A 243,793-nucleotide genomic window follows, 5' to 3' on the forward strand; every position below is an offset into this window, starting at 1 on the left:
TATGTGTCAATTTCACATATTGTTGTTAGTTTCATTATTGAAGGCCACCATTGTTATATAAACAATGGTTGGATTTCTCCATTATTAAATATACAGTCAACTTTATCTGTAATATTTTCTACCACAAACTAACCAAACTTGGCACACTCATTTACGATTGGGATATCTATGGAATGGTACCTGCCGATTTCACAAATTGTTGTTAGTTTCATTGTTATAGGCTACCATTGTTAAATAAACAATTAACTTTGTCATACGTTCTACCAGAAACTGACGAAATTTTGCACACAAATTTAAGTTTTAAATATCTAGGGAATGCTACGTGTCGATTTCATGTATTGTTGTTAGTTTTGTTGCTGAAGACCACCATTGTTAAATACACAATCGATGGATTTCTAAATTGTTAAATAAACAAACAACTTTACCTGCCATACTTTCTACCACAAACTAACCAAACTTGGCACACTCATTTGCGATTAAGATGTCTATGGAATGGTATGTGTTCATTCTACATATTGTTGTTACTTTCATTGTTAGAGGCCACCATTGTTAAATGAACAATCAATTTTATCTGCCATACTTCCTACCAGGAACTGGCCAAACTTTGCACACACATTTACGATTAAAATATCTAGGGAAAGATATGTGTCGTTTTCTCATATTGTTGTTGGTTTCATTGTTGAAGATCACCATTGTTAAATAAACATTCGTTGGATTTCTCTATTGTTAAATAAACGATTAACTTTATCTGTCATAATTTCTACCACAAACTAAGCAAACTTTTCACACTTATGAACGATTGAGATATCTATGGAATGGTATGTGTCGATTTCACATATTGTTGTTCTTTCATTGTTGAAGGCCACCATTGTTAAATAAACAATCTTTGGATTTCTAAATTGTTACATAAACAATCAACTTTATCTTTCACTCTTTCTACCAAAAACTAATCAAATTTGGCGCACTCATTTACCATTGAGATATCTATGAAACGGTACGTGTCGATTTCACTTATTTTTGTTAGTTTCATTGTTAGAGGCCACCATTGTTAAATAAAAAATCAACTTTATGTGCCACACTTTTTAACAGAAACTGACCAAACTTTGCACACCCATTTAAGATTGAAATATCTAGAGAATGGTATGTGTCGATTTTACATATTGTTGTTAGTTTCATTGTTGAAGGCCACCATTGTTAAAGAAACAATCAAGTTTTTCTGCCACACTTTCTACAACAACCTAAACAAAATTTGCAGACTCATTTAAGATTAACGTATCTATGGAACGATATGGGTCGATTTCACATATTGCTGATAGTTTCATTGTTAGAGGCCACCATTGTTAAATAAACAATCAACTTTAACGGCCATACGTTCTACCACAAACTGACTAAACTTTGCACACCCATTTAAAGTTGAAATATCTAGGGAATGCTATGTGTCAATTTCACATATTGTTGTTAGTTTCATTATTGAAGGCCACCATTGTTATATAAACAATGGTTGGATTTCTCCATTATTAAATATACAGTCAACTTTATCTGTAATATTTTCTACCACAAACTAACCAAACTTGGCACACTCATTTACGATTGAGATATCTATGGAATGGTACCTGCCGATTTCACAAATTGTTGTTAGTTTCATTGTTTTAGGCTACCATTGTTAAATAAACAATTAACTTTGTCATACGTTCTACCAGAAACTGACGAAATTTTGCACACAAATTTAAGTTTTAAATATCTAGGGAATGCTACGTGTCGATTTCATGTATTGTTGTTAGTTTTGTTGCTGAAGACCACCATTGTTAAATACACAATCGATGGATTTCTAAATTGTTAAATAAACAAACAACTTTACCTGCCATACTTTCTACCACAAACTAACCAAACTTGGCACACTCATTTGCGATTAAGATGTCTATGGAATGGTATGTGTTCATTCTACATATTGTTGTTAGTTTCATTGTTGAAGGCCTCCGTTGTTAAGTAAACAATCAACTTTATCTGCCGTACTTTCTACCAGAAAGTGAAGAAACTTTGCACACCCATTTAAGATTGAGATATCTAGGGAATGGTACGTGTGGATTCCACATAGTGTTGTTAGTTTCATTGTTGAAGGCCACCATTGTTAAATATACAATCAACTTTATCTGCCACACTTTCTACCACAAACTGACCAAACTTGGCATACCCATCGGATTACAACTGAGATATCTAGGGAATGGTACCTGCCGATTTCAAATATTGTTGTTAGTTTCATTGTTCGAGGCCGCCATTGTTAAATAAACAATCGTTGGAATTCTCCATTGTTAGATAAACAATCAACTTTATCTGCCGTACTTTCTATCACAAACTAACCAAGCTTGGCACACTCATTTACGATTGAGATATCAATGGAATGGTACGTGTCGATTTCACCTATTGTTGTTACTTTCATTGTTAGAGGCCACCATTGTTAAATGAACAATCAATTTTATCTGCCATACTTCCTACCAGGAACTGGCCAAACTTTGCACACACATTTACGATTAAAATATCTAGGGAAAGATATGTGTCGTTTTCTCATATTGTTGTTGGTTTCATTGTTGAAGATCACCATTGTTAAATAAACATTCGTTGGATTTCTCTATTGTTAAATAAACGATTAACTTTATCTGTCATAATTTCTACCACAAACTAAGCAAACTTTTCACACTTATGAACGATTGAGATATCTATGGAATGGTATGTGTCGATTTCACATATTGTTGTTCTTTCATTGTTGAAGGCCACCATTGTTAAATAAACAATCTTTGGATTTCTAAATTGTTACATAAACAATAAACTTTATCTTACACTCTTTCTACCAAAAACTAATCAAATTTGGCGCACTCATTTACCATTGAGATATCTATGAAACGGTACGTGTCGATTTCACTTATTTTTGTTAGTTTCATTGTTAGAGGCCACCATTGTTAAATAAAAAATCAACTTTATGTGCCACACTTTTTAACAGAAACTGACCAAACTTTGCACACCCATTTAAGATTGAAATATCTAGAGAATGGTATGTGTCGATTTTACATATTGTTGTTAGTTTCATTGTTGAAGGCCACCATTGTTAAAGAAACAATCAAGTTTTTCTGCCACACTTTCTACAACAACCTAAACAAAATTTGCAGACTCATTTAAGATTAAGATATCTATGGAACGATATGGGTCGATTTCACATATTGCTGATAGTTTCATTGTTAGAGGCCACCATTGTTAAATAAACAATCAACTTTAACGGCCATACGTTCTACCACAAACTGACTAAACTTTGCACACCCATTTAAAGTTGAAATATCTAGGGAATGCTATGTGTCAATTTCACATATTGTTGTTAGTTTCATTATTGAAGGCCACGATTGTTATATAAACAATGGTTGGATTTCTCCATTATTAAATATACAGTCAACTTTATCTGTAATATTTTCTACCACAAACTAACCAAACTTGGCACACTCATTTACGATTGAGATATCTATGGAATGGTACCTGCCGATTTCACAAATTGTTGTTAGTTTCATTGTTATAGGCTACCATTGTTAAATAAACAATTAACTTTGTCATACGTTCTACCAGAAACTGACGAAATTTTGCACACAAATTTAAGTTTTAAATATCTAGGGAATGCTACGTGTCGATTTCATGTATTGTTGTTAGTTTTGTTGCTGAAGACCACCATTGTTAAATACACAATCGATGGATTTCTAAATTGTTAAATAAACAAACAACTTTACCTGCCATACTTTCTACCACAAACTAACCAAACTTGGCACACTCATTTGCGATTAAGATGTCTATGGAATGGTATGTGTTCATTCTACATATTGTTGTTAGTTTCATTGTTGAAGGCCTCCGTTGTTAAGTAAACAATCAACTTTATCTGCCGTACTTTCTACCAGAAAGTGAAGAAACTTTGCACACCCATTTAAGATTGAGATATCTAGGGAATGGTACGTGTGGATTCCACATAGTGTTGTTAGTTTCATTGTTGAAGGCCACCATTGTTAAATATACAATCAACTTTATCTGCCACACTTTCTACCACAAACTGACCAAACTTGGCATACCCATCGGATTACAACTGAGATATCTAGGGAATGGTACCTGCCGATTTCACATATTGTTGTTAGTTTCATTGTTCGAGGCCGCCATTGTTAAATAAACAATCGTTGGAATTCTCCATAGTTAGATAAACAATCAACTTTATCTGCCATACTTTCTATCACAAACTAACCAAGCTTGGCACACTCATTTACGATTGAGATATCAATGGAATGGTACGTGTCGATTTCACCTATTGTTGTTACTTTCATTGTTAGAGGCCACCATTGTTAAATGAACAATCAATTTTATCTGCCATACTTCCTACCAGGAACTGGCCAAACTTTGCACACACATTTACGATTAAAATATCTAGGGAAAGATATGTGTCGTTTTCTCATATTGTTGTTGGTTTCATTCTTGAAGATCACCATTGTTAAATAAACATTCGTTGGATTTCTCTATTGTTAAATAAACGATTAACTTTATCTGTCATAATTTCTACCACAAACTAAGCAAACTTTTCACACTTATGAACGATTGAGATATCTATGGAATGGTATGTGTCCATTTGACATATTGTTGTTCTTTCATTGTTGAAGGCCACCATTGTTAAATAAACAATCTTTGGATTTCTAAATTGTTACACAAACAATCAACTTTATCTTACACTCTTTCTACCAAAAACTAATCAAATTTGGCGCACTCATTTACCATTGAGATATCTATGAAACGGTACGTGTCGATTTCACTTATTTTTGTTAGTTTCATTGTTAGAGGCCACCATTGTTAAATAAAAAATCAACTTTATGTGCCACACTTTTTAACAGAAACTGACCAAACTTTGCACACCCATTTAAGATTGAAATATCTAGAGAATGGTATGTGTCGATTTTACATATTGTTGTTAGTTTCATTGTTGAAGGCCACCATTGTTAAAGAAACAATCAAGTTTTTCTGCCACACTTTCTACAACAACCTAAACAAAATTTGCAGACTCATTTAAGATTAAGATATCTATGGAACGATATGGGTCAATTTCACATATTGCTGATAGTTTCATTGTTAGAGGCCACCATTGTTAAATAAACAATCAACTTTAACGGCCATACGTTCTACCACAAACTGACTAAACTTTGCACACCCATTTAAAGTTGAAATATCTAGGGAATGCTATGTGTCAATTTCACATATTGTTGTTAGTTTCATTATTGAAGGCCACCATTGTTATATAAACAATGGTTGGATTTCTCCATTATTAAATATACAGTCAACTTTATCTGTAATATTTTCTACCACAAACTAACCAAACTTGGCACACTCATTTACGATTGGGATATCTATGGAATGGTACCTGCCGATTTCACAAATTGTTGTTAGTTTCATTGTTATAGGCTACCATTGTTAGATAAACAATTAACTTTGTCATACGTTCTACCAGAAACTGACGAAATTTTGCACACAAATTTAAGTTTTAAATATCTAGGGAATGCTACGTGTCGATTTCATGTATTGTTGTTAGTTTTGTTGCTGAAGACCACCATTGTTAAATACACAATCGATGGATTTCTAAATTGTTAAATAAACAAACAACTTTACCTGCCATACTTTCTACCACAAACTAACCAAACTTGGCACACTCATTTGCGATTAAGATGTCTATGGAATGGTATGTGTTCATTCTACATATTGTTGTTACTTTCATTGTTAGAGGCCACCATTGTTAAATGAACAATCAATTTTATCTGCCATACTTCCTACCAGGAACTGGCCAAACTTTGCACACACATTTACGATTAAAATATCTAGGGAAAGATATGTGTCGTTTTCTCATATTGTTGTTGGTTTCATTGTTGAAGATCACCATTGTTAAATAAACATTCGTTGGATTTCTCTATTGTTAAATAAACGATTAACTTTATCTGTCATAATTTCTACCACAAACTAAGCAAACTTTTCACACTTATGAACGATTGAGATATCTATGGAATGGTATGTGTCGATTTCACATATTGTTGTTCTTTCATTGTTGAAGGCCACCATTGTTAAATAAACAATCTTTGGATTTCTAAATTGTTACATAAACAATAAACTTTATCTTACACTCTTTCTACCAAAAACTAATCAAATTTGGCGCACTCATTTACCATTGAGATATCTATGAAACGGTACGTGTCGATTTCACTTATTTTTGTTAGTTTCATTGTTAGAGGCCACCATTGTTAAATAAAAAATCAACTTTATGTGCCACACTTTTTAACAGAAACTGACCAAACTTTGCACACCCATTTAAGATTGAAATATCTAGAGAATGGTATGTGTCGATTTTACATATTGTTGTTAGTTTCATTGTTGAAGGCCACCATTGTTAAAGAAACAATCAAGTTTTTCTGCCACACTTTCTACAACAACCTAAACAAAATTTGCAGACTCATTTAAGATTAAGATATCTATGGAACGATATGGGTCGATTTCACATATTGCTGATAGTTTCATTGTTAGAGGCCACCATTGTTAAATAAACAATCAACTTTAACGGCCATACGTTCTACCACAAACTGACTAAACTTTGCACACCCATTTAAAGTTGAAATATCTAGGGAATGCTATGTGTCAATTTCACATATTGTTGTTAGTTTCATTATTGAAGGCCACCATTGTTATATAAACAATGGTTGGATTTCTCCATTATTAAATATACAGTCAACTTTATCTGTAATATTTTCTACCACAAACTAACCAAACTTGGCACACTCATTTACGATTGGGATATCTATGGAATGGTACCTGCCGATTTCACAAATTGTTGTTAGTTTCATTGTTATAGGCTACCATTGTTAAATAAACAATTAACTTTGTCATACGTTCTACCAGAAACTGACGAAATTTTGCACACAAATTTAAGTTTTAAATATCTAGGGAATGCTACGTGTCGATTTCATGTATTGTTGTTAGTTTTGTTGCTGAAGACCACCATTGTTAAATACACAATCGATGGATTTCTAAATTGTTAAATAAACAAACAACTTTACCTGCCATACTTTCTACCACAAACTAACCAAACTTGGCACACTCATTTGCGATTAAGATGTCTATGGAATGGTATGTGTTCATTCTACATATTGTTGTTAGTTTCATTGTTGAAGGCCTCCGTTGTTAAGTAAACAATCAACTTTATCTGCCGTACTTTCTACCAGAAAGTGAAGAAACTTTGCACACCCATTTAAGATTGAGATATCTAGGGAATGGTAGGTGTGGATTCCACATAGTGTTGTTAGTTTCATTGTTGAAGGCCACCATTGTTAAATATACAATCAACTTTATCTGCCACACTTTCTACCACAAACTGACCAAACTTGGCATACCCATCGGATTACAACTGAGATATCTAGGGAATGGTACCTGCCGATTTCACATATTGTTGTTAGTTTCATTGTTCGAGGCCGCCATTGTTAAATAAACAATCGTTGGAATTCTCCATTGTTAGATAAACAATCAACTTTATCTGCCATACTTTCTATCACAAACTAACCAAGCTTGGCACACTCATTTACGATTGAGATATCAATGGAATGGTACGTGTCGATTTCACCTATTGTTGTTACTTTCATTGTTAGAGGCCACCATTGTTAAATGAACAATCAATTTTATCTGCCATACTTCCTACCAGGAACTGGCCAAACTTTGCACACACATTTACGATTAAAATATCTAGGGAAAGATATGTGTCGTTTTCTCATATTGTTGTTGGTTTCATTGTTGAAGATCACCATTGTTAAATAAACATTCGTTGGATTTCTCTATTGTTAAATAAACGATTAACTTTATCTGTCATAATTTCTACCACAAACTAAGCAAACTTTTCACACTTTTGAACGATTGAGATATCTATGGAATGGTATGTGTCGATTTCACATATTGTTGTTCTTTCATTGTTGAAGGCCACCATTGTTAAGTAAACAATCTTTGGATTTCTAAATTGTTACATAAACAATCAACTTTACCTTACACTCTTTCTACCAAAAACTAATCAAATTTGGCGCACTCATTTACCATTGAGATATCTATGAAACGGTACGTGTCGATTTCACTTATTTTTGTTAGTTTCATTGTTAGAGGCCACCATTGTTAAATAAAAAATCAACTTTATGTGCCACACTTTTTAACAGAAACTGACCAAACTTTGCACACCCATTTAAGATTGAAATATCTAGAGAATGGTATGTGTCGATTTTACATATTGTTGTTAGTTTCATTGTTGAAGGCCACCATTGTTAAAGAAACAATCAAGTTTTTCTGCCACACTTTCTACAACAACCTAAACAAAATTTGCAGACTCATTTAAGATTAAGATATCTATGGAACGATATGGGTCGATTTCACATATTGCTGATAGTTTCATTGTTAGAGGCCACCATTGTTAAATAAACAATCAACTTTAACGGCCATACGTTCTACCACAAACTGACCAAACTTTGCACACCCATTTAAAGTTGAAATATCTAGGGAATGCTATGTGTCAATTTCACATATTGTTGTTAGTTTCATTATTGAAGGCCACCATTGTTATATAAACAATGTTTGGATTTCTCCATTATTAAATATACAGTCAACTTTATCTGTAATATTTTCTACCACAAACTAACCAAACTTGGCACACTCATTTACGATTGGGATATCTATGGAATGGTACCTGCCGATTTCACAAATTGTTGTTAGTTTCATTGTTATAGGCTACCATTGTTAGATAAACAATTAACTTTGTCATACGTTCTACCAGAAACTGACGAAATTTTGCACACAAATTTAAGTTTTAAATATCTAGGGAATGCTACGTGTCGATTTCATGTATTGTTGTTAGTTTTGTTGCTGAAGACCACCATTGTTAAATACACAATCGATGGATTTCTAAATTGTTAAATAAACAAACAACTTTACCTGCCATACTTTCTACCACAAACTAACCAAACTTGGCACACTCATTTGCGATTAAGATGTCTATGGAATGGTATGTGTTCATTCTACATATTGTTGTTACTTTCATTGTTAGAGGCCACCATTGTTAAATGAACAATCAATTTTATCTGCCATACTTCCTACCAGGAACTGGCCAAACTTTGCACACACATTTACGATTAAAATATCTAGGGAAAGATATGTGTCGTTTTCTCATATTGTTGTTGGTTTCATTGTTGAAGATCACCATTGTTAAATAAACATTCGTTGGATTTCTCTATTGTTAAATAAACGATTAACTTTATCTGTCATAATTTCTACCACAAACTAAGCAAACTTTTCACACTTATGAACGATTGAGATATCTATGGAATGGTATGTGTCGATTTCACATATTGTTGTTCTTTCATTGTTGAAGGCCACCATTGTTAAATAAACAATCTTTGGATTTCTAAATTGTTACATAAACAATCAACTTTATCTTTCACTCTTTCTACCAAAAACTAATCAAATTTGGCGCACTCATTTACCATTGAGATATCTATGAAACGGTACGTGTCGATTTCACTTATTTTTGTTAGTTTCATTGTTAGAGGCCACCATTGTTAAATAAAAAATCAACTTTATGTGCCACACTTTTTAACAGAAACTGACCAAACTTTGCACACCCATTTAAGATTGAAATATCTAGAGAATGGTATGTGTCGATTTTACATATTGTTGTTAGTTTCATTGTTGAAGGCCACCATTGTTAAAGAAACAATCAAGTTTTTCTGCCACACTTTCTACAACAACCTAAACAAAATTTGCAGACTCATTTAAGATTAAGGTATCTATGGAACGATATGGGTCGATTTCACATATTGCTGATAGTTTCATTGTTAGAGGCCACCATTGTTAAATAAACAATCAACTTTAACGGCCATACGTTCTACCACAAACTGACTAAACTTTGCACACCCATTTAAAGTTGAAATATCTAGGGAATGCTATGTGTCAATTTCACATATTGTTGTTAGTTTCATTATTGAAGGCCACCATTGTTATATAAACAATGGTTGGATTTCTCCATTATTAAATATACAGTCAACTTTATCTGTAATATTTTCTACCACAAACTAACCAAACTTGGCACACTCATTTACGATTGAGATATCTATGGAATGGTACCTGCCGATTTCACAAATTGTTGTTAGTTTCATTGTTATAAGCTACCATTGTTAAATAAACAATTAACTTTGTCATACGTTCTACCAGAAACTGACGAAATTTTGCACACAAATTTAAGTTTTAAATATCTAGGGAATGCTACGTGTCGATTTCATGTATTGTTGTTAGTTTTGTTGCTGAAGACCACCATTGTTAAATACACAATCGATGGATTTCTAAATTGTTAAATAAACAAACAACTTTACCTGCCATACTTTCTACCACAAACTAACCAAACTTGGCACACTCATTTGCGATTAAGATGTCTATGGAATGGTATGTGTTCATTCTACATATTGTTGTTAGTTTCATTGTTGAAGGCCTCCGTTGTTAAGTAAACAATCAACTTTATCTGCCGTACTTTCTACCAGAAAGTGAAGAAACTTTGCACACCCATTTAAGATTGAGATATCTAGGGAATGGTACGTGTGGATTCCACATAGTGTTGTTAGTTTCATTGTTGAAGGCCACCATTGTTAAATATACAATCAACTTTATCTGCCACACTTTCTACCACAAACTGACCAAACTTGGCATACCCATCGGATTACAACTAAGATATCTAGAGAATGGTACCTGCCGATTTCAAATATTGTTGTTAGTTTCATTGTTCGAGGCCGCCATTGTTAAATAAACAATCGTTGGAATTCTCCATTGTTAGATAAACAATCAACTTTATCTGCCGTACTTTCTATCACAAACTAACCAAGCTTGGCACACTCATTTACGATTGAGATATCAATGGAATGGTACGTGTCGATTTCACCTATTGTTGTTACTTTCATTGTTAGAGGCCACCATTGTTAAATGAACAATCAATTTTATCTGCCATACTTCCTACCAGGAACTGGCCAAACTTTGCACACACATTTACGATTAAAATATCTAGGGAAAGATATGTGTCGTTTTCTCATATTGTTGTTGGTTTCATTGTTGAAGATCACCATTGTTAAATAAACATTCGTTGGATTTCTCTATTGTTAAATAAACGATTAACTTTATCTGTCATAATTTCTACCACAAACTAAGCAAACTTTTCACACTTATGAACGATTGAGATATCTATGGAATGGTATGTGTCGATTTCACATATTGTTGTTCTTTCATTGTTGAAGGCCACCATTGTTAAATAAACAATCTTTGGATTTCTAAATTGTTACATAAACAATAAACTTTATCTTACACTCTTTCTACCAAAAACTAATCAAATTTGGCGCACTCATTTACCATTGAGATATCTATGAAACGGTACGTGTCGATTTCACTTATTTTTGTTAGTTTCATTGTTAGAGGCCACCATTGTTAAATAAAAAATCAACTTTATGTGCCACACTTTTTAACAGAAACTGACCAAACTTTGCACACCCATTTAAGATTGAAATATCTAGAGAATGGTATGTGTGGATTTTACATATTGTTGTTAGTTTCATTGTTGAAGGCCACCATTGTTAAAGAAACAATCAAGTTTTTCTGCCACACTTTCTACAACAACCTAAACAAAATTTGCAGACTCATTTAAGATTAAGATATCTATGGAACGATATGGGTCGATTTCACATATTGCTGATAGTTTCATTGTTAGAGGCCACCATTGTTAAATAAACAATCAACTTTAACGGCCATACGTTCTACCACAAACTGACTAAACTTTGCACACCCATTTAAAGTTGAAATATCTAGGGAATGCTATGTGTCAATTTCACATATTGTTGTTAGTTTCATTATTGAAGGCCACCATTGTTATATAAACAATGGTTGGATTTCTCCATTATTAAATATACAGTCAACTTTATCTGTAATATTTTCTACCACAAACTAACCAAACTTGGCACACTCATTTACGATTGAGATATCTATGGAATGGTACCTGCCGATTTCACAAATTGTTGTTAGTTTCATTGTTATAGGCTACCATTGTTAAATAAACAATTAACTTTGTCATACGTTCTACCAGAAACTGACGAAATTTTGCACACAAATTTAAGTTTTAAATATCTAGGGAATGCTACGTGTCGATTTCATGTATTGTTGTTAGTTTTGTTGCTGAAGACCACCATTGTTAAATACACAATCGATGGATTTCTAAATTGTTAAATAAACAAACAACTTTACCTGCCATACTTTCTACCACAAACTAACCAAACTTGGCACACTCATTTGCGATTAAGATGTCTATGGAATGGTATGTGTTCATTCTACATATTGTTGTTAGTTTCATTGTTGAAGGCCTCCGTTGTTAAGTAAACAATCAACTTTATCTGCCGTACTTTCTACCAGAAAGTGAAGAAACTTTGCACACCCATTTAAGATTGAGATATCTAGGGAATGGTACGTGTGGATTCCACATAGTGTTGTTAGTTTCATTGTTGAAGGCCACCATTGTTAAATATACAATCAACTTTATCTGCCACACTTTCTACCACAAACTGACCAAACTTGGCATACCCATCGGATTACAACTGAGATATCTAGGGAATGGTACCTGCCGATTTCACATATTGTTGTTAGTTTCATTGTTCGAGGCCGCCATTGTTAAATAAACAATCGTTGGAATTCTCCATTGTTAGATAAACAATCAACTTTATCTGCCATACTTTCTATCACAAACTAACCAAGCTTGGCACACTCATTTACGATTGAGATATCAATGGAATGGTACGTGTCGATTTCACCTATTGTTGTTACTTTCATTGTTAGAGGCCACCATTGTTAAATGAACAATCAATTTTATCTGCCATACTTCCTACCAGGAACTGGCCAAACTTTGCACACACATTTACGATTAAAATATCTAGGGAAAGATATGTGTCGTTTTCTCATATTGTTGTTGGTTTCATTGTTGAAGATCACCATTGTTAAATAAACATTCGTTGGATTTCTCTATTGTTAAATAAACGATTAACTTTATCTGTCATAATTTCTACCACAAACTAAGCAAACTTTTCACACTTATGAACGATTGAGATATCTATGGAATGGTATGTGTCGATTTCACATATTGTTGTTCTTTCATTGTTGAAGGCCACCATTGTTAAATAAACAATCTTTGGATTTCTAAATTGTTACACAAACAATCAACTTTATCTTACACTCTTTCTACCAAGAACTAATCAAATTTGGCGCACTCATTCACCATTGAGATATCTATGAAACGGTACGTGTCGATTTCACTTATTTTTGTTAGTTTCATTGTTAGAGGCCACCATTGTTAAATAAAAAATCAACTTTATGTGCCACACTTTTTAACAGAAACTGACCAAACTTTGCACACCCATTTAAGATTGAAATATCTAGAGAATGGTATGTGTCGATTTTACATATTGTTGTTAGTTTCATTGTTGAAGGCCACCATTGTTAAAGAAACAATCAAGTTTTTCTGCCACACTTTCTACAACAACCTAAACAAAATTTGCAGACTCATTTAAGATTAAGATATCTATGGAACGATATGGGTCGATTTCACATATTGCTGATAGTTTCATTGTTAGAGGCCACCATTGTTAAATAAACAATCAACTTTAACGGCCATACGTTCTACCACAAACTGACTAAACTTTGCACACCCATTTAAAGTTGAAATATCTAGGGAATGCTATGTGTCAATTTCACATATTGTTGTTAGTTTGATTATTGAAGGCCACCATTGTTATATAAACAATGTTTGGATTTCTCCATTATTAAATATACAGTCAACTTTATCTGTAATATTTTCTACCACAAACTAACCAAACTTGGCACACTCATTTACGATTGAGATATCTATGGAATGGTACCTGCCGATTTCACAAATTGTTGTTAGTTTCATTGTTATAAGCTACCATTGTTAAATAAACAATTAACTTTGTCATACGTTCTACCAGAAACTGACGAAATTTTGCACACAAATTTAAGTTTTAAATATCTAGGGAATGCTACGTGTCGATTTCATGTATTGTTGTTAGTTTTGTTGCTGAAGACCACCATTGTTATATACACAATCGATGGATTTCTAAATTGTTAAATAAACAAACAACTTTACCTGCCATACTTTCTACCACAAACTAACCAAACTTGGCACACTCATTTGCGATTAAGATGTCTATGGAATGGTACGTGTCGATTTCACATATTGTTGTTAGTTTTCTTGTTAGAGGAAACCATTATTAAATAAACAATCATCTTTATCAGCCATACTTTTTAGCAGAAACTTGCCAAACTTTGCATACCCATTTAAGATTGAAATATCTATGGAATGGTATGTGTCGATTTCACATATTGTTGTTCTTTCATTGTTGAAGATCACCATTGTTAAATAAACAATCATTGGATTTTTTCTTTGTTAAATAAACAATCAACTTTATCTTACATACTTTCTACGACAAACTAACCAAACTTTGCACACCCTTTTAAGATTGAAATATCTAGGAAATAGTACGTGTTGATTCCACATATTGTTGTTAGTTTCATTGTTGAGGGCCACCATCGTTAAACAAAGAATCAACTTTGCTATATTTTGTACCAGAAACTGACCAAACTTGGCACACCCATCGGATTACCAGTGAGTTATCTATGAAATGGTACTTGTCGATTTCAGTTGTTGTTGTTAGTTTCATTGTTAGAGGCCACCATTGTTAAGTAAACAATCAACTTTATCTGTCATACTTTCTACCAGAAACTAACGAAACTTTGCTTACCTATTTACGATTGAAATGTCTATGGAATGGTACATGCCAATTATCAAGGGCTAACAAGCCCTAGCCAAATTGTGTGTAATGCGTCATTATGCTTGGGATCAAACGATAATTATTCGTGATCAAACGAGCTGGCCAAATTCCGATTGAATTTGTTTTCATGGTGGCTGTGGTGGAGGGGCTAACAAGTCATCGGTAAATGTTATTGTTCGGAAAATGGAATAGTGCAAAAAAATAAACATATTTCATTCAGAACTTTGTTGTGCCTGCTTTGTAACCAGCGTGAATTAGTTGTGTGCCGCCAGATTTCTTTTCATTCTTTTTTTTTTCTGGTCTCAGGTGGAGCGGGAGGCCCCCTACAGCGTTCCTAGAATTACACTCTAAAAGCCCACAGCGTTCCTAGAGCTGCACTCTAAAATCCCCTCCCATATAACTGACCTTTGTTTCACAGCAGACACCTCACATTTGAACTCTGTTGAGATTCTGTGTAAGTTTGTCGGTTGTACGCACAAATTGAGAGTATAAACATGTATTAGGGAATGAGAAGTTCTCGAAATAAATTTGCAAGCTGAATATTTTTTCGCGACATAAGTGAAGAGTAATTGTATATCCTTGAAGAGTACCCTGGAGAGTAAGAAAACTCTAAGCAAAATAATCATTGAATAAATAGCAATGTAATCACAGTAATGTACATATGGCATGTTGTATTTCTACCAGATTGTCAGAGCCCTAATTCTCTCATTTTTTGATGTGAGCGGTCTCGCTATCGAATCTCCAGAAGAACATTAAAAAAAAAAGATGTATTTAGGTCTATTCCATTTTAAACAAACGAAATACGTTGCGTAAAAGAACTTTCCATGTTAAAATATTTGTTGGGTAGAGTAGTTTGTGTGGGATTTGATTGTTATTGCATGTATCTATTGCATGCTGATTGGGTAGCTGGGAAGGCAGCCAAGATATTTATTCTGACGGTTGCAAGCCCGTGAAAATACAGAGCAACAGTTACTCCAAGGGAGTAGATAATAGATAAAAAAAAAACTACCGTGAGGGAGAGAGCCGAAAAGAGTTTATAGTATGAAATTTTGTCCGCAACTAGGGAAGTTCCGCCAGGAACGCAGGATCACCTGTATATGGCTCTCATTGTTGAGACACTAAAATTTTTCAATTAATCGTATACGGAAGATAAACATTAATAAACTATTTTTATTTATTTACTTATTCCTCGGGGGGTAGTCTATCTCAGAAGATTACGATTAGCATAATTCTATGTTTCAGGGGTGCGCTTCCAATCCACCTCCCAGAGGCGGTTTTTGGGTGGGCGAACCGGACCTTGTCCTTAGATCCACACATTAATTAAAGTATATGTAACACACATGTACGTATGTGTGTGTGTGTGCGTATGATATGTGTATATGTATGTATGCTAAATGTAAAATATTTTTGAACCAATGTTTCCAATCCAAATAATACAGCCCAACGGCTCCAACTCGCCAAAAACAAATTCCGCCTGTGTCACCTTCTACACATCAGCGGCTATGCCCATAGTATATTCTATGATAACAATTGACTGAATGTGCTTTTCAAGTTTCTAGCTCATTTTCTTGGAAAGATAATGCGTAAGACTCTCTTAGTGTTGCAACGAGACGAGACAGGACTCTTTGAAGCGAGACACGATACAATACGAAACGTTTCGTGAAACGTCTCGTCTCGTGTCTCCAAAAATACAAACACAGTTTCTGAATTTGCTTAAAAATTTATTAACCGAAATAAATTATTTGCCTTCGAAATGTATACCATCTTTTATTATTTCAAATGATCCAAATGATTCAATGTTTCAAATCCTACAAAGAACAGGGAATACCTAAAGCACTTTTTAAAAATGATTCTTACAAACAGCTTTCACTTCCATTTTTCAATAGATTCAAGTTTAATTATTTTGTGATAGTGCTCCAGATTCAAATACAATGTAAAGCGTTCATTGAGATCAGTGTTTCAGAAGATTTTATTCCGGGGGCTGGTGGAGATATCTACGTATAAAAATCCTTTAATAGAAGTACAAGTATGCGTAGAAGTGGCAATTTTATCAGTAACTATCTATTGTTTCATGGTCTTTCTCGTTCCGAACCAAGACAGAAACGTGTCAGCCTTTCTCGACACTGAGTTTCGAAAAAGATTCTTATTTGACAATAAAATTTATTTTTTTATCCTTTTATGCTGTTATTCGAAGATAAACCATTTTTTAAATGGGAAAGTTACATAGGCCTCCTTATTTGTTGAAGTGGCGCCAGGGGTTCTGAAAAAAGGATATCAGAATAAATGGGGAAATCTTGCCTTTCGTCTGTACTGACGGTATTGACAAATGTTCCTATCGAAGTAATTACGGGTTCAGTCGAAACTAAGCAGTCGTTGCTGGAGGATTGCAGTCGTGTTTTGTGTTGTGCTCTGTTAACCAAACTAGGTTAAAAGCTATAATTTTAACCACTTGGTTTAACAGCTCTTTTGTGGGCCTCAGCCTTTCTGGTGTTGCCACGAGACGAGACAGAACCATTCGATACGAGACGAGACGGACACATCTTTTCTAGACGAGACGACACAGCCAGAAGTCTCGTCTTGTCTCGTTTCGTCTCGTGGCAACACTAGACTCTCTAGATATATCAGTGCAAGGTATGACAACGTTCCTCACGGAGCACATGTTAGGTCTCAACCTCTTTCTTTCACTGATGTTTGTTTACGTAGTAGATGAATATATAGAGAGTAACAAAAGGATGAGATATGCAGATTCTCCTGAAACCACATTAAAATTGTAGCAGTATTTGGAGCTTGTTATAAATGGATTTACCGGGGAACTAAAATAATTCTGGGAACTGATCATACAGTATTGATATAAATAAACATGGAAACAAGTAAATACAAAGAACTGAAATCGTGAATTGTTTTCAAAATACAGAAATCTCGAAGGAATATCTGTTTAGGCGGTTTTAATTGTAAAGGAATTTTGAATAAATTTGCATCCCCTGAATTCTTATACATAAAAAATAGAAATCTTTCTTTTAGCGTACGAATGAGATGCTTTAGGAAATTAGGTTAAGATAATTAAAATGATACTGTCCTTTGCAAAATTTAAGAGGAATACCATGATCGAAAAAGCATGAGTCAAACTATAAAGGTCAATGGTAGCTTTTGCCATTTCTTACGACCACTATACGCACCTTATTGCGAAAAATTTATTCGTATTATAAAACAGATATCATTCAATAAATGTCAAATTTAACAGATCTTGAGAGATGAAATGACAAAAATTGTCATTACCTCTGTCGCATAAGATATTCTAGCTTTGTGACCCATGTTATTATATGACTTTCACGATAAGTGACAAGAAGAATATAAATCCCAAGTTCAAAACGTAAGGAAAGAAACCGGGTTTCGCGCTTCAAATTATGAAAAATGTACCAAAATGGTTGAAATTATGATTTTGTATTTCTTTACGAGAAAGAAGAATAAAAATTGGAGCAATTCTAATCATGTATGTATAAGTCCACTATCTTCTTCAAGTTACTAAACTAATTTCAAGTGTTTCAACCATTTTTGACACATAACTCGAAAACTTTTAGAGATATTAGAGGCAAGAATACGTGGTTGATAATGAGCTTTTTAATTATGTCACAATACTTTTGAACTTTACCTTATGAGAAATGGCATATTCCAAAATTAATTCAGTACCACCCTAACCTGAATTTTACCAAATGATTAGCGAAAGTGATACGGAGTGCATCGTCCAGGGATTAATTCCCGGTGTGGCACTCAAACATTTCTGTGTTGACCAAATATCGAGAGAAAAGTTGGGAAACTAAAAGATAGCGGACTTCAATCTAGACAGCCGGCGACGTTGGGTGTGGTTGTGCTTACTACTAACATAAGCCCGCTGCAGGCTCAGATCACAAGGGACTGTTGCGCCAGGATTATCTATCTATCTATCTATCTATCTATCTATCTATCTATCTATCTATATCTATATCTATATCTATATATATATATATATATATATATATATATATATATATATATATATATATATATATATATATATATATATATTGGTGTTATTATTTTACCTTACATTTTCTCAGTAGCGTAAGTAAGGACGAATGGGCCTCCCCGCAAAAATGTTAAACGGAACCCTCTTTCCACATTCATGAGTCACGTAAAATTTACAGAGAACAGTTTTGACTTTCTATGTTCTATCTAGTGAGTCACAACTTGCTCATATGCAAAAAAATGCACATTATTATTATTATTATTATTATTATTATTATTATTATTATTATTATTATTATTATTATTATTATTATTATTATTATTATTATTATTATATTGTGCTATAGTTTTCGTCTATTCTGCTATACCAAATTCGAGAGTCTACGACATCCGACATTTTTAATGAGGTGTGGTCGTCCCACTTTTTGTTGTTTGGTTCGATGCTGGTTTCACTGTTCTTTTCCCATCTTTGAAATACATAAGCACGGCAGATCGCGAAAACTCGACAAGTCGCGTTGTTTCCGAAATGAAGCTCCCAGCCACTTAGTCACCCTGATATATCGTCGTCCTTCCCCATTCAAGGCACAAGCATCACACTGACAAATCGAGTGAGATTCTTGTCGTGTTTGGCGCGCGGTTGTGTTATGCCTTGTAGCTCTTATCTCACCCCGATGATTTCGTTCAAAAAGTAGCGAGTGGTCATAATGTTTTCGCTGGTCAGTAAAAGTTTTGTTGGCATTTAATTTACTAAATAATCGCTCAGGTGTTACCGTCTTCATAGGTAAAAATGAGATATAGTTGGAACATCACATAATTTTTAACATCTTAAAATTGTAAAGTTTAACTTCGAAACTGAAATGGGCCTCTTTCTGTTCTGGGCCTCTTAATGCTGCGGGCCCTGCAGGCCCTTTAGTTGCGCCACATCATTCTCTCTACTCAGAAGGATAGGGACAAATAGAAAAGTCAAAGTTCATTTTGTCCATTTTTCATGCATCATACACTTCAGAAAAAAAATCATACAATACTGATATGTAAGAAAATATTAGTATTGTTGGACTGTTTTCTGTATACAAAGAACCATTTAGGTTCTTTTTATCTCATATTCTGGTAATAATCAAAAAAAGAAAAGAGTTTCATGTGATAAACGTACGAAAGATAATTTGTCAACGCGATATGAATGACGTTCTCTGCAACCCAATTCCCGTTTTTCGTACAAAACTCTATTCCTACCTGCAAAAAGAAAAGATTTATGTTACTCATCAATGGGTGAGGTTTTGCCCTGCGGCTGAACAACACGGCTTGTATAAATAGACTCTGACTGACTGCAGGTGCACGAAAAAAAAAACTGTTGGATTCCTCTCCCCGCCCACTTCAAGTGTGGATATCCTGGACACATTCAAACTGAGCGGTACGATCTTTCAGTTCTTCCCAGTAGAGGTACCAGCAGTGATTGCTAAATGAAAAAGTGAGCATCTGGTGGCGAAAAGGCGAAGTGCTCGGACAAGGGGGAGTTCACAGGAACCTTAAAAGTAGCTCTAAGTAGCAGTATTACAACCCCTCTTCCTGGAAGTCCATCCTGGATCCGTCCCTGGCTTGCACATCATAGTACAGAAACTGGGAGAGTTTTCCTTTTTTGATGATTTCACATTTAGACCTATATCTTCTTTTCTGCTTTGTTTTCCTGTTGCTTACCTGTGACCGGTCAAAAGTGCATCATGACCTTACGGACACAGTGTATATCTTTAAAAAGCTACTTACCTGCAACAGTGATTGTTTCTCTGATTTTCCTTCAAAGATATAAATATTGTCCTCTTTTTTTAAAAAAAAAAAAGAAAAAATGAGTTGAGTTTCCATTTTTTGTCCAAGACTCCGTGACCAAGAGACCCGAAAAATTTTTTAAATTACTGAAAACATTTTCACCATAAAAGTTTTAAAATATGACATGATACTCCCATAAAACATGGTTCGTTTTGAACATGTTAAGAGAGAGGGCCTATTATAGAAGTTTTTCATGGGGTTCCCTTGTATTTTCCCGTTCCAGGGCCCCCGGCTCTATATTTTCTATGCGGAAAACAACGGTTCTATAAAGTGTAAATTATTATTTAGTTTTAAGTCATGGCTTCACTTGAGATTTCAACTTAACTGAATACTTCAATATTAGCAAAATTGTAAAGCAGTTTGGAAAATCAGTAAACTTTCGTCGGTTAAATTACAAAAAAAATATGAAAGGCTTGTGGGGCAACAATAGTGGTTTGGGATTAGCTGACTGTATTGCCGGTACTCGACGTGTTATCATCCTCCGTTCCGTTATTCTCGTATGCGAGAAGTGCGTGACGTGTGCTTTTTTTTTTTTTTTTTTTTTTTTTACATATACCGCTACTTACAATACAGGTCGTCGGAGGGCCCACTAAAAAATTCACCGTCTAGGACCCTTAGGAAATTTCCCGGTTTCCCACCTGGCCAGTACGGCCCTGAGAAAGATCGTCCTGACTGACATCTTCAATTCTCCCAATCAATACAGACTACGGTATCATTAGGTGCAAATGACAACATGCTATGTTCTGGAAGTACTGAAGCATTGCAATCAGTAAATTCATCTGGTTGTGACAATTCATAACATCTGATTTGTGTTTGCGTCAGAGGTACAAATCTATGATATGATCTGGTGTTGATAATTCTTTTACAAGTACCAAATCTCGAATTTCTTGCTGTTTGCACTTCTGATGAAACATAGATAAATTGCATGCCTGAGATACTACCAACACAAAACCTGAACATCTGTTCAGCTGTTAAAATTTCGAATTTCACATCATTGCAACAACTTATATCTCAGAAACTACTCAAGTCTCAGTGATGCACTTTACCCACGTATTACTGTACAACTATAGTCTACTTTGTGCAATTTTGGGATTTTTCACGCGTCCTTCCTGACATATTTGATGATGAAAATACACGATTTTCGAAAATTCGCAATGTTTAAAATTTTCCAAAAACTCAAGTATATGGTTCTCAAATCTGAAACTTGTTTGGAACGTTGTCTATTATCTAGTCTGAATGTAGACAAAAAATTAAAGGTGAGTCTCATTTATTTCGTCTCAAAATATACATTCCAAAACTGTCATTTTTAGGTTTCCAACATCAATGTTCAGAGCTTTTTCCCGGACGTTCTAAAGTACGCCTCAATGTCCACAGAACACAGACTGTTGTCCATTCCATTATATTTCATATAATTTTGGTTTCAACTCATTATCTTTAAAACCTAAAAAGTTACAGCGTTTAACGGAATCCTCTAAAAAGTGCCAAATACTCACACGCACTTATACAAAATGGCCACTACAAGCAAACCTGCGTGGCTAAAAGATAAATCAATACCCGTTTACAGTTAACTGAATGTGGTATAATCTTAGGTAAAAAAAAAAAATAAATAAATAAAAATAAAAAATAAATATTGTCAGCAACTTTTGACCTGGAAATTGGTCGATTTCATTTGGATTGCCCCCAGAGTGAAAATTTTATTTTATTCATATTTTAATTTACATACATTTCTTCCTTTAAATCTCTTTGGGTACCCCAAGATAATAAAAATGTTTACTTATTTTTAATCTATATTCAGTTTTTTTCTTTCTTTAAATTTCTTTGCGGGTCCCCACGAAAGTGAGGCACTAAGCTATAGCTTGTTTAGCTTATATGCAAATCCACCAGTGATTAATTTTATTAGACAGATATTTCTGTTCTCTCATCCATTATTTGGTGTAATATTGATTGACAATTAATTGCGTTTACTTTTAGGTAATGTGTGGATTATAAATCTTTAAGGACCTTGTACGGCTCATGCTAACAAGATTCTATAGTAGTTATTTTTTCCCCACTGTCCAGGGGCCCCACGAAGTGGGGCCCGGAGCGGGGGACAACCGCTCGCTCCCCCTTACGCTAGCACTGGGACAAAATTCACTTTTTTAGAAAGTAACTTAACAAATCAAATATTCTATGAAACTACTTCCCAAAAGCCTCTATGGCAAAGTGATCACAAAATACGAAATCTAAATGGATCCAGTGTTCTTCAGAGTTAAATTTATTTTCAGACAACCATAACCCTAGTAGCCAAAAAGTTTTCGACCAGTTGGCGCGTGCTTGGCTTTTGGCTTTCTACTCTTGCACGTAAAACGCATGCTTTCATACAATCTATCTGCCTTTTGTTGTACTTGCAAGCGATGCTTTAGACCCTTCGCAGAGCGTCACGCATCACTCGCCATTCATTGACTGTTGACTTGAATTGATTTGTAAAACGCTTGCGTCAAACTTGAATGGACCACTGAATACAAGGTTGCTCCCATGTATACCTAACTTCGTTACTGGAATCCAGCTTGCGGCATGTTTGCACGTTTTCCAATCAAGTTGGATGCAAGCTTGGCCGATTTGCAATTCAAACTTACAGCAAGCTAATTGCAAGTTGTCTTTGCTACTGGGGAAGGTTGATTCAATTTCAATAATTATGTGAAAAAGCTGTAATGTAACTGAGTTGTTATCGACTTCTAATATTACCTCTAACAGCACAAGATGTGCTAGGCATGTGCCATTTAGGTGTCCCAGCTACTTTTTAGGTGCCCGACACTTCGCACATATGATATTCATGGGCTAAGTATGTACTTCAGCTACACTGAGAAAAAAATTGTAGGTGGCATACTTAAAAAGATAGGTTACATGCGTAATTCCTGTAGATTTTGGACTTAACGTACAGCAGACGTATAACTGAAAACGCATGTTTTATAATACTTTCTGTATAAGTGTTCCATCTATACGTACTTTCCGTATGAAACAATGTAGGCGGTCAGAATCTCACATACAAATGGATGTATATAACATATAGCTGACGAAGGTAACATAAGTATACGGTAAGTATGTGATATACGGAAAACTGTTAGATGTCAGACATCCTGCAATGGCATGATGCAACATCTAAGGGCAGTACCTATGTAGCATACGGATAACGTATGCTCCGTACTAATTTCTATATTAAGCAAGAGGATACCAAATATTTGTACAATATATTGCTGTCCGGAGAACGGATTTTTCTCTGTGTACCTACAGTTTTAGGTACTTGTTACACCTAATTGATATTTGCAACTATGTACCACAAAAATGGCATTACTATACCTTACTCTGTTTCGCACTCTAACAGTCATTTGTTTTTATGTCTTCATTTGGGACATATATCTGTCAGGTTCTAGGTACGTCGTTTAGTTACATACTGTATCAGATATCCTAACAGCACAAGATGTGCTAGGCATGCGCCATTCAGGTGTTCTAAATTCATCTCCCACATTTGATGCATTTGTTGCTTCTTTTTCTAAGCAATTGTGTACTAGAAGCAACAAATGTATCAACTTTATTAGATGGCAACTGTCGCCGATCAATATACGCGGTTAAAGGAACACTCTGATTAGCCAAATTCAAAAGATCTCCACAATTTATCCCTCTACCAGCGACGTTCTCTTCATTGCCTCCGTGGCCAAGTCGGATTCGCGCCCACCCTCAGGTACATTTTTTATACTTGTTTAAAGTGTCTTTTAGACTCACCTTAATGTAAACATATTACGCATATAGGCGATTTAACATATTTTCGAGGAGTTATTTTGTGGTTCATTGACGCTTGTGACATGCGGAACATACCTAGAACATACTAGGCGCGTTCCCCTGGTACATGTCAGGCATGTCCCTAGGGGCGGACATAGACTGTGACTATCACTTGCCATCCATGTGATTTCTCTCTCAGAGGTTCATAAGGCACATACTGGACACATTCCTATGTACCTGAGAGAACATGATAGGCATATGCCTGCTATGTAATTGTGCTGTTAGTGGTGTCAATAAGGTTAGGATACTAGAACCAAACTCACTATTACATTCTTTGCAAATTATTAACATATCCTACAGCAACATACATTTAATTAAGGTTGTTTTAAAGGGACAAGTTTTGCCGATAAATGTCACTACATTCCTCGTATCTCTCTCATGTATTTTTTACCTTTTACGAAAATTCAAGATTTTTCTTACAAATTTCAAACTACAAACTTCAAATTTTTAGAGGAGGAACTTCATAACCTATCGAAGGTAACAATCCCTGTTGATTTTTCATTTAGAATTTTTTTCATTGTTGAAACAGTATATTGTTAAAGATTTGGATATCCAATTCTAATAATCAAGCCATTTAAACAATGAGGAAAATTTTAAATAAAAAAATCGGCACGGATTGTTGCCTTCGATAGGTTATGAAGTTTCTTCTCTAAAGATTTGAAGTCTGTAGTTTGAAATTTGTAAGAGAAATCGTGAATTTTAGTAAAATGTAAAAAATACATGAGAGACATACCAAGATTGTAGTGACATGTATCGGAAAACCTTGTCCCTTTAAACCACCCTTAAATATCCAACTTCCAAAATTATGTAATTATATTTACAAATAAACACACGTATTATTAACTCTATTAACATAAACTTTGCTATTCAATACACTTTTCATTTTCAACAAACTGAATTTCAACAGATAAATAGGCCAAAGCATTTAAGTTGAACTGGCCTACATGTAGGCCTATGTATAACTTCTTTCTTTATTATCTACATATCCACTGATAGCTTCGTATGTGCAACCATCGAATATCTCCAATAAATGTAGATAATTATTTTTAGGTGGTTGTTATAATTTAACAACGTAAAGACCGCGGTAGCTAGGTATTAGAGCGTTCATATTTGGTGCATGGGGTCCCTGGTTCGATGACAGTTCACTGCAAGTGGGCTTTGCACTGGACAAACACTGTGTCCGTGGGTTTTCTTGGGGTTCTCCTGTTATCTCCTACTTTCGCAATTTCACGATTTTAATTCATTTGTCATCAACACCGTCTCCTTTAGCCTACACGGCATAATCATGGGACGTAAAACTAAAATATTTAATTTCATGTAGCAAGGCCATGGACGAATCTAAAGTTTACATTAATACCAACACTTTAAGAGGCCTCATCCCAGAAAAATTAAAATACCGCTAATTTTACAGTAATTATGTGATATCTTTAAATAGATACAAGATAATCGAAATGTGGAACAAGAGCGCCCTAGACAATATCATTTTACATGGGATACCGTTATCACGACTCACTTATCTGCTTTCGATTACGAGCCATTTTGAAAATCGGCATTTATTTTCGCGTTTCTAAACGGCTGAAAACGGAAAGCCACTAGGTGACTTGTGATAACGGTACCTCATGTAAAATAATATTGTCTAGGGCGCTCTTTTTCCACATTTCAATTATCTTTTATCTATTTGAAGATATCACATAATTACTGTAAAATTAGCGGTATTTTAATTTCGCAGGGAAAAGGCCAGTTAATATACTTGAAATAATCTATTTATGCAACTCCCAAAATTAAATGCAGCATAATAAATAAGATTAGAAACTAATCAATTATTTATTTATTTATTTATTTTTGAATTTTTCTTTCAATCGGCTGCTATCCAATTCCTGCAACATTGTTTGCTATGAACAGATGTATGTATTTCTATTAGGCCAAAAACAGAATTACATATTAAGTTATTCAGGTGTAGTTGGTTTACTTCATCCACCACTACTGCCTCCTGTCGGAATTTCAGTAACTAGCAGAACTGTTCACAGACAAGCTTACAGCAGCTGCCATCTGTTTTTACTTCAAGAACTAACTGAAAGGCATTTGTATGATAAAATTCCCTAAGGTAAAACTCAAAATTTGAATTAACTATAAACAAACAAGATCATTAATTATTTAATCGTTAAGAGAAACTCAATAAGATGTTAGAAAACTTGAGAAAGAGCTGTGAAGAATATGGGATAACAATAAATGTTAGAAAGACAAAAGCCATGGTGATTGGAACAAAGCAGTCGGTGTGAAATATAGAAGTAGAAGGGGAGAAAATAGAACAGGTGTCTAATTTTCGATACCTGGTTAGTATTATTAATGATGATGTGAAGTGTGAAGGTGAAATTTAAAAAAAGGATAAGAATGACAAAAAAAACTATTAGGAGAAAGAAAAAACTATTTTGTGGGACCTTGAATAAAGAGTTGAGAAAAAGACCCATAAAATGGTTCGTGTGGAGTATTGTTCTGTATGGGTCAGAAACATGGACATTACGCAAAAATGATGAGAAACAACTATAGAAGCTTTCGAAATGTGGGTATGGGATGAATGGAGAAAATTAGCGAAAAACGAATGAGAGGGTGTTAGAAATGGTAGGGGAGAAAAGAACAATTGTAGATATTATTAAAGAAGAGGAAGAGAAACTAGTTGGAACATTGGCTAAGAAGGAACTGTTTCATGAGAGACGTGCTAGAGGGTATGGTGGCGTGAAAGAAAGGGAAGGGGAGAAGGAAAATGAAATGAAATGAAATTTTGAGTTTTACGTCCCACGCTTATGCCGGTTAGGCTAAAGGAGACGGTGATAATGAGTAATGAATGAAATGGTGGAATGAAGAAAGTGGGAGGAAACGGGAGTACCCCGAGAAAACCCACGCACACGGTGTTTGTCCACCACAAAGTTCACTTGACGGGAGCAGGGTTTGAACCCGAGACTCCTAGCACCAGAGGTGAACGCTCTACCACTGAGCCACCGCGGCCCCAGGAAGGGGAGAAGGAGACTACAATAAGTAGACGATCGAAACAGAAAAATCCTACGTGAAGGCGAAGAGGTTAGCGTGGAGCATGGAAAGTTCTTAGTTGCAGCAAGTGACCTGCCAAAAACGGCAGAATACCTATGATTAATATCAGTGCCGGATTTCCATGTTATGCGCCCATGGGCCTTAGCGAAATTGACGCCCCTAACCACATCAATCGTATCGCTCTCCAAAACTTCCATTCTCCTGGATCCTGGATCCACTTCTTAAAATATTACTTTTACGTTTGCTACTAAACTATAATTATTACTATTTATTACTGTTCTTATTTTTTATTACTCATTTTATGTAACATATTTTAATTTCTATAACTGGCCAGCATTTGAAGTAGATTCATAGAAACTTACCTGGCTTCTGGCAAACATATTCAACATTACATGGTGTAAAAGACGGCAAAATATAAAAGGATCTTAAATGATATAAAGAATTATATTATTGTACCTAACAATTTACAAAATGACATTTTTGAAACTTTTGTGTATCAAAACTGTTTACGTCTTGCTTTGACATTGCCAAAATCATTAATAAGGTCATCAAAATCAAGTTTAACAGTCAGGTCATTTTCGATGGCCAAAAATAGCTAGATGAACCAGTCTCTTCTGGGAAAGAGTAGATCTCAAATAATTTTTGATTCTTGACAGTGTGGAAAATGGTCTTTTCCTCGCACAGTTAGTTGCTGGTGTACATAAAAATCCTTCAAGGCAAATACATATGTTAGGATATAAGAAATCGGATAAGTTGCGATAGTGACATTTCTTCAGCACTTCCCAACTTCTCTTGAGTTAAAAGTCCTTTTAACACATTCGCTGCGGTCAGGCCTGTAGCCAGGAAGGGGCTAGAGGGGCACTGCCCCCTAAATTGTTTTGCCCCCTCTAAAAAATAATGTCCCGTATGTCTCGTTGGTTTGTCCGTCGGTGTGCTATAGCTTAGCTCACGAATCTTGCCGCAATTGACACCAGCGAAGAATTAGAATCACGGCAGATATTCGTGAGCTAAGCTCTACGAGTCAGCAGTAATTCGTGCACAGATCTTACTTTGACCTTCTCTCCACAGATGACGACATGGTATTTCAAATTCACACTTCAGCCATCTGTTGACAGAATCTGAAGCTACATGACGCCAAAGCAGAACGCGTCAAGGGTGACTCGTGTAGCATGTGGATGCTAGTAGCTAATGTTAAAAATATGCAAAAACGAAAATACACGAACGCACAGAAGTAATACAATGCATAAAACGCCACCGCACAGAAGTCAAGTACCGCACGAGCTACCGGTCACTCGTAACTAGTGCTGTCGAAATCGGTTTTTGAAAAAACCGAAAACCGGTTTTTGAAAAAAGTGAAATTTCATAAAACCGAAATGTCGGTTTTGAAAACCGCTTTTGCGGTTTCGGTTTTGAAAACCGTTTTTGCGGTTTCGGTTTTGAAAACCGCATTTGAGGTTTCGGTTTTGAAAACCGCTTTTGCGGTTTCGGTTTTGAAAACCACATTTGTGGTTTCGGTTTTGAAAACCGTTTTTGCGGTTTCGGTTTTGAAAACCGCACTTGCGGTTTTCGGTTTTCAGAAAACCTTTTTTTTTTCAAAAAACGAAAACTGCAAAAGTCACAAAAATTCGACAGCACTAATGTCAAGTAATGACGAGAAAACAGCAAAGAATCTTTCCCATCTTCGACTCATAGTTGCCAGATGGAGGAAAAAAATGCTAAAAATTTGCAGAGGGGAAAGAAGATATTTTTTTCTTAAAATGTCTTAATGTGTAGGGAAATTCTTGTTTAGTATACTTTTACAATTGGCAGAATAAAAAAAAAATAAGTTGCAGTTTCTCACAAAGAGGCACGGCTATGTTATTGGGAAGTAAAATGATATACAGTAGAATAAAATATGATCGGCGTTCCCTTCACGTATGAACTATTGCAGGTGTCTGGGACTTGCGATAAGAAACCAGTCAACACATGCAAAACCACAACATTCTCATTTATCGGAGTGGCAACAAATCAACAATAAAATTGTGTATTGCGATCTATTTTTTTCTTTTCTTTTTTTAAGAAATGGAGGTGGTGTTTTTTTGTTAACATAAGAAAGAGTGGCAGTACTATTTAAAAACAAGGTGAAAGAGTAATGATAATATAAAAGATCTCAGTCTAAGTGGATGAGATTTCAAGTTGGATTTCATGAGTTGCAGGTGTAGTGATCTTAAATAGGGATATACCTTATTTTCTATTTAGCTTAGTGTTGTAATATTACCCGATTTTTGCGGGTACCACCCGATTTTCAGGTTCTATATTCGTCCCTCGCTTAAACGTATCTTAATCACGAAAAACCACCCGCATTTTGGGATTGAAGAAAAATCTAAGACGACTTAATGGATAAAGTCTTGGCATATTCAACGTAAACCGCTACAACTCTGACAATCTTAACCGCTACACCTCTGATTTTTATATATTTCGTAAACTAGATCACAAGGAACACGAATCTGAAGGATTTTTGACATTCCGACTTCCGGAACTCGAGATATTAAAACTTTAAGTTTAATATAGATATATTCTCTATACGAAAAATATTGTCCTGTGAGATATATAAAGGTAACCAAGAAAGTTCTGTCGCTTTTTGTGGAGGTCTGTGTTCAATTGATCCTCACACCGTGAGTTGAATGCGAATGGAGAAAAGGGGAAGGTCAGATGTTGGTGTGGGTATATCCAACACTCTACCTGCTTGTGGCAGTTCAGTTACAACGTGAACTTGTGTAAGGACAGAGCGAATATGGAACCTCCACAGACCGTCATAAGGGCTAGTATGCTGTACGAGTTCAAACTTGGGTCAAACGCCACTGCAGCGGGGCGGAAGATATCTCAGGCCTTTCGTGAGGGTGTCGTGATTACGCAGACAGTGCAAGGGTGATTTAGAAAGTTTAAGGACGGTGACAAAACACTCACGAAAGACGCACCACGTGCCGGAATACCAACACATGTACAAAATGAAAATCTTCAGGTAGCAATTGAGGCGAACAGCGGAGGGACCTGTGAGAAACTGGGGCTAACATTCAATGTGAGTGGAGAAACCATCCGGCAGAACTTCCATCAACTTGGGAAGCAGTACAATTTGAGTTTATTGGTCCCACATGAATTAACTCTGGGCCAGAAGGCTACGCGAGCAGACACCTGTGTTTCTTTGCTGTCTCGTCTGAGAAAGGAGCCATTTCTGGACAGGATGTTGACATGTGATGAGAAGCTCAATGGCGTCGTCATCACTGGTTAAAATCCCATGAACTGGTTCCAAAACAGCTGAAACCAGTAATGCAGCAGAAAGTCCTGCTGTGTGTTTGGTGGATGGACTGCTCGCGACATCGTGCATCGGGAACTGTTACCGGCTAGTCAGAGCAGAACATTAATGCAACTGTTTACTGTCAGCAGTTGAGCCGTGTTCAAGAAAAACTCAAAACCCTGGAGCCAGCACTTCTCAATCGCTAAGGGGTTCACTCACATTGTTTGCATTCACTTTTTTCTTTTTTCTTTCTTTTTTTAGGTAGCCGACCAACGAACTTGCGGATACATAAATATAAATGCTTAAATCTAAATTATTGCATTATATTATTGCAATGAGCATCAACGTGATTTACTATTAGGAGTTAGCGTGATGCACTAATGTTAGTCTTTTATAAATGTTATTATTATTATTATTATTATTATTATTATTATTATTATTATTATTATTATTATTATTATTATTATTATTATTATTATTATTATTATTATTATTATTATTATTATTATTTGTTTATGCCCTTCATGCAACTTAGAATCAATCTAACATAAAGCACTATTTATATCAGACATGATTGAACATTATTTTGAAAATTCTCACATAAATAGATAAAATAAACAATTGGAAATTAACACTTCAAGAGTTCAAAACATGTCCTCGTTTTCGTTTTCCTCAGTTTCTGAGGACGATTGATCTATCTCGATGACAACATGATCTTTGAATTCATCAAAAATATTTTGCAAGACATGATAACTTTGTTCAATGTTCTGGGAAAACATTATTATTATTATTATTATTATTATTATTATTATTATTATTATTATTATTATTATTATTATTATTATTATTATTATTATTATTATTATTATTCGATAGGCCATCTGTCTATAATGACAATTTATAACTTTCTTTTAAAAAAAAAAGAAATGATTAAAAAGCATTCTATTAAGTACCTAAATCCTCATATGTATTAATGTATGAAGGTTAATATCTGAGTAATAAAGCTATCATTATTAATTTCCTGTGAATATTATCCTAATTTGTAGTTTGTCCAGTTTTTATATACGTGACGAATCACATTAGAAAGAAACTGATCAATTATATATTGACCTGTATAACTATATCTTAAAGTTAGAAATAATATAAGTTACTTACAAGCAGAGCAGATAAACAGGCAGAATCTTTATTAAGCCTATTACTAATATTACATATTATTATTAGCAATAATAATAATGATAACTAAATTCCTGGCGCAACAGCCTTTAGAAGGCCTGGACTTATGGCACTCATTTCTGTGGGGTAATGTGTTTAGAGTTCTGCACGGGCTCGGGCTACTATGATAACCGTAATGGGGTTAGCCATACTGAGAGCTTTATACAGTTCTACCTGAGTTGGAGCGGCAACGCCGAAATCTAGTTACAATGAAGGATTTATGGTAGGGACAAGTAAACCCTTAGATCTTGACCTTCGAGGAAAAAACTGGTTATGTTTTGTCGCGAGCTATATATTATTTTTTTTCCTGGAGAATTGTTCCTAAAGTGAGCTCCGGGGGTCAAGAATAACCTCTGCCTCAACAACATGAAGTGAAAAATCTTGAGATAAGTGCGATAATTGCATGAATTTAGATGGCAACTGTCGTCGATCATTAGAAAGTGAGTATGGGAGAACTATGAAATAAAGTAAATAGACACGCGTGATTTTGTTACAAAATTACACACATTTTATCTAATTCCAAACAGTTATCGTCGAATATACACGGTTAAAGGAGCACTCTGATTGACCCAATTAAAAAGATCTTAACGATTTATCCTTTTACAAGCGACGTTTCCTTCATCGCCTTCGTAGCGAAGTAGGAAGAACACTTGCCTAGTAATCATAAGGTTGGTGGTTTGAGTCCCCTGCGGGGTAATTTTTTGATATTTTTTAAAGTGTTTTTTAGACTCACCTTAATGTAACTAAATCACACATATAGCCGATTTAACGTTTGGGGGAGTAATTTTGTGGTTCGTTGGCACTTTGTCGCGTCTCTGCAGCTGGTGGTATAATTTTCAAAACGGTAGAGGGGCCACCGGGAATCGTCGCTGCGGCGCCGCCAATGTTTGGCGAGATGTCGCTAATTGCCCATTTGTGGTCCACCGACGCTTACGGCATGGGAACAATTCAGTGTGAGTGGCGAAACCATTCAACAGCACCTTCATCAACTGAGAAAACACTAGAAGTTGGGTCGATGGGGGTCCTGTACGAAGTTCCACGGCGCCGTCATAATTGGTTAGCATTCCATGAACGGTTCCAAGACAGCCGAAACCAGCACTACACCAGAAGAAAGTCCTCCTGTGTGTTTATGAACTGCTCGCGGCATCGTGCATCGGGAACTGTTACCAGCTGGTCATCGCATCAATCAACTTTGTACTGTCAGCAGTTGAGCAGTGTTCAAGAGAAACTCAAAACTCTGGAGCCAGCACTTCTGAATCCCAAAGGGGTCCTTATGTTACAGGACAACGCTAAGCTCCTCGTGGCTAGGATGACCCGGGACACCATTTTACGCCTTGGATAGGAAACACTATTGTATACGCCATACTCACTGGACATTGCACCGTCCGATTATCATCTGTTCCCTTCCTTGGACAATCACCTTTAAAGGATGCCAACTCAAATCCCAAGTAGAGGTGCAAAATGCACTTGATACCTCCTTCGCTTCACGGAACACCAACCTCTACCGCAATGGAATAAATGGCCTTCCAGAACGTTTGCAGAAGGTTGTCGATGTATTCTTAATCTTCCAGATACGTGTTAGGTAACATATGAATGGTGGTGGGTGAGAAAGCAATAGAACTTTCTTGTTTACCTTTATAGATCGGTTCTGTGTATTGAAATAGTTATGAACAAAGGTATAATGTTTGGTCGGGGGCAGTAGTTCTTGGTTAAACATAATACAAACTATCTGTAATATAATTTATGAAATTATTATTATTATGATTTTGTTATTAATAATAATAGTAAGAAGAAGAAGAAGAAGAAGAAGCAGCTAAAAACAGTGTTTTTAGTTTTCTGGAAGAAAACCAAAATTTTCGAGTCTTTTTCAGGCTTCAAAAACACTAGCTGCAACACATCTTTTTTTTTTTTTTTTTAGATTGTAGCTCGCCCCCCTTCAAAAACGACGAGCCCCTCCTACAGAAACCTGCTGGCTACACCCCTGGTCTTAGGTGACATATCGATGCTCTAAGGTGATAGGTCAAAAAGCGACAGAACTTTCTTCGTTAATTTTATACATACTATGTAAAACTACTGTATAAGTTCTAGTATCTCGAGTTCGGGAAGTCGGAATGTCAAAATTCCTTCAGATTCGTGTTCCTCGTGGTCTAGTTTACAAAATATATAAAAATTAGTTTTGGTCCAGCTTGCTTCCGTGGTCACTTTAAGTTCGAATATCTCGAGTTCCGAAATTCGGAATGTCAAAATTCCTTCAGATTCGTGTTCCTCGTGGTCTAATTTACAAAATATATGAAAATCAGGTGGGGTCCAGTTTGCTTCCCTGCAGCCGAAAAGTACATTGGAAGTGTCATCAAAGAAGTAACTTAAAAAAAAAAGTGCGAAGGATCCAAGATCAGTATTTGTAACACACAAGTTCACATCAGTACTTACGGTTTAGAACTCCCCACTTTACTGACTTAAAATATTGCAACCCTAATTTAGCTGTGACTTGTACAACCATCGAACAGTCCCTTTCGCACAGTGCTGCATATATTACCATTAGAGATGCAAGGGCTCGGAAAAAAACCGGCTTTTTTGGAAAAAAAAACTCGGTTTTTTCTGCTTCGCTTTTTTGCTTGGGAAATTTTGGGCTTTTTTGAGAATTCTGCTTTAAATTGATAAACCAGATTTTGTTTCGCTTCTCTACAACACAAAAAGTCATTTAATTAGTAGTTGATGCCGATAATAATATAAAACCTCGAAAATAAACCATGAATTTCGAAAAGATATTTCAAACAGTTTTACTTCTCAACATATTTACATTATGAATTCCAAAGGATTAACCAATGTATATAATAAGATTTTTTTAACCTCCTACATACAAAAGTAAGCAGGGTTGGCAAGAGCCATGGTTGTTTTTGAAAATGCCAAAAACCCGTTTTTTGGGGGGAGTTTAAACTAGGCTTTTTTGGTTTAAACCAGGTTTTTTTTTTTTTTTTTTTGGGGTTTAGATATTTTGCTTTATGTATTTATATTACATATTGACAGAAATAAGTTTGTTTCGCCTTGGTGTTATTATGCAACAACGGGGTTATGCTGAAAGAGGCCACATAAGCTTAAAGAAGTCCGGTCAGTAAATTTCTTATATTGAGAAACTCCCGCCCTAGCCATCGGGAAAATCCCGTCATTACTCTAAATGTAAAACAATAACGGAAAAAATCCTGTTATTGCTTTGCATGTAAAATTTAAAGGTCAACGTATCATAATCAGTACGCTAAAACTGAGGTATTAAATTACAAATTTAGTGCGTACATATCATTGAAAGTACAATCCAAGCTAATGTTGGAAGCTACGTAGGCAATCGATAAATTTTGTCAATTTATATCAGTATATTTAAGCAACCTTGGCTTCTTTATAATATAACAGGCATTCAGGCATGCAGAAATATACAATTTAGTTTCGTTTCGTATGTTCATGCTTAACATCCTTACGTAATACCGAGGTTATCAAGGAGAAGACTTTCGCTTAAAGTGACATCCGAACCGCTACTTTGTTTACGCATGAAAGAAGGGTTGTGGTTCGACCGAGAATTGAACATGGGACACCTTGATTAAAAGGTGAAAAGGAAATAAAACTAATGCAGATGGTTTTATGTATGGAAGCGTCACCATGAAGTTCACATGATTCGCATTTTTCGTAGAGGTACCTTTTATTTTTTTTCGGTTTAAACCAGTTGTTTATTTAAAAAAAAGAAGAAAAACAGCTGGTGTAAACCAGCCAACCCTAAAAGTAAATACTTCTTTAAAAAAAAAAATACTCAAATAAGTAGCAAAATTCTATGTAGTATTTTTACTTCAAAATATTCCATACCCTCTTTTTGGAACAAAATAAAATTAAAACAAAACATAAGAAAAATACTTAGATTTATATGATACACTTAAAGGCTGCACACCTAGAGCTTTTGGTTTTGTATATTCTTGAAATTCTACAGTTTTATATAAGCACCATCACGGTTTACTCAGTCCTCAAGTTTTCTGTATTTTTAACAAGAGGGATTGAACATGAAGGGTGTGAGATAAGAACATGGTAACCCATAATTTTACTATTTTAAGAAATTAGAAATTTTCTGCTGCACAATCCATTTTGAAAGTCGGAAAGCTGATTTTTCACATAAGACTATAAATGAAGGATTAAACGAAGCGGTATGCGTTGCTGCCTATCTGATGCTGCGTAACTCAGCAATTGAAAATTTGTTAGTTACCATGTTCTTGGCTCACATCCTTCATATCATTATGGAACTCTCCCCACCCCACCAACACAAACAAAAAAAGGACTACGGAATATATTTAAGTTAAGATAAATACAACTGCACAACAAACATGATTGACTGGAGCTTTTGCGCTTCTATCGAGAAGTCCGGAATTCAACTCAGCATTCGACCATTCTGACAAAACTTTTCTTCACTCAATCTATGAAGTAGAAATAGTGCGTGTGCTGTGAGTTGGCTGACTTCATTTCATATTGTTTTTAAATCGTTATTATTACTAATTACCAGCAGTGACGGTTTTGCGAGGGTTAGGAGGGCGGTCTTTCGGACTGAAGCCTGTTCCCCAAAATTACGGAATGTCTAAAACAAACGAAATATCTATTAGTTATGCCTTTACTCATAAACTTTAAGCTGCCGTCAAATAAAAATTACGAATGTTTAGAAAGACTAAACATTAGTAAGAAAAAACCCCTCCCAAAATACTTTTCTAAATCCGCCACTGATTCTCAGTATAAAATGATCTTCAAGGTTGTATCCGGAAGATTATCGCTAAATATATAAACGAAACGAAATACAGTATTAGTTATGCCTGTACTCATAAACTTCAAGCTCCTCCCAAATAAAATTAGGAGATTTTAGAAAATGAAACAATCAGAGAAACCCGTCCCAAAGTACATTTCTAAATCCGCTACTGATTAAATTAGTATTCAAGGTTGTATCCGGAAAATTACTGCTAAATCGTTGCACAGCAGAAATGTGGAAGTACGGTTAGACGGATATATTGAAAAACGTACGCTTTGACGGATATATAGAAAAACGTAAGTTTAACTTCTGCGTTAGAAGCTAGAGTACTAAGCTCTTAGAAATGAAACACGCGACAAACTGAAATGATATCGAGAAGAAAAAATATCGATAACTCAAAAGTTAAAATAAAGTTAAATAGCCTCTAAAATTGCCCTCAAATACTACATTCTTCATGTTAGCTTTAATTCGTAAAACATGTGCTTCATCCATCTTGATGGTGAATTTTAGAGCGAAATATGGCATTTAGGTCATGGAATTCTTATATAAGTATAGAATATACTATAAGAAAGCTATATTGATAGAAAAATCATGAAAATGAAAAAAGCCAAAATTTCCAAAATTCTCGTTTTTTTTTCAAAAAAGCCGGTTTTTTATGTGAAAAAAACCATCAATTCAAAAAAGCCGGCTTTTTTGCATCTCTAATTACCATAATAGTCTTGGAGCAAATAAAAAAAGTTAAAACACAGAAATAAATCAATACAATTGTCTCGATCGATAAATGCTTTCACAATTGTTAAAAGGTGTAATTAAAAACATCAAACATTGTTTCTGCTTTGAAAAGGACAAACAAGGTTTCGTTCATAAAACCGCAAACACGGTTTCTTGCGGCTTTCGCTTTCAAAAAGAGCTTCTGCGGTTTCGGTTTTGAAAACCGCTTTTTCGGTTTCGGTTTTGAAAACCGCATTTGCGGTTTCGGTTTTGAAAACCGATTTTTCGGTTTCGGTTTTGAAAACCGCATTTGCGGTTTTCGGTTTTCAGAAAACCGGTTTTCTCAAAAAACCGAAAACCGCAATGTCACAAAAATTCAACAGCACTACTCGTAACAGGCCTATTTCCTACGCATTCAATATCAATTTCGAGAACAGTCTGGACAGTCTTTAGTTTTTATTCTCAAACCACCATAATAACTAACCGACTTATGACAACATTTGCTAAGACTAATCTTCTACAATATTATCGTAGCCACGGCCATAAAAAAAATCGCCTTTTTTATTGAGTCATTGATGAAATATGTATTTTCAATATTTTTATCATTTTTATGATATGATGATGATATTATCTCATGATTTCGTTTTTACACCTCGTGGACGTTCCTACTTTACAATTTTTTCCTTTCTTTTCACCATACCTACTTGAAGTTGTCAGCTCGTTTACAGCTGACAGCACGTTGACATATGCAATGATGATGAACTCTTATGGCAAACTATGATGGACTCTTCCTGTGGGAACAGAAGAAACACTAAATATTAAAACAAATACATCATAGGAATCTACACATCAAATATAATGTTTATCCTAGATATTTTGAGACTAAAGGGAAGTTTCAAGTATTACTATTACCATTAGGTAACCAAGAAAGTTTTATCGTTTTTTCACGCACGACCTTCGAACATCAATATGTCACCTAACACGTACCTGGAACATCAAAAATAGTTCCCATCAGCATCGACAACCTTCTGACAACATTCTGGAAGGCCATGGATTCCATCGTCATAGAACTTGTGCGTCGTGAAGCGAAGAAGGTATCAAGTGCATTTTGCACCTCTATTAGGGATTTGAACAGGCGTCCTTTAAGGTAATTGTCCAAAGAATGGAACAGGTTATAACGGACGGTAGTATGGCGGATGCAATAGTGTTTCCCATCCAAGGCATAGAATGGTGTATCTTATCATCCTAGCCATGTAGAGCTTAGCGTTGCCCTTTAACAGGAGGACCCCTTTCTAATTCAGAAGTGCTGGCTCCAGAGTTTTGAGTTTTTCTTGAACACGGCTCAACTAGTGGCAGTACACAGTTGCATTGATGCTCTGACTAGCTGGTAGCTCTGACCAGCAGGAGCTTCGTACAGGAACAAATTCTCATCACATGCCAACACCCTGTCTAAAATGCCTCCTTTCTCAGATGACACAGCAAAGAAACACAAATGCCTGCTCGCGTTGCCCTCTGGCTCGGAGTCAAATCATGTGAGACCCATCGATCCCAATTTGTAGTGCATCCCAAGTTGATGGAGGTGTTGCCGAATGGTTTCTCCACTCACACTGAATTCTTGATGGAAAATACCTTTTACAAAATATCACATGTCTTTTGTTTCAAAACTGAGAATTTTCAATATTTTCAGTTTTCGAGAATTTGTGCGTTTATTTAATATGTAAAAAAGATCTCCCATAGACTGATGGTAACTTTGGATTGAATGTTTTTCAGCAGTGATTTTCATTATCATTTTTTTACCAAAAGCTGATCTCCAATTTACACAATGACAGATACGTGTTTCTACGAATGGATCTTTTGCATATATATATCCAAGCCTTTCAAATATTTTTGCTAATGGTATGAAACTTTTATTCTGTATTTTGATAATCCTTTTAGGATTTTGAGATTCAACAACCATTTCACATCAAGAAGATGCTAAAATTTCCACTCTATATAAATTTCACACGGTGTTATCGCAGTAGTTTCATTAAGACTAATTTTGATAGTAAATGCAATCTTAGATATTACATTCTAATTGGGCCCAACTTCTTTGGATTAGGGATGGCCGGAACCGGTTCCTAGTGGAACCGGTTTTCGGCTCTGAACGGATCCGGTTCTACAAAATCCGCTTCCGGAACCGGGTTTTCGGATCCAGGTGGAACCGGTTCTGAAAACCGGATCTCCAAGAACCGGTTCGTCGCGGAATCGGAATTCGTCGCGGAATCGGCTATCCCTACGCTAAACCAGAGCTGCTAGCAGGCTATGAAAAGTGTGTTAGATGAAATGATGGAAGCAAGAGGCAGGCGCCCAGACGGCGGCCGTTTGTCTTAATTGGCTAAACAAACTGGGTAACTTCAAGTACTTTCTTAAAGTATCCTACATAGACATACAACTTATTATCATTATTATTATTATTATTATTATTATTATTATTATTATTATTATTATAACAACACCGTGTATAAACATGAAAGATAGGCGGTTTGTATCTGAATATTAAAAACTAGTTGACTGCTGACCTCGGTAGTCGCGAAGTCCAGGAGACAAGGACATCGTTCAAGAGATTGTGTTTTTGAGTTCCGGAGGAGCAAGTATCCGGGTTGAAACCAAAAATTGTTATAAGCTAGAGGGCCCCGTCAAACATGTTCAAAACTGCTCGGCCTGGATTTAGGGTTCTCAATGACGCGAGCGGCTTGCCTCACAGCTCATTCACTATCAAGCCGAGCCAACAGTTCACGCAATCGAGCCGGCTCGAGCCGATGGCTCACCTGAGCCGAGTAGGTGCCTCGTCTCAACCGAGCCGGCTCGATCTGAGCCGTTTAACATCACTACCCGGGTTGGGCTTCTACTTCGGTTCAAAACTTTGACCATGCAGGTCTCAGCCTTGGTGTCTATGTCTATTAAAAAAAAAAAAAAAAAAAAAAAAAAAAAACTAGTTGAGCCTACATACTTATATTGGTGCTCATTACATTTGAGGCTGTCTCGTTATAAAAATGCATTGTCGTCTTGTTAATCGAAATGAGACGAGATGTGAGCAGTGATCTCATGAGCAACACTAAAAATATTCCACATTATTGCTTACATTTCTCATTAGCTGCTTTCCAGTCTAATCAGGCCATGATTTCAAAACGAGTTAAAACGAGCTTAACGAGCATTTATCAAACTCGACTCAACTCGAAACTCGACCTCAAAACAGTGACTTGGCTCGGAACTCGACTCAAGAAAATTACCTTTGACTCGACTCGAATTAGTTCGACTCGTGCCCATCTCTGGAAGGAGGTAGCTTTTTATCTAAAGAGTAAAGAACTTTAAAGGGTAAAGAAAGATGAAGATCCACTGTCACTGGTGAGAATGACATAGTTTTAAACATAGGTATGCCATAGTCAATGAGATTGGGCATACCTGCCTTACAGGAGACAAATAGTAAATATAAGTGAATGAAGATTGACGGAACTGGTATAATGAAAACAGCAGGAGAAGATGAGAGCACATTCGGGAAACCGACTGACACCATGTTCAGCTTTTTTTTTTTTTAAAAAAAAAAAAAAAAAAAAAAGGTCTTTAAGCGGAAGTGTATTCACCAGTAGAATGGGATGCACGCTGAAAAAACGTTGTTATCCTGGCCCCCAAAATGGAGTTCGTCTGTTATGTTTATTAACTCCTTCAGTGTGGGTGGCGTATATATACGCTTTCATTTTGCTTTGGCTATTTTGTATTGCGTATGGCGAATATACTTGCCCATAGTATGAGTAATGTTATCCCGACAATATTTAGCGAGTTTGCGCTCAGCTGGTTTCAATTGTTGCTTAATTAAAAGAAGAAGACGAAAAAAAGAAAGAAATTAAAATAGAGTTTGGGCTTCGTCAAATATAGTTTTCATTCTTTGTTTTGTTTGAGAGCAGACAGTACAGTAATGGCTTCAAAAACGATATTTCAACGATGCTGACATCGAGGAAGAGTTATCAATTAGTGATTTTGATGTAAGTGGTTTTGAAACAGATTTAGAATCAACAGCCAAAGTTCTCAAAAAAAAAACTACACTTTTTACAGCGGTTCGCATCTGAAAATTACGCACTGAAGGGGTTAAACTTGTTCAATACTTACAGCCAGTGGCATATTTAGGATTTTGTTTCGGGGGGCCATGCACAACACGGGTAAGTAGCGGCAATTGGCCACCTGAGTTTGAGAATTAAATATATTTTAACCGATTGCCCACTAATATACTAGGAAAAAACGTTGGACTCGTATGTCGGTAGAGGATTTTACCCCCAGGTAAGTCTGAAATGACTAATAACACGTTGCATATTTGTAATCTCATTTCAACTTAATTGATTTCATTTTAGAAAAATAAAATGGAAATATTCAGTTTTATCTGCGTACGTTTTTACCTGAAAGAAAATGTTAAGACAAGCTGAAGCTGAAATATACTGATTGCAGTTTAAGTTCATGTGGAACACCAACCGTGCAAGTCGGTGTGGAACCCCAGTTTCGCTTACCAGTTTCTCTTTGTTTTGGTGTTACTGCCACGACCGACTTGAATGACAACTAACAACGGTCAAAAGCATGATAGGAGAAACGAAAGAAAGTAACAACTAAGAAAAGGGAACAGAAGAGTAGAAAGAACAAAAGAAAGAAGAAAAAGAACACAGTTCTCACATGGAATGAAATTTGACAAATGCAGTCTTATTTTTGAACAAAGAGCATTAAAAAAAATGGAAAGTCAATGAAATTCTTAGAAATAGTAAGAAGGATTATTGTTGTGTGTGGAATATGAAAGAAAGTAATAAATTTATTTAGGGGGCTTGAGTTCGATAGTTCCCCTAAGTACGCTACTGCATACAGCAAATAAAGATGGTTTTACTGTAATTGAAAATGAAAACTTCTTAAAATAAATTTAAAATCTGTCAAGAAATTAAAATAATTAAAACAGCTGAAGTTCATCATTGAGTTCGTAACTCTCATTTACTTAACTGCATACATACAGTTAAGGATGTATTCCTATAGGCCATTATTCCATAGCAGTATCAGAGTAGAATCTTGCTTTTCTTTGTTTTAATATAATCGCAAAGTCAAACAAAAGTATTTCAAAAACTTTTTATTTCTCTGATAAATAACTTATTCGTACATTTCTTGTTTTATGTGACTAAATTCACTGACTACCAACAACATATATTTTTATCTCATTCAACCCTAGCCATAGGAGCTAAATACACAGTTCTGATTGGTTGGACTTATCAGTTTCTCGCCACGTAGCATACATATACCACAAATCAAACACCAAATACTGTCAGTCCTCGTAGCTGAGCATGCTAGCGAATGGGATAATAACAAATATCTCTTTTGACGTGGGTTCAAACCCGGCTTAAGGAAACTTTTTATTTTTTAAAATTTTCATAACACTTTTATCATTAAACCAACAGGAGTGTAAGAACTGGGGGCCCTCGTGAAGCGTGGGGTTGTAGGGATAGTGCGTAATTAGAGAGGAGGAGACACCGGAGGCAGCAGGAGGGGGAAAGGTAGGCATACGCTTCCTTGCTTCCCCTTGCGGTGTATTAAATTTACACTCCAGATGTATGTGTAGATGGAGTTCTATTAAATTAGAACTCCATGTATGTATGCAACTCACAACGCAATGTTGATATGCGGCGTTACACAACTGCACAGGATAAATACCCGGGGATGCACTTCCTCCTTTTTTTTATCCAGATACTGAATTAAGACCTTCCAACAACGGGTACTTACAGCTAATAATAATAATAATAATAATAATAATAATAATAATAATAATAATAATAATAATAATAATAATAATAATAATAATAATAATATGATTTACATATGTATGTGAGTAACATGTAAACAGTATATTATTAATGTTTTCATATTCTAAAAAAATATTTTTCGTTTGCTTTTAGTATGTTATAAGCCTGTCTCCCCCTGTGAAAAAAAATGAAATGAAATGAAATTTTTGAGTTTTACGTCCCACAGTCATGCCGGCTAGGCTAAACGAGACGGTGATGATGAGCAATGAATGAAATGGTGAAATAAAGAGGGTGGGAGGAAACGGCAGAACCCCGAGGAAACCCACGCACACGGTGCTTGCCCACCACAAAGTTCACTTGGCAGGAGCGGGGTTTGAACTCGGGATCCCATGCACCAGAGGTGAGCGCTCTTCCACTGTGGCACCGCGTCCTACCCCCCTCTGAAAAAGTTACCCGCTAGAACAACTTGCTGGCTACAACCCTGCCTGGAAACGAACCGAAAATGATTTTGCACGACAGGTGAGTTCTCAACCCCAACTTGCATACTTCTGATATTATTATATCAATAATATCAATAATATAATAATAATAATAATAATAATAATAATAATAATAATAATAATAATAATAATAATAATAATAATAATAATAATAATAATAAGGTATACAATAATTGCCAATTTTGGAGCGAAGCGATTGTTTTTTATTGGTTAGTAGCATAAATTACCCGCTTCGCTGGGTAAATTATGTAAAAATAGTAATATGTTCTGTTCGCCAGTCACTCTTTATTATAGATATAAGATATAGATATAGATATATCCCCCTCCTCTCCTCATATCGCAGGGCACGGCATCGGAAGTGTCATTATTCATCTCAGCAATCCCAAGAACTATAAATTCAACATTGATATTTGTAATTTCGATCATTTTTATGCAACTTCCCCTCTTCGTCCCCCAAGTTCCGTGGCATAATTTGGATTTAAATGGCATCAGATTTAATATATTCATTTCAGCGACCCCGAAAACTATAGATTCGACACAATCGGCCAATTTTTTTTTATCATTTTTAAATGTCTCGTCACCCTCCCTTAAGTTGCACCGTCAAAGTGATATGATAAAAACGAACTCAGGTTCGGACGTCATCTAGGTTGAAAATTTGATGGAGATCGGTTAGGTGGTTGAAGAGTTATTAAGTTTTATTTATTTTTATATATCTCCCCCCCTTCCCTAAGTTCTACCGTCAAAGTAGAACGATAAAAACATCCCAGGTCCGAACCTCATCTATGTTAAAAATTTGATTCATATAGATCGTTTGGTTCAAGAGTTATTAATTTTTATTTATATTTTAACTCTCCTCCTCCTCCAGCAATAATTTCTATCGCCAAAGTGAATAGATAAAAACTGTCCCAGACCCGAACCTTATCTATGTTGAAAATTTGATAGAGATCGGTTGAGTGGTTCAAGTTTTATTTATTTTAGTATATAAATCTCCCCCTCCTCTAGGCTTTGTCGTCAAAGTAAAAATATATATAAAAAAAACTTTCCAGGCCCGATCCTCATCTATGTTGAAAATTTAATCGAAATCGGTCGGATGGTTCAAGAATTATTAAGATTTATTTATTTTTATATATCTCTCCCCTCTTCTCCTCCTCCAAGTTCTACCTTCAAAGTGAAATCATAAAAACCACCCCAGGTCCGAACTTCATTCATGTTGGAAATTTGATTAAGATCAGTCAGGGGGTTTAAGAGTGATGAAGTCCCAAAGACAGTTACTTTCATTTTTATTTTTTAATATATCTTCCCCCTCCCCCTCCCCTACGTTGCACCATAGAAGTGAAATGATGAAAACATCTCAGGCCCGAACCTTATATGAAAATGAATAAAACGTAATAACTGTTGAACTACCCGACCGATCTCAATCAAATTTCCAACATAGATGAGGTTCGAACCTGGGTAGTTTTTTTTATATATAATTTTACTTTGACGGCATAACTTACTAGAGGGGGAAAGGAGGAGGGGTAATATATGAAAATGAATAAAACTTAATAACTCTTGAACTACCCGACCGATCTCAATCAAACTTTCAACATAGATATTTCCTCTCCTCCCCTCCCCACCCAGTAAGTTCTTCAGTCAAAGTGAAATTATAAATAACTACCCAGGTTCGAACCTAATCTATGTTGGAAATTTGATTGAGATCGATCGGATAGGTTAAGAGTCAATCATGAACATCCAGTTTTTTCGGTGATTATTCCTCAATGGTATGTCCGATCTGGATATGCGACACTTTTACGACACTCAGGGCGTGCTCTCGAATCACCATGTCAAATTTGGTTAAGAAAACAGTTCAGGTATCTCGGAGGAGTATCCGAACAAAGAACGTCTACGTCGGGTAAAGTGGAGCTTCGCTCCAATAACGTAAAATATTTCAAAATTAGAGGAGATAGACGTTAAATAATCTAAAATCGAATGGGTGAAATATTTTCGTCTTCTATCACCTGAGTGCCCTAACAGCACAAGATGTGCCAGGCATGTGCCATTTAGGTGTCCCAGCTACTTTTTAGGTACCCGACACTTCGCACATATGATATTCATGTGCTAAGCACGTACTTCAGCTACCTACAGTTTTAGTTACTTGTTACACCTAATTGATATTTGCAACTATGTACCACAAATATGGCATTCATATACCTGACGCAGTTTGTATATGCGTCATTTGTTTTTATATCGTCACTTGAGATATATATGCTCTAGGTACGTCCTTTAGATACATACTGTTTCAGATACCCTAACAGCACAAGATGTGCTAGGCATGCGCCATTTAGGTGTTCTAAATTCATCTCCCACATTTGATGCATTTGTTGCTTCTTTTTCTAAGCGATTGTGTACTAGAAGCAATAAACGCATCAAATTTATTACATGGCAACTGTCGCCGATCATTTCAAAGTGAATATGGAAGAACCATGAAATAACGTAAATATACACTCGTCATTTTGTTATAAAATTACATGGCGAGCAGATTTTATCTGATCCCAAACGGTTATCGTAGAGTATACACGGTTAAAGGAACACCCGCAGTAACCAAATTCAAAAGACCTCAACAATTTATCCCTCTACAAGCGATGTTCTCTTCATCGCATCCGTGGCTAAGTCGGAAGAGCACCTGGCTGGTAATCCAAAGGTTGGTGGTTCGCGCCAACCCTAGGGTACATCTGTTTCACTTGCTTAAAGTGTTGTTTAGATTCACTTTAATGTAAACACATTACGCATATAGACGATTTAACATATTTTGGAGGACTTATTTTGTGGTTCATTGACACTTACGGCATGGAGAACATACCTAGAACATACTAGGCACGTTCCCCAGGTACATGTCAGGCATGTGCCTAGGGGGGACATAGACTGTGACTATCACTTGCCATCCATGTGATTTCTCTCTCAGAGGTACATGAGGCACATACTGGATACATTCCCATATACCTTAGGGAACATAATAGTCATATGCCTGCTATGTAATTGTGCTGATAGGGTAAGTTCCCTCCAAGAAAGATCTTAAATCATTAATTTGGAAGGACAACAAAATTAATTCATTAAGATAAATACCTGTAGCAATACATGAAAAACGGGGGGTGGGGAGTTAGAAACAAACTTCATATTAATAAGTAGTTACCGCTGCTTGTTTTAAAGTGCTTCTGCGCCATAAAAATTTTAAGAGCAAGACACAGCTGAGTGCCTTCAGTCATTTATTTCTAAAAGAGAAGAAGAAGAAGAAGAAAGAATGAATGAAAAAAGTCTAACTTGGCAATGTACCAATATTACGTATGGCATAATTCTTCGACGTGTAATATGTTAAACTTCACATCAATTTAAGTGGTGTATAGTAATTGTACGATATAACGAACATATATACGGTATACACACATATTAACCTACATTTTGAAAGCAATGACCTCATTCATTAAACAAAACAACGTGGGATAAACTCTTGAGAAAAAAGAAAGAAAGAAAGGAAACCACACGAACCAAAATATCCTTTTTATCACTTTCCCCCCAGTCAGCGGTTGGTGTTAAAGCTGGGAATTACAATTCCATACAATGCATTGTGCTTGGTTAATGGTTGAGTGTTCGCTGCTCAAGAGTGATGAATTTTCTACGTATTCTTGTCACTTATTTTACAGGTAAGTTTCTCTTTCTTAAAAACGTTCAGAGATACAATTTTCAGAGTAAGTGTGTGTTATATATTAACAAATTTGAAAAAGTAACTCTAAAAGAGAGCATAGCATAAATTTGCTATCGCTGGCAATGGAGAATTAGCGCCCGGGGCGAGAGTATACGACGGCGAACTCATCATACATTTGAGTGAGATCGACAGACCAGCCGCGAAGCACCACCATGGTTGGCGCGAAGCGTAATAAAATTTTTAAAAATAAATCCTGTTTTTCCTTGATTTTGAGCACTTTTTATTACTTTTTTCGTTACATATTATGTACGCGCACATTCGTTTTCCTAACATGAGTAACATTATAGGACCACTTCCTAAAGCAGGAAGAGGATTTAAATCCATACTAGTAATATTCGAAGTAATTTTTCCTATCTTTTCTCCCGAATTTTTCCGCATCTTTACTTCGGCACCCGGGGCCCTTGCCCCGCTCACGCCCCTTCCCCACGGCACGGCGCTGATCGCTGCTTCAATAAAAAAGATATCTATGTATTTTATGAGGTAGCACATGGATATACCAATAGACTTCGTACACCGACTTTCACAACTTCTGTGACAGCGTTTATGTTATTAAATAATAATAATAATAATAATAATAATAATAATAATAATAATAATAATAATAATAATAATAATAATAATAATAATAATAATAATAATAATAATAATAATATATGATAAAAGGAGAAGAATGAAATTAAATCTTTGTGGTTAACGTCCCACGATTACGCCTATAAGGGAGACGATGATCAAAGCAATTGAATGATAATGGAGCAATTAGTGAAATAAGAAATTAGGAAGAAACGAGAGTACCACGAGCACAATGTTGTCCACCATGAACTTACTTGGCCGGGGATGGAACCCCAAACCCCACGCACCAGAGGTAAACGCTCTACCTCTGAGCCACTGTGGCCCCAGAGATAACTTACAATTAAGCATATCAGTTGTAATTTATTTCTAATACGACCACTGGCCTCTTACCTATGTCTGTAATGTTACCAAAGTTTAATCAAATAAATAGAGAGAGATCCTTGCCTGTTTCTGCAACGTTATCAAAGTGAATTGATATAAATAAGAAGGGTAATTGCCTACTTCTGCTACGTTGCCTAAGGCCCATTCATATAAATAATAGAGGCACTTGCCTAACTGTAAAGGTTACCAAAGTGAATTGATATAAATAAGAAGGGTAATTGCCTACTTCTGCTACGTTGCCTAAGGCCCATTCATATAAATAATAGAGGCACTTGCCTAACTGTAAACGTTACCAAAGTGAAACGTTTAGTACGAAAGGTTCTTAACTATTTTAGAAAAGCTACCGAAAAGAAACCATATAAAAAAGAGACTTTTATCTATCTCCGTAACGTTACCAAGGTGAAATCATATAAACACAGAGATCCTTGCCTTTCTCTGTAACGTTACCAAAGTGAAATCATATAAACAGAGAGGTCCTTACCTTTCTCTGTAACGTTACCAAAGTGAAATCATATAAACAGAGAGATCCTTGCCTTTCTCTGTAACGTTACCAAAGTGAAATCATATAAACAGAGATATCCTTACCGTTCTCTGTAACGTTACCAAGGACAAAGCGTGAAATAAAGAGACTCTTCCCTATCTCTGCAGCCTTATCAAAGTGAAACAATATAAATAAGTAAGGTTTTTGCCTATCTCAGCAAAAGTGAATCAGGACAACGTATGCATAGACTACATTAGTGCACATTCTCTGTTTCGGAGCTCCCTCGTTCCTATATGGTTAGCGTACGCGGTAGGTCCGCATCGACTCCTAGCGTGAACTCGTGTGGTTCGTATTCCACGTTAAGCTGTAGATCCACTTCTCATATATCCTCGTTGTTAAAAGGGACACTAAATTCAAATCCAATCCAGTCCACTTTACTTTGGGATAAACAGCCGTCATACTTTACATCGGGTACAACAATGTTGTTTATATATTTTTAAAAATCTTCAAAGGAGATTCACTTTTGCTCAGTGTTTCTTTCAGAAACTATGTTCCGGAGGGGGGCACACTTCGTATTCCGGGGGTTACTGTTGATATTATTCTATTTACTATTACATTATAGACGTATTATTTTGGTCTCTTATGGGGAGCACTCTCAGAGCTCCGGGGGGGGCGCAGTGCCCCCTAAAAACATTTCTGGAAGAAACACTGCTTTGTTACTTGACGAACACCACTCGGATATACCCAGACTGATGATGTTACAAGTACAGTAAAGCCGAAACCAGAGTCGGATTTAGATTTGTTGAGGCCCTAAGCTATTGAAACTAATCGGGCCTCTTATATGTTCAGCTGTTCTTTGACAACTGACATTTTAGGGAGCAGGCTAGTAGGAGGAGTCCCATTACTTACATCGTAAAAGTACACATGTAGGTTTTAATTTTTTTTTAAATTTATTATTTTATTTTTGAAAATGTAGGCCTATATACAGTTTTTACCTTTAAGTTTTTGGGGGCCCAAGTGAGTGGGGCCCTAAGCTATAGCTTGTTTAGCTTATACGTAAATCCGGCATTTGCCGAAATGATAGCAAGGTAGTCATATTCCTCTGTGGTTATTCCTTCAGGCAGGCCGCATATTGAGGAGAAATTCCGAGCCGAAGTTCAATACTGTGGGCAATGCAACAAACAAGTACTTCCGAACACTCCAAGCTTTGTACCGCATATTTACTTGAGTTATAATAGACCAGTGGTTCTCAACCTAAATCCTATCACGACCTCCATTTTAGCACATCCTCTTGCTAGCGACCCCATTATAAATCATTTCTGGTTTGTAATAAGCTTGTGTGGGATTTTTAATATACCTATTGTGGAGATCTCGCCATATCCATATATTTCTATAATAGTAGAATCCATTTCTTGTGTATAGTGGATACAGTAACTTCCCTAAAAGCGAATAGATTAAAATCAAATTTGGCCAGTTCATGCATGTTACAAATATCGAATCCGATCTGTCATACTGTTTCGAAATGGAGGCCATTTGAAAATTTGAAAATTTCATAACTCCCTTAATTTTGAGTCATATGATTAAAAAAATCTATTGAAAATGTTTACCTATTGAAAATCTTTAGTAGACGTATTTTTGTTGTTCTTAATAGTATGTATAAAAATAAAAATATGCCCATCAAAACAAAATTCAAAATAATATTTAAAAATATTTTGCAGTATTAGATTCTAATTATATTTATCTCTTCTGCTTATCTTCGCGACCACCATATAAGCCTCTCGCAAAACCCAGGTTAAGAAACCCCCTGCTAGACAAAAACCTCTCCAACGTTGTGACTAAATGCTTCACACAATTGGTTTTCACACGCATTTGAAGTTATTTGAGGTTATCTTAAAATTTTAACATTGTCTGGATTTACTTTTCTCAATTTTTTTATTGTGTTATAACTTCATTATTTATGCCCATTAGTAGCTAAAATTTTGAAATAAACTACACTTTCGGAGGGGCTATGTAAATCTGTTTTCATAATATGTAAAACCCAGTTTACAGATGGGAAGCATTCGTGGTCATACCTCTTTCAGAGCATCGTCTCCTATCTCCTGCTTGACTAGTCTTCTTGTGATCAACATGCGGCCAGCGCAATTTTTGTTAGTCAGTGCTATTCACAAATTGTACTTGTCGAAAATTTTATAATGTAATCAAATGTACACTTCTGGTCACAAAAAAATTAACTACCTTCCAAAGAGACTAAGTCCAAAAAGTTGAACCTTTTAGATCGTTATCTCTCGAATCTCTTTAGAAGGGACCTTTCAAAGAGACTAAGTCCAAAAAGTTGAACAGTTTAGATCGTTACTTCTCGGATCTCTTTAGAAGGGACCTTCCAAAGAGACTAAGTCCAAAAAGTTGAACCTTTTAGATCGTTATCTCTCGGATCTTGTTAGAAGGGACCTTCCAAAGAGACTAAGTCCAAAAAGTTGAACCTTTTAGATCGTTATCTCTCGGATCTCTTTAGAAGGGAAATCTACGCGTATTTTCCTGTCATTCTGTTACATAACAACATGAGTATTCTCTAATGGAAATAGACTATGTGTACATTGCTTCAGGGACGGTTTTAGGATTTTAATTTTCAGTAGACTCGCTCCCTCGCTTATGGATACATATACACATTGATTGATTAATGATAGTAGGAAATTGCTTTTACAGTAGTGGTTGATGCTATTTGTTGAATAATTATCTACCATTAATATAAATAGTGGAAATGTATTTACTCTTTATTGTATCTTTTTAACGTTTATATATTTTTCAAAATTTTTGGGTAAGCCTGTGCCTCCTCAGCCTAGCCGCCACTGCATTACCTCCAAGTAAATATTAAGGTGAGATGTAGAAAACAATCATAAAATATGACAAGAAAAGAAGATAAAAGTTTTCTTAAAAAAATGGCATACTACATGACACTCGATTAAAGCCTTTGGAAAGAACAGCGTCAACAGAACAGTGCTCTTGGTCTTATACAGTGGCGGATCTAGAAGTAAAAACTTGGGGGGGTCAGCCAGAAGCTAGACCATGATAGATATATCATGAGTTTTCAATAAACTTTCGTAGTACCGTATATAAATAGTAGCTTAAATTAGTTTTGTCGCTTAAAAACTGGGAGTCCTAGCCCCTCTCCCCCGACCCCAGGACAGATCCGCCTCTGGTCTAATGAATTCAAATCTTAATGTTTAACATGAGTTCGAATACCGACCACGCAAGCTTTTTTTGTGTAAATAAAAAATCTGCATTTTACTGACAAAGAGTATCCACGTTTGAATACAAGAAATTTATAAATATACATCACAGCTATGTAATATAGTGCATTAGAATAAATAAAATCACAACTTTTTCTCCTTTGGTCTCTAACGTTTACTCCGAAGTGGAAGATTCATGTTCCATTCCCGGCGGGAGTTCATGTGGTTCGTATTCCACGTTAAACAATATGTCAAAGTCTTATATAACTTCGGTATTGAATGGGCGAAGCCTCAGTACAGCAGCACAGTCTAATGTTTACTCTTCAACAGAAAGCAATATGGAAAGATGTTCATCCTAGAAATTAATTCTTTAGTAATTCGTGCAAGCAGGAGCGTCAATTCTGGAGGGCAGACGGGTAATTGCCCCAGAGTTCGAGATGTATATACTTTTATTCAATAGTAGGTCTATAATAATAGGTTTATACGAGTGAAAAACGTGTATATCGGAAAGTCTTTCCTTCCTCCCAATTCCAAGCAAAACCTGAATTGACTACTGCGGGCATCCTGAAATTTGAATATGTAAAATTATGAGGGAATCTGAGAAAAACTTTTTTTTTTTTTTTTAGTTTTTGCAAATTTGTATCAGGATATATCAGGTCAAAGTTGACCACAGTGAAGTCACTGTTGAACGTCATATTAAAAAAGAAATAGAAAATATAATAAAACATGTAAATATAATAAAAAGAAACATGATTATTTTTTCCTTTATTTTGTTTTATTTTGAAGTGCAAGTAAATCTAGACCCATGTTCAAATAACAACTTTTGTACTGTAAGTAAAATTTATTGATTTTTTTCTCGAAACCATCAATTTCGAAAATTCTGGAAATATTAGTCGGATATCAAAAAGTACTATAAATACATATCCTGTAAAGAAGAACAAGCCACTTTGCCCCTAAATTGTATAACTAAGTTTTAAATATAATAATATTTGGACCAATCCGTTCAATGCCATGGAAAAAAAATATGAAAATTAAATTGGAATTATTAAAATGTTTTGTTATTATGCTTATGTCAGGCTATAATACGGTACTGTTACAAAGTTTCAGAGACCACAATACTGTTCATTCTTGAGGAGAATGAAGGAGCCTGGGTTGGAATGTTCGACGATTCATCGTGAGTACTGCTCTAGAGAGGGATATATTTCTACATATAACCCTCTAGGCACAATGGAATTTAGGTGATTACGAAAACCAGATAGCAGTGATAGCACTACATCGAATTGGAAAACCAGCCAGCGAAATTTCCTACTAGCTTAAAAGATTGAAAATCTACTTTTTTGTGTATGTTTAAAAATTTCTACCTAATTATAATAATGTATTGTGTACCTGTTTGGACAAAATTAGTAGCACACTGAATGACATACATTACAGGCTTCTATATATTGTATTTAGTAACGTAATGTTTCACTAAATCCCTGAACCCATCCACTTTTTCATGTCCACTTGTTCTAAAACTCTATTCTGAGGGAGCTGCTACTTTTAAAAGTTCAAAGCGGTTTTTTAAATGACTAGCAGCTCCTCTGAGATTATGGTAGTTCTCGTTAGTGTAGCACTAAGGTTTTCTTTAGTCTTCTGAAGTGCTAGTAAACAATGGAATTCTAACAATGGAATTCTGTTCTGTATCATCACTTTTGATTCATTGTTGTAACAGTTGATTAGATAAAAAATATTTTTAAAAGTGAGCAATCGAAAATAAAAGTAAATTCAACTTAGTCCTCTTCCAAATAATTGCGCATGCCCTCTACCTTAGTATTCTGCCTACGGTCCGGTCCGAAGTCCGAACTACTGTAATGCTTTAATGATCTTCAAGAATGTCCCACTACAAATCGAACTCGGAACTCCATGCAGCAAAGGAGCGCGCACTACCCACTAGACCAGAAGGGAGGACTTGCTTAATGGTTAAGTACGTTTGACAAAATTATTGATTTCAATTGTGCCTTTCAAATTCGATTAGCGCGTTCCATTAGAACAATTAAATCAGGTTTTTGTACTGCACAAAAACGACAGCCTCAAAAGAAAAATAAAATACGTCTCACAGTTATGCCAGCTAGGTTAAAGGAGACGGTGATGAGGAATGAATGCAATGGTGGAATGAAGAAGGTGGGGGAAAAGGGAGAACCCCGAGAAAACCGACGCATACGGTGTTTGACTACCGAAAACCTCACTTGATGCGAGCTGGGATTGAACAAAGGACCCTATGCACCAGAGGCGAACGCTTTACCACTTTTCTATTTTTAAAAAAAGAACTTCCTGATTTATTTTCGATTTCCACCACTTTTGAGGACTACTAGACACGCCAGGAACAGGAACATAGAAACATCGAGGACAGTTTTATTAGCCTTAGGCCTCAGAGGGATCGGCTACACCTACCGACACCAGTGAGCCACCGCGGCCCCTCAAAAGAAAGAAAAAAATAGTAACAGAAAAACTTTAACATGTTAACTGAATTATGCTAGTCAGCTCTTTATATACAAATTTTCTTCCCTTGTAGATCAAATGTACAGTAACGCTGATTTTTTTTAATGAAAATTCCAAACATCAAATTTCTTACCTCTAATCTTAACAGATTCTTCTATATACACAGATTTAAAAGGTTTTACAAAATTATCGGATGCTATTCCAATGCACGGAAACACAAATTTCTAACATTTACAGAAGAAATATGTAATTTTGTTTCAATATAGGCTGTATAAGTAAACAAAATGTGAGGAAATCTTACTTCTGATATCTCTAATCAGAGGCGATTCCAGGGGGAGCGATCGCCCCCCCCCCTCCAGAAGAGGAAACTTTCTTATTTTATATAAACAAAACTCATCTCAGAGTTTAGAGCTCTTAAAAGTAGCTCTAAGTGGCAGTATTACAATCCAACGGCCCCCCAGAAGTCCGTCTTGGATCCGCCCCTGTCTCTAATACTGTTTTTAGAAAACGTAGTCCAAAGCGTACTCTTATAAGCACGTGATAGTCAGGAAGCTATGTTGAACTGAATTTGTGTGTGAATGCAGTGTGTTGTCATAATCCGTAACAATAAAGTTGCCTAACATATAAGGTAACTGGTAATATGAGGAATACAATAAACTTCGACTAGAGATGGAAATGAAAGGGGACACAGAAGGGCGGCGTCCTCATAATAAAATTCAAGAAAGAAAAGAAAAAAATAGATTCAAACTTTATCTATTAATGACCATTCTCTTAGTTCTGAAATTACATTTCCACCTCTGGTCTCGACCATCCTCGTTGAGGTACATACTCACCATCGCTGACGAGCCTGCGGAACACACTACCGCAGAGGATAACCAGCTAACAGCCCTAACTCGCTTAGATAGAATTCGTGCATTAGTGGCTCCTAGCACAAATTGGTTTGTGCTTTTTGCATTACAGTGTTTATGGCATTATCCAGACCCTGCACTTATACCCGGAACAGTTAAGACCTCCTGTAGTATATTTGCACCCAGTGTACTCAGGAAATGAACTCCTTCCACAATAAATAATTCATAAGATACTAGAAGTGCAATTCCTCATTAAAGAAGTACGTACATATTGCATGAATTCGTGTATCCGTAAACTGCAATAACACGAATTATAAGTTCAATTGTGCACCGTAAATGCGATTATCATTTCTTTTTCTTTCTTTTTTTTTTAACGATTGAATTAGGTTCTTGTTCTTCACAAATGAGAACTTCAGAACTCAGTCTCAGTGGTGGACCTAGAACGTAAAATCTCGGGGCGGGGGGGCAGCCAGTACTCAGACTATGATAGGTATATATAAACTTTCAAAAATATATAATAGCTTAAATTGTTTTGTCACTTGAAAAACTGGGAAGCCTAGGTCCCCCGGCCCTGTCCTAGATCCGCCACTGCTCAGCCTTAAAAATAAATAAATAAATACTTCAATAAGAAACAAAGTTTTACATGATAACTGAATTATTCTTTAGAACCAGTTTTTGTATAATTAAATTTTATTTAATATACTGTACAACAGGTTCTAGTACTTTACAAGCTGTTATATAACCTCTCAAGAGTAATGTAGTATTTGATATAGAGTAAATAATACACAATTTAGAACTGAGAGAGAACTCTCAACGCATTGGGAGAAAAAATACGTACGATAGAGTTTGTTATAGTTAAGTAAGCTGAAATTTAAAAAAAAAAAAAAAAAAAAAAAAAAAAAAAATTTAATAACTGCGTTTAAGTACTGAGAGCACAAGTAAATGCTTTCACATACCACACGCATATTAAAAACATAATTAATTGACCTCAAACCATTACACTAAGATGTTCAGTAAATTTCAGTTGTTATTTGCCGCTACATTTGATAAATATACATCCGTAATGCCGTGAACTAAAGTTATTTTTACTTTTTGTTCAATATTGCCAGCATTTTAGCACGTTTCCCCACCAGATCAAAGAATTAAAATTACTATAATCAGTAAAAGTTTTTAAACCTTTTGGGATTTTTGGTACGAGTTTATAGCATGGAGCAGTGTTTTGTTTAAACGCTTATTAAGCTCATATAACACATATGTACCCAGTTTCTTTTTTATTATTATTATTATTGGTCAAGTCAAGCATGGACCAAAGAACACCCCAGATGCGTTTTGGAACCGGATGGTCAACTTGGCGGCGCCAAGTGGGAATGGAGTGACGTCACTTGTTTCTTTTCCGTAAGGAAGCAAATTTCAAAAATTTTTCATGCCCTCAGATTTCGAAACATCAGACTGAAATTTTGCATACGAATTGTGTGCATAACTACATATTTTCCAAGAAATTTTCAGATTCCTTCGTGGACCCAGGCCTGGGTTAGAAAGGTACAAAAAATTTTTAAAAAATCGAAAAAACTCCCGGTTTTCCCATTTCTGGTGTATAATACAGACAAGCGAGTGGTACTGTTGGAAACGTTGCTCTATTCTGAAAAGGAAAACGAGATATGAACCATGATCCTACGATAAATGGTAAGGAAGCAGTAGCTCATTCGACTGAAAGTCTAAAATTTACCTCAAGAAGTGAAAATCCTAAAACGGGTTAAAATCCAGTAGAAATTCAAGTAGATAGAAAAATGAAAAGCAAAAATGGCCAATTTCTCAGGCAGAAAGGAGTCTAGTTTATTGAGATTTAAAGTATTTTTTTAATAAATAGTGTAAAGATAACTGTAGAGCAGGGTTTCTCAATCTGCGGGTCGCGAGAGGATATTATGGGAGTCGCGAAGATAAGCGGAAGAGATACAGTAAATATAATTAAAATCTAATACCGGAAAATATTTTTAAATATTAAATTAAAAATATACAAGTAAAACAAATGAGAATTTATCATTTTTCAGTGTTGTGTTGTTGAGGTAATCCCAGAGCCAAAACTTAATCCGCAATACCTGTGTTGCGCTTGTTGTTTAATAAACAATGGACAAATTATTCTCTCGGCAAAAAGGAGATTGCTTTTGTTTAGAATCCTTTGTTGTTCTTTGCAGACTTCTAGGGGCCTATACGTATGTGTGTGTGTGAATAGTCAATTTTCAGCAAAATGGCCACAATAAAGGTAAATTTTTGGCGGCATTTTATTTGTTTCCTAAATTTTAAATGTAAACTAGTTGCTTTTAACAGGTTTTGGTGATACTCAACACATACAAAACAACGTATCAAATTCACAACAATATAAGGTAGCTCAAAGTGGCGGCCTCTCGAAAATTAAAATACTCAGAAGCATTTTTTAACAACTGTCCAAGTTTCTTTAATCAAAATTAGAAATTATTTTATTTTATTTTATTTTATTTTATCATATGACCCAAAATTAAGGCAGTTGTGAAGTTTTAAAATTTTAAAACGGCCTCCATTTTAAAACAGTATGACGAATCAGAATCGATTTTCCTAATATGAGTGAACTGGCCAAATTTGGTTTTAATCCATTCGCTTTTAGGGAAGTTACTGTATCCACTATATACAAGAAATGGATTCTACTATTATAGAAATATATGGATATGGCGAGATCTCCACAATAGGTATATTAAAAATCCCACACAAGCTTATTACAAATCAGAAATTATAAGGGGGTCGCTGGCAAGAGGATGTGATAAAATGGGGGTCGTGATGACAATTAGGTTGAGAACCACTGCTGTAGAGTGAATTACACCGAAAAGCCGATAAGTAAATTGAACGATGTTGACTCGAGAGTTCAACTAATCTCACATTCTTCTTTCAAGCTTCTTTTTCTGTTATCTCAAAAATCTTAATTTTATTACTAACTTCCGCAGTTAAAGATATACCACATTGACTTGACACCTAGTCTTACCTTCCAAGCGCTACTATCGGCTGAAGGAATTCCACTCCCTTTCGCTAAGGCTCTCTCGCTTAGCAACAACTGAACCCTTATTGGCTCAACGCGTGGGTGTGAGCTTTAGTTCGCGTTTTTGCCACGGCTCAAGACCAGTGTTGAATTCAGACATTTTCATCCGGGGGAGAATGTCAACTCCTCGGGGGGGGAGGGTTGTTTTTCTGTATTTTTGCAAGAAAGCAGCATATTTAACAATTCCATTCACATGCACATCTTACCTAATATTAAGACTAATTGCTGATAAATATTCAGTGTGAGATTATAATTAAAAAGAAAACAAACAATCGTTTAATTTTATCTAAAACATTAAATAAAGACTGGCAAAAATATTTTACACTAAACTTTAACTGCTATTTACAGTATTTATTTTTGTTATTATTTCCTATATTCAGTAGTTACTGTTTGTTACCAATGTAGAGGTTTTTAAAAAGATTTAAATTAACTGAAATATTTTTTGTCCTAAAACAAACATACATAGGAATATCTTAACAAAAAATATCTTTCTCACACTTCTGATTCTAAATCAAGCATATTAGCCTTGGTTTCTTCACTGCATACACATCAATAGTTTAGTTTACGAAATCTTCAGTAGGATTAGTGCCGTGTCGTGGAAAATCAGCGCTTGGCGCGAGAGTATACGATGGCCCTCGTATATATGAGTGAGGTCGACAGACCAGCCGCGAAAGGTGAGAAAATTTTAAAAAGTAAACCCTGCTTTTCCTTGATTTTGAGCACTTTTCATTACTTTTTTCCTTTCATTTTATATTATATGTGCACATGTGTTTCATTCCTCTGTTTTTCTTTTCTTCTTTTCTTTTCTGTTTCCCTCCCGAATTTTACAGCCCCATTACTTCATTACTTCGGTGCCCGGGGCCGGCGATCCGCTTGCCCCTCCCCCATGGCACGGCACTGAGCAGGATCTTCATCACCTTCAATAGCAATCTTTTACTCATATACTAGTATCATATTGATAAATTCTATATAAATCTCTAACCAAGGAGGGATAACTGTTCCACCCTGATCCCTCTAAATGACGCACTCTAAATATCACCCTTTAACTGAATTATTTTTAATTAAAGAAAGGTGTGTTTACTTTAAGAATGGTAAAACACATTTACGTCTGTTACTTCCGATGGGAGAAATGGGATTTAGGCGCCCTATTTCAAATAATGCAAGAACTGTAAATTTTCAAGAACTGAAGTCTGCTGAAATCAGAGATCATATGGAATGATCGAAAGATCTTCCCTATCTTTCCTTTCCTATCTCAATCTGTGCTAGTGCTACCTACTAATATATAATACAGGGCGAGAGTATAGTACCTACTAAAATACAAACCTTTCTTCAACAGTTAACAATTTCATGTTCTGCCAAACTCGGTCATAGCGTTAAGAAATACAAGTTTTATGACTTTTTGGTGTTCTATCTTAGATGTTACCTGTTTAATATTTATATAGAATGGGTCTGCGTCATTTATATGTATATTGAGAGATCGGATTTCGTCTGCACATGCACGGAAAGAAAGCAAATAATTGGGTGAAGTAATTTCTACATTTTGTGACTGAAATTTTTTGAGTTTCTCCGGGGGGGAATGAATTTTCTTCGGGGGGGAGATTCCCCCCCGGGCTACCCCCTGGATTCAACCCTGCTCAAGACATTTCGGCAGCACTATAGCTATGTACTTCGAGAAAATAATATTAAAAAAAAAGACATTACTTGTTTCCGTACTGCATAGTAATAGAAACATAACAGAAAGCTAGCCTTAAGGTCAACTTTTCATTTGTTGTATGAGCCAAGATTTTAAAGAGAAACTGTTTGACTTGCTTGCTTAATCACTATATGATATCTCGCCTAATTTTATTAATATCTCCGGATAACGTTCAATAGTTTTGATTGGTTAGCTGACTGATTTGGAATTTAAGAGACCTGTTTGGTACCGAGTGTATGTGAAATATGAAACTGCAGCTTAACGCGGGATCCGGACCACATAAGATGCTCTCTCCGGGAATTAAACTCGAGTCTCCGACGCGGAAAGTGTGTACGATGTTAACGATGTAACCGCAAGGGAGTTCTCGAGTAGCTCCGATTCTCTCACTATTGCCTTATCGAAAAGAGAGGAGGCGTGTTCAATGAGGAAGACTGCATATATCAAGCAATCAGGTCACTAAGAAAAAAAAAAAACTTGATTTCTACCAAAGTGATTCATGATCTATCAGGTTTTCTCAGTAACCACCAGACTGAAAGTTCCCCAACTAAACAAGCATTCAAAACCACCACAATTGGTAGGAAAAATTACTAAATTGGCAACATTGCCTACCAGTTGTCGTTTTGTTTTTATTCTACTTACCAGGACAACCAGCTGTTCATTTTAAACCATACCGAATAAGAGAAAGGCAATGGGCGGTGCATGACCTACGACAATGTCCATATACAGGTAATCTTTAATATCCAAATTCCAGATTTCATTAAATTTATTAAATACTCGAAGCAAAATGAATTATTTTATCAAAGTGAAATAGCACTTTGTAATTAAGTCTATCCTTCGGTGCGGGGTACCCAAATTTGATTCCAGGTGAAAGCACCCGAAAATCAGATCCCATGTTATACAACGGTCTGCGTTTCGTTCCAGAACCTCAACGCTGAAAACGGGCGTTTTACTTCCTACAAATAAACCATACGTAGTTTGCGGGAGCTCAATACGGAAATAATGGGTCGAACTTGCACCGTGTGAGTTTATCGTGGACAATGTTTCATTTATGGATTCTTTTGGGCAGTGATGATTTTTGGGAGTGGTCTGGTGGAAAATGCCTCCAGTACCATATCGCCCGTTTGTGTTTAATGTTGTCCTCTCCGATGGTCTACTGGCTGGCGCGGACGCCTTTAATGTACGGCGTCCTGGGAGTTAAAATTTCTTGTATATGAGCTTTCAAAATTTTCAACACATTACAGTCGTTTGGAACGTGGAGTCTGGGAGATCCCTATTTATATGTACGATTTCTAATAGTTTCTGGATTGAAATTTTATTTTCTTCACATTTTTCACATCTATACCATTTATAACATTCATTTTTAACATTTTCTTACATTTTAAACTTGTTTTTAAATTAATAGCAACAACAGGGATCTATATTATAAAAACAATCGCCGAACATCGTCCTGGGATAATTCCTGTATGAACATCTAATTTTCTGACTCCAAATAATGTTGTGTGATTAAACGGAGAGAGACATAAACCAACACATCCGCCACCAGCAATAATTCAGAGAGAGAAAAAAATCACGAGTTCATAACGCCTTACCTTCACAGGAGTGCATGTGCCGTCTATGTAAATATTTGCTGAAGTCTTATAGATCCCACGTATACTATCTAGAGTTAAACTGTAAGTCACACCTCACGTATGATTGGTGCTGAAAAGGCACTTAAATTCCATTCCAACCAATTACTGTTTAATGTGAGGTATCAGTATTTTAGCAGTACTCATTTCCACCCCAGTGTGCTGAAATTTAAACCCTTTGTCCCCCATATGTATTTTTCTAAAATTTAATATGGGGTCCCTTTTATGGATACTGGTTCAGCTTCACCACTTGCAGTATTGCACTATATAGCCTATGGGCCATAGTAAATTCCGCTATGGAAATGTTGGTGTCCCTTTTCACATGATGCCTTAACCAGGTGTTTATTTTGCTCAATGGTTAATACACCTCTGCCCTCCACTAATACATCGTCCCTTTCAAGACAAAAGGGCGTATCTCATATTCTTAACTTTTCCAGGAGACAAATTGAAAACTTGTCACATTATTTATTCTATCATCTTCTTTTAAAATTTAATTTAATTTTCTTCGTTTCAGGTATTGAACTTACGAGATCAAAGTAAATTTTAACAGAATACATACAACAAATTGTTATAAAATCTTTAAACTTGTCTCCTGAAAAAGTTTTAAAAAGCGAGATACGCCCCTTTGTCCCGAGAGGGACGATATGTAAAACTCCACTCGCTCACAATCACAACGAAAGCAAGATAACATTACTAAAGTAGCAGCTTTCTAAAATCTTCCATGTTTTTTGTAATGATACAGTTTTTTTTATTAAGTCATTCTGTTAATGAGCTGAGAAGTTGTAAGACTATAGCGTATGTCGAAAGACAGTAGCTACGAAATGCCATATCAATCCAGATTACCCGATATAACATTTCACTTATTCATTATTTTTTTTTTTTTTTTTTTTCATATATGCGTATGCTGAGTCATACAAGTTGTTGTAACGCATAACTGTCACCAATATTTAGAGTGACCATTAGCTATGGCAGAGAGAAACGTGGAGTGAATACATAATTTTATAAACAAAAACAGTTCTGTGTGTTCATAAAACATACATTGAGTTCTCTCTCTCTCTCTCTCTCTCTCTCTCTCTCTCTCTGTCTGTCTTGGAAGGCAGGGTCGCTCAGTGGTAGAACGCAAACTTCTGGCTTTCTGTCTGTCTGTCATGCTGGTATGGTATAACTAACTAACTCTATGGCCTATGGAACTTGGAGGTTCAATACTGCGTTCGCAAAGGCTCTCCATCGACTTCTATCCTTAGCCAACTGGGTCCAGTTTCTACTTTGAATTCCTATTTCTGCAAGATCCATCCTCCGATCTACACCTCTGTATTCCTACTGGTCGCTTTCCGATTGGAATTCCAGTTCAAACTTCGAAAGCATTCCTATTTTCTTCCATTCTGGCTACATGACCTGCTTACCTGAGTCTCCTAGATTTGATGACCCTAAATATGCTCGGTAAACGGTATAAAGTATGCAGTTCCTCGTTATAAACTTTCTGCCAGTCTCCATTCCCGTTCCTCTTGAGTCCTTAATGGCAAAAGGCCTATCATATTCAAATGTAACAAAATTGACTATCCGCAAGCAGGTAAATATTGGGCCAAATTGATATATAGGACCGCATTCGAATAGCAAAATACTTGCCCAAATTAAATGAAATCCAAAGGTCCAATTAAACAATAATGAAGAGCTTCTACCTACCAATGTCCATCTTCTAATGTTACTCTATGTCCAATATTTCCTCATTTATAGGTCAAAGCTTCTTCCACAATAACTATTCAGTGTCATAATTTCCACATGAATTTCTTTCCAAAATAAATACCTTATTTACATCTTCACTTCACAAACACTATATATAAAGGTAACCAAGAAAGTTCTGCCCTTTTCGTGGAAGTCTGTGATCAATTGGCCCTCACACCGTGAGTTGAATGCGAATGGGGATAAGGCGAAAAGGCGAAGATCAGTTGTTGGTGTGTGTATATCCAACATACTACCTGGTTGTGGTAGTTCAGTTATACCGTGAACTTGCATAAGGACAGAGTGAACATGGAACCTCCACAGAGCGTCATAAGGGCGTGTATGCTGTACGAGTTCAAACTGGGGTCAGACGCCGCTGCAGCGGGGCGGAAGATAAGCCAGGCCTTTGGTAAGGCTGTCGTGACTACGTGGATAGTGCAGCACTGGTTTAACAATTTTAAAGACGGTGACGAAATACTCGAAAATGCATCACGTGCCGGAATACCAACACATGTACAAAATGAAGATCTTCAGACAGCAAATGAGGCGAACAGTGGCCAGACATGTGAGGAACTGGGACTACAATTCAGTGTGAGTGAAGAAACCATTGGGCAGCACCTCCACAAACTTGGGAAACACTACAAGTTGGGTCGATGGATCCCACATGATTTGACTCCGGGCCAAAATGCAACGCTAGCAGACATCTGTGTTTCTTTACTGTCTCGTCTGAGGATGGAGCCATTTCTGAACAGGGTGTTGACATGTGATGGAAAGTGGGTCCTGTAAGAAGTTCCACGGCGCCATCATCATTGGTTAGCATTTTACGAACCAGTTTCAAAACAGCCGAAAGCAGCACTGTACCACAAGAAGGTTCTCCTGTGTGTTTGGTGGACTGCTCGCCGCAGCGTGCATCGGGAACTGCTACCAGCTGCTCAGAGCGAGAGAAACCGGGGTCCAAACTAAAAACCTTGTGGGTGCGACGCACCCACAAGGGTGCTCGAGTCCCGGAGCACCCACATAGTCGGCGCGCATGCTTACTATAAATAAATAGAAGTAATTTGTGCTTAGTATTTTTGTTTATTACAATTATTTTTGGACGATAATCAACCGAATCCTATCTAGGATGACATAAAAAGTGGTCGAAAGGAAAAGTTATGAAGATTTCGGTTAGTGTAAATCCAGTCGAGTTGAGTTGATTTTGAGCTTAACGCTCCCTTTCACCAGTGAGGCTAATATGAGACGCGGACCTACTGATTAACGTGGAATCCGAACCACATGAGCTCCCGCCGGGAATCGAAACCGGGTCCACCACGCCAAAGTCGCGTATGCTAACCGCTTAGCCACGAAGGAGCTCAATATTTGAATATTAATGGTTCTAAGTAATAGTCGTATGTTAATAGTAGAGCTTTCGTAAATCTTAGCTTTGTATGAAGTAATATTTGTCAGCATAATACATCTTTTGTAAATGTAGCAACAACTTTGTTGCAAATTCCATAATAAATCAACAAATAAATAGTTTTTGTGCTGTTTCTTAATGTTCTCATCGTCTTCTCAGTGTTCATTTCCATCCTTATAACAAACCGGTCTAAAGAAATTGGTCTGAAATAATGTGAGATGAATGATTAGACCCTACAGAATTTAAGTATATCTGTAATATACAAAGTAATATACAAAGTAATATACAAACTTTAAGTAATATACTTAAACTTAAAATATATAACTTTAAGTAATATACAAACAACATTTGGCTGTATGACTTTTTTAGGATAAGAGTACTCTTAGCTGCTTAGGTTGGATGACTGAAATTTTTCTTTTAAGTTTAGTGCTCCACGAGTATGTTTAGGAACCAAGGGAGACAGTGTTGATGATATTGTTGGAATTAAGGAATGGGGAAGAAAGGGAAAACCCAGAGAAAATTCAGACATATACAGGATCAAATAGGCTACAGAGCACACTTGGTGCGAAATGTGATCAAAACAGGACCTGACATGCCAGAGGTGAGCCTTCTACCACAGAGGCACCGTGGCGTTTATAAGATTGAAATTTAACTTCCCTTTTCAGCATAGTGGCTATATACAACAGGTCCCACAGCTTAAGATTAAATCAAACTGAGAGCACGCACACGGAAACAGGTACGTATTCTATATTAGCCATGAAATATTGATTATTGACAGGGTTACAGATTTGTGGATAGAAAAATACAGACTGATTTGATTTTAGGAACTTCTTCGAGGCTAAGCGGTTAGCGTACGCATATTTTGGCCTGGGACACCCGGGTTCGATTCCCGGCGGGATCTCATGCAGTTAGTATTCCACGTTAATCAGTAGGTTCCGTCTCATGTAGCCTCGCTGCTGAAAGGTGAGTTAAACTCCAAATCAACTCAACTCAATTCTTTTGATTTTACTTTTAAAAAAATGTGAAATGACTTAATTAAAAGAAAACTGCCTACTATAGTATATCTATACATAATAAGATTAACATTCAAAATAATTGAACTGTCATAAAATTAGAATCCTAGAAGTTATAACAATTAGACCAATCTCTTTATGTTATTTAAACATACATCTCACTAAAATATTTATTCGTTTTCTTACTTTTTTGTAAACTTAATTGGTATTTGTTTATTTACATACTATGCTTTCAATTATAGTGAAACACTTATGGGAAGTGAGGGGTCTCAAGTGTATATATATATACACACACACACACACACATATATATATATATATATATATATATATATATATATATATATATATATATATATATATATATATATATATATATATATATATATATATATATATATATATATATATATGGGGGAGAGGGGGTGATTGGGTTTTCAAAGCAAGGCTACTTGCCCGGGAATCGAAATAGTGTATTTCCAATTTCACTGAGTTGGGAGAGATATTTTTCTTTCTTGTCGCTTATAATTCTCTGCACCGCACGCAAGCCCGCTCCCACACACCGCTGCGGTTCTTTCACAGAAACCACAGTCTGTTTCGTGACTTCTCACGTGTCTCCTTAAGGAGTGCAGTGGAAAGGAAATAGTATCTAATCTACTTTTCAAGTACAACACAAAAATACAGACATTTTGTCATTTTTTCTAAAAGTACGACATGGACATGCAGACAAGTCTCAAGATACAAACTGTCCATTGAAAATATTCACTGACGTCTGACAAATCCTAACTATTCATTACGATAAATTTTTAGATATATCAAAAATCACTTGGGCAACGTTAATTCACCTCAGGCTCACCAACCATACGATAATTTATCGTGGGTACGTAAGTATACCAACCATGCGTAGCCTAAGTATATCGTGAATCGTGATATACTTAATGCAGGGATGCAAATAACCACTCTCCCGGGGCGAGTGGTTCATCGGTGCGGGAGTGTTTTTAATGTCACTATTAAAATACCGAAGATAAATAAATGATTTCTACTGTGGTATAAATCACAGTTGAAAAAAAAGTTATTTTTTAAAAATATTTTTCACACAGGTTGAAAAATCGGAGACCATTGAGTTAGAAGAGACCAGAAGTTTCCACCTAACAGTAAAATTCTAAATATTATTCTATGCTACGTGACTTCTGTAGGTGAGTGGGTCATAACAGAAATAGGTTAAGACGAATTTAACCACAGTTACACGATTGATATAAAAGACTGCCGTAAATTTGTTTCGGGGGGTCCAGTCTATTCAGTGGAGAGGCAAGACAGTTGTTTTAAGGAAATCTCAATCGTTCAATACATAGAGATGGATCTCTCCTGCCCATCAAAGGTTGGATCTTCTGGTCTCTTCTGCCAAATAGTATGGTAAATGACTATCTTCTCTTTACCCTATAATATGAATAAATGTTGAATTATGATTTTTCAATAGGAAATGTTCAGGATTCTTACCGTGTAATAGGAAATGTCTCCCATCTAGATCACATTTCTGTAATATTCAATTAATTAGCTTTGACTTTTATCTCAATTAATTAATTTTTACTTTTGTAACTTCATTTAATTAGTATTACATTGAGTCTTATCATGTTTCAATAAATCATTGTAAATATACTAGCAACCTTTTTTTACATCATTTAAATATTCACGTTTCCATAATTTAACAAAAAGTGTATCTTATTTAGTAGTAACAGGCATTTTGGATAGCCAATTTTCTTGCCAAGAAAATTTGGTTACATTTCCTAACGGCATTCTGGCTATCAAATTTTTTTAAAAAATGAAATCTTTAAGATTTACGTCCCACGGTTATGCCGGTTAGGCTAAACGAGACGGTGATGATGAGAGATGAATGAAATGAAGAAAGTGGGAGGAAACGGGAGAACCCCGAGAAAACCCACGCACACCGTGTTTGTCCACCCCGAAGTTCACTTGGCGGGGGCTGGGATCGAACCAGGGACCCCAAGCACCAGAGGTGAACGCTCTGCCACTGAGCCACCGCGTCCCTCTGTTAAAGGGATGCCTGCAGAAACCCACAAGATGTTAGGTGTGGTAAAGCGAATAACAAAGTAAGGCCAATACATAAAGGAAAAATACAGCTGGTACGCCTGTACTTTATTTCCTGATTATTTATCCTAAAGCCTGTGATAAACATCTTGGCATTTCAGCTAAACGAATAAAACGCAAGCTCTGACGCGACGTTGCCAATTGGTAAAACGGTGTGGCTATGGCTAAGCAGACAAATTACAACGCGGTCAGGTGGCAGGGTATAGAGTGGATGTGTACAAAATAAATGTGGCAATACCGATGGCCTCTCATTTGCTAGCAGCATTTAAAGAGAATTTGGAGCGCCGCCTCCAAAGTCAAGATGCTTGTCACGCCGTTTAGAAGTATACAGCATCGTATATAACGTATTTATACGTATATATTGATTGTTTTTGGGGTTCAGCGGTTTTGAAATTTATTTTCATTATATTTCAATTCAATGATTTCTGATATTTTATGAGCTTAGTAAGTGAATGTAATAAAGAGTTTGTGGATATTCTGGCTTTATGATTGATCCTAATGGTCCTAATGATCATGGTAAGTACTGTATATGTTAGCTTGTGTTATGAATGTGTGTGTATGTCAATAGGCGTGGCCAAGAGTTCGAGGAATGCATATACTTTAATCGATTGTCTACTAATATACTAGTACAAAACGTGAAAATCTTATGTCGGTGGTGCTCTTGCCCCACCCCCTTTCCCAAGCGAAGTCTGAAATGACGCCCCTGCCTCCCTTCTGTTTTTCCAATACCGAGAACTGACTCTTTTGCAGAAGAAAGATGTTACGAAAACACTTGTGTCTTGAGGCGTAATATTTTGTATTTATAGTGTTTCGAGCGAGTGTTATTTACATATCGGTATGAAACGATCTCATGCCCAATTAAATTCCTGAGAACTGAAAAGAAAGAAAGAAAAAACGCGAGCAGGGAGTAGAGTTTGAAACCAGCTATTTATACCCAAAAGTACAAAGTGACATGAGAAAATGAACCATTGTTTATGGGGTGATATGATATATTAAAGATTGTCCATTGAAAAGCATACTATTTCATGTGCAAGAAATGTGTGCTAAACAAAGTGTGCTCGAGAAACATAGTGAAACTGAAAGACACGAAAATTATGTTCGTCCTTAAAACCCACAGAGTATTTTATTTGAATTCGCATCAAAAGTAATATTTAATCTATTTGTAATATTAATTTATCTTAGCTCCGCGGAGTCGGTTATGAAACTTCGGTGGTCAAAACCTCCTGAAAAGTATGCCTGAAAGAAACTGATTGAAAATAAGTGAAAAAGGATTTGAAGGCCAAACTCACAACGTCATCTTGATAAGTTATCATTTTTCAATATTTCGTAATACTAAATTAGATCAGTGTCCCTCCAGAAATCGAACTCTGGTCTCCCACTCCAAAGACACGTACTCTAACCATGTAGCCACGAGGAGCTCAATATTTAGTAATACAGGGTGGCCCAAAAGTAGGTATAAGTCCCGTACTGATAAACTCATTGCTTTTTATATCATTTCTTATTGTAATCCATCAGGTAGACTTAGTTTTCTTCATATTTGTTCTTAATGCCTTTTTACTTATATCTTAAGCTCGGAACAGCTGAAGCAAATAAACCTATAAGCTAGAATTTTATAAATATGATCTTGAAGCTTTGCTGGCGTCTACTACTATTAATCCAATGTTCTCGGGATTGCTGAAAGAGTGAGTGTTGCTGTATGGTAATGAAAGCTCAGCACAGCAACACTCACTCTTTCAGCAATCCCGAGAACATTGGATTAATAGAATTTTATACCTGATCAGTGCAGGAGTGCATACCTACTTTTGGGCCACCCTGTATATACATTAAGTTGTAGAATTCCACTCGTATAATGGATTCCAATTCCTTTTACTAATATAAGCCTCAGCTGGGTATGTTATATTGTTTAAAGAGAAAATGCCCTTCTTCAAGTTTCAGTCCCTAGGTCGAAATTGTTAAGTTACTGGAATGAGATTTTTTTGTATCCTATTTTATGGAGTAGATCCTTCATAACCTTCGTGTTAAATAAGAATATAAACTACAAACGTACAAATAGAAATGTAAGTCATACTGGAATGTATTTAAACTACAATTGAATATACATAATGTTCTATCTGCTTCATTATTCCTCAAGTGTCATGTTACTTTTTTTTTTTAGTACAGAATACATTTAGAACACATCATTAAAATAATAAAGATAAGGGGCGCGGGGGCCTTTAAAATTAGTGCGGAAAGATCATTTGAAAATCTAATACCTTCAATTTAGAAAAATCTAGCATAATTCAGGCCCGTGTTTGGCTTCATAGCGAGCCTCGAGTGTAGCAACTCTGACAAGATCTAACACAGGTGAAGAGAACCAAGAGTGCTGTCACGTGCCAGCCATGGATAAATAAAGCCTTACGTTCACTTCGCACGTGAGTTTGATTGCCCTGTCCCGATCCGAATGTGGACGTCCTTGAGATACCGGTATCAAGAGTTGCAAAGCATATACCTGTACGCGCAGAATAATCATTATAATAGTTCTAAATAACTGATAGATGACTTGTCTCAAATTTAGCAGCTTATGCACTGGTATTCTACGCTAACTCTGTTTTAACACAAGCATTGACTCTGTAACTATCCCCCTTTTTTAAAAAAGTTTTTCAACATTACAATAGGCGTAACAAGAAAACTTATTCTTGAATAACCTTCTAATCCATTTTTCTTCTTTTCTTTTTTTTAATTATCTGAAATGAAATGAAATCTTTTAAGTTTTACATCCCACGGTTATACCGACTAGGCTAAAGAAAACAGTGATGATGTGAAATGAATTTAATAGTGGAGTGAAGAAAGTTGGGGAAACGGAAGAAGCCCGAGATAACCCACGTACACGTAAGGTTGCCATACGTCCGGCTTCTTAGCCGAACCGTCCGGCTTTTGGATGTAAAAATTGATGTCCGGACGCGCTTTTGCTCTCCTTTTCGAGTTTGGAGATCACAGGACAACAAAGTTTCAAGATTGTCAGAATGGAGATAGAATAAATAAGTTATTAGTACCATAATTTAATGAACCAAATTCCTTCATTTGACTCCTTGCTGTCTGTTGTTAGAAAGCTAAAAAAATTGATGATGTTAACATGGATGAGTTCTATTATGAATATTGTTTACTGAAGGAAATAATTTCGTCTAGAAATCTTCAGGAACTTGTATCTGATGAAGAAGAGTGGGCACGAATTTTTAAGGAGTGTTCGTTGTAGCATCTTACATTTTCGCCATATCGAATTGTAATGCAAAATGTAAAAGAATATTCTCAACAATGAAATTACTTTGGACTGGTGTTAGATTTAGTGTTGATGCTGCGAAGGCTGAACTTCAAATCTGAATGAATTATAGCAGTGATGGCGATCCTGAAACATGTTTGTATGGCAAAATGTATAATAGATTCTTAAGTGACAAATCATTGATAGAAGCAGCTCAAACGGACAAAAAGTATAATTAGTATTGCTAATAGTGGGGTGAACCGGAACCCAGTCAGTTTAAATTGATGTAAAAGTTTAATTTTTGGCTTCATATTAAAGTTTTGGTTTCAAATGAGAATTTCAGTCCAAGTGGTCAATGATCAAATCTCGTGGGGCTCTTCAGTGTAGGCTAATACGGCCCCCTTATGAGAAAAGGCAAAAATATTAACATGTTTATAACTCGAATTTTTCGTCTATTTTAAAGAAATATTTTGCTTCGTATTAAAGTGTTGGTTCCAAATGACAATTTCAGTCCGAGTGGACAATGATCAAATCTCGTGGGGCTCTTCAGTATAGGGGGCTACGGCTCCCTTATGGGAAAAGGCAAAAATATGAAAATGCTTATAACTTCCGAATTTTCCGTCTATTTTAAAGAAATTATTGGCTTCATATTAAAGTCTTGGCTTCAAATGACAATTTCAGTCCGTGTGGACAATGATCAAATCTCGGAGGGCTCTTCGGTGTAGGGGTTTCGGCTTCTTTATGGGACAAGATTCACGTAGTTGATATTGCAAAATTGTTTTGTATATATGAGTGGAAACTTGCACCATTTGGTTAATTTTACCTCTTATGTTTTGCAGATTCATATTCCAAGCAATAGTTACTTCGCAGAGCTAAAAGAAGGCACTTACTAGTTTCATTAAAATGAAATGTCTTTTATGAGAGGAGCAGACGAACGAACAGGCACCCAAACGTTGGTTGAGTCGTACGGTTGAAACTCGTTAAGCTCGCTTCAATTATTATTATTATTATTATTATTATTATTATTATTATTATTATTATTAACAATAATAATAATAATAATAATAATAATAATAATAATAATAATAATAAAGCATTGCAGGGACCTTTGGTGCAGGGGGTCCGTGGCTCGATTCCACTTCGTGCCAAGTGAAATTTGAGGTGGACAAATACCGTGTGCATGGGTATGTGTTTTCTTGAGATTTTCCATTTTCCTCCCACTTTCTTCATTTCACCATTTCATTCATCATCATTCTTCCTTAGCGTAGGTGCATAATCGTCCAACGTTAAACTAGATATTGCAATTTCAATAATAATAATAATAATAATAATAATAATAATAATAATAATAATAATAATAATAATAATAATAATAATAATAATAATAATAATAATTAATTCAATTGAAAGGACTGTAATTTATGTGGACAGCAATTATCATAAATATGCAACCATTATAACAACAATGCTTTGAGTAGAAAGATAATCCTTTCCAAGTGTTAACGAATGCGCACGAGATAAGACATGTCTCGAGAAAGAGACGAGACGCGCTTTGTGACATCCAAGATAATACGAGGCAAATATTTTGCACACGAGATAGCTTGTAAAATGTCTCGTCTTGTCTGGAATGTCTCGAAAACAAAAGTCTAAGTTTTAAAATTATTTTTCAAGATATATTCTCTCAGAAGTAGTTCTCTGCCTTAAAATTAATAACGGCATTTGTGATTTAAAAAAAGATAAACAATGCCTAAAGTTAATAGTTAACTTTTCGAAAAGAAGCTTCATTAAGGGTGAACCTGAAAGATGTCCACAAACTTCGGGAGGTGATTCGTGACATCAAAAGGAGAGAAATGGTCCTCTTGCAGTTTTCGAATTCAGCTTCGTTGTCCAGATACAGGGTTGCCAACTGGTCGTGTTTGAGAAACTCACAGGGAATAAATTCAAGTCCAAGAATAAACTACTACTCATATATTTTTCAGGTCAATTGACTTATACCATGTTGTAAGGTCAAATATTTATTTATGAAGTGTGTACTAAATTCGCCAGTGTCTTTTCTGAGAAAATCGTCGAGAAAAAGTCACCTCCAAGAATAAACTACCCCTCGTAAATTTTTCTAAGAGAAATATCTGATACTGCAATATAGAGTTGTTAATTAAATATTGATTAATGAAAAATAAACAAAATTGTTAAAACCATTTTGGAGAAAATAGCGTTTTTCGATTTTCGGCTGTTGGTAAACCACACTTATTTTAGGTGGTAGGAAAAAAATGGAAAAGCTCCTGTAAGAATACTAAGTAAACCCTAAGTTTAAAATTTGGTGTAGATAAGTTGAACGGTATGGCCTCTAGGCGAGTGCATATAAAAGTGTGCCGAACGGACGGACCGGAAGGACGGGTGTCGAAAACTCACATTTTCGGTATGTAGACGCCATGAAACATGTAAATCCGTTGAAATCTGAATTTGATATTATTTTCACAATCACTATATTTTCTTCTCTTTTGTCGCTCGAAAAAGAAAAGCCTGAGTTTACCACAAAAAGCTAGGGAGTTTCTCAAAAAGATATTCAATTACAGGGCCACCGCACTAAACTTTTTCAATTCAATTTCTTAACTGTGTTAGGCCGCAGTTGTTACTGAAGTGTGTATTTGGATAATACGAATAAAATTATCGTACTATTCAAATACATCGAATGTCAGATTATCGAATAAAAAACTTCGATTGAAGAAAATCCACACTACAAAACTAACTCACACTTTGAGCACATTTTCATTAGACATATAATAGACCGATTAATGCAATCATTGTTTATGAAATATGAAAAAAATCAAATGAGTCATTTTTGAGAAGAACACGGCAGGAGTAACCTGCCTCTTGTGAATTGTTTCGAACAATGAGTTGAGGTATACTTTTGGTTCTTAATGAAATATTTATTTGCGAAATTTGAACAAAATCGCCTGTCGTTCGAGAAAATTGTCGGGGAAATAACCTTGACCCCGAAAATAAACTATCCGTTGTAATTGTTTTTCATAGAAATGACTTATACTAAAATATAGGGTTATTAATGAAATACTTATTTATGAATTATCAATAAAATTGTCCGAGTAATTTTTGAGAAAATCGTGAGGGAAAAATAACTCCCCGAATAAACTCTCTCTTGAGGATTCTTTCAGGGTAAGCGAGTTATTCCATATTACTAGGTTTTTAATGAAATATTTATTTCTGAGTACGAACAAAATTGCTTGACTCATTTTTGAGAAAACCGTGGAGGAAAAACACCCCCAAGAGTAAACTACCCCTCGCATACTTTTCAGGACAAACGAGTTTTGCCATATTGTTCGGTTATTAACGAAATATTTATTTTTGAAATATGAATAAACTCTTTTGAATCGTTTTTAAGAAAATCGCCCAGACAACACTCCACCAAGAATAAACTAACCCTGGCATTTTTTTTAGAACAAACGAGTTATGCCATATTGATAAGTTATTAATGAAATCTGTATTTATGAAATATGAACGAAAACACTTGAGTCCATTTTGAGAAAATCACTGAGAAAAAACTCACCCCCTTAGTATAAACTACCCCTTGTAGATTGTTCTCAGATAAATGCCTTATACCACAAAATAGGGTTGCTAATTGAATATTGATTTCTAAAAAAAGAAAGAAAACAAGATCATTAGAGTCAGTTATTAGAAAATATCTTTTTTCTATTTTCATCGTACAGGAAACTACCCTTGTTTTGGGAGTAGGAGGGAAATAAAAAACTACAGGAAATACTATGAAAATCTTAAACTAAAATTTGGTGCAGATAAGTTGAACGGTATGGCCTCTAGGCGAGTGCACAGAAAAGTGTAGCGAACGGACGGACGAACAGATAGACATGTATCGAAAAATAACTTTTTCGGTGTTAGGGGCTATAATACGTGTAAATTCGTTGAAATCTCAAATTTGATTTTTTTTTTTTTTGAACACCATACTTTCTTCTCTCATTTGTCACTTCAAAGTAAAAGGAACTCAGAACTATAGATAAGAGGCACCTACTTTTACACATAGACATTTATTGATTTAAAACTGTTTTAGTTTGTGTCATTTCACTTCCAATTGAAAGGTTTTACAATTATTAACGGCATACCAATGACGAGACGGAAGTTTTCAGGAAGTAAATGCATTCAGAAGTCTAGACTACATTACAGCTATCAGCCTGCTTTTACTTCTGCAATTGTTAACAGCTGTAATTTCGTCCAAACGCTACATGAAATAATTTTTGGTTGACGTCATTGTGTTACTATTTTAGTATTGTTCTCTTCAGACTTGGTTGAAGTTTTGTCTTAACGGTTATACATTTTTTTTCTTATTTCATCGTTACACATAAGAATAAAATGTTGTGGTGACTGGATAGATTCGACTCGATAGATTAGAACATTGAGTTTTTATTCTTCAAACACTTTACCAATGGACCAAGCTTTGTCCTCACGTTAACATACAGTTACAGGGTTTATTACGATTTAAATAAAATAGCTGGCTGTTGGAGTTTCCTGCTCACATATTTCGATAAAAAAATTTTCATTGCTTCGTAGATACGTAGAGCAATGTTTAGATACACATTTTAGGAGAGTGCATTTTAATTTCATGCCAGAAAAAAGCTGGATAAGTTTTAATAACATGTTTCATATGTAGTTCTCAATAATAGACTTGTTCGGGATGACGTTCCAAGGTTTAGCATTGACTAGCAGTTTTTGCTATTTGGTCTAGGAATTAATTCGTGCGGGTGGACAAGAGATGGTGCAACGAACGGAGCGTCCCACAGTTCCGTGTATCCACACATGTGTTGCAAACCCCTGTCATCGCGTATCGTTCGTAGTATAGGGCAGTGGATTAAAGCGTCAACAACACCAGTTTGTAGTTAAGTGAACATGGCGCATTTTGTGCCTGATAAAGTGTTTTTGCGGGGTGTCCTGCTGCATTACTTTAACATGCAGAAAAGTGCGACTGAAAGTCATCGTATTTTGGTGGAAGTGTATGGTGACCATGCTCTAGCTGAGCAAACGTGTCAGAAGTGGTTTGCACGGTTTAGAAGTGGTTATTTCGGCTTGGCAGACCAAGAGCGAGCTGGACAGCCAAAAAAATTTCAAGACGAAGAATTGACAGCATTGCTCGAGCAGGATTCGTGTCAAACGCAGGAACAACTTGCAGCAGCATTAGGCGTTGATCAAACAACAGTCTCCAAACGCTTGAAAGCCATGGGAATGATTCAAAAGATGTCACATTGGGTTCCACATGAATTGAAAGACAGAGACGTTGAAAGACGAAAAACCATTTGCGAATTGCTGCTTCAACGACAGAGCAGAAAGGGGTTTCTGCATCGAATTATTACGGGTGATGAGAAGTGGATCCATTACGAGAACCCTAAACGAAAAAAGGCCTGGGTGAAACCAGGTGAACCAGGTCCATCACAACCAAAACGAGATATTCACTGTGCAAAGGTTATGCTGTGCATATGGTGGGATATGAAAGGTGTGGTGTACTATGAGCTGCTGCAACCGGCTGAAACTATGAATGGAGAACGATATCGACGACAATTAATGCGCTTGAAGCAAGCTCTGGCCAGAACACGACCAGAATGGGAGAACAGACATGATAAACTTATTGTTCAACATGATAACGCTCGCCCACATGTCGCAAAACCGGTCAAAACCTATTTAGAAAATGTCGGATGGGATGTGTTACCCCACCCGCCGTATTCACCAGACGTTGCTCCTTCGGACTACTACTTGTTCGATTGCATGAACAACGATTTGATTGGACAGCGGTTTACTTCTTCAGAAGATATCGAAACATGGGTCTCTGACTGGATCGCTTCCAAGGATGAGGACTTCTTTCGCCACGGAATCCGTACATTGCCTGACAGATGGGCGAAAGTGGTGGCTAGCGATGAACAATATTTTTCTTAAGATATTTATGTATTTTGTGTTTGTACTACAGCTTCAATGAGTGCGTACCAACCGCACGAATTAATTCCTAGACCAAATATTAATATCCCTTCTAACAATATTGGCAGTGGACAAAAGTTAGTCCGTGTTGAAGCTTTTCGCTCCTAATTTAGTTATTTTACTTTATTATTTAACGAATATATTGAAAATTGTCAGAGACACGTATGCAGTAATTTATTTCGGGGGGGGTCCGACTTCAATATTAGGATAAATTATAATAAAATTTTAAAAGATAATCCCCAAAATTAGACTAAATTTACAGAAAAGTTGGGGTTTCAGAGGGGTCCGGACCCCTGGACCCACCCCTAAATGCGTCCTTGTTTGTCAGTGACGTTTCCTTATTTTAAAACCCTCAAAAACTTCGGATAGACTATATAAAGGAAAACGAGTTATTTTCGATGAAATATCACTTCAAGGAGACGCGTCAGTTTTATTGCACATGGTGGTATCCCACGCTCACAATGGCAAGAATTCCTTTTCTCTGATTCTCTGCCATCGTGCGCTATCGAAAGGTTAGGTTTGTAACATGTTACTCCTACGAACAAGCATGACTGGCAGATAGGAATACTGAACACAACTCCAGAGAAATCCATGCTGAACTTACGTTTATAGCTACGCTTTGGTGATTTGCCCTCAAGGTCAATCGAGTGGTAATTCAGTTCCGTCTCTGTTCTTAAGCCATGTTCGTATTACTTCGAACAGTTTTGATAATGAAAAGCATGCCTCTTAATATAACAGACTTTCGCGTAAGAAATCGAAACTCAGTTGGTCAGAGCAACTAGTCTGTACGAATTAGGTTGTTAGTTAGTTAGGAGCCCAGTACGAGTAAGGGTTTTTATTACTATTGTTTTTATCTTTTCTATGTAAGGAAAAATCAAATTGTGACATCGCGATATCAAATGTATTTGATTAGGTAGCTTTGTCTTAGCTAAACTTTAAACATCAGTAACCGTCGAAATTATTTCACTAACCGATCACTTACTGAACATTTCAAACACGTCAAACCAGTGGCATAACATGAAGGTTAACCTCTCCTCCGCAGTCCCTAGTTATGCGTCCGTACTTTCAAGGGCGGACTAAGGGCCGGGCGACTGCCCGGGGCGCCAGAGAAAGAGGGGCACCAAAACGAGCCTCAAAAAGTAAATTTTATAATGTGCTTTCTACTGACGTTTTTGGTTTATATTCTTGTAAAGTAGTGGCAATTATATGATCTTTTTCCATTTCACTATGGAAGAAGAGAGTTTCATAGTACTAAGGGGGCTGTATCGAAAAATGGAGAGATGGCATGTAGAATAAAGAGTGCCGGAAATTAAGTATTGTTTGTTTGTTTGCTTGAGTTTAGCATTCCACGGTTATGCCTTAATGGGCAAGGGAGATGTGGGTACTAATTATAGTGGAATTCGAACCACTTTTATCGTTCAACAGTAATCCACCGGGAATTGGACCCGGTACCACATAAGGCAGGCGTGCTAGCCACTAGACCAGGGGGGTGGAGTTGGTATTGTTTATAGCGGGCCATATTCTTTCTGAAGTTTTCCTAGGTAATGGATTTGTTTTTGAAAATGGGTTTAAAACAGGGGCGTCATTTAGGGAGGGCAGGGAGGGGCATTTTCCCCCCTGAGTTTGAGATGTATATAGATTTTATCATTAGAATAGTAGTAAATTAGTGAAAAACGCGAAATTTTACTTATATCAAGAGGTCTTGCCCCCCCCCAAAGCAAAATCTGAAATGACGCTCCTGGTTTAAACTATTAAAAACACTATGATAAAATGTAAAATATAAGCTACTACTAGGGTAAGGGCGCCAAAAAGTCACTTTTTCCGTGTGAAAATTTGGCCTGCTCCGCTCCTGCGTACTTTCTGTATATTTTTTGGTCTTGCAGCTTGTGCAGTCCCCACGCCACATTGTTGCGGGGGCGCTATTTACGCCTACCCTTCGAACGTAATTCAATAACTGTTTAAGAAATTCTACCATCAGCGTGGAAACGGGAATATATTTTTCTAATAGTCCCATAGAACTTTCACTCAGAACGCCAGATGCAATTTTTCAGAGTGGGCTTTGGCTAAGTAGAAGGAAGATCTGTTTCCTAAGTAAGTTCCTTTCAGAAAGTTTGCTATTTCTTTAACAGTGATGTAAATAAACATACTCATCGTTATTAGCTCGACACCAAACCATCATGGACAAATCCCTCTAGAACAATGATCGGCAAAAGTTATTCTGCCTAATTTTATAAGCGACTCAAGGGTGAAACACTTGTTAACGAAAGCAATGTTGTGTATATACTGCCTTGTTTCTGACAAAATATAAAGTCTTTTGTAATCTTTAGACACTTTTCCTATTCTTTTTGTCACCCTTGGTTTTGTAGGGAAGCCTCGAACAAATAAAGAAGAAATTACAATTAAGGGGCGCTATAAATATATTAGGTATTTCTTTTGTTACCTAACCATAACGGCCTAGGGTCGTCTTCAGTAGAATAAAAAATGCTACGTGATATTCCATTCACGAAGGAGGAAAGGATGCTCTAAATATATTTCTTATTCATTTTGTCTGCCCTGCTTCTCAGAAATTATATACCTTCTGTTGAAGGGTGCTGAAAAGAGAGGAGGGGAAATAAAACGTCGTGTCCCCTCATACATTCATACATTTTAAATTTTGTGACGTGGTTGGTCAAATTATTACTAAAGAAAGCACTTTAAACTAAGATGTCTAAAGTTACTACATTATGTAAGGGTGGCATATTCAGGAATAATAATAATAATAATAATAATAAATATGAATGTCTTTGGAGAGCCGAAATTATGTGACACGAATCATTATAGGTAGAGCTTTAAGATGAGTGGTCATAGGGGAGGAAAAACAGGATTTTTCTCTCTCTGACTCTCTAACGTTAAGATTATGTGCTGAAGGTAAGAAGCATCATCATTCTACAATAGGTTGCTTTTACGTAGAATATCTATTACTTGAGCTCTCCTCCTTCGGGCAACTTTGCTTATGTAGTAAATTCAAAACAATTTCAATTTAAGACAAATATTTATAGAGAAAATTAAACATTTAATAGGGAAATCTGTTATCAAAATATCCAAACACGTAGATAGAAGACTATGTAGTGAGAAACATTGTGAAACTATAAAATTCTCCAAATTAGAATTAACATTTACTGGAAAACATTCGTTATGCATCAGTGAGCACAGGGGAAATCTGTTTGCAAACAAAAATTAGAGACACTAATGCAAATGCGACGATATTTTCTCTCTCTCTCTCTCTCTCTCTTTTTTTTTTTTTTGGGTATCGTCATGAGTTTTACACATATGTTACGATTTGATTCTTTCCCAAATAAAAAATAAATAAAATAACCTTAGTGATAAAAATGACAACAGTACTTCCACGGGATTCGAACCGTCTACCTTCGGTATACAGACTCGTTGCTTTATCTAACTGAACTATTTGCTTTCTTACGTAAGCTGACCCTATTCTACAGTAGAGACGATTTTTCATTACGATTGGGCTAACAATTCGTCTTTTTCCATAGGTAATTTCCACTATTTGCATTATCTATACGTTAATACTTAGCATAGATTCATATATTTGGAGTTCGCTGATAATGCATATAATAAGACATACTAGAAATATTTCGTTAAAATTTTCGTTTGTAGATCTAATCCACGCTTCTCTCAATGACATAGATGTCACTGCTTCGTGTTGAACTGCAGAATTCCCTCGCGTTCTTGAAAATTTCCCACTTTAGCAGAGTTGGTAATTCTCGAGATTTCTGTCGATTTAATGTTTTTTGCTTCTAATTTCTTTATTTTAAGCTAATATCTAACACAAATATTAAAAACGGGTTTGTTATTAACCTGTCCTGCTGGGGAAACCTTCCGAAATTTCGAACATATGAAGAAAATGAAGATATTTTCAAAAAACTTCAAAATAAAGAGACGCGTCATTTATTTTGCTCATAGTAGTACGTTAAGTCGAAAACTTACAGGAATTACGCATGTAACCTACCTTTTTAAGTACATCACCTACATTTTTTTCTCAGTGTATTAGTGTGAAAGTGATTTATACAGGAACTTCTAAAACTAAAAAAAAAAGCGACAAGAAACGTAAGTTGTAGAAAGTTTTTTTTTTTTAAAAAAAAAAAAAAAAAGAATCATCCTCGGAAGAAAGTAAATTACCATACAAGAAATAGTCAATTTCTAAAACGTCTCACATGGAACAACTGGAGAATGAATCTTTCTAGTTTCATTAAGTTGAATAGAACATTATGGCACAAATGTGCGATGAAAAACTAAAGTCTGACAACAAAATAGGCCTATACTTGTTTTTAGCAAAAATTTCAATAATCTCTCTTTTAATTCAAGAAAATACTTCAGAGGAATTTAGAAGATCAGAATTTACGAATAATTCACTCTGAATATCAAAAAAGTAAGTAACACATAGTAGTCTCAGTTTTCATGTTTTATACATTTTTAAAAAAAGTTCGTAATTAGCATAGCGCGGGGGAAATTTAAGAGCAAAATGGAAATTTCTGTCTTTCAAGATGGGATTTTATAAGGCTCCACGTTGGTATCACTGGAAAGAATTGAATTTCGCAAATGTAGCCGACCAACCACGTAATGTATGTAAACTGCATGTAGAGATGCGCACGAGACGAGTCGAGACAGGTTTTTCCCTGACAAAACTCAAGTCGAGACACGGCTCTTCCAGTTGAGAAATATATATTTTTTTTCGAGTCGAGATATTACTTTTATAGCACATTTTCGAGACGAGACAGACACAAATCTTGTCTTGTGCGCATCCCTAACTGCATGTTTTCCTAAAATGCTAATAGTAATTAAGAGACACACTTCATTTCCCAGGGACGTCAACAATCACTTTCTCGACTATTACTTTTTATCTATAATAAATTTATTTTTCAATTCATGAACGCATACTGTATACGTGTAGGATATTTAAAATGTGACATAATAAAAGAAAACAAGAAGGAAATTTAAATGCAAGAATTAAAAATCCTTCACAAATAAATTAATGAAATTAAATCTTTTAATTTAACGTGTCGCGATTATGTTCTTTATGCTAAGGGAGACTATAATGGAATGATAATGGACAATGGATAAGGGAATGATAATGGATAATAGATAATAGATAAGGGAATGATAATGGAAGCATTGGTGGAATGAAAATGTGCGAGGAAATGGAGTATCATGAGAAAACCACGATTATGTCCACCACGAACTTCCTTGGGTGGGGGCCCCGTCTGACGTACTCGCAAACGCTCTCGCCTTTGGTGCGAGCGGTCCCTGGTTCGATTCCCGGTGGGGACACTCAGTCGAAAAAGTGTAACAGCTTTTTCAGGCCAGCGATCTTGAGTAATGATTTTTCTGGATTTCCGTCATTCACACCAGGCAAGTGCCGGGATAGTACCTAAGAGTAGCGTAGCCAGGATGTGTGTTTGGGGGGTAAGTGCTGTTATAGGTGCATATAGAAAAATTACGAACAAAAATATATAAACATAAAAATATATTTAAAAAATTACAAACATCAAAGTACCAAAGTACTTTATCGGACTTCTTTGGGGGTTCCCTGCCCCCTCTTCCCTACGCCACTGGTACCTAACGTAATGGTCCCAGGCCACTTCCTTCCTTCTCTTTCCCCGGATAATGTGCTCGAAAACTGGCGTCATATCTCATTTACGTTCAATGGAAAAAATATTGTGCTAGTTTATCGTGCCATTTTTGTGTGTCCTTATGTTCCTTTCGAATAGACTCCTTAAGTGCAAACGTTTCCTTCTTTTTCATTTTACATAGCGCACCTTATCAATTTTGGAGCCCAAAAGCTCGTATGACTAGAAAAATTCCACTATTTTACTGTAGATTTAAAAATACCTATTTCCAACAAATTCCCTCTCTTTCCATTATTTCGTGTTTTACTCAAATACGAGGGTCACTACGAAAGTTTTGAGATACGCATTGATGTGGCACAGTATTTGAATTCCAACAATTGCGTTCGGTAGTGGTATCCAGAGCGAAGAAGCGAAGCAAGTTTCAACTCGCCTCGCTTATTGGCGTGGCTGTATCGCCTTCACTTGTTTGTTGATGTGAACAATGTTCTGCTGTCTAGAATGGAGCTCGAAAGGTAACATTTTCGGGCAATGATCCTTTACGATTTCAAAAGTGGTTTGAACGAGACACAAAGCCTTGACCGTTTGCAGGGGCATTTGGGGACCTTGCTCCTTCCCGTGTTACAATTTTTCGGTGGTTAGATGAATTCAGAAGAGGCCGGACATCGCTTAAAGATGAAGAGAGAGCTGGACGTCCGGCAACAGGTGTGTCAGATGAAAACATTGCCGCTGTGGAACAAATGATTCGAGAAAATCCTCGAACAACTTTCAAGAACATTGAATCTACAGTGAATATTGAATCGCCAGCAGTAACAAAAATTCTTTATGATCATCTTCGGCTCAGGAAGGTTTCATCTCGTTGGGTGTCTCACACTTTGACTGAACAGCAGAAGCGCATGCGCGTGTAATGGTGTGAAGAAATGCTTGCAAGATTTGATGAAGGCAATTCTCGACGCGTCTCTGACATTGTTACTGGTGATGAGACTTGGATCTATCAATTTGACCCTAAAAATAAATGCCAGACTACAGTTTGGATCTTTCCAGACGAAAATCCACCCACGAAAGTGAAGTGACAGCGAAGTGTGGGGAAGAAGATGGTCGCAGCTTGTTTCTCCAAATCTGGCCAAGTTGCAACTGTTGCACTTGAAGAACAAAGGACTGTTACTGCTCAGTGGTACACAGCTGTTTGCCTAACAAAAGTGTTCCAGAAGCTTCGGGAACGGCGTCCAAGAACTGGATTGCGTGGGATCCTGCTTCATCATGACAACGCGTCCGCACACACGACCAAAATCACAATTCAGTTTTTAGAATCTATGGAGGTCAAACTTATGACTCATCCGCCGTATAGCCCTGACCTGGCCCCGTGTGATTTTTTTTCTGTTCCCCAGGATCAAAGTTCGCGTGCGTGAGAAGAGAATTTGCAGCCCTGAAGAAGCTGTAGTGGCTTACGAGAATGAACTTTCAACACTTGAAGAAAAGAAACTAGCAACACTGCTTCCAAAAGTGTTTTTTGATGATGCAAAAGTGTGTACAGTGTAATGGTGAATACTTTGAGAAAATATAAGTGTTAAATTGATTTTACGTATGTATGTTCTTTCACATCTCAAAACTTTCGTAGTGACCCTTGTATATATATCATGTTATTTCAAAATCATTTTCCTTTTACTAAAAATTATCGCATAACATACTTTTGTTACCGATTTTGCACGAGATGATTAGCAAAATCATAACGTGAAATTTGCAATCATGTGAACTTAAACGTTAGGATGCGTGTTTTTGCTCCCGATTTCACCATTAATAGCATAATAGATGGTTCAGCTACTTGATTGCAACACCAAAGAACGTGATTTTTTAAAAAGGCAATTGATCCTAAAATAACAAACTGAATTTTAAATAAATGTTTCATTGTGTGAAAGTGCTACTGTCCACTTCAGAGGAAAGTTAAAACTCCACGATTAACCGTAAGGAATTTGTTGAAATCATGGGAAATTAATGGTCTGACCATATGACATGAACTAATTAAAGAACATTACATTAAATTAGTACTATTAAACGTAAGAAGAATAGGATTCATTTAATGTAATGGAAGACCACTAGAATTCCTTATTTTTTATGTCTGAGCTTAAATGACTTCATTAAATGTACGTAACAGAAACAAGCTTTAAAATATGACTGGAGATTCTTATTGCCGGTAGTTGAATCGCTCTGGCCTGAATATCTGAAAACTGGAAATTGAATTTAAATATTTTTTTATCCATTTTTTTTTCTTCTCAGGCATATCTAGTGTCAAATATTAGTAACTGGAACCTATCACACATATATAAATATACAAACACATACACACACACACATGTTATTGCGACAGAACTAATGCAAAGAAGGTCACACACACACACACACACACATCGATATTACGTAATAATTGGATACGGTTTGGAGGAGTGAGGTGGTGGTGCTAAGGGGGAGTAAGAGGACACCACATATGAACGTGAGGCATACTGATTTTGAAGTTCCGACAAATGACCGTGAGGATAAAGCTAGTCTCATTAAGGTCTTGCTGTAACGATTATTTTTTTTCCTACGTAATTGTAAGGAGAAAGGAAGCTCCCCTCTAGGTACGATAGACAGCAAATATTATTACTTGTGGTTTCAATAAGTCTTGGTGCTTATACAATGTTGTGGAGAATTGCGATAGTTTTGTCTGTGTTTGGTTTTCTTTCCGGAAACAACTTGGTGACAAATAGTACGGAAGATGTTATTTGGAACGAAAACAGTGGTAAGTCAATTATTACCATTTAATTGTTTTTAATTTGTGAGAACTAGAGTTTTACAAGTAGGAATTAAAAAATATATATATAAGTGCAAGTCAGAACTTTCAATACATGCAGTGGCAATTCTTCAAGGGAGACACAACGGTAAATATTAAAATTTTATCACTTCTAGCTAAAGGAAGGAAGTTTCATACAGTTCCGAGTCACTACAGTAAGGAAAGCTCTTTTCCCTAGGCTTGTAACGATATATATTACTGACGCGTTTTCCCTAGAGAGCCATCATTGAATACATCTGACTTATAATATCAGTGCTGTTGTCGACGAGATGAGAAAGATCTCGTCTCGTCTCGAAAACGAGAAGAGAGCAGATCTGTAGCCACCCCAAAATGTAGAGGGGGCCAGTAGAAGTTAGGGGAGCTCGATCCAACAATATTATAGCTCTTGCAAGCCTAACGTGAAAATTTTAGGCGGGCCAATACAATTTTAGAGGGCAGCCCCCTAGCCCCTCGTGGATACGGGCGTAGAAAAGAGATAAACTCGAAACGAGACTTTTTTTTTTTTTTTTTTTTTACTCTTGTGGCAACACTAGTTAAATTTTTCATTTGTCTTTCCAAATTGGCTATCTCAAGGTGAAGAAATCAGCCAATGATTGTTCTATGACTTATCAGTGGCGGATCTAGCCTTGGGGGCCTAGTATCCTCCAGTTTTCTGAGTGACAAAAATAACTTAAACTCTTTTATATATTCTTGAAAATTTATAGTAAACTCATGATATACCTATCATAGTCTGGGTTCTGGCTTTCCCTCCCCCAGGTTTTACCTTCTAGATCCGCCACTGTGACTTGCCATGTGATGGCCAGCGCCGTAACTTAATTTTTTTCAGGGGGGGGAAACATTAATACGCGTATTTGGGCCCCCAAGAAAAAGTTGTTTCTAATTCTTGGGCCCCTCTTTCCATCTTTCTCTTACTCTTTATGGGCCCCGGAGCCTGTTGGTCCTTCCGCACGGTAAGCTCTGCAGGGCCATTACTTACAGCCCTGGGCCAGTTCCATACACGACAAATTAATTAAGGGGACAATATTGACAAATCTCAAAGCCATACGACTAAATATTATTTCTAGGGCCTCTAATAATAGATATTCCTTAATGAAATGGGCCCACGACTCGTTTTATTTACCTTTTGTGTGGTGTTTTGTTGATGTAATATAGTGAACCAATTTGGTGCTTCATTTATAATTTCATGTTCGTATCGTATATGAAGTAAGAACATTTTGTCTTAAAGTGGGGCCCCCCTTGAAAGGGCGGGGAGCTTCCCTGGAGTGGCAGTTGCCTCCCCTGTCCCCCAACAAGTTACGGCCCTGGTGATGGCAGGATGCTTATGATTATAGGAGAGTCCAGAACACTGATCGGGAGAAGATATTTGATCGTTATATGAGGAGGTGATGTTCAGAAAGTACTGAAGAGAAGGAAATCCCAAATTATAGGTGTTCTGTAGTTTAGAGCTTCTGCACATTAGAGTTGTGTATCTAGATGAGTCTTAGGACAACTAAATTACTTTTTGCGAGTTTTCTGCAGTTTAGGATTCTTGCAGGGTTCCTTTCACTTGCTTTTTAGTTGTGAAAGTCTTCGTCAACTACACACAACTGTGACAGTGCAGTTGTTGCCACAATGCGGTTAGAAACGCGGTTAATTCTAACGGCAAAAGTTACGTCAATAATACTAAAACTATTATTAATAATATTAGTAGTACTGTGCAATACTGTTAGAAGAAAGCAATCAACAACATATAAAATCTGCAACTAAACATTGTATATATTTCATATAGATATATTACACGAATAAAAACTTCATTCCAGCAAAATAAAAACTATCCATTACATCAGATAAAAACGACATTCTTTCCAACACCACAACAGATTTATTTCGTCACCCGGCTGAGAAATGACGGGGACAGAATAAGCGGAGGGATACAAATAGCTCCCAGAGATAGAGCGCAAGGGCGGACTGAGTTTGCAGTCGCTGTAAGGCAGGGATGCAAATAAGCAACAAAATTTTACTCGCCCAAGAAAAAAAAAAGCTACTTGCCCACATCCCACAATAGAAATCATTTACTTACCTTCGTACGATATTAAATACTCGCCCGCACGGATGAACTACTCGCCCAGTGCGAGTGGTTATTTGCATCCCTGCAAGGGTATAAATCCACACAGAATGCATACAAGAATAATCTTTACCGAACGTTCTTCCTTTATGTACCATACCATCGCATTGAAGCTCAATGCTATTTCCCTGATGTTTCATACTTACATGATTGTGGCTACATACATACTTACATAATCTTTAAATATTATTCTTTGTTTGGAATTTGATAGACTACCAATTTGATAGAATAGACAATTTTTTTCATCACCATTCAGCCTTCATCCAAATTAATCAGGCTCAATCTCGCCATTTTGTATTTCGAGCAGGAGTGCCGCAAGGCTCTGTTTTGTCACCCCTAATTTATATCTTATATGTTGCTATGCCACTACTTCAACCGTCAATATATTTTCTATAATTTGTTGACAACAATGCGTACGTAGTACACTGAGAAAAAAAATTGTAGGTGGCATACTTAAAAACGTAGGTTACATTCGTAATTCCTGTAGTTTCTGGACTTAACGTACAACCGTATATAACATCCTGCAGCAAACGTATAGCTGAAAGAGTATGTATTATACGTACTGTCTGCATAAGTGCAATGACGTCATTCGTGTGACGTCATCTGCAGTAACAAGTATATACGGAGGTGATATCTAGCTTTGTGACGTCAGGGTCGTATGTAGCATGTGGGTTAATAATGACGACATACACTGACTATCAGGACGGAGCATGATTTCAAGAAGTATGCAATATACGTTCTGTACGTATGTTTCTTGCGTTCAACCCCGAGACAGCATCTATATTGTACTTGTGCCCCATACGTACGACTAGATACAGTATACGTATTGTACGTATGTATTATACAGATTTTCCTTATGTCGCACACAGCTTGTCCAGATACAGCATACAGAATATCCGTATGCACCATACAGAGTGCATATATGTAGCTTACAGACTGTCTGCATGCAGCATATAGATTATAAGTATGTCGCGTACAGGTTGGCCATATGTAATGTATAGATCGGATGTATATAGCTAATAGGTTGTCCATATGAAATATACAGATTTTACCTGTATCGAATACGTATTGCCTTCTTGTAATGTATGGATCGGACATATGCAGGATCTAGAGTGTACGTATAGTGCACCATTATTAAAGTGCTGCAACATACTGCAAAGTGCATGATACATTCTTACTGTAATGTTGTCAAATATTGTTTTACTCTGTATGAAAACAAAAATAGCTTAAAATATGGTTGATCTCCTTTGTGCCAATAATAATAAAATTAACAATACTACACTTTTCAAATCTTAGTTTGGAGCAGTGAAACTGTCCAAAGAAATGTATTTACCTGCAGGGTGTCCTATAAGTTTGGGCTTCCTGCTAATTCGTTGGAAAGCTACTGCAAAGCCAAGTGTTGAAAAGTGACACAAGCGTTAATTTTAAAATTATGGGCACAAAGGAGGTTAACCATATATTAAACTATTTTCGTTTCCATACAGAGTAAATCAATATTACTGTAAGAATTTATCATATGGTTTGCAGTTAGTTAGTTGCAGCACTTCAATAATAATGCAAAATGCACAGCCTTATACAATCCTATATTCAAACTCAAACAAGATTTACGTACAATCATTTATTAAGCTGTTATCATCCATTGCTTGTACGATATAAAGATTAGTTTACCTCATTCCTTTCCTTAATAGTATCTTCTTCTAAAGTGCAGTTGTTACCACAAGAGGCCTGAATAGAATTTTCCAGAAATAACTTCTCTGTACATTTTAATTAACAGGTAAGTTATGTCTTTTCTTTTTTCTTTTTTCTTTTTTTTTTTTTTTTTTTTTTTTTTTTTTGTTTAATGTCGCAATAATTAAAAGTGTAGTGTCAGCCGAAAACGTATTCGCTTACAAGATGATTCCTACTCAGTACTCGCTATTAAAAATGCAACACCAAGAAGGAGACTGGGTAGATGCGCCAAAGTTCCCAGGCCGATACCTAATAGTAAGTGCAGAATACTCTTAAACGTTCGCTGTATTCGCTGTGTGACAACGTGGTGACAGCGGAGGCGTTGTGCAGCCATCGACTAAACATATTTATTCTTCCCTGCTATAGACGTTCTGCAAATCTGGACTTTCCTGGATGCATCCTTCTTAGTGCAACACTTTAAGCAACGAGCAATTTAACAGTCTCATACATTGCTTAAAGAAAGAGCAATGATTCTCAGAATTACTCGGAAGATATATATACACAATTTAAAACGGTTATTTCAAACTTTGCAATTCAAAGCACGAAAAGAACTATAGATAAAGGAACACTGATTTTAGCCAAATAGTAATTAGTAAACTCAATCACACTCAGTACCATTAGTTGCTTGGTGTTATCCGTAAGTCAGAGATCACGGTATCTCATTTCGTGTAGATTTTTGCATTTGTTTAACGCTAAAAATGTATTTTATCGCTAATTGAACCCAGTACCATATATATACCGACAGGACGTACCTTAGTCACAAGGTGACATGAGTGAAACACTAAACTATTCGATTGTCACCTGCGGTCTTGTCAAAACTAGAGAAAGTTACAAAGTGATTAAGTAAATACGGAACATAGTTCATAGAAAGTATAGCGATGTATGAAGTCTCCGTTTCATACGACTTGGATAAAGGATACATCTGAAATAGCAACAAAGAAATATATAATGATTTCTCTGGATAATTTGGATTAGTCCAGAATTCGAACACACACACAACACGAACACACACAAGTCCAACTTTTTTTTTTTTTTTAACTTCTTTCTTCGGATTCCCAATAAAGTTGACTACTGAAAAGCTGAGTTATAGATTCTGTATTAAAACAACACCTTCGCTAGACATGTTCAGTATACACATTGTCTTACATACAGAACAATACATTAGTTCTTAATGCATGTCTGAAATAATAGTGCTTCGTATAGAATTTTACTTCATCCAATCGCAATAGCACAAAGATAAAAAATATTGCGAGGGATAATGTTCTTATTACAGAGAAAAAGAATTAAAATGACTTAACATTAACAATCATTTTCTTTAAACAGAGATAATATTTTATTATAATTTATGGAAGAAAGAAATAATTTGTAGTACAGTATCTTTATTAGGGTTATATATTCGTACAAAATAATGTAAGTACAACTGGGTCTGTCTTCAGAAAGGACGTACTTTTAGCCACAACCTACACTGCTTCTTTTGACTGTCTTTCAAGCAGAATCCTGGTTTGAAGCACGAAATACCTGCAACAAAAATCAGAAAATATTTAAAATGTTATATTCAGTGTGTTTAATTTGGTTGTACTTAACAATACAAAATATCTTAACCTTTTTGAGATTAAATGGAAAAAATCTGTTCGGTCAGGTATGGACTTTTGGGTTGCACGTAGAAAAAATATGAGGTGTTTATTGATGCTGAACAACAACTCAAAATGTATTACCATTCAAAAGTAAGTGGGTACCCCAATGGTGTTCGGGGTACCATGGGGTACCTAATGTCTGTATTTTTTAGATATATGGAAATGTATGTCTCTAAAATGTAAGGAACTGATATCTGTTTACCGAAAACCTCAACTCGGTAAGCCTTATGGATATCGAGATATGGGAAAATAAAGAACGACACCATAGAAATGTGGGGTTTGCGTACTAGATGGGCAGTTTCGGAAACGTAATTACGAGAGCTTACAACCACCTCAAAAGTAGTTTCAATTAAATACACTACACACACGCCCTGATGGGGGTTTTCGGGTACCATAATATTCGCAGAACTCTCATTTCTAAACATTCTAAAATATGTTTTAATAACGTTTTAAAGAACCTTAGAGGTGTGTGTTTACCGAAATCGCAAGTCGGTACGCCTAACAGTTACCGAAATATGATGAAATAAAAAGTGACACCATAGGTACGTGGAGCTTGCATATTAGACAGTACAATTTAGAAAATTAATTAAAATATGACTATCAAGATATTGTCAAATAAAGGGAGGATCCATACAGTTATGGGGTTTTCGTGTTAGGTGGTAAAATTTCCGAAACCGGCCATGGAAAGTTAATAAGCATCAGTAGCAATTTCATCTTAAAGTAATTAGGTATTTCCATGGAGTTTAAGAACATCATGGGATCTACCAAGATTACATTTTAAAAGCTTTGGAAAATATATTTTGACATTTATAAAGAGTATTAGAAATATATATTTACCTAAAATTTCCAGCTAGTACATCTAGCAGCTAGAGAGGCACCATACAATAAAAGCGTATTAGATCTTGAAATTTCAGAAAACAATTATTGATCCTAACAAAAGTTAAATAAGATGGTACTTCTATGGGTTAAGTGAGTACCGCAGACTCGTCAGTACAATTTCGATCGAAAGATTAATTCAGCTCTAAATTTTCTTTGGACAATTCCAAGCGTTCATCGGGCTCTGAAATAAAGTGAACATTTTTGTCAATATCTAATATAGCAAACGAGATATAAGGAATTGTGTATTTTATGACGTCGTAAAAATAGAGACCCACATGGATTTGTACTTTTGAGTCTTTGCTGTAAGAAGAAGAAATTTTAGAAAACAACCGTATATACCTTAATAGACAATTAAATTGGCGGGGGCACAGTGGCTTAGTGGTAGAATGCTTACCTCTGGTGTATTGGGTTCTTGGTTCTATCCGCGGCCAAGTCAGTTTGTAGTGGACATCGTATTCGTGGGTTTTCTCGGGGTTCTCTCTTTCCTCCCACCTTTCATTCCATCAATTCTGCCAACAACATTCACTTGCTTTAATCAAAATCTCCCTGAGACTGAAATGCATAATCGTGGGTCGCTACACTGAAATATTTCCTTTTATTTAATTTAAAATTAAATAGGGAGTTAAGTATGATCGTATCTCTATGGGTTAAGTGAATACTCCAATAGTTTCTGCAAAAAAAAAGATTAGTTAAACACCCTACCACTAAGCTACTGTGTCCCCGCCCATTGAATTGTCTATTAAGGTATATACAGTAGTTTTCTGATTTTCTTTCTTATAGGAAAGACCCAAAAGTACAAATATATAAAGATCTCTATTTTTACGCCATAAAATATATAATTCCTTTTATCTTGGTTACTATCTTAGATATTGACAGCGAATTTTCATTCTTTTGTACAGCTCGATGAACCCTTGGAATTGCCTGAAGAAAACCTAGGACTGAACTAATCTTTCGATCGAAATTGTACTGAGGTACTCATTTAACCCATAGAAGTACCATCTTATTTAATTTTGTTGCGACCAATAATTGTTTCCGAAATTTCAAGATCTCATACACTTTTATTTCACAGTGTTTCTCCAGATGTTAGATGTACTAGCTGGAAGTTTTGGGTAAACACATATTTCAAATACTGTTTACAAATGTCACATTATATTTTCAAAAGTTTTTAAAATTTAATATTGGTAGACTCCATGATGTTCTAACACCCCATGAATATATCTAATTACTTTAAGATGAAATTGCTACTGGTGTTTATTAACTGTCCATGAACGACTTCGGAAATTTTAGCGAAACGAAAACCCCTTAACTGTGTTGGTTCCCCTTTATTTGACATCATCTTGATGGCCGTTAGTCATATTTTAATTCATTTTCCGAATTGTAGCGTCAAGTATGCAAGACCCACATACCTATAGTATCTCTCTTTATTTTCCCATATCTCGGTATCCATAAGGCTTACCGAATTGCAGTTTTCAGTTAAAAAAAATCAGTTCTTTACATTTTAGAGACATGTATTTCCATATATCTAAAATGCAGAAATTAGGGACCGCATTGGAACCCCATTGGAGTACTCACTTACTTTTGCATAGCAGGGTAAAAACGCCAGTGGTTCTCACTTTAAGGTTGAAAACATACTATTTTGTCTTTTCTCTGAGCATTGTGAATCTGTCGGAGCTATACCGTAGTTGGAAAGACTCACTGATCCTTCCTATAATGCCCATGTAGTCAGAATTCAAAAAGGAGTAGAAGGAAAAACAATATTTTAAAATCCTTGCACCAGTAGTCCTCACCTTAAAATCAAAATGTTCCAGTAATAGTCAGGATTTTCTATCAGTGTTCGTCACTCAAATAACTTGACATAATTTATTCAAAAACGCACTGTGTATCAGTTTAGGGTTAAGAATACAATATAAAGTAGTAAGCTTAATAACTTTTCATCACTTTTAGCACTCAAGAAAGAAAAGAAAAAAACGTTTTTACATACTTTTTAAAGCAATTTCAGAAAGAAAAATGTTAACTGAATTCTAAAGTTAACTGTATATCACTTTCACGTTAAGAGTACAATATTAAATACTATGTTTAATAACTATACGTCACTTTAAACACTCAAAAATGAAAATAAACGTTTGTACATACATTTTGAAAACAATCTAAGAAACAAAATAAGTTAACTGAATTCAAAATTTAATTATACATCACCTTAAGCTTAAGAATACACTATAAAATACTGAGATTAATAACAATGCATTACTGAAGAATGAAAACAAAAATGTTTTAGCTACCGATATTGTATTTAGATGTTATTTCTCATTAACATTTTTTTTTTTTTTTTTTTTTTTTGAGAACTCGTGATCAAGTCTAGGGATGCGCAAGAGAAAAGATTTGAGAGTGTCTCCTCTCGAAAAGGTGCCGTGAAAGTTATGTATCGTCTCGAAAACTGGATCCGTTTCTATTGGAAGAGCTCTGTCTCGTCTCGAATTTCGTAACAAAAATTATGTCTCGTCTTGTCTCGTGTGCATCCCTAATCAGGTCCATAGCCAAAAACTTCATTTCCGAAGGGTTCGATAGGGCTTTGCGATATCCGAATTTAAATATAGATAATCGATATCGACAAACTATCGAAACTTGTTCGAAATATTGAAAAATACAGCAATATCGAAATATAAACAATATCAAAAATCGAAAATATAGAAATACGAAAGAGAGAAAAGAATATGGATATATCGATCAAAAATTTCGATATCGATGTTTTGATATTTGAAAATATCAACCGTTCGATTTAAATATCACACAGCCCTAGGCTCCAACTGTTGTCACCTTTAAAATTAATGTGAAAATTACTGACTAATATTCTGTAAGTACCATAAGACAGGATTATTTTGCACTTCTGGATTAACTTTGCACAAAATACGGCAAAAGTTTCACAGTCCTCTGTCGGTAAAATGATGGACTGTAAAGAGAAAGTTTCAACTGTCACCGTAAGATAGAACATTGACTATTTGGTTGGCTGTTAACATCAGTTCTAATTACCTGAAGGGTTTGTTGTTGTAGAGGTATGGAAAGCAGTCACTGTAAAGGCCGACAAAATTTGAAAGATATCACCTACAAGAATTTTCGTCAAAGTCAAGTCAGTTTCGTAGAATACTCTGTGTATAATGGGACTTTGAGACAATAGTTGAAATTGAAGTGTGAAACGTTTTAAAGTCATAGAAAAATAAAACTGGGAGAAGGTTGTTTCAGCCTCTAATCGGGGCTACTTTGCACCGATCAAACGTAACCCCTCAGATAGGAAATTATTACTACGGGTACCTCCTGCCATCTAACTTTAGGAAAATTTCCTATTCAGGTAAATGTCGGGATGGATTTCTTGTTGGAAAATAAATTACGAAAAGCGGCGGATTCAGAAAAATAGTTTGAGAGTGACTTCACACAGAAAGACTTCCTTTATTTAGAAACGACTAGACTTTTTGAAGGGCTTGAAGCGTAGACGCATAGGAATGACTAACATCAGAATTTTGTAAAAAAGAAATCCTGTAATTGGGTGAGCTTCAGCCTGAAAGCCTCAAATCCCGTAAATCTTCCACTGATTACGGTTGCGATGATATTCTTGGATATAAAGAGCAACCAAGGCAAATCAGATCTCGAAGATTTTTGCTGTTCTTGAGTTGCCATTTTTGTGGGACATACTAAACTATCAGAACGTGGTTCCTATGTCGGTACCAGAAAATACATAATTTTCTTTACAAATATCAATAATTCGTACTAAGTACTGACACCGGTACCGTAAGTCCAACCTCAATATTTGTAGACTGCATGCAGTTTTGTGTAGAAAGTGAAATGTATCAATAGAAGAGAGAAAACACTGCACAGAAACATTATGTTCGTATGCTGAAAATACTTTTTTGTATGTGTTGCAAAGTATCTTCAGCTATCAGGTTACTTTGCAACAAAGTTTATATGAAATGAAATGAAATGAAATTTTTGAGTTTTACGTTCCACGATTATGCCGGATATGCTCAAGGAGACGATGATGATGAGAATGAATGGAATAGTAGAATGAAAATGTGTGAGAAAACGGGAAAACCCCGAGAAAAATCACACACAGTGTTTCTCCAACACAAAGCCCATTTAGCACGTGCTGGGATCGATCCAGGAACTTCACGCAGGAGAGGTCAACGCTCCACAACTGAGCTGCCACGTCCCCCAAAACACAACCTCAGAATATATTTCATATAGAGTAGAAATAACAATATGTTGTAAACAAAAACAAAAAAAATGGCCGGTCTAAAAGGCATGTAAGCTAAAAAATTACAATTGCTACTCGATTTGTTTACTAGCATTGTTTAATTATCTACGGTACTGAACATCGCAACACCAACATCATTATGTTATGTCACATCCTTTCAAAACTATGAAAACTGCAAAGTACCTGCTTTGCTTCGTGATGTCCGAAGAGTAAGACGACTGAAAGCGAAAGCAGGCAAGTGGCATACAAATTTATGATGTTGAAGGCATTATTTTTCACAGCTATGGAGAAAAGAGATAGAAACAATAATAACGAAATCTTTGTTTTACGTCCTACGAATATGTTATGTAGGCTGACGGTCACAAATGAGTAATGAAAATTTATGATCTTGGAATACGATTTGGTGGAATAATGAGGGAGAAAAATAATCATTGATTAAATATTAAATTGAAAAGAAATAAGAGCCTGACGCTCAAATACTTATCTATCCGGCACCCATCTTGATCCCTCTAAAATATCATGAAATGCTTGATTGATTCTAAACCCTATAATAGTAATAATAAACACAGAATATATAATTTACGCACCTTGAAATGTAGAAATTAATGGTTGTAATTCCCAGCTTTCCAATAGACCTTTGATTTCTCCAAATGAAGATTCGGATATCTTGTTTCTTCTCAAGCAATAATGGGTTACAATAATCAGTTGCAGTCCAAAGCCAAGTCACTAAGTTAAGTATGAATATAAAAGAATTCATTAGTTAGATGCATACAAAATCCTACGCATGTAAATCCGAATCTACTTATTAAATTGTAAATTTAAACAAACTAAATTATACTACAGATATAGTGACATCAAACATATATTAAATAAGATATACAGGGTGTCTCAAAAGTCCCCTGACATAGGGTAACTCTGTTATTATCCGAGTTATAACAAAATGTCGGAGGGGAAAGCATCTCCAAATATGATGTGTCCAATCTAAAGTGAAGGAATTTTTAAAATCGGATGACCCCTTTGCGCTGTACACTCTTTATGCGCCCAATGTGAAATGAAAATGCAACGTTGCCATTTACCTGGACCCACAACATAAGTGAGTGAAGTTACTGTCTTTTACGCGAACATGTTGATGGCCAGTCTCCGTTTCAAACAGTAACTTCATTCACTTATGTTGTGGGTTCAGGTAAATGGCAACGTTGCATTTTCATTTAAAATTGGGTGCATAAAGAGTATACAGCACAAACATCTCGTCCGATTTTTTTAAAGTGTTCACTTTAGATTGAAAACGTCATATTTCGAGATTTTTTTTCCTCTTACATTTTGTTGTAACTCTGATAACAGAGTTACCCTATGTTAGGGAACTTTTGAGACATCCTGTATACATCATAAGAAGTTCCTTTCTAAATTCTAAACGGATGTGGTTAAATTGAATGTGAGGTGGGTGATACACATTAGGCCTTTTGGGAGTACGTCACACGGACGACCGTAATTTTGTGTTCAAAATTTTTATGAACTGGTGGGATATGTGATACATATGGCCACGGGCTAGAATTTTCTCAGTATGTCAAATATGCAATCAGATTTCATGCAGCTTAATTTGGTGGAAAGCTATTGCCAAATGAACGTTACATTTACCTCTTTCTTGCAGATGTTGAACCATGCCGTTAGCACGTGAGGAATGGATCGAAATAATCAAACTGTGGGGCGGGAGGAGTATATGTGCAGTGGTTGCCGATTGCAGAGTCATCCACAATGTGACTCTGTGTCACATGTTTCAGTGTCACAGTAATTAACTAAATTTGAGAAGACGGGCACATTCGTGAACATACATCGTAGCGGTTCAAACTCGCGGGACCTTGTTCCTTCCCCATTTTGAACCGGTACATGAAAATGCCATTTACTCCATGTTTGCCTGCGCCGATTTTGAAAATTCCTTCACTAATCGATTTCTCCCGTTGAGTACTACAAGAACCAGTTAAAATCTCGCGGGCCCTTTATTCTTCCCCATTTTGAACCGGTACATGAAAGTGCGATTTTTTTTCATGCTTGCCTGCGCCGATTTTGAAAATTCCTTCACTAGTCGATTTCTCTCGACGAGTACTACAAGAATCAGTTAAAATCTCGCGGTCCTTTTTTCTTCCCATTTTGAACCGGTACCTGAAAATGCGATTTTCTTCATGTTTGCCTGTGCCGATTTTGAAAATTCTTTCAGTAATCTATTTCTGTCGTCGAGTACTACAAGAATCAGTTAAAATCTCGCGGGCCCTTTTTTCTTCCCCATTTTGAACCGGTACATGAAAGTGGGATTTTTTTTCATGCTTGCCTATGCCGATTTTGAACATTCCTTCACTAATCGATTTCTCTCGTCGAGTACTACAAGAATCAGTTAAAATCTCGCGGTCCTTTTTTCTTCTCATTTTGAACCGGTAGCTGAAAATGCGATTTTCTTCATGTTTGCCTGTGCCGATTTTGAAAATGCTTTCAGTAATCTATTTCTGTCGTCGAGTACTACAAGAATCAGTTAAAATCTCGCGGGCCCTTTTTTCTTCCCCAAGCCAATATTTTTTTGTATATTTTGAATGTATTCAAGTATGGAACAAAAGTATTATATAATTCCCTTAGTAGGCTTCTCAACTTAATATTTTTCAACTTAAATTTTATTTATTTTAATTATTTATTTTCTTGTGACTCAATATTTAATTGCAATCGTTCATTGGGGAGAAGGGTGGCCATTTTCAAATATATAAATATAGTATTCTTAAAATTTATGTGTTCTCGTACTATTAGTTTCTTCCACTAGACCTGGAAATTGCAAAATTAATACCTGGAAAACCTGCAAAATTCAGGGAAATTGAGTTCCATATTTATGTATGAACACTGCTATTTACATTTTTTTTTTTTCGAATAGGGAGAACTGTACGAAAGGGTGGTTTGAGAATAGTATAACAGTAGGTTTCTGGGAGTGTTGTTCGAAATGAAATCTTTAAGTTTTACGTCCCACTATTATGCTGGCTAGGCTCAAGATGATGGGGTGTTGTTCGGTGGGGGTCAATGTTGCCAATTTTGGGTAAAGTCGCTAAATAAGGGGAATTCGACCTCAACGATAGCGCAGGGTGACCATAAAATTTTCAGTTAAAAACGGGACAGGTTCTTGCAACACTAGACTTTTAGATCTACCTTTGTTCTTATCAGTGCCTTGATATCAGAGTTCCCCCTCTCTCTCTTCGTTACAGAGCGGGTACTTATGAAAAAGGAAAGACACGTTGAAGTTTGTTTAACACACAACCAACTGCTAAAACCTCTGCTGCCTTTCGAGCAGTACTGCGAACTATAGAGTATGTTTAATATAGGGATTTTCAGTTCAATTTTTGCCGCTTTGTTATTATTTAATACTTTTAAAAGGAGTAAAGGTACTGGGTTTGTTATTTACTTCTTTCATTTACATAAAACGGGACGAATACTACTTTTTTCCATCTACTGACGGGACGGCCGCGACACGCCCCTAAAACGGGACTGTCCCGGTCAAAACGGGACGTATGGTCGCCCTACGATAACGACAAAAAAAAAAATCCGATTGGAGACTTTTTTGGGTGATTTTTAAATGACGATTTACCTACTTACACATTTAGCGACTTTTTGCTGCAAACAAAATGTTCATCTGTAGAGAAGCATTATTAGTTCAAAAAAGTTTTTACGTTATTTTTTTCTGTTTGTTTGTTTTAATCAGCGCAAGTGATGAAGAGTTTGGAAATACAGCGTACTCACTACTCCACAATCCTGCATTGTTATGTTACCCTTGCCCTCTAACGAAGAATAACTACAAACTTGATGTCCTTTAGTTCGCAGAGTTTCCGTTGAGAGACACACGTAATACATCATTACCGATAGCAACAAGATTAGCTATAGATGCGTGAAAAAAGGCGAAGAAGGTGTTTGTTATATTTGTCCTCTGGGGTCTTTTAATTATTCTGCACTTTTTCTTTTACAAAAAATTGCTTAACGTAAGTACTGTAGTGTTAATTATTTCGGAACTATTTTGACCACAACATGAACAAAAGTACCCGAAACAACCTGAAATGATCCCTGAATTAAAGGATTGGTTGCGCCCTGTTTACAAAGATGTGAATAGAACCAGCGGCGCAAATCTGTCTTCAACATTGGGGGGGGGGAGGGGAGGGTAAGACCGTTACCATACTTTTTTTGGCGATGTCCAAAATACTTATGAAGTTGAAAAACAATGTTGTGGAGGATCAGAGTTGTCTTTAGCGTTAGGAGGCTGCAGATTTGAGGCTTATTCTGGGGGACATCTCACGTTCCTTTGTAGCAATCGGACAAAAATCATCAAATTTCTCCCAAAAAACACATTTCAAATCGGATTATTTGGGAGAAGTCCCCCTCAGTTCCAAGATTGGAGGGGACATGTATCCGTCATCCCCCCCCCGGGATTTGCACCAGTGAGTAGAACATATTGTTTAGTTTACATCTACAACTTTTACAATGCTTATAGACAATGAATTTCTCGATTATTTCTTATAGCGACTTTTCACCCAAAATTGGAGTCGTCACCTCTCGTTTCGCAAACTTATTGCCAACATTTTAGAAACTGGCTGCGGGGAGAGCTACAATGGATGATTCAAGTTATTTCGTCGCTTCCGCTGTGAACCTAAGTACAAGATTCCAAAAGTCACATTTTTTTGGTTAAAAACAATATGTCTGCTGGGTGAAAGCATAGACTGGAATGTGTTGCCTTTCCTACCTTATCTTTAATCCCATAGTAGCTCCTTTCCCAAAGTTAAAAAAATGCAATTCTTCCTTTCTTAATAGTACTTATGACCCAAAGTATTACGTAAGCATTGTATGTTACTTATGTAGCTCACAGAGCCGCAGCTATGGGCGAGCAAGCAAAGCACGTGTCCCGGGCGCGTGGTTGGAGGGGCGCCTAAAAGAGAGGTTATATATTAGTACTTTTCCTGGCGGTATTTAATACTTTTCATCAGAGTGCGAAATCATGAAATCAAAGTGAGAGGAAAAAATGAAATGAAATCTTTGAGTTTTACGTCCCACGGTTATGCCGGTTAGGCTAAAGGAGACGGTGATTATGAGAAATGAATGAAATGGTGAAATGAAGTAAGTGGGAGGAAATGGGAGAACCCCGAGAAAACCCACGCACACGGTGTTTGTCCACCACAAGGTTCACTTGGCGGGGCTAGGATCGAATCCGTGACCCCAAGCACCAGAGGTGAACGCTCTACCACTGAGCCACCGCGGCCCTAAAAGTGAGAGGAGACTGGAGAAGTGAAGAGAGAGAGAGAGAGAGAGAGAGAGAGAGAGAAGAAAACGCTCGCACTTTTACACTTCAAAGTAAATTAAGTCATTTATTTTTTCTGTCCCCCTCCTCCCCCTCCCCTAAGTTCTACTGTCAAAGTAAATAGCTAAAAACACTCCCAGGCCAGAACCGCATCTACGTTGGAAATTTGATCGAGATCGGTCGGTCGGTGCAAGAGATTAAGAAAAAATGAAATGAAACCTTTGAGTTTTACGTCCCACAGTTATGCCGGTTAGGCTAAGGGAGACGCTGATGATGAGCAATGAATTAAATGGTGGAATGAAGTAAGTGGGAGGAAATGGGAGAACCCCGAGAAAACCCACGCACACGGTGTTTGTCCACCACAAGGTTCACTTGGCGGGGCTAGGATCGAATCCGGGACCCCAAGCACCAGAGGTGAACGCTCTACCACTGAGCCACCGCGGCCCCCGGCCGGGAATTGAACCCGGGTGTCCCACGCCAAAGGCGTGTTCACTAACCACTTAGCCACGAGGGAGCTCATCTGTGAGGCAGTGTAAACCCCCCAAAAAAGAAAGAAAATAAACGCACACTGGATGTTTGCGCAACTGAGGATCAAAACATTCTCAATGGAGTATGAGAAATAGTAAACGTCAATCAATGTGTGCTTTTGCTTATTCATTACTTCGTTAATACTTAATTCCTTCTAGAAATAGTGAAACAATACTATGAAGAAACACTAATTAAACTAATAACAATTACGTTGTATTTCTTACCATACCGTTTTTACCACCCATAGAATTTCAACCTAGGACTATACTGCATTAGTCACGCCGTAACGAAAGCTGAAATTCAAAGACCTGGCACTCGTAATTGTTGAAGCTGTGTTGTAGCTACCTGTATATCACGCGGCCTGCGTTGGTACTCCTCAACATAAATACGTCACAGCCCAAAGCCAGGAAACATCACAAACAGAAGACAGGGGCACAAGCAGTGCCTGATACTTCACGAACTCAAACCCACCAAGACTCAACTCAACATGACCTTCAATTACGTTCTAGAAACCAAACCAATGCTAAGGCACAAACTCACCAACTTCCTATATGAAAACACAAGAAAAAAAATCTAACGTTTTGGTTCCAAAGTGATGACATAACAATAATACTAAAAAGGTTTTAATTTTCAGTAACCCAAACATTAATTAACTAGGGAACATAACAAAGCAAAAATAAATAAATAAAAATAAATTAAATTAAAAAATAAAAACCTGACAAGTAAGCTCTCCCTGACTACTTTTTTTTTTAAATTTCAGTGAGGCTGTAAAATATGTCAATATCTTCGTAATATATATATATATATATATATATATATATATATATATATATATATATATATATATATATATATATATATATTTCATTGTAAACAAGTTCTTTAAACAAAAGAAAGCTCTGAGAGCGCTTACCTCTGACGCGGTAGGTCCCTGGTTCGATTCCTGCTCCCGACAAATAGGCTTTTGGTGAACACTGTAGGTGTGGTTATTCTTGAGACTTTCCAGTTTCCTTACATTTTCTTGATTCCACCATTATCATGTATATCATCGTCACCTTCTCTCTTACATTGATGTACAATCATGGGGCGTTAAACTAAAAGAAAAAAAAATCTTGCAAATATCCTAGTAAAAATGAGTTTTCTAAACTACACTAGTGGCCCCGCGTAGCGTAGTCGCTAACGCTCTCGCCTTCGGTGCGAACGGTCCCGGGTTCGATCCCGGTGGGGGAACTCGGTCGAAAAAGTATCAAAAGATTTTAAGTCCAGCCATCCTGAATGAGGTTTCCTTGGCTTTTCCTCATTCACAGCAGGCAAATGCCGGAGTGGTACCTAACATATAGGTCCCAGGCCGTTTTCTTCCTTCCCAAATCCAAAAATGAAAATGAAATCTTTGAGTTTTACGTCCCACGGTTATGCCGGTTAGGCTAAAGGAGACGGTGATGATGAGTAATGTATGAAATGGTGGAATGAAGAAAGTGGGAGGAAACGGGAGAACCCCGAGAAAACCCACGCACACGATGCTTGTCCACCACAAAGTTCACTTGGCGGGAGCTGGGATCGAACCCGGGACCCCTAGCACCAGAGGTGAACGCTCTACCACTGAGCCACCGCAGCCCCATTTTTCCCCAATCCATTCTTCCCTTCCTTTCCCCGGATAGTGTGCTCGCCGAGGGAAGTCATCCCTCATGTGTGACTGGCTAACAAGGCCATTGATGCCGAAAGCCCAGAAATCTAAATCCTAAATCTTCACTACACAAGGGAATTTTCGCGCTAAAAACGGTTTATTAGCAATTATGTTAAGCAGCCCTGTAGTAAATCTGCACCAAGTAATAAATCGTCACATATAAAACGGAATGAATAAACACATAACATTCATTTTGCTACCTTGAAATGTAAAATGTTTCAAAACATTAATATTCAAAGATTTCTCAAAATTCAGATTCACCCATTCCATTGTCCTCAATCATTAACGAGTTTTACAATAGTAAGAATTGTATTCGTAAACTACATTACTTACTTAGTACTATATTAAAGCAAGTTACACTAAAAGAATATATAATTAATGGAATATTTAACTAAAGTAATAGTTAACTAGTGTACTTACCCAAGCATTTTTTCCTTCCTCTCTTCTTTTCCGTTTGTAAACAACCTCGTTTCGCAAGCAAAAGACGGTAGTTCAATGACGTCAGCCATGGCGAAAGAAAGAGGTGTCTATAGGCGGCCTGGATCTCACACACAGATGGACGTATATAACATATAGCTGAAGTATTTAACATACGTATATGTATGTAAAATACAGAAGATTGTTAGAAGTCAGACATCCTGCAGCGACATGATGTAATATCTAAGCGGGTAAAAGGCAGTACCTGTGTAGCATATGGATAAAGTACGCTCCGTACAGATTTCCTTAGTAAACATAAAGAATCCTTGTATTTGTACAATATACCGCTGCCCGGATAATGGATTTTTCTCAGTGTATTATGTTTCTCAGTGGATCGTATTAACGCTAAACTGCAACCGGCAATTAACAGACTTGATAGTTGGTGTCTCAAATGGAAACTGAAATTAAATGCAATAAAAACTCAAATAACGTTATTTGGACTCAAAACGCAATAGGTATGTCCACGGAAATAGGGACAAAAATTCATGAAAGAAATATAGTTATAATTTTTAGTCAAATTGTTCTTTTGATAAAAAATATAGTTGTATGTAGCTGACATCATTAAATTTTTTTCAGAGAATTACTATTTTCTTATTTTTTTCCGTAGGTTACCTTTCATCTATGAAGTTTTAATGTCGATTATATTATACAAGACTTATTTATTATTACATAGGTCTTACTTTTTTTGTCGGTATCCCAAGTAAAATTTCATATAACTGATGAAACCTTTTCTGAAAGTAAAGTTCAATGTTCAACTTAATTAAACTGTGCTTATTTCAAATTATTATAAATGTATGTTGCTTATACTTAATAATAAAAGACCGTTGACAAATGTAACGTGAATTACCCGACTGTGTGCATATTCCACTAAAATAAGTAGTCATAAAATGTAAATAAAAAATTAATATTTTTGTCATAATTAAATTATGAGTGTCACTATCTTACATAGTAATTTCATGCACATAGCTATGCCAGGACAAAAGAAAATGTACTAAAAGATCAGAGGTTCTGAATGTAGGGGAAAAAATTGTAACGTGAGTTACTATAGTATTTTCTTTTCTCCTAGGTTTGCTATGTCATATAAAATGACGATATTTGGTAATTATCTGTATAAATATGACAGCTTTCCTTTTTTTTAAAAAAAACGGAGCTTTTAAGTTTATTGTGGTTAGTATCCTTCAAAATATACGTCATTACGTAACGTGAGTTACCATGGACATACCCAATAAATATTGTCCAACTCGAAATCCTGCAATCTCACACTCTTAGGTTCCCATTAATCTTACAAAATAGTGTGAAGTATCTTATCGTCACCTTTGACAAACATCTCACTTGCAAAGCTCATCTCTCCAATCTCGAAGCGCTAATATTCGCCATTGAATCAATTTCTTGCGTAGTTTACGAGGCACCAACTGGGGCCTCATACAGAAAGTACGTATAGATAGAACACTTATACGGAAAGTATTATAAAACATGCGTTTTCAGTTATAGTCTGCTGTACGTTAAGTCCAAAAGCTACAGGAATTACGCATGTAACCTATCTTTTTAAGTACGCCACCTACATTTTTTTTCTCAGTGTACTTTATACTTTTACAAGGTTTTAGTGCGCACTGCTCTAACTCATGGAAATATCGCCTGGTTGTCAGCTCCATTAAGGTTTTATAACAGAACACAAATCCTGAAACGTCATGCTTTATGATTTGCATACTCTCTACCACCTAGCACGACCAAACAAGAAGTCTATCTCCGCACCGATATACAGACTTCTACCACATCTCTACCGCCTTCGCTCTCGTTATATTCACCACCGTATCAGAGACGCTCATCCAATTCTCTATGAACTTCTCCAGTAGACTCCAGCCTTATTTGCCAATGGACCATCATCTTCCAGTTTATGAACGTGAACAGGCCACAGATGTCTATAACCCTCATCGTCGCATTTATAGTCGTCATCCATGCATCTATAGCACATGGTATCATTACTGCACTTCTTCGTTTCCACTAACAGGGCTCCAAGTGATAAGACCTGCTCTCAGTAGCCCCAGAACAAAAGGTAACAACCCTTATTTAACCTAATCTCCTTCTGTTTTTTTTTCATTGCATTTCACCTCATCATCTACATCATCACTAATCAGACAATAAATAAATCCTGATACCCATCTCCCAATGATAAATGAATTGCTCATGGCCCCAGAGAAGGCGTTACCTTCTGCGGGCCGCAAATTTTTTGATGGGAATGAAATTGCACATTTTAAAAAATAATAACAGATTCTACCTGTAAAATTTCACCAAAAAATCCTTCCCCTGTATTCTTAAACTGTATCTGAATTCATAAGCATAAAGTATACCTAATGATGTTTAGGAAAAGATTCTGATTATTCGTGCTACAAAATAAGTTGCTCTATTGTTTTAAAAGGTCACAGTCCACCATTCCAGATTCTGTATTTGATTGCTAATTTCCAGAAGCAATACTTAGCATGGATAGGATATATTAGCTATATCCTCATGTTACTAATCGTTCTTTCTTTTCACAAAAATTATCAGCTGATAATACCATTGAATATGACAATTGTTATCTTAAATTACTTTTATAGACATCAGATACATTAACTAGAGATATACCACAGTGCATTTTAATCTTCCTGTATTTTTCAATATATACAGCACACTTGAAGCTTAGAAATAGGAAGTTCTACACTAGGGTGGAACGAAATGGGAGGTCGATTATTGTCCAACGAAATAGCATTAGGTGTCAGAAGTTATGTATTGACTAGTATAACATTCGTGATTTTTTTTTCATTATTTTTGTAATTCATCTTCATTCCCCGCAAGGGCCTTAAAGTTTTGCCATTTTTATGAAAATTTGATTTTTTTTTTTGAAAATGTTGATTTTTTTTCTAAAGCTGCCCAATGAAATCGAATTAGGTGACAGAAGTTACATAATTACTACACTGACTACATCATTCATTTTTTTTTAATAATTTGTTTCTTCATTCCCCGCAAAGGCCTGAAATATTGCAGTTTTTATGGTAAATTTCGAAATTTCAGTTGAAAAATTTTTAAAAAGTGTTAAAATCCGCCAAATCACTTCACACTAGCTTAAGAAAAAGTTTTGTTCACTACCATAACACTCATGGTTTTAAAATAATTTTTGTCTTTGATCTTACTACCTGCAGGGGCTTTAAAATTTTGGAATTTATAGGGTAAATCTTTCAAAATTCATTGAAGGCACTGACAATTTTCAAGAAATGTCAAATAATGTCCTATTAGATGTTAAGCCTTGTGCGTGGCTAGTATAATTTCGATGATTTTCAAAAATGTTTTTCCTTCGTCTTCGTTACCTCCAACAAGTTTTAAACAAGTTTCACAGTATCTACTATCTAAAAATACATTGAGCGTAATATTAAGATACATTATGTAAATTTAACAATTTTGCATTGAAATTATATTTGATATGCAGCTCTATGCTGATTCCCAGAACCACTCAGAACTTACCACGAGGAGGTGGCTGCATTTAGAGTTCCGCCCATCCTCCCATCCCATCCACCCTACCTTCGGAAATTTTCTCTTTAACTCGCTGGTTTATATTCAGATTTTGTTCCGAATGTGGACATAATTGACCTATCCAAAAGTCTTGCTCTGGGAAGCCCATCTCGAGCTAAGACACCACACATTTCAGACGAAGCTTCGGTAACAGTTTTAACGCACCTCTTGAATGCTTGGATATCACATGGCAAGTGGAAAACACGCGGAAGGACAGATGAACCTTCTGTTACACATTTCTGTAGATCCTCCTCCGACAAATGTCTAGTCAGGGGTGGCTCGGTTACTTCGCGTTCCTGCCAGTTGTTTAGGTCAATGTAAGCCTGAGCACTAAAGTGGATTGCTGGAATACTGAACCTGCGTACAGGAGTTGTTTGGTTTGAGCTTTTGACCTTGCGTTAAGGATTCTACGCTTAACTAGTTCTCGAATATGGTTTCGATTATCAACGAGCATAGATATCAGTAAATTCGTCGGATGAAACCATTGGCTGAATTGTCTTATCTAAAATAAGCTTCAGTTCATTGCTTAAGTACCGTGAAACGATATAAGTTCACAGAAGCATCCTTGATAATGGATTTACATTTAATGTAAAACCACATCGGAGCATACACTTTCATGATGAATGTAACAGATCCTTCAAGTTCGAAGATGGTGAGTAGTGCTTATGTACACTCTAGGCACTTTTCTGGCAGTAGTGATCCATTTTACATGGGATAATTTTTCGGGACTTCTTGATGCAAGATTCCGTAAACACTCACGAGCAGAGATTGCTTTGCAAATATCTCACATAATATCTTTGGTCTGTGCTAAGGTTTCTGACGTCTTTTTCTTCCCATGACCGGGAAACTTCCTTCAATCGCTTCAAAATTAACAATTGGTAAATCCTCAAAATTGGTTAAGCTTTTTCCTATAGTTCCCGAGAATTTTTGAGGACCACTGTTGCCATCTAAATTGTCTGGAATATGTCTCAGAATACAGCAGAGAAACTGCAAAATTTCAGGTCCTTGCAGGGAATGAAGATGAAATTTATTTTAAAAGTCATGAATGGTGTAGTCAATCTAGTCATTGGACAGCTTTAAAAAAATTTCAATACTTTCAAAAAATTCAAATTTCATAAAAATTGAAAATATTTAAGGCTCTTGGAGGAATGAAGTACAAAAATTATGAAAAAATTCACGAATGTCATACTAGTTAATACACAACTTTTGACACCTAGTGCTATTTGATTGGACAATTTTGATTTTTTCGCTCCATCCTACTCTACACACAGAGCTCGCATTTGTTTTTTTCAAGGGGGAAGGGGCAAAAGATTAACACAGAAAGGAAACCGCAAGTGTACACACAACTCGATCAACATAATATTTCATGTAAAAATATTTTTTATGCATATTTCGTAATTTCGAGACTCGGGTTCGATTTTCGGCGGGATCTTATGTGGTTCCGGTCCTCACGTTAAGCTGTAGGTGCACGTGTCTCATATAGTTTTGCTACTGAAATGGACGCTAAACTCAAACCCAATCGTAACCAAATATTTTAGCCACTTGGCTCCATAGTTGAACATATCCAAATGTCATGAGTGCTTTAATGCAATGCATTGCTGTGTCTTCTCAAATGTGTTCAGCTTATTAATTCTTGATTTTACTAAAGTAATCTGTCATTGGTGTCAAAAGTGCATTTATAGATTGTCCCTGTGCATTCGCAGTGTCTGTTGAAGCCAAAATGAATAGTTAGCGAAACAGTTTCATTCTAATAATTTTTACAATAAGCGTATTGCGTATTATTTTGCTCGGCAAGTAGCTTAAATCAAATTTAAGTCTGTATTGCAAAGCAAAGCTTGTACAAATATTACAGTTAATATTTTGATATTTAGCTGGAATTTCAAGTAAATGCATCGTACTTGATGCGCAGTATTGAATAATTTGATTTTAACAGTATCATTCTCTTTGAGTGTGTATGTGTTGTTGTTGTTAGCACTTGTGCGTAAAATATAGTAAATGATGCTTGTACAGAAAAGAAAGGAAAAGGAAGAAGAAAAGCAAAAAATCTTATGTTAGTATTTTTTTTTTTTTTTGAAAAAATAACTAAGAAAATTGATCCAATTGAGATACTTGTATTCCTAACAGTTGTAAAAGTGAAAAGAAGCAACATTACGCTTGGATATGATGGAAAAGAAGGTTTCCCACGTGAATTTCTTTTTTGATTAATGAAAACTTGTCAGAAATTACAAGAAATGTGGCGTAAAACTTATAGAAAACTATTGCAAAAGCAGACAAATACAATAAAAAAATGTACATTTTTACTGCGATAACACGGAAGATTCTGATGAGACTTACTCTTAATACGTGTTTCTTTAAAGGTTTCCGAAAAGAAAACTTGATTTAGAGAGAAAACAATATTGACGTGAAAGTGGAATGAAAAAAAATTAAAAGAGCACGAAAAATGTGTTCGAGTATACCAACAAGGAAAAGTTCACAAAGTAACTGCTTATTGGAATCACGCTAATATATCAAAGATTGTAATGTCATTATGTTACTTTACACGATCAATCTTCAACGAAAGTGAATTTTTGAATTCTTTCTTGCAATAGACAGCTGGAGCACTTATCTCGACCGAGTTCGCTAATGAAATCAATTCGTCAACAACTTCACGGATAACGAAGACATGTTTGTCCGTTATAGCTACAGCAATCATATCGGCCGAGTTCGTTAATGGAGTCAACCCTTTAACATCTTCACGGATAACAGAGACAGGTTCGTCCGTTATAGGTAGATAATTATATCTGTCGAGTTCGTTAATGGAGTCAATCCTGTAACATCTTCACGGATAACAGAGACAGGTTCGTTCGTTATAGCTACAGCAATTATATCTGTCGAGTTCGTTAATGGAGTCAATACTTTAACATCTTCACGGATAACAGAGACAGGTTCGTCCGTTATAGCTAGATAATTATATCTGTCGAGTTCGTTAATGGAGTCAACCCTTTAACATCTTCACGGATAACAGAGACAGGTTCGTCCGTTATAGGTAGATAATTATATCTGTCGAGTTCGTTAATGGAGTCAATCCTGTAACATCTTCACGGATAACAGAGACAGGTTCGTTCGTTATAGCTACAGCAATTATATCTGTCGAGTTCGTTAATGGAGTCAATACTTTAACATCTTCACGGATAACAGAGACAGGTTCGTCCGTTATAGCTAGATAATTATATCTGTCGAGTTCGTTAATGGAGTCAATCCTTTAACATCTTCACGGATACAGAGACAGGTTCGTCCGTTATAGCTACAGCAATCATATCTGTCAAATTCGTTAATGGAGTCAGTCCTTTAACATCTTCACGGATAACGGAGACAGGTTCGTCCGTTATAGCTACAGCAATCATATCTGTCGAATTCGTTAATGGAGTCAGTCCTTTAACATCTTCACGGATAACGGAGACAGATTCGTCCGTTATAGCTAGATAATTATATCTGTCGAGTTCGTTAATGGAGTCAATCCTTTAACATCTTCACGGATAACAGAGACAGGTTCGTCCGTTATAGCTAGCAATCCTTTGACATTTTCACGGATAACGGAGACAGGTTTGTCCGTTATAGCTAGATAATTATATCTGTCGAGTTCGTTAATGGAGTCAATCCTTTAACATCTTCACGGATAACGGAGACAGTTCGTCCGTTGGAGTCAATCCTTTAACATCTTCACGGATAACAGAGACAGGTTCGTCCGTTATAGGTAGATAATTATATCGGCCGAGTTCGTTAATGGAGTCAACCCTTTAACATCTTCACGGATAACAGAGACAGGTTCGTCCGTTATAGGTAGATAATTATATCTGTCGAGTTCGTTAATGGAGTCAATCCTGTAACATCTTCACGGATAACAGAGACAGGTTCGTTCGTTATAGCTACAGCAGTTATATCTGTCGAGTTCGTTAATGGAGTCAATACTTTAACATCTTCACGGATAACAGAGACAGGTTCGTCCGTTATAGCTAGATAATTATATCTGTCGAGTTCGTTAATGGAGTCAATCCTTTAACATCTTCACGGATACAGAGACAGGTTCGTCCGTTATAGCTACAGCAATCATATCTGTCAAATTCGTTAATGGAGTCAGTCCTTTAACATCTTCACGGATAACGGAGACAGGTTCGTCCGTTATAGCTACAGCAATCATATCTGTCGAATTCGTTAATGGAGTCAGTCCTTTAACATCTTCACGGATAACGGAGACAGATTCGTCCGTTATGGCTAGATAATTATATCTGTCGAGTTCGTTAATGGAGTCAATCCTTTAACATCTTCACGGATAACAGAGACAGGTTCGTCCGTTATAGCTAGCAATCCTTTGACATTTTCACGGATAACGGAGACAGGTTTGTCCGTTATAGCTAGATAATTATATCTGTCGAGTTCGTTAATGGAGTCAATCCTTTAACATCTTCACGGATAACGGAGACAGTTCGTCCGTTGGAGTCAATCCTTTAACATCTTCACGGATAACAGAGACAGGTTCGTCCGTTATAGCTAGAGCAATGATATCAGTTGAGTTCATTAATGGAGTCAATCCTTTAACATCTTCACGGATAACGGAGACAGGTCACGGTCTTCCGCTAACCTCTTAGTCTTCACATACGATTTTTCTGTTTTGATGTCGTCAATTAATTGCATTCTCTGCCCCCGCCCTCTCTTTCATACCCTCTAACACGTTCCTCGTGATACAGTTCTTTCTTAGCCAACGTCCTAACCAATTTTTCTTCCTCTTCTTCATAATATCTAAAATTGTTATTCACCCCCAGCATTTCTAAGATCCTCTCATTTGTTTTTTCCCGCTCGAGTCAGCTAATTCTTTCCATTCTTCTCCATACCCATAAGAAAAACTCCTAAGAGAGGAGAATCAAAATTTATATTGCGTGTGTGTGTAGTAGTAATAGTACTTTATTTCTCGGTAACTACTGGCGGGATCCAAAAGAAAATAGTAGTGAGCAAGTACCCCATTGTCTAAGGAATAGGCTTTGCTTTGTTTGATGGCTGAGCTTGGCTAGGAATAGGCTCAATTCACCTACAGAGACTGTATTCCGCAACTTTGTACGCAGAGAGCTTCTGAGTTCAGATTACTGACTATGTTCCCCTTCACTACAACATTAAAAAAACTGTTAAACAATTTAAAATGAATGTTTGAAGTGGTGAGTACTTGGGTCAACTTAGGTTTTTATAATTATTCCTTGATTGAAAAACGGAGGGAGAGGAGTTGTTTAATCATTTGAAATGAATTTGTGAGCATTTGGGTGAAGTTGGGATCTTACCATTTCGATTGGATTAAAGTACGTATCTAAAATGAGAGAATTATCATCATCATCATAGGTATTCTGGCATTATTTGTAAGTCACTTGCTTAGAAGCTTCCATGCACGATGCACCACATCTTCAGTTAACGTCTTTGTCCTCTTTGTCCATACCATGTAGGAGGTCTCTTATGATACTGTTCATTCTTAGACGAAGTTGCAACTACTTTCTCTTCCTCTTTACTATCATGTCTAACGGCATTCTTTTCTCTTTCTTTACTCCTAACACTCCCCCTTTCATTTTCTGCTCGACACAATCAATTCACTTCATTCTTCTTCACACCCACATTTCGAAAACTTCACAGTCGTTTTTCATCGCTCCCGGGTAATATCTATGTTTCTACCCATAGAATAGAAAATATTTTACGAATGTTTTCCTTCACTGTTCATTCAAGGACCAACAAAATAAACATTTCTTCTTCCTAAGGGCTAAAAAGGAAAACGGATGTTCAAAATGTCCATTCCAAATAATTCCATTCCCGCAACTAGAGGGGAGCTAGGGGGGCCTGGCCCCCCTAAACCTTTTGTGGCTCCTCCAGACCTCAATGCAAAAAAAAAATAGATATTTGTATGAGAATTTTTGATGACTTGCCCCCCCTAACATATTCATGACCCCCCCCCCAAACCTCTGTGGCTGGTTTCGGGCCTAAATATTTCCACATATTTATTCTTCCCCTGTGAAGAGCAGGTACTTCAACTATCCCAGTAATATAATAAAAGAATCCGATATATAATAAAACAATAGTTCAACAACGGTGTAAAAGTCCAGAAAGAGTAATTTATTAAGGAAAAATAATAAAATCTCAACTGAGATAAATATTGACTAATATCAAGTTGACATATTGGAACCCTATTTTTTACTTGAATTTCGCAAAACTCAATTTTGTTTTTAAGTCAAGGTTACACCTTGACACAGAAAGGTAACCTAATTAAGTACTCAAGTACAGGCCCGCAACTAGGGTTTCTGTCACCCGGGGCAAACACACAATTCGGCGCCCCCCCCCCCAAGGTTTAGTCGAAAAGTATCACTTCTGGATTGCAACTGTAAATAGCATTCTTAATGAAACCAGTTATATCGATTTTTAAGTACTTTAACCCTCCAATACGCGCGCGGGCTACCATTGTAGCCCAGCGTTTTTATTTTCCTTGCCGCAAAGTAATTCGAGATGATAACTCAAAGGGTGTCTGTGTACCTTTCTATCAACTATCATTCTGCGTGTTTAGGGTGTGGTCAAACGTCAAATCGAAAGGATCTCATTGTTATTCTGCTTGAAAGTTTTATGGGCTACATCTGTAGCCCGCGCGACTATTGATGTCACGGGTGTTCCAAAGCGTCAAAGTTTTTTCATTATAGTTTGAGTGTTGATCAGATGGTCAATGAGTTTGCAAAATGCCAATTCTGATGAGAAATGTTTTTAAAACCAATATTTACTATCCAAAATCATTGAGAACATAACAATGCAACAATGAAAAGCTTATTTTTATTTCTGTAAATTTTTCGGTGTAATCCTTTGATGTGGAAAAAAGAAGAAAACTTTCCATCAACAATGAAGCACACAAGAACTCCACACTATATTGTTATGTGTACCTCTCGAACTTGAGCACTTTCTGTACCTTTTGGGCACCTTTCTGTATACTTTCTCTTTCTGTATATATGCACCTCTAAGGTGCACACAAGTGATAGAAAAAACTGATTCGAGCAAAGCATCTCTCTTTACAGTGCATTAACTAGAAAGTTCATTAAATATGAAAGAAGTTGCTTCATAAAATATTAATAAATAGATCAAGATATTTAGATTATTTTATGTATAGTAAACATTATACATTATACACGATTAATGTAAAAAAATGATTGAAATTAATAATAAAGCATAATAAAGCATAAGTTGGACTGATAGATAACAATTCAAAATGCCTCGAAAAGCTCTCAAGCAAAACTAATAGATAAAGCTTCATACAGCCTTTGCTCGCAAAATCTCTTGGTAGGCGTACAAGAAACAATTAAATACACCGAGGCGTGTAAATTATCTTTTCCGCCACAAAACTGCCCTCTAGTTTAAAAACATTACAGCAATTGCGTAACATTACAGGGGGTGCGTCTGAGCTAAACTCTGCAACCACCAGCAAGCAACAAAAATCGGGAACTTTTCGCTCTCGCCCCTATTGATAACAGCGTTTTAAACTTCAGAGCTGTTCTCAGCGACGGCGCTAAGGGTGGGCAACCGCCCACCCGATAGATGGCCTCGCCCACCTCAACAGAACAGGGGTGTCATTAAGGGTGGACAGGAGGGGGCAATTGCCCCCCGCAAGATTTTAAGGAATACATATCCTTTATCGATTGTCTACTAATATACTAGTGCAAACTGTGAAAGTCTTATGTTGTTGGTGTTCTTGCCCCCTCAAGCGAAGTCTGAAATGACACCCCTGCAACAGAAGGAGAATAATAAAGGGGACCAGTGCCGGATTTAGGTTTGATGGAGCCCTAAGCTATTGAAGATAATGGGGCCAATTTATTGCTAGCATTCTTTTTCAGCGACAAAATTTCGCCTTTTCTGTTTGAATATATGCTATATGGTAATTTATGGACCTAATACATATCTATTAAGTAAATACGTTTTCCTGTATATTTCGTTAACTTAACTTACTGTTTTGAATACATTACAGAAAAACTGTAAAATTTGTAAAATTAGCCGTAGTTAAATTTGGTACCAATAAAGTCCCTTGCCGATCTTTTTGCACCAACTATGATATAACACGATTGGATCGTGTTGGGTTCGGTTCCAGTTCGGGGCAGCCATTCTTATAACCTGCAGGGTCTGATTCTTGTTCGAGCTAACCACTTTTGTGACTGGCAGAGTCTGATCCTTACCTGATCCCATTCGGGATAACCAATTCTTATAACTCCGCCGGAAACAACTCCTGTTCAATACAACTTACCTGTGGTGGATTTTGGTGATTGGCGTGAAGAAGGCATTCGCAATACAAATGATAATACTACAATAAAGAGTGCGCAAACCTCCAAGTTGGATCTCGAACCAAAATACTATTTCATTGAGGTTGCGACTGCGAGCGCCCACCGTCATTGCCACGCCTGCTGGCGATAGCGGAATAAGTACAAGTTACTAGACATAACATCCACCATTTTGGGTAGTGATTGTGCAGAAATGCTGTAAAGGTAATTGCACACAAAGAAATAGATTGTATGTAAATTTTATTCAATTAACACAAGTTATGTATAATACTTACGTTTATGACATTACAACATTTTGTTAGTGATTTTTATTTAACATGTACCAAAACACCGTGAGCCCAAAATTTTATTAATGTGGAATTTATATGAAAAAAAATTATTATATATTTTTATTTTCTCTTTAAGAAAATGACGCACTACGAATGCCGGCTGAAATTTGCATTACACGATGCACTAGCATTAAACACACGCTATTTTCGTATCACACTTAACTACACTATAAGTTGATGGATATGGGGGGGGGGAATCATGTAGCTATTCTTCAAAAAAAAAAAAGGATTCCTCGGTGCTTCTTGTTGATCGTCGAACAGTTATTATTTAGGTTCCGTCATAGTTATTACTCTTTAGTTGTGAGTGCAATTCGCCCTTTTACCTGTGTTGGTTCCTTACTCATGCCTCGTTGATTTCATAGATACACATATTATACGCTATTTTAGCACGCAAACGTTGATTTTATGTTAATTTTATGTTTATCATTTGTGTAGGTTTAACTTGTTTTTCCCATAGTTGAATTTACAAAATCGTGATCGATTGCGACGAAAAACTTAGATATTATTCACAGGCGCCACAGAAATAGAACAATCTAGACCACCATAACTGCTTAGCACACCTTCGCGGCTTTTTTACCTCAGAGTCAGTATGTTTGCGCCTAGCACGTCAGAAAAGATTTTACAAATGTTCATAATAAATATTCTTTATCAGAAATACGCATATTAAAGGGCGTTATATAAGTTCACCATTAAAACAAAATAATTGAAATGTTAAAAACAGTAAAAATAAGTCTCGATGATGTTTGAATTCGACAAACTATGTTTTGCATCATTTTGACCATATTACGCCTCCTTTGTTCAGTGAACAGGAAGCACGAGTCATCACTCACAGGATTGCCAACTTATAAAAAGATAAAACTAGAACACAGTTTGCGTCGACGAACAGTACACGGAGCCTCATTCCAATTCAGCCAACAGTAACTGGGAAATTTAAAATGGAATGGGAGTGAGGGGGGCCACACGCTCACAAATGGCGTGCGACACGGACGATGATCTTCTTTGAAGATTATCAGAATCCTGGGATCTTGGGTTCCCTCTTGTTAGAGTTATTTTTCCGGTTATTATTCCTCTTCTTTCTTCCATTATTAACATTTGATCCATTATGGTTCATTAACACTTTACACAGACGTAGATGGGCTTTTTATTTTATGGGCTATATACTTTAAATGGGCTCTCCTTTTGTATGTGTAAATATAAGATTACATTTGTTTTCATAATACAATATTTCAATATAAGTTGAATAATATTGATTATCTATTATATTTTCATTTTACATTATATCCTATTCATATTCTATTTATTAACATCAAACCAATATATTTCTTACACTATTACTTAAATCATAAAATTTTTAATTTTTTTTTTTTTTGCACAAGTATCTGACTCGTATTATTACATCTTACACTAAATATTCTTATCGTACTAAACACATGAAATTTTCAATATTTTGAGAAAAATGACACATGAAATGCAAAAATAACCTTTTTATGAATATATTCCTTATAACTAATTTTCAAATAACCTTTGATTATATACGATTTTATCATTCAAACATTTAAAATACAACACTTAAACAGCACTATTAATTAGTTAGTTAACTTCAAACACAATGCAATAATACAGTAACACGAATATATGAAATGAAATCTTTCATTCGTAAACAAATTTTTAAAACATATTACATATTAGAAACTTTATTTCACACAATATTGTGTAATATATGTTTTTGTCGAGATTTAATAAAATTTATCGGCGCCTTAAAGATTCACAGCTAAATTTTTACAACATAATAATTCAGTTATGACTCTCTCTGATCACTCGACAGGATCTGCCTGGCTAAATTTCGAAGGAACCTACCCACAATGAATTATTCGTTTTACCATCCTGAGATGAGGCAGAATTAAAGAATGCAAGGTTAAAAACTTAAAATAATAAGGTATGGGATTTACCAAAATAGCTTACTTCGAGCATTAAAAACATGTTATATCACCCAATACATAAGGGGGGGAACCTCATCTCCATGACTTGGCATATTTCTTTGCTGGTTTTTCCATTACTTTGGAAAAGAAATATCAACGGCCATCTGGAAGTCGCATAGCGGGTCACAGATGCCTGCATATATCATATGAAACGACTCTTTTTTTTTACATTCCTTGTACTTGTTCATTTAGTGCCACATAAGGATTCTGTAGATTTACTAACGCAAATTCCAATACATCAGATGAACATAAATTTTTACAGTACAGAAAATTCAAATACTTATCAATACCCAACAATTTCTCCAAGATTTTATGTATTCGTTGGTTATTACTTCTGGATTGAACACTTTGAGATAAACATACTGGTGTTGTAGTTAATGCATTGCAAAGAACAGTTTCAACACTGCTTTCTAGATCTGAATTCTTAAATTCGCTTGAAATTACATCATGGTATTTCTCAGAACTATGTTTTACTGCAAGATCTAACCAGATTTTACGAGTTTGTTTCGTAGGTTTCCACACCTTAAGTCTATCCACAGAATGTGGTCCAATTGATTTACCAGTTAAAGGATCTAACAATTTACCAATCTTCTCAATTTCTAATTTTCATACGGTTCAAAAAAGAAATATTTAATTTTGCATTCATCAATATTATGCATTCATTTTTTTTTTGTAATATTCAAGTATATTAAACATTGCTACGGTCAAATTTTCAAAATGTACACCATCCAGTTTTCTCACAAGCATGTTTTTATCCAATTCCTACTCTTGGTTTTTCAAGTACAACAAGAATTTTGAATTTTATTCCAAAACGTTTAATAAACATGTTTTCGTAATTGCCTGTGTGTTTTCTGCGACAAATATTTACTTTGGTCAACACTGGCTTTCCATACGCGTATGATTTTTCACGATCAGCAGCAACAACAAATCGTATACTGGCAGAAATTTTGACTTTCGACTTACCACATTGCTTCACTAACATGCAATTTCCACATATCTCGTAATTATGTTTACTGCACTTATTTTCTTTCAAAATTTTGTTACGGGAAATTCTCTGCCCAATTTTGTATGAAATATCGAATTTGCTTTTATGATCAACCCAGTTTTTCATTTTCCCTGTGTGCTTACGCGTAGGTGCTGTTACTGAATGCTCGTGCCACCTAGCACAAGTTCGTTGGACTAACCTAACTTTTGCCTTTTTCTCGCGTTTGTTTTGAATTTTCGACGCTTGGCTACAACACGGTTTTTTCACCTGATTTCTACATTTTTGACGAACACCATCATGATTTTTAACGACTAATTTCTGCATATCGTTTCCTTCTGCATAGGCTTTTGACTTTTTGAACAACTTACAACGCTTACTAGGTTTCAACTTTTCATTTCGCTTTTCATTTATATTTTCTGATTGTGCTTTTTCTGGAGTGACTACATTGCTTTTTTCATTACTACTTACCACCATACAATTGCCTTTGTGCTTATATTGGGTTTTCTTAAAATTCCTACGGACAAACTTTGACATTCTTTCAAAAGATCGCAATATTTTGTGCATGCCTTTTATCTTTCGTTTCAATTTACACAACTTTCGTTTCTTATCGGACGTGTGCTTACTACGCTGTGACCAATATTTATACTTGCTGACGGATTTACTCAAAATGTACTGCAACTTACTAAAATTATTTCGACAACTTTCAACTTGTTTGTGCCATAACATTCCACTAACATTATTCTCTTTGATGCTACTAGTGCCTGAACTGATTTCATCATTCATTACACATATTTGGGTGCATAGAAAACAATAAAACCTTATGCGCTTGAAATTTACAACATACATATTTATCACCACCAAGTGAGAACTGTTACCACTGTTTTCCTTCTTGTCAATCTGAACCCTAACTATGTTCACGAAGTACGAACATATGTCATTACTTGGAATACATGCTAACTTATCTGTTTGTAACGTGCTTTGGACGCATCCTAGCTCCATTAAATTCAACATATGACTAATGAGTAAAGAGCGCATTCTCTTGCCTCCATTCATTAATATTACTACATTAGTACAATTACACGTACAAAACCTATCAGTGCACTTTCCTCCGTAACATGACAAATATTTTCTGTTCAACGCATTTACTTTCTGTTTAAACTTCGAACGAACACTAGGCCTACTTGACGTAACAGTTTGGCTAACTAAACCTTTACATTTGTATGATACTGGCTAACTACTTTTTTCTTTACCATTGCAAGTGCTAACAAAAACTAACATATTTACAACCTTTTGGCACCCTTGTTCTACATCTGCACAACTAGACTTTTCAATTGGAGCTTCAATTGATTCAATTTTTTCTTGGACCCCCTTTTCTTCACTTTTACCCCAAATTTCTTTCTTTGCAACTTCTATTTGTGCCTGGAGTTTATCGTTAACGTGCTTTACAGTTATTTCATTAACTTCCACAAATTTATTTTCTAAAGACTTACCGAAATCATTTATTTTCCTTTCTAAAGATTCCCATACTTTACCTTGTTTACCGGCTTTTTCTATTTTTCCTTCCAAAGATTCATTTATTTCAGCTATTTTATTTTCTAAAGATTCACGTAAATTTTGCATTTCAATTTTATTTGCATTAATTGCCTCTAGCAATAATTTAACATTACTTTCATCCATTTTTCACAATTACAGAAAATTTCTAAGTACGAGTCAGATACTTTATACCTTTACGTTTCTACACATAAATCACTACTTTTTACATGTACGGTGAAGGAGTTCTGTTCCTGTTCCGGAGCGCCATTCTTATAACACGATTGGATCGTGTTGGGTTCGGTTCCAGTTCGGGGCAGCCATTCTTATAACCTGCAGGGTCTGATTCTTGTTCGAGCTAACCACTTTTGTGACTGGCAGAGTCTGATCCTTACCTGATCCCATTCGGGATAACCAATTCTTATAACTCCGCCGGAAACAACTCCTGTTCAATACAACTTACCTGTGGTGGATTTTGGTGATTGGCGTGAAGAAGGCATTCGCAATACAAATGATAATACTACAATAAAGAGTGCGCAAACCTCCAAGTTGGATCTCGAACCAAAATACTATTTCATTGAGGTTGCGACTGCGAGCGCCCACCGTCATTGCCACGCCTGCTGGCGATAGCGGAATAAGTACAAGTTACTAGACATAACATCCACCATTTTGGGTAGTGATTGTGCAGAAATGCTGTAAAGGTAATTGCACACAAAGAAATAGATTGTATGTAAATTTTATTCAATTAACACAAGTTATGTATAATACTTACGTTTATGACATTACATTTTGTTAGTGATTTTTATTTAACATGTACCAAAACACCGTGAGCCCAAAATTTTATTAATGTGGAATTTATATGAAAAAAAATTATTATATATTTTTATTTTCTCTTTAAGAAAATGACGCACTACGAATGCCGGCTGAAATTTGCATTACACGATGCACTAGCATTAAACACACGCTATTTTCGTATCACACTTAACTACACTATAAGTTGATGGATATGGGGGGGGGGGGAATCATGTAGCTATTCTTCAAAAAAAAAAAAAAAGGATTCCTCGGTGCTTCTTGTTGATCGTCGAACAGTTATTATTTAGGTTCCGTCATAGTTATTACTCTTTAGTTGTGAGTGCAATTCGCCCTTTTACCTGTGTTGGTTCCTTACTCATGCCTCGTTGATTTCATAGATACACATATTATACGCTATTTTAGCACGCAAACGTTGATTTTATGTTAATTTTATGTTTATCATTTGTGTAGGTTTAACTTGTTTTTCCCATAGTTGAATTTACAAAATCGTGATCGATTGCGACGAAAAACTTAGATATTATTCACAGGCGCCACAGAAATAGAACAATCTAGACCACCATAACTGCTTAGCACACCTTCGCGGCTTTTTTACCTCAGCGTCAGTATGTTTGCGCCTAGCACGTCAGAAAAGATTTTACAAATGTTCATAATAAATATTCTTTATCAGAAATACGCATATTAAAGGGCGTTATATAAGTTCACCATTAAAACAAAATAATTGAAATGTTAAAAACAGTAAAAATAAGTCTCGATGATGTTTGAATTCGACGAACTATGTTTTGCATCATTTTGACCATATTACGCCTCCTTTGTTCAGTGAACAGGAAGCACGAGTCATCACTCACAGGATTGCCAACTTATAAAAAGATAAAACTAGAACACAGTTTGCGTCGACGAACAGTACACGGAGCCTCATTCCAATTCAGCCAACAGTAACTGGGATATTTAAAATGGAATGGGAGTGAGGGGGGCCACACGCTCACAATGATCCACGCTCCACGCCATGCTTCTACAATATGTGGAGACCGCATCATTTCTCATTTCAAGTTGTTTCTATTCAGTTGGGTAAAGTTTGAAACGTTTCCAGGGATCCGTGTAAGTAAATACAGTCTAAATATCGTCCAGGGTTGGTAATTACTGCCTGAAGCTCAACTAATCGTTTGAGCTTTTTCAAGGTCAGGTTACTGGAGTAACTCAAAATGGAATGCAACCCTCGAAGATTACACAAGGTGTAATCCGACACAAATTCGCTGGAACCAGAGGCGAACTTAGAAGGTTAAAACTGGAGAAGGGGCAACTAAAACCCAGATTATGATAGATATATCGTGAGTTTACTCTAAACTTTCAAAAATATGTAAGTAATGGCTTCAATTATTTTTGTCACTCAAAAAACTGGGATCGTAGACCTCTCCGGCCCCTGGCTAGATACGTCTCTGGCTGAAAATCATAAAAACGTCGTTAAAAAACCTAACTGTTGCACTAAAATTATTATAAGACCTATAAATGTAGGTAGCATCATTTTACTGCGACGTGAAAAGATGTTGGTACCTTGCCTTGCTATGTAGTAACCAGTGGCGTATTTAGGGGGCTGGCTTCCGAAATCACTTAGTATATAAAGTAAATGAAATATCTTGCAGAATTTTCACATTTCCAGGCAAAGCCCCCTCCCCCGAAAGTTAGCAAAGCCCCTCCCGAAACAAAATCCTAAATACGCCACTGGTAGTAACTAGTGCCGATAACCTAATGGATTCAGTCTGTTGCATACTAACTTACATAAGGTAAATTCGGGCAGTTCTGAATTTAACAATACATAAAATACTGTTAATATATACAAACGAACGACTCATATGCCTAGAACGAATGGATGAAATCACTACGATTCGTGCTCCTATTCTTTCCTTTAGTCAGGGGCGGATCCATTCTGAATGTTTAGGGGGGGCAGCCGTTCGAAGTCAATAGGTTTTATTTTACGTTTATAATACAAAGGTGAAAATTCTTAGGATAGGTTTTATTTTTAAAATAAAAACATATTCAATTCTGGGGGGCAATCGCCCCCTGGATCCGCCCCTGCCTTTAGTGATCCCTTATTGCACTCTATAGATCACTATATGAGCTCCTCCGTGGCTAAGCGGTTAGCGTACGCACCTTTGGCGTGGGAGACCCGGGTTCGATTCCCGGTGGGAGCTCATGTGGTTCGGATTCCACGTTAATCAGTAGGTCCCGTCTCATGTAGCCTCGCTGCTGAAAGGGACGTTAAACTCAAAATCAACTCAACTTTATAGATCACTATGAAAATCAGTGCCAAGTTCTGAAAGTTATGAAAATACTTCTGCAAACTACTTTTCATACTTACGTACAGCGAAATAAAATAGCTATAATTTCGCGATGTAAAGATTATTGCCGCTTAGGGCTGTAATTCCTTTATATTTTACTATTATTTCGCGAGCTTGTCGTTTCATGCCTTCTTCTTAAGCATCCACTGTTACCAGACTCAATTTCTTGTCGAATTCCAAATAGTACAAGAAAGGGTAGCACTAGAGTTCTACAATATACTGTATCACTTATGCTGTGAAGTCTTATCAAAGTAGCTAAGTGTAATGGCTGGAAAACAGGGTCCCGATTACAAATGGGGCTCTGAAACAAAATCCCCATTACAAGCAGAGCTGGGAAACGAGGGTTCCATTATAAGCGGGGCTGGGCAACAGAAATCCCATTGCAGGCGGGTTTGAAAACAGGGCCCTATTACTTGCTTCATGAGAGCTTAATACATAACAGTACAGAACACCGTTGTTGTATGTGCGTTTTATCTTATTTGCTTTTTCTTATTATTTGGAAATGACATTACAGCCACTTTTTCTTTAAAATTTTTGGGGCCCCCAAGAGAGCTATAGCTTGTTTAGCTTATACGCAAATCCGGCACTGAAGGTGACATCCTGTACTTCACAAGCAATAGGTATTACTTTCGATTGTAATGTAATAGGTTCTATGACTCTGTTTAACTCTGCAATGGACAATGATTTTAAGACAGATACTTGTAGTAATATAATGATGTCAAAAGTCGTGATTAATGAATTGAAGTTTAACACACACGCACAATCGTGCTATTGAAACGCCAGTGTTTGTATGTGCTGCACTGAAAAAAAAAGTGCTTTCTAAAATGCCAACTAAATAATGGACAGAGATGGCCAGTATTATCTAGTCTCATTTTGAGAAAGAGAGGAAGGAGAGTAGTGCTTTGTGTCAAGGGGGCCCGGGCTCCCCCAAAGCTCATGTGCGCCCCTGCATTTTATTTATGAATATACAATATTTGGCATAATTTGAATTCAATTTGTCTTAAAATCCTCATGAATGTCTTCTGCATCTGAATGCCCCCCCCCCCCCAAATTTAAAGAGAAATCGGCGCCCTTGCTTTGTGTAGGCGCGATAGCTTCTTATAAGAGGGTTCCAACTTGCAATTGTTTACAGCAATGTACCACATGCCTTACCCGTGTGGCAGTAAACAGATTTGTAAAAACCCTTATTATAGCATTGTTGAGTTGATCTCTGTTGCGTTCAGAAGTCTTGGCGGTCGGTGCTTGTTCAGCTAATATGTCGAAAAAATTTAGTGATTTCTTCTCAGGCTCGGTGTCTTTCTCATGTTCAAAGAAGCGCGATTTTCAATCCGTTGATGTTAGTGATAATTCTTCTTCTTCAATGGGGAAAAAGACAAAAAATAATAATACATGCTACAACCAGTATTCGCAATTTGAAGTGTTCGATTTCGAGGAAAGTGAAAATGAACTAGATGTTGGAGAGAGCGAAGATGACAGCATTGCTTCTGAAGTTACTCATTTATATTTTTTGTCTCTTGCTTTCTTGTAATAAATACTTCAAAGATAAAAATGTTTGCAGCAGCCTATTTTATCCTTGTTTTACTTTACCTACTTATTGTGTATTTTATGTTATTAACGAAAAGTAGAGTATTATCTGTTAGTCTGCGTTGTTTGAACCTTCTTTTATTTCTATGCATTCATGTGCATTCTTGGAGGGAGAGGAGTTAAAGCAATCTTGAACTTCTTCGACTACACAGAACACACCGTTATTATTATTTAAAAAGCTGAAAGTAGAGGTAGTGTGTGTGCCACGCGGAATTCGGTAGGTCGAGCATATTGCCACGAACTCCCGCAGCCCATCCTAAGTCCTGCATTTCTTCAGTCTTACCAGGTGAATGCTGGAATGGCACCTTCTATAAGGCCAACACAGCTGTTTTCCACATCCTTGTTTCTCCCCTATTTCGGTCTGAGCCTTAGCTAACTAAAGAGTATAAAAATTGAAATTTAATTATTGTCAAAAAATGTCTACATTGCCCAGTTCTCATTTTCGTTGTCCGCCCACCCAGCAATTAGGTCCGCCTCTTTCCGCCTACCCCATCAAGCGTTCCTGGCGCCGTCCCTCCTTGTGGTAGGAAAAGGAAAGGGGGGCGGATTCTCTGTGGTCGCCCAAGGGAACAAATGCATGCAATATTAGGTCTTTAATGTATGACATTACACCTATTTCGATGAGACTCTCTCTCTCTCTCTCTATACATATATATATATATATATATATATATATATATATATATATATATATATATAATCAACGAAAAGAGGTCCCATGGAAAAGGCCAAGTAAACTTTTGATTTCTTTTTACCTCTACAATAAGTTCCTCAAGGGAAAGGGTGCGATTTTTAAAACAATTGATATATCTTCTTTCCGGCGCCCCCTCCAACCACGCGCCCGGGGCACGTGCCCCCTCTGCCCCCCCCTAGTTGCGGCCCTGCTCAAGTATGACTTATTAAGATCACGCTAAGTACAACTTTGCGGAAATTAATATTATATGATGCATGACTGATAAAAAGTATATATATATTTCCCCTAGGGACTATTGGTTTTTCTTTAAACAAACAAAAAAAAAATAATGCCGGCAGGTCAAGGTTTATTTTACCTTAGGGCTGAAGAAACAAGTCCCTGGAAGTAGATCTATTTACCTCGCTGATATGACTAGTTATTATGAAGACGAAGTTAATAGATACTTGTAATTATATTTTCATTCAGAGATATTTTATCGATTGTTACTGAAACAAACTAGTTTGCTTTACGTCATCTTACTCACAGAATGACACACATTATAAAATTAAATAAATAATGCACTCGGTATTATTAGATTTATTTACATTGCATTTACTATAATTAGAATGGGTGTAGCTTAAGACTACGAACTCCTTATTAATTTAAAGATAAAATATGTTAACCCATAAATGAAGAATAATGTTTAAAGAAGTTATGTATTCAGCACAATGTAACTTCTATTGTCCACCTAACACAGGTTGGTACGTGTTTTTCACACATCATTTTTATGACGTACACGTTTGCTTACTTCAGATATACAAATGATATGGTTGCTATAGCTAAAGCCGAAGAAAGACTACAGGAGATGACTGATGAAATAGTTGACACTGGGAAACTATATCTCTATATGGAATGAAAATCAACATCGAAGATGATGAGAATACTCCATGAAAACACGCTCTCAAAGGTCAGCGTAGAACAAAGAGAACTTGAAGAGTTTGATAATTTCAAGTATCGGGGAAGTGTTTTGACGAGAGGCTTAAAATACTCTAAAGAGATCAAGAATTGTTATAGCCAAAGAAGCATTCAACAAGAAAAAATCACTCTTACCTAGATGGCTTAATATTGGACTAAGGACTAAAACTTTTTTTTTTTTTCACAGTAATATTTTATTCCTCAGCTACTAGAAAAGTATCAGTTTTGTGGTTAGAGTGGAGTGTTGGTTTCCAACTTGGAGTCTTCGGTTGTAAGTCGGCTAATAAAATAAATAAATAAATAAATAAATGCAAACCAGCAAATTAGTCTGAAACTACTGGTTTCCAACTACCGGTTCATAGGGACAATTTTTTTCAGATTAGTTTTAGGATAATCCCTCGTTTTTCGAACAGACACGCTAGTCAGTGTTGAAGGGTGCACCCCTGACAGAGATATATTTGTTTGTGAATACTTGCATCACTTCAAACATCAACTTTGATGGCTCCTAAATCAGGCCCGCAGCCAGCCACATAGATTTGGGGAGGGGATGAATATGTTAGAGGGGCCAAGTCATTAAAAATAATCTTATAAATAGCTAAATTTGTGTTTGTATTAATAATAGCATTTTGTGTTAAGGTCTGGAGGGGCCACGAAAAGTTTAGGGGGCCAGGCTCCCCCTAGCCCCCCTCTGGTTGCTGGCCTGTCCTAAATCGAAAACCAAACGACTGTATACTGTAATATTCCATGTACTGAATAAACTTGTCATTATTTTACTAAGTTTCTTTAAAATCTGATGAGTTTTAACGACCGTGTACGATATATACTACTATAATCGTCATTGATATTTTAAAAGAAAATAAAATTAAGGTCGAACATGGGGAAAGCATTTCAAACTTAATGAGTCCTCTGTAAAGTCGTTTCTAGCGTTGTATTAAGAGCTTGACTAACGCATGATGCTAACCTTCTCTATTTAGTAATACGAAAGTAAAGCTAACAACGATTTATATCTAAAAGTTTCTCTTAACCTCTTAGGGCCTTATGCAGAGTCGTTTCTACCGTTGTTTTAAGAGTTTGACTAACGCGTTATGCCAACTTCCGTATTTAGTAACACGTAAGTAAAGTTAACAACGATTTATATCGAAAAAGGTCAACCACGACTTTTCCGAAGGGTTGTCCAAATACAATAGGAGAAATCAATATAACAGAGAATACGACTCAGTTAACTTTATTTCTCCTAAAAGTGTTTGGACAATCCTGCAAGAAAAGTCAATGTTGGCTTTCTCGATATGCACTTGCACCGCGCCGATTTATCAATCGCTGGCTCGGCAGAAGTTTGTCAATTATATACGAAGTCTACCAAGAAGAACAATACGCGCTAGAGTATCAATATAGAATTCATTAAACTATATTGACCGCGTGAAGAATGGAGATTTTTTATTTTCTTCTTTAATGGTGAAAGAACTCTCAACAGCGTTATGGCCCTCTGGACAAACCAGTCTACTGGGACTCCTACGATCAAATTTTACAAGGTATATATACTGTTCGTGTTGTACATGTAATACTATAAGTTGTACATGTAATACTACTCGTGTGGTCCCTGGACAAGCAACCATCGGACCTATGCGTTAAGATGGCTCTGAGTAAAAAAATCGAAATTGTCTTTGTATGTGCTCCATTAGAAATTCAGCATCAAAAAAGAGACTGGATAGCAGCGCCAAAGTTGGCAGGCAGAGACCTGGTAGTACAAGTACCAAACTTATCACTCTGTGTGAGGTGTGACGACGTAGCGACACTGGAGCAGAGTTGGCGATGGTCAGTAGTCTCTGGGCCAATAATGAATGATCCGAAGGGCTGCAACATGACGAGGCATTAAAAGGTTGAGCCCTTGGTTGTCCTTCGAATGTATAACAAGCGATGCCTTTTCAACATGATACTACAGCTCACCAAGTGCAGTTCACGTGTGTGAGAGGCGTTATGCAACAATCGACAATGCGGTGACTTGGCGAGAGATCATGGGAACGCTTCCGGCAAGAAAGCAGAGTAACATTGTATCCAGCCAGGAAATGTGGAACAGTACGTGCAACACGAGGGCGCGTTATCCTGCTGGAATGTGTGCCGGAACGACATGGCGATGCAGAATGTTAGCCTAATGTCACAGTAGTGCCAGGTACGGATACTGCCATCATGATGAAGACAGAAGCAGGATTTGTGTGCAAAGAAAGTGTCCTGCCGTTCGTCTCTTCATGAGCTACGTTCACTACACAATTCTATTCAATAATACTGTGCAGTTAGAGGAAACTGCAGCAATGGACGTCATGCACATATGCTCCGCTCCGCTTTGCCAAAGTACGTGGAACTGTTCTTGGGAACACTGTGTGTTGTGCAACAGTTTCTAGTACTTGCGGTAGTATGCTAAATACATAGGACCATACGTAGAAGTCGTCCGTTCTCGCAGCCCGTGGTATGGCGTGGTCGTTAGGATCCAGAATGTCGCTGCGTAGTACCTTAATGGACCATTGAGCCCATATGTGTTGCACTGTGTCAGATTCTGTTCAATACAAGCACCGATGTCCCGGAAGAATAAACCATACACACTACTCCACTATTCGTCCCCGATCAAAGGTCGAAACCTGCTGGAAGGACTGCTTCCTTCAACGATGAGGCATGTTTTGGCCGTATTCATACACTTACGTCACACTACTCTTCGTGTATGACTAAACTGTGCTCTCTGGTTGGCCTCCAATTTCTGTTATTATTTTGTATATCCGGCGCCGCTACTATTCCGGCGCGCTGTCGTAATAACCAATGGTTTATACTTCTATGTTCTATATATTCTGAAAACTTGGCCTTCCTACTGTCTCCTCCTTGGTGCTGCATTTTTAATGGCGCGCAGTGTATCTTCTCTGTTTACTTAATCATTGTTAGACAGTATGCATGAAGAGTGAACATCTACCGTTATAGTTAGGCTTGCCAGACGTACAGGTTTTGAGGGGTCGTCACGGCGTCCCGACCGGTGTAGTGCTTAATCCTGGTCAAAGAGAGAAATTTAGTTCCTAGTCGCTAAGTTGTTTAACAACTAGCGCTTTTTCCATAGAGAAATTTAATGGAAGAATCAACAGCCAGAAGACTAATGCTCGGCAAGATGAACTTTGCAATGACTCACAGTGAATTCTTTAATAACATAAAGAACAATAAGTGCTTTTTGAGAAAGGTTCATCCAAGTGAAAAGTATAAGCCTGTACCCAAGTAACATTTTCGTTGTCAAACGGTGTGCCAATCGTTGTCTATTTGTAGGCATCGTTGGCAAAGCCACTATCAAAATGCCAACGGCAAATTCGACAATCCATCAACCATCGATGCCAACAAGCAAAAACAAAACAGTGGTTCAACGTAGGTGCATCGTTGTTTCGGCAACGCATCGAAAGACGATGTTCTATTTTGTTGTTGGCGTTCCGTAGGATAACGATCGTTGGCCAACTGCTTTTTTTCACGTTCGTGTTCTGTTGACATTTCGTTAGCCCAACCACACCACAGGTGGTAGATTGTAGGATAACGATCGTTGGCCAACTGTGATTTTCTCGTTGGCTTTTGTTGGAATTTCATTGGTCCAACTCCTCCATGGTTGGCACACTGTCGTCCATTGTTGGCCAACTGTACACAATGGCTGAACTGTCTTCTGTTGGCCCAACGTTGCAAATAATTGTTGGCATAACTATTTGTAGTACCGTCAAAATCAGCGTTGACCAACCAACTATGGTCGGTTGGCCCAACCATTTGCCAACCCAAAATGGTACTTTGGTATAATGTGTAGTAATTCATTTTCTCCTCATTTTGTGGATGTTAAACTATTTCGTTATTAAATTTTGTCTTGCCTTTTTTTATGTGTATATGTCAGCACAAGCAAGTCTTGAAAGAAACTGAACTGCTTGAGAAATTAGAACACCAAATTTGACTACTGAACAGCAAATTTTGAGACTAAAATGCCTCATACTGACTTCTTCATTATTACTATTGATTGGTACTACGAACCAAAATAGTGCCTCTGTGCATATTAATATTTAAAGCAATGTAAATTTGCATTGAATTCTGAGTTGTGTGTAAGAATAAATCTTATATTAGAATTTTGAAAAACGTGAACTATGAATCTTCATTGTGCATTGTCTTATTAAGTTGAGAATTTATTATCAGAATTTTAAATAAAATATTGGCGTTAAAAATGTCCCGTTTTGGAGCTCCAGAAATCTGGCAAGTCTAGTTATATTGCATATAGTGCATCAACAACTTCACTATCGTATCTTCATGCAAAAACTACGATAATTAGTAGTAGTAGTAGTAGTAGTGATAGTAAGTACGGCAAATCCTTAGAAAAATGCTAATTTAGCTTTCTGCACAATTATTGGCATTTAAGACATTTCTAATCATGCATTTCACGTTTTTATTGGTATTTGGGCAACAATTGTGTGTCTATTTGCATAGTTCATAGGTATCTAGGTTTATGTTTCAACATAAACACATGGATGAAATCTTTCTTAGTTGTTTAAATATAAGCAATTAATTTTATGTTGTTTTCAAATAAATGCTTATAGCTTCTATTGCACCACGATAAACCCGTATAAGAGAAAGAGTGAGCTAGGAACAGGAACCAGGACACAAGAAAAACATGGTTTGAAACAACTTAAAAAAAAAAAAAACATTGTGTTCCGTAAGTTAAGAAGTTACATCACTGCATTGAAGGGAATTAATGCCAACAGAGGCTTTGAAACGGTGAAAGCACTTACTAGATGTCCTTGACCACTTACCTACAAAATGATGCTGAAAGAATATCTTATAGATATGTTTTGTTCATCTGCAAGTAGACTATCTAATATTCTTCCGTTTTATTCCTTAATAATTATAATCATTAAAGTACAAAGAATAGCTAGCGATGCGTAATTAGAAAGTGTGATTTTTAAGAAGCAAAATTAGCGCTTTTATGCAAGACCGACTTTACTCCGGCGCAGCAACGAAAGTCAAACTGACAAACTGTAAGCTAACTAAACTGCGTAGAACAACAATCCACGAAAGAAAATGAAACGAAATCTTTAAGTTTTACGTCCCACACTTATGTCGACTAGGCCAAAGGAGAAAGTGATGATGAGAAATGAATGAAATGATGACATGAATAAAGTGGGAAGAAACGGAAGAACTTCGAGAAAACCCAGAAATACGGGTGTATCCACCACAAAGTCAACTTGGCGCGAGCTGGGATCTAACTCGGAACCCTGCGCACCAGAAGTGAACACTCTACCACTGAGCCACAACGGCTCTCAATCTATGAAAGAACATGGATTTTTTTTTTTTACCTAGGTTACACAGTGCAACGTGGGTTCCTGTCACCACGGCATGGCGCGTCCTCAGGTTGCGGATCGAGGAGAAGGCCTCTAGATATAGAGGTTAGCTGCGAATATACTGAATAAGCAGTCGCGGACAGACGACTAGGAGTGGTCCTTCAGCTTGGGGGTTTGGGTAAGGCTAACACCCTCATCCTGTAAAAAAAAGTTACTTGTTCAGAAACATTCACAAAAGGACTGATAACTTGGCACGACATCAGCAAAAGAAAATGGACATGAGATTTGGAACATGGAATATTAGAAGTCTTTATAGGGCAGGCGCGTTAAAATCTGTAACGAGTGAGTTAGAGAAATACAGGATGGACTTAGTAGGAGTTCAGGAAGTTAGGTGGGAAGGAAATGGATCTGAGAATTCCGGAAATTTTACGTTCTTTTACGGGGAAGGAAATAAAAATCACCAGTTAGGAACAGGGTTTTTCGTTCACAAACGAATATTACCAGCAATTAAACGGGTTGAATTTGTTACTGACAGACTTTCTTTTGTTACTCTTAAGGGACGGTGGTGTGATATTATTGTTTTAAATGTACATGCTCCAACTGAAGATAAGGGTGACGATATAAAAGATAGTTTTTACGAAGAAGTGGAACGGATATTTGACCAACTCCCGCGATACCATATGAAGATTCTATTAGGGGATTTCAATGCGAAGGTAGGACGAGAGGATATTTTCAAACCGATTATAGGGAACGAAAGTTTGCATAAGGAAAGTAATGACAACGGTGTTAGACTCGTAAACTTTGCAACATCCAAAAACCTAATCGTGAAGAGTACAAAATTCCCACATCGCGACGTTCATAAATACACTTGGACATCACCAGACGGAAAAACACATAATCAAATTGATCACGTTTTAGTAGATAGAAGAAGACAATCTAGCATAATTGACGTCCGGTCGTTTAGAGGGGCTGATTGTGACACTGATCACTACCTGGTAGTAGCGATAATACGGGAGAGATTATCGTTGAATAAAGGTAACATTCAATGTCCGAAAACGGAGAGATTTAATTTAAAGAAATTAGAAGAGAGCCAGGTAAGAGAGGAATACCAGATTGAAGTTTCGAATAGATTCTCGGTCTTAGAAGACTCGGAGTGGACTAGTGTTGAGGATACTTGGATTGAAATTAGAGATAGCATTAAAAGTTCAGCAATAGAAAAATTGGGACACGCGGAAATACGTAGGAACAAACCATGGTTCGACCAAGAATGCATTAAACTAGCAGAGAAGAGAAAACAGGCAAAATTACGGTGGCTACAAAATCCGAATGAAATAACTACACAAAATTTCGCAGATATCAGGCGGGAAACTTCCAAAACTTTTAGAACAAAGAAACGGGATTTTTTGAAAGCTAAAATTAAGGAACTTGAAGATAATAGTAAAAATAAAAATATTCGGGACATGTATAAGGGGATCAGCGAATTTAAGAAAGGCTATCAACCTCGTGCTTATATATTAAAGAAATCTGACGGAACAGTTCTCACTGATACGGATAGCATCTTAAATAGATGGAAACATTTCTTTGACGATTTGCTGAACACGCAGCCAAAAACTAATGTGCGTGGAGAAAAGGAGATACACACCGCAGAACCGTATGTTCCAGAACCCAATCGAATAGAAGTGGAAGCCGCTATAAAGAAATTAAAGAAACACAAATCTCCGGGTGTAGATGAAATTCCGGCTGAGTTAATTTTAGCTGGAGGCGAAAAATTGTGGAACAAGATACACAAACTCATTCTCCTTATCTGGAACAAGGAAGAATTGCCACAAGAGTGGAAAGAGTCAATCATTGTTCCAATTCACAAGAAAGGCGACAAAACTGACTGTAATAATTATCGAGGCATTTCTCTTCTGTCAACATCCTATAAAATCCATTCAAATATTCTGTTAGCAAGATTGACCCCATACGCAGATGAAATTATTGGAGATTATCAGTGCGGATTTAGACAAAATCGATCAACTATCGACCAAATATTTACCATTCGCCAAATACTCGAAAAGAAGTGGGAATACAATACCCCGGTACATCAACTATTTATTGATTTTAGAAAGGCTTACGACTCGGTTAGGAGAGAAACATTATACAACGTTCTTACAGAACTTGGAATACCGAGAAAGCTAATTAAATTAATTAAGATATGTTTAAGTGAATCCCAAAGTAAAGTCCGGGTAGGAAAATTTTTGTCCATGAGCTTCCACGTCGAAAATGGCCTGAAACAAGGAGATGCGTTGTCGCCATTATTATATAACTTTGTGCTGGAATACGCCATAAGGAAAATCAAAGATAGCAACCAGGGCCTAGAGTTGAACGGCATTCACCAGATTATGGCATATGCTGATAATGTAAATTTAATAGGGGAGGATAGAAGAACAGTAGAAATAAATGCAGAGATCTTATTAAACGCTTGCAGGGACATGGGTTTAGAAGTAAATGCAGAGAAAACTAAATACATGGAAGTGCGTCGGGACCGTAATACGGCAAATTGTGGAGGCGTTAAAATATTAAATAATGCTTTTGATAAAGTGGATACTTTCAAATATTTAGGATCAATATTAACAGACGAAAATCATATTCACGAAGAAATTAAATGTCGACTAAAAGCAGGGAATTCATGTTACTACTCGGTTCAAAATCTCTTGTCGTCGCGAATTGTGTCGAGGAATTTGAGGCTTAAAATATATAAAACGATAACCATGCCTGTTGTTCTGTATGGTTGTGAAACATGGTCGCTTACTCTGAGGGAAGAAGAACATAGACTGAAAGTATTTGAGAACAGGATCCTGAGAAGAATATTCGGACCCAAGAGGAACGAGAATGGGGAATGGCGGAAGCTTCATAACGAGGAACTACATAGTTTATACGGTTTACCCAACATTGTTAGGGTCGTCAAGTCTAGGAGGCTTAGGTGGGCAGGTCATGTAGCTAGAATGGAAGAAAGTAGAAACGCTTTCAAAGTCTTGACTGGTAGACCCATAGGAAAATGACCATTAGGAAGACCTAGGCGCAGATGGGAGGATAATATTAAGATGGATCTCGCAGAGATAGGAATACAAAGTAGAAACTGGATGCAATTAGCTAAGGATAGAAATCAGTGGAGAGCTTTTGTGAACGCGGCACTGAACCTCCGGGTTCCATAGGCCATAGAGTTAGTTAGTTAGTTAGTTACACAGTGCAACTCTATACAGACAGAAGCATTCTCTATACAGACTTCTTTATATATTTACCCTGTCTGTCCGTTTGGTTTACCAAAGCTCCTTTATATATTTACCCTGTCTGTCAGTTTGGTTTACCAAAGCTCCTTTATATATTTACCCTGTCTGTCAATTTGGTTTACCAAAGCTCCTTTATATCTTTACTGTGTCTGTCCGTTTGGTTTACCAAACTCCTTTATATATTTACCCTGTCTGTCCGTTTGGTTTACCAAAGCTCCTTTATATATTTACCCTGTCTGTCAGTTTGGTTTACCAAAGCTCCTTTATATACCCTGTTTGTCCGTTTGGTTTACCAAAGCTCCTTTATATATTTACCCTGTCTGTCAATTTGGTTTACCAAAGCTCCTTTATATCTTTACTGTGTCTGTCCGTTTGATTTACCAAAACTCCTTTATATATTTACCCTGTCTGTCCGTTTGGTTTACCAAAGCTCTATATATTTTCTCCGTCTAAAAAATTTCAAGAGACAGACAAAAAATTTCAAGAACTACTTCAACTTTGGCCATGGTGTACAGGGTGAAAAAATAAGGAATAGAGTTCGTTGATAAAGGAAATCCTTCCACCGAAAGTGGTAGATATAAGCAATTTCCAATTATCACGTTGATTACAATGGAGCAAAAAACGGTAATAGATAGCGAGAAGCAGTTTCTTGCAATCGCAGAATACATTTCATTTCTATCCTTAACTCTCTACTAAAGAATTAATAGAAATCCGCTACAGCTTCTGGTTTCAATATTGATCTACCATTTACACAGATGCAAAAACGATGACATAACGAGACACCGTTTTTTTTTTTAATCGATTTAACCTTCTTTTCAATCGATTTAGGTATAATCTTCATTTTCAACGTTCTATTCAACCGAAAGTGGCAGAAATAAACAATTTCTGGCTTTAGTATTAATCACTATGGAACAAAAGTACAAATAGGTAACGAAAAGTGGTTTTGTGCCATCAAAGCGTCCCAAGAATGTATTCCATTTTCTCGTAATCTTTCTACTAGAGCTGGAAGCAGTAGAAGTCTACTACCATTTCTTGTTTTAATTTAAATTGAGAAAATATCACGCCTACAAACCAAACTCCTTCACGAGGTGTACACGTGATACTGCTACTTGTCCCTTTGTTCTTTTTCTTTTTCTTTTTATCAGAGTGGCTTGTCTGTAATCAAATCTAAATGCTAAGTAAGTTATCTAGTGATCAACTACATGGCATTAGTTCTACGATACTTTGAAGGAATTCTTATCCATGTACTGAAATCCCTCTCACATAGTCTTGATTTCCTTGCACTAATACGAGGATAAGTCAGTAAGAATTTGCAATCAATTTTTATTATTTTATTACCACAAAAATACAATGTTTTTATTCGCATCGTTTTTCAACATAGTCACCTTGCTTTTCAATGCATCTGGTCCACAGTTACACAAGCTTACTAATACTCTCTGCAAAAAAGATATTTGGTTGCGCAGCAAGCCACGAATGAACCGCTTCCATTACCTGTTGATCGAAACTGAATCAGTGGCCTCTAAGAAAGCATCTGTAAGTGACCAAACATATGGTAATCCGACGGGGCGAGATCGGGACTGTATGCATGGTGCTCCAACACTTCGAAACATTGCGTCTGAAGAGTTTGTGTATTCTGTGCGGCAGTATGTGGACACGCATTGTCATGCAACACAAGAACGGCTATCCGACAGTCGACCTCTCCGTTTATTACAAATTGAAGGTTTCAACTTTCTTACCAGCATATCGCTGAACCTTTCACTGTTCACCCCTTTTTCAAGTAATATTCCAGGATTGGCCTTGTAACTCCCAAAACACTGTCAGCATCACTTTCCCTTGAATTTCTTTTTGATGGGATATTCAAGGTGCTTCCATTCAATGCTCTGGAGTTAGCTCTCTGGTTCTAAGTAATGGATCCACGGTTGCATCGTCAATGATCAATCGCCTGAGAAATGATTCACCTTCGTTAGCATAACAGTCCAGCACTGGCGCAAATCCCGGGGGGGACGAGGGGGACATGTCCCCCCAATGTTGGCCCTGGAGGGGACTGTCCCCCTCAATATTCTGATTTAAACAGTGCTTTTTGGGATAAGTGTGATGATTTGTGTCCGACAGCCACAAGGGAATGTAAGATGCAATTGATTTCTCTTGGCTTCTCTTTTTTTATTTATTTATTTATTTATTTTTTTTTTTTTTAAAGAATCGTATTCTGTAGTATTTCAAACTGAACTTTGTGCTGTAGTGTGTATAGTAGTCTCATCAACATGTATTAATTCCACTTCCGCTACTTGGGCACAAATTGCAATAAATACCAAAAAAGGATATGCCCCTCTCCTCATGCTGGAAAGTTGTCCCAGCTGTAGGTACGGGCACAAATTCCGGAGAAATGGGGAGACATGTCCCCCTCAACATTGCAACGGAGGCTCTCCCAATAATCCGATTTGAAAAGTGCTTTTTGCAGATAAGTGTGTTGATTTGTGTCCGACTGCCACAAAGGAAAGTGAGATTAAATTGTTTTTTCTTGGCTTTTACATTTTTAATGCGACTGTACGTGAGGTAACCTGATGTGAAATCTTTTCTCCTCCTCTCCCCTAGGTCCTAGCACACGAAGAGTATATAGACTACCCAATGTCAGTAGAACCCATTTTTTCATTAAATGCACTTAATCTATTTTGTAGTATCAGCCTAGGCATCTACTCATGCTTCGTAAGCTAACTCTATAGCCTATGGAACCCGAAGGTTCAATACCACATTCACGAAAGCTCTTCACTGATTTCTATCCTCAGCCAACTGGATCCAGTTTCTGCTTTGTATTCCTCTTTTTGCGAAATCCATCTTAATATTGTTTTCCCATCTGCGCCTAGGTCTGCCTAATGGTCGTTTTCCGATTGGTCTTACCGTTAACACTTTGAAAGCGTTCCTACTTTCTTCCATCCTCGCTATATGTCCTACCCACCTAAGCCTCCTAGACTTGATGACCCTAACAATGTTTGTAAGACGTATTAGTTATGTAGTTCCTCGTTATGAAGTTTCTGCCATTCTCCATTCTCGTTCCTCTTGGGTCCGAATATTCGTCTAAGGATCTTGTTCTCAAATACTTTCAGTCTATGTTCTTCCCTCAGAGTAAGGGACCATGTTTCGAAACCATACAGAACAACAGATATGATTATCGTTTTATATATTTTAGGCTTCAAATTCCTCGACAGAATTCGCGTCGACATGTTCAGAGATTTTAAACTGAATAATAACACGAATTCCCTGTTATTAGTCGACCTTTAATTTCTTCGTGAATATGATTTTCGTCTGTTAATATTGATCCTAGATATTTGAAAGTATCCACTTTATCAAAAGTATTATTTAATATTTTAACGCATCCATAATTTGCCGTATTACGGTCCCGATGCACTTCCATGTATTTAGATTTCTCTGCATTTACTTCTAAACCCATGTCCTTGCAAGCGTTTAATAAGATCTTTGCATTTCTTTCTATTGCTCTCCTATTACCCCCTATTAACTTTACATCATCGGCGTACGCCATAACCTGGTGAACACCGTTCAACTCTAGGCTCTGGTTGCTATCTTTGATTTTTTCCTTATAGCGTACTAGCAGCGTTCACCCCGCTTCGCTGGGGTCACCCCGTAACGCAATAAACCTTGTTAATTAGATAATTTTTACTTTTTCGCTTTGAAGCTTGAGCGCGAAATTGCCCCTCTGGAATAGCTGCTGTAGTAGCTTCAATACCAATACCGTCTCGCATTTGTCGAGATGCTCGCATGTATGAAGCCTTTCTTGTTCTTCGCCCTAATCTACTGGTCTTACGTGCTGGCATATTGTAAAAGTGTCTGTAAAAATAAGAAAATCAATTAAAAAATTTTAAACAGAAGATTCAAGCTATTTTCCGCTGTATATCGCCTGTCATTTATGTTAACCCGCCGAGTGACACGGTCATGTGGGTTGCATATAAATACGTTTATTTTTACCTATGATGAACTAACAAAGGATTTGTACGTTATGGACACTTGAATGGTCAATTATCTCAAGACACTGGTAATTAAAAATTAAAGTGATATGATAAAAACCATCTAGGGTCCAAATCCTAATAACCCCCCAAAAATAAAAGAAATTGGTTCAGCCGTATTAGCGTGATGAGGTAACAAAGGATTTGTGCGTTCTCTTTTATATATATAGATTGCAGTTAAATAATAATGGCGACAACACATCTCCTTGTTTCAGGCCATTATCGAAATGAAAGCTCGTGGCCAAAAATTTTCCTGCCCGGACTTTACTTTGGGATTCATTTAAACATGCCTTAATTAATCTAATTAGTTTTTTCGGTATTCCAAATTCTGTAAGAACGTTGCACAATATTTTTCTCCTAACCGAGTCGTAAGCCTTTCTAAAATCAATAAATAGTTTATATACCGGGCTACTGTATTCTCACTTCTTTTCAAGTATTGGGCGAATGTTAAATATTTGGTCGATAGTTGATCAATTTCGTCTAAATCCACACTGCTAATCTCCAATAATTTCGTCTGCGTATGGGGTCACTCTTGCTAATAGAATGTTTGAAAGGATTTTATAGGGATGTTGACAGAAGAGAGATGCCTCGATAATTATTACAATCAGTTTTGTCGTCTTTCTTGTGGATTGGAACAATGATTGATTCTTTCCACTCTTGTGGCAATTCTCTTTATTGTAGGTAAGGAGGATGAGTTTGTGTATCTTGTTCCACAATTTTTCGCCTCCAGCTAAAATGAACTCAGCCGGAATTTCGTCTACACCCGGAGATTTGTGTTTCTTTAATTTCTTTATAGCGATTTCTACTTCTATTCGGTTGGGTTCTGGAATATACGGTTCTGCGGTGTGTATCTCCCTTTCCCCACGCACATTAGTTTTTTGGTGCGTGTTCAGCAAATCGTCAAAGAAATCTTTCCATCTATTTAAAATGCTATGTGTAGTGAGAACTGTGTAGTGAGATCAGTGAGAACTGTTCTATGAACTTTCTTTAATATAAGCACGAGGTTGATAACCTTTCTTAAATTCGTTGATCCCTTTATACATCTCCCGAATGTTTTTATTTTTACTGCTATCTTCAAGTTCCTTAATTTCAGCTTTCAAAAAGTCGCGTTTCTTTGTTCTAAAAGTTTTGGAAGTTTCCCACTTGATGTCTACGAAATTTTTTGAAGTTATTTCATTCGGATTTTGTAGCTAACGTAATTTTGCATCTTTTCTCTTCTCTGCTAGTTCGAACCATGGTTTGTTCCTACATACTACCGCGTGTCCTTTTTTTTTTTTTTTTTTTTTTTTTGAGAGAGAGAGAGAGAGAGAGAGAGAGAGAGAATGCTTCGTAAGCAAAGAAACGAATTCAATTGCTGGAATATTTTTCTCCATAATTTTAGGGTTACATCTGTTAATTAAATAATATATGGCATGCGTCAGATTTCTGTAACGATTCCTGTAATGTTATTGAGATTATCATCATTTTGCTCAAATAAGAGTATTGTTGCGTCATACATAATTGATATTCTTTCTTCATAGTTTTGGGGAAGTCATTATTTATATTATTATATTATTTTAATACAATTTTAACGTGGATCTTTGTGGATGCCTAATTAGAAACATACCAATTATAAATATGCATATATTCAGATTTCAGAATGTGTTCACGACAGTGATTTGTAACACTGATAAGGCCTATGTATTACTAATTCATCTACATCGCCTGATATATAATATACAAGAGGTTCACCTCAGAAATTAGATTCATCTACCGTAATATGAGTTTCATCTCCCTTCTCTAGAATAAGCCTCAAATCTGCCCATCTCCCAGTGTTGAAGACAACCAATGGCGTATTTAGGATTTTGTTTCGAGGGGCTATGCCCAACACAAGGAAGGAAGTTGGCAATTGCCCACTTGACTTTGACAATTAAACATATTTTAATTTATGCATAAATTGAAGTTATAATGGCAAGAATTGCAGACCGATAAATCCTATATGATATACAAAAATTTAGGAGTGAATCTAACCCTTTATTCTATTCATACAAGAAAAAGGAAGCATCCTCTTGGCATTCCTAATTTCCCGGGCTAATTATTCCCCTGTTTTGATTTTCTTTAATTCAAACATTTCCTTCCCGGCGGGAGCTCATGTGGTTCGGATTCCACGTTAATCAGTAGGTCCACGTCTCATATAGCCTCGCTGCTGAAAGGGACGCTAAACTAAAAATCAATCAATCAATCAAACATTTCCTTCTTTTATATATAACTAAACGATATAATTTTTCCTTTGTTATAATAACTAATATCCTGTCATATTGATATCCGCGCAAGTTGGTGTGGAACACCAGTTTCGCTTATCAACTCCTCTTGGTTTTGGTGTTACTGATGACGGTCGACTTGGAATCACAACTGGTAACCGTCGATAAAGTATGATAGGCGAAACGAAAGAAAGTAGCATCAAGAAAAAGAAACAAAAAAGTAGAAAGGATGAAAGAAAGACCAGAAGGACACAGTTCTTACATGGAATGAAATTTGACAAAACAGTATTATTTCTGAACAAAGAGCATAAGAAAATGGAAAGTCAATGACATTCTTAGAAATGGTAAGAATTATTGTTGTACGTAGAATGCAAAAACTAACAAATTTATTTTGGGGGAACTTGAGCCCGATAGCCCCCTAAATACGCCACTGAAGACAATTCTGCTCCCTGATCCTCCATAGCATTGTTTTCAACTTCACAGATATTTTGAACATGGCTTATATATATATATATATATATATATATATATATATATATATGGGAACGGTCTTACCCGTCCCCCCCAATGTTGAAGACAGATTTGCGCCTATGCAGTCCAGTAGGTGCCGAGAGACTCTCACATGGTTTCGCTTGTGCTCTTCATCCATTTTTTTCGGAACCCATCTCGCAACCCTTTATATGTTTGATTTACCAAAGCTCCTATATATATTTACCCTGTCTGTCCGTTTGGTTTACCAAAGCTCCTTTATATATTTACCCTGTCTGTCCGTTTGGTTTACCAAAGCTCCTTTATACATTTACCCTGTCTGTCCGTTTGGTTTACCAAAGCTCCTTTATACATTTACCCTGTCTGTCGGTTTGGTTTACCAAAGCTCCTTTATATATTTACCCTGTCTGTCCGTTTGGTTTACCAAAGCTCTTTTATATATTTATCCTGTCTGTCCGTTTGGTTGAGCCTGTTGTGCATGATGTTATATGCAGAACCATGACTAATGCGCATATGGGTTGCCACTTCATCAACAGTCACTCATCTGTTATTCAGAGCCAAGGCACGGGCTCGTTCAATAATATCATCAGTTGTGGCTGAAGCTATACTCCCTGCTCTTCCCTCATCCTTCACGCTGTTTGACCAGTTTTGAACTGCTCAATCCACTGGTAAACACTACGCTGTGGCAGCACATTGTACCCGTATTGTGCTGAAAGTCCTCTATGAATTTCTGCTCCGGGTACAACTTCAGACCACAAAAAATTGGATGGCAGAACGTTGTTCTTCTTTAGTGCACACAGAGAGTGGCGTGGCCATATTTACTTCGCAACAGTGCAAAACGGACTAATGTGATAACGCTGCAACCTACCACAGGCAAAGCCAACGGTGACATCTAGCGTCTGGTGACCACACAATGCCTTAGAGACGACCTGAAAAGAAATAGAAAAGTATTGCACTTACTTATCCTTGTTTTTCCCTTCTGTAGTAATACCTTCCCACGAAGTTCTGTATGTTATCATCCACACAATGGCTATGTTACTCTCAATTCACCCAATACACCCGAAGTCTTGGATATACTTAACTCCAACTAGCCGAGCACTTACAATTTATCCTCTTTGAAAATAGCAGCGATCTCCCATTTTACAACAAATGGCTTATTGCGCACAGCAATCTGTACTACACTAGCACTCAATATAGCAATAAAACAAAATAATCATACTGCACGAATGTTTAGGCATTGTAGCTCACAAATAGGCCTATTACTCGTTGCAGAATATGGATGGTTCCATTTTTCTGACAGCTATTTTATATTAGTTGAAATGCCCCTTTTTCCCACGGGGAAAATAGGCTTTTGGAAAGAACATGAACTATTCCCCCTTTAAGTTATGCATTTATGACCAAAAAAAAATCCGTAATGTCACTCCCTTAACGTTCATGTTTATTATATCTCCAGAACGGTTTGAAATGCCAAATTGTTGTATATTGCAGAATGTTTGTTACTTATGTATACATTTTTTGGAAGTAAAGCCTTTCGAAAAAGAAGTCAAATTTTTAATCCCATATAACTTCGTTTCCATTTATTCGGAATCCATCATAGCAATGTACGATATTCAACACGAATGTACTGTAGATGTGCATTGACGCGTCCGTCTCAGGATCGTATATTTTTTTCAAAATTTCGATGTTTGCGAAACCGTAGCGTCCTTAGTTTGCAACACTGAATAATAAATGCTATATTCGTTTATTATGTAGATTTGAAATACGTAATTACCTGACGTAGTACTATTTGAAAAATATAACTTTATGTCGGGATTGGCAACACTATTCATCCAATTCGTGCTCAACGTGGGTCAGCAGCATTATTGCAGGGGGACAAGGTGACTCACTGGTAGAGGGCTTACCGATGGTCCGTGGGGTCCCTGGTTCAATCCCCCGCCAATTAAGTTTGTGGCGGACAACATCGTGTCCATGAGTTTCTCCTCGTGCTCCCATTTCCTCCAACAGTTTCATTCCACTAATACCTTTACGATCATTCGTTTTCCTTACTCATTGTCTCCCTTAGCCGAAAGAGCATAATTGTGGGACGTTAAATTGGAAGATTTTATTTAAGTACTATTGCAATACCTCTTTCATCTATCGTGTATTGGGAGTTCCCACCTGAAGAAATCCGAAATCACCACTGCAGTGGTTAACAGATATCTTGCATGTTGGAACATTTCTCGTTTCGTCCTCCCTTCAGAAACACAAATTCTTTGAATACATGTATCAATTAGTTTCAATCATACATACTATGAATGTATGTTTTACTTTTATTCTATGTACGAGATGGTATCAAAAAGTTCGCCGGACACTTGCCGAATCCTGTCAAGCGTCTTTGTGGAAGATTAGCCCAGTTTCACATAGCAGTTCACGTTCATTTCTTGTTCTAACTTACTGGTCTATGATGAAATCGCAGACAAGGTAACGCACTTGGTCAGAATAGCACCAGCTGCACAGCTTCCGTTGTACACAGGACGATGTTTCTTGGCACACTAACTTATGAAGGTCGGTGCTTCCTGTGCCTGTGTCTGTAGCCTTGCATTGCCATCTATTACAGAACTAGTCTCGAAACCTTTTGAGATCACTTCGTATAACCATACTTGCGTCTGTGTCTAGAGACATATAAAACCGTACATAAGTTTGACGACCTACGGTCATTGAAAAGAAGAAAGAAAACACATTTTTTCTGAAAATCGAGGAAGAAAATTAGTGGTTAAACAATAGACACTGTCTCCTATAGTGTGTTTCCTCCGGGATTGGCCAACTGCTCCTCCCAGCCAACAGAGCTAAGATAAATTGCGATGATTATGTCACTTGTGCACAGAGTGTCCTTTAGCAAATAGTGCTTCAGTGTAGTCTCGTCACGTATTCATATCGTTTTCCCCCGGACAAAATTTCTGCAGGAAAGCCTGGTGTCATCAGCGGAGCTCATTCCTCTCAAATGACTATAACTGCTTTATAGATTAAGTTTTATTCAATTTTGGATTTTTTTAAAAAGTTTTCAAAAGCATTATAATGGTATGATTAATGTTTGATTGTGCCATTTTCAATTAAAAATTATGTCTCACATAGTGATGGGTAAATTCCCGGGAAGATATTTTTCGGGAATATTCCCTGGAAGATTCCCAAAATGGGAATTTATCCGGGAATTTATGTTCAATCAGAAAGAAAATTGCATTCTATTACTATATTATGATTTCAAAGTTGAAATCATTTTTATATCACAGAATATTATTACTGTTGTCCACAGAGGATTCTTTCAAATGTATATCCTAAACGGTACTATGTTACTTTATTAACACTTTATTATATTTAGAGAGTACGCATAAATGTATATTTATTTACAATATTATATCAATTAAATATGTGTGAAAAAATTATATAGTAAATTATATAGTAACAGTTTAATTTTATATGTAAGTAGATTTGCTCAACTTGACTCTATTAGTTATATTATAAACACATTAAATTTATAAATGTTATAAACTAATTACATTGGGTAAATGCTAGAAGATACATATCTCACCAATTTATCAACATTTGCGCATACATATTTATGTTCACAAAATTTGCAAGATACTTACTTATCTTTACATTTTAGCACGTAACATTGCCATACACGACCTTTCATTCTACCTATTTCTCGAAATTCCATACGTTAATTCACATGTAAAAGAAGTCCGAGTACCTCTTCAGAAATTCGAGTCAGAGAGAGGAGACAGACCGACATCTATTACTAATTCTGGTTCAGGTTTATTAATAGTTCTTCAACTCTATTTCTACATAATTCTCAATTACTTTACAAAATGGTTCTTTTTCATCATTTGTGAATTATTACGTTGCTAATTTTGGCTGTTCTTTAGCATTGAGGGTCAGCTTTTGCACCTACTTTTTTGCGATATTCTATTCCGATGCGGTTGTTTTATGGTTTCATACGTTAAATTACGTTACGAATATTAAGTTCGAACAGCATTGCAGAGCGAGCGTTAGCGAATGAAGGCTGGTTAGAGGCCCACATGGCACGTTGTTTTCTATCTTCGTTACCAACAATTCACTTTCTTTTCTCACATAAATCACTTCCACTCACTTTTCCGTTTTGTATAACTCCCCTACTGCTCTAAAAAAAAAGTGTTCGATACTTTCTTGACTAGTTGAACATCACTATCAACTCATTTCTTACGTAAATCATCCTACTTTTTGCTAGTTTTGACCCTCCAATACTAAACAATTACCTAACTTTTTAGTGCAAATGGAAATGGAACTTTAAAAAATCATATTATTACTTATATAAAGTACCGTCAAATAATTTAAAATTGTTTAACCTCCAAATTCTTTAAAACCTAGAAGTAAATTATAATATATTAAAATAAAGTAATTAGTCATATAGTTCTTATAATTTGAAAGATAAAGTAAAGAAATGGAAATAAATTCCTTCCCGAGAATTTATAGGCCAGGGAAAAAACCCGGGAATATTCCCATTTTTAAATTCCTTCCCACGGGGAATATTCCCACTGCCCATCACTAGTCTCACACCAAAGATATCATGGGTTCAACTTGCACTCTAGAACACGCCTGGGGGAACATTTGGGTTTCATGCAGACTCGTTGTTTAAAATCTCTAATCAACCAAGAAAGCAAGCAATAAATAGAGTGAGGCAGTAATGTCATGTCGTCATTTCCTCTCCAAATTTATATGTTTATATACATACATACATACACACACACACACACACACACATATATATATATATATATATATATATATATATATATATATATATATAGAGAGAGAGAGAGAGAGAGAGAGAGAGAAAATATACAGAGTGCCCCAAAAGAAATGCAACCCAAACTTGTATCGAGTATGATTTTTGAAGTAAGAATGAAAGAGAGATGATTTTTGTGACAACAGTGAGCGTTGTCTACCGTGATATTTTGAGAATAAAGCAAATCAGACAAATTTTAACATTGAATTTTACCTGATCCGAAGCAAAATTCCATAGCGAATAAAGGGTTATGTATTTTTTTTCCCTTGACAATACGGGTTGCCACTTGTAGGTGAGTAATATATTATATAAATTGTACTTTTCTTTTTCAAAAAAATATTATTATAATAAAATATTATAAATCACACTGCTCAACATGTAAGAGGAAGAGTTATACCTGCGAAAGTATTTTTGGTGGAACATTGTTGTCAGGATGCGTTATTTTGTTTTAATTTTTTTTCTGAATACATAAAAAACAGCCTTTATAGCCTTTAGAACTGTCAACGAGAGCGTTCACCCCTGGTTCGATCCCAGCTCGCGTCGTGTGGACTTTGTGATGGACAAACACCGTGGGTTTTCTCGGAGTTCTCCCGTTTCCTCCCACTTTCTTCATTCCACCACTTCATTTATTTCTCATCATAAACGTCTCCTTTAGCCTCACCGGAATAACCGTGGGACGTGAAACCATCTTTCAGAACTGACAACGCTGGTAAACAACATTCAGTTTTGTCCCATATGGTAAATTGGGAAAATTGATGCGTACTAAAAATGTAATTGCCTGATTAATTCTTTTTTCTGTTCGTCGCAATTCACTATAAGCAATTTGATTTTATTTTTATTTTTATTTTTAAATACACTTTTCGTCATTCAAACAATTACTAAAAATTCAACGTTACGATTTGTCTCATTGGATTTATTCTCAAAATAGCTCCATAGTCAACACTAATTTTTCTCACAAAAATCATGTTTCTTTCATTCTAGTTCAAAATATATGCTCGATCAAAGTTTGGGTTGCATTTCTTTTGAGACACTCTGTATCTATGTATCTATCTATCTATCTATCTATCTTCTATCTATATATATATATATATATATATATATATATATATATATATATATATATATATATATATATATGTGTGTGTGTGTGTGTGTGTGTGTGTGTGTGTATTCATATAAACGTATAAGGCAAAATATGTATTGCTAGGGTCAGGATAGAGACAAAAAATACATTATTCACATTTGTAGAATGTCCTGAAGACGAAATGAAGTTTATGCACAAAGAACAGATTAAGAATACGGGCAATATTATTTAGAAAATTTACGAGTGAAATCTAGTAATTAACAAAGAAAGAGTAAAACTCATGGAACTCATTTAGACTGGCGCCACACCTCTAAAATAAAACGATGAGGTAGAATTCGATTAGTTAACGGTAACACCATTACCATGTAATCCGCTGTAAGAAAAATAATTATACACAATATTAACTGTAACGTGCAAATTGACAAGCCATCGGCACACAAATATAGTACAATGATTTCCTAAAAGAAAAATCATTATCTACTCCCAGAATGTTCTTATTTTTTTTTTTTTTTCAGCATTTACAGTTCTTACTCCCACCATTCACAACGTAGATGTGCACGATTATAATTGCTACATTTAAAAGAAAAAGTCTTGAAGCCATATTTGTGCTGGGAATTTTCAAACTGGAGCATTTTCTGATCGGTGGACATGCGGACATGCATCGAATCTTTCTATATACTAACTGAATCTTCTCTTTCTACACAGCGCATTAATCACAAATGAGCATGAATCTTCTTGTCATTCATCACAACATCTGTACATGTCTCTTTACAGACACAAGTGAAAGACGTCTCGATAAAAATCGGTAAAGGATATCAAAAAGGGGAGTTTTCTTCAATATCTCGCACCGTTTGCAAAATTTGAGCCTACTTCCCCTTGAAGTTTCTACTTCATGTATGATTAGTGTTTTCTTTCTTCTTTGCATGTAGTATGTAGTAAGCAAATACATTACACGCACAAATAATTATAATTTATTTATTTAACACACGCTTATCACAGAGCCAATTGCTCCAATTACAACAGATGAATACAAATTCAATATACAATTGTGAAATTGCTAAATAATCTATTAGATTAAAATAACTATAAGAAAAAAAAACAGAAAAAAAGAAAAAAGTCTAAAATAGCAACATTCTTTTTTGAATGCAATAATATAATCATTACATTACATAAGCAGGTTTCAAAAACAATTGAATCAATTTTATATACTTTTCCAAAGACATCGTAAAATCCACGATTATTCCAGATTTTATAATATCATTATGTTTCTTACAAAGTCTCACAAGTGGTGAATTTTTAAGGGAGGTTGTTTTAGATTTAGGTATAACAAATGGTAATCGTACTCTTAAAGATCTACTAGTGCTAAATTTTATCATTTCCAGAAAATCTTGATTAACTATAATACCATTAATAGTTTTAAATAGAAAAACATGGTGCATTATTTCCCTCCTTTTCACCAGAAACGTACAATTAAATTCCCTTAAAATAACACTATAGTTAACTTTCATATAATACGCAGATATTTTGGATCTCTTGTACCATAAATACCTTAAAAATCTTTTTTGTATTGATTTGATTTTCCTTATTTGATTATCATAACAGGGGGACCATACTAATGAAGTGTACTCTAACTTACTTCTAACTAATGAATTAAATAATTTAACTAACACTTCTGCGTTATTTAATTCCTTTGAATTTCTAATTATGAATCCTAAAGCTTTATAGGACTCATTAACAATTCTATCAATATGTAGATTAAATTTTAATTTTGTATCTAAAGTAACACATATAATGTCAGTGATATATCATGTTTATTCCGAAAACACTATAAACAATACAGATTCGTCTTATTATTAGGCTGGGGAAATGATTATCCTTCGTTTTTCATTGTCATTTGTCTATGAAACAAACGCCGGAGAGAGATACTAACCCCGTATACTAAATATAACTCGTAGGATATGATGCTTTACTTTATTTAAAATTTCAACACTTCCAGTGTACCCCTAAAAAATGTAATAAAGAAATAACGGCCATTTTTTTAAAAAAAAATATTCAATTAGAACTGAACGATCTGCACAAAATTTGCAATCGATCAGTGAAAACGGCATCTTTCTAGAGCTTATGGTTCCCGAGAACTTACTGTAGAAAGGATTGGCCACAAACATATGGTATACACCTAGCATTAACCTAGCCTATAAACCTATCATTTTAATATATAGATCCTCTTATATATATTCAACACTTATTTTTACTTCAAAATGTATTAAGTACAGAAAATCTACAATATTAAAGGAAACATTTCTCAGGGCATATAAAATCACAATCTCAGTGCTTGCCAAATACATCGTATTTAATACATCTTTTATCTATATTTTTCCTATGTATCGTTTTTTAGTTTCATTCATTGGAAATATTTAAAAACAAACATACAAGCATTTTTTTTTTTTACTCTAACGTTTGCAATCCGGAAATCAACACAAAGCTATTTTCGTTTTCTATTTAAGTTCTTACTCCGTGTTGTTTAGAAACTAATCACCATGGCAACAAGAAGGAAGTGACGTCACACTATTTCAGTTCATAGACGTTTGAATGCCTCAAGTAAAAGAAATAAATGAATAGCCAACGGCTGTAGAGGATTTCTTTCCACCTTTACACACTAAGGAGGAGGAAAACACAGTTACTGATACAGGAAAAAGTAATAACAAGAAAGAAAAGAGTATTTTGAAAGTTCTCTGTCAAGGTTAATTGAAGAAGAATGCTAAACCGGTTTACAAGTCATTACTCCATAGCCTCTGCGCAGAATAAAAGAAAACAGTGAACAGGTGAGATGCACGCTGTCTTTATACTTAGAGATACTTATAATGTTTTGAAAGGAAAATTAGGTCGTCAGTTATATAATATATCATTTCGTCCTCCTTTTTTTTTAAAAAAAAAAACTTTCAGAACCAATTTTAACGCCTTATTATATATAAATGTATATAGAGTTTAAGAACATATTGCGGTCAACTTTCACTGGGTTTGTAAATATAGTACATATTTATCACGATTAGCTCATAAAGTGTTCACAATATGACCATATTGATTTTTTTAAAAGAAGTTTGTTCTACCTCAAAATTCATTCATATACCGTATTTATCCGTGTATGCCGCGCACCTTTTCTGTACAAAAACGAAGTCAAAAAACAGGGTGCGCAGCAAACACGAGGAAATGTAGAATTGACTGAGCCACCAAGCATTTAAGATCACGGGGAGTTTTTATTAACACGTTGGCCGCCATGTGCATAATTCTGATGCACAAATAGTATGGTGCTAAATATGGCTTGGCGGCCTAATACTGGAATATTGTGAGTAATTTTACAAGAGTAGAAAACTTTAATATAAAATGACAAGTTACAGCTCATCTTTCCTCTTTGCATCAACCGGCCTTTCAAGAACTACTTGCGGCGACTGTACACTGAATGGTTGCCAACTGCAGTACACGAAACTACGCCAACTGGCCGAATTGAGAATCCTGCACTTCGCCTTTTGTGCGAATGGATTATTGAAGCATGGAATTCAATTCCAGAGGATCTTGTCGTCCGCAGCTTTAAAAAAAAATGCTGCATTTCCAATGCCAGCGATGGGAGCGAAGACTTTATCTAGTCCGATGGTGATACGTGCTCCAGCTACTCGGCGACGAAGAAAGCTAGGCACGGGAGTGATTTCTGTTAATAATCACAGTATTGTTGGATTGTCTCTGTGTATAACAATTTTAATGATTAAAAGTAGGATGAAAAATACATTGTACCGTTTTTTCTTTTTTTTTCAATTTTAACGTTCCAGAAATTGGGGGTACGCGGCTTACACGCGTAAATACGGTATTCACTTTGTCTGCTCGGACCGGAAGACACAACATTTCAAGATCTACTTCATCGATCACCATCTATTTTGGGCCAGAATGTTAAGGGTTAAAAGCTAGAAATCGAAATTGAAATCTTTTGAGTTTTACGTCCCACGTTTATGCCGGCTAGGCTACAGGAAACGGTGATGATGAAAAATGAATGAAATGAAGTAAGTGGGAGGAAACGTGAGAACCCTCAGGACACCCATGCACACGGTGTTTTTTTTGTCTACCACAAAGTTCACTTGGCGGGAGCCAGGATCGAACCCGGGACCTCATGCGCCAGAGGTGAACGCTCTACCACTGAGCCACCGCGGCCCCAAGTTAGGAATGGAGTTCATCAAGATATGGACATTGGAAAATCAGTTCTTCATGTATTCCTGTGGGGGTAAGTATAGGTATTATCCTAATAGATAGACAACCAGTGCTGTTGATATTAGCGGGTTAGTACAATCTCAGGATCAGGAAGATTCGCAGGATTTTTTCCAAGAAGGGAGAAGGGGTAAAACACCAACATACAAGCGATATTGCAAATGCACAAATCTTGATGCACACAATGAGTAGACCTATTTAATATAAAGTATAGGTATTATTGATACACATAGCATAATAGAGCAAATATGAAAGGTACAACCGCTCAGAAAAAAAAAAATTAAATGAAATCTTTGAATTTTACGTCCCATAATTATGGCGATCAGGAAGGACCTCGCAACTTGACGAGGTCCTTCTCAATACACATTGGCCTGTTTCGCAATGCATGTACTACTGATAAATAAAAGAATCCAGCAGTAATATTTGTTATAGGGCTATATAAGCGTTTCGAAACAATATATCATAAATCCCGAAAGTACTAAGAGTCTTCATCCCGGCGAAATTAAAATACCGCTAATTTTACAGTAATTATGTGATATCTTCAAATAGATAAAAGATAATTGAAATATGGAACAAGAGCGCCCTAGACAATATTATTTTGCGTGAGGTACCGTTATCATAAGTCACCTAGTGGCTTTCCGTTTTCAGTTGTTTAGAAACGCGAAAATAAATGCCGATTTTCAAAATGGCTCGAAATCGAAAACAGATAAATGAGTCGTGATAACGGTTTCTCATGTAAAATAATATTGTCTAGGGCGTTCTTGTTCCACATTTCGATTATCTTTTATCTATTTGAAGATATCACATAATTATTGTAAAATTAGCGGTATTTTAATTTCGCCGGGATGAAGACTCTTAATGAAATAACTTGTGTTTTGGATTTGTTCCCAATTTTGAAAGACTTAAGCGTTACTAATACGAATTTACATTATTGTTCCAGCCTTGTTGTCAAATTACACGCTGCGATTTAACAACAGCGGAGGAAGAAAATCCAGGACGTTTGGGATCGCAGGACAAGGAAATGAAAATAGAACATACCTTGGCAATCAGATCGACAATACAAGTCATGAGTCTCATATGGGATTAAACTGCTACGGTAAGTACTATTTTCTTCAATTTCTATGCAGTTTAATAGTTGATCATTGTCGTACCCGTACGTTTTACTATAGATACGTTCACCTCTAATGCTACGGGTTTCGGGTTCGATCCCAGGATAAGTGAGTTTTTGGTATAGGGGAAAGTCGTCTGGTATCGGACAGCGGGTGGTATCGGGCAAAAGCAGTTTTAGTTATTTCCTGTTTAAGGCGGCATCTGTCAAGCATACAGTGAGTTGATCGAAATGAACTAGCCAAGCCCACGCCATAGTGGATTTGTCCGATGAACGGTGTATCTCGTGCTTCAAGGTTTTTGTACTTTTGCGAGTTATCAGGTGCACAGAGATAGATTTGTGTGCCTGCAACTTGCCATAAAGTAAATGTATTGATATATTATTGCTATCACAGCATTTATTAGGGTGTATATATTATAATTTAGGCGTATAGTAGCTTTCGTGTTGTTACAAGCCAGTAGATACCCATTCATAAATTGCAAGTCTTTCGGCTGGTATCGGACAAAAGGGAATCGGGTGGTAACGGACAAAACACTGGTAAGTAAACTTGACGTTTTTTAATGGTTTCTGGCTTTTTCAGGAAACCATGGGGAAAATACATGGCAATTGGGAGGAAGAAAATATAAAGTTGGTCATGGACAAAGTTATTTCCAAAGAAGCACGTGCGGCCAGTGCTAGATATGGTGTTCCTTAGAGTACATTAGGAGATCGTGTCGAAAAACTGTCGGAAGGGAAAGAGGTAACTGCTAAGCCTCGCTGCTCGGATAACATAGGCACATTTAGTTGAACGTGACCAAGAAGAAGTACTATACAATCATGTAAAGGCTTTGTATAGTTAATTAATCTAATGCCACTAAGAATACCAGATTTTTTAAAACTAGTTCACAAACTCGCTGAAAAACTAAACATTATAATCTGCGGGTAGTCTTTACATACAGCGCAATATATGTAAAGACTTGGTCCATGAACAATGTGTAAATTTTGAAGGCAGACTGTTTTATCATTGTGATTTGTGTCAGAATAAAAAATAACTCTTGATGAGACTAAGAATTTCATGATATACTTGTTTTACTCTTATTTTAGGCTATATTTCAAAGGGTAATAAAACTCTATTTTGTGTGCAAGAACTCCTGTAAGTCAACAGCTAATATTTGCAATTTATTCTGTTATTAAATTACCTCAAAAGACCAATTCTCCATAGTTTTATGTTTGTCCGATACCACCCTCCACTTTTTAAGAATGGTAATTTGTATTACCTTTGATTTTTTACAAAAATATATATTATTAGTTTTTACCTGTCAAATAACCTTTAACACGTTTTGTGTAAGATACTAAGGTATCATTTTGTGCATTAAGTAATTAGATATAGCTATTTTTCAGAATGACAAACTGAAAAAAGCTACGGTGTCCGATACCAGACGACCTTCCCCTACATCATATCAGTGATTTTTTCGGGATATTCCCGTTTGCTCCCACATTCTCATTTCACGAATTCTTGTCTTATCATTCGCCTTCATCAATCGCATGTCTTCTTTAACCTAAGGGCATAAGCGTGGAACGTAAAACTGGAATTTTCATTTCATTTCTTTTGCTTTGCTTTAAATGGCCATAGGTGATATGTAAATTGATTCTTTGTATTGAATCGATTCATTTACGTGATTCAATCACATGAATTGTTTCAGCTTCTGGGCACACGGCTTACACTCAGTGCTCACTGAATTGCGACACCCCTCCACACAAGAAAGTGTAGCCGGCAGCCTAGATGATTAAATGACTACCCCGTCTGGTAGTATTGCAGAGAAAGAACACATTCGAGACTACATGTTGGCAGACAGCACACTGTTATAATGGGAGATGGACAGGATTTATCCCTATTCCAATAGGGCATGATTATGTATACCCGAGAAATATGTGCATCAATAACGCAGACAGCAATACTATCAGATGCACCCGTTTCTGTGTAGTGAAGGTGTACAAGGAGTGGGAAGAAAATGGAGTAACGGTCTCCAAGAGACGGAACTGTAGGGGCGTACGGAAGTTCAGAAGGTGAGGTGAGCGTAGCTCATGACAGCCAAACAATCAGCTTCCGGGAATTATGTGACCAATGCAATGGTGGGTGCACAACATCCATATCCCATCAATTGTACAGCTTACACTGGCACGCATGAAGTTCCACAGCAAACAACCTACTCCTTACGACTCGTAATCGCCGATTTTGTCGCGCTTGGGCACAGGAATTGGACCGTAGATGATTGGGAAAGGATGTGTCGGCCCGCTAAATCGTGATTTGTGCTACTCCTCTCCGACAAGCGTGTGCATGTGTGGCGCCAACGCACGAAGCTATAGACCCCTCGTGCACGGTGCGTACTTTATAGGCAGGTGGGGGCGGCTGTATGGTTTGAGGATGCTTTTGTTGGTATGGACTGGAACCGTTGGTGTGCATGAACGACAGTGAGACACCACTGTGAACCTGCATGTATTAAATGTTCACGTACACGCCACAATGCACTACTTCTACCCACACGAAGACAACATTTTCCAGGACAATGCACGGTGACACTGTACTTGCTTGGCTTAAGGAACATTCCACGGAACTGTAGCACATGAATATTTCCCTAACTCACCGGATCTTAATCCCATAAAACATTTATGGGATGTTGCGGAACGAGCTCTTCGCACCACGAGTCCTGCATCGACATTTGTGGGATCATTGTAGAATGCCATGAGGAATATATAGTGTCAGAAACATATCAGGAACTACCAAAATCCAAGCCACAACTATTTAGGCCGTTCCCTGAACAAAAGATGGAGCAACGAAGTATTAGATAGATGGTCGTATTAAAGTTACCACTCAGTGTATTATGCTAATTGATTACGATTGACTCGATTATATAAACATGTTGAGAGTTGTCGCTTATTTTGAATGCGAACTGCTTGTCAAGACGTGTAACGGAATCTGTACCAAAAGCACCTACGGGTCCTTCAATTATAAAAAAAATGATGTTTTGTTTATAATTCCGTAAAAAGCAATGGTACACAGGTAGAGTTTCTTGAAGATATATATCTCATTGTGGTACTCGTTTTCAAAACCCAATCCATATATACTCACTCTTTCGTAAATTAGGGTATGTATATGATGGATTATGAAAATATTAGGTATTTGCCCCATTATATCCATGCCGAAAAGTAAATTAATTATTTTCCTTCCTTTTACTTTAATTTATAAATAACTAGTAATTTCATGAAGGACAAGGAGCACCAAGTACTCTTTTGTAATACCTAGATATGTTGGCCTTTTAGAGCGTACACGCGCAGTGCCACAACAAATCATTTTGGGGTTCCCAGTGCACTAGGATGTTTGAGAGAACCCAACCAGTGTGTTGGTCTGGTGTAGGAATGTAATTGTGAATCTTGAATCAGCGAATTATATTGGAAATGTAACAGTTGAAGCTTACGAGTCCTCTTACCAGGAGTCATAACAACGACCCCTTTCAATTCATTTATATTATGGTTCCACGTTTGGTTCTGTGAGATCTCTTTCCCCAGGCCCTTGCTGCTGCTTCTTTAGGGATCCATGAGTAGGTAACTGCAGGGTCGGTTCTAGACATTTCTGAACTGTAAGCAAACAAAGTTTAGGCGCCCCCACCTAAATGATAATAAAAGAGTAGAAAGTTGTAATGGACAAAAATTCTTCAAATAATTTTACAGTTGCAAATTTCTTTTTAATATCTGTAGTCTCCCTGTGAATATTAACGAAAAGTGACGAAATTATAACTAATTGACTGTGGCTGAATACTGACAAAGTTCCAATTTTAATAATTAATAGCATTTTATTTTATTAAATACTAGCTGAATATACCAATTCTTCGCATGGGTGCTGTATTTGGAAGTCAACGCCTGTGGGAGTATCACCATTCATTTCAGCGACCACGAAAACTATGGATTTGACATTAATATCGGTCATTTTGGGCTATTTTTACGTGTTTCGTCCCCCCCCCCTCCCGCTGACCCCATACAATGGTAGCTGAATTTGCAAGTCAACGCTAATGGAAGTGTGACAATTGATCTTAGCAACCACGAAAACTATGGACTTGACACTAATATCGGTCATTTTAGATTACTTTTACATGTCTCGGTATCCCCCCGGTGACCCTCGGCCCGTAGCCGAATAGGGTGAATTTGGAAGTTAGGGATGCGCACGAGACGAGTCGAGACGGGATTTTCCTGACAAAATTCGAGTCCAGACACGGCTCTTTCAATAGAAAAATATACATTTTTCGAGTCGAGACATCACTTTTACAGCACATTTTCGAGACGAGACAGCCAGAAATCTTGTCTCGTGCGCATCCCTATTGGAAGTTAATGCAATCGGAGTTTCACCATTAATCTCAGCAACCGCGAAAACTATGAATTCGACACTAATATCGGTCATTTTCTACTACTTTTACATCTCTCAGTAAACGCCCTACTGGGACCCCTCCTGGTTCGAATTTTAAAAAAAAACGCTACGCCTTGGTCTGGGGCCTGGACCAAGGTACCTGTAACCCAAATTTGGTAACTCTCGGTAAACTCGTCTGATGCCCAGGCCGCACACAGACAGACAAACACACACACAAAAAAAAAAAACTTTATTTATATTAGAAGCACAAGAGACAATTAAGATATTTACCTAAGATGTATTTTGACAAGTACAATTGAAACATAAAAGTCGAAACAGAACAAAACTCATGAGTTTCAAGTCTAACTTTAACACAGATTTCTATTTTGACAGAGAGGTATGCTGTTATGCTTCATTAAAAGCATATTTACATAGTATTTTCTAGGGATTCGATTATCGCCATTAACTTAATTTCTTGTTTTCTTTGTTACTGAAGAGTCATGTTATAAAGACAAATTTCCGGCTTCAATTTAGCAAAATCTCTTATTATTGCATCCTATCTGTTTCATTGAGTATGTCATTTTCAATGATTATCAAAGCTAGTCCTTTTAATCATTCTTAAGATATAGTTGATCTCAAATAATTCTTTATTAATTTTAGCTGAACTTGTTAAATACACAACAAATGACAAAAGTGTGTGCCTTAATTGATATTTAATTGGTCTTCGATCCAGTGGCGGAACTTCAAAATCAGGTTCTCCTCGCAAAAATTCTTTTCAGGGCCTCTTAGGTCTATAAAACAATTCAGTACTTTCATGTCTGTTTCCAATATAGATATTAAAAAGCAGGCAATGAGTAACACAATATAAACACAAACATTGGCGTACTCAAGATTTCGCTTTTGAGTCCGAAGATATTTCGTAGTAGCCTACAAAACTGCAAATAACACTGTTCAACAACAAAAATGTAAATTGAACAAAATCAGCTAATTCTTATTGATTTTGTGGCGCTGATCACGAATTTGAAAGTTATTTTTGAATATTAGCTCTACTTTTCGTTTTACAGGCATGTCTAATAATAACGCTTTAAAATTAAATATATTCGCTTCGTTTGGGGTAAAATGTTACACTGATCCGGCAACACTGCAGAAACTATATGAACACTTGGTTTCATTGTGTTCCTTATCTTAGTAGTGTTCTGCTATTGTTAGAAAAGACAGGTTTAGTGCAGTTATCAGCGTTTTGGGTGTGACGTTTGTGTAGTGCAGGACATAAAAATACAACTACAAGTACGCAAAAATACTGGTATTTCGAATGTATATTTTTAAATAGTTGTCGGAACTATTTCAAGTGACATTTTGAGGATTTCAGTAAACAAAAATGCCGCGAAATTGTGTAAACAGTGCGGATAGCTTCTGCTACGTGTGTGGGGAAGTGACATTTTCCTCACAAAAGCAGACTATAACACCACTAATAAGAAAAGCCTATCAATATTACTTTGGTTGTAAAATTGGAGACCAAGATAAATCTTGGGCACCCCACATTGTGTGTAACACTTGTGCCAGCAATCTAAGAAATTGGATTAATGGGAAGGGGCGCTCAATGCCTTTTGCAGTGCCCATGATTTGGAGGGAGCCAAGCGACCACATCAGAAACTGTTATTTTTGTATGGCTCCTTCCGTCAAGAAGGGAATTTCCACGAAGAAGAAGCGGGCCTTGATCTATCCTAACATTCCTTCTGCAATGCGCCCTGTTCCACGTGGAGAAGGACTACCTGTTCCTGACCCACCTAAAGAATACGATCTTTTTCTGATGATGATCAAGAAGTTGAAGCTCCTGAATCAAGTACTTCGAAGGACCCTACGTTTGTTGTAGAAGAACCTCCATGTGAACCACATAGACTTACTCAAGAGGAACTAAGTGACCTAATCAGAGACTTGGACCTCTCGAAAACAAAGCCGAAATTTTAGCGTCACGCTTAAAGCAATGGAATTTATTGCAGGAAAAAGTAAATATTTCAGTGTATCGGAATAGGGAGAAGATGTTCACTTCATTTTTTACTATGGAAGACACACTTGTGGCATGTACAGATGTAAATGGTCTCATGAGGGCACTTAAAATTAATTACGAACCTACGGAGTGGAGGTTCTTTATAGATTCGTCCAAGGTGAGTTTAAAGGCAGTGCTTTTACATATTGGAAATGAACTTCCTTCAATTCCTGTAGGTTACGCAGTTCATATGAAGGAATCTTATGAAAACTTGAAACGTTTACTTCAAGCCATTAAATATTACGATTTTCAGTGGCTCATTTGTGGTGACCTTAAAGTAATAGCACTGTTGCTAGGTATGCAGTTAGGGTATACAAAGTATTGTTGCTTTATATGTGAATGGGACAGTAGAGATCGTGGATCTCATTACCGTGGATTTATTATTATTATTATTATTATTATTATTATTATTATTATTATTATTATTATTATTATTATTATTATTATTATTATTATTATTATTATAAAAAGAAACCACTCAGGATAAAAACGAAAATGTTGACCAATGACAAATGGACAAATAGACATTAACAAAGTGACCATTAAGCAGTGAATAGCGATTGTGAGCCACTGATATTAGGAACTTAAAATTTTCCTCAGAAATGATCAAAAATTCCAATTGTATTGCTTAGTATTCTTTCTTTCCTTTTTAGTATTCGACCCACCGTGTGGAGCAATGGACAACAAAAGTATAGTCGCTTAAACTTCGATAATGTGCATTTCATTTACGTTGACATTTCTCAACTCTTAACTATGGTCATAGAACCGAAGCACTACGGTGGGACATTATTTATAAATAAGGCACAGTACCCTTGAAGACATTTCTTTCTGCTGTAATAATGCTACCCAATGACTTACTTTGATTTGTTGATCCATTCCCATTTCAAAGACATATTTGGCAGTGATATTCTCTAGCAAGATCCCGGAAGGATTGTTGGCAGAGGAATGAAGAGTCTAGAGTCTATTATATTTGTATTTTGTTCACATGGTGGGATTGTGGAGAGAATACCGTTGTATTTAGTCGTACTGCCGTAGTATTTAATATAACATCTATTGAAAAGTAAGTTTCCCTACATTTTATCTTATATTCGTAAAAGCTCTTTTTTCCCCTCTTTAAAAAATCTTCCCTAAATTCCCCTGCGCCGCGGGAAATTTTCCTCAAACTAGCATCACTTGTGGGTGTAGAATTGGAGCCAATATTGATGTACGAGTCCATTTCAAATGTAAAAGTCATGTTTTACAGCCAACCACCCAAAGATTCGATTTTATTATCCTTTTGATGTGTTTTATCTGTATCTAATTTATTTGAAGGTATTTGGAAAATTTTTCATCATAACATTTTCTCTAATAAATATTCACATTTAAAACACAAAATTCATTTTCCAGTTTGGCACCCCCTTCACCTGGCGCCTCCTGCGAATGTGTAGTTCGCAGGATTCTAGATCCGGCCCTGGGTAACTGGTAACACCATTAAAACAAGTCAGTCTTCTAGATCTTTCGAATTGTTTTGTTTTAACAATGAGACATATGAGCAGTGGCGTATTTACGATTTTGTTTCGGGGGGGGCTTTGCTGGAAATGTGAAAATTCTGCAAGATATTTCATGTACTTCACTATACTAAGTAAGATTTCGGGGGGGCTTAAGCCCGGAAGCCACCCCCCTAAATACGCCACTGCATATGAGAAATAGTTTTGATAATCATCACAATGAACAGATGAATCATTCGTACAGATGAATCGATTTCACCATCTGATTCCTTTGCTATTCTCTTTCCAAAGTCCAGACTAATTGTTCCAATGTTTAAAAGATTTTTCCTTTCCGATCATTATTTTTACTTTAACGAGAGAGGGAAGCAGAATCAACACAAATTTGTGATTAATCTGAAATTTTGTAAAGTACAAGTCTCACAAAGACAAAATGAATAACAGGGTAATTTAAGTAATCAGTAATTAGTAATATGAGTTTGAAACAGAAGGTGTGGAGCTTCTTCGTCCGGGGGGCTCCACATTGCACCGTTGATTATAACGGTTTATACACGCGATTAGGGATGCGCACGAGACAAGATTTGAGACTGTCTCGTCTCGAAAATGTGCTGTAAAAGTGATGTCTCGACTCGAAAAATATATATATATTTCTATTGGAAGAGCTGTGTCTCGGCTCGAATTTTGTCAGGAAAATTCTATCTCGACTCGACTCGAGCGCATTCCTACACGCGATGCATTAGTTAATGGGAGTCAAACGAAGCTGTTAATATGGCTATGAGGTGGTTGTTTAGCTGTCATGCTTTTTTGGAGGCTATAACGACCGAACTGACTATACAGGGTGTTTCAAAACAACATCGATAACCATAGGCGGAGTTATGGGGGCATGGGGGGCATTGCTCCCCAACTTTTTGACAAAAATTGAAAATTCCACTCTTATGTATCTCTCTTATGTATCAGCATTTGCATCAACAGTGAATTTCCTGCATTTACTCTTAATATGTCCTGAATTTGGCCATGTGGGAGCTTCGCCCCCCAGATAACCGCCTTTGCTCGGCCTACCCTAAGGCCTCGCACCTCTTAAACCCACAATTTTACCGAATTTCAAGTTTCTTTTTCTATTTCAACTATCTAAAAGTCAAGACTTTGCATTCCAAGAAAACTCCTTTTAAATAAGGTGGAAATTTCTTCATATCCCTTTAGACACCTTAAAAACTAAAAATATTCAGTTTTGGCTATTTTCCTGTGGGTTAGTCCCGGAAGACTACAATAATGGCAAATTTCAATTTTCCACGTCAACTGGAAGTACCCCTTTATTTTATGTCATTCAGTTCATGTAAGTTCTATATACTGTATAGTGAAATTTCATCTACATCACTGGCTCTGCAATTTATTTTTAAACCAGTCTCTCTAAATCGGTGAGGCGGCCCTGGTCAGTATAGACAAAACAGTAAGATTGGAAAACGTCTGACGGCACATGTCAATTTTGGAAATTTATTTGGCATTGCATATAGGTAATGTAAATATCTAGATTAATGCAACAGTCACTGACTGGGCGATTCATACTGTGATAATTTTCGAAGTCATCTATTATTATTGTGAAATAATATTATTGTAGGACGTAACAAAAAGTTCGCTAAAAGCAAATAACTTCCAGTATTAGTAAGCTGAAATGGTGACCTGAATTCATGGCAGAGATCAGTGCTACCTGTACACGGTAAAGACATGAAGAATAAGTAGATCGAGGCGCATTGAGATAACCTCTACAGTTATTGGATATTAAAATTAAACATGACTTTCTGGAAATAATTGGGCGAGAAACTGGAATGCTCACCTTTCACTAAGACTCCAAACAAAGTTATCATATTTTTCTTTCTTTCCTGTAGTTGTCCTTTATTTTAATCTCCTACACATGCACGCCATTACGTCACTGACCGGGAAAAAAAAGAAGATAACTATCAACTGATTTACAAGACTGGAGCGTTCATTGCCATAGAAACAAAACCGGCATGATAATAAATTCAGTCAGATTTACTGTTATCCTCTTCTACAGGTGAAGGGGGCGGTGGCTTAGTGGCAGAGCATTCACTTATTGTGTATAGGGTCCTTGGTTCGATCCCAGCTGGCGCCAAGTGTGCTTTCTGGTAGACAAACACCATGTGCATAGGTTTTCTGGGGGTTCTCCCGTTTGCTCCCACTTTCTCCATTTCACCCTTTCATTCCTCATCATCACCGTCTCTTTTAGCCTAGCCGGCATAAGCGTGGGACGTAAAACGGAAAAATTTCTTTTCTTCTACAGGGTTGCCATTGAGACCTAGAATGACGCTCTATCGTCACAAAAAGTATCGTAGAACTAATGTCTCGTCTCAGGAAGTTAGTGTTGCACACGAGACGAGATATAAGAATGTCTTGTGTATTGTGTGTGTGAAGAATATGGAATGAAAATAAATGTTAGAACGACAAAAGCCATGGTGATTGGAACAAAGGGGGTCGGTGTTAAATATAGAAGTAGGAGGGAAAAAAAATAGAACAGATGACCAGTTTTGTTCACACACAACTTATTTTTTATCATATGCGAATTGATTACGAATGATTCGATCATATAAACAACGGCCACGGTGGCTCAGTGGTTAGGCATGCGTACGAGACAGCATTTGACGCTGTCACGTGTCGAAAATGTGCTGTAAAAGTGATGTTTGGACTCGAAAAATGTAAATTTTTCTATTGGAAGAGCTGTGTCTCGACTCGAATTTTGTCATTAAAATTCTGTCTCGTCTCGTCTCGTGCGTATCCCTATCAGTGGTAGAGCGCTTTCCTCTGGTGTGTGGAGAACCTGGTTCGATCCCCGATCAAATAAGTTGGTAATGGATAACATCATGTCCGTAGGTTTTGTCGTGGTACTTCCGTTTCCTCCCACATGTTCATTCTACCAATTTCTTTCATCATCATTCACTTGCCTTCATCATCTGTCTCCCTTAGCCTAAAGGGCATAATCATGTGACGTTAAACTGAAAAAAAAATATTTTTATTTCTTTTCTCATAGGCAACCCTGCTCTCACATTCGCGGTGGCTCAGTGGTAGAGTGTTCACCTCTGGTGCATGGGTTCTCGGGTTCAAACCCTGCTCCCCCTTCAAGTGAACTTTGTGGTGATGGACAAACACCGTGTGCATGGGTTTCCTCGGGGTTCTCCCGTTTCCTACCACTTTCTTCATTCCACCATTTCATTCCTTTCTCATCATCACCTACTCCTTTAACCGAGCCGGCATAAAACGTGGGACGTAAAACTCAACAATTTCATTTCATTTCCTGCTCTCACATTGATATTCGAAGCCGGGACATCGAGTACCGAAGAAACGGACTCGAATCATTAGACTAGAGTCTCGACGAAATCAGAGACAAAGGAGTGCTTTTCCTTGTCACTATTTTGTGTAGGAGCAATCCTGCTTCGCTTTTCTTCCATATAAATCGATAATCAAAAGAGCAATACGTAGGCCTAAAACCAAACATGCGGGAAAGTTAAAAAGTTAAAGATTCACCGAAAGAAGCGAAATGCTGAGCTTCGGTCCCTCAAACTTTTGATTTAGGGAACGTGGAGTTAGTTGGCTTGTTTATAAATAGACTACGAATTGATGTCTTTATAATTAATAAGTCATCAAAGCACTTTTTACTTTTTACACCCTGGTTATTGTTGACATAAATTTGGTCGTAAAACATCTCATTAATGTATACGGTGCTCTAAAACCTTCTAGCAATGACAAATAATTCAAATTACATTAGCAATTAACATTGTTACAAATCAATTTAAGCCATAAAAGCCGCCTAAATAGGTAATTTGTACAAAAGGATACATTAACGCGACAGATCTTCAATCAAGTGTTTTTTTTTGGGGGGGGGGGAAGGATTTCCGTTAAAACTGGAATTTTCTTATGTTTGAATACTAACAAACTTGATTACTAAGTAGGGCCTAAGGGTCACTGAGAGAAAAACGAACATTTGCATAGAAGGTAAGTAATATTTCCTGCCATTTGTTGTTCTCCAACGTAACGTCTTTAACGAGAGCGACAAATGCCATATGTGCAAAGTAATTCTTCGTGACTGTGTGATTCTTCTAAAAATAATGTGTTATGTAAACATGATAAAAGCTTTTCATCTCCACGTGTGAGTCTTAATCCAGTTGTTTTCGTTGGTTTGAAAAATTCCACGTACAAATGTTGACAACCAGTTACAAATTTTCTTTAAATCAAAACACAAATTAATCTAAAAGCCATGCAGAGTCGGATCTGGAAGGTAAAAACTGGGGGAACCAGCCAGAACCCAGACTATGATAGATATATCATGAGTTTTCTATGAACTTTCAAAAATACATAAATAATAGCTTAATTTAGTTTTGTTACTCAAAAAAGTGGTTGGGCCTAGGCCTCCCCTGCCCCGATCCGCCACTAAAGCCACGATAGATACCTGCAAAACACAAAGATGCCCGTTGGGTATCCAAGGGACATTAGTCCTCTGATTTCGGGAATTTCCATTTTTCCCCAAAGACGTCTCGTAGATATAATATGGAAATTTAGGTGTCCGCTTAGTCGGAAATTTCTTGGGGCATCTCTCAGTTCTTCGCTTGTTAATCACAGTACGACTTTCACACATTCAAATATTGTATCGTGAGAGGCTAATCCCATTGAAATCCAGTGCCTTGCTGTGCAAAATCAGCGCCCGGGTCGAGAGTATACGATGGCGCCCCTCCGTACATATCAGTGAGGTCGGCAGACCAGCCGCAAAGCGTCACCATGGTTGGCGCGAAGCGCAATAAAATTTTAGAAAATAAACCCTGCTTTTCCTTGATTTTGAGCACTTTTTATTAGAATGAGCAATAAGGTAATTTCCCCCTCCGCAGGTGTAAATAGACTTGATGAGTTGAGTTGATTTTAACATCCCTTTTTGCAGCAAAGCTATATGAGACCGGGTGTAAATAGACCGGTTCGCGATTTTAACAAGTGTCTCTGGACGCAAAAAGTATAAATCTGACCCTGGTCAAATTAAATATTAGATTCAAAAATACTGCTCTTGATCTAAAATATTCCAAGTAGTTTTTTCTCTTTCATTTTTCTTTTTACCTCCCGAATTTTGCGCCCTCTCAAATCGGCGCCCGGGGCCGATGCCCCCCAACGACACGGCACTGTTCAAATGCAAGGAAAATTCTGTAGATATATCCATTATCCTTAAAGTTTCTACTGTGTCAGCTACATCCAAGTGAAGTAGCCCCGCGTACCATTGAAGGGAGCGGTCCCAGATTCGATTCCCAATGGTAACATAAGGTCGAAAAATGTAAAAGCACTTTTAGGCCAGCTATCCTGAGTGAAGGTTTCCTGAGATTTTCTCATTCACACGAGGCAAATGTCGGGATTGCTCCTAACATAATGGGTTGAGTTGATTTTGAGTTTAACGTCCCGTTCAGCGGCGAGGCCATATGAGACGCAGACCTACTGATTAACGTGGAATCCAAACCACATGAGCTCCTGTCGGGAATCGAACCCTGGTCTCCCCTAACATAATGGTGCCAGGACGCTTCCTTTATTCTCCATCCCTTTCTTCTTCCCTAATTCCCCGGGCAGTGTGATCGCCTGGTAACGTCGTCTCTCATACGTAACGAGCTGACAGCCACAGATGTCGAAAACCCAGAAATCTAATTTCAAATCCAAAATTAAAACACTCCAGTGAAATCCAAGGGAAATTCCCTGAATATTTCAGTTATTCTTAAAGTCTCTACTATGACAGGCACATCACATTAAAATCCAAGGAAAATCCCGTAGGGATTTCCATTATCCTTAAAATGTCTACTGTGACAGGCACATCACATTAAAATCCACAGAAAATTCGTACATATTTCCTTTATTTTGAAAGTTTCTACTTGTAACAGGCATATCCCATTGAAATCAAAGGGAAATTCCGCAGAGATTTCCATCATCCTTAAAGCTTGTACTGCAACAGCCACATCCCATTAAAATCCAAAGGAAATCCCATGGATATTTCCATTATACTTAATGTTTCTATCGTGATAGTCACATCTCATTGAAATCCAATGGAAATCCCATAGAAATTTCCATTATCCTTAAAATTTTACTGCGACAGCCGCATCCCATTAAAATGGAAGGGAAATCCCATGGATATTTACATTATCCTTAACGTTTATACTGTGGCAAGCACATCCCATTAAAATCCAAGGGAAATCCCATAGATACTTTCATTATGCTTAATGTTTCTATTGTGACAAGTACATCGCATTGAAATCCGAAGGAAATCCATAGATATTTCCATTATCCTTGAAGTTTGTACTGCTACAGCCACATCCCATTAAAATACAAGGGAAATCCTATGGATATTTACATTATCCTTAAAGTTTCTACTGTGACAAGCACGTTCCGTTTAAAACAATGTGAAATCTCATAGAGATTTCCATTATCCTGAACGTTTTTACTTGTAACAGGCATATCCCATTGAAATCAAAGGGAAATCCTGTAGACATTTCCATTATCCTTAAAGTTTCTACTGTGACATGCCCATCTCATAGTGAAATGCCATGGCTATTCTCATTATCCTTACAGTTTCTACTGTAACAAATACACCCTATTGAAATCGAAGGAAAATCCTATTGATATTTCCATTGTCCTTAAAGTTTCTATTGTGGCAGACACATCCCATTGAAATCCAAGGGAAATTCTATGGATATACCCATTATCCTTAAAGTTTCTATTGTGGCAGACACATTCCACTGAAATCTAAAGGAAATTCCATGGATATACCCATTATTCTTGAAGTTTATACTGTGACAGGCACATCACATTGAGAATCAAAGAAAATCCCATAGATATTTCTGTTATCCTTAAGTTTCTACTGTGACACATACACATCTCATTGAAATTTGGGAATAACATGCATATTTCCATTATCTTTAAAGTTTCTGCTGTGACAGTCCTACTTATGAGTCGCATTTCGTAAAACTCTATCTTATCCTCTTACCTTTTATATTAAATAAGGCATATATTCCGAAGTTGGGCGTCCGCTTTCGTCAAGTTTTTTCACTGTTATCTCCTTTCCACACTTTCTGCAATTTGTTATTAGGTTCATTAATCCGTGCTCTTCACAAACTTTTAAAAGATTTTGCTCGTTATCAATGTATTCCTTCACAAATGTTAAAACTGTTAGTTCATTGCCCTTGTACATCCGCCATGTTGGTAACATAAATGCTCGTTTCTTTTCCACAATGCAACTGTTCAGTTACCTTGCGCCAAGTAGTTCCCTCCGCTCGCCATATAGTCCCATGTTTATAACCGCTTATATATAACAAATAAACAGATTTTTCGAGACTCTTATATATTATCTAGCACACAAACGATCAAATTATCCATATATTTCCTGTAAATTTTAAAAATTTCGCTGGAAACGGACGCCCAACTTTGGAATTTAACCCTTAAATAATGACAGAAACAGTTAATGAATAATTGAGTTGAGTGAACGAATCAATCTAATTTTAAAGAATCATATCCAACTCCAACTTATCTGCCATCTGTTAATATAGATTGTTTCTTTTTCTTTTCATTAGGCTTCGCCTCCTGTTTTCATTTTGCGGAGAAGATATATCGTGCTAGAATGAGGAGACTTCCTACAGAGGTCCAGGAGACCAGGTTCTTTTTGTTCACCCGAGCGAATCCTGAAGAAGGACAAATTATCATCTACAACAGCAAAGAATCCATTCAGAATAGCCATTTTGATCCAAAAAAGCCTACCAAGTTCATTATTCACGGATGGCGAGCATCCATCACGGATACCAGACCAATGTTCAACAAAGCTGCTTTCCTCAAACAGGTAAGGAAAGTCCTTGCTTTCTTTAATATTTTTTTTTCTTTTTCATTGTCATCTTAGTTGTCTTTGCAATTATTGCTTTTCTAATATCGTCCAAACTTTATACAAAAAATAGTGGAACGCCTATGGTCTTATTTCGAAGTGACAAAACCTTAAAATAAAATATTATAAAGTATATCATATATTCATATTTTTTCATAGTGTACTAATTTCGCAAGTTTCGAGTCTATCATATATTCAATTCAGGAATGTGTGCAGACAGTGGGTCCTGGGATCCGGACTCTCCCCCAAATACCGACTTTTTTGTAAATTTAGTCTAATTTTATAGTTGATTTTACACATTTCAATATAATTTATCTTCATATTGAATTTGTACCCCCCAAAAAAGCTTCGACCCCTCCCGAAATATATTCCTCCGTACGTACTTGATTCCATTGATAGATTGAATCATTAGGATTTTGCATAGCTTCCCGAACCTTCGAGCTGCAGGCCCAAGTCCGCCCCAAGCAATTAAGCGTGCGCCACGTAAAGTGATAGTGATACTGTGGCAACTGACAAACGCAATGCTCATCACTGGCCATTTCCCACCAGTCTGGAAGGAAGCCAGAGTGAGTTTGATATCCAAGACGACAGGAAACAGATTCGAACTGAAAACCACAGACCCATTAATCTGCTATTTTATTTAAGTAAACTAATGAAAAGGGCAATCCATCGGCGTCTGTAGCAACACGCACAAGAGCGGAACATCATTGCACCTCATTAGTTTGGCTTTCGTCCAGAGCATGGCACCGTAGCACAACTTGTCAGAGTTACAGATGCAATCACTTAAACCTTCAATGACATCGAGAAAGCCTTCGCCAAAGTGTGGCACGAAGGCCACGTACACAAACTACTCCAAACCGGAATTCCGGTCTACTTAGTGAAGTTGATGAACAACTACCTACGAAACAGAAGCTTCCGCGTCAACTATATAGCCCACTTCACCACTCCAAGACGGATCAGTGCTGGTGTCCCACAGGGTTCCTGCCTCTCCCCATTGCTTTACAATGTCTATACCAGTGACATTGCGAAAATGGGAAACACCATTATCACCACCTACGCAGACGACACCGCGCTCTTTGAAAGCCCCTTCAATTATCGGTACCTACCTCTACCTTCAGCATCACAGTCACCTGATTGAAAATTGAACCAGGAACTGGCGAATCAAGATTATCTCCAACAAGACCATCATGGTATATTTCACCAAAAAAAAAAAAAAAAAACCGGGAAGTTGCGACCCTTCAACCTCTCCCTACAAAGAACCCAACACCCATTTAGTACACAAGCGAAGTATTTTGGGGTTATCCTTAACAAGTGCCTTTCCTTCCTACTTCACATTTCCTCCCTGCTAAGAAGGCTACTCAACGCTTCAATGAAATAATCTTCATAATCTTTAAGTTTTACGTCCCACGGTTATGCCGGTTACGCTAAAGGAGACGGTGATTATGAGAAATGAATGAAATGGTGGAATGAAGAAAGTGGGAGGAAACGGGAGAACCCCGAGAAAACCCACGCACACGGTGTTTGTCCACCACAAGGTTCACTTGGAGGGGTACGCAGGTTGATCTTTAAACAGACTTAGCCTTCACTGATTTCCACTTGTCTGGGCCTCTTAAAGAGCATTTGGGCGGGATGCACTTTCAGACAGATAAGAACCTCGAGAATGCTGTCCTGCAGTTGTTGTAACACGTACTTACTTCTTTTTCTACGCAAAATGTATCAGGGAGCTTCAACAACAATAGCAATCGTGTCTGGATGTTCAGGAAGAATACTCTAAAAATTTGTTCTAGTTTTGTGCTTCTATGTGTGTAAATTTTCTTGTTTAGAAATAAGTTTTAGTCAATTTTGAACAACCCTTGTACTTGCTCACATTTTTCTGCTGTTCTTGTAACATTCAAATGTGCTTTATACTCGATAATTCTCTACATCTTGCTTAGCGAATTAGTGGTTTCGGAGAGCATAGTCACTGCAAGGTCATAGCTACTTTCTTATACAGTAAAAGTATTGTGGTTTTGTTAGAGTTTGCACAACATAAAATCATGTGATGGTCGAGTAAGTTCGATTTCTTTTTTGAAATTAGTCCTCAGGTTATTTATAAGCTAAGTTGTTGAAAAACTCATAAGTGACCATTTGAAATAAACTGTGGATACAAAATCGGTATTTCACACAGTTTTCCAGACTTGCAGATATTCAGAACAGCTGATCGTTTCTACTTTATATATTGGCATTCTTTTATTTTAAACACTCAGGAATTATTGTATTTTTTAACTGAGGATAAAACAAATTACAGCATACTTAACAGTTATCGTTAAATTTTGGTCAACTAACTCTGTGTGATCTAAATCATGAGTGTTATATTTTCCACATTATGTCTCAGTATTCCTCAAGAGCTCGCCCCTAAACAATTTTCAGTTCGTCAGGTATGTCTTATATCATATAATAAGTGAATTATAATTTAATAGTGCATAAAGTTTTTTTTTTATTAACATGGAACAGATTGGACAATTAAAATATTTTTCAGTGCGAGTATTTGGTACGCGGAAGGTGAGAAAACAGTTAAAGCATTCAAAAGTAAAAATAACCTGAGGCCAAGGTTGTGTAAACTCAGGGCCGTGCCATGGAAAATCAGCGCCCGGGGCGGGAGTTTACGACGGCACCCCCATACATGTATTCCAAGCAATTTTTCCTATCTTTTTTCCTTTTTTTCTCCCGAATTTTTCGCCCCCTTACTTCGGCGCCCGGGCCCTGTGTAAACTGAAAAATAAACTTTTCCAAAACAAACTATAACATAACACCTAGCTGACCTTGATTTGTGCATCTGTAATTTGATCTATTGTTTGCAAAAAGAAAGTTAAAAACAAAATATCTGGTAAACAAATACACAAATTTTCTAAAACTGAACAAAGAAAAATAACCAACACTTTATATTTGCATACATAACAATAATATTTATCAAAAAAACTATAATTTAGACTGTTTAAGATTCAAAAATACAGTGCCAACTAGTTTTATAAAACAAGAACATTTACGAGTATAAAAAAATATATAAACCAAAAATCATTCAACGATCATTCATTCGGCTTCTACCATTTCGGATTCACTTCGTTCCGTTCAGAGCTTCGACATGAAGTCTCTGAGTAGCTGTCGTCAGGACATTAAGTATAAACTCAGAAAGAAAGTATGGTATAGTATATCAAGTCAAAATTATCTATTAGCAATTTACATGCTTTTCTAGTTATTGTATGCTTCTTTCTTTTAGTACCGTAATATATTTGTGCATTTGATTTATCTGTAATTGTTTCTTTTATTCTAAAAATTAATTAATTACATTATGCATTCTTCTTATTATTTTTATTCAATCTCTTTTATTCTACTATCTGTCACATCTAAATAAAATGTCATGGATCATTTGGGTAATGGTCTCCATGTGACAGGCAATACACTATAACTATAATCCCACTATACTACCCGTTCCATTATTATGGTATACTAATACACTTTACCCATAAGTTATAAATCAATTTTTTTATTTATTATTTTCTTTATATATGTTACTTACCTTAGAGTACGAGGGAGGATCAGAAACTGAGGTTACAATGCCGATATTTCTGGAGTTTCGTCTGTTGTAGAGGAATGCATAGTGTGAGGTAATTTTACTATATGGTGATATCAACTGTGCAGAATTTCAGCTACCCTAGTTACGGCGTTAGTTGTAGGTAAATGCAAATGGCGACTCGTTTGGAAAACTGATCTCACGGAGAAGTCCGCTCAGTAATTTGATTTCTGTGGGCGAAATATGTAACCGCGGCTGAAATTCACCGGCAGCTGGTAGAGGTTGACGAAGAGACTGTAGTGTCACGTCGGCATGTCGCAAAATGTTGTCGAAAATTTGCAGCTGTAGAGAAAACATCACCGACGAGGAGCGTAGTGGCCGGCCCAGCACGGCATCAACAGATTTGAACACATCTCGCGTGGAGGAGCTGATTTAGAACAACAGGATGATCACGTTACGGCATCTGATGGCAGAATTCGGAATGTTGTTCGGAAACATTCGTCATATTGTGTACGATCGTGACCAACGAGAAGACGATGTACGATATTCTGCTGTACCGGAAAGTTTGTCCCGATGGGTTTCACGCAATCTATCGAACTAAGACAAGGAGAAAAGCATGGGAAGAAATCTGCAACACTTGGAACGATTCTTAACTGTTTTCTTAACTGCATTGTCACTGGCAAGGAAACATAGATACAGTAAACGGCCATCAAAGGAGTGGAAACACCCCTTCTCTCCAAAGTCAAAGAAGTTTAAAGTGACGTCATCTGCCGGAAAGGTAATGGCCACAGTGTTTCGGAACAGCGCCGGTGTCATATTCATGGAGTTTTTTGGAAAGAGGGCGCATAGTAACTGCTAACCGATACTGTGAGAGCTTGACACGATTGCGCGAAGCAATCAGGAGGAAACGGCCAGGACTTCTCACCGAGGGCATTATCTTGCTTCACGACAACGTGAGCCCGAATACAGTCCAGAAGACCACCACACCGCTGAAACAGTTTCGCTGGGACATCATCGACTACTCTCCACTACAGACCGGACATCGTTCCAAGCGACTTTCGCCTGTTCCTGCACTTGAAGAAGCACCTGAGAGGTCGTCGCTTCGCTTCAAACGAAGAGGTGAAACACTTCGCGACAACGTGACTGAACATACAACGACAGGATTTTTATCAGGAGGCAATTTTGAAACTCATGTCGAAAAACAACCTAATGTATGTACTATATGTTGGCTGTATGGAATAACATATACATATTTCACTGCAGGTTTTGTAACCTTACTTTTTGACCACGCATCGTATAAAACTAGGAAGAGAATTCAAATTTGGATGCCCAACTCAGTTAACTTGAACTTCGTGTTCTTATTTGATAAATTAGTAGGAAATGTAGTTTTAAAATTAGTGCTGAATAATTATAGCTGGTAAATCAACCACAACAATGTTTCAACTTTTAATAACCATCAAGGATGTTATAAATAGAAGATCTGCCCATATATATCTTCATCCTATTAGATCGATAAAGCCAAAAAAAAAAAAAAACAACCGAGCATCGGCACGTCTGATTGGCTACTCTCGTTTCTGTCATTGTCTGATTGGATACTTCCCTTTCCGCCATGATTGTTGGCTCAAAACATTGCAATCCTATGGGCGGAGTGGGCAGAGTAGGGGTAGCGAAACTGTGACATATGGCTTCAAGATTCTGTTGTAAGGGCAGATCCTCTATTTTATAACATCCTTGATAAACATTTCTACAACAGCGAGTCGATATTGTATCTCTCCCGGTGTTCTCAAAGCACAATAATTCATGTTAAGTAACAAACTTATTTCTTTTACTTTATATTTATATTTATTATCTGACCAGGAAGCAGGCTACTGAAATTCAACGTTAGAGCCTATGAAGAAGGTGTCCAAAGTTAGGTCGAAATGAAAAAAATGATATTGTATCTGAGACGAGGGTTAAGTTCCAAAGTTGGGCGTCCGTTTCCAGCAAAATTTTTAAAGTTTACTGGAAAGACATGGATAATTTGATCGTATGTGTGCTTGATAATATATAAGGGTCTCGAAAAATATGTTTATTTGTTATATATAAGCGGTTATAAACATGGAAATATACGCCGAGCGGAGGGAACTACTTTGCGCAAGTTAACCGAACAGTTGCATTGTGGGAAAGTAACAAGCATTTATGTTATTAACATGGCGGATGTACAAGGGCTGTGAACTAACAGTTTTAACATTTGTGAAGCAATACGTTGATAACGAGCAAAATCTTTTAAAAGTTTGTGAAGAGCACGGATTAATGAACCTAATAACAAATTGCAGAAAATGTGGAAAGGAGATGACAGCGAAGAAACGTGGCGAAAGCGGACGCCCAACTTCAGAATAAATGCGCAGACAATCAATTACCACTGCTCAAATAGTTAATAAATACGTATTCGAGAGTTAAGCTCGTAATCCAAAGTCGTTTAGTGTTGCTTCAATTCTAAGTTCGGAGTTACGTTTAAGAACTACTGCTCTGTAGTGTGTGAAAGTCTAATGAAGCGAATATGCTCAGTTAGTTGGCGAAACTGTTATTATTTTAAAATAAGCGTTGCTTTTTTTCACTGAATTTTTGTATTTCTGGTTTAACCCTTTACTTGGCAAGCATTGGTAGCATTACCATTAAAATATTTAGTTTGTTTTTATGGTTGTATCATGTCTTCCTGATCATAATTACGTAATTTTTAAAGTATTTTTGTACTTTGGTTACAAAATACAGGATGCTTATTTCAAGGCAAGATTGCCATAAAATAGGTCTTGTGTGTTGCTACTGAGCAGCATTGCCCTATTATGGTAAAATATCATAAGAATACTTTCAGTAATTAGCAGCAGTTTTGTTGAAATATCTTCCTTCAGAGCAAGAAACCACAAATAAAATAAATAAATAAATAAAGAAAGAACTTTCGCGGAACGTAGGAGATAAAGCTTCTACAATACTAAGTTTGTCTGTACCCTGTTGACGAAGATTAGAAATATCTAAACAAGCGACCCGCAAATCATGTATATGAATATTGCATGAAAGCAATAATGCCAATTAAATTATCACTGAAGTTATAATTCGTGCGGATAACGCAATAGAATGCGATGTTTTTTGTGAGCAACAGTGCCAAATAAAGAGTTACGCTAGAAGACCTATTTATGTGCCATTAATTCAAAGGAATACTAAATAGTAATTATTGCTTAAGAACTTTTTTACCGTTATGTAAATTTGCAATCCTGTATATCCCAGGACTTAGTATAGTTAGGCTAAGCATAGGATATCTATGTCACAACAATATATTAACTATTATTTTTTTTAAAAAAAAAAAAAGAACTAAACTACAGGCCAATTGTGCCTGAATGTTACTGTATGTTAATGATTTGTATTCCACTTACCTTTTATTAACACAATTTGACTTCACAAAATAATAATAATACAAGCTTTACAACAGGAATTTTATTATCCATTATACTGCTTTACTCTATGTAAGATGCAAGTTGTCTAGTTATTTTCGTTACATGTACAGTTGTAAACAAAATTTATAATTCTCGAAAATGGAGTAAACTAAATAATCGAAAGTCGGACTTCACTAATAAAATGCAAGTAGATTTTATTGAATATTTCTTCAGTAAGGTGAAGCATCATTATGAAATCACAATGCTTTGTGCACATTGTAAATCAGTGCACGCTATTATCTCCAGTTAATGGCTCAGCTAACTACCATGTCAATGGCCTTATTTCAATGTGGAGGCAAGACCTTAAGGCGTCACCATTGAAGAACAGAGAGATAAAATGCTGTTGTTTTTAAAGTGTATTTAGAGCAATCAGGAAAAAAAGAAGCATCAAAAAGTATTGTAACATTGTAACACGCCTAACATTGAACTTTATTGTTATTTCCTTTCCTTTTTTTCATGTTGTATAACACAAATAATGTTGGAATGTACAATGAAGGTGAATTACATAAGATTTTTTTTTTTTCTGTTCGGAAATGGGAGAATGATTCTCATCACGTCATTTGTTATCTGACAAGCTGAGTGACTGATGGGGTATTTAATACATACAATAACACAAGGGTTAAAAGCAGTATGATTTAAAAATATGAAATCTAAGTTTTATGTCCCACAGTTATGCCGGCTAGGCTAAAAGAGACAGTAATGATGAAAAAAGAATGAAATGGTGAAATGAAGAAAGTAGGAGAACCCCGAGAAAACCCACGCATATGGCGTTCGTCCACTACTACAGTGATGTCAACCTGAAGCATTATGAAATCCCATCTGAAGAAGCAGTAATTCCTATTTTACTCTCGAATTGCCCACGCTATACTAATATCAAAATTTTTCAACACTTTACATATATAAACAAAGAAATTAGTGTATATCACTCATTTTCTTCAATATATGAGTGCATTATCCCAAAATTCCGATTGTCTACGTTTATCAAACAGCTTATCAACACATACACTTTACTTAATTGAAAGAGATAATTGAAAATGCTGACAAATATAAGTACATTTTGTTTTGAGTTCAGTATTTCCATCATGCTTTTGTGCTATAGTATTCCACTGAAAACTACATACAATTCATTCCTCAGTGATGTCGTATGGAATGTTTTGGAAGTTCGAAGTTTCTTGTTTTACTTTCTTCTGTTAATTCCGTTCTTTCTTTTTTAAATACCAAAGTACAATTAATATTACACTAATATGCATTTTATAGTAACAAACTTAGCACTTTGTACTTTGTACTTAGTACTTTGACAATTAGCATTATTTTCACGTTTATTGAAGACTTACTTGTCTACTCACCCATTGACAATGTTGTTGGCGTCAATGGAATATATAGGTAAGCTATGAAAAGTATCATAAATTCTGCAAATTTTCATGAAAATTCTCTTTATTGCATTTCAAGAAATCATTGTTTAAAAAATCCCGCAATATGGGATTTTTCCCACAGGTTGGCATCACTGCACTACTAAGCAGTGTTGCCAACAACCTCTGAGGAAAATAGGCTAGATGGACTCCAGAAATAAGCTTTTTTTTACGCAAAATATGGCTAGATTTTAAACTGCTAACCTATAACCCACATTGTAAATTTTAATCCCCTTTTTTTGTGTGTACAATTATAAGTGAATAATAAAATAAAATAATAATAATAAAAATTGAATATCAAAATTTATAATAAATTTATAATAAAATTTGAAATGTTGAATTTTATTCGGTAAAGACTAACAAGCAACATACATGACTTTAAATTACAATAAAATCCATCAACAACTTATCTAATTTGTAAGTCAACAGCCATATTTTGAGTTGAATTGAAATAAGTCATCATCAATGACGTCGCAGCTAGCCGAGGCGCTGGAGTTTGGGTGCACCATCGTTGGATTGTGCATTGGTTGTGTTTGTGCAGACTACCACTAAGTCACTGCTGCCCACTACAAGGTTGAACAGTAAGAATGATAGAGATAAAGAAATTTTAGATAAATTAGTTGGAGCCCATATGTTTAAGGTATCACCTAAACATTCTTTTGAAGAGATTGAGAACAATTCCAGTCAGAACGATCGACGATGACGTCACAATCACGCGAAAAAGCAATAAAAGTTAGGCCAGGCGTATAATAGTTCACAGCTGCGAAATTTATATTTCTTGATTTTCATGCTGTTTTTAGTAGTTTTAAAGTTTCGTCTATTATATTCAATTCAGCTAAACTGTAAAAGATAATGTTGTAGTTAAGACAGAAAAAGGATCCCCCAAGGATCGATCTTAGGACCGTTGTTGTGTGACATAGAATCGCAGCCCTGCCTAGAAACTCTAAACAGTAAAGAAAAAATAGACCGAGTAGTCGCTTTTGCTGACGACATTGCAATTATCAGCAAGTTCACGAAGAGATTTAGAAATTAAAGCAGAATTAGTCATTAATATCTTACAAAATTGGAGTAACAAAAGTAAGCTAAGGCTATCTGCAAAGAAAACAAAGTATGTGTTGTTCGGTACACAACTGAGTAGGAATCCAACAATCAAATTAGGAAATAATACAATGAAAAGGGAAACAGAATTCAAATACTTGGGTATACAAATTGACGAAAAACTAAGTTGTGGGCCACATATAAGATACATAGTAAACAAGGGTCATAAAGTTGCAAACAAGTTAATATCGATAGCAAATACCACGTACAAACTACAAAGAAAAATAATTAAATTATATCAAGAAACTCTATTAAGTGCCACAATGGCATATGCTTCAAGCGTGTGGCCCCACAGATTGTTGGAAACTAATACCTTAAAACAAAATGTCGATAGACCGCAAAGGATTTTATTAATAAGATTAAGTGCAGCATTCAGTACGACACCGCTTATTACGTTAAATGTCTTGTTGGGAATCAAACCAATAAGTTTAATTATTAGGAAAAGAGCTGCAATTTATTGGTTTTAAAAAATCAAACATGTGTAAAGTACAAGAATTACCAGGTAATCAAAGTAAAACGGTTGAAGAAATAGAAAACGAACTAATAAAAATTTGGAACAAAAATTGACAAAGAAACGAATGTCTCACGTAGATTGTATAATATAATACCAAAAATTGATATTAGTCTCAAATGGCAGAACTTTGACCCCAATCCAGGACTAATACATTATCTCTCAGGACACGTTCCATATGAACAATACTTGTACAGAATGGGTTTGAAGAAACATCCAGATGCCAATGTCAAGAGCTAGGCACGCCGGAACGCCATATTCTATGGCGTTCCCTCTTGGAAGATCAATTACAGGGAAGAGATGTCATCAGAACAAAAGAAACAGGGAAAGTTATAGCTAAGAAAGAGGACTACAAAATATTGAATAGGAATATTCTGATCTAAGAAAACAATTATATAAAAGGCAACAAGAATAAGAAAAAGACTTTTTAGAAATGATACACGAATAAACAAAATGTAAAAGAAAACAATAATAAGAAACGAAAATGAATGTGTCAGAGTGCAAATGAGTATCTTCCAGGACCGGAGTTTTTGCTCCAGGAACGCTGGATCTCGGAAGAAGAGTGTGAATATGCGCTCGACGCATCTCCGATATCCAATCGGATTGGAACTCCAGATGTGTTAGCGGGTGTGCATGGAAATAGGTGGAGGGAAATCGCGTAAACTTTAAAACAAAACAAAAATAGCATATATACATAAAACACTAAACATTCTAAGCACACCGAAAAATGTAAAAGCCAAAAATGTAACTCAATAAATGTTATACAGTGACCACCTCGAAAGTTGTTCGCGTAGGTGTCCACACCGGTCCCAGCGCTTACGGCGGTGGGACACAACTGACCAGGGCCTGCACTAAGTACCCCGAGTAGGTCCTGGACCTCATGCCGTTGCACTGAGGATCAGAACCATAAAAGTTAGTTGTGGAAACCGGAAATAACGAACTCCGCTTAGGATCAATAAGGCAATCGAAATTTGCGCGATCGGAGAAAAGTGAATGGGTGATGTATTGTGCAGTGTGGTGATAGTGATATGTTCTCTTTTTTATTACGGTAAAGCTGTGTTTTCACACACAGGAGTGTGTAGTGCTTATTTAAGTGTAAGTGTGCAATAATGATGCTGAGTTCAGTGGTGCAAAGATTAACATCCTGTATTAGAAGAAAGTAGTAAAATTTATTTTTAAAAGAATCACACAGGAGGAAAACGAAAAAATGTTAAAAAATAAAAAGAATAAAATAAAAATAGGTGGAAAGCCTATCATACAAGTAGAAAGCCTATCATACAGGTGGAAAACCTATCATACAGGTGGAAAGCCTATCATACAGGTAGAAAGCCTATCATACAGGTGGAAAGCCTATCATACAGGAGAAACCTGACTCAATGAAGAAGATCATAAAAAACTAGGTGGAAAGCCTATCATACAGGTGAAACCTAGACCTAATGAAGAAGATTATAAACACATAAGAAAGGCTAAATATGATAAAAGAAACGAGGATAAAACAATTGAAGACTAGCGTAAGATAAACTTGAGTAGAGAATAGAATAGAATAGGAAAGTTAGAAGATAAATTAATATTAGGTAGTTAAGAGTTTATAAAATAACTTTTTTTTCGTTGTTTTTTCCTTTTCTTTCTGTTGATTTTGTGTTAGATTTTATCTTTGTGTTTCTTAGTGTTGTGGTTTCGTCTAATTTACCTATCCCTCGTCCCTGTCCACCCTTGTCCAAATGGAACAAAACAAACGAATGATGAAAAAATAATAAAGCTAAGAAGATTGCAATGATGATAGCCCTGTTTTGGTTAAACTTTCAGGTACCGAAACTGAAAGGCGCGATCTGAGAAAAAAAAAAATCAATTCAGCTTTTGGAGCCACTCTGATTCAGTGGTTCACTTTCAGTGCGTTTGGTCCCTGGTTCGATCCCAGCTCGCACTAAGTGATCTCTGTGGTGAGCAAACACCGTGTGCGTGGGGTTTCTCGGGTTTTTCTCCCGTTTCTTTCCATTCCTTCATTCCACCATTTCATTCACTTCTCATCATTACCTTCTCCCTTAGCCTCGATGCATGATCATAGGACGTTAAACTAAATGTTTCATTTCATTTCATTTTCAATTTAGTTCTTTCTGTTTGTTTGTTTAAAATTTAGGGCCCTTTTCCGCCAATGAGGTTATATGAATCATTATCCAACAGTTTACAAAACGAACAGGAAAGGAAATCATAGGCGCACATGCTGCCTACTAGGCCAGCGGGGAAGATCCTAAGTTCTTACTAACATTGCAAAGGTTATTGAAATATTAAAAAAAAAAAAAAAAAAATTTAAAAGAAAGTAAATTTGATCAAATATAGTGAATTATTTTAGCTTTGATGGTAAAGACGATACCTCCATACAAGAGACATAATTATTTTACTAAACAATGTAAGTATATAGGTACAAATAGGTTACTAAAAAAAGTCATACTATAAATAGGAAAGTCTTACTAAACAGTAATTTTATACAGATTCTTTAGAATGAAGAGTATTTATTTGATTTTAGAAAAATCGCAAGAAAATAGTACATGTAACAAAGATAAATAATGGATTTTGACGTGTTTTTAATACAATGCTCTATAAGACGTATTGCTCACAGTGTCTAAATCTTGTTTTGATCTTTTAAAAACTAATTTAATTTTTTTTTTAATTTATACAGGGAGATGTGAATGTAGTGCTAGTAGATTGGGCCCGAGCAGGGTTGGCAGCAAACTATTTTATAGCTGTTGTCAACACTCACTTAGTTGGAAACCAGGTTGCTATCCTAATTCAAACGATGATCAAATCAGGTTCTTCACCGAAACAAATTCATCTTGTCGGTTCGAGTATGGGAGCTCAAATGGCAGGATTTGTAGGAGAAATTCTGATCTCAAAGGGCATCAAAATTGGACAAATCACAGGTAAAATAAATTTTTCATTGTTTATTGGTTTAAATAAATAAATTAATTTAAAAAAAAAAGTTTACAAGAAGACGTTTCGACGACAATAATTGTCTTCATCATACATTGTTAACTTCTAATCTATGTCAACTTCTAATGAATTTATTGTATTTCACATTCTTTGGAAAAATTACAGCATATCAGATGTATTTTCGTACACCCGGTACACATAAACATATCTTCTGAGTATACTAAACATAATTCAAAGAAACATGAGATTTCTCGGTAAATACCTAATTTTCTAAACAAAATTTTCGTTGAAAATTTATATTAATATTGCACGATGGAAGATCGGAAACTAAGGTTACAAGGCCGATAATTCTGGAGTTTCATATGTTATAGAGGAATGAGGAGTGTACGGTAATTTTAATACATGGAGTTGGCAACTATGCAGAGTTTCAGCCTCCCGTCACCTAGGGCGCTAGTTGTAGATAAACACAAATGGTGACTTGTTTGAAAAATTAGTCTCACGGAGAAGTCCGCTCAGTTATTCGATTTTCTGTGAGCAAAACATGTAACCGCGGCTGAAATTTTACAGGCAGCTGGTAGAGGTTTACGGAGAGACTGTAATATTCCATCAGCATGTCACAGGATGCTGTCGAAAATTTGCGGCTGGTAGAGGATGCTGGTCACCGACGAGGAACACAATGGCCGACCCATCACGGTATCAACAAATTTGAACACAGCTCGCGTGGACCACCCTCCCCACAACCCAGACCTCGCTTCAAGCGACTTTCACCTGTCCCCGCATCTAAAGGAGCACCTCGGAACCCATCACTTCGCTTCAGACGAGGAGTTGGAATACTTCGTGACAACTTATCTGAAGACGCAAGGATAGGATTTCTACCAGGAGAGAATCTTCAAACTTATCCCATTATGCGATAACTGCCTCAACCGATATGGAAACTATGCCGAGAAATAACCTAATGTATGTACTATCTGCTGGCTGTATTGGTTGTATGAAATAATATATACGTTTCACTAGGCAGGTTTTGTAACATTACTTTCCGATCACTCCTCCTATTACGCTCCTTTCCGTGTTTTCTCTGAAAACGTGAAAATGTCTAACAAAATGTCGGAAATCTCTTTTAATTCTTCCCAACACCACCTTAGCCTCTAACTATTCGCTCAAGATTGTATAAGCCTTTGAGGAGCTTTTACTTCAAAGACCTCTATCGCAATAATTGAATATGAATACTGAGACTATGATTATGAGCTTTGAGCTACGAGTTTTTCACTCACGTCGGTATGGTCTATTTGATCAACTTAATATTCATATCCCGTGAAATAATGATCTAACAATTTATTATATATATTTCATGTCATCTCTCAATTTAATCAAAGATTTTAATATAAAACTGAAAATCAGATACTACAAACAACATATGCACTACAGACTGTATTGTAATATTCAATGTAATTTTCTATAGATAAAGTCAATCATGTACATGGGATTTAGCCCTTCGCCTTTTATTATAAAATATCGTATAAAGTTTTTATACAAAGTATTATTAAAATATTTCTCTAAGTTTGTAATGAATTTAAATAGGTGTCTTCAATGTTGGGTAAAAAAGTGCCACCTTGGCACAAGATGCTGCCTCGGATTGACTAGGCGATGTCTCAGTCCAATAAGTGGCCTTGGACGGGATCGGTGTCTCCTATCACAAAACTGCTAGAAGGAGATAAGGGTAGAGTCCCCTTGCACAAATTTCCGTCGGGGAGGTTAAGACACCCTTAGCCCGAATCGGCGTTAGGAGTAGGGATTGCAGGTGAACGATCAGTGGAAGGCACTGATGCCGGTCTCTTTCTTGGACGCTCCTTTTCAAGCCCCATCCTCGTGAAACTTCAGTTCTTCAGGCTTCTTCATCTCTTTCTATAGGAGTGACTTTCTTCTGTCGTCTGCCACTATTTATTTACAAATCGTAAAAACACGTGTTCGTAGTATGCTTATAGTATAAAGGTAACCAAGAACGTTCTGTCGCTTTTTCACCCACCAACTTCCAACATCAATATGTTAGCTAAGACGTACCTGGAAGATCAAAAATAGTCCCCATCAACATCGACGACCTTCTGCCAACGTTCTGGAATACCATAGATTCCATCACGCTAGAACTTGCTAGGCCGTGAAGCGAAGAAGGTATGAAGTGCATTTTGCACATCTACCAGGGATTTGAACTGACGTCCTCTACGGTGATTGTCCAAGGAATGAAATAGGTGATAATCAGATGGTGCAATGTCCAGGAAGTACGGCAGATGCAATAGTGTTTCTCATTCAATGCGTAGAATGGTGTCTCGGGTCATCCTAGCCACGTGAGGCTTAGCGTTGTCCTGTAACAGGAGGAACCCTTTGCAATTCAGAAGTGATGGCTAAAGAATTTTGAGTTTTTCTTGAACACGGCTCAAGCTGACAGTACACAGTTGCATTTATGTTCTCACCAGCTGGTAGCAGTTCCAATACACGATTCCGCGAGCAGTCCACCAAACACACAGGAGGACCGTCTGGTGCAGTGCTGGTTTCTGCTGTTTTAGAATCGGTTCATGGGAAGCTAACCAATGATGATGGCGCCATGGAGCTTCGTACAGGATCCACTTCTCATCACATGTCAACACCCTGTCCAGAAATGGCTCCTTCCTCAGACGAGACAGTAAATAAACAGAGGTATCTGCTGGCGTTGCCTTCTGGTCAAATCATTTGGGACCCATCGGCCCAACTTGTAGTGCTTCGCAAGTTGATGGAGGTGCTGCCCAATGGTTTCTCCACTCACACTGAATTGTAGCCCTAGTTCCCCATATGCCTGGCCACTATACACCTCAATTGATGGCTAAAGATCTTCACTTTGTACATGTGTTGGTGTTCCGGCTCGTGGTGCGTCTTCGAGTGTTTCGTCACTGTTAAACCACCGCTCCACTGTCCGCGTAATCACGACACCCCCACCAAAGGCCTGGCATATCTTGCTCTCTGCTGCAGCGGCGTTTGACCCAGTTTGACTCGTACAGCATACACGCCCTTACGATGCTCTGTGGAGGTCCCATATTTATTCTGTCCTTAAGCAAGTTAACGGTGTAACTGAACTGCCACAACCAGGTAGTATGTTGGATATACCCACACCAACAACTGACCTTCCTCTTATCTCTATTCGCATTCAACTCACGGTGTGAGAACCAATGAAACATAGGCCTCCACAAAAAGCGACAGAACTTTCTTTGTTATCTTAATAAAAACATGTGGAATATAGTATATGTGGATGTAGAAACCCTTATAGTATTATTGCTGGCATCATCAGAATTTATATCAAGTGTTTCTTTAAGCTTTCTTGAGCTACTTGAGATTATATAATGAACTGCCACGTACCTTCTGTTGTGGTAGAAGAGTTTAACGACAATTTAGCTAGTGGATAGAAAGCTACTTTTGGAAATTGTAGGCTTAGAGGTATCTTTCAAATATATTTTTAACTTGACAATTATCTATGTTTCTTTAAATAGTATTGTTGTGTATAGAAACTTGTTAGAATGTATCCAAGCTAGGATAATTTAGGAAAATTTGTTGTAATAAGAGGTTTGGGTGAGGTGTACAACATATGAGATTTAACGAGGTTAATAAATATGTTAATATGTGGTACCTTCGGGCAAAGTTTATATAATGTAATCAATGTTGAGAAGCTAGTTAGTGAACTGGTATTTGTATAAGATATATTTATAGAGAGAGAGGTTGTAACTTAGTTTTACGAAGGGTCACAGTATATATGGTTATGAATATAAAATGGTTTATGAATTGAAAGGTTGTTTGTATAGTACTCAAATATATGTTATGAGAGGTGCATATTATTGTGAAAAATAAAAGTGTATATATATAGGGTGTTTCAAAACAACACCGACAACGTTTGAGAGTTTATTCCTGACACCAAGATAAGACAAAAAGTATAGACCAACCTGGGTGCAGAAATCCATTATTTCGCCGTTATAGGCTGCTGAAAACACGAAAAATTGAACTTCAAAGGTCCATAGCTTCAAAACTATGGGATCTACCGTAGTCGGGTCAAGACTTCACTTAAGAACTGGTATGAGCCCTATCCAAATATCCATGTTTCAGAATCCTACGGTACTTCCGCAACGATTTTTATAGAGGTAGTTGGTGAGTACTTCAAATCATATGCCCGTAGCCAAACTCCCCTTTAAAAGAACGTTGTGTGAGTACTGCAGCATTCTATTCTCCTGCTCCTAAAAGGTAATAGAGGAGAATGGAATTAGTTGTCACAAAACTAAGGTTTTAAACTAAATTTTGTTTAATTTCGGAACTTTCTGCTGTTCTTAAAAGCATCATTATGGTGTAATTAAAGTCCATTGGTTCATTTTCCATTAAAAAATGCCCTCCTCCCTAAAAGTCCTTCTAGTTTCAGTAAATACATTAGAGTTGAGATGGAATATACTCTTGGGATATTTAATTGCTTGCAGAAGAACGGTTCTATCTATTACCTTTTTACTCTATAGTGATCAACCAAAAACCGGAAATGGATTTCTTTCACTTCCGGTTTCAGTACAGAGTTAGGGATTAATACATTCTTGGCACGCTTCATCGATTTCAGAAAACCGCTTGCCCCTATCTGTTACCATTTTTGCAATATAGTTTTTCGGCCCGTCTAGCAGCGATTTTATATGAGACGTGTTGTCCTATAGTAATGAAGTAAAACCGAAATTAGTTTGTTTATACCACTTTCGGTTTCGATATTGCTTCCATCAACGAAATCAACTTTTAGCTTTAAATCCAAGCTTCTTTTTTTTTAAAAAAAAGTAAACGTATCTTCTTCAATTAACATCAACATAAAAACTAAGGGAATTTTAATCTGTATATATATATATTGACAACCCGCTCAACTCATGCCTTCAAATGGGGATGCGAAAGTTGAATTGAGCAGATCACCTTCTACTCACCATCTAGAATGAGTGGGCAAGTTACTGTTTTGTATGCGAGAGGTTTTGCATAAAGCACATTTCTATTGGGGATTAAATCGAAATGACAACTCATAAATTCAATTATTGACTAACAGTTATATTTCTTATTTGAAAGTGTGTTGCTTATGTAAAACTGATTATAACGGATATCTAGAATCTTTGCCAGACGAGCAGTGCATACCAAGCATTTAGCATTTTAACTCTGAATTTGAAGTCACACATACCTTCGCTGATGTCTTCGGTTGACGTTCCCTGATGTTGCTCTCCGGGGTTGTCTCGTAGATGTCGATATCGCCAGGTTGATATCGAAGCTGACTGGCGTCTATTGTCAATAGATGTTCCGCATTGGAGATGGCATCTCGATCCAATGCTCTGGTATAACTAACGTTACAGTTGTCTGAAGATCAGATTACCGATGTTGTGATTGACTTTGGACTTCAAATCACATTCGAATCATAGCAGCGATTAACTTCCTCAAAAGACTCGTAACTTTTCTCTCCAAAGGCTCCGTACTTCTCTCTCTAAAGGCTCCCTACTTCTTTTTTCTCGAGACCTCCTGTCCCCTGGTTTTGTTTCAATGTTGACTCCCGGAATTCGGTGGCGTTGTCTGACGTCAGGCACGTGTGTCCTCCTTTCTTTCGGAAAAAAACAAAGTCCTTCCTTGTTTCGAGAACAAAAACTGCAACACTCGACATGCTCTGATTTCCCGATTCTAGGCAATTTCTACATATCTGTGAATGTGTTTTGTGTTCACAAACATGTTACAAATGCAACTCGTGATTTTACAGAATGTTATAGCCAACGCATTTCATGAATTTCTTTCCTGCATTCGCAGACTACCAATTATGTGTTTTTGTTTATTTTATCTGCTGACGGCAAAAATAAAATAATTTACAAACTTGCATTGACCTGAATTATGACAGTTGTTTTCCTTCACCAAACAATTTTAATATTTTACAAAAAGCCAATATCCTCAAACATAAATAAAATTAATCATTAAATTAAGAATTCTGTTAAATAAAATACTGGCTCTGCCACAATATATATACAGTCTATATATATATATATATATATATATATATATATATATATATATATATATATATATATATATATATATATATATATATATATATATAAAGAGAACGCACAAATCCTTTGTTACCTCATCACGCTAATACGGCTGAACCAATTTCTTTTATTTTTGGGGGGTTATTAGGATTTGGACCCTAGATGGTTTTTATCATATCACTTTAATTTTTAATTACCAGTGTCTTGAGATAATTGACCATTCAAGTGTCCATAACGTACAAATCCTTTGTTAGTTCATCATAGGTAAAAATAAACGTATTTATATGCAGCCCACATGACCGTGTCACTCGGCGGGTTAACATAAATGACAGGCGATATAATGTTAACATTTAATCCAATCTTCTATGGTTTTCATCATATCACTTGAAAGCGAAAAAGTAAAAATTATCTAAGTAACAAAGTTTATTGCGTTCCAGGGTGACCGCAGCGAAGCGGGGTGAATGCTGCTAGTATATATATATATATATATATATATATATGACCATGTTTGTGACTTAATATCTCTTGAACCACGAGACAGATCTCAATCAAATGTTCAACAGAGATGAGGTTCGGGCTTGGAATGATTTTTATGATTTCACTTTCACGGTGTAACTTAGGGGAGAGGCAGGAGATATGATATATAAAAATAATCGAAAATGACCGATATTTGTGTCGAATCCATATTCATTTCGTCGTAACTGAGATGAATAGTCACACTTCCGATGTCGTTTAAATACAAATGCAGCCCACAATAGTAATATTTCATTTTTAAGACAAAAAAACATCGTCTATCACAGAGCGCTTTAGTAAAAGTGAAAGGTGACTGACTAACGAAACATAATACTATTTTTTCTTGTTTTCACTCAACAAAGCAGGAAATTGATGCTAGTTAATATTATTTTTCAACTGGTATATGTTCAAAACATTAGAAAAAATATTTTTTTTTTCAAATTAGAGGCAAAGTGTATCGTAGTTCGTAAAAGATTCCGACTAAAAAACGTAATCCTCACTTGAAGGAAACCTGAGAAGCGCTGACACACAGCGACACTGATTTCTGTATAACTTTGAGAAGGCGTTCAGATACTGTATATTTCATGGTTACATGTCCTAGCAAAGATCCAAGAAAAGATATCCACATTCTGAGGGATCTAAGATAACTTTCAGGAAGTCCGAGCTTCCAGAATTGGTATGCATTCTGACATGCACTAAAAATAGTACACTATATGTACTTTCGTTAAATGATTCATCACATAGGAAAAGGAGAAACTAGAAGACAAAAAGAAAAAAGAAAAAAAGAATACTTAAATGGCAAAGAAGTAGCTATGAAGCGTCAAAGTGGATGGTGTAAGTTTGGAATGCAAGGTGTTTCACAGCTCGCTTTCCACTTTTTCCTGACTACTTCACAACTATTTTTGGTTGATTGGAGTTTAGCGGCCCTTTTCAACACTGGGGCTGTATGAGACGTGGACCTACAGTTTAAAGTAAAATCTGGTCCATTATAATGCGTAAGGCGCTGCCATAGGAAATAGAAGACGGGAACCTGTGCACCAAATACAACCATTTTTTCTGATGTTTAGTTTTCCTTTCTGTTTCTTCAACTTCTCTTCTCACACTATCTGATAAAGTTTAGCGAAAGTTTTTATAGTGTAACTTCCTTAGTTCTAAATTATCGCGTTCTCTCCATCTTTTGGTAAATAAAAAAATGAAATGAAATCTATGAGTTTTACGTCCTACAGTTATGCCGGCTAGACTAAATGAGTTGGTGAAGATGAGAAATGAATGAAATGATGGAATGAATAAAGTGAGAGAAAACGGGAGAACCACGAGAAAACCCACACACAGGGTGTTTGTCGACCACAAAAATCATTTGGAGCGAGCTGGAATCGAACTAGGGACCCCATGCGCCAGAGGTGAACGCTTTACCACTGAGCCACCGCGGCTCCTTTTGGTAAATAATGCATTGTATCCTGTTTGTTGAAAATATTTCAAAGAAATACAGTAACTTTCTCTGGTTACACAAAATTCCGTCTAATCTAGAGCTGAGGGTACATGAAAAGTATCGAAAGTTCCAACACCACCATCTTGTTTCACAAATTCCCAGTATCCCGTTCCCAGGCAGGCGTGCCAGGCCAATCTGATAATAGTCAAGGACACCACCAAAAAATAACAAAGTATCATAAACTTTGTAGAAGTTTTGTATTTTTATAAACTTTTCCGGCGGCTATTTATTGAATAGGCCTTCTACAATTTTCGATTATATACAATATTAAGGTGTAATAGTAATAAGTGGGTATCATGTCAAAGTCATAACAAATACTAGGTACATACCGTCACACATGCTGTACAGCTGATATATGAGATCATGCTACAATGGAATTTCAGTTACTTCGGGAAGTGCCGGACTTAAGACAGCGTGGAAGGATACATTGACGGATAGGTTGTGCCGGTGGGAGAGTTGGTTGTTAACATTACTTGGATGATACGATGGGTGAGCAGAAAGTAAGAAAGAAAGTCTGCAGTGAAACGTGTATACGTTACTTCATACAACCAATACAGCTAACAAATAGTACATACATTAGGTTAATTTTCGACATGATCTCCACGTGGGTTGAGGCACTTGGCGTATCGTGGAATGAGTTTGAAGATTCTCACCTGGTAAAAGTTTTGTCTTTGCGTGTATAGCCGTGTTGTCACGAATCGTTTCATCGCTTCGTCTGAAGACAAACGACGGCCTTTTAAGTGCTCCTTCAAGTGCAAAAACAGGTAAAAATCACATGGAGGGAGGTCCGGGCTGCAGGGAGGGTGGTCGATGATGTCCCAGCGAAATTGCTTCAAAAGTGTGATGGTCTTCTGGGCTGTACGCGAGCGCGCGTTGTAGTGAAGCGACACGCTGACGAGACATTACAGTCTCTCCGTAAACCTCTACCAGCAGCCGGTGAATTTCAGCCGCGGTTACATGTTTCACCCACATAATCGAATAATTGAGCGGACTTCTTTGCGAGACCAGTTTTCCAAACGAGTCGCCATTTGTATTTATCTACAACTAGCGCCGTAGGTGGCGGGTGAGTGAAACTCTGCACAGTTGCCAACTCCATGTATTAAATTCCTTCACACTCCTCGTTCCTCTATAACAGACGAAACTCCAGAAATATCGGCCTTGTAAAATTAGGTCTGATTCCCCCTCGTAGTTTGTTGTTAGGAGGAAAGGGAACTGAACGTTGAGTTTCTGAAACTATAGATGAATAAAAAGTCTCTACTATAATCTATTGTTATGGGGAGAATGCAATCTGTTCTTCCTATGCTCAATATAAAATTAGGAAATTCTATTGTCCCATAATGTATTATTAGAGATATTAATTTGTTAATTAAACCTGTTTATGTCTTTTCATATAACTGTTTCAATTTGACTCCAGTGAATTATCTTATAATTCAAACACTGGTATATAATAAGCTTAATGATATGTTTACAAATGAGAAGAAATGACACTAATTATAACGTAAAACTAATAGTTGATAAAAAACAAAGAATGTAATTTAATTTCAAATTTTTAATTTCTTAGTTCCATTTTGTAGGGCTGGATCCTGCAAGTCCTTTCTTTCAAGGATTTACTTTACCCAAAGGAACTGGTCTTGATAAAACAGATGCTGATTTTGTGGAAGTTATCCATTCTAATGGCGGATCATTTGTTACGGGACATTTTGGTGTTGGAGAGAGACTTGGCCACGTTGATTATTATCCCAATGGCGGAGGTAATCAGCCGGGATGTAAAGATCCACAAACGTTCCTAGGAGCGATGCATGACATGTGTAAGTAAGGACTACTTTTTATTCAAGTTAGCATTTTACATTTCACGTGTTGAAATATCTGTGAATCAATGATAGAATTATGTATATGATGTTTGACTGACTGTAGTATTTGCAATTCTGTACAAAACGTTTCGTTATGGTAACACTGTGTAGCCTGAGAATGAGGCTAACGATCACTGGACTTAGAACCGTTAGAACCGTTAGTGTATGCCAGATAGGATAAACGAAACATTCCCGAACCGCTGGATCGGTCGACGTGGGTCTATGGAGAGGCCAGTTCGATCTCCAGATTAAATATCACCTGGCTCTTTCTTATGAGGTGTTTTAAAGGACAAAGTGTATCAACATCACATGCGCAATTTGATTAAACTACGGGAAGTTGTTACAAAAGAAACACTGACCAAAGCTTCAACACACTGTGTATTTTAAACTATAATGTGTTACAGTTTCGGATATCTAACATATCCTTTCAACTAACTCTAACTCTATGGCCTATAGAACCCAGAGGTTCAATGCCACGTTCACAAAAGCTCTCCACTGACTCCTTGGCCAACTGGATCCAGTCTCCATTTTGTACTCCTATTTCTGTGAGATCCATCTTAATATTGTCCTTTCCATCTGCGCCTAGGTTTTCCTAATGGTCGTTTTCAGGTTGGTCTTCCAGTTAAGATTTTGAAAGCATGTCTACTTTCTTCCATCCTGGTTACATGACCTGCCCACATGAGCCTCCTAGACTTGATGATCCTAACAATGTTTGGTAAACGGTATAAATTATGCAGTTCCCCTATGAAGTTTCCACCATTCCCCATTTCTGTTTCTCTTGGGTCCGAATATTCGTCTCAGGATCTTGTTCTCAAATACTTTCAATCTATGTTCTTCCTTCCGAGTAAGCGACCATGTTTCACAATCATACAGAACAACAGGCATGATTATCGTTTTGTATATTTTAAGCTTCAAATTTCTCGACAGAATTCTCGACGACAAGAGATTTTGAACTGAATAATAACACAAATTCCCCGCTTATAGTCGACATTTAATTTCTTCGTGAATATGATTTTCGTCTGTTAATATTGATCCTAGATATTTGAAAGTATCCACCTTATCAAAAGTATTATTTAATATTTTAAAGCATCCATAATTTGTCGTATTACGGTCCCGACGCAATTCCATGTATTTAGTTTTCTCTGTATTTACTTCTGAACCCATGTCCCTGCAAGCGTTTAATAAGATCTATGCATTTCGTTCTGTTGTTTTCTTATCATCTCCTATTAAATTTACATCATCAGCACATGCCATACCCTGGTAAACCCCATTCAACTCTAGACCCTAGTTGCTATCTTTGATTTTCCTTATAGCGTATTCCAGAACAAAGTTGAATAATAATGGCGACAACGCATGTCCTTGTTTCAGGCCATTCTCGATGTGAAAGCTCGTGGACAAAAATTTTCCTACCCGGACTTTACTTTGGGATTTATTTAAACATATTCTTCATCAGACACTATATAGACACTATTTAGTATCTGATGAAGGGTATGTTAGATATCCGAAACTGTTACAAATTATAGTTTAAAATACAGTGTATGTTGAAGTTTAGATCCGTGTTTCTTTTGTTACAATATCGAGTCCAAAGCCATGAATAACGTTTATACGGGAAACTAACACAGAAGAGTTTCACAGGATACCAGTATGGATCTGTGAAGCTGCTTGTGACAACGTTGTTCTTCGTCTCCAGGCATCTAGGTTATCGATTTGGATGATGGACTGTTGGACCATGCCATAAAAAACAGAGATTAAAATTTTTGTAAAGAAAGGTACGAGAATAATGTTTTTATGTTCAATTTTATGTTCAAGTTATGTTACTAGTTTCTTTACAGTAGTCTTTATGTTCAAGTTATGTTACTAGTTTCTTTACCCCAGTCTTTATGTCCAAGTTATGTTGCTAGTTTCTTTACCGCAGTCTTTATGTTCAAGTTATGTTACTAGTTTCTTTACAGCAGTCTTCATGTTCAAGTAATGTTACTAGTTTCTTTACCCCAGTCTTTATGTTCAAGTTATGTTACTAGTTTCTTTACAGCAGTCTTTATGTTCAAGTAATGTTACTAGTTTCTTTACCCCAGTCTTTATGTTCAAGTTATGTTGCTAGTTTCTTTACCGCAGTCTTTATGTTCAAGTTATGTTACTAGTTTCTTTACCGCAGTCTTTATGCTCAAGTTATGTTACTAGTTTTCTTTTACCGCAGTCTCGGTAACATCATTATGGGCCACCCTGTACTTAAAAAGACCAAATAATATTCCTTAATCTTTCGTTTATTTGCTTGCTTGAAATATATATTCTGAATAAACTGTGAATAAGCTTCTGTGATTACTCGTACAAGCAAATTATAAGTATTAGGTATTTGTTATATTGTTAAAGCAAAATTACCGTTCAATGGTAGAATGTACATGGAATCCTTGGTTCGATCCCAGCTCGCGCCAAGTAAACTTTGAGGTGGACAAACATCGTGACCATAGGTTTTCTCGTAGTTCTCTCTTTTCCTCCCACTTCCTTCATTCCACCATTTTCTTCATTTCTCATTATCACCGTCTCCTTTAGCCTAGCCGGAATAATCGTGGGACGTAAAACTTAAAGATTTTATTTTATTTCATTTCATTTGGTAATTATCATTTTAAAAATGTGTTATATATTTGTAATTACATTTAGTTATACTTGTGAACGAACTATTTGGAAACAACCAGAAATTAATTCGAAGAAGAAAAGAATAAATAAAATTACTTTACTTCCTTGTTCGGAATTTACATCCTTTCTCTGCACGGAGGACACAATGAGACGGGATACTATGGTAAGGTTATCAGACATTCTCGCTTCCCGAAAAGAGTATCTTATTTGCTTTTCCCTTCTGGTTTTGTTTCATAATTTTATTTTATATATATATACTTATTTGTTCTTAAAGGACCTTTCGTAGTAAAATAGTGAAATCGGCCCTTGATCCAAAATGTTACTCTTGATCTGAAACTACTTCAAAAAATTGATGGGAACATGTTAAAAAGAAATAAAACTGAAAACAAACGTATTTTTCACACAGTTTTTCCACCATTTTAGGGCCCTCAAGGTCAAATTTGAAACCAGAGTTATCGATTTTCCTTTCTCTTGCGTCCCTTCCACTTCTGTCGTTCTTCGGCTGCTTCGATTGTGTCCATAAATAAATGTCTGTAACAGTGCTTCAACTTCAACCAACTCTTGCACAAAAAATTACACACACCTCGTGTCGCCTCCTCCCCTCCTTGTATCTACCAGTGCTTGTTTCACTGGCTTCATACAGCGGCGCTCTCTGTTACCCGCATCGGGAAACGGCAACTCGCTACTGATGAATACTGTTTTCCCACAACTGAACTTCGAATACGTAGTAGAGGCAATGCAAAAGCAAGGTACGCCTTTTATTTTATGTTTTACCAGAAATCGAAGTAACTCCACGTACCTTATTATTGTAGAAGGACCTGCAATTATTTGGATAACTATCGGATAACAAAATACTCGTTTTTTTCTTTTTTAAGATATTCTGTGTACCACATTTACCAATTTACTTTCTTTGTTTTGTTTCTCTTTTTGTGTTGTAAGCTGTATTTTGTTGCTGTTTCGTTTCTTCATTTCCAAGTGTGTACACCTTATTCGTATATCATATTGCTAATTAAATTTGTAATACTATAATTTGTAAATGTGTACTATATATATTTCAAATAGTCAATTTCTATTAATTTAATTTTTCATATTAAAATGATAATAACTTGTTGCAGATTACAACACAGACGCTATTTGTAGCCATAAAAGAGCATGGGACATCTACATCGAATCTTTGAATTCCGAGTGTCGTTTCGTTGGATTTCCTTGCAACTATCTGAGAGATTTCGAAAGAGACTTCGTTTATGGAAATTGTTTCTCCTGTTGGAATCAGTTTTGCGGAAGTATTGGACACAGTTCTAAGCATTCATTGGAAAGAGGTCCTTTGTATTTGGTCACTAGAGGGAGCAAACCTTTCTGTGGTAAGATTGCAGTTACGCTAAATATTTTGAACTACCGCTTTCTTATTTTCCAAATTCTTTCATCATCATTTACTTGCAGTTCTCATTTTTTTAAACCATACAAAGTAAGTCTGTAGAAAAACAATACGTGTATGATTATCATCTGATGACGCATATATATGCACCATGCATCATCCGTAAGACGTGTTATATTATTATTATTATTATTATTATTATTATTATTATTATTATTATTATTATTATTATTATTATTATTATTATTATTATTATTATTATTAACTAATGGTGTCTCGTAAGTCAATAAATTGTTCGAAAATTGTTATACAAATATCATTGTCATTAAAAAGCGTAGCGCATGCAGAAGAGGTGCATGGCAGTGATATATCGCTTTCGAAATTGGGAGGGTATTATCTTAACATCTTTAAATAAGAAGTGGATCATGTTATGAGTCATTGGATAGAATGTTTGATATCTAATACAGTACGACGTATTAACTTGGCCACCTCGGTACGTTGGTGACCTACTTCGGTGTCCTTACTCTTGTTGAACCGGAAAACTCCTATAAAATATGTACGAGGCAGTTCGGAAAGTAACCTCCGATTGGTCACTGTGCGTGAAGTAGTTGGGACAGTGCTACTATCCTTCCACAGACGTACCCAGTAGATCAATTTGCACCCAGCCGTCTCATCACTAGTTCCACTTTTGTAGCGTCTCAAAATGTGTACTGTAATAGAAAACCTCACCAAGTGCGAGGGATGAGCGAGCTGTTATACGTTTTCGTACGGCAAAACAATATTTGGCAGCAGCTATTCATTTGTGCCGTATATGGACCAAGTGTGATGAGTGAGATTGTTCGTGAATGGATTCGCTCATTTAAAAGTGGACGAACAAACATTCATGACGAAGAGAGGAGTGGCAGGCCATCAGTGGTTACTGATGGACTCGTTCAGGAACACAATTTCGGAGCTTTCCGATGAATTTCCATAAATTTCCAGGATCTCAGCGCTTTGGTGATGATGATGAGCTGAAAAATGCGGTCACATGCTGGCTCAAGACATAGGTGGGAAATTTTTTATGCTGATGGAATTTCTAAGCTAGCACAGAGATATGAGAAGTGCTTCAATGTTTATGGAAACTATGTTAAAACACAGAGCAAAGACGTAGTTTTCAGATGTAAATAATAAATTATTCTTATTTACTTTCGTGTTTCTTTTGCAGTTACTTGGAGCAGCAATTGGAAGTCACTTTCCGAACGGCTCTCGTATTATTTATTACTCTGTAGGTTGGCCATACACTGTATCTCAGAACTTAGCCGCACTGCAACAAGTTTGTTCTTATGTTTCAAATATTAAAACGGCATGCTTATCTTGTCCACATAAATCAACATACAATTCTTACATTAGTTTCTCATAACACTACTGTAATATTTGGTATCTACGAGTTAGATGTGCTGAAGCTATTCTCATGATATGTTATTCTATTTCCTACGAAAAAAAAAAACATTAATTAATTAAATGTTTTACTTTAACGTTGCACGATTATATCCTTTAGAATATCCAAATTTTCGTAACTTGCCTATTTCCCTGGCCAATAACTATCCAGGGAGATAATGTTTAAATTATAGATTTTAAATGTGTTATTCTTAATACACCTAACTTATCAAATATCAGAGAGATCTACTATGATTTACCAGAGACAGCGGTTGCTCAGTAGTAGAGCATTAACCTTTGCTGCGTGGGGTCCCTTGTTCGATCCAGTGCGCACCATGCGGCCTTTGTGGCGTAGAGAAACGGTATGTGTAATCTTTCTGGGGTTCTCTCGTTTCCTCCCACTACTTCATTCCACATTTAATTCATTGTCATAATCACCGTCTCTTTTAACCTACGCGGCATAATCGTAGGGGGTAAAACTGAAAAATTTAATTTCATTTTTCCTCTGATATACTACAATAAATATAATAATAATATTTCCCTGTATCTTTTTGATAATTAGTTGAGAATGTATAAGAATTAGTAGCATTATTTTTGACTACTGTAAACATTCCTTTGAAGTACCCAAAGTTGATCACTACGTCTTCTATAATTGACAATTTCTAAAAAAAACATTTCCTTCAGTATGTTTGACATCAAACAATCTTTCAAGCTAAGTGCAGCTCAGTTAATATCTATATTTTCGTTTGAGTCATTTTGACAGAAAATGTTTTCCTGTAATTTGTTATAGTGTTGAAGGTTTTGTTGTAAGACGCATGTTTATTGAAAACATGCATTATTTACTGAAGTTATATGAAACTTATTAGGGGCAGTCAATAAAATTCCGGAATTTCATTGTAACTATTTATAACCACTATATAAGTACACAGTCACCTAATCACCTTCAAAATAAGCTGCTTGAGAACACACAGACAGTTGTTCCACCGCTCCTGTCATTGCTGCAAACAACATTGAAAGTCCTGTTACGGTATGTTTCAAAGTACAGCCGTCGCTTTGGTTTGGATGTCTTCTACGGTGGCAAAACTGTTAGCAGAAACGAACATTCCCGTTCTCTACCAGCCTCCCTACTCACCGGATTTAGCACCAACGAATTTCTGGTTCTTCCCCAAGATCGAACAGGGTGTCAAATTTTACCATTTTGCCACCGTAGAAGACATCTAAACCAATGCGACGGCTGTAGTTTGGAACATACCATAACAAGACTTTCAGCGTTGTTTCCAGGAATGGCAAGAGCGGTGGAACAACTCTGTATATACTCAAGGAGTCTATTTATAAGTGAACGTGTACCTATATTGTGGTAGTAAATATTCTCCTCCTATATTGTTCATTTTTAGTGCAAGAAATGGATTATTTGTTCGAAAATAGAAAAAACATTTAAAAGGAAAAAAATAAGTATTTTCGCTAAATATTTTATCAGATGGAAACAGACATATGTAACGAAAAATTGTAAAAGAAAAATTTCAGGACCAGAAAACTACCTGCGAACGTCCAGGTTGACACCGACTTGGTTCCAATGGCTTGAAAAATGTATTGTTAGAGACGATAACATTCACATCGAATGCTTATTGAGCTATGAAGGAAGAAAGAAATAGAGACAATACAAACCAATTTAAATGTGTTGCCATTGGCAGTATTAAGTAGTTTGGTTTACCATAACTCCTTTATATACTTCCCTTCATCCGTTTGGAATACAAAAAATGCGTGTCCGTCCGTCTTGGAAGCTAAAAATCTGAAGAATTACTTGATGAATCACCATGAATTTTGGCCAGAGTGTACAAGGTCAAAAAATAGGAATCGTTTGGTTGATGGAAGTAATGTTAAAACCGGAAGTTTTAGAAGTCAACCAAATGTTGATCAGCATACAGCAGGAACGGTAATAGACAGCGAAAAGCGATTTATATTTTATATTTTTAACCAAATTCCAGAAAAGGTAGTTTACGGATTACTCAAATCTTGCTCTAATGATTTCCTTGATTTTTTTCATAAATTCCTTCGCGTTGGTCTAGTGGCTAGCAAGCGCAACTTTGTTGCACGTGATTCTGCATTCGTTCACAGAGGGAGAATACCGTATTGACTGTATTACGGTGGTTCGAATTCCACTTTAACCTATAGATTCAGGTCCCATAGATCCTTGGTGCTCAAAACAGACGCTAGAGTTTTGCATATAAACAAATTTATTTTCATAAATACTCCGTGCATTTTTACAACATGGTATGAGTCATATTTCTTGGAAAGTGCAAAAATTTGAATTTGCTGATATATTTCAGCACTGAACTTTTTTTTTTTGGAAATAACTAGAAAAATAATATTTTCCCTGAAGAAAATTTAAAAAAGAAAATGGGAAAAGTTATAATTTTCAGCTTAACAGTGTCAAATACCTGCGCCATCTTTGATTTTATACAATTAATTTATATTATATAATTATTTTTCTGTTTTTCTTTTAAATGAACTGAAATTTGATTGATATTTATTTGATTATTTGATTATTTGATATGGATAATTATCTTGATATTTGATGATTATATTTGATAATTATATTTGATATTTGATATTGATATTTGATAATTATATTATATATGATAATTATATTGATTTGATATTTAATAATTATTTGATGATGATATTTGATGATTATTTGATTATTTGATAATTATTTGATTGATATTTAAACAAATTTGTTCTTCAAATCTATTTGATTATCCTTAACTTCGTGAAAAGTAAATTTTGTTATTTATATAAATAAAAATGTACTTATTAAAAATAAATAAAAATGTATTTATTAAAAATAAATAAAAATAACTTTTAAATTTTTATTTTAAAAAATAAATTAAGTTAAAAATAATAAATATATATTTGTGTAGTGTTTTTTAATTAAATAAAATTAATGTAATACAAAATATTTATTTGATGAAAGTTTATTTTGAAAATACAAGAGATATTTAATTGCACTTGAAAAATAAATCTGTAAAATCACGTCATTAAAATCCAGTTCATTTTGAAAGAAAACAGTGTAACCATACAGTTCAGCTCAGTTAATTTTTAAGAAGAAATTTTTAACTTTTTAAATGAACCTCGCATAAAAGTGCTCTCAAGAATTTTTCTCTCAGCCAACAAACGAATGTGCATATATGTATGTGCGTCTCGACTGGAACGGAAATCGCAGAGTTCCTCTCTCCTTCCCATATAAGGGGCTAAAATCCAGCACAATGGACAAACGTCGTCTCTAAAAATTCCAATGGATGGATTGTCATAGTTATTTTTAGCCTCTGACATCACCGAACTGTGCAGCAAACCGATTCTTTGCCTAGCAACAAGACGAGACGGAGATAAAAGTAAGTTAGTGTTACTGAGACACCCGAAGAAGCCACCACGAATGAATTAGCTAGTGCAGAATACGACAAAAATGAAGTATTTGTTACATACGTTTAGTAAACTCTTACTTAGAAACCAGAACGAACAATTAAAATGCATGAGCAACGTCAAGTAATATTTTGTTAAGTGCGCGTGAAAGTTGTTTCGGCGGCATGGAGCTGGAGAACGGCATGCAATTCAATTCACCGCAAGGAAGATGAGAGGAAAGCAACCCGCAACCTGCAGGACATCTCCCCTGAATATCCAATACAGTCCACCTTCTAGTGTCAAAGCAAGTGAACAGTGCTAGTGAAAGTGTAATAATCAGCAATGTAACGAAACATAACGAATAATTCGTGTCAACCGCGACTTCCGCGTCTTTCGTATTAAATGGGCCTAAATTATTGGTTATTAAAAGTGAAGTGCCACTGTTTATGTAATATTTGTTCGTAAAGTTTTAGTGTTGTGAATTAAAAGCAAAAATCCAAAAATTCGAGTATCCTTTCAACATAATAATTATGGCTTAAATTTACATATGTTTATTTTAAGAAATAACCTAATTCATTTTCTTTACAGCACAAGGGATTAGCGCCTATGCAACTTAATAATACGTGCATTAATAAATTGCATCAGCGCTAAATGTACAATTAAAATTTATTTTATGTTGGTTCTCTAAAACGTTCTGGTTCAAACTCTTAAGTTGTGTGTCCAGTAGCTATATGAAAGGCTAAAATGAATAATCCGAGTTAATAATAAATATTAAAGGAGACATATTAGTAAAAAAGGATCGAATCCCGGACCATGGTAGACGTCCGAGCCGACCTAGGGATCTGTAGGATCTATGTACTGCAATTAAAGTCTTTACTCTGGCAACGCACACATGAGGATCGAACCCAGTACTATCATAATAAAAGGCGTACCGAACAAGATACGGACCCACGCGGGTCACAGTAATGTCTTCCCGAACAGGGACAAACGAGAATCGAACCCTGCCGGTCACAATAATGTCCTCCCGAACAGGGACAAACGAGAATCGAACCCTGCAGGTCACAAGTATGGCGCCCGAACAGGGACAGAACTCCTGAACCGCTAAATCGAAACTAGTAATTTATGTACTGGAACGTTTGATAAAACCACATAAAAGTGACGCTAATTGTATTTTTGATCAAGGTAAATTGTAGTGCCTTCTTAGTACTTTTTAATTTTGTTGTTTGGCATTCGTAAATCAGTCATCATGTATGTGAATGGAGAAATGGTACCCGTCATGAAAGAAATGCGAAAAATTCTAAAAGAAACAGAGTATGTAATGGTAGAAAGGCAATTCAGATATAGAATAGAACCATTTACATTGCGAGAAGTTGAAAATGCTTTGAAGGTAGATCAGGAAGTATCTAAAATTCGTAAAAGAGCTAAACAGGAAGCCGCAAAATTTCTTTTAGAAAGCAATATAAAATATAGAGCAGGAGTTGAAGATAAAATTGTGTCTCAAATGCATGAAATACGTGAATCTGAGCTTTATCGAAGAGTTAAAAATGAATGTGTCTATAAATTAAAATCTGTTTCTTTGTCAGACATCAAACGTAAGTTAAACATTGACTTTGAAATTTCAGAGATAGTACGTGTTGCGAAAGAAAGGGTAGCCGAAAGGATATATAAAAAGTATTTAAGACATCACAAGATTAGTTGTAATAAGGATTCCAGCGATGAAAAGAAGGTAAACTGTAAAATAGTATCACAAAAACGGGTTAGGTTTGCTGATTCTCCTGTAAATGTTAATAAGTTAGAAAATGTTCAAAATTACGAAAGTTGTAGAAGGAAAACAGCACCATTAGAAAGAAAATTTGCTAAAAATAGCTTAGAATTTGTTGAATATGAGTCCGTAGGTACTTTGTGGGATATTGCCCCCGTAGCTCAGAAAGCATACGTACGAACAGTGAAAAATGAATGTGTTGAAACTTGTACTATTTTGCCATGTGTTAAGTCTCAGTCACCACCTATTGTAGTAAATCAAGCTAATATTGAATTTCTTGACAATGAATTTGAACAGGTTGAAGAAATGTCTGAGAGTGAATTAAAGGTAAAAAATGAAAGCATTTTTGTTGTCAGTCACGTTAACATTGAGTTAGGCCAAGCCAAAGAATTTGTTTTGTCTCTCTCGAATAGCAGTCTAGAAAGAAAAGAAACAGGAAGAAAAAAGAATAACAACCCAGCTGTTTTGTTGCAACCCCTACCAACTAAGTTGGTCACGTCTAGCGTAGCTCTGTGTGTGAGCGAACGGTCAGCTGTTTCAGCTGTCATTTGTTTGTTTTGTAAGGGAACAAAGGGCATTCACGGATGTAATGCGCACATCACTACGAAAAGGTTTATGAGAGTTGCAATAAATTGCGTTAAAAAGGGGAATGAAAGTAGCCCAAATACGCAGCCTCGTAGTGTAATGTATTTCTTAAAGGAAAATTGTTTTTATGGCACCTTGCTAACCAGTAGATTGGAATGCGTTCCGTTTCACAAAAATTGTTTATTTTTTGTGTATGTTAGGGTTGTAGAAATTTGTCAAGAGAAGAGTAGTTCTTTAAGCTGTGAGTTGAAAGTTAGAAACATACAGATAGAACAAATGAATTATGTCACCTTTTGCATAGTCACTTGTACTCAAATTGTGTACTTAGAAAATAGTACAAACGGGTTTACGCCAGGTAGGCCTAATGGTAATGAACATAACTCAATAACGTGGGAAAGGAAACTGAAAACCTGTCAAGAATATTTTAGTAGATTACAAAATGTCATTTGTCAAAGAACAAGAAAATATAGTTTACAGGTTCAATGTGGCAAAAAGCACCGGCAACATAAAAAGAAAGTACGTAAAGTCAGACGGAAACTAAAAAGAGTTAAACGTATGCTGTATTGTTTTTCAAAATTTTCCAAGTATGTTCGTAAATGTTCTTCCAGAAATAAATGTAACAGTCGGATTAATGTTCAGACAAGTGACCGAAGTTTAAAATTGAATCACACTAGTAACTTAGCGATCCATGAGGTAGTAAATAGGTCAGGTGCTGTCCACTCATTACCTACAAACAAATATCACGAACCTTTTCAGGAAGAATGTGGTAATCGGGTGAATAAATCTTTTACGCACAAGCGATTTGAAAGTGAACGTAATAGGAAAATTAAATGTCGATCGCCAACTGTTGTCAGTGATGTGTTATCAGCTGATCGTGACGTCATAACAAAAGCTAAGCATACAGGCAAATGGAAAAACCTAGTGAAAAGAAAAAAGCAATCTAGTGTTCAACCTAAATATAGTAAAATTGGTGCACAGCGAAAATTATCACAAAAGAAAAGTAATTGCAACTCAAGCAGTGATAAATTAGTCAATTTCTTGTGCTATGCAGCAGTCATACATGTTGAGAAACCATTCACGCTATTTGTTTATTGGCAAATGAAACCTTTGAAAATTGTTTTTGTGTTGAAAAAGCCTCGAGTAGGTGTAGGATAAACGAAACTTCGTTAAGCCGGACTGCTTGTACTGTATGAAACCGACACTTGCAATGGTTTTAATATTTCAAAAAAAAAAAAAATCTTGATATTTCAAGCATACGTAATATGAAATTACTTGTAATAGTATATTTTTTTTAATGCCTTCACGACGAAATTTGATTTTTTTGAATCATAAAAAAATATAGTGTTTCTTTTCGAAGTGCAAGAGTGAATTTGCGCAATAAAAATTTTCAAATATAGTGAAATGGAATACAGTTAAATTGTGAAGATGTAGAAAATTTATATTGAATATTCCATCACAGTGTTGCAATTTTTCAAAATTAAAATGTTTTGAATTACAAATTTAAATATTTTGGTGAATGATCATATTTGAAACTAATTAGTGAAATTTCTCAAATACTAAATAACAACTATGCGTCAATTAATAGTAATGTATACTTACGATGTGTTATATCAATTTATTTGTTTTACCTAATCAGTATGCCTCTGGGATTAGTAATCAGCTGAGGATACTTGAAGTTTGGTGTGGTAGGTTATGTTAGTTACCCGCACACACCTTTATGGCGCATCATTGAGTTGAAAAGAATATATAATGAAACATCTTATTATGAATGAGTAACAAGTAAGTTGTGTATGTGATAATTATTAGCAACTGTTGTTGCTTTCACTCTGTATTAATCTTTTCGTCGAATACGAAAATATTTCAAGTCTTAACTTGAAGACATTGAAGCAAAGGTCCCTCCAACTATGGGTTATTCATATTATGTAATGCCCGGAGTAGGCAATTTTCTTATTAGTCCCTTCTATATTATTTTTGAATTTTACCCAAATATTCTATCTTTTCACTTTGCTTCGGGGATGGAAATAAATGACATTTTAATGTGGGTAGGTATCTTCAAAATTTAGGAGAGCAGACACTTTGAAAAGTGTAATGGTTTGACAAACCATCCACTGCTCAGTCCATTCTTGGTTAATTTCTAACCGGAATGTAATAATTGTAAATATCATGATAAATTAGTATTGTTGTAGATTTAAGTGAAAATTTTCATACCGTAACCAATATTATGAAAATATTTACGTGTGTTTATACTTGAATTTAATTTGTGTGTTATATATTTGATTCATAGTAGTAATGGTAATTGAAATAATACTACTAATAATAATATCAATAAATGAAAACAGATATACAGACATTGTATTAGTTTTCAAGAATGATTGAAGTTGTTTTTAATGCAAGTAAATATTGAAAATGAATGTTTTTTTGAAAACGGTAAGAAAATAAATTTATGTTACATTTAAGAGTACAAGGCACTACATTAGTAAACATTTTAGGTTACAATAATTATTAAATATATTTGTAAAGATAATATTTTGTGTTTAATGGTAAACAATGATAGTAATTAGTTACTCCAATTATTAAATATGTTATTTTAAAGGAAAATAACAATAACTTTGTTTATATTTTGATGTGTTTGAAATTGTGGCACTTAAATATTTTGAAATAACAAATAATAATATAATGAAAGACATTGATAAACTTTATTGGAATTATGGCCCAACCGTAATCCGAATTTCGTTTTGTATGGCCCACGTGTTCGTTACCGTATTTCCGAAAGGACTTTGAAAATTTTTCGTTATATCGTCACGAGAAGAGTTAAGTGATGTTAACCCTTTGAAGACCAATGGATGAAATTTGGTGACAATGGTGAAGTGATCAGTGTTGCAGGGTTCTGTTTGTTTTTCCTCTTCGATCAAAAACAAATGTCCTGTCGAGCGCCTTTGTAACCATACAGTTCAGCTCAGTTAATTTTTAAGAAGAAATTTTTAACTTTTTAAATGAACCTCGCATAAAAGTGCTCTCAAGAATTTTGTATGGCTGTTAAAAATGAACTGAAATCTAAATTTGGGAACAACGCTAATTGTCGTCGGTAAGAAATAGGGATCAACTGTCCCTGTTCGGGCGCCATTCTTATGACCGGAAGGGTTCGTGTCTTGTTCGGTACGCCTGTATTGTGATCTCACTGGATATAGTTCTTTTATTCATACACTGAGTGTTTCCATTTGTAGTGAGTCTGACGGATGGAACGGAGTGTAAAATTCTTTTCTGTGCAGTAGTGGTTAGAGATTGTGGGAAAAATTGCACAAGATCATCAATTAAGATGGGTTCGATCCAAGTCAATTTATGCGTGTACCCACGCTCAGTGACACGCCCGATACACATCTGATCAATTTCTACACCAAATAAATATTCTTACCGTTCCAGTAGTGATTTGCGTAAGAAACTGGTATGAAACAACTGAAACATAATACATGTATGATATTGATTTACTTAAACACAAATATTATACATACAGCACACATACTTACTTCAATGTTTTAGTTCGATACCTTGGTAAGATTTATATTTTAGAATTTTCTTTTGTCATTTACCATATTAAATACAAGCCCATGAATTTTATTGGGGAATAAAGAAAATAAAAAAAAAATAAAAAAAGGATTTGGAAAACTTGAATTTGAATTTTATACTGTAACGACGAAGCCGGCAGATCACTTAACAAAACACCAATTCACACTCGCACTTGGGTTTTGGAGATTTCAGAAAAAGGGGGGGGGTCAGTAGAGGTATTGGAGGGCAGTTCTTTGGAATCTTCTTCCCATTTTTCTTCGAAGGGATGTCCTGTTTTTCAGGTCAGTTTCCATTTTCATTATCCAGCTGTATAGTTGGTCATGTACTTACTTATGGTTCCACTGGTTAACAATCTATAAAATAAATTGATCTCTCGTTTTACCTACATTTCTTTATCATAAACACGAGTGAAATTCAACATTAGACTTATTATTTAGGTCTGAACAACGTTAGCACGAAACTGAAACGGTGTGCTCGTACTTAGTTTGAGCTAAGTAAAGCGTTTTGTATCATTTTCGTAGAACTTCACTGTAGCTTGCGTGAATAACAAAATAACATAACTTCTGCAGTTCACTCTTACTTATATTAATACAATTTCGCAAAAGATTGTTAAATTAACATAGGATTTTTGCGCTGTGTCGTATACCTCTTCTCATCACTACTACATCCATTTGCACACACCCACCAGTTCCCGCGCTGTCCTTCTGGCGTCAGTGAGATTGCGCCAGTCATGCCAGAGAAAATATTTTAAAAAAATCTGTGAGTGTTTTTTTTTTTTTTTTTTACAACGAATATATATATTAGAAAGGATTAAATGTGTTCTTTATTAAAATAAACTAATTAAAATACTAAAAATAATAAAAGTATTTCTAGATTGTTTCCGATTCTGTGGTACTATTTCTTTGTAGCATCGCGGCCACATCACATCCCTATTGTTCGGTGAACAGAAAGCACAAGTCACCACTCACAGGACTGCCAACTCATAGAAAAGGATAAAACTAACACAAAGTTTGCGTCGACGTATAATCCATGCAGCCTTATTCCAATTCAGCCAAGAGAAACTGGGAAAATTTAAAATGGAATGGGAGTGAGGGGGGCTACACACTCATAACAGACAAAACAATTCTCCATCTAAACCAATAGACCAAGAAATAAAAACAGCACATATATTTAACCGTTAATTGTACAACTGAGCCTTCCTTATCCATTTTCATATAAAAATATTATAACCCATTCACCAGAGATGGGCAACAACTTCATAGGTAACGTCATTTCAGCAATTAGTTTAGTATATTTTATTCCTGATTCTGACTTATGTACATAAAGTATGTACAGTATATATACATATTAAGAATGTTTTATATATATCCTTAATCAAAAGCTAATTGCCTTTACTTTATTCCTGGTAGCTCAGCTGACAAAAGCAACTATTTCTATAGTATATTTATTGCTTTTCTATAGTTTTACATGCTTTTTCTATATTTAACTAAGATTCTATAATTCTATAACAAACTAGAAATACAAATCACTATGCAAAGCAACGTTTATTTAAAAAATAATAAATGTGTGATAGTTTCGCTAACTAGCTGAACGTATTGGCCTTATTAGACACTGTCAATAGTGTCTGATGACTTGACAGTATCTGGTAAAGATGTCTGATTTGACAGTGTCTGATGAAGATGTCTGATGATTTGACAGTATCTGATGAAGATGTCTGATGACTTGACAGTGTCTGATGAAGATGTCTGATGACTTGACAGTGTCTGATGAAGATGTCTGATGACTTGACAGTGTCCGATGAAGAAGTCTGATGACTTGACAGTGTCTGATGAAGATGTCTGATGACTTGACAGTAGAGATGCAAGGGCTTGGAAAAAAAAAACAGCTTTTTTGGGAAAAAAAACTCGTTTTTTTTCTGTTTGGCTTTTTTGCTTGGAAAATTTTTGGCTTTTTTGAAAATTTTGCTTTAAACTGATAAAGCAGACTTTGTTTCGCTTCTCTACAACAAAAAACTCATTTAAATAGCAGCTGATGCAGATAATAATATGAAACCTCGAAAATGAACCATGAATTTCAAAGAGATTTTTTTAAAATTCTTAACATATTTACATTATAAATTCCAAGGGATTAACCAATAGGGTCTATATGTAATAATATTTTAACCTCTTATATACAATAAGTACTTTAAAAAATGATACACAAATAACTAGGAAAATTGTATGTAGTATTTTTACTTCAAAATATCACACACCCTCTTTTTGAAGCAAAATAAAGAAAAACATGAGAGAAATCTGCACATCAAGAGCTTCGTTTCGGGTGGTTCTGTACATTCTTGAATTTTTCAGTTAAGTTTTAACTTTCATATACATAGTATGAATATTTCGAACAAATTTTTCACTGATTGATCACATACGTAATAATCTGTTACCACCTATCAGGTGCTTCAGATCTGCGAAATCGGTAAAGCTCCAAATTCTGTAATGCACTGACTGCTCCTTAAGCTTGTTCAGAATCGGGAAAGTATCGAATTTTCTGTTCATGGATCATATATGTAATAGACGGTTCATCTGAGCGTATGGTTTCCTAGGCTGTAGAATATAAAACCACCATCACAGTTTACCCAGTCCTGAAGGTTTCTGAATTTTTAACAAGAAAATTCAACATATCGTTACGAAACTTTATTTATTTATTATTTTTTTTTTTTTTTTACAAAAAAGAAAAACTATGGAATACATTTTAAAATAATGGAAGAATCAATCACTGTTCCAATTCGCAAGAAAGACGACAAAATTGATTGTAATAATTATCGAGGCATTTCTCTTAACATTCTATTAATAAGACTGACCCCATACGCAGATGAATTTATTGTAGATTATCAGTGTGAATTTAGTCGAAATAGACCAGATATTTACCATTCGACAAATACTCGAAAAGAAATGGGCATATATTACCTAGTACATCAACTGTTTATTGATTTTAGAAAGGCTTACAACTCGGTAAGGAGGGAAACATTGTGCAACTTTCTTACAGAATTTGGAATACCGAAAGAGCTAGATTATTAAGTGTTTAAACGAATTCCAGAGTAAAGTCCGAGTAGAAAAATGCGAGCTTCCACGTCGAAATTGGCCTGAAACAAGGATATGCGATATCGCCGTTATTATTCAACTTTATTCCGGAGTACGCTATAAGAAAAATCAAAGATAGGAACCAGGGCCTAGAGTTGAATGGCATTCACCAGGTTATGGTGTATGCTGATGATGTAAATCTCATAGGAGAACAATCGAAAGAAATGCAGATGCCTTATTAAATGCTTGCAGGGATATGAGTAAATGCAGAGAAATCTAAATACAAGGAAGTTCACAAGGATCGTAATACGGCAAATTATGAATGCGTTAAAATGTCAATTAATACTTTCGACACAATGGATACTTTCAAATATCTTGGATCAGTATTACCAGACCAAAATCATACCCACAAAGAAATTAAATGTCAAATAAATTAGAAAATTCTTGTTATTATTCAGTTCAAAATATTTTGTCGTCGCGAATTCTATCAAGGAATTTAAAGCTCAAAATATATAAAATGATAATCATGCCTGTTATGCTTTATGGTTGTGAAACATGGTCGCTTACGCTGAAGGAAGAACGCAGACTGTAATTATTTGTGAATAAAATTCTGAGACGAATATTTGGACCCAAGAGGAACGGGAATGGGGAATGACGGAAACTTCATAAGTAGGAACTACATAATTTATACGGTTTACCAAACATCGTTAAAGTCATCAAGTCTAGGAGGCTCAGGTGAGCAGGTCATGTAGCCAGAATGGAAGAAAGTATGAACGCTTTCAAAGTTTTAACTGGAAACCCAATCGGGAAACGTCCATTAGAAAAGTCTAGGTCCTAGCAGAAATAGGAATACAGAGTAGAAACTGGATTGAATTGGATAAGGACAGAAGTCAATGGAGAGCTTTTGTGACATAGAGAAAGAGAGAGAGAGAATACATTTAAGTTAAGCACAACTGCACAACAAACATGAGTAAGTGGTTATCTTTCGCGCTTCTATCGTGAAGTCCGGGATTCAACCCCGCATTCGATCATTTTGACAAAAGTTTTTCTTAATTCCATCTGTGAATGTAGAAATAGTGCGTGTACTGTGAGTCCTGGCCGATTTACTTTCTAATAGTTTTTAAATCTTTTTTATTATTAATTATCAGCAGTGATGGATTTGCGAAGAGGGTTTGGGTGGGGATGTGTTTCGGATTGAAGCCTCTACCCCGAAATTACGGAATTTCTAAAACAAACTAAATATTTGTTTTGCCTTTACTCATAAACTTCAAGCTCTCCTCCAATAAAAAATTAGGAGTTTTTAGAAAAACTAAGCATTAATAAGAAACCCTCCCAAAATACTTTTCTAAATCCGCCACTGATTATCATTATAAAATGGTCTTCAAGGTTGTATCTGGAAGATTATAGTTGAATATACAAACGAAACAAAAATTTGTTATGCCGGCACTCATAAACTTAAGCTCCTCTTAAATAAAAGTTAGAAATTTTTAGAAAAACCAAACATTATTCAGGAAAAAACCTTTCCAAATATTTTTTTTTTAAAATCCGATACTGATTATTTCTATCAAACGGTATTCAAGGTTGTGTCCGGAAGATTATTATTAAATCATTGCACAGCTACAGTATAACGGATGTGGAAGTACGCTCTGGCAGATATATTGAAAAACGCACGCTCTGATGGATATATTGAAAAACAAGTTTAATTATGTGCTAGAAGCTAGAGTAGTAAACTCTAAGAAGTGAAACACGGATGACTAAAAAGAAATGATCTAGAGAAGAAAAAAATGTCGATAATTCAGAAGTTAGAATCAAGTTAAATAGCTTCTAAAATTGCCCTCAAATACTACGTATTTTATTTTTACTTTAATTCATAAACCATGTGCTCCATCCATCATGATGGTGAATTCCAGAGTGAAATATGGCATTCAGGTCATGAAATCTTATTTAACTTTAGAGTATACTATAAGAAAGCTATTTAAACAGACAAATCATGAAAATGAAAAAAGCCAAAATTTCCAAATTTCTCGTTTTTTTCCCAAAAAAGCCGGCTTTTTATGTGCAAAAATCCATCGATTCAAAAAAGCCGGCTTTTTTGCATCTCTACTTGACAGTGTCTGATGAAGATGTCTGATGACTTGACAGTGTCTGATGAAGATGTCTGATGATTTGACACTGTCTGATAAAGATATCTGATGATTTGACAGTGTCTGATGAATATGTCTGATGACTTGACAGTGTCTGATGAAGATGTCTGATGACTTGACAGTGTCTGATGAAGATGTCTGATGACTTGACAGTGTCTGATGAAGATGTCTGATGATTTGACAGTGTCTGATAAAGATGTCTGATGATTTGACAGTGTCTGATGACTTGACAGTGTCTTATAAAGCCAACATGTTCAGTTTGTTGGCGAAACTGTTACACATTTATTATTTTTAAATAAACGTTGCTTTGTTCAGTGATTTATATTTCTAGTTTAAGTTATTTAAGATAGGAAAGCTATGATTTGATTGAACCAGTTAGTTGCAATTCTATATTTCACTTAGTCACCTATACTTAACGAAGTTTAATTATGCACCACAATTAATTTTTATATGTTCGTTCAACATTTATAGAAGATTAATTATGCACCACAGTAAGTTTTGTGTCTGTTTTTTATATATTTACTGTACAAAACATCATCTACGTGCTACAATAAATAGCTCGTATGCTCTTTCTCTATTAAAAGTTTAATTATATATCATAAAAAATTTTTATATATCTTTCTTACACTGACAAGAGAATGATTGTATACCTCACAGTAAATCTTTCTACAGGGTGTTGCAAAAATGTGTAACAATATTTTGGGATCAGATTCCTCACATGAAAATAAGAAAAAAAAGTTTATATGGACCCGTGCTCAAAAGTGGATAGTTTCGGAGTTATAGGATACCAAAAACGTGAAATAAGTGAACTTTTTTAAAGCTCATAGCTCCACTACTATGGGATCTATCGTAGTCGGATCAAGACATTACTGAGGAACTGATATGTGAACTATCCAAATATCCATCTTTCAGAACCTCCGGTACTTGCACAATCATTTTTAGAGTGGCTATTTGGCAGTATTTGATCACTCTCCACCTATCTCTCTAAAAATTGGTGTGCAAGTACGGGAACATTCTTAAACATGGAGATTTGTATAGTCCACATAGTAGTTCCTCAGTGATGTCTTGACCCGACTACGATAGGTCCCTTGGTACTGGGAGTGAACTTTCAAAGTTCATTTGTTTTCGGCACACTATAACTCTGAAACTATCCACTTTTGAACACAGGTCCATATCAACTCCTTTTCTTATTATTTTTTAATTTTTTTTTTTTTTTTGTTTTGATGTAAGAAATCTGTTCCTAAAATATTGTAATACATTTTTGTAAAACCTTTATATTGAGAGGAGATCATCTACACTCCACAATATATAGTTGGTATATTCTTTCTATATTTAAAGTTTAATTGTACATCACAATAGATTTTTTGCATGTTGTTTCTATATTTACAGGAGATCAATTACGTGCCACAGTCGATCTTTCTGAAAAGACGACTACAACCAGAGGTAAATTACATCTACAACTTGATGTAAACGGAACATTAATTAAATTCGATATGAGCAAAAAGTAAGTATTTTAATATTTAGAAATGGGAATATTGTTACTGACATAATAACGAAACGAAACTGTTATGATTCATATAATAGAACAATTTTCTATAGTCGAATAGATTAAACGTTTATCTTTTGTGAGTATGCCCTTGGTTCGATTCTTGTTGTGATTAATCAGAATGAGATCAGAAATCTCTAATTGGGCTTGTGTATTGTCACTAAAAGACTAAGGTAAGGCTTATTTATTTATTCACACAGTTTCATACAGCATTAAGTCAATTGACTAAAACTGAACAACGTAACAATAAAAAATAAAATAAATTACAAACAAACAATAAAAAACAAAAAAATAAATACAAACAAAGAAGGTCCACTCTAAATTTACAATGTTCTCTTTAGCTGCGTTCTAAAGTTTTGTTCAGAAATAAAAATATTAATCCTGTTAGCAATGTATTCTAATCATGCGCTAGTCTGTAAGACAAGGAGCGTTTTACAATTAATAATCTAGGTGTATCGTAAGTTAGCAAATTAAGAGAGCGTGTTCGCCGGGGAGGAACTCGAAAGTTAATCTGTGATAGTAAAAATTCAGAATCGGTTTTACCATTGATAATCTTATATAGGTCAAGTAGGTCCGCAGCTCTGTGACGTTTGCCTGGGCTACATAAGTTCATTAAAGACATTATTTTTTGTCTCGTGTGGTCACGTAACTCGGGAATTCTAAATCCAATTATGGCTATAAAGAAGTTTAAGAGCAAGTCAATGCGTGATAGCTTAGTAGGTACTGCCATATTCCATACAGGTGAACAATATTCAGTGATCGGAGAAATATAAACCTTATAAAACATTGTAAGGGCAGGGAGACTTTGTATTTCGGGAAATCTATAAAGTAGACCAAGTAATTTCATAGCTCTGGATGAGATCGATGAGATGTGATCCGTAAAGGAGAGTTTTTCATCAAAGACAACACTTAGATCTTTTTGAGATGACACGTTTAATAGCTATATTGTTGACATTGTAAGTTTGAAGGAGCACATTCTTCTTTACATAGATAGAAAGGATAGAACATTTGTTGGGGTTTGAAGCTAAATATTGAGTAAGTTTTATTAATTTCTATATACTGTGTTCAACGATAAGAGCGGAATGACTATTTATCTATCAGAGCGACCGATATTATCTAATAGTAAGTAAAGGTTAGTCAAGTTTTCTTAATTACATCATATATAGTGTTAAGATCTCATGCGCAAACAAATGAGTAACTGTATAATGAGAAACCGACTTTAGAATGAAGTTTCAATCATTTTCACTTTGTATACCGGGGTGTCACTTTAGAAATTTGCCAACCATCACTAGAAGTAAAAAATAGAATAGTTTAGCAGTGATGATTTTAGATGGCTTCTCCCAGGGGACCTCGAATAAACGGTGGGTGAAAGTAGTACTAGGAAAATATTGGTAAACAAAATTGAGTCCGATTGGAAAAATACCCCAGGAGGAAATACATAGCTCCGAAAAGATTCTTCCACCCTCCCTCCCCACCCCCCGAGTCACAATCTCCTCCAAACTTGCTTTAAATATTTAGGAATAATATTGAGGAAAAATTACGAGATAACAATCTTATATTAAATATTACGATAATTACTATAAACCGTAAACAGAGAGTTGTTCTTTCAGGAACTACTTCTAACCCCCAACCTGTGATCTCGGAAGTGTCTCAGGGGAGCGTACTTGTGCCTCTGGTATTTGTCCTGTATATGGATGACCTCTACTCACACTTATCAGCTCATCCTAGTAGCCTTCTACTTTTTGCTGATGTTTGTGAGTTATACAGAGAAATATCGTGTCTCCATGACATAATTGCCCTGCAGGAAGACAAAAACTACCTTATAGGCTGGTGTGAAATGTGGCACTTGAAACTTAACAGCAAGTAGTGTGACAGTATAACCATTACTCTGAAAAGGTCTCCTGTTCCCTCCACATACCATATCGACGATTCCCCTTTTACACATCCTGCTAGTCATAATGATCTTGGTGTCATCTTTGATTCGACACTCATATTCCCTGACTACATCTCCGCAATAGTTAAGAATTCAATGTGCATGTTGGAGCTTCTTTACCGATTCACTGAACTACGCACTGTGGCATCATTAGCAACATCCTATAAAACTCTAATAGCGCTTAAGATCGAATATTGCTCTCCCATATTGGCATGGGAGCATTGCCCTCAATTTTTTGACAAAAAATTAAAAATGCCACCTATAAGACGGCCAGTTACCAAGACTTCCGAGACCGACCAAAAGGTGTGCCCCCAATGCCCCCCCAGCAGACAATTCCTAGCTCCGCCTGTGCATATGGGCCATGGCAACACCTAGACATCTCTCTGGACTTGATTCTATTCTCAAGTTCTTTATTGCTATAGTATACTTTCGTGTTCCCGCACTTCGAATATTACCTGAGGAGGAGTTCTTGCGATATCTCAATATCCAGACTCCGGGAGTACGCAGAAATAACTCATAAGATAGTTAATGAGAACTTAAGATCAGAAACACTACTTCAGGAACTATCCTTACGTGTCCTTCTCGCATAATCCGGACACCAAACCGGATCCACCTATCCAAATTTACCTGCCCTAGGTTAGTAATTATACTGAGGTCTCTTTTTCACAGAATACCAATCTATTATAATAATATAACAACTGATGTGAACATTTTTTCATTCTACCCGGTGTTTTACGAGTTTTGGTCAAATATTATTATTTTTGCACTCTTTGTTGACACTGTTTTTTGTTTGTTTCCTTTTACTTTTTCCCTGTTTGTTAACATTTCCTTGCGTAAAATGGTAAAGTATCTGGGAATTTGTTTAATAATTAAATAAAATGGTTTGCAAGTATGAATAGCATTTTCTGCTCTTTTTCATATGTGAATAAATAATCCCAACTACTTAATTTCTTTTAAGCATTGACGACTTAGTGGAAGAAGGGAAAACTTTCAGTAGGGTAATTGCATTTCATTTCGGTTCACTAAAACCAGCAGAGGAAACTCATTCTATTGACTGCACTCTATCATTTGTTCCTCATCCGTCAGTGGCTAATTGGGCTTCACAGCAGATTTATTTCAACACGGTCACTGTTACAGACCAAACTGGTAAAAGGTAAGTAAAAGTTTAGCTCCCCTGATTTTAGTGACTCCGGTCACATTTCACTTGAAAGCCATTCTTTACATTCTTACACACATATGTTACATATCTTCCATTAAAAAAATGTTTTATTTGATCTTTTCTTTCTTTTTAATAGCGTACATATTAATTTTTTTCACATTTTCATTTGTTAATACGCCACTTGAAAAAGGTTTTACTTTCCCGTAATAAGAAAAAAATGATTTGGAAGTCAATGGCTAAAATCAACTCCTTGTTACTACGAATAATGTGTAAATTGTTCATAGCTTAGTTTAGTAAAATCAAGCGAAATAAAATATTCCGAGGATTGTTTAATATATACTGATACTCGTATGTAATGTCTGAGAGACCTATGACTAATTTTAAAACCGGTTGCAATGATGGTCATATTTCAGGATTTAGGATTTAGATTTCTGGACATCTATGGCCACTTGGCCCGTCATGTATGAGGGATGACGTCCTTCGGTGATCACATTATCCGAAGAAAGGATTGGGGAAGAAAGGAAGCGGCCTGGGACCTATAAGTTAGGTACCATCCCGGCATTTGCCTGGTAGGAATGAGGAAAACCCTACCAGGGTTATGAATTTGTAGGATTAATTCAAAGAAACTTCTATGATTAATTCAAAGAAACTTCGTACGATTAATTCAGTGAAACTTCGTACAATTAATTCAAGGAAACTTTGTACGACTAATTCAAAGAAATTTCATATGATTAATTCAAAGAAATCTCTAAATGTGGATTTGTGACCTTGTCTGTTAATTCTTTATTCTTTAATCAACCCAATTGTAACTACTGCCATAACAGTTCTTCACGGAGTTAACCCTGCTCGAACGCCACTGTTAGCGACCAGTGGAACTATGTCCGGTCTAGCGACGAACATGTATCTGCGATTGCGTCGCCTTGCCCCTTACAAGCGTATCAAAAGCTTTCTGGACCTAATGACAGCCACACCTTTCATTTACGTGAGTTCCCAGCTTGAATCATGACGCTGGTTGCTCAGGTTGCACCGGCCGAACATCGAAACGGAACCACACAGACGTGAACTCAACGTTCTAACCACTAGACCAGTGGTTCTCAACTGATGTGCCGTGACATACTGGTGTGTCACACAGTCCCCTAAGATGTGGCGCAAACTTTTAGAATTTAACAATCCTGAAGAATTTAATAATAATTAGGTACAATTTAGACAGACTATAGCAGTCAACACCTCAGCCGAGCAATAATGCTCAGTGCTGTATAGAGTCATTATAAAAACTAATTGGTTTCACTATTCTGCCCTGCTAAGCGAAAATACCTTATCTCCATTTCACATACTTTCGAGAAAATAAGCAAAACGCGTTTTGGCTTAGGCTGTACGTTCAAATTTGTTGTATTTCAGTAAAACTTTATTAAATACATTTTCACGATCTAAAATTTGTGTTGTAATACAGTTAAATATTTTTGCTTATGAATTGCCACTTAAGGTCTTTTTGCTTACTTTCAGTTACAGTTTTGAATATAAGGTAAACACTCATGACGTCATTACCCCCTACCTATTGGTCCAACCACGTCAATTTCACTTTAGATAGATGCAGAATTGTACTATGAACATTCCCATAGCAATATCTCGGTTTTCGAAAAATGTGGAGTTAAGGTCTTTTCGCTTACGACGGCAGTATTATAATAGATTTTATTATTATTATTATTATTATTATTATTATTATTATTATTATTATTATTATTATTATTATTATTATTATTATTATTATTATAAATCACAAATACATTATATGTAGGTTTATGTTAAAGATTTTACACGCAGTTGGTTATGTCTTAACATATATTTTACAAGTTGCATTTTTTAGTATGAATTACTTTCATGCCCAATACATACTGCTATTGTGTACTGTGTAGATGTTATCACAATGTTTTCTTCTCATTATCAATACAAAAAAAAAAGAAAAAAGAAAAGAAAAGAAAGAAAGAAAGAAAGAAAGAAAGAAAGAAAGAAAGAAAGAAAATCAAAAAAGGATTTACCAGTTATTACCTTGATAGAAAAGAATGTTCTTTCTAAAACTATTCAAATAATAATAATAATAATAATAATAATAATAATAATATAAAACTCCACAGAAGAATTGGTAGTGAAGATATTGGTATCTTTCACTAGACTATAGATGTAACTGTGTGCATATTCTCGACAATTCCGTTCAACACTTCCCTATTTTAAAGATTGCTGGATAGTTTGATCCACTCTCTTGAAAACATGTCATATTTTTCCATATACAGGGTGTTTCGAAACAACACCGACAACGTTTGGGAGGTGATTCCTGACACCAAGATAAGATAAAAAATTATGGACCAACTTGGGTGCAGAAATGCTTCCTTTCGGAGTTATAGGCTGCCGAAAACATGAAAAAACTAACTTTAAAGGTTCATAGCTCAAAAACAATCGGACCTACCGTAGTCGGGTTAAGACTTCACTTAGGAACTATGTGCGCTATTCAAAAATATATGTACCAGAATCCTAAGGTACTCACGCAACAATTTTTATAGAGTGGATTTAGCTACGAGCAATAACTACCTCTATAAAAATTGTTGCGGAAGCACAGCAGGATTCTGAAACATGGATGTTTGGATAGGACACATACTAGTTCCTAAATGATGTCTTGACCTGACTACGGTAGATCCCATAGTTGGAGCTATGGACCTCTACAATTAATTTTTTTATGTTTTCAGCAGCCTATAACTCCGAAAAGAAGCATTTGTGCACCAAAGTTGGTCTATACTTTTTGTCTTATCTCGGTGTGAGGAATCACCTCCCAGGGTAGTGTTGTGCACCCTGTATATATATACACAATATTAGCTGCATACTTATAATACCGGTATCTAGTGAACTTCAAAAAATGCTTTCTGATTTTCTAACACTCCCCCAAAAATTGGAATTCGACAATGGTTTTCTATAAACCATGAAGATAAGATGGACATAATAAATACAGCGCTGAATATCGTACGGATAAGGTAGTTAAAAAAAAAAAAAAAAAAAAAAAAAAAAAAAAAAAACTTTTACGTTTCGAATTTTCCTTGTTATTTAACAATAAGACTGATGTATCTGATTTTTTATGTTTCAGTTGGTACTACTGTGAGAAGGATACGTTTCTTGATGAAGAAACTTCAAGTGGAAACAAAAGAAAGAATTTCACATTAACGCCATATTCCTGTTGACCACTTAAAAGAAGTAATTACCTTTTAGTCAATTTGAAACAATGTTTTAAACGTTTTAAAAGTACAAGTCATAATGAACTATTATTATTGTTGTTAGTATTTTAACAGAAGACATCTTGCCTGTATTGTCAGTGGAACTTAGTATTGACTGGAAGACTGTGTATAGGGCATAATTATGGAACTGTTTTAGTGATAACACAGGGTTGATTAATGGTGCGCTGTTTAGATAAAAGAAAAATCTTGACTTCTATTAAACTTATCGGCCAGTAAATCAACTTAGCGATTTGTTCAAGTGTCAGAAAGGGTGAAGGAAATTTTCTAATGGCAAAAGAATTGGTAATTTAAATATTTTATGATCTGTAAATGACGCTAAAGTAGTTTGTAATTATTTAAACCTATCCGTACTTGCAAAACTTAGAATAAGTAGCACATTGTTCAAGTATTCGTACCTGATTTCACAATTTCTTCTGTGTAGCTGTTTGTTATACGAGGGCTGATCAATAAATAATGATCATAGTCCTCCAAATGTTGATGGTCTTTTTCAAAATAGTCCCCACTACATGAAATGAACTTATCCCAACGTTTCTGCCAGTCATCAAAGACATGCTGGAAGCCATTTTTGGACAGATCCTTCAAAATCACATCCGCAGCTTTCACCACTGGCCCTCAAAATGCGAAACGCCGTGCCCGGAGGTGTTTCTTCAAAGTTGGAAAAGAAAGAAATCACAAGGGGCCAAATCAGGGGCTATATGCAGGATGGAGTGCACACGGAACGTTGATCTTTGCAAGATAGTCAACATAATTTCTGTACCGTTCTTCGCGTGTCACTTCCATGTTGCCTTATGCGAAACTGAAACTACATGTGCTTGAACGGCTGCCAAGGTCATATTTCTGACGTCATGGCCTTCAAATTTGCTCGATCTATTCGTCACTTCACCCACTACATAGACGTGTTTCGTTTTCTGTCCCTTGCCATTGTATTCACTTTTTAAACACTGATGACCAGTCTTTATTGATCAGCGTACGTATTTGTGCTTCATAATTTCTTTGTAGTATCAGAGCAATGTGAGACATGGACTTAAATGGAATTTCAAACGTTGTCACAGCAAATCCAACAACAGTTAAAATTTATTGTAACATTGACAAAATTTACAGTAAATGAAAAGAGAATCCTTATAGATTTATATCAACACACTGTGATGTAAAGATAATGACATCATAACTTTAAAATGGCATAAATAAAAGTTCTTCCATTTTGTTTTGCACACTTTTATCGGAGATGTGGGTTCTCTGTATTGCACTTTCCTGTGATATTGCCGAAGTATACCGGTACACAGGCTTCACACTGCCAACTTAATCCATTAGGTAGAACTCTTTGCTCATTTTTTTTTTTAAACCATATTTTAATGGAAAAGGTAAACGGAACGGAATAGTCACGTGGAACACTAAAAAGTTTGCGAAGTTCACGCTGTATGGACAACTGTTACTGTTTTGTAATGTGCTCATAGTAACAAATATTGTGAATTTGCCACACTGTACAAACAGAAAATGATAATTGAGTATTTTGTCACACTGAGCAAACAGTAATTAACAGTCTAAGAAGTTTCTGTGAGACTTGTTAACTTGTTCCTTGAGAAAGTCTTTCTCAACCGATATTTATTAATTCTTATCCTTTGTTTGCCTCCTTGCTGTTAGAGATCCTTTCGAGTTTTATCAATATTTTCAATGACCCAGTGTATGTATTAGAGACGGATTTACTGTAGCATTTGTATATATTGTAATAAATGAAGTCAATGTGAGTCAAAATGGATATAGACTTAGGTTTACGAAGAATGTAATGAATGTATTATATGATCTTAATAAATATTGTAAATAAACCTGTTATTAAATAAAAAAAAACGCTCATTTTATTTAAACTAAATATGTATATTCTTTGTCTGTATTTCCTTATTACTATTCTTCTTCTTCTTCTTCTTCTTCTTATTATTATTATTATTATTATTATTATTATTATTATTATTATTATTATTATTATTATTATTATTATTAAGTATTTTGCCTTTAGGCAGGTTCTGGCACTAATGATTTTTTTTTCTTTTCTTTTCTTTCCAATTTTAGATTTGGACCTGGAAATGTTTCATCCATATTTCTCAATCTTCAGCATCCTCTTTTAACTCCCAATATTTTCTTCTATTTTCTCAAATCATCGATCAGTTGTATTCTTCTTCTTCCTATTCCTCGTTTTCCTTCCACCTTTCCTTCTATAGCGGTATGAAGAGGACACTTTCTTCGCAAGATGTGTGCACTCCAGTTGGCCTTTCTACGAAGGATGTTTGCTAGAAGTGTCCTCTTCTCTCCTATCCGTTTTAAAACATCTTCGTTTGTTGCTCTTTGTTTCCATTTTATCTTCTCCATCTTCCTCCAACAGCACATTTCGAAACTCTCTAAATATTTCTTCTTGATTTCCTTATAGTTCTTAAATAATTGCAGAAGAAAATGGAGTTAACCCTTTGCTTCCCAAAGAATGAATTTATGAAGGGAAAGAAAACCTTTTATGAAACATATGTTTATTATGATACTAAAAGAAAGAATATTACAATAAAATTTTGGAGCAATAACTACAGTGTTGTCAAATGTTGTGATTTCATTCTGAAACCACTGGGCAATAATTGTTATTACATTTTTAATACACTAAAGCGAACATATTGCTAAATATTTGATTATACTGATAGAAAAGCAGTAATATCACAATAATTGTGATCTATTGGAGCAACATTTACAGGAACCAAATGTTGTGGTTCATCTTGCAACCACCACGCTATGTCTAGCATTGCAGTTTCTTATGATGGTACTGGTCAAAGCAGTTCTTACGGTGGATTTTGTTATACCGAGTCCAATATTGCAGGTATTGCACGTTGTTCGCATTTGATGAGGCTCCTGTGCAGTGTTATAGAATGCACATCTGCGAGATGCTCCTCTAACTGGCATTTGTGAAGCTTTTGTTTCAAGTGGAGCAGATGGCTTATGTTTACTGCGACGTTGCTTTTGCTCTTCTTTCCGGTAGTTTGGTGATATTAGTGTTCCAATCATCCCAGAAATACAGCCAGTCGGAACTGTTTCAAAGAGAATGGCTTCTCACAGTTTTTTATGAATTAGAAATGCATTACAACAGTCATATCATAACATATCTAAGATAGATAATTCGACAGAAACACTTACAGTATCAATAATATAGAATAAAATATTCATATATTACCTTCCCTCCTGAAACATTTATCCTGAAAGGGGTAAAACAGTTTAATTTCTCCGATGACGCAAGAAAGCTGCTACAAACAACACACTTTGAACGTCAATTGGCTATACAATTTGAGCGCGAATGAAAATCCTGGAAATAATTTAAACTTCTGTTCCTAGATGGCTTGCAAAATTCATACTAAAAGGTAGTTTCGTTCTAAACTCAGTGGGCTGCATTCAGAAAAAAAAAGTTAAATATATGGCTTGACACTGAAACCAGTGGTCCGGAAAGGATTAAAATATTCCTTTTGATAATAACAATGAAACAAAATGTTAGAATAGAGACTACATATCTATCAGATAGTAGATAGACAAATGATAAATGAACATAGACTATTACAAATAATCTCTATCTCTCTTGATTATTCCATATATCACAAGTCCGAAGAAAGGGCATTCTTCTCTAAATGAGCTGACAACTAAAAAAAAAAGTTTGTTTGTTTTGTTTGTTTGTTTTTTGCTTATCCTAATTATAAAATAGAAATGTGCCAGTCTGTGCTTCACACAAATTCTTAATAGTAAGCAGTCACATTAAAAGATGTCGTTACTCGTACTGCCTGATCCCAATAGATGTCGCCAGTGTGTAGGCAATTTGCCAATTTAAAACTACTGTGGCAAATTAATTGAAACATAAAACCTGTATTATTTCCAATTATACTGAAATAAGACCAGAACCATAGCCTATATTCATATTTGAGCATATAACTGCATGTTATTGTTTGTACAGACTAAACAAAAATGAATGTAAACAATTAGAAAGCATTATTTTAGCCTATGGCGTGTGCAGCGGTGCACCCTGGACACGTAAACCACATTTCGAATCCAGATATTTCAGGTAGCAGCCGAAGATCTGTCAACCCTAGAAGATAATTATCCAGTCCCAATTGTAAGTTCTCTTATAGCAACATTGAAGAGTTCGTAATTGTTACAGCGGAAAAAAAATACAAAATAAATAAATAAATGTAATGAAGAAAGTTAATACAATGAAAAGTGTGATTTTTTTTATTTCCCATAAAGATTATAGTAAGTTCAACAAACTGCTGAAACAATATTGAATATTAGCGAACAGTAATATAGCATTTTACAGAAGCACAATCTAGAAGACAATACATTTTAATGAGTGTATTATTAAACAATATTTTTTTTTAAAAGCAGTGCTTTCAAAGTTTCTTTTCTAAGCAAGAGAGTAGGTAAAATTTGATGAGTAACTAACACAAATTGTCAATATTTAAAAACAAGCTCAAATTACAACAGAGTTGGCTTAACAAAAACACACTTACGAAACTATAATCTTGTAAAATACATTTGTAACGTATTAGAACATCTAAAATTATGACTAATTATGCAAGTGAGAATACTAAGTACAATAAATACTAAGTTGTTGACTAAATTCTTAAAAGATAAAAGTAAGCAAAGTAAAATAGAACTCGTTGGTTATTTTCATAAGAGAAAATAAATTCAAAGCTGAACTTAAAAAAACAATCTTTAGTTATTCATTTTCTATGGTATAGACCAGCTTAACGAGTTCCTAAACTGTTCCATATATTGAGCAAAATTAAATTTCGTTTTAGATATTGTACTGAATACTTTATCGTTATGCACTATAGTACAATATTTGATGCAACAATAATTAATACAAGAGACAGAACTAAAAATTTACACATTTTGAATTACAAGTCTTCAAAGTGAAATATTTTACCTAAACTACTTTGAAATATATCAATAAACTTTAAACTTCATTTTGGACCTCAAAACAAATGCAAGAATATTCAGCGTACGTAACAATAGTTATTTATTTTTATTTATTTTCTACGTTGTTTTAAAGAATTCAATTACAGAGGAGACAAGTTTCAAATAATTATACAACTTCTATTAATCTTATGGTTCTAGCACTAAATTCTGTAGCTAATATTATGAGCTTTGTTTGGCAATTTTGAAAATGTTTAGTGTATAATAAGAGATATTCGTATACATAATTAAGAAATTGTTTTCAATTTATCTTCTTGTGATATTTATAATTTTGATAATATGGTAATATATCTTAATCATTTTTCTTGCCTCAAATAAATTTTCATTGTCTATCTAGCATGTGTGCAATAGCCTTATGATCTCCATAACAGAAAAAAAAAATGTGATTTCATTTTAATATGCATTAGATATAATCCTAACTTCTTTCAATTTGCTGGGCAGGTAAGATTTTTAATATTTCAAATACCTTAGTGAAAATGTATGTTAAGAAGCTCCTCATGATTTTTTTTTTTTTTTTTTTTTCATTATTTAGTATTTCGGAACACTTGCCGCAGAAATTCCTTATCGTAAACGTCTGCTACCTATTGTGCTTCAAACGAGTCACGTCAGCTTATTTTTCCATAACAGAAAAACATGTCATTCCATTTTAATATGCATTAGATATATTGCTAATTCTTTCAATTTGCTTGGCAGGTGAGATTTTTAACATTTCAAATACCTTTGTGAAATCCTATGTCAAGAAGACCCTCATGAAATATTATTATTATTATTATTTAATATTTAGGAACACTTGCCGTAGAAATTCCTTATCGTAAACGTTTGCTACCTGTCGTACTTCAATTGAGTCACGTCAGCTTAGCTTTTCGTTTAGTCAGTTTATCAGGATTTCGTAACAAAAAAAAAAAAAAAAAAAAAAATCAAGAACAAAAACATATTTTATTATTTGCTAGTACTAACCTTATACTAATAGTAAAGAATAATACAAAATAATAAAACAAATAAAATTCTGTCTTTCCTATGGATCGACAAAACTAATAATACTTTTCAGTTGATGAAGATAGTTTTTCTTCAATTTTGTCTTTGTCTTCAGGATAGTACGCCAGCAAATATTTCCACGAAGACTGTTCCAGAACTACTATATCAATATATGTTTTTGCTCTAAACGAGTAATAATGTCTTGCTTCGGGAAAGTAACCTTGTATCTGGAAACGAAAGTCAAAGTAAAATTAAGCTTATAATGACCATGCACATTATGTAAGGTCGTATACTTGCACAATTTATACGCTTTTCATGTACTACAGCTATTTGATTCATATACTCATATCTCGCCGTTTTAGTGCCCTTTTCAACTAACTTAAGTTCGTTTTTGAATTCTCTATGTCTGTCTGTGTGTGTGTGTGTCTGTCTGTCTGTTACTTGCGATTTTTTTTTTTTAATTTTGAGCCTTCCATTTGATAGAGCACCAAAAACTATCTGCAAAAGTGATGAAATGTTTCACGTCACTCTTACCGTTCCCGAGATATTGGCCAAAAAATGGCCGATTTTTGGAGATTTAAGGAGATATATATCGGGAACCATAAGCTATAGAGAGACGATATTGGTGTTGCTCGATACCTAAGAGGATGGTGAAGATTTTGCTATTTAATAGTAACCGGTGGTTATTGTCCAATTTGCCACTTGTTTGGCCAATGGCCACCAGTTAATATCGGTACCAAAATGTTTACCATCCTCTTTGGTATTGATTAACACCAATATCATCTCTCTATGACTTATCGTTTCCGAGATATTGGCCAAAAATTAGTACCGATTTCGGAAGATTTATGGAGCCATATCTCGGGAACCGTAAGTCATAGAGAGATCACATTGGTGTCAATCAATACCTAAGAGGATGGGAAACATTTTGGTACCAAATAGTGACCGGTGGCCACTGGACAACTGGCTATTGTTCCTCAGATATTGCCCAGAAAATTTCGAATTTCGGGAGATTTAAGGAGCCATATCTCGGGAACCGTAAGTCATAGAGAGATGATATTTTGCGAAGTTTTGCGAGAAAGTGAAGAATGTATGGATAAAAATATTTAATTTTACATGTAGGAACAACCATAGTTATCCTTCCCGCTCCATCTCTCCATTCTTTTTAAGTTGGTTCTGGCAATGCTCTTGGAGCATTCTCAACTGGTTCAGTATTGACTTTATATGAAATATAGTCCTATAGCCTAACGTAGTATCATAATCTGATGAGTTCTCACCGGAAACCGAATATGTATCTTCTATGCCACACACAAAAGACAAGTGTATTGGCCACTTGATCTACAACGCATAACTGACTACCTGAAACACTCACAAATACTTCCGTTTAAAGCTACCTTAACACAATCTACTTACCATTCCAAAGGAGCTCCCATCAGTTAATATATCTAAAATCTTTCCTCCACCGTCATCTTTTGGGTTTATTACTTCCACACGACCAGATTTTATAAAATAACAAGATTCATCGAGATCACCCTTTTTCACAATGTAGTCTCCAGGGAAATACACGAAGCGTGTTAGTTTCATGCATATTTGCCGAATGAAGCCAATGTGCGTCGCACCAAATACAAAGTTCTGAAAACAAAATTATTAGAACAAATATATACACACAGAGTCTACCAAAGAAAGTACACATACTTGTAACGAAAGAAAATTCTATATTGTGAGTCAGTGATGAGCTTTTTTTTTTTTTTTTTTTTTTTTTTTTTTTTTTTTTTTTTTTTTTTTAAAGTTGGTCAAGAATATCATATTTATTTGGTGAGATTATGCGGTTACTTTATTTGTTTAGTTTAACCGAATATTTATTTGGGCATTTATACTCAATCTATACAGGGTGTCCATAAAGTCCGTTACCACCCCGTGTATCTTCGAATCAACTGCGAATATGAGAAAACGTAAAAACACGTCCATCATTATTTTAAGGGGCTTGAATTTTGAGCTATAAAAGGTCCGCCCCAGACACCCCCATATAGGGGTACGTGGGGTCAACTTGAAAATTTTAAATGACAAAGATGGTCGAGTAATATATCGTTGGAAAGGACTCGACAAGATAAATATTTCGTCGAAAGTTTCAAGTTCCTATGTTGACCCCATACAAAATGGCGGGGATTCACATTTCGTGTCCACGAAGTCCGTGCGGAGACGACAAGAAGGATATTCAAATCAATGAGAAGAAAACTATGCGAGAAAGGATGAAAACAAATTTCTAAATGGGTTGCATTTAACAACTGCACCAGCAAAAATATGTGTTACATAATGTGTGTGTGTTTTTTAAATAATCAGTAAAATCATATATGAACTGTTTATTTCTATAGGCAATATTATAATGATGTGTAATTGGTATTATAATGTGTAATTTTTTCTTTCATATCTTAAGTACTCTGTATACTGCACACTTTCGTTTGTAACTTTACATTTTGTGTAATATGTAGGCCTAATGCATATTTTTGTATCGACCTAATGCATATTTTTGTAAATTTACATTCCTTTGGGAAAAAAAAATTGAAAATAGAAAAGACAGAAGCGGAAGAGAACAAGGCTAACTATGGGGAGTGTGGAGGCTGTGGTTTCTTTCTTTTTTCTATATTTTAAAGTTATTCAGGGGTCAGGGAAATCTGGAACTTTCGTCATGAAAAGTCAGGGAAAAGTCAGAGATCTTTTGTTCAAATTGGGTGGACACAGTGTTTACATTTCCAAATGAAATTATATAAATTAGGGCGTCACTTCAAAAACTAAGGGGGGAGGGGGCAACTGCCCCCTCTTGCGCCCCCCTAATCGCCGCCCATGCAGAGTGTGTTACATAAAAGTGTCACAATATTTTGGAAACAAATTCCTAATATCAAAATAAGAAAAAAGTTCATATGGACCTATACTCAAAAGTGGATAGTTTCGGAGTTACAGGGTGCCGAAAACGTAAAATAAGTGAACTTTAGAAGTTCATAGCTCCACTACTATGGGACCTATCGTAGCTGAGTTAAGACATCATTAAGGAACTGGTATATAAACTATCCAAATATCTATGTTTAAGAATGCTCCAGTACTTGTATTCCAATTTTTAGAGAGGTAGGTGGAGAGTGATCAAGTACTCCCAAACAACCTCTCTAAAAATGATTGTGAAATTACCAGAGGTTCTGAAAGATGGATATTTGTACAGGTCACATACCAGTTCCTCAGTGATGTCTTGACCTGACTACAATAGGTCACTTAATAGTGGAGCTTTTAAAGTTTATTTATTTTACGTTTTCAGCATCCTATAATTCTGAAACTATCCACTTTTGAGCACAGGTACATTATGATTTTTTTTTTCTTATTTTGATGTCAGGAATCTGTTTCCAAAATATTATGACACTTATGTATCACCCTGTATACTGATACTTACACTTGTTCAGCCTAACCTTGTATATAACAGATGTGTTTAGTTCAAAAATAAATAAATTTTAGTTAAGCATAAATGATACTTTTGTTTCATTAAATCTCTTACATTTTCAGAACAACTATTGCTTATATTTTTAAATCATTTTCACCTTAATTGTTTTTGTCATAGAATATCACCCTAATAACTCTACAAACAACTCGTTCGGACTAGAAAAGATATTGTGTCCACCGATTTGCTTTTGTTCTTCCGTACTAAGAGATGGATTATTCTTAATTATACTTCCTATTAAACTTCTGAACTTCTCATTTTTTCTTTCTTCAGAATGCAGTAATTATTTTTTTTTTTTTCGTGTTATAATGGAGACAGAAATGTAGAACATATTGTGATTTCTTCATTAAGAGTCTGACATACTAAAAACAATGCAAAATTTACCATTTTTCTTTTGCTTGTTTATTCATCAGTGAAAAGAGATATTGAAATTTAACTTAGCACAATCATAGATAATGTTATTCTACAACAGAAAATATAAACCTAAAGAATTTTCAGTGTTGCCATCTATAGAAATTACAATGTTGCCAGAATAACATTTTCTCTAAAAATCTAAGTTTAAGGCAGCGACCAGAGGAACGAACTCAACTGCATTTGATTACTTATCATGTTGTCTTGGAATCCTGTGAACTACTTTTTCAAATAACATTATTATTTAATTTTAATAACTGTATGTTAAAACTTTTTTGTTTATTACAAACTAAATGCAACTATTATTTAAAAAGTAGTTTACAGGATATCAAAACAACATGATACGTAATCAAATACAGTTGAGTTCATTCCTCTAGTCGCTGCCTTAAATTAGATTTTGGGAGAAACGTTATTCTGGCAACACTAAAAATTCTAAAAACAAGCAAAAGAAAAGTGGTAAATTTTGTATTATTTTTTAGCATGTCAGGTTCTTAAAGATGAAATGTTCCAAAGAGTCCAAAATTTCCCAGGCAAAAAGAGTCTTGGAAGAAACTTAGTTTTTGTTTCAAACAAAGAATTTTTTGAGCCCTTGCATTTCTAATGAAGATAGTACAAGTAGAGAAGAATTGATTGTGAACACTTTTATGATAATGCTTCTTATACCAACTACATAATAAATAAACAATATAAATACAGAAAAAATGGTTAATTTGGTATCTTTGTTGAATATTGGCTGTAATCATTCTTCATCTTTCTAAACAATAGCGTTAGCTTCATTCAAAGTATACTAAAGATTTCACATTTTGATAAATGTGATTGAGGTCCTGAAAATAAGAATGGAAGACATTTGACAGGTATATTTTACTTAATGAAAATTAAAAAAAAAAAAAAAAAAAAAAACTAATACTGAATATAAGAGCACATTACCTTCCTTAACAGTTTTCCGTATACGTGATACTTCAAATCCATTTGCATAGACGCAGGAGCCTCCAACATTAAATTAGGATAAAATGTCCCTGACTGTCTGACCCAGAGCAACTTAACATAAACCCAAACATTTCGGAGTAAGGCCGGAGATAAGTCAAGATCTGTCAAATATGTCTGTAGAATAAAGAACAAAAAAATCAACACGAACTGGTACTATTTTTCTCTAATAGGTATACACGAATACCATAAAGATACATCGGTTTACAAAGCACTGTGCATTTAAAAGTACCTACAAAGATGGTGCTACATGAAAAGATACATACAATCACCAAATTTCAGGTACATTCTACAGATGTTAAATTTGTTTGCTGTTGGTCACACGGCACACGTCCAAACTGTAAACAAGTTCGTTCACAATAGCATGTTTCCTTCAATGTCTGTTACAGCAGCAGTGATACGTTTTTTCAGTTCTTGCAGTGTTATTGGCATTAAGGGTAGACAAACTGTTACCTTCGTATACCTCTACATGAAAAAGTCACATAGCGGAAAACCTGGAAGCGTGAACTTTGTATATTCTAAAACAGAAAACAAAGTTAACAGTTGAACTGCCACCATCTTGTAAACTATCGCCACAGGCATAGGTGAAGATAGGGACTCTAAGCTGGGACGTACAACGCACACACTCATATATATATATATATATATATATATATATATATATATATATATATATATACAGGGTGTTCAAAACAACACAGATAACGTTTGATATGAAGATAAGCCAAAAAGTATAGACCAACCTGGGTGCACAAATGCTTCTCTGCAGAGCTATAAGCTGGTAAAACATGAAAAAATGAACTTTAAAAATCCAAAACTCCAAAACTTATGGTACCTACCTTAGTCGGGTCAAGATTTCACTTAGGAACTAGTATGTGCGCTTTCCAAAAATACATGTTTCAGAATCCTGCGGTACTTACGCAACAATTTTTTTTTAGGAGTTTGGCTACGAGGATATAATTTGAAATACTCACCAACTACTTCTATAAAAATTGATGCGAAAGTACCGTAGAATTCTGAAACTTGGATATTTGGATTGGGCACATACTAGTTCCTAAATTAATTCTTGACCCGACTACGGTAGGTCCCATAGTTTTGGAGGTATGGACCTCAGGCTATAACTTTGAAAGGAAGCATTTGTGCACCCCAGTTAGTCTATGCTTTTTGTTTTATCTTGATGTCAGGAATCACCTCCCAACGTTGTCGGTGTTGTTTTAAAATACCCTGTATATATATTTGTTTCATTTTAAACATTCAAATTTAAATATCTACCAAGAACATATCGCACACCCGCATAAGAGCACAATTACACATTTGTGGGAACATGACATTTAACACTTTAACTGGTTAAGACGTAGTACTACGTCATGGCATATATGCAATGGAAATGGCTACGACGTAGTACTACGTCATGGCATATATGCAATGGAAATGGCTACGACGTAGTACTACGTCATGGCATATATGCAATGGAAATGGCTACGACGTAGTACTACGTCATGGCATATATGCAATGGAAATGGCTACGACGTAGTACTACGTCTTGACTATAAAGTCACTAATGTTCAATGGCAATGACAAAGGTGTCTCTTGAAAACTTTTCTTCTTATATTTAAATGGGAAACAAATTAATAAACGGCTCTGAATGTCCATAATTTGCAAACGACATTGGGTTTTGGAATATCAAATGACAAATTGTTCATCGTAAGAAGAACATTGCTGCTGCTGTAATAAAATTCAAAATGTTTCGAAACAGTAGCAAACGTCTTGGCGAGGCGCGGATATCTTTGTAACGTTTTTTTTGTTTGTTTATTGTTGTGTGCTACTGTTGTTTGTGTGAAATATACATAATTGTTTCATAGTTCTACAAAGTAAGAATGGCGTCCACGATCAGGAAGAAGAAAGAAGAGATGTTGTGATGAACAGACAATGCGTGGACCGCTTGAAGATGACGGTTCAGATGACGATATGGATGACTGGTTCAATATAGATAATGAAAGTGAGACAGAGATATCAGAAATTCAGGTTCAGAACATGAATACAGTGATGATGGTAATGACGATTCAGACAGTCTGACTTGGAGTTCCAAGCCTTGTGGCTACGACGTAGTGCTACGTCTGCCACTTGAGAGTACACATTTCCATAAAAACCTGCCAGTTAAAGAGTTAAAGTTTGTTCTTCTACCAAAATCACTCCTTGAAATACTGGTATTTCTGTAATCTAGGGGTTAATTTGTTTAGTTACGTTTATGAAAAAAAAAAAAAAAAAAACACCAGGTAGAGGTAATATTCTCTTCTTCATTCTCTTTTGAGCGATGCTAACTCAAAATTTCCATTTTTTGAGTTGTAACACTCTTCCACCGGGTGTGCGATATATAACGAAAAACGCATTAAACTGGTAATTATCGAATATCTTAGAACCTTAATTACAATTCTTCTCGAGATCATCCTAATGTGGTATATCACTTTTTTTAAAACCGAGTCCATCTTTTACATATAATAAAGCCTAGGAGCAATATAGTGCTGTGCTACAATTTTCAACGGTTACCGTACTTTTTGAAAGCATTAATTCAGTAACTATGTTTAAATTCATTCAAACTTGAACTTTACTAGAAAAGAAACGTGAGATCTTCCGTTTAGCATTTTTCAACAACAACAAAATGAAAGTGTTATCCATGGAATTTTTTTTAAGAAAATTTAATTCCCATTTATCTCGAAACCACTGAAAACGTAATATAGCACTATCTTGTCCGAGTCCTTCAATTTTATTTAGTGTTATTCACAGAAATTTAAATAAGAATTAGTTTCGCGAAAGAAGATGCAAAATAGTTACAAGCTACAAATATCTAAAAGAGCAACACTTTCCTGGAGTTGAAGTTTCTACTCTGACGACTAATGCAGTAAGAATAGAGGTCAAAAATTAGTTAAAAGTTAAATTTAAGCAAATTAAAAGTAACAATTTATTTTATTTATGTGGGAGGTACGAGGAGGTATCAATAAAACTTCGTGCAATCATCTAGAATAAATCCACTCTAGACAACTCTGATGTCATGATGGTATTAGTCTTTCTCTAGGTACTCAACGTGCCTAGCGACACACCACTTTTGCCAGTGGTTCTTCACTTTCCGTAAACTTTTTTTTTTCTAAAAATCTGCAGTTTGGATTTGAAACTACAGTTCAACCTCAGAAATGAACCCTTAACCTCATCCCTACTGTCAAAATGGCATCCTCTAAGTGGATGATTCATTTTTGGGAAGACAAAGAAATCACTTAATGCTAGGTCTGGTGAGTATGGAGTTCGGGTAATATTTCATACCATAATTCCAGTGCCTTCATTATGGATGTATGGACGGAATGACATGATGCATTGTCTGCCGACAGCAGCAGCCCTTTTGTGACCAATCCAAGACGTTTCTTCTTCAGTTTTTCTCGTAACTTAGTCAGGAGATGGAAATAATAGATACTAGTAATAGTTTGCCCCTCTGGTAGGTAATTTGTCATGATGACCCCTTCACAGTTCCAGAAAACGAAAAACAACCTTGGCGGTAGACTTCTGCACCCATGCCTTTTAAAGTTGGAGGTGGAGGAGTGTTTTCATTGTTTGCTCATTTCCTTTGTTTCTAGGTCATAAAGATAAACCGAGTCTTCAACCATGGTCACTAGTCTGCCGAAAAATTTCTCTTCATCCACCTCACAGCGATGCAACATTTCTCTTGCAGATCCTCGTGATGTCTGATCTGGAAAGATATAAGGAGTCGTGGCACCCACCGTGCTGACACTTTCTGAAGCTGCAACTGCTTGTGAATGGTATTCCAGGCAGACCCATAACTCATACCTATTGCACATCTAACACTTTGAATGATTATCCTCTTGTCTTCCATTATAATCTTCTCAACTTTCTCTGTCAAGGCAGCACCATCAGTAAAAGATGGTCTTCCAGATCTAGAGGTGTCCGCGGTGATCATGTGTCCAGTTTGGAATTACCGTTTCCACTTAGATACCATCCCATAGGATTGGCTTTTATCCCCAGACTTTTTTCACCTCTTCGTGGATCTGCTTTTCTGATTTCCCCTAAAGATGGAGGAACTTAATGACGCTGCGTGCCTCAAGTTTGGCAATCATCGCACCTTCAGTGATTTACCTGCAATAATAATAATAATAATAATAATAATAATAATAATAATAATAATAATAATAATAATAATAATAATAATAAAAAGAGTTATTCTAATGAGTCCAGACTTTGCAGGGTTAGCGTACAAGGACCAAACTATAAAATGCATGTCCGAAGGGGTTCGAAGTTTGTCACCTTCTACATGATTGCATGATTTTTTTATATCTCCTAGTATCTTGTGTGTTTATGGTTATAATTTGAATATACACAAAGTATTGAAGTTGAATTGATACTTACAAATTTGATTTACGCCTGGTGCTTTATTATTATTATTATTATTATTATTACAAGGCGTATCTGGAAAGTAAATATCGTTTTGGAAAAATTATAGTAAACATTTTTTTTTTTTTGAAAAAAAAATATTGTCGCAAGAAAGAGCATATCTTACACTACTTTTCCACATAGTTTCCACCGTTGTTGAGGCACTTGTCGTAGCAGTGGATCAACTTATCTAGTCCTTCCTCATAGAACGATGCCGCCAGTGATGAGAACCATTACTGCACAGCGAGTTTCACTTCGTCGGGAATTCGTCTGAAAGCGTTGTCGTGGTGAAACGTCTATTCTCACGGATTTTTTTTTTCATCGATTTTCCTCACCAAGTCATCTTTGACAACAGAAGGCCGACCACCCCGCGGCTCATCGTGGGCATTAGTTCGACCCTCATTAAATATCCTTACCCACTTTCTCACCATTCCATCAGTCACTGCCTTTTCACCATAAACATCTTTAATTTGACGATGAATTTCTGACCGTTTCACATTCTTCGCGTTTAAAAATCAAATTACCGAACGAATCTCACAGTCGGCGGGATAGTCACATTGTCTTAGACATTTTAAATTTGCACTGTAAATAGACAATACTACGCAGAGCAACCTAAAGGACTTCAGTTGAGAGCAGACGAACAAGAACGACTAGCGCGCATGCGCGGAATGCCGATCGCAGCGCAGCAGCGGCGGAAATGCGAAACGATACTTTCTTTTCGGATACGCCTCGTATTTTTTGTAATACCATACTTTAGAAGATTTTTATTTCATCTTATAGAAAAATGATACATAAATTGTGTTATCAACACTTACCAAAAGCGTACTTATTTTGTCTTCGTATTTAGCCACTGTATCCATTTTAGCTTCCAGAACTGAAGTGGTTTCTCCAAACAGAATAATGAAAGTATACTTATAAACGAAGAACATTACTACAGTATATACAATATCGCCCATAGTGAAAGGCATCCAATCGGATGAAGTATTGGTGCAAAGAATGTTTACAATAAATGCGCATACCGACATGAAGCAGCCTTTATTACTTGGCGGTATCCATGATACTAAAATACATACAACAAAATGTATTACAAACCACGCTGAATTTTAATTTTTTATTTCTTTTTATTTTGCTAAACTTTATCACTTCATATAACAACTAAAATTAAAATGTTTTCTATTTATACAGGGTGTTTCAAAACAACACGGACAACATTTAGGAGGTGATTTCTGACACGAAGATAAGACAAAGTATAGACCAATCTGGGTGCACAGATGCTTGCTTTCGGAGTTATAAGCTGCGGAAAACATAAAAAAAAATGAACTTTAAAAGGCCATAGTTCCATAACTATGTGACCTACCGTAGTCAGGTCAAGACTTCACTTAGGAACTAGTATGTGCCCTTTCCGAATATTCATGTTTCAGAATCCTGCGGTAATTCCGCAACAATTTTTATAGGTGAGCACTTCAAATTATATGTTCGTAGCCAAACTTCCTCTGTAAAAATTGTTGCGTGAGTAAATTAGGATTTTGAAACAAGGATATTTCGATAGAACACATACTACTTCCTAAATTAAATTTTGACCGAGTACGGTAGGTCCTATAGTTTTGAAGCTATGGACCTTTAAAGTTCATTTTTTATTTTTTTTTTTCGGCAGCCTATAACTCCGAAAGGAAGCATTTGTGCACCCAGGTTGGTTTATAATTTTTGTCTTATCTTGGTGTCCCAAACGTTGTCGGTGTTGTTTTGAAACACTTTGTATAAGCTTGTAAGTTTTCAGAATTACCAAATACTCTAACGGGCAGTTCAGATTGTATTTCAGGCAAGATTTTAGAAGTTATGTAGTATTAAGAGAAAAAAAAATGGATGGATGATACGGAAAATCAAACGCAGGACGTTCCTAAAACATAGTAAGAAACTAAAAAGCTTTCAATATAGAAGCCTACTAGCCTGGTAGTTCCAAGTTGTAGTTGTAGTTGAACTGTCGACAACTTACATTATTGTCTTGTACCCAGACTTTAATATTGAATTTTCAGATACTACATTAATCTAAAACAGTGGTTCTCAACCTAATTTCTATCACGACCCCCATTTTATCATATTCCCTTGCCAGCGACTCCCTTATAATTTACAGTCCGCGCCAAGTGAACTTTGTGGTGGACAAACACCGTGTGCGTGGGTTTTCTCGGGGTTCTCCCGTTTCCTCCCACTTTCTTCATTCCACCATTTCATTCATTACTCATCATCACCGTCTCCTTTAGCTTAACCGGCATAACCGTGAGACGTAAAACTCAAAAATTTCCTTTTTCATTTTTTCCCTTATAATTTATGGTTTGTAACAAACTTGTGTGGGATTTTCAATATACCTATTGCGGAGATCTCATGATATTAATCTATTTCTATAATAGTAGAATCCATTTCTTGTATATAGTGGATACAGTAACTTCCCTAAAAGCGAATGGATTAAAAAAATGGTCAGTTCATTCATATGACAAGTATGGAATCCAATCCGACATACTGTTTCAAAATGGAAGCCGTTTGAGAATTTTAAAACTTTACAACTTCCTTAATTTTGTGTCATATGATAAACAAAATATAGTGATATCTAATTTTGGTTAAAAATACTTGGACAGTTGTTAAAAAAAGTTATTGAGTATTTTAAATAACTTGATAATGTGCGTCTCCTAAGATTGAACCGGACATTACCGCACTAGTGAAATAACATCATGCTCAGGTATTTCATTAGCTTTCAATTTTAATTGTATTTCAATATGCAGGTTCTGTTGCATTTGTATTTTTTCTGGTACTTCAATATGCAGTTTTCATTAGTTTCATATCGTACCTCATTCATTTGAATTGATTTTTAAAAAATTCTGCACTTGTTGAAAATGTTTAGTACACTTATTTTTTGTTGTCCTTAACAGTGTGTATAAAATTAAAAATATGCCTATCAGAACAACATTCAAAATAGTATTTAAAAATATTTTCCGGTATTAGATTCTAATTATGTTTATCTCTTCCGCGTGTCTTCGTGACCCCTATGAAACCTTCTCGTGACCTCTCTAGGGGTCTCGACCTCCAGGTTGAGAAACCCTGATCTAGAAGATAAGTATGGAAAGTTCTCACCCCAGTGTCTTCTGAGAAATATCAAATTTCAGAACCAATAAACCTAGAAGGTACTTTTACAATTGAAAAGTCCAGGGAAAAAAAGGAGGGATGTCCATTTTTTACTAATTTTTCAGGAAACGATTCTTAAAGTTCAAAACGTTTTATTTCCTAAACTAATCGTGGAAAATGCTTGAAATTTGGTTTACAAGTTTGTTATTAAGTTGGGAACTAGGTTACAAAATCTTATGCTCAATGTATATTATTGTAAAGAAAATAATAGAAAACAACTGACATGAGTTTGGTTTGTACTAAGGAAAAAGGGATCTGTTGAAGGCAAAACAATAGAAAAAAAGAGGCGATTGTTTTTTTTTAAATATAAACAATATTATTAAAAGTAAATTGCTTTCTTTCTTTGTTGTTTTTATTCTCTTTTACTCCGCTAATTACTTCTTTGGTGGTTCCATATATTTTTTTTTTATAGAAGGTTTGAGCATCTGGGCTACATAAGACCTTTAAAGCTTGCAGATCATGAAATTTTTCTTTCAAGATAGGCAATTTCCCTTTAAGAAAGAGGAAAAGATCTTGTATATCACACCAATAAAATTATTGTGTTGATAATAGTGTCATATTCAAACTGTTCTCAACCGATTTAACCTAGTACTTTATTGTACAACGAAAATTTTGCAAATGTACTTTTATTCTCGAATCTATATCAAGTATGGGAGAATGGGGCACGGAGAACAAGTGGCATACAAAGGTTCATTGACTTTGTTGACCTGATAGTCAACGTCGTATAAACGACTATCTGACATTGCTTACGGAAAAGTGCACTTGCTTAAGCAAGTTTGACGACATTAGAATGTTAAATATCAGGTTCTGGGGCAAGAGTGATATATTTTTTTAACTCATTTAGTATATAATAATTCATTGACTATACCTGTATTGCACGCATGTCCGTGAAAGAACAAGATGGCATGAAAATCTAAATTTTGCCAAAAATTGAACATCCCTTCTTTTTATCCTGGACCCTTTAATTACGTTTCTTTCTTGCGATCAGTGTTGTCAAATTATGAAAGGAAAAAGTCTGGCAGAGAGTATAAAATGTGAACAGTGTACAGAACATGAACGGTGACAAGTGAGTTACCATTAATATTTGCTTATGTCCGACAAGAACCTTTATGTTTCACATATTTTAAATCCTTTTTAATCATTTTTACCCATCCGCATTTCTCCCCATGTTTTAAATCCTTTTCGAATTGTATCTAGGCTGAAGATGGAAATAATGTTATCCGAAAATACCTCCTAGAGGACTTTTTTTTTTTTTTTTTTTTTTTTTTTGCGGTGAGTATTAGCCTTTTGCTTACATTTTTCTCAGTAGCGGTTCGTAGTCTGTAGAAGCACCAGTTGCAATGTTGCAATATCAAAGGTGTGTAGGTACGCGCAAGTGTTCCCTTCCCCCAGCATTCTTGAGTCTTATCCAAAACATATTCAGGAAATATGAAGAGGAAAGTCCTTTTAAGCTCTATTTGTATATTTATTGATTGAAGTGTATTCTCTAATATTGGTTTAATATAAGATTTCCTTTTCTGTTTCAAACAACCACTATCAATGTACGTTCATACACTATTTATATACAAAACTTCTTCACTCATGTTATTGAACAAGAGATAAATCGAATATATAGCATGTGCTGTTAGCCATGAATGATACCGTTAACCCGAAAAGAAGAAAAAAGCAAGAAAATTGCATATATTCATGCATGCAGTTAAACAAAATTATTTAATTAAGTAAATTATGCATTATTTTAAAATGGAATATCTTTCTTCGTTCTTTTCGAGCTTCAAATTTTCCTGACTTCATTGAAATCTGAAATTCTTCTCGCCAAGTTTTTCTGAATAGAAAGCATCCCTACCGCAAATATTTTCTTCTTATTTTCTTTAGGATACAGAAACACCTCTCTCCTCCGATAATATGCATTTTGTTAATATTTCTTTGTATGAATATAAGGGACAAAAAGTCCGTTTTCAGTAACTACGTATTTTTTGTCTGCTGTTCTACTATAAAAAAGTGGAGTTGAGTTTAGTTTAGCGTCCCTTTCAGCAGCGAGGCTATATGAGACGTGGACCTACTGATTAACGTGGAATCCGAACCACATGAGCTCCCGCCGGGAATCGAACCCGGGTCTCTCGCGCCAAAGGCGCGTACGCTAACCGCTTAGCCACGGAGGAGCTCAACTATAAAAAAGCATTAAATCTAAGATTTTTTCCTTCGAAAATGAATATATATATATATATATATATATATATATATATATATATTAGTGTAACATTCCAGCAATTTAGGCTAAAGAAGACAGATGAGCATTGAAAGTGAAAGATTTGAGATTAATTTTTTATGTTCTCCGCCGGAAATCGAACATAGGATCATGTGCACGAAAGACACAGGGCTAGAAATTAGACCAGTGATAAGACATTTTCTGCTTCGAGACTCGATCGCCCTCTCCCCAGAATAGGATATTTTTTATTTTAGAAATAAAGCCTATAACAAGCTTTTTCACTTTTGTATTATAAATGTAAAATAAAACCTATTGACTTCGAACGACCGCCCTCCACCAAACATTCAGCCTGGACCCGCCCCTGCTACCACCAGACGCGTATTTGTTCTTGCGAGTTTCTGTTTTGTGAATAACTTCTTTCTTCCAAGCGTCTATATCTCACTCATTCTATCAATTGAGTCAAGCGCTGCCAAGCGGAGGAATTCGTAACTATTACAGAAGCTGACTATATACCAGTGGCAGGAAAAGGTGCAACTGGAAGGGAGCAATACGGGAGGATAGCAGCGACGCAGGAATAAATCCACTTCCTTATGTTAAGAAATAGGAGCTCGTTGCCATATGCTCAATGTTACTGCTTCCAGTGGCAACGCTCGCTGCAACTGGAAATGTAAATCTCTCTCTTTCTTTCAGTTTTTTATTGATTTTTTAAAGAAATGCATCAATATTGTTTCGCGCTCAAAAGCAAAGGTTTATTTTTTACTGATACACTACTTTAATACCTAAAATATCTTTGGTATTCAAAAAAATATCCGGTTGCACAACCATGCAACATATAGTACCAGCCGCAGCTGTTTTTCTAAATATTATGATCACTCGCAAACTCAGTTATAAATAAGTTAGTCGAACTTATAAAATTTTCCTGGAGTGAGAAAATACAAGGGGACCTTATCGAACAATTTTATGATGGTTCCTTTCTTAACATGTTCAAAATGGTCCCTGAATTATATACGAGTGACTCATGTCATGCTTTTTAAACTTTTATTGTGAAAATGTTCTTAGTAATTTTAAAAATTGTTGGTCTCTCCTTGGTTACGGAGTTCTGGAGCAAAAATGAACACTCGATCCAAGTGGCACTCGGACTCCCTTTTATTGTCGAGGGAGGGGCAGTACGTACAGTGGGCCCCTAGAAAGCACCTTCCTGGTGGGCCCCTGGGTTGCAGTATGGCCAAGCTGTGCACAATACTATTTTTGAATGTTTGATTAATACTAATATTAATACTACTACTACTAATAATAATAATAACAATAATAATAGAGTACCGTGTGAAGTATGTTTCCATAATGATCTCACCAAAGCCCATTTATTTATTCCCAGAAAACTCTGAATTTTTATCTAACTCTTACCTGTCGTAAACGTTTTTGTTACATTGTCGTATATATGCTTATCTATGTACATGATGGAACACGTGTAAGGATACTGAGATGTATGCCATAGGAGCCATATCAACCCAGTCGCCGTAATAAGAAGACTGATCCAAATCCAGTAACTAACAAGCTTCAAAAGGAAAATGTTCACATTTAACTTCCGGATGTTCGTCTTGAAATATCTATAAACGTATACCTACAAAAAGCAGCAGGAGTTAAAAATAAATTTCATAAGCTATCGTACATAACGGAATATATTGTCACACGTAACAAGATAATATTTGTTTCCTAATTTTTACTGTTATAATTAAACAAAAAGTATAATAAAGTGGCACACAAGAAGTGCCACTCTGTTAAAAGTTACTGAATTCACAATAGTCTGTAAACTTCCCATAATTATACTGGTATACGCAACACATTTCTGATCTTATCTTTAGGCAGAACAGGATAATCTTTGTAAAAAGAGAGATTTCGATTTCAAGGAAATATAATGGTAATTATTTCCCTTGCAATTATTGTTGCTTTCAGGGCTCCTTCATTTTTGTATAACATTTCAGCGTTCCTGACAGTATGATTTATATCTCTGGCGAAAGTACAATTACCGAGTAGCCACCTAGGTCGCGTTCGCTGCGGGGGGGTAACGCATTCTCGAATAGCCATACGCTAACAGTCAGGAAAATAATTACAGAAACTATAATTAAATTTCCCTAAAATCTAAATATCGTTCCTTGGAAAGATTAAACAGATAAAAAATTCTTGTTTTGCCTAAAGAGAAGATAATATCAAAAATTAGCTGTAAAATGCTGCTGGCTCAATAGACAGAACAGGCATTAGAGAGAACAGATATTAGACTGAACAGAAAATTACTTAGTAGTAAATTACTCAGTCTTCTAGAAACATATCTCAGTAATAGGACACAACGAGTTTCAGTTTCAGGTTACTTTTCTAACTTTATTCCTGTAACTTCTGGAGTTCCTCAAGGTAGTGTTCTGGGTCCACTTTTATTTTTATTATACATAGACGATCTGCCTTCTTTGTTCACAAACAGCTCTGCCAA

The 243,793-nt window shown here is 36.0% G+C and overlaps 2 protein-coding genes across 3 annotated transcripts; one reads left to right on the plus strand and one right to left on the minus strand.

Annotated features, from left to right (window-relative positions):
* The first annotated feature begins 47,420 nt into the window (after nt 1–47,420).
* On the plus strand, nt 47,421–222,505 carry LOC145672954 (pancreatic lipase-related protein 3-like). Of its 2 annotated transcripts, none has more exons than XM_081742208.1 (9): nt 47,421–47,563; nt 153,962–154,117; nt 169,634–169,896; nt 182,648–182,888; nt 192,525–192,758; nt 196,550–196,795; nt 214,134–214,248; nt 217,182–217,376; nt 220,513–222,505. In XM_081742208.1, the coding sequence occupies exons 1-9, from the start codon at nt 47,527–47,529 to the stop codon at nt 220,604–220,606; spliced, it is 1,581 nt and encodes a 526-aa protein (XP_081598334.1). In that variant the 5' UTR covers nt 47,421–47,526; the 3' UTR covers nt 220,607–222,505. The 2 variants fall into 2 exon arrangements, with proteins under 2 accessions (XP_081598334.1, XP_081598333.1); XM_081742207.1 differs by lacking the exon at nt 47,421–47,563 and adding an exon at nt 85,590–85,846.
* A 4,061-nt stretch (nt 222,506–226,566) lies between these two features.
* On the minus strand, nt 226,567–242,926 carry LOC145672955 (cyclic nucleotide-gated channel rod photoreceptor subunit alpha-like). Its single transcript, XM_081742209.1, has 5 exons — nt 242,716–242,926; nt 236,747–236,991; nt 231,441–231,614; nt 228,035–228,253; nt 226,567–226,851 (listed from the first exon to the last, which is right to left on the minus strand). The coding sequence occupies exons 1-5, from the start codon at nt 242,765–242,767 to the stop codon at nt 226,681–226,683; spliced, it is 861 nt and encodes a 286-aa protein (XP_081598335.1). The 5' UTR covers nt 242,768–242,926; the 3' UTR covers nt 226,567–226,680.
* Nucleotides 242,927–243,793: the final 867 nt, after the last annotated feature.

Source organism: Thermobia domestica, chromosome 16, assembly GCF_964235325.1.
Source record: "Thermobia domestica chromosome 16, izTheDome1.hap1.1, whole genome shotgun sequence".
In the NCBI taxonomy this organism is placed as follows: domain Eukaryota; kingdom Metazoa; phylum Arthropoda; class Insecta; order Zygentoma; family Lepismatidae; genus Thermobia; species Thermobia domestica.

Bases quoted from the DNA above. Each gene is read 5' to 3' on its own strand.
- LOC145672955 (XM_081742209.1), bottom strand. From the start codon at position 242,767: ATGTACATAGATAAGCATATATACGACAATGTAACAAAAACGTTTACG. The intron at 236,992-242,715 runs GTAAGAGTTAGA...TATGTATTTTAG, and splicing joins AACAAAAACGTTTACGACAG to TATCATGGATACCGCCAAGT. The intron at 228,254-231,440 runs GTAATGTGCTCT...TTTTGTTTTCAG, and splicing joins ACGGAAAACTGTTAAGGAAG to AACTTTGTATTTGGTGCGAC.
- LOC145672954 (XM_081742207.1), top strand. From the start codon at position 85,744: ATGTTGTGGAGAATTGCGATAGTTTTGTCTGTGTTTGGTTTTCTTTCC. The intron at 154,118-169,633 runs GTAAGTACTATT...TCTTTTCATTAG, and splicing joins TATGGGATTAAACTGCTACG to GCTTCGCCTCCTGTTTTCAT. The intron at 182,889-192,524 runs GTAAAATAAATT...TCCATTTTGTAG, and splicing joins CAAAATTGGACAAATCACAG to GGCTGGATCCTGCAAGTCCT.